Here is a 288,358-nt window from a genome sequence, read left to right as displayed (position 1 = left end):
GGTATCCCTAAGGTAAGCAAGGTGTCCCCTCTCTCACCTGAGACTGCAACCAAAGGACTTTAAGATGCCAACCTTGGAGACCTATGATGGGACCTCTGACCCATTAGACCATTTAGAGAGTTTCTAGGCTCTCATGCAAGCATGTACCTGGCCTTCTCAACCATACTCCAACAAATAGCTTGATTGTTGTACATTGGACTTGCACCAGGCTCCATAAAGACTTGGGAGTAGTTCTCAAATATGTTCATGGACCACTTCACAACAAGCTGGCGATATCAGAAGACCCCTACTAGTCTAATGCACATCCAACAACAACCTGAGGAGATCCTCCGGGAGTACATCCAGAGGTTTAACTTGGAGGCCCTTCAGGTTTGTGACATCGACCCAGAAGTAGCAGTAGAAAAAATCCTCCCATGGGGTTATATACAACCACTTCTAGTTCTCCCTGGTGAAGAAACTACCCTAGGATATGATCGAGTTCTTCGATTGGGCTAAGAAGTACAAGAACACCAAAGAGGCCATCCATGCACGGAGATACCAAGGGAGAGGAAAAAGAGGAAGGACTGGGATGAGGATCGTGGAAGAGTGAATGATAAGCAGAGTTGGAATGGGGGGAGCTCGTCCAGACAATCTTAGAATACACCTAAAAGGTACCACACATACACTCTACTCAACACTGAATGGGGTGAGATCCTAATGAAGATCAAGCACCAGGACATCCCAAAAAGGCCCCTTTGCATGAAAGGCAACCTAGCGAAGAGAAATTATGAACAATATTGCAAGTTCCACCGAACTATTGCCCATGAAACTGAGTACTGCAAAGAGTTAAAGAACGAGACCGAGGAACTCATCCAACACGGGTACCTCAAAAAGTTCTTTAAGAATGACCAACTTTCCAAGTAGTCAAAAGATCGAGAGAAGGAAACTGAGGAAGAAGCACTCATTAGAGTGATCGCATTCATCATTGGAGGATTGGTGATAGTTGGGTGTAGCAACGTAACCCAAAGAGAAGTAGTCTGGGAGCTAGAGATTAACCCCGACACCTAACCTTTGAAGAAGCTGAAACAAGATGAGACGATCTCATTCGTAGAAGAAGACCTAAAGAATGTTCACCTACCTCGTGATGATGCCTTGGTCGTGAAGATTTGATTATGAACTATGAGGTAAGATGGATTCTCATTGATAGTTGGAGTTTGGATAGCATTCTCTTTTTTTTTAAAGCATTTGAATAGATGAAAGTCGATTAGAAGTAACTTGCCCCAACCGATGACCATTAGTCGGTTTTAGTGGGGATGTTGTTTGCTGGATCGGGAAGATCAACTTGTTTGTAATAGTGGGGACCATGCCAAGAAGGATTATAGTTATGGCTCAATTTCTCATCGCTATGGCACTTTCACCTTACAACATCATCTTGGACCACCCACTTTTGCACGCCCTCCGAGCTATCATATTGACCTACCACCTCATTATGAAGTTCCCAACCAAGCGAGAAATTGGGGTCATTTGGGAGGATCAACTCAAATCAAGGAAATTCTATGTAACGGCATTGAAGAGAAAAGGGACACGATCCCTAAAAGTTGGCCAAAACCGAGGATAGCATATGGAGCAAGTTATCTCGGGGCCTCTGTTTGAGATGGATCCTAAGGAGAAGGTATAGATTAGGTCACTTCTTCATGACCCTCTTCGAGTTGAATTTATATGAGAAGTAAAGTACTCGGATTGGATTGTCAATGTGGTACTTGTCAAGAAGGAGAATCAAAAGTAAAGAATTTCTATCGATTACACTAACCTAAACAAAATCCTACCCGAATGATAACTTCTTGATCCCATGGATAAATAAACTAGTAGATGCCACATTGGGATTTGAGCTATTGAGCTTCATGGACACCTTTTCAGGTTATAATCAAATTTTGATGGACATAGAGGACCAAGAGAAGACTTCCTTCATTACTGAAATTGGTATGTATTGTAATCGAATCATGCCCTTTGACCTTAAGAATTTCGGAGTGACCTACCAGCACCTTGTAAACACTATTTTTAAAGATTTAATTGGAAAAACATTGAAGTTTATGATAATAACATGGTAGGTAAGAGTAGGACTTCTAATTCACATATAAATAACCTGACCAAAGTATTCGAGGTATTACGAAAATACCAACTGAAGCTCAACCCAAACAAGTGTATTTGGTGTCATGTTGGGGAAGTCCTCAATTATATAGTAACATCAAAGCCAATCCTAAGATGATCTATCCAAGTTGTATTGGATATGTAACTGCCGAGGTCAATTAAGGAAGTCTAAAGATTCACCTACCAAGTTGTGACACTTGGCTGCTTCATATGCTTGTCCTTTTCTCAAGCCATCAAGAAGGCAAAGGACTTTCAATGGACTAAAGAGTACCAATATGCATTCGATGAACTAAAAGAGTACCTCAACTTGCCTCCGCTATTGATAAGGCTTGAGCCTAGAGATGATCTCTATCTATACTTGTTAGTCAGAGATGAAGTCATTAACTCGATAATGGTCAAGACAGTGGAGAAGCTATCAATTATGTAAGTAGGGGTCTTACATGAAACTGAAATCAGGTACCTAAACATCAAAAAGCTCACCTTCACTTTGATTATCTTATCTCGAAAGTTGTGACCACAATTTTAGGCCCATATGATCATCATATTCACCGGCTTGCCGCTGCGCCAGATCCCACAAAAACATAAGGTATTAGGAAGGCTCATTAAACAAGAAGTTGAACTCAATGTGCTTAACATCCTATTTGAGTTACGACCTACTGTAAAGGCTCAGGTCTTAGCTAACTTCATTATTGAATGCACCTTTAGCTTGGTGACCTACTATCAAGGCACATCTTAACTTAGCCTGGAGGTCTATATTAGGATGAGTTTGCACCCTCAGAAGGTACACTTAGACACATACATACACTCATTCTTGAATTCCTACTCGCACGCTTTTTCATCACCTTGGAGAGCTCGACACCTATTGGCTTAAGCTAGAGCTCCTTGCTCAGGACATCCACCCAGGCCCTCTAACACTGCTTTCTTGCTAATAAGCTATAATAGGTGGCAACCAAGCTCCATATCATCTCTCCAATAAGGACCATGAACTTATGACCATTACCAATATATATATACACATGCTTTGCATGTGAGAATTCTAGATGATGATAATGATAGTAATAGAGTATCCAATTTTTTTTTATAAATTATGTATTTTTTTATATTTTTAGTTTTTATTATTAATCAAAAGCATATTGCAAAATTCAAAACATAAAAACCTCATCCCAATATGTGATAATGTGATCGAGCTGTGAAGTTTTAAGTATTATTGGCAAGCCTACATTCTTGGACAAATTATTCTTTTTGTAGTGTCTTATCTTTTTTTGTTTATTTATAAGAAAATGTAAGATTTAAATAGAGGGAATTGAATTAGGTGAAAATTAGTAGTTCAATTTGCAATTTAAACCTATTTAATATGGACTAAATTCAAAAATGAGTATTTTAATCAAAATAAAGTTCCAAAATCTTATTCATATTTCAATAATAGTGTAAATATAGAATTATAGATGCGTTCAATTTTTTCTTTAATTCTTTTGTATTTCAGTGTGTAAAAATAATTTTGATATGTCACACTTACTTTTTGTTTAATATGATAAATATATGATATTATACATGTGCTTGAATGTTTCTTGGAAAATTTATGTATTTTTCATTTTTGTTTTTTAAATTTTATTAACTTTTATTATTTATTTATGACATTAAATGTTAATACATTTGATCCAAAAGTTAAACTATTTATCTTTGCCAAACAATAAAATAATGTCAATTTTGGTTAGTTCTAAAGTATGTATTTTATTTTCATTATCAATAAATATAATTGTTGTTTATTATACTTCTTTTTTAATTTGATTAATAAAAATGTCATAAATGTGCCTAAATTTTTCTACAGTTTTATAATTTTCTATGTTTAGTTATATTTTAAAAATTTTATTACCTAACTATGACTTCATAGGTTGATGATTTGATTTAGATGGTTGAATTGATTAATCATCTCTTGGATAAAGAATGATTTTTTTAGTATGTTTTAAAATATAGGAGTTTATATTGTTAAAAATATTGACATAGATCTAATTAGTAGCATTTATTAGTTAAGAACAACTTAAATATAGGATTTAATAAGAGAAAATGAGAGTTAATTCTATAAACTTAATGAGAGGGGATTAAATGAGGTAGAAAGTAATAATTGAATTTATATTTTCAACCCTTACGATTAGAGATTGACTAAATACACAAATATGGGCATTTTATTAGCCATTAAAGCTTTAAAAAAATAATTTTTATACCCATTATCAAACAAAGAAATAGAGGGTAATTTTAGTCCAAAAATACTTTCACTTTGCATCCACACTTTTATAATATATATGAATAAATATATTATAATTAATATATCAAGATGGATATTATACAATCGTAATAATAATTAATCAATCAAGAATCCAAGACACAAAACATATGCAACTATTGTATTTTAAATATTATATCAATTATATTATATTTTACTTTTTAATATTAACAAAAAAGTCAACTAAATATTAATAATTTATAAAAATATATAATCTTAACTTAAAATATACAAAATCTGTTAAAATTTCTATCAAAATGTAAATTCATAATTTTTAATTAATATTGTAATGGCCTTTTTGGACGGAAGACTAACGGAAGGGGGTCTTTATCTCACGGGCATAGTATAAGGGGGTTTGTTGCAAAACAAAGTATAGAGGGGTCTTTGTCACATATCCCATACCCATAGTACAAGCAAGTTTCAAAGTATTGATACGATACGAGTTTCGATCATATCGTATCGATACATAGAAACGGCCGATATATATTTTTTTTTTAATTTCTTTTTCAAAGTTTAGTTTTTTAGGAAGCTTATAAGATATTTTTTATTATTAAAAAAAATTGAGAATCCCAAACACCTGGAAATAGGCATTTCGGACTGTATCTTTTTTAAAAGATACGATACGATACACTCCATATCAAACATATTATATCGATACTTTGAACCATGAATATAGGAGGGTCTTTGTAATTTACCCTAATGATTATAGAATGTTTGAATGTTCTAGAGTTCCCGATATTATAATATTTCTCTTGATGTCTTTATATTTTATTCCTAAATGTTCTAGAGTTCCCGATTTAATATTATCAGCTAATCCGAATTTGAACATCCAAGCGTGAAACCAGTTAAAAGAGACCAGCTAATCCTACGCACAAGACACTAGCGAGCGGGCCAAAAAGGGCAGTTAAGTAAGAGTACGGATCTGCTACCCAAAAGGCTACTGACATGGCACGACAGCCGCACATCGGGAAACTGATCCGTGCTCGTCTGGATATCTCCGTGACAGCAGATCTGAGCTCGATGATTAGCTCATCTATGCTATGTACATTAATACATGATATCATTTTCTCTTTTCTGCAACTGCATGTATTTATTTGATATTTCTGATTTGGACATCCGGGTTTTGATTTTTCTTTTTTTGGTAATGGGTTTTGGTTTGAAATCTTACCCGAGTTCTACAGAGATCACATGTTTCGTACTACACTGTGCTACCTGAAATCTGAAAACCACGGCAAATGTAGATAATCAAGATGAACCACCCAAGAGTGTGCAACGTGACAACCGATTTCTCGATCAGTCGATCTCTCTCTCTCTCTCCTCCCCAAGTCCCCAACTTGTGGATATCTGTAAACGCTAAACAGCTAAGGCCGCAACTTCGCCACATCGCTCTCTTCTTGCGCTACAAACGAAACTTGGTGAGACAGAGACAGAGAGCAGAAGAAGCAGAAATGGTGACAGCAGTAGAGAAGAAGACGGAGCATGTTACCAACGGAGCGCCAGGGTTCAAGCTGGTGGGATACGCCAACTTCGTACGCCACAACCTCAAGTCCGACCGGTTCCATGTAAAGCGCTTCCATCACATCGAGTTCTGGTGTACAGATGCTACCAACTCTGCTCGTAGGTTCTCATGGGGCCTCGGCATGCCCATCGTCGCCAAATCCGACCTCTCCACCGGAAATCTCGTGCACGCATCTTACCTCCTCCGCTCCGGTGATCTCGACTTTCTATTCACCGCTCCTTACTCCCCCTCAATTACCGGAAACCTGACCAACACCGCCTCAATCCCCACCTTCAACCACTCCGCCGCCCGCTCCTTCTCCGCTTCTCACGGACTCGCTGTCCGAGCTATCTCGATTGAAGTCGAAGACGCTACGTCTGCGTTCAACATCAGCGTTGCTCATGGCGCGAAACCGTCGTCACCCCCCGTTGAAATCGGTGATGGTGTCGTCCTCTCCGAGATCCATCTCTACGGTGACGCCATCTTACGCTACATCAGCCGCAAAAACCCTAACTTAAATCTAATCTTCTTGCCCGGATTCGAGAAATACGAAGAAGGTTCATCGTACCCACTGGATTTCGGAATCCGACGGTTGGATCACGCGGTGGGGAACGTTACGAATTTAGCGGAGGCAGTGTCGTACGTGAAAGAGTTTACTGGGTTTCACGAGTTTGCCGAGTTTACGGCGGAAGACGTCGGGACGAGTGAGAGCGGACTGAACTCAGTTGTTCTAGCGAGCAACGACGAGATGGTATTATTGCCGATGAACGAGCCGGTGTTTGGAACGAAACGGAAGAGTCAAATACAGACGTATTTGGAGCACAACGAGGGACCGGGGGTGCAGCACTTGGCTCTGGTAACTGAAGATATATTCAGGACATTGAGGGAGATGAGGCGGCGAAGTGCGGTTGGTGGTTTCGAGTTCATGCCGTCGCCGCCGCCGACATATTACCGGAATTTGAAGAACAGGGCCGGAGACGTATTGACGGACGAGCAGATAAAGGAGTGCGAGGATCTGGGGATTTTGGTGGACAGAGATGATCAGGGCGTCTTGCTTCAGATTTTCACCAAACCCGTCGGCGATAGGTGATCTCTCTCTCTCTCTCTCACAAACCATTTTTTTGTTACATGCTCCGCGAATTTGAATGTGGGTCCCGTTTTCAGAAAGGTTTGGATCCATCCAATGATGCGTGGGTCCTCTGCCCTCGCCTTATGGTTACACGCCATGTGGCAAATTAACCCTTTCCGGGTGGCAAATATCCAATGTTTTCCTTTCTGCATGAGGCTCTATTTGTTTGCAGTGCACATCTCCAGTTTGCACTCATGCAATTTTTGCATCCTACTTCATATCCAAACAAATATGAAACCCTCTTTCTACCTCCATTCTCACAAATAAATAACGCAAAGTTAATTCTACAGCAAAAAGAAAATAGAGTTTACAGTTGCATTCATTCGCATCGATGCAAATGAAATTTGCACTGCAAACAAGTTGAGCCAGAATGAATGTACCTTTCGCAATGAGAGAATTTTCCTCGGTTGGACAGTTTGTCACGGGGAGGGAGAACAAGATAAAAGGTAGAAACAAAATAGCAATAGATCGACTTTTTCTCTGTACCCCTTACGGATGCATCTTTTGGTGGGCCATATATTTGAAGAACAGTTTGTCACAAATATATCGACTCTTTTTCTCTGTACTCAATCACACAACCTGGATTTGGTATAATTAGTTGAAGGACAATGATCACTTGATAGATGTAGTCCACCACTTTGGTGGGCCATATATGTAGTTTCATCTACCATTCGATTTTCATCGGAAAGAATGCACTGTACGTATTTGTATTTGCACTATTCCCATACTGAGCCGAGGACTTGTTTGTTTTAACTGCAATTTCATTTGCACTGATGCAAAAGCATGGGAGTGCAAATAAGTTGAGTCCAAATTTTGGTTTAATTTGGTTATAGATTTTACTTTGCTTTGTTTATTTGTAGTGCAAATGAAGTAAAATAAAACCTTAATGCTGTGTTTGGTTGAAGTGTAATTTTATTTGCCTTAGTACAAATGCATGAAAGTGCAAATGAAACAAATGCAAATTCTCGTTTAATTTTGTTTTGGGTTTTATTTTATTCTGTTTCATGTCTTAATTTAATGTACTGCTGTCAAATACTCAAACAAAATAAGCTAAAATTTGAAACAAAAGTAGATCAGAATTTACACTAAAAATCATTTGCACTGCTACAGTTTTGCATTACTTGTACTCCCACACATTGAATCAGCATCCCTCTATGTGGGAAAAGTATTGTGGTCATGTAGGGAAGCTCCCTACCTGAGAATGTAACTTGTTATCATATTTATTGTTCTTGACTTCTAGTACTAACAGATCAATAACTTTTTCCCTCTTCTTCGTTTAGAGGAATGCTAGCTAGTATAAGAAGTGTGCGACTGTGTTAACTAGCATTTGTTGTTTTCTTGGGAATAGTTTGAGATACTCTAATATACTGTTGGAATCTCTAGGCATAATTGATCTATATGGCCTCTGTAAGTGTGCGACTGTGTATTGATCCATTATCGATGTGTTTGTGTCTGTCTGTGTGTATCATATATTTAATTTATTCCGTTTGCTTCCGTTGTTAATGATGAATGAAGGAATCTTTGAAACAGGAGTTTGTCTCATTTGGTGCAGATGAAGACCTGAAATGATTCTTCACTGACAGAATGAGCCATATTTAATTAGTGGATGCTTTAGCAATCTTAAATTAATGTATTACTGAGATTTTAGTTTGTTTTAGTTCATGTAAGTAGAGAAGGAAAACAGGAAATGTCAATGTTGTCAGGACTTGTCATGCCTACCATCTGATTATCTTTGCTTCTTCATTTTGGCAGGCCAACCATATTTATAGAGATAATCCAGAGAATCGGGTGCATGGTGAAGGATGAGGAAGGAAAGACATACCAAAAGGGAGGGTGTGGAGGATTTGGGAAGGGAAATTTCTCGGAGCTCTTCAAATCCATTGAGGAATACGAGAAGACCCTTGAGGTGGCCAAGCAGATTACCAAGCCAGCTGCTGCATGAGAAAAATCATTTCTTTCTTTCTTTCTTTCTTTCTTTCTTTCTTTATCTTAGTAGAAGAAAACAACTTGAAATTTGAAGTTTATATGTTCTTTATGCCGTTCTATCAAATGGATAATTATAATCCGTTCTTACTAAGCAATATTTATAACATATATAGGTCCCAATATTTGTAACAATTGGTTTAGGGAAATTTACACACACTCTCTTTCTTTCTCATTTCTTTTCCAGTTAAATGCAGCATTTATTCTTACCAAATCACTATATGCACAGAGAAAGAAAACAAATTAAAAAAAAAAGAGAGAGAGAAGCACCTGATTTATATGGTTTGCAAATTTGCCTACATCCCCATAGGCAGCAACTCTAAGCCTATATTTGGTTTGATAGAAAAAAAGAAAGAGAAAGTTGAGGGAAAGTTACTAACAAATTATGTGAAATTCCTTAAGAGCTTCCCCTCAATTTTCTGTCTCTCTCATATTTTCAATCAAACCAAACACAACCCTCCTTCTTCTGTATGTAAGCGAAACAATACAAGAAAGATATTCAGAATTGGGGAAAAAGTACAAATATGAATATGTACAGAGAAAAACCTTGTATTTGTACTCTTTCCAAACAAAGCCTAAAACTTTTCCTCAACTTTTTGTTTCTCCCTTATTTCTTATCAAACCAAACATAGTTAAAGCTATCTTCTTCAGCATATAAGAGAAACAATATAAGAAAAATATTCAGAATTTTAAAGTTGAGTATTATGCGTTTTCAAGTAATAGTGATGATAGTGATACTCTAGTTTTTCTTTCTTTCTTTTTAAACCTTTTCAGGATGATAATTCATAGATGGATAACTGAGGATGGGCATTAACATGTGAAACCATTGCAATGCTTGAACTCTCAGTATTTTATTTTTTTGGGCCTTTTGCATATTAAGTGAGAAAGTTTGGTAATTTGGTAAATTCAGTTATGTTTTCAAAATAATTATAAAAACAACGAGTGGGAGAAGTTTTTAATTTTTTAAAACCAAATTTCCCTTCATTTAAAACCTGTCCATACTATCATATTCTTCTCTCTTTCTCATCATTCTTTTAGTCTCTTGTCTCTAAGTTGTTCCTTGAAACTGCATAAAAAAAACAAACATTAGGAATAACAGAATAAAACAATAGAAATCTCCTCGAAGTTTTTGGTTGAGAGCCATCTTCATGTATTCTTGATCAGTCTCTCGGTGATAGTCGATGTCTCCTAATGAAAAACCAAAACTAGGACCCATATGGCCAATGAATAACCAAAGTGGGTCTGTACAATATCCCCAAAATTAACAAATGCAAAAGAGATAAGGGCAGATGTGTGTAGACAATGGAAGAGAGAGCCACTCTTCATGCAAACTCTGCCATAGAATCTCTATCAAAACACCGGTTAAGCAGACTTTGTTCATGGTGCCAATGAAAACGATTTTTGGTGCTTCACAGATGGAAATACATTGGAAATGGGTTTAGTGGAAGAGGAAAAAAAGGATAAATGAGAGATGAAACTAAAGAAAAATAGAAGTAAATAAACTAAGAAAATGAACTAAACTAAACATCGAACAAGATCCAACAGGAGGCAAAGATGCCAAGCCACCCGCTAGAAGAAGGGAAGCATTTTGGGGAACTTCTAGTTTTAAGAACTTCTGTTATAGCCCTGGTGAGATTGGTGGCACTGAATGAAAGGGATAATGAAACCAAATGGAAGAGATGTTACCACCCTCCTCCCGCCGGTGAGAAGAGGCATGTAGCCAACCTCGAGCTATAATGAGATATCTCACTGCTCCAAAGGATATTAAGACAAACTAGGGGTTAGTTACTTCATTCATAATTGGAGAAAAAGGAGAAACAGATATCCACTGTTGTAAGCCTTGTTCTCAAAGCGGACCCCAGGATACTTACTCTTTTGAATTTCCCAGTCCTCCCATGTACCATCGGAAGCGGGAGTGCCTTCCCATTGTATCAACATCTCAACTCTAGATTTGTTTCCCTTCTTAACAATTCTTTGTTCTAGTATGGTTGTGGGGTAGGGAAGTAGTGTTCCAATAGTGTTAAGGGGAGGTAGTGTAGTCATTGAATGGCATTGGTTCCCCAATTTCTTTTTGAGCCATGAAACATGAAATATAGGATGGAGCCTATAGCCAAGAGGCAACTCCAGCCTATATGTCACTGGGCCGATACTTTCTAACACCTTCTAAGGCCCATAGAAGCAAGCGGCTAGTTTCTGTGATTTTCTTAGAGCCAGGCTGCTTTGTTTGTATGGTTGGAGGCGAAGATAGACATAATCACCAACTTCAAGCTCCCTCTCACTTCCTGGAGTTGGGAGAGAACCTTATCCCTTTATAGGAGTTCCTCTTCAACTGATTGTGCTTTAACAGTTCCAGGGATGTATGCCAGTGGGTTTGGAGGTGGTATGCCATAGACAGTCTGAAATGGGGTAAGCTTGGTAGCTGAATGATAAGTGGTGTTATACCATCATTCGGCAAGAGCCAACCATTTGGCTCAACTAGGGGGATGGATGCTTCCGAAACATCTCAAATAAGCTTCCAAAGTTCTATTCAATATCTTGGTTTGACCATTGGATTGTGGATGGTAAGTCGAACTCAAGCACAACGTAGTTCCTTGCAACTTGAATAGCTCCTTCCAAAAGAGGCTGATGAAGGTTGGATTATGATCACTGACAATAGAGGATGGCATTCCATGCAATCTGAAGACTTCTTCCATGAATAACTTGGAAACGTTTGGGGCTGAATAAGGGTGTTTTAGAGCAATGAAATGTCCATATTTGGACAACTGATCAATGACCATCAGTCGAGATTCGCCTAGGTAAGGGTAAAGGTTGTAGTAACCCAGAGGTGTGGATATTTTTTATTTTATACCTCTAGCATATTTCACACTATCAAACCCATCCCTTTACTTCTGATCGGTACCCCCTCCAATAGAAAAACTGTCTAAGGTGGTATATTGTGTTTAGGTACCCTGAGTAGCCCCTTGAAGGTGAGTCGTGGGCCTCTTCATACATAGTCCTCCTGAGAACCGAATTTGGTCTTAAGGCTATTTACCCTTTCTCCATAATAGCCCATTTTTGTACTTAAATTTTTCTGGGTTGGGCTTTCCTTATTGCAAGTCCAAGATAATTTGTTGTAGATCTGGGTCTCTGTTTCTTCCTTCATCGACTCTATCCAATTGGGAACGAGCTGGGAGATGGCGAGCAATTCTTCTTCGGTTCAAAGAGAAAGGGCGTAATACAATGTTGTCCTTCCCTTTACGTATCACTATTTCATAATCGAAGCCCAATAATTTGGTGACTAGACTTTGCTGGGTGGGGGTGTGAATTCTTTTCTTCAAGAGGAAACCCAAGCTTATGTGATCCATCATTATCTTGAATTTTGTCACAAGTAAATAATGCCTCCATTTCTGTACTGTTAACACCACGACTAACAATTCTTTCTCATAGGTAGAGAGGCCCAGATTCCTCTTAGGCCCATGGCACTTGCATCGCTTTCTACTATGAAGCTCTTTGAGAAATCAGGTAGTGCCAGCACTAGTGCGGTCACCATGGCCTATTTTAGTCTTTCAAAAGTTGTTGTTGCTAGTCCACTTCCATTCACCTTTTTTAGAAGTTGTGCTAAGGGTTAGGTAATGACTCCGTATCTTTTCACAAACCTGCGATAGTACCCGGTTAGTCCAAGAAAGCCCCTTAACCCTTTTATGGATTTGGGAATAAGGCCAAGTGGTAATTCCTTTGATTTTCTCTAGGTCCATCTCAACCCCTTGGGCCGAGATAACATGGCCCAAATATTCCACCCTAGGTATTGCAAATTGACATTTGCTCAGTTTTGCAAATAATTTGTGGTGCTTGAGAATCTCTAATGAAATCTTCAAGTGGTGAATATGGGCCTCAAGGGATTCATTGTAGATGTGAATGTCAAGGATAAATTTTTGCAAGTGGTCTTTGAATATGCTGTTCATCAAACCGTGAAAAGTGGGTGAGGCATTAGTAAGCCTAAAGGGCATGACAAGGAACTCATAATGTCTTCTTCTTTAATTCTTATTTGGTGGTAATTAGACTGGAGGTCTAGTTTGGAGAGTACTTTGGCTCTACATAACTCATCGAGAAGCTCATCTATTATGGGCATAGGAAATTTGTCCTTTATGGTGGCATTGTTGAGGGCCCGGTAATCGACATAGAGGCGCTACCCTCCATCCTTTTTTCTTAAGAAGGACTAAGGCCAAGAAGGAGTTGGTATTGGGCCTTATGATTCTAATGTGAAGCATCTCTTTCACTAGAAGTTCAATCTCCCTTTTTTTGTATGGTAAGGTCGAGCAACAATGGGTCTAGTGCTATCCAAGAGGAAATGGCATGGTCCTAGGCTCGAGGGGTAGGCCCACAGGTTTTGGAAAAATTTTCTGGTAAGCATCCAATGGAGTTTGTATATACGGGTTCACCTTCAACACGGGCCCTTCTTGGGTATGAGTAACCATTTGTAACAAAAATATTTCATGGGCCTTGTCTATTGCCCTTTTAGCCTGACCCGTTTCAATTATTTTGGGTTTGGGCACCTTCATCCCTTTTAGTTCATGTGCTCCATCACTATCAAGGAACCGAAGCCATAAGGCACTAAAATCCTAGAGGACTAGCCCTAAAATTTTCAACCACTACGTGCCTAAGATGGCATCATATCTGGGTAGAGGTAAAAAATAAAAATTTGCAATGATGACCACACCTTTGTCACGGTCTAACACAAGCTTAGCCTTGCCTGTGCTTGGCGGGCTTACGTTAAGGGACATCACTATCATTTTTGCCAGTAAGATTATTGAGAAATCTCATGTCATCTTCAGGCAGACCTCCAAAAGCTTAATGTATTCTTTGAGGAGGGGTGGTCGACCTCCTTGGGTGCCTGACCATGGCATTCCTAGACCAACATCCCTTGTGGGACGGCCCTGGTTAATGGGTAGCATGGCTACCAGGGTTCCTCATGGGCGCACACATGCTCATGGGGATAGTGCATGGACCGGTACTGCGCCACCGATACTTAAGGGAGGCTTGGCATGCGGGCCTGGCCTAAGCATGACCCTTCACCACACCAGCCCCTTGCCTAAGTTGAATGAGCTATCCCGTTGCCCATAGCGCACGGGTGTGTTCCGGCTCAGCGGTTGCCTATCGTCATTGGCACACAGGTGTCTAGCATCATCGGCATACAGGAGTTCCTGTCATCGGCGCCAAGTCGCCTCTCATCGTGGTTGTCTCCCTTTAGCACATAAGCGGCGCCTCCCATGGACCGAAAGGAGCCAACACAGTGCCCCGGCCATGTGAATTGATGTCATGATCCAATACTACTGAACTTGGCGGAGCCATCACATTGGGCAACTCCTAGCCCCAAGCACACATAAGGCTTGTCCTGGCCTGCCTTGACCTGGACACCCCACGGGTTTCTTCTGCTGCAGATCTATTCCCATGACACCTTGGTCCTTAATGGGTACTTTGAGGCATTTGCTTGTACCTTGTAACCTTTGTCCACACAACCATAACTTCAAAGGCCCGTCACTGTTGGGGGAGAGCCTAGCTCTCTCAGCCATTTGAGGATCTTAAAAAATTTTGGGTCGACCCACTATCTATGAGAATTGATAGAGGTTTGTTATAGAGAGTACCGTTGATCTTCATGGACTGAGATGAATTGGTACTGATAATGGCATTTAAAGAGATCTAGGGAGGGGCTTCTTTCTCTTCTGTCCCGTTAGTGTGCTCCTTGTTCCACCTTGGATCTTCTTGTGTCTCTTCCTCAGGTCCCATGATCCAGAATATTTTCTGCACCTTTCATATGTCTTGAGGGGTGAACAACTCATCATAGTTGTAACAGAGCCCTTCGGCTCTTCTTTCTCTAGCTTCTGTTGGGCTTAGGTGATTCACCTTCGATATTTGGGTTCTTTCATAAGTCTTATGGCTTAAAAATGGTCGGGTCTTCAAACTCAAAGTGACCTTCCTCTTGGCTCACCATTCTTCCTTTTTTAGCTGGGCTAATCGGATGGCTCTAGTAAGAGCCACTGGTTTGAATTTTTTCACTCCAGAATGGAGCTCAGGTTTCAAACCGGCCATGAAACAGCTAAGAAGGTGCTTCTCCTACAGTTCCTTAACTCTCGTTGAGAGTCTTTGGAACTCCTCAATATATTAAGTTACTGTCAAAGATTGTGTTAGTTTGGCTAGTCAGCCTGAGAGGTTCTAGCTTTGCGGTCCATTAAAACAACTATCCAAGGTTGCAACAAACCATCTCCACGTCGGGTTGGGTTGGTAATCTTTGAACCAGTAGTACCACTCGACCTTTGTTGGCATCCCCAATTTGAGTTCTGGGAACCTCCCTCCACGTTTAGCCTTTCTTGGTTTGGGTCCAACGATGCTTGTCTACTGGTTCCTTCTGATGGGGTGAAGCTGCTTAACTGGTTGAATAGTTCTTCAAGCCTTTGGTCAATGCGTTCCAAATGATGTTCAGTTTTTTCCATCTTCTGCTCCAATACCTTCATATTTTGACTTAGGATCTGGTTGTGAGCATTGAGAAACGACTCACTTGGGCTGGAAATGGAGTTGCCACTCATCAGTTATGGAAATGGAGGTGATGGAACCTCCGAAGAATGATTTCAAAACCACTTTGTTTTAGTGACTCCAAAGCCTGAGGCACCAGTTGTACCAATCTGGGTAAGACTCGAATGGGAGAGGGAAGGGGTTAGGCACCCCTCTCTAGGTTCCAATAGGTGGGGCCCACATGAGGCTCTGAACAAGCACAAGCTTACAAAGCAAGTGTTAAAACCATGAAAAACATACTAATATCAAGAGGCATAACACAAGAACATATCAAGATAGAGTAGAGTCCTCCCTTTTTATTTTTATTTTTTTTCTTTTTTATTTAACTTTATTAACTATTTCTTCTTTTTTTTGAAAACCCTATATGAATATTTATTTTATGGAATTATCCTTTTTTATTTTATTTTTATCTTTTATGCATTTTTATTTTTCTCCTTTTTATTTTTATATATCTTTTTTACTTCATTTTTATTAACCTTTTGTCTTTAATATCTCATTTCCTCCCTTCTTATTCTTCTTTTTATTTACCATCGTGTGTTTACTTGTTAAAGTTTCTTTGTATTCATCCTATTTTATTTTATTTTGTCTGGTTCTTCCTCTCCTTTCATTTTTTTGTACAATTATTTATCTCTGTATTTTGTTTCAGCAACCCACCTAGCTCAACAGGGTACTTGTCACCGAGTCCATGAAAGAACAGGAATTATTCTCCATAGTCCAAATGATTGATTATCCATTTATCTATTTATAGTATATTCTATTGATCAATATCTTGGTATTTCCCTCATTTTTTATATGTGATAAAAGCATGTCAAAGGATGCTATTGTCAGGAATTCCAGAAAACCATCTCAAGCATTAAACCTTGAAACAGATCATTATAGTTAAATCAAAAAGAGGGAAACAAAACATATTATTATCTATTGTTGTTATCTGAATGAAATAAAACAAAATTGTAATATTAATATTAAAGTACTTGAGCCAAACTTCTCATTTAAGCCAAGGTGCAAGTCGAGCAAAGCAACGTTCAGAACATAGAAACAAAATCAGCGTAACCTGATTCATGATATAGCCCAAGTGGTTTGCTGCAATGGGTCAGTAGAATAGCAATTGGACTCTCCTTCTCTTACCCTTCCTTGGACTCTTTAAGTGCACGGTGCTGTCGAAAATGAAGAGGGGAAGCTCTGAAACTGAATCGATGGTGAAAGAATGCCGAAAAAAATAGGGGAACCACCTCTCTTAGTTAATGATCGGATGAGATGGGTTGAAGAGAAGTTGTAAGGTTAAAGGATTATTGTTGGCTATGGTTCAATGTGATGAGGAGATGGTAGCCGAAGAAGAGAAGAACATCAGTGTGCTTTATTGAGGACAACAAACCAATGCATGTGGATGGAAACAGGGGTACCACAGAGATTAAATAGGCGGCCAGAGAGGGGAAAACAAGCGAGACAAAGGTGAGAAATGGGAAGGATTCTCAGAAATGATGAGTGCCCATCGAAAACATAGATGGAAGATGTTGGATCTTCATTACTGCTAAAGTGTTCCATTCATGTTCGGGATGGTGAAGAACTAAGGTATGGGAGGGTGATGAATTTGAGAACAAATGGGGAAAACATAGAGAGAAGTGAGAATGAGAAGATGAGAGAGGCCAAAATGAGAGGAAGAGTTGGAGGAAATTGGGTTGCCTCCGCCGTTGGTTCACTGGTCAAGAGGTAGAAAGATGGTGAATAGTAAAAACTTCTCCCCCTTCTCAGGTTCGGTGGTGATAGAAGAGCAAGATTGAAGAAGAAGAAGAAGAAGAAGAAGAAGGAGGAGAAAGGTGAAGGAATTGGAGGTAGAGGGGATTACCGCCGCTACTGTTCGTGTGTCGTGAGGTCGGGGAAGATGAACAGTGTTTCCTCCTCTGCTTCAAATGAAAGAAAAAATGAAGCTTTAGTATTAGGTTAAAATGTCATTTTTTTTGTAATTTTTGGGTCTAAGTGGCAATTTGGTAATTTTACAAAATCTAGTGTAATTTGGTCCAACTGGGTCTAATGGGGTCATACTAGGATTCATGGGTGGGTAGCTAAGATTTCTAGGCCAAAATGTGAAGGGTTAAGATGGGTTTGATCGCTGAGAAGGGTTTTGTATTCAGGCCAATAAGATTGGCTGAAATGGAATCTTTCTTGATGAATGGGTTAATTGGGGAAGTTTTTGCTGAAATTTGGTAGGGTGGGGTTTTTGGATGTTTTGATTTAATTGGTGAGTTCAGATTGGGCCACATGGGCCCGTATCGGGCAGATTTGGAAAAGGGGCTTGAATTGATCGATCTGAAGCCTCAAAACAGAATCTTGGTGCGATGGAAGGGTAAACAAAGGCAGATTTGGGTGAAACTTCATATGGTAAGGGTCTTGGGATAATCTGAAGTGATTGGTAGGGTTTGATCGGCCAGTTGGGCCCAGATAGGAAATATTTGGAATCCAGTCAATTTAAAGTCTTGAAAGGAAATCTAGGTGCGATGGAGGGGTAAATAAAGGCAGTTTAGGGTGAAACTTCACAAGGCAAATGGAGGAATTTGGAGTTGAAACTTTCTGGGTAGGTGTTTTGATGTATTCGGAGTTTAATAGTGTAGTTTGATTGGTTTGGATGTGTTATGATCAAGGGAATCTGGGTTTTGAGTGTTTAGGCTAACAAGAGACATCGGAATGGAATATTTTCTTGATGAAGTGGTAAACGGAGGAATCTTTAGTTGAAATTATATGGGTAGTTATTTTGAGAGGTCTTGATTCTGATGGTAATGTCTGATTTGAGAGTAAAGGTGTAGATGGGGGTTGATCATGGTCATTGAATTGGTATTGGGTGGGTTTAATGTTGGATTTAGGGGCTTTAGGGCTGAAAGTTGGGATTATTGGATTTTGGGGTGTTTTGGAGAGGTTAGATGGATCCGATCAGGTGTTTGGGGTAAACTGGAGGTTCAAGCAATGGACTGAACAAAAATTGGATACTGACACTAGTGTTTTGATACCAAATTGTCACTGCCCTCCTCCCACCATCAAGAAGAGGTTTATGGCTGACCTCGAGCTATAGTGAGATGACTCACCGCTACAAAAGATATTAAGAGGTTTGGCTATTTCATTCATAATTAGTGAAGAAGGAGAAACATATGCATATAGGCTAGATCGTGATAACAACCTCCCAGGTGTACAGAATATTCCCTTGTCCGCATGATTTCCCTAATGATTACAACTATTCTATTTAAAAGAAAATATAAAGAAAAACAAGGAAAACTTGTGAGCTGGCATTAAGTGCTCATTTCACGTATGCGTACATGGGTTCGTTACACTCCCCTAATCTCTCCCCATCGGTTTCTATGAATGTGGGTTGGGTCGTGATATCCAGTAGAATACATATCAAGAGATGAGTCCAACCTCTTATTTTGGCTCTCTTCTTCCTTGTCTTCTTCCTAAGTTCTAAGATCTACAATCAACGTTTTGGCTTTAACCTACAACAATTTTAGACATGTATCGAGCTTAAGACTTGCAAGAATTTAGAATTTAGAGATACTTAAACAAAACTAACAAGCCCACCACTAAAATCATAAATAATATTATCATCACCGTTGCTCTTATGTTTTAGCATCCTTTATTTTCATTTTTGATCTTCTTATTTTAGGTAATCCTTATTTGAAGTTCCACCTTTTTCTCATCGATTTCCTCAAAACCCATATGGAGATATCATTTACTATGTTCATAAATATAAACAACTAGCTTTAGAATATCCCCTTCTATAGAGTCACAAGATCCATGTGCATAGAAAGATCTCTCTCTCTCTGAATGATGTGTATGTTGAAAGAGGTCTCTAAGACATGAGAATAGGGAAAGGGCCAAGATAGTAGAGAACGAGAAAATAGGCAATCATTTATTTAAGGGTATTGTAGTCCAAAAAAATAGAAACCTCTTCCCATATATCTTTTTGCAAATATTTTTCAAAACATACTTGATTTAGTCAAATGGCCAAACTTGGTCATTTATTTTTGAAAAAGGGCCCTTTCTTTTATTTAGTAGTCTCAAGACTGATACAATATACATGATGCAATGCAATATGTATATATTGATTCCTTAAACCCTGCTTACAACTACTCGTAATCCAATTCAGTTTATTCAAAAATATTTGTTCACCTCAATATGCTTTGTACGATTAGATTGAATAGGATTGTCAGTAATATTTATGGTTGCTTGATTGCCACAATACAATCTCATTGGAGTATCTGCTTTGATGCAAATCTTAGTCAATCAGGTCTTCAACCAAAGTAGTTCAGACACTCCATGAGCCATTGCCCTGTGTTTTTCCTTAGCACTAGAATGGGCAACAACCGATTATTTCTTACTTCTCCATGGAACTACTTTGCCTCCAACTAAGGCATAGTAACCATATATAGATCTTCTATCATCAATTGAACATACATAGTCAACATTTGTGTAACCTTCAATCTTTAGATGGTCTTGATTGGAATACAACATCCCTTTACCAGGGCATCCTTTCAGTAACCTAAAATTCTATTAATTAGTTGCATGTGAGATGTTTTAGGTTCATGCGTATATTGATTAACCATTCCAATAGCATAGGATATGCCAGGTCTAGTCAAACAAAGATACAAGAAACGACCCACCAATTTCTAGTATATCCTTCTTTAACTTATCCTTCAGTGGCATTCAACTTGTGGGTATGGTCAATATAGTCAATTGGACTTTCTATAGGATTATACTCTAATTTTCCAACTTTATAAAGCAAGTCAAGAACATATTTTCTTTATGAAAGAAAGATTCCCTTCTTAGATCTTGCAACTTTAATGCCAAGAAAGTATTAGAGATCATTGAGACCCTTAATCTCAAATTTTGAAGCAATGAAAGATTTTAATTAAGAGATACATGTGATGTCATCACCCGTCATAACAATGTCATCAGCATATACTATCAAGATTACTTTACCATCAACTCTTCTTATGAACCTGGTGTGATCTATTTGAGATTAAGAAAATCCAATCTTTAAGACACTATTTCTAAATTTGTTAAATTAGACTCTAGGGATCTGCTTGAGCCTATAAAAGGACTTCTTTAAGTGGAAAACTTTTCCTTCAATGTTAGTAAAGCTTACCCCAAGTGGTAAGTTCATATAAATTTCTTCTTGTAAGTCACCATTAAGGAAGGCATTCTTTACATCCATTTGATATAAAGGTCAAGAATGGCAAGCAACAAGAGATATAATCACATTAATAGAGTTCATTTTAGCAACTAGAGCAAAGGTTTCGAGATAATCATTGCTATAAATTTGAGTGTATCCTTTGGCCATAAGTCGAGCTTTGTACCTCTTAATTGAGTCATTTGCCTTGTGCTTAATAATGTAAACCCACTTACACCTAATAAGAATCTTATCCTTGGGACAATGAATAATCTTCCAAGTCTGGTTCCTTATAAAGGCTCTCCATATCTTGGTTTATAGCTTCCTTTTAGTAAGGGGACTACATTGCCTTTGCAACACAACAAAGGATTAAAATAGAAGAAATAACAGAAATATAGGCACAATAAGAGGATGAAGAGCATAATAAGACACATAATTAGTAATATGATACTTACTACATGTCCACTTCTCTTTTCAAATGAAAATAAGATGATCAAGGTCATGATTAATAACAAAATTATCAGGAGGTTAATGATTACCTCAGTCCGGGAGATCAAATTGTGATGGGAATTCAGCTTTAAGAGCCACCCTCTTATTGTGCCTGATAAGAACTACTGGCAGGATCGAGGCTGATACACAAGAGGAGGAGGATGAGAGTAAGGAATATCATTGTTATAGGGAAGAGAGGAAGAATAAGAAGGAATAGGGATAAGAAGAGGAAGATAGAAGGGAGTTTGATCTTCATTTAAATTTTCCCCCTAAAGTGAAGGATGGATGACTAGAAAAAAGGAGGAAAACTCTAGAAAGGTAAAATCCTTAGAAACATTTCTCTTGCTAGAGAAATGATCAAAACATCTATAGCCTTTTTCTAGACTATAGAATAACCAAGGAAAACACATTTGATTGATTTGGGATCGAACATATGTTGAAAAGAACTTATATCATGAACAAAACAAACATAACCAATGATCCTAGGGGTGTAAGTTAAAGTGGGGTTCATCTGGGAAGGGGTGGGAACATAACTATCTCAACAACATCACCCTTGAAATGGGTGGGAGCATGAGTTTGAAATAGTAAACCTCGAGCAATTTCAGTCACATGCATGTTATTGCTTTTAGCAACTCATTTTATTATGAAGTATGACTACATGGACTCTGGTGAATAATTCCCTGATCTTCAAGAAATCCATACAAATGGCTTTGAAAATATTCCTTGGAATTGTTAGATATTATTATCTTAACTCTTTTCTCAAACCATATTTGTACCATATTCATGAAGTTTTGAACAATCATGGGAACCTCATCTCAACTTTTCATTAAGTAGAGTAATGTATACCGACTATAGTCATCAATGAAGAGAATGAAGTATTTATACCCACCCATGCAAGGGATAGCATATGGACCTTAAATATTAGTATGGACCAAATGAAAAGCCATATTACTTTTTCTATTATTCGCAAAATATGTGGTTCTATATTATTTGGATAGATGACAAACTTCACATTTAGAGTCCAAATTTGACACTAAGTTAAATAAATTTGGAAATAAAAGTTTTACAAAATTAAAAGACCTGACCAAGGCGATGGTGTCATAATTTCAAGAGACTCATTTTCTCATTGGAACAAAACTCAGTCTGGCTCGATAATCCATGCTTTGAAGGTCCATCAAAGAGGTAAACTCCATTGACACTTCTAATCATCTTCCCCTTGCTCAAGTCCTTAAAAACACAAATGGTAGGTGTAGGTATATAGTGCTATTCAGACCCACAGAGCATAGTAAACACTGCATTGATACCACATGGACACTCGTGATCAGTTTGTAGCCAACCCTCTCTCTACGATGAACCCACAGTGCATCGTGGGCTTGCGATGAACCTACGACATGCATCGCAGGACTACGATAAACTTGTGGTTCATCGCATGCACACGATGGGCCCATTCTTAACTCGAGACAATGCAAACCCAGGCTGAACGTAAGATGAGGTTCACTCACACTCGGTCCTATGATAGACCCTCAATCGCTACGACACCCCAGTCCGCTGAGAACTGCGTCCAGATGCCACATGTGCGCATAATGTCGAAGAGATGAATGTGACAAGGCGCTACGTAGGTCTAATGAGATGTTGTCCGCTAGACGGTGACGTCACTAGCGACACGTCAATTAAGTGAGACAACCATAAAGTAGTAGCACACATGAGTTATGAGGATCTCCGAGTGAAAGGAAAGCCGATCCTTGGATAGATCCCCGTAAGGACACGTGGCGAAGCTCTAACAGTGCCCTTAATGACTGACAACGAATCCAATATTCCCTTTCCTAGTAGAAAATGAGCACCTCTGGCTCATTCCTTTCAGGATGTCGGGATCTCCCCCATAAATAGAGATCCTCCTCGTAATGAAGGACACTTATCCAGTCATTGATTAACCTTATCATTAGATCCCCGGCTTAGCCATCTCTTTACCCTCTTCGCCTCAACCTCCCATTTGACTCCTCATCCCTGGTCTTCCTCTGTCTTTCAAGGAGACCATCACCCTTAGCCTAATTACCAATTTACTTACATTAGAATCTCTAGTTGCACCATTGATCACAAACTTATCAAGTAGTATAATAATATCGTTCCCACAGGGATTTAACAAAATAAGTATTAGAATCACAGTCTTCCCTAATTATTTGGACAGTCGAAATTTAGATTTAAGGAAACAAGAACTACTGAAAATAAAAACTGGAACAAAGAGAAAATGGAAACAAAGGTGATCACTAACCGAATATGCTATGTTGAAATCGCTAGGACTTTTGGTCCACCTAACCAATGTAATGAATATTGATGGGTCCAATTATCCAAGACTAATTGTTATTCCCATAAGTTGAGATTTTCACAAATTTATTTAATATTTTCTCTCGAGATATATTAAACCTACGCCCATCAGGTAACCCTTCAATCTCTCGAGTAGAGCTCTCAAGATGGAAATGCATTAGGTCCAAGATATATATATATACCATTCAATTCACACTATGAATTATTCTGTCAATTATGTGAATTCCTCTCTCAATTCATTCACATAACCCAAATCAATTAAGAGGTGGTCAAAATCTTAATTGCATTAAGCACAATAATTCATAGACTATATGGAAATCACAATCTTGGATAAATCAAAAAGATAAAAATATATTCATTAACATGGTTAGGTTTTCCACAGCCCTAGAAAGAAACAAATCAGTTCATAATGGAATAATTAAAACAAACAAAGGGGATGAAAGAATTCTTGAATTCTACCATGGTGCTGAGATCTCCTCTTCTTGAATTTTCTTGAATTCTTGAACCTTTCTTGAACCCTTCTTGACTGATTGCTCCTTGCTCCTTGCTCCTTGATTCAAATCAAAAGTTGAATGATTGAATGGTTCAGTGATCAAGTGATACCTCAAGCTGGTCCGCCCCCTCTTTCTTATAGATTAAAGGGGAGAGGGTGGTCTCCTACTTTCTCTTGAAGTTGATATTTACAAGAAATAGAAAGTCCTATCCTAATTCTAATCCTATCTCTTTATCTCTTGAACTCAATCCCTTTTTCACTCTAAAATTACATCAAGAATTTAGATCTAGAAGGATTCTTCTTAGTTTCTTGTTCTTGGATTCGTAATAGACCTCCTCTGCGAATTGGGCTTCAGCCAGACTTTTCTACGAGTTGGGCTTCAGCTACGGATTGGGCCTTCCTACGAAATTGCCCCGACTTAGGGCTCGGATATGACTTTGATGTAGGCTGAATCAGCGAAATCACAAAACATGAAAGTTGTGGTTTTTTCTCTTATCTTTCCAGTGGATCTTGTATCATCCCATTCGGAGTTCAGAGACGCGAATTAGGCTCAGATCACTGAACGATGTCGAAACTGTGAAAAAATCATCCGATTTGTCTTTCTTTGCTCTTGATGCCTTCTTTCATACTCTGGACCAAAATACAAGAGATATGAGTTCAATTAGATGCTAATTTAGTATAAAAGACAAAATAATTGGGGATAAAAATATGATAAGTTCTACTCTCATCGGTCACCACACAGTTAAAAGACACAAGGAGGCTAAAAGACTAAGTTAGAAACAAAATAGAAGGAAAAGAAAATCTCCCGAGAATTATATAGGGCTTAGAAATTTACATGACCACTTCCTGTCACTCCAAAATGTGAAAGAACCCAAATGGTCTTAGTTTTGCAACAGAAAACGCCATTAAACATGTTGTATAAGGTTCAACATTAGATATGGAATTTCTACGATTTTTCTTGAAAAACCCATACAAAGTCATAAAAGCTTCAAACAACTATAAGAATCATAAAAAACCAAACCATGTAGGATTCATAGATTGTCGTCATCACTTGCATAGACTGTTGACATCATCTGACGATAGTCTGATGTTAGCAAGTCATCTTACAAGAGAGGATAAGTAGAAAAGGTATTCCTAAGAGCCTTTATCTGCTTTGATAAAAAGTTGTTGATCTAGGGTTTGTAGAAGAAGACACTACAGAAAAAATGATGAATAGCGGCAGTTTAAAAAGTGGCTAAGTGGTGATTGCCGCTAAAAATAATAGTATATAGCGGTAGTCGTTTAAAACTACCACTATAGATAGTATCAACTGCCGCTAAAAGGTATGAATTAGTCATATTTCCCTCCTCCTCCACCCTTTTCTCATTTTCTTCCCGCCCTCTCTCTCTCTATCTATCTCTCTATTTATCTCTCTCTATCTCATTTGAATTCTCACCGTTGTGAGCACTGGACGACACCCAATACCATAGTGACTACCAGACGACACCCAATACCATAGTGGCCACTAGACAACACCTAACAACGACACCAACATTAGGTTCTCAATCATTACAGATTTATTTCTTTTCCTCCTCCAAATCACAAGCCGCCATTCATCGTCGCTCCAACTCCATCTGAACTCTCACCACTACAACTCCAACACCAGTTCCAGAGTTCATCGATCTAGTCAGAGAGAGAGAGAGATTGCTAGAATGCAACTCTAGCCTTTCAATGCCACTGTTTCTCATTGCCAATGCCTTTTAGTGTTGCAATTGTTCTTTCCACAACCTATTGGATTCTCACGATGCCTTCTTTTCCAGCTCCCTTAAGCACCAGAAGCTAGGTTTTCATCACTCCCTCAAGGCACTGCAATTGTGACCAGTCTACCCTAGACAAAGTCCATACCTCAAGTGTTTTCTTGAGATTTCAATAGTTGTTCTAGATTTTTTTTTTTTTTTTATTTTAATTGCTAAATTTTTTACTTAGCTTGCTTTTGATTTCATATGTTCCCAGTTCAGAGAAGTAGAAAACTATTCTTTCTTCCATTTGACATGATCTCTTCTATTTATTTGCTAAATTTAATTTCTAAATTATTCCCATGATATCACAAGTACAAACTTCAAATCACAATACAAACTCTTCTTTTCATAGATGGAAAGAAGTGGAAAGGAACCTGATGTAGTTACTATTGCTAGTGCTCTTCCAACATGTTGGGATCTCTATGCTCTAGGGCAAGGAAGAAGGATTCATGATTATATTGTTAGAAAAATGCTCACTCCAAATCTTTTCCTAGAGAACACATTATTTGACATTATGATAAATGTGGGTGTTTATAGGATGCAAGGGAAGTGTTTGATGGGATGCAGGGATGTGATGTTATGTCCTGGACTAGTATGATTTCAGCTTAGGGCATGCATGGACAAGGCCGAGATGTGGTAGCTCTGTTCACAAAAATGCAATACTCTGGTCTTACCCCGGGTCACATTGCATTTGTGTCTGTTCTCTTAGCTTGCAGCCACACTGGTCTACTGGATGAGGGACGACATTACTTTAAATTACTAGGAAGAGACAACTAGGAATTCATTAAGCTTGTTTATCTTAATGAATTTGATTTTTGGCTCAAACTCAACTTGGGTTCTCTAAAACTTAGCCTAGGTTCAGTTACTTGACAGTCATAGTGTTTTGATTGTTAAAGGGGTAAATTGCTGAAACCTTCCCTGAAGTTTCTGACTGTTGTTTAAACCTTCCCTGAAGTATGGTAATTGCAGTCACCTCCCCTAAACTTTCTGACACAAGTGCAAGTAAACCCCCTCTATTAGAATCCTCCAACAAGAGGCACAAAAATGTCCAAAATACTCCTTTGAAGCCATTTACTTAAAAACTTAGTGGCTGCACAAAAGGATTAGATAGTGTTGTCCCAAGCCAACCTCTTCTCATCTGGAAATTTTCATCTTCAAAATTATTTTTTTATAGAGGAAAAGACATTTGTTCATGAAGTTTAATTGACTATTGTTAGCATACCATGTAAGAATATAGTCTTTGTTTCTACACGTTGCTATCTATGTGCTTTTTAAATCTTGTGCTTGCATTGAGTAGGTCATAGAGAAATTTGAAAAATTAGCCCATTTTCAAGTGTCTCAATTTTCTAAGTCTAAAGCTAAAGATGTCCTTTAATTTTGATAGGTTTGCAAGTGAAGTTTCTGACTTATGGAGCTTTCATTTCTAATTGCAAAACGTGTAAGTTATGTCTTTGTACTTCTTATACTTCTCAAATTTCAATAACAAATCCCATATTTTAAGTAATCGATCTCTTTATTTCTTTAGATTTTCCAAATATCTCAGAAAAATTAGTGAAATATCCCAAAATTAATCATACTATGTTTATAGGCCTCATGGGTAGTATTGATATCCTTCAATACTAGATGGCAATTTTGTTTATCAAAATTAAGTTTAACTTCATTCAAGAATCAGAGTTTTTTGTTTTTTTTTGAAAAAAGTGTTATATTGTATCAAGTATCGATATAACTATTAACAGTCAAGTACAAAGAGATCTGTATATTGAACACCCTGAGAACAGCCAAATAAAATCTATAAACAAAAAAGACTGATTCAACTCTCCAATACAAGTCATCAAATCTTGCTAACCAAAAATCAATCCTTGATTAAGCCAAAAGAGAGATTGATTATAGCTTCTGCAGGGTTCTTTTTCTGCTAAAAAACCCACCCATTTCTCTCAAGCCAATGGCCCAAATAACATCTGCCGGTACAACAACCCATATAACCTTGCCCACCTTGTTCATAGCCTTCACTCACCAACCCCTAATAACAGAAGAAGGGTAGCATCCTTGCCACTGAATAGCCTTCAAGAATCAAAGATTTATTGGACTTTAAGAAAGCTAGGAGTTGTATGTATGTCACTTTTCTTGCAGCTTAAGTATCAAAATTTGTACATTATGCTTGATTTGGTTGCCATTAAATATGCTTTGTCATCACTATTTTAAAAAGACACATTTAGGTTACCAGGAAAGGCACCTTTTATCCTCACCTAATTTGTTGCTATATTTTAATGTTAACCTTGATTTTGTTTCTGAATAATTAATTATACATAGAGTGTGCATACCTTACATTGTGCTTCAGGCTCTAAAAACTCCTAGTGCATTAATTGCCATTCTTGCTTTTATAATATTGACAATCCAAGAGGGGACCAAGATCTTGTAATCTGATTGTTTTGAGAGTTATGTGAGGAATTACGATCCCAATGCTAAAACGTAGCAATTTGATTTTGGTTGATTGATAACAATGAAAATTCTATTCTATTAAAGATTAAATGTGGAGATAACAGTGGAACATGCCTCAAGAAGAAAGGAAAGAAATAAATAGCCCACCATATGCTGTCTTGGTCCAAGGCTAACTCTGTCGTTGACTAAACTAATTGTTGGTGATTTGCATCATATGTATAATGTCTTATGCTATTACTATGTTATAGCTTTATGAATTGTTTTAGTTTTATATAATGCAGCAAGTACCTCCCCTGCAGTGATTAGTAGCATTAGATGAGTAATTTCCCATCATTGAGGTTTGGACCCATTTCTAGCAGTTCTTCTAAGTGGATTATCATAGAAGACTTTGCAACTTTGGTGTCATCCGGGACCATGAAAGATAGGATCAAGCTTCTAGCTAGACTTATTTACTGTACCTGTAACCAAAACCTAGAAGCACTAGTAGTATGGTTGATAGATTTTCATGGCAAGGGGTAAATACATCTGAAATGTATTGGGATTGGTTTCAAGGGAAACCAATTTTCATCAAATTTGTGGAGTTTTCTCTTTTTTTTTTTTTTTTAAATTTTAGTTTTCCTAAAAAGAAGTTGGTTTCTCTCTATTAGCAGCATGTGGGCCATTTTCTTGAATCAAGTATCCCAAAATCATTGCTTTAACTTGGAAGTTGAGTATTACCTCATTTGCTTTATAATTTGAGTGCTCTATAATATCCAATGGATTGTGTTGTAACACTGTTTATTTTTTTATCAAGGTAGAGTTCTATTAATGCAGGGAAAAGTTCAGTTTGAACTTCTGAAACTCGTTTATAGCAACGTGAGTCACTGCTTTATACTATAAATAGTTAGATCTTTGTGTTATCATTTTAAGATGTATGCCTTGATATAGGCTTGATAATAACTTATTGTTTAATTTCCTGAATGAGCACTCCCATATTTCTCAAAAAATTACAACACCATCAGAATCCCTTCTCAATGAATTTTGATGGAGGGTGATTTGATCCGACCTCCTAACCAGGGGACATGTGGATATGACTTGACATAAATGATAGCTCAGCATGACAGCTTGTCCACAACTCGGCGTAATGAGCTCGTTGAAACCCTAGCAGAACTGCTCGCCACAAAACAACTCGCTACAAAACGGTTTGTTGCAAGGCAGCTCGCTATTAGAGCTCGCTACAAAGGAGTTCGCTACTAGGGAGCTCTCTACAAAGGAGCTCGTTATTGAGCAACCCGGAGTTTTCGGGAAATTCCTTATCTGGCAAGACCGTGCCTGTCAGACTGCTCCCACATCTCTTGTCTGGTGGCACAGCACCTGCCAGTCCAGAGGATTGCGCCAACGTCTCACGTCAGGCGGCGTCGTGCATGCCAGCTCTACATAACGTCTCTCAACTGACAGGACCGTACTCTGCGACGGTTACTTGCACCAATCGAATCAGCCTGGCGAATAATGGCTGTAGCCGAGAATCAGAGGCGGTTACACCTGATTTGACAGAGCATCAGTATATAAAGACCCCGATTTCCAACGGGCAAAGGAATTTTTTGGACGAAGTGCGCATCTCCACTCTTAGCTCATTTTCCTTTACTACTCTCTAAGCTCTCCACCGAGTTCTAACTTAAGCATCAGAGTGTTCCCGTCAGGCGAGCTCCCCGGGAATCCTTCATCTTCTTCTCCTTCTCAGGTGTTGTCTGTTGCCAGATAGGAGCGAGGCCCCTGCCAGCTAGGAGTGACCAGATCGCACTACATCATTTGGTGCCGTCTGTGGGAAACGCTTTAAAAAACCTTCCTACACCAAACGCCGCAACTTTCAGTAAGACTTCAATGGCTTCCTCCAGCAATGTCAGACGAAGTGCCGACCAAAACACCTATGGGGAACGACCTCAGCTCCCTACCGTCTGCATTGGCCAGTTCATTGTACCCCTCTCCGCGGATGGAGTCCCTTCCCTGAGCACACCTCAGGTCATGGCGCCAGTAAATGCTCCACTCCCTTCGCTGGCGGAGGCGACCTTTGCAGAACCGTCAGTTCTCCCAGTGGCCGGACAGAACCAGCTAGAAAACTTGGTACACTACGTGCGAGCTATGCAAACTCAAATGCAGTAGGTCCACCAGTTCCAACTGTACCAGCAGCAAATGCTTCACCACGTCTACCAACAGCAGTACCAGCAGCAGTTTCCACCGCTGCCTCAGCATAAACAGCAAGTTCCACCTCGACACCCTGCTGCACCACAGGCCCAGCCCCGCCGTCGCAGCGGGCGTCTCCCCTGCCGAGGAGTGACCTCCCGAACTCAGAACCCTCTCAGAGTCAGGTCTCATCCCACGGGAGGAGGGAAGGACAAGTTACTCCCCCCACCTCGTAACCTGTAGTCAGGTCGGGGGCCTCTCAGCTAGTCAGACCCGCGTCGCCTCGGCCTTAACAGTTTGAGCTCCCGCTCACCGAGAACCAGTTCGAGGTCCTGGCTGCGGATTGTAGACAAGGCCCTTCAGTTCACAACCATTAGCAACAATCCGAGTCCCTTCCTGGGCCCATCGAGCTCGGCAACATAGAAGCAAGCAGTACTAATGCCGAGCCAACGAGGCAACGGAGACGCCGCCGAACTCGCCGAACTGCCACTCACAACCTACCCGAGCTCAAGGGTAAGGAAGAGGTGAGCTCGGGTGAAGTGAAAGTCACTCCGCTCCTCTCAGTGTCGTCCCCCCTGTCTCCAAAACTTCTAGCCGTCCCTATGCCAAAGGACTTCAAGCTTCCTCCCTTGGACAAGTATGACAGATCGTTCGATCCAAATGACCACGTCGATGCCTTCCAGTCGCAGACGCACTTATTTAGGGCCAGTGAGTCCTGCATGTGCGTGGCCTTTTCCACCACTTTCAAAGGGGTAGCCCGCACACGGTACAGGAACCTTGCGCCCGGGTCAATAAAAAGCTGGGCGCAGTTCGTGCAAGTCTTTACCTCCCATTTTGTCACCAACAAGCGGTGCCTGAGAACCCAGGAAAGTCTCCTCGGCATAGTCCAGAGGGAAGGAGAGTCCATCCGGAGTTACATCAAGCGGTTCAATAACGCTTGTTTACAGATACTCGACCTGGACCCCGCAGTGCGGCTTACAGCAGCCAAGAGAGGAATCACGCACAAAGAGTTCAAGTGGCACGTGGTGGTCAATCGGCCCAAGACTGTAACCGAGTTCCTCAAGCTCGCAGACCAGTTCATAGGAACGGAGGAGGAGATCAACCAGAAAAATGAAAGTGTGCCCAAGAAAAGGAAAAGGAAAAGGAAAGGTGAGTCCTCGATCCAAGGGGACAGCAAGAAGAAAAAAGACCCAGCTCGGGGGGTAAGGCCAAGACATCCTTTCTGAGCTCTTCCAGCAGAAAGGACTGACTACACACCCCTGAACGCGAAGCGGGCCGAGATCCTTATGGCGATCAAAGATGCCCCGTATGTGAAGTGGCCACCCCGGCTGAAAGGGGACCCCAATGTAAGAAATAAGAATCTGTATTGTAGTTTTCATAAAGATCACGGTCATAGTATCGAGAATTGTAAGAACCTCCGCGATGAGATAGAAGAGCTCATCCGTCGCGAATACTTAAGAAATTTTGTACAAAACAGTAATAATAAGGCAGGTCGGCAAGGGGAGCAGGGTAGAGATGCTCCCGAGCCCGGTAGTAGGCAAGCAGAGCAACCGTAGCGGCAGCCCCCTAAAGAGAGACTAGTTTGGGGGACTATTCATGTGATCGTCGGAGGTTCGATCGTCGCGGGCTACACTTCGGCTGCAGCTCGAATTTCAGCTCGAGAGGTCGGAAGGGAGGAGCAGAACCCCCCGAAGTGGCCAAGGACAGAAGACTTGATCTTCTTCGCTGAGGATGAAGCGCGTGGGGTCCACTACCCCCACGATGACGCGCTTGTTGTAAAGATAAGGATTAATGACTTCGAAGTCAAGCGTGTCCTCGTCGACTCCGGCAGCTCGGCAAACATTCTTTTCAAGGTGGCATTCGACAAGCTTCAGCTCCAAGAGAGCGACCTCAAGCCCGCAAGTACTTCCTTGGTGGGCTTCAGCAGAGAGGAAGTCAGTACCTGTGGAAGTCGGCACCTGGCCTAGCATAGTCAGGCTTAACCACGACTTCTTGGTGGTCGCAACTCCTTCCCCGTTCAATGCCATAATAGGACGGCCCATCACCCACGCTCTACGTGCGGTGGTCTCCACCTATTATTTGGCGATGAAGTTCCCCATGGACTTCGGAGTTGGGGTAGCACGAGGTGGTCAGCTCGAGTCTCGCAAGTGCTACACCGCCGCCCTCAAAGGGAAAGCCAAGGTGGTCGACGACCTCGAGCTGGAGCGACCTACAGAGAAATGCGAAGAGCGAGTTGCACCTACGGAAGAGACTGTTTTCGTGCCCACTTCGGCGGAGGACCCAACTCGGACACTCTAGATCGGCGCTTCAGTCCAGGAGCCCTTGCGATCTCAACTGGTAAGTTTTTTACTTCAAAATTTAGATGTTTTTGCATGGTCCGCAGTAGAGATGCCCGGCATAGACCCTAGCATCATAACTCACAGGCTAAATACTGATCTTATAGTTAGGCCCGTTAGACAGAAGAAACACAACTTAGCCCCAGAGCGCTGGAGTGCAGTTGACGAGGAGGTCGGGAAGCTCCTTGCAGCCGACTTTATCAGAGAGGTCCATTACCCGAGCTGGGTAGCCAACCCAGTCTTGGTAAAGAAGGCCAACGGTAAATGGCGCATGTGTGTCATTTATTCCAACCTGAACCGAGCTTGTCCGAAGGATTGCTTCCCACTCCCCAAGATTGACCGCCTGGTGGATGCGACCTCAGGGCATGAGTTGCTGAGTTTCGTGGATGCCTACTTGAGCTATAACTAGATAAGAATGGACCTTGCCGACGAAGAAAAAACAACTTTTATAATTGAACTAGGCCTGTACTGTTACAAGTTCATGCCCTTTGGACTGAAAAATTCCGGGGTTACCTTTCAAATACTTCTAAATAAATTATTCGAGCCATTAATTGGCAGAAAAGTGGAATGTTATGTAGACGACATGGTCGTCAAGACTCAGTTTACACATGATTTAATAAAAGATTTGCATTCTGTTTTCGAAATTATGTGTAAGTTTAACATGAAACTAAAACCAAATAAGTTTGCCTTCAGTGTCACCTTGGCTAAATTCCTAGGGTACATTGTCAACCGGCGCGGCATTGATGTCAACCCGGATAAAATTAAGGCTATCCTAGATACGAGACCACCCCAGAAATTGAAGGAGGTTCAGAGGTTAAATGGTCGTATAGCCGCCCTGAGCTGCTTCATGTCCAAATCGGCATATCGCTGCCTACCTTTCTTTAAGGCGATTAAAAGCAAAGGCTTTGAATGGACCAATGAGTGCCAGCTCGCCTTCGACGAGCTCAAAAAATACCTTGCCCACATCCCAACCTTGACCCGACCCAAAGTCGGAGATATTTTGGAGCTATACCTCTCCATGAGTGACGAGGTAGTCAGCTCGGTACTAATAAAAGAGGTAGATCGGGTCCAACAACCTATCTACAATGTTAGCAAAGTGTTGCAGGGGGTAGAGACGAGGTATCCAAAGATCAAAAAATTGGCATATGCTCTAGTTGTTGCAGCTCGGAAGCTTCGCCCATATTTCCAAGCTCATACTATCGTAATTCTCACCAATAAGCCTCTGAGGCAAGTCTTGCTCAAGCCTGAGGTGTCTGGTAGGCTGACGAAGTGGGCCATCAAACTCTGCGAATACGACCTCCAATACAAGCCGTGAACTGCTATCAAGGCTCAAGCCTTAGCTGAATTTGTCGTGGAATGCACTTTCAGCACCGAAGTCCCCAGGCCGGTCGAGCCCGAGGCCCCCAGGTCGGATGAGCCCGAGGTTCCCAGGCTGGTTGAGCTCGAGCACCGTGAGGTAGCAACCAATTCGGCTTCTCTCCTAGTTAGATCAAACCCGAGCTGGGATGAGGAGCCCTAGATCCTTCACGTGGATGGCTCGTCCAACTAGCAGGGCAACGGAGCTAGAATCGTTTTGTATGGGCCAAGCGGGGTGAAACTGGAGTATGCGTTACGCTTTGAGTTCGCGGCGTCCAACAATGAAGTAGAGTATGAGGCATTAATAGCCGGATTGGCTCTAGCAAACGAAGTGAAAGCCAAGCACATCGTCATCTGTAGTGATTCTCAGCTCATGGTCAACCAAGTTACAAGTGAATATGAAGCTCGCGAGCCAACCATGACCGCCTACTTAGCCAAAGTAAGAGAGGATCTGCTCAACTTCTAGTCTCACTTCATCAAGCAAATTTCGAGATCTGAGAACACTGAGGCCGATGCCCTATCCCAGTTAGCCAACACCAGTGATAATACCATGAGAACCGTGTATATAGAGAACCTGCCTCAGCCTAGCATTCTCGGGGGGGCAGAGGAGGCCTCTCCTGTCGTACAAGCAGAGTCGAGCTAGATCGATCTGCTTGTAAGCTTCTTACTACACGGGACCCTCCCTGCGGATCGTAATGCCGCCAAGCGGGTAGAGCATCAAGCGGCCAAATACGTCATAATAGACGAACGACTGTACCAAAAATCTTACATGCTTCCCTATCTGCGCTGCTTGCGACCTTCCGAGGCCGAGCTCGTGCTCCGCAACACTCATGAGGGCTTGTGCGACGGACACTTGGGGGCAGGGCTCTCTTCCAGAAAGCGCTACGACAGGGATACTACTGGCCAACGATGAAGGCAGATGTGATCGAGCTCGTTAGAAGATGTGACAAGTTCCAGAAGCACGCCAACATCCACCACCAGCCTGCCGCCGACCTGAAGTATCTCACCAGCCCGTGGCCTTTCGCACAGTGGGGGATCGATATACTCGGACCATTTCCGCCATCGATAGGGCAGAGGAGGTTCTTAGTGGTGGCAGTTGATTATTTTACTAAGTGGGTAGAAGTTGAACCTCTCACAACGATCACAGTGCGGAATGTGCAGAACTTCTTCTAGAAGAATATAGTGTGCCGTTTCGGACTACCCCGAGTACTGATCTCTGACAATGGTAAGCAGTTCGAGGATATTAAATTCTAGAACTGGTGCAAAGATATGGAAATTCAACAAAATTTCACCTCGGTGGTGCACCCTCAAGCAAATGGCCAAGCGGACACGAATAGATCCATTCTCCGCGGACTAAAGGCACGCCTCGACCGAGCTAAGGGACTATGGGTAAACGAGCTACCCAGTGTACTATGGGCTTATCGGACCACGGTAAAGACCGCAACAGGCGAGACCCCCTTCAACCTCACTTATGGCACTGAAGCAGTCATCCCAGCTGAGATCGAGGTTCCCACGCTACGTCTAGAAGTGTATGACAACAAAACAAAAGAAGACGAGCTATGCACCAACCTCGACCTACTTGACGAGGTACGGGACCTCGCATACATTAGGACCGTGGCCTACCAGCAGAGAGTAGCTCGGTACTATAACGTTAGGGTCAAGAAGCGGAACCTTCGCGTTGGAGACCTGGTTCTTTGTAAAGTTATGGTGCCTGAGCCCGGTGTTGGTAAGCTCGAGCCAAATTGGGAAGGACCCTACCGAGTAAAGCGGGTGCTCGGGGAAGGAACGTATGAGCTTGAAACTATAGAAGGGAAACAAGTACCTCGGGCATGGAATATTGTCAACTTAGGGCAGTATTACCTATAATCACTGAGCTGAGTGGACTACAAGTCGCTCTCCGAGCCTAAGGGCCAATATGTCGAGCTAACAAAAGACATCGGCACTATAAGACCCAGTCGCCTCTTCGGCATGGGCGAACTCCGGAAGGGGGTGGACCGTAGTCACTCCCAGAGCCTAAGGGCCAATATGCCAAGTTAACAAAAGACCTCGGCACTATAAGACCCAGTCGCCTCTTCGGCATGGGCGAACTTCAGAAGGGGGTGGACCGTATTCGCTCCCAGAGCTTGAGGGCCAATATGGCAAGCTAACAAAAGACTTTGGCACTATAAGACCTAGTCGCCTCTTCAGCATGGGCGAACTCCAGAAGGGGGTGGACCGTAGTTGCTCCCAGAGCCTAAGGGCCAATACGTCGAGCTAACAAAAGACATCGGCACTATAAGACCCAGTCGCCTCTTCGGCATGGGCGAACTCTATGAGAGTGGACTATAAGTCACTCCCCCAACCTAAGGGCTAAAATGCCGAGCTAACGAAGACCTCGGCACTGTATAACACCTAACCGCTTCATCGACATAGGCTATGTATTAATACATAAGGCGCAGGCAACTCGGGCGTGAATCCTTTGATGCATAGCCCACCCCGGTATACAAGTTGAACCCATTAGGGACAACCGACCTCAACTTCAATAACCCAAGTGTAGACAGGTCGGGCATATGCCTTACTATGTTGCTCACCTTGGTGTACATCATAAAATCACCACTATTAAGTACGGGGAGACAGCTCGGGGTGACGATAGTCGAGAAACCCCACTTCGGGTACTTGGCTCTAACAATTCGAGTGAAATAGTCACTTCGGCAAAAGAGTAAATTGCACAACACTTTGCAGAAAAAAAAAGAGAGGAACATTTCATTATTAGTTTTTATAAAAAAAATGAGGCCTGGGGCCCTCCTATTTATAGCCCCTATGCTCGAAAGCCAACGACTCCGATTAAAGCGAATCCAACGGCTCACAATAAAGACGGCCGCACGTCTTCCGAAATTGAAGGCAGTTTGACGCGTTTTTTGGTGCCCGAAAAACCTGAAAACCATGCGCGGTCGGTCAAAGTAATTTGAATTGCGGGTCAAATCCACCCGTCATTTCATGAACTCCCCACGCTAGAGCAAGACCCTTAGCCCGAGGAGTGGGGGCAATTAATGGAGGGTGATTTGACCCGACCTCCTAACCAGGGGACACGTGGATATGACTCGACGTAAATGATAGCTCAGCATGACAGCTTGGCCACAACTCGGCGTAATGAGCTCGTTGAAACCCCAACAGAACTGCTTGCCACAAAACAGCTCGGTACAAAACGGCTTGTTGCAAGGCAGCTCGCTACAAAGGAGCTCGTTATTGAGCAACCCGGAGTTTTCGGGAAACTCCTTATCCGACAAGACCGTGCCTGTCAGACTGCTCCCACATCTCTTGTCTGGTAGCGTAGCACCTGCCAGTCCTGAGGACTGCGCCCACGTCTCACGTCAGGCGGTGTTGTGCACGCCAGCTCTGCATAACGTCTCTCAACTGACAGGACCGTACTCTGCGATGGTTACCTGCACCAATCGAATCAGCCTGGCGAATAACGACTGTAGTAGAGAATCAGAGGCGGTTACACCCGATTTGACAGAGCATCAGTATATAAAGACCCCGATTTTCAAGGGGCAAAGGAATTTTTTGGACGAAGTGTGCATCTCCACTCTTAGCTCATTTTCCTTTACTACTCTTTAAGCTCTCCACCGAGTTCTAACTTAATCATCGGAGTGTTCCCGTCAGGCGAGCTCCCTGGGAATCCTTCATCTTCTTCTCCTTCTCAGGTGCTGTCCGTTGCCAGCTAGGAGCGAGGCCCCTGCCAGCTAGGAATGATCAGATCGCGCTACATCAAACTTCAAACTGTGGAGGTTTGTTTCTCTTCATTATTTTCTCTTATAATATATGAAGATAGTGATTAGTTTTGATATTATGATATACAAATATTTCGAATAGATCCATTATGAAGTTGGATATTTAAATTTTTTGTGTCAATGATCAATGATAACAGAGATCCACAAGACTAAGCACCCACCCTTAGGAAGAAATTCTTTGAAGTCATTAATTGATTGATGAATTTGGGTTGATTACCATACCCTCAAAACAAGCCTAGGTCTTCGTTGGCATTCAACAAGGAATCAGGTCAAGGGTTTCATGGCACAGCACAAGGTCGTCTACATATGCATTTGCCTTTTCTAGTCCATCATGTTATCTTTATTGAGTTTCCTTAATGTTGTGCTTGGTTTCCCTACCTTTTCCTTAAGAAGAAGAGGAGGAGGAGGCTAGAGAATGTACTGCTAGAGTTGTCCCCTCCGATGGCTTCCGAATGGAGGGACACCAGTGTGGTGTGCTCGTCGGTGTGTGGGGTAGGGTTTGGTGGAGGAGAAATAGAAAACTGGACTTCAACTTAAGATCACGAAGGAAGATTCAGACGTCAACTAGGCATTTGTGATTCAAGTCACAAAAACTGGACGGTATTAGGAAGCTGTCTTGGTTTGCAAAAAGAAGGAAAGAATGAATATACAAGTCAAGATGCATATACAAAAAGAAGAAAAGAAAGAGGTCGATTGATAAAAGAGATAAATATATACCTATCTTGACAGTATGGATTATGGAAGGCTCTACAGTCCGTGTCTGAGAAAGTAACCAGCCCTGTTAATTGGGTTGGTTTTTATCAATCTTTGATTGCGACTTTCGTAGTAGATGATGTTAAAGGAGATTGTCTTGCATAATGACAATGAACTCTCATGTTCCAAATAACAAACAATGTAAATAATGGAAGATTGCTATTTGGTGTAAATTTGTAAGAAGGTAAGACAGTCGTGCCCCATTAGAACCCTATACTCATTGAAAGTTTGCCAAAAGAAGTTTCAAAGGCATGCAGATGCAGGTGCAAAACAAATTCATCATTTGCATCAAGACTCTAAAAGACAACAAGAGGTAGTATGGACATACAATATGGGGAGGAATACCTTGTGTCATTAACCATTTCAATGGTGTGGTACACCAAACTGCCCATCATGATCAAAGCCCACAAGAAAGTGCAGGCGTGCATTTCGCAAAATTATTTGAAGCTCAATGACTATAGATGTAGAGCTTTGTAGTAGAGAGCACCTAGATACACTATAATTCAAAATTTTCAACTTGTTACTTTGGGATAAAGGCTAATACGCATCATCTCCTTAAAGTTTTCAAACTATGCAGAGGTCATCTCCAATGGCTAAGTCAAACAATCATTCAACATGGAAATGAATATCGGTACCATATGGAGCTCCATCACCTCATTCTCGAGGGGGCATTTGTATACATGAGAATTTTTTTAAACTAAAAAATTGGGTTTAAGAAACCATCTTTTTAGGAAGTGTATAGAAGATGTTTTGTTTTACACACTCACATTGCAATCCTTGGTTATAAATAGCCTTGCCTATGAAGAAAGTGTTTTCTTTTTACACTCACATTGCAAAAAGCTCACACATTAACACTTGAGGATTGTAAACAATCAAAAGCTCTTGTGAACTCAACAACTTCAAGATCAAGAAAGAAGAAAGAAGGGAAAAACTTCTTAGTTCTCTACAATACACTTGGATTCAAGCTCTCCCAAGAATATCAAACCACTACAAAAGGGCCCTTCTTAGAGAAGCATCATTCACAACTGATCAAGCATGAGAAGTCCAGAGTGAAAAAATCTACATAAGCACTTTAAGAAGTATGAGAAACACACTAATGGCCCTCGTTTTCACATTCAACCATTAATCGAAGGTTGTTCATGTCATCAAGCAAAAATCAAAGAGAGTTCAAATCCCTTGTATTTTTTTATACAAATTCATTTTTGTAATTTGTCTCCATATTTTGTATTAATCAAAATATACAAAATTAGTATTGACAATGTTCTGAATAAATTGTGGGAAGTGCCACTTAGAATTTAGCGATGGTGATTTGTTCCCTTTTTATGTGTATCAATGTTTTAAGAGCATGCTAATGCAAATAGTTCAGCTTGTCTTCTTTTAGTGTATAGTCAAATTAACATGCCTTTGTGTTTTAGATTTTTAATCATTATATATGTAACACTTTGCAGGAATTTTAAAGGACAGAAATTTACATCTTATACTTTTAGGCATGTATCTTGTTATGCTATGAAAAGTTCTCCTCCCTGTTTTAGTTATTTACTCTTTTCTTTTACATATTTGAGTGACATCTATGTAGGTTAGTGGTTTGATTTCATCTTGTTTGGCTGAAGTGAGTAGTGGTGTTCATTGGATAAATACCTCCCTAGATTAGTTTTTTATCTTCTTTTCTCTAATGAAGCATGAAAATTGGAAATTAGTCCTTTAAAGACATCTGAGTAAGAAGTCTAGAATAGAACAAAAAAGGATGGGAGGAGATCTCCCAATCACTTTGCTTCCCTTAGGAATTTCGAAAGAGGTGTTACTTGTAGGAAGATCACTTGGCTAAAAAATGGAGGAAGGGAAGATCCTACCACACTTTGTTCCAAGTGAGAATTCCAAAAGAACTAGGAGGTTTAATTCCCAATAGATTGTTAGTCATAATGAGAAGGTTACCAAATGCACATACTGAAATTTTTGGAGATTATTTTGGTATGATTTCTTTGATTATTATTGAGGGGATTGGCATTATACATAAATTATGTGAGAGGGTGCCTAACACCTTTCCTCGCCCTCCCATGAGATGCCTTGGGACAAAGCGCGTGAATGCAAGAAAAACACAAGAAAATTTGAGGGGCCTCAGCTTATTTCGGCTTTAATGTATTATTATTTTAAATGATTGATGTAAATGATGAAAGAGATCGATAGGGTCGGGTTGCTCTATTTGATGATTTAGGGCTTGATAGGGTCGAGTCACAATTTTTGATTGATTCTACATCCCATTGAATATATAAGTGACAAACATATAATAATGCAAAATTTATCCCATATTTAGTATAGAAGTGACAAACGGATAATCTATTGCAATTTTTAGACTTATCTTTGTTTTGTGTTAATGTTCAGTAAATTAATAAAGTTCAAAACTTGTGATACTTAGTATGCATTGACAAATTAGTACAATACACGGTTATTTGAGGCTGACCACCATGGATGATGCAAGAGAATATCATATTTATGGCATTTCAAAATCAAGATCTATTTGTGAAAATTAAGGCAAATAATTTTTTGTGGTGTTCAAAGAGATGAGATTCAATTAAAACCTTTGAATAAAATATAAAAACCTTCCTTAAGGTTTTTAAAAATCATAAAAACCTCACTTTGAGTTTCATTTTAACAAAAACCTTCCCTAAATTTTTGGAAAACTTAATACATACCTCCCTTCTATAGACTTATTCATGGGCCGGGTAGCCCGATGGCCCGGCTCGGCCTGGCCTGCACCCCGGTCGAGCTTGGTCGTGTAATTAGGCCCACGGGCCTGACCTCAGGCCTAACACAGTAAGCCCGATTGTGTTACGGGCCGGGCTAGGGATTTGTCAAAAAAGCCTGGCCCGACCCGACTCAACATTATATATTTTATAAAATACATAATATGTATTTTACATATTATATAAAATATATAAATAATATAATATTTATTGAAATATATATATTTATAATTTAATATATACATTTTTTATTTTTTCTTTATAATTTCTCTCTCTCTCTCTCTCTATTCAGCCACTTCAGTAGTAGTAACAACATGGGTTAAATTTCGGGCTTGGACCCAGGCCCGGGCTTCGAGCTTTTTATGAGGGCCGGGCTCGGGGCCCAAGTTGTAGGCTTGATGGTCGGGCTGAGCTCGGGCTCGGGCCTTAGAAAAATCTGTTAATGCAGAGTGAAAAGCCCGGCCCGAGCCCGGCTCGGCTTGGCTCATGAACAGGTCTACCCTTCCATCATTGACCCAGACAAAAAAAATTGGAAAGTTACGAAATTACCCCTAATACTAAAATTACCCTTAATCAATTCACTCAACTTTTACTTTTGAGAGTCATTGTGACACAAATCATGGTCAATCTCTACTTCCTTAATGAAGCTCGTCCCTTATTCCAACCCCAACAAGTCCAAAACCGGCTCCTCCTCTCTTCTCCCATGGCAAGACATGTTCCAATATGCTTCCATCTACAAACTCGATCCTAATCCCAGCCCTCAAAAGTGCCCCCTCTGTAGCCAGAAAACCCCCTCCATCATCATAGTTGCCCAGCGGACAAGTCGTTGGATCTTCCTAGGATTCCTTGTGAGTTGTGATATCCTCAAGTGCGTCTTGCTCTCCACATCGCCATGGCTCGCACTGGCCTAGCTTTCTCTATTATTTTACTCTACGGTCCATGTAAATTACTTGAAGAATATCTTCAGACCATTCAATGGGTAGTCCTCATTTCCATTTCTCTGAGAGGAATTCAAGATGCCCTTGCTAGGTTTTGGTCCAAGCCGTTGAAATTGGGGCTCATCAAGATCGTTTGAGCTATTCCAATGGGGTTTTGTGGATACCCTTATTGACATATGGAGTGCCTGTGTGCACTTTGTTCATTAGTAGAAATTGGATGTTGCAAGGCAGTACAGGCATGGATTTTCAAGGTTAATTTAGTGGCTTGTTTCGTTTGGGGTCTTCGTCATTGCATATAAGCAATTGGGTTATTTTGGGTCCCTTGTCCTTGTTGGATTAGGGTTCACATTCAATTCTCGTAGTGTTGATTCCATAATATCTACGGTTTCTTCCTTGAGGAGCAGTAGCATTCATTGGAGTAGAATTACTGGTTTCCTGATGAGAGGGATTCTAAAAACATTGCAAACTATGGTGGAGATTGGGTTGATTGTTGGAATGATTGTGGGCTCTCTTGTTGGTGGCATTTTCTTCTATTATAAAATTGGAATTTAGAGAAAGGGTATTGCGATTTTGCTGAAATCACATGTCTCAACATATTCATACTTTAGTTGTATAGTATAATATAACAGAGATTGTATCTGGGATTAAACACTTTGTGGTAACACCATAGGTTTATCCTTTTGAGTCATCAATGGCTTTGATGAGCCCATCTCCCTATACTAAAAAACTTATCAATCTTGGAAGTTGTGTAAGCAAAAGGAAATCGGGGCAATTGGAGATTACTAGGGAGGATTTGTTTGAGAAGGCAAAAGGATTTGATATTCAAGGGATTGGCATGTATAAAAGGTGCCCTTGATAGTAGTTAGTCCCTTCTCGACCGGAGGAAGTTTTAGGGGGAAAAGTCTTGTAGTTTCAAGGGTGGGAGATTGAAAGAGAAGAGGTGATGACAATGACAAATTGGTTAATCAAGTTTCTTGCAAGGCTCAAAAGGGTAGAATGGGTATTTTGAAAAAAGTAATGTATCAATTGAACATTTTCCGTCTGGGTTAGTGATGGAAGGGAGGTATGTGTTGAATTTTCCAAAAGTTCGGGGGAGGTTTTTGTTAAAGTGAAACTTGAGGGGAAGTTTTATGATTGTTCGAAACCTTAGGGGAGGTTTTTATATTTTACCCAAAACTTTTTTTAGATGAGGTATGGCCAAGGCTGGAAGGTAATCTTCCACATCTTGTAGGAGTTCTTGAATCAATGGGTTGAAGACTTACAATAGTCAAAAGTTTGTGCTATGGAGCCAAGAGGTATTTTACTAATAGTAGTCCTTATGAATCCATAAGGGCATTGTGAGCAATCCATATGATCTCTCTCTCTGTATCTATCTATGTCTCTCACTTAGTTTGACCATCACTAACCTAATTAAGGTTAGCACATCCATCCATTACACCACAACCTAATAATACCATAAAATACACAATAAAAAACATACTAAATGATCTAACATCATAACCGATTAGTATAAGTTATACCCATACAGTTAACCCCCCCCACCAAAAAAAAAAATGTAAACACAAAAAGTCATAGCTTCGTCTTTCATTTTCCCATGCCACCCTACGTTTTAAATGTAAATATTAAAATGAAGCCAAAGAGAACTATCAGTTTAAAGAGGCGCATTCATCCTTTAGCCTTCAACTAATAGTTGATCAAACTTGTTTTCCCAGTGTTTCCATTTGATTGTTTAGCTCCACTACATACTTCTTAACCTCCTTAACGATATGCTTGGGCATCTTCATGGTATATATGTGAAGTGACTTAATCTAAGCGGTTGTTTGGAATGGCCCATTTGAAGAAATCACAGGGTTTCACATTTGGTTTTTTCCCTACATAGCATACTTGTTAGGACAACTAGGAACAATTCAATCATCCCAATAATAAAGAAAGTGAAGCCATCGTAACACTCACAACTTTGTGAGGGCATGTATAAAACAACTTATGTGGGTATGGTGCACTTCTTGCCACAATCACAGACCTTTGTTTCAAACCTAAGGTTACTTGGTGATTAAAGGGTGAATGTTGAATGCTCACTCATTTTTACAATAAGAATGAATGAATTACAATTATTTGCACACATAAAATTGACAAACTTATTAATGAACTTTAATCTAAAGAAAATGTCAAACAAAATACAAGCACTATCATTGATGTATGACAGTGTAATTAATCCATTTACACAATGTTGCCATGGTTACCCATGGAGAAAATTCTACTTTAGTACCCTGAACTTTGGGGGAAGTGTCAAGTTAGTTCCCAAACTTTCAAACGTGCCACTGGATTACCTAAACTTTTAAAATGTGGTAAGTTGGACCTTGTCGTTAACCGACCGTCAGTTATCTATTGAAAATGTCAAAACTACCCTTCAAAAGAAGACATGTTCATTGTCTTCTACCTTGAGACTAAACTAGTTATCTTCAAAGAAAAAGAGAGAAAAAATATGAAATATGATAAAGGGAAACAATAACTGAAAGCAAAGAAATAACTAGACAAGAACGAGTTTCAGATCTAATGGTATAAGACAATGACTTCATTAGTTTAGAATCTCAAACACCTTAACCGGTTCAATCTCAAGGTAGAAGACAATGAACAATGTCTTCTTTTGAAGTGTAGTTTTGATATTTTCAACAGATAACTGATGGTCGGTTAAAGCAGGGATCAACTTGACACTTTTGAAAGTTTAGGTACTATAGTGACACATTTGAAAATTTGGGTACTAACTTGACACTACCCCCAAAAGTTCAAGGTAGTAAAGTGGAGTTTTCCCTTACCCATGCAATCAATCCATTTGCACAACCCTGAACGATTAGACCAACTTGAGTTAGAGATTGGTATTGATGAATACATATGAATGGTTTGAGAGCCATTCATGAACTGAACTCACAAAGGTGAGAGCCACTCCTTAACTGACCAGACAATGCTGAGGGAAACAACAAAGTGTGTTTGAATGGAGGGTAGGTAAATTAATGTAGTGGGATTCTAGAATTTGATTTTGGAGAAATTCTGTTCAGTGGTGGGATTCTAGATTTCTTTTAAGCATCTGAAATACAACTTGGAGGAAACTTTTTTGAGGGTGAAATTCCTCCACGATTGGGTTATTATAGAACTTAAACATTGCTTTGAACCTCAGTGATAATGGACATGATTGACAACTCGTGTAGAACAAAAGATATTGTTCTTTCTTTCCCGTCTTTTTCCTTTATAGGGAATGAATATATATATATATATATATACAACCTTATTCCATCTTTCCTTGTCCTATACAAACTACTCCTATGATAAGGATTATTATCCCTTGGCTAACTTCTGATAGGAATTGTCTCTTGAATTAAGGGATATCCTCCTAGTTTGACAGCTCATGCCAATACTCCCCCTCACGTTGGTGCGTACAAATCTTGGATGCCCAACTTGCCAAGTGAGCTGTAGAAGTTTTTACTAGATACAGCTTTTGTAAGTATATCCGCCAACTGGTCTTCAGACTTGACAAAAGGAAATCGGATGATTTTGTCTTCGATATTTTGTTTGATGAAATGCCGGTCCACCTCCACGTGCTTTGTTCGATCATGTTGAATGGGATTCTGAGAGATATCTATGGTAGCCTTGTTATCACAGAATAGGTCCATCTCTTAGGTTGGGGAGAAACCGATTTCAGTCATTAATCTTCTAAGACTGAGAAGCTCGCAAAGCCCTTTAGCCATTCCCCGAAACTCAGCTTCAGCACTTGATATGGCCACCATCTTTTGTTTTTTATTCCTCCATGTGACAAGATTTCCACTGACAAATGTAAAGTACCCCAAGGTGGGTCTTCTGTTCGAGATATTTCCAGCCCATTCTGCGTCTGTATAGCCTTCAATCTTTAGATGATTATTCTTTGAGAACATAAGTCCTCTTCCGGGTGAGGACTTCAAGTATTGAAGAATTCGCATTACAACATTCATGTGATCTTCGCTTGGACAATGCATGAATTGACTTACCATGCTGACAGCGTAAGTTATGTCTAGACGAGTATGTGAGAGGTAAATAAGTTTACCAACCAACCTTTGATATCTCTCCTTATTGGTAGGTACTTGGTCTGGGTATTCTCCAAGTTTATGCTTTTGAATAATTGGTGTGTCTGTCGGCTTGCACTCCAATTGTCCTACTTCGGATAGTAAATCTAAAGTGTATTTCCGTTGAGACAGAAATATACCTCTCTTTGATCTAGCAACTTCAATTCCTAGAAAATATTTGAGCCCTCCCAAGTTCTTCATTTCGAACTCAGTCGCCAATTGCTTTTGAAGTGTTGCTATTTCTCCTGAATCATTTCTGGTGATAATCATGTCATCTACATATATTATTAAGGTTGTTACATTCCCTCGTTGGTGCTTTACAAATAGTGTATGGTTTGAATTGCTTTGTTGAAAGCCATGTTTCTTCATCGCAAGACTAAACCACCCAAACCATGCTCGCGGTGATTGTTTCAGTCCATATAGTGCTCGTTGTAGTTTACACACAACTTTGGTCTTGGAATTTGCTGTATAACCAAGTGGGATGTCCATGTACACCTCCTCTTCAAGGTCACCATGGAGGAAAGCATTCTTTACGTCGAACTGGTGTAGCGGCCAATCAAGGTTTGCTGCAAGAGATAATAAAACTCTAACCGTATTCAATTTGGCCACTGGTGAGAAGGTCTCTTGATAATCTACGCCATGTGTTTGAGTATAACCTTTCGCGACCAGCCTCGCTTTGTATCTCTCGATTGACCCATCTGCTTTTTATTTAATGGAAAATACCCACTTACACCCTATAGGTTTCTTTCCTTCGGGCAAGATAACAAGAGTCCATGTTTTGTTCTTCAATAGTGCCTCCATTTCTTCCTGTATGGCCTGTGTCCATTTCGGGTTTGTCAGAGCTTCTTGAACACTGGTGGGAATATGATGTGAGGATAATTCTTGCATAAATGCTTTGAGAGGTTTGGAGAGTCTCTTTGTTGATACATAATTGGCAATTAGATACTTTGACCTCCGGTCCTCAATATCTGGAGAATATCTATTTGGCGGTTTGCCGCGATTGTGCCTGAAAGATAAAGTGTAACTAGCAGAAGTATTCATATCATTAGAGCTTGAAGGCATAGTAGGAGAGTTTACCTCAGGGTCATTCGCTTCAGGAATATTCTCAGGAGATGGGTCTTCGGGTACTATGGAGGTTGGGGTCTCTATTTCTTCTGCTGGAAGTGGCGATGGTGATGTAGACGTTTCCGATGTTGTAGACGTCTCTCTTGAAACTACACCAGTTGTAGAAGGTTCTTCATTGACCGCATTTTTTGTTGAATCATTATTATTCAGCCAATCGGGAAGAAACCAGTTCTGTTCTACACTCTGACTCTCCCCTTGAAGAGAAGAATTGGTTTCAAAAGGAGAGTAGAATGTTTCGGATTTCAAAAAAGTAACATCCATGGTAACATAGGTCCGTTGGGTGGCGGGATCATAACATTGGTATCCCTTCTGATGTAACGCATATCCCACAAATAAGCATCGCGTTGCTCATGGATCAAGTTTTGTGCGTTGATTTTTATGCAGATGTACGAATGCCACATAGCCAAAAACTCGAGGTGGAATCATCAACACGGATGGCAGAGAGACATGTGATGAAAGAGTTTGTAATGGTGTCTTAAAATGTAAGACGCGTGATGGCATTCAATTAAGGAGGTGCACAGCAGTAGCAACAGCATCAGCCCAATGTCGGTTAGGTACATGTGCTCCAAGTAGCAAAGCATGAGCAGTTTTGAGTATGTGCCGATTCTTTCTCTCAGCAATGCCATTTTGCTGCGAAGTCTGTGGACATGAAGTCTCATGAAGTAGTCCATGAATCTAGAAATAATCTTGGAACTGTTGATTATGTATTCCCCGCCATTATTAGACCTGAGAACCTAAATTTTAGCTGAGAACTGAGTCTTCACCATCATATGGAAAGATTGAAATACAATCAACACTTCATCTTTATGTTTCATTAGATATAACCATGTCATGTGAGTGCAGTCATCAACAAAGATTACAAACCAGCGAAACCCAGACACCGTAGTTACCGGGGATGGCCGCCACACATCAGAGTGAATTAGAGCAAATGGAACTTTACTTTTATTCATACTTAAAGGATAGATAGTTCTATGACTCTTAGGTAAGATGCAAGTTTCACATTGAAAATCACGAGGCTGCATATCTGTAAATAAATCCGGAAATAAATGCTTCATGTAACCAAATGATGGATGTCCCAACCGGTGATGCCAGATCCAAATCTATTGTTCTTTGGTATTACTTTGATGATGTGCATGGTGTGCTCGACCCATGCTAAGATCATCCATGTAGTAGAGCCCCCCCCTCCTAGTACCATGCCTAATTATCTCCTTGGTGAGAATATCCTGAAGAAGACAAAAAGTAGGATAGATGAGCATAACACAATTTAGATCCGTGGAAATTTGGCTAACAGATAGTAATTTATGGGAGAGAGAGGGAACAAACAAAGTGTTCTTTAAGGATATTGTAGGTGACAAGGTCACAGTGCCTGCTCCTATGACTGGAGATATAGCCCCATTGGCATTAGCAATTGTAATTCGTCTTGGTGGTGAAGTTTTTGAAAAATCAATGGCATCACAGGTCATGTGGTCGGTAGCCCCCGAGTCAAGTATCCATGCATTGCTATCAACAGTGTTGTGGGGAAGATTTTTACCTGAATCTGAGAGGTGTACGTCTGCTTGTGGTAGTTCAACAGGCGGTGTGAGTGACAGTTGGGGTTTTGCTGTAACCATCGCGGCCTTACCACTAGTTTTAGCCTTGTCTTGACATTTCCGGGCTTCGAGTTCATGCCACCAGTCGGGGTAGCCATGTAGTTTGAAGCAATTCTCCCGGGTATACTTCGAATTACCACAATTAGAACACTTAGTTTTATCAGAAGATGTTCGAGATTTAGAGGACATACCAGTTTTTCCGTTGCTCAAAGAAAGAGAGCCTGTTGAGGATGAAGTAGGTTGTCCCGTTTTAACACTTTTGGAGGCCAAAACAGCTCCTGAAGTTTCAATATTGTTACCAGTGATCATGACCTTTTGCCGGATAGCTTCCCTACGAACATGTGCGTATGATTGTTCAATAGTGGGAAACGGGTGCATTTGGAGTACATTTGCTCGAATCTTGTCAAGTTTGTCATCAATGCCATCTAAGAAAATATACACTCTCTTCTTGAAGAAGATTATTATACCGTTGAATATCTGCAACACACTCCGTTGGATTTGGACGGCGAAAATCAATTTCACGCCACAAACCTTGGAGATCATTATAATATTTTTCAATAGATCCTCCAGACTGGTGCAAGCGGGTCACACGGCGTCGGAGATCATATACTTGCGAGGTATCACTGCCATCAAAGTAGGTAGTAGCAATAGAATCCCACACCATCTTTGTCGTAGGGAATCAGATAAAGTTAACCGATCAAGGATACGTCCTTGGAGTTAATTAACCTGCCCTTGACAATAGCGTTGTCCGTGCGCCACCTTCAAAAGGTTGGGTCAGTCTGAGGAGGTTGGGGAAGCTCGCCATTAATATATCCCAATTTGTCTTTGCCAGAGATATACATCTCAACAACTTGGGACCAAAGAGCATAGTTGGTGCCGTCCAACTTGATGCCAATCTATGCGACAGGAGTCTCTGTAGTCGAGGTTGGTCTGTGCAGGATTTCAGCCATTCTGGTGGTCAATTCGGTGAGGGTAGGATCGAATCGTTGTTCCCCAACTGGATCTAAGGTTTTTGAATCGGACAAGGTTGTATCTACCGAAGGGTGTCCCTGCTAATGGCGTCTCGGAGCAGAAGAGCTTAGTGCCACAGGGCGGAGGAAGAGGTGAAAAATCTCGGGAATCAAACATCGAGTTTGCAATCTCGACAAAGGAATCTGAGTTCCTCTTGTTGGTCAAAAAAACCGTTTGCACTCAAGAACGTGATCTTGATGCTGATCTCCGTAGATGCTCCACAAAATCGATAAATTTGCCCAGCAGATTGAACGTGCAGAGGTCCTTTGGAGATTGCCTATCCGGCTGCGTCCGCAGGGCGGAGGAAGAGGTGATCGCCTATCTGGTTGCATCCGACTTCCGACGTCGGAGATAGACGACACGATCTGGCTGCGTCCGCAGGGCGGAGGAAGAGGTGATCACCTATCCGGCTGCGTCTGTCTTCCAACATCGGAGATAGACGACACGACTTTATCGCTGCTCCAAACTTCTCGAAGGTAGACGACACAACTTTATCGCTGCTCCGAACTTCTATTTATCTCTCCTGGTTTTCGGGTGATTTGTCGTTGATCATCAGGCGGAGAGAGAACCAACCATGACTGGAAGGATAAAGCTAAGAAGCACGCGGCCAAGGAGATCGCCGCCAAGATCGCTGCTACCACTAACATAGGAGGAGGTAAGGTTGGGCTCACCGACCGTTCTAGGCTCGGCACGGATGGCCAATCACTGTAGGATCACCGCTCGAATGCCCTCACTATAGGATCGATGCTCTGATACCATGACAACTCGCCGACGATGCTCTGATTAGTTTCAGCTATGTAAATTCTTATTTTTTATTTGAACTAAATAGGATGAAGAAACCCTAATCCATATTTTTTATTTGTTTTAAAATTTTAATATATTAAAAATAGAAGGAGTGGATGTTTGAATCGTCTCTTACCCCCACTGGAACACGTGAAACTTAAGTATTGAGAGAATGGTGACATGACACTCTCTTTGATATACATGAATCTCTTAGGCTATGTTTGGTTTGAAGGAAAATATAAGGAAAGGAAGGGAAAGGTAAGGAAACCTTTACAAACCTTATATTGGTTTTTCTGTCTTTCCCTTCCTTTTCCTATCTTTTTCTTCAAACCAAACATAGCCTTAAGGATTGTGCAGTGGATATGGACTCTTTGAATAGATATCGGGTGGCTTACATTTTGGGGTTTAGTTTTTAGTTTTTTTTTTTGATAAGTTATTATTTAGGCTGCGTTTGGAAACAAATGCAAATATGTAGAGTGTAAAATGGTTCATATAAATTGCAAAATTAGGTTGTTTTTGCATTGACAAATTTACCTTTCTTGTCAGACTTTAAGTTGTAATGGATGTAAACATGAATTCCAATAAAGTATATGCTTTTTTTTTTATCAAAAATCAACTTGAATGCAAATTTACTTCTTTTTTATTGATGTACTTTTACATCTTATTTTCAATGTAAATATGCATCAATGCATAAATGTAATATTGCCAAATATAGGCAAAAGTGAACTAGAGTGCAAATTTACCCTGAACCAGATTTAGGCTCCATTTGCATTGTTTCCAAACGCACCCTTAGGGGTTCAGGGGTTAAGATTAGGTATAGATATGAAAATCAAGAGGCGGTCGAAAGCTCTTCTTCAACGGGTAGGAGCCAAAAATATTGCTGTGCTGGCCGCGTATCTTTCTCTTTCGTGAAGCTTAAATCTAAATGTATTCGTAGGTTAGATATCCCCAATTAGTACTGTTAGAAGCTCCAGAGTCTAAACCCAAAAGAGTTGCAACAGCTAGCCGGAGAAGAAAAAGGAAGAAAACACTCTCAGTTTCCTTTGAATTGTTAGTCCTTTGTCGAAACCCTCCGGAGGTATCGACTGTATCATCTTGTATCGCGTTGACACTGTGTGATACATGCGACACATAGTCGATACGCATATTGATGCTTTGATACTTAAACTTGTTGGGCGCAACTTCTAAAGCCTCCTCACGTCGCTTGTGTTTTTAGGTGTCGATAATCGGAACTGCTCGCTCACTTTCGCCCTCGTTCGTAAAACAAGTACAAAGATGTCTTCAAGCGAAGATGAGATCACAAGGCTTTTTCGAATCCGGCGAACCGTGATACAAATGCTCAAGGATCGTGGTTATTTGGTTGGAGACTTTGAACTTAACATGACGAGATCCCAATTCGTCTCTAAATATGGGGAGAACGTTAAGAGGGAGGACCTTGTAATCAACAAAGCCAAGCGAAACGATTCCTCCGATCAGGTTTGGGTTTTTACCTCTTTATTTTCATATGTTCTTTTGCCCAGATTTTGTCCAAGTTTTAATATTTATATACGGTTCTTCGTGAAGTTCTAAAGCGAAGATTATTCTGCTTAAGATAAATTAGAAGAAAAAGGATAGGTAAGTCTTTAGACGATTCAGGATAAAGTGGGACTGGATATTAGTATTTATTGAATGCGTAGAGAATAGGGGCTGTTGAAATCGAACAAATGAGGCGGGGTTTTAGAGGATTTCTTTTTCGTTGGGGTTGAAGCAAGGGTTGATATCTGCAGGTTGAACATGGCTTTTTCTTGGGGTACTTTTGACAGCAAACAGTTAGGGGAGTGAGCCATAGCTGATAGTTGTAGCTCTAGGTTTAAATCCTAATTGAAAGACTTTTCCTGAGCTTAAAGATCCTCATCCATACCTAATTTTACAAGACATGGATTTTTTTAAGTAAAAAACATATATCGTAGTTTGCTAGGTACCATAACCATATTTCCTTAATAATTATTCATAAGAAAAGTATAAGCTTCATGTCAAAACATAGGAAGTCAACATATTCATGAGAAGAAAAAGAAGAAAGAAAAAGAAAGTTCAAAAAATATAGGGGCTGAACACTTATTTTTGTTATAGGAAAGGAAGAAAAGAAAAAAGGTGGAAGTCTTTGAGGCAGGCTTCCACCTTTTTATTGATTAGACAAAATTTTAAGTTCATCCTTACTTATTGGTTCAGGTTTTGAAGTCTTTGAGTGTTCGACACAGCATTTAGCAATGCCTGTGTTGATTAAACCCTAACAAATAAGAAAATAATAAAATGAAATTAGTATATAAACACACAAAATGAATATTTTAGTTCAATAATGTCTATTTTAATTATAATCTCAAAAAACCAAGAATATAACAGTATTTCATATACATTGTACAAAACTGCTTGGCGATTAGGCGAGGTGAGCCTCCAAGGGTGCCTTGTTGCCTAGGCCTTGGCAACTATAGTAGAAGCCACTGCTTCCCAAGCCCAACTCCTCCATGGATCATCGTGGGAATAATTCTCATGTAAGTCAAACAAATCCACACGCAATGGCTTTTTATGCTACATATGAAGTAAAATAAATTCAATTTCTAGTCTTAAATAGCGTAAATAAATCATTTTCAAGTAAGGGCTTAAAAAATCTCCCATGACAAAACTAAATATAAACAAAAGCATAACAAAGTAGGGAACTAATTCTTAATTGAATTTATTTGAATTGTATAAATCGTAGGATTAAAACAAAAATCATAAGATTTTTGTAGAAAGGATTTGGACATAAGATTCGAATTGTATCACAAATCATAAGATTTTGACAACATTGATCGGTGGAAATGTTGGCCATCCAAATATAGTGGCTTACCCATCAGGAATTCAAGGAAAAGGTAAGGATTGGTGGGACACCCAAGTTCCAAAACCTATTTGGGAAGGTCAGAAGTTTCTGAAAAAGCTGCAAATCTTGAAAGGAGAAATTAAAGAATGGAACAAAGTTAGGTTTGGGCCATCCTAATTTCACAAATTGAGGAGATTGATAGGAAGGAGATGCTGAGTGTACTAGATGATCATGATACGGAAAAGAGCTAGAGGTTGCTTTATTGAGAGAGGAGATCAGCTGAAAGCAGAAGTCTAGGGAGAGGTGAATTAAGGAAGGGGATGGAAACACAAAATTTTCCATGCTATAGCAAATGGTAGAAAAAGGAAGAGCTCAATCTCATCTTTATTGGTGGGGGGGGATTGAAATAACAGATGAAGGTGAAATTGCTTTGTAGACCATTTCAGATCAATATATCGCAGGCCAATCAATGAGAGGTGTCCATTGGATGGGCTTGAATGGGATTGTTTGGGAGAAAATCAAGTGGAGATTTTGGAGAAAAGGTTTGAGGAGGTTGAAATTAAGGAAGCAGTTTTGTCTATGGATAGATCTAAGGCTCCCAAGCTTGATGGATTCACAATGGCTTTCTATCAAGATTGCTGTTAGATAATTAAAGATGAGTTGATTAAAGTTTTTAGGAATTCCATAGAAGGGGTGTAATCAGCCTGGGGATGAATTCAACCTTTCTTAGCCTTGATCCCAAATAAGAAAGATGCCACCCAGGCAGGGGATTTCAGACCTATAAGCCTAGTGATTTTTTTTGTTATTGAATTGTGATTTTATTATTAATCAAATTATAGATAGTACAGGCATCCCAAGGAGAGGCACAAGGTGCAACCTCTCCTTAAAAGAAAAGTACAAGAAAATTACACAGACAACAGTGGCGAAAAATTACAAAACAGCCCAGTACAAATTTCCCTATTGACCCCTTGTTTGGCAAGACAATCAGCCAACGCAGTATCCGACCTTCCCACCCAGTGTAGGTTGATATTCATATTTCTAGTTAACCACTTAGCTTTCTTTATCAGGTCCCTGTAGCACCCAACCGCTGAATCTGAATCTGTCAGCCATCCCACAACAACTTTAGAATCTCCTTCAAGTATTAGGTTTTCCACCCCAAGTTGATGTGCAGTTTGAATACCTTGTAAGGCTGCTAACAGTTCAGCCCTATTAGAGTCTCCCAAACCCACTGAGCCAGAAATAAGGCTAAGATGTTACTGTCCTTATCTCTCAAGACTCCTCCTATTCCAGAAGGTCCTGGGTTACCTTGACCTATAAGCCTAGTGATTTGTATCTATAAGATAATTGCCAAGGTACTATCTCCAAGACTTAAAAAAGGTACTCCCCTCTTAATTGCAAATGAATGTGTGGAGGCTTAGAAAAGGTTAAAGAAGAAGGGAATAACAATCAAGTTGGACTTGGAGAAAGCTTATGATTTAATGGACTAGGATTTCTTGATTAATATTATGACGAGGTGTAGCTTTGGGGTATTATGGTGTAAATGAGTCAGAGGTTGTTTGCAAACAAACCACTTCTTTGTTATAGTTAATGGGCCAGCAGATGATTTCATTGAGGGGCTTCGAGGTCTTAGACAAGGTGATCCGCTCTCTCCCTTTCTCTTTACACTAGTAGCTGAGGTCTTATGTAAGCTGATCTCTAATGGTAACTCCATGCAGCAAGAAAGGAAAATTGGTTTGGAACACCATTCTGGCAGCTGTTATTTGGGCTATTTGGACTGAGAGAAATAACAGAATTTTTCATGGTAAAACTAAAAGTCTAGATGAGATAGTGCAGAGAGCTGTGGGCAAGTTATTGTCTTGGGTGTCGGTGGTGGAGGAATTTAAACTTCAAAATTTGCGTCTGTTGTTTTGTTCTCAGTCTTGGATGAGATTGTAATCTGAGGTGGTCCTAGGCAGCCTTTAATGGCCTGGGCTCTATTGTAATGTTTCTTTGAATGAATAAATTACCTTACCTTTTACAAAAAAAAAAAAAAACTCCATGCAGCTGTTTAAGGGTTGGGTAGTAGGAAGAGATAGAGTTTTGGTCTCCTACTTGTAGTCTGTAGATGATATTATGGTTTTTTGTGATGGGGAAGGCAGGGAAGGGGTAGAAAATATGAAGTTAGTAGTTAAGCTCTTTGAGAGGATTTCCAATTTGAAAATCAACTGGTCTAAAAGTTTATTGGTTGGTATCAACTTGGAAGATGGTGATTTGAGAACAAAGATAGATTTGTTAGGTTGTGAGAAGGGGAATTGGCCTCTGTGTTATTTAGGATTGCCCCTTGGTGGCAATCCTAGATCAGTTGGTTTTTGCACCCCAGTAATGGAAAGGTTTGAGAGAAGGCTAGCAAGCTTGAAAAGGAATTATATCTCAATGGGAGGGAGAATTATATTAATCAAGTTCACTCTAGCAAATCTCCCAGTGTACTACTTGCCGGTTTTTAGGATGCCCCAAGCAGTGCTAAAGAGAATTGAAAAGGTTATGAGAGAGTTCCTTTAGGAGCCTGGGGAAGGGAAGAAAGAACACTTGGTTAGATGGGACAAGGTGGTACAATTGAAGGAGGGAGGGGGACTAGGCATTGGAAATGTTAAGTTGAAAAATATGGCTTTGTTGAGAAAATGGCTCTGGAGATTCCCTAAAGAAAATGTAAAGTTGTGGACTAGAGTTATATATCAAGTATCCGTGGGCTGTCAAACAATGGGCGGGATGCGGGCTGCTTGAGGGTTGGGGTTCCCCCTTATCTGAGGTCTTTCCTTCTCTCTTTGATCTCTCTAGTTTTAAAGGAAAACCTGTGTGTCATTTTATCAACTCATCCTTATCCCATTCAGGTCTGAATTGGAACCTAGGCTTTACTAGAAACCTTAGAGAATTGGAAAATTCCAGTGTTTCTGCTCTGCTTGGCCTGTTGAATTCAGTGGTCTTGGGGATGGTGGTTTAGATTCCAGAGTGTGGGCCCTTAATCAAATAAGGGCTTTTTTCTTGCAAGTCATTTCTGAATTCTCTTGTAGCCACCTCCCCTTTTCCTTCTTTCCCTGTTAAGGAGATTTGGCCTCTGCCTTTTCCTCCAAAAGTCGATGCTTTCTGTTGGGAAGTATATCATGGCTCCATTAATACTCGTGAATTGCTTCAGGAAACGACCAAATTGGTGCTTGTCCCCAAGCTGGCGCTTCATTTTTTAATATCCTATCCTTTTGCTATCTCTATTTTAGAGTGTTTTTTGTATCTTTTTGGTTGCAGATGGCTTCCTCCTGATAGTCTGGAAGGATTGTTTTGCTCTCATATTTTTAGTTGCTCTAAAAGAAGAGGCAGGTTAAGGGGAGATGCACTAGAGGCTAGAGCAGTAGTAGTTTGGACAATTTGGGAAGAAAGGAACTTAAGAATCTTTGAAGACAAAGAAAGGAGTAAGGGAGCCGTGATAGAAGTTATAACCTTAAGGTGGCACATTGGGTGAAAACTTTAAAGCTCTTTGCTGACTTTAAGGTTGAAGGTATCTTCAGCTCGTGGGGACTGATAGCTCACTCCTCTAGAGGACAAAAAGTACATGAGGCCTGGTCACCTCTATGTGCTAGATGGAAGAAATTAAACTTTGATGGTAGCTGCATGGGCAATCCTGGACCATTGGTTATCGGTGGGGTAATCAGGGAAGAAAATGGAAACATCCTAACCATGTATTCAGTCCCTGTTCAGCATGGAGATGTGGTGAGATCAGAACTGGTGGCAGCAGTGTATGGAGTAGAGAAAGCTAAAGAAATGGGGATTGACAGGCTGATTATTGAAGGTGATTCAAAAATGGTTGTGGGTTGGCTGAAAAAGGGGAAAGGAGTAATATGGCAGCTAAGGAATGAGTTCAGGCACTTCAAACAGATATCTAAAGACATGATGATCCAAATAAAATGGATTAGGAGATCTGCAAACAGTACGGCTAATGGTTTAGCTAAACAAGAATTCAAAGACAACCCATGTTTTGGGATGTTTTGTAAATATTGTGATAGTTCTTCTTGGGCTTGTTATCCTTGCCCACAACTTCTTGTTGTATATCTTCATTTTAAAATTAATGAATCAATTTTTGTGTTGCTGATAAAAAAAGATTAGAATAGTAGGTCATCTCAGGTTGGAAGTTGCCCTCACAGGTTATGATGTCAGTATGTTGTGTAAGTGGTAAACCCACATTGGCCTGATCCTATTGGGCTAGGGTCAGGTCAGCCTTAATTCGGTTTGAAATCGGGTTTGGGTTGAGGTGGGTCCATGCCAAATCTGACCCACCGGCACTGCAGCAATGCAAACATTTATATAGATAGCCTTAGTTGAATATAGGTATACAATATGTGGAACAGGTTGGGTCAGGTTGGCGATTCCATCTGTTTTGAGCAGGTGAGGTTAGGGTTAGGGTTGGAGTTACATTGGATTGAGCCAAACTCATACTGAACCTTATCCATTGACATCTCTACTGACAGGTAACTCTCTCTCTCAAAATTTAAGCAGTCAATTGAGCGTCGACTGGTCTAAACCATTGATCCATGAACAGTTCAAAATTCATTGGGTTGACCATCTGGTTTTGTGGTTTTTGACCAAGTCAATGGGTTGTTTCAACTTACTGGGTTTTGTATAAACCAGGGTTCAAAATTTCAATACATATTGGGCCGTATTGTATTGGAGGTTTCCCGATACGCCCCTATAGGGGGTGGTTTGGGTCAGACCATGGTTCAGGGGGTAGATGGGCCTTAAACCAACCCCTCTGAACCAGATTAAAAAAAAATTAAAAAAAAGGGACAAGCGAGCCTCAATACAAGCTGATACGCCCCTACTGGTGTATCGGCCTGTATCAATATTTTGAACCTTGGTGTAAACCAAACCTGGGTTTATCTTTTTCAGATCAAAGAAAGTCATTAAGCAAAATGAAAGCTATTTAAGTTTTGCTTCCCCTCTTTTTGTCATATTTGGTACAATATCCTTTTTGGGCTCTGCTGTTTTAAGGAGCAAGTGTTAACCTGATCCTGTGGGTAAGGGTTGGGTAGGAAGTGATTGTATTGGTCTTTGTTGTTACATATGCTTTAAGGGGTATTCATTCCCTGGTTGTATCACTTTCTGTATATTCTTGTTTATTTAATGAAATACTTTCTGTTACCTATCTTAAAAGAACAATATTCTTTTTGGGAATATAACAAAAAAAAATTGGAAAAACATTTGGCGGGGGATAGATCCCTAAAAGACTATTTCTTACCCTTTTCTCTATTCCTTTCTGTTAAGTAAATGCCAAAACCTATCTCCCCTTTTGCTTATTTGTCTGGCATTGGGATTTCTTGGTATTTTGGTTTTAGGAGAGGCTTGAGATATTTTGAAACTAGCAAAGATGAGAGAGGACGGGTAGAGATTTAACTCATGTTAGATGCCTCCAAGAGGAAGATATCTTATAAAATATGATAAAATCAAGGACAGATGGAAAATATTTAAGAAAATATATTAAATGGGAAATATATAGACAATGTGATTTGAATCCAAAACACCTATATGAAAGACATCCATTCTTACTATTAGGCAAGTCTTGGATCTTGATAAGTTAATAAGTCAGTTTAAACTTTTTTCTGGTAATAAAAGAATTATCAAGAGGAGAAAAAGAAAATACAAGAAAGGTGACTAGAAGGTGCTTTTAAAATTTAAGCCATATTTTTATAAAACTAAAATTGTAACAAGGTTAATGGGTTGTGCAGGATGGTTGGGTCAAAGCAGGTTTGGGTTGGGTTTTTTATTTAAATGGGACATTAATGGGTTAAAATTCAATCAAAAACCAAACATGCCTAATTGCCACCCGTAATTTTCTTCACTAGCTTGTTTTTCGTCGCATGGTTCTTTGATTTGATTGAAATCATTCTGTTATATCTAGACTTACATCTGCTCCACGTTCCTGGTTACCATGGCAAACAATCATCAAACTGGGAATCTTAAATTGGGGCACTAAAGCAGCAATTCTATAGACACCTTGGGAAATGACATGCGAGACTCTTTACTGACAAAAAGAGGGAGAATTATGTGGAAGTGTATCAGAGCAGCAATCTTGTGGGCTGTTTGGGAAGAAAGGAACACCAGAATCTTTTCTGAAAAGGAAAGAAGCGTATCAGACGTTAAGGACTATGTTTTGCCAAGGGCAATTCAGTGGCTGAAAACTTCAAACCTGTTTGATAGCTATTCCTTTGATGACCTTTGGAGAAGTTGGTTAGCAGAGGCTAATACTTCTACAAGGAAGAACAGACTTTTGGTACAATGGATACCTGGGGAGTAGTTTTTTAAGCTGAATTTCGATGGGAGTAGCAGAGGTAGCCCTGGACCTTTGGGTATAGGAGTTCTGAGAAATAAAGGTAGCATTATCATATCCTTATATTCAGGTCCTGTGGGTCTGGGAGATTCTATAAGGGCTGAATTGCTTGCTGCTGTACAAGGAATCCAGCTTGCAAACCAGCTAGGAGTAGAGCATTTGCTTATTGAAGGGACTCTTTGGTGGTGTGATGGGATGGTTGCTGAATCCGGACTCTGATTTGGGGCTATAGAAATCTCCTTAAAAAAGTCAAATGGCTGACGGGAAATATGACAATTAGAGTCCAGTGGGTAGGAAGATCAGCAAACTCGATGACTGATTCACTTGCTAAACAGGGGGTCTCTCGGGATTCTTTATTTTGAGCTACCTTTTTATTATGCTCAACTGATTTTCTAATGCTGTGATCAATCATAAAGGAAAGGTCGCATCTTGTGCCTCTCCTTGGGTTGCCTGTAACTCTTATTTACTGGATTAATAAAATGCTTACTCATTTATCAAGAAAAAAAAAAGAAAAGAATCTTTACAGACAAAAGCTTATCTAAAGAAACAATGAGTGAAACTATTATGGTGAGGGTGGTACATTGGGCAATATCTAGGCCTATTTTTGATCACTAATCCACTGATGGCATCATAGGAAATTGGCAAATTATTGTTGATACATTACATTTAGGTAACTGATGATTAAACTTCAGTCACCTCCTAGACACACCTTCATTAATATGAACTTTGATGTTGAAGGTTGGGCAATCGTGGAAATTCAGGAATTGGGGGAGTTTTTGGGAGATGTTATTTTTTTTATCAGAAACACGGAATTGATTTCATTAATAAAAACAGGCATTGATACAACAAGAGGTTGTGAAAAGTTATAAAAACACAGCTATAGGAAAGCTGACTCAACCTAGATATTACAATTGAGCCCAATACAATTGAGTTCTTTGTACCCCTTGCTTAGCTAAACCATCTTCCAAGCTGTTGGCAGTTCTTCTCACCCACTTAACTCTGATTGTCATATCCTTTGATAACCATTTAAATCGCCTGAAATCATTCCTTAGGTGCCATACCCTCTCCCCTTTCTTCAGCCATTTCACAACAGTTCTCGGATCACCCTCAATGACTAGGCTATCAATGCCAACTCCTTTGCCTTCTCGACCCCGTATACTGCAGCTAATAGTTCTGCTCTTGCCATATCACCTTGTTCAGCAGGCCTGGAGTATAAGGCTACAATGTTTCCTTCCTCATCCCTAATTACCCCCCAATGCCTGAGGAACCTGGATTACCCAAACAACTCCCATAAATTCAGTTTCTTCCAGCTGCATAATGGGTATGATCACGTCTCAGCGGGTTTCTGTCTTCTAGACGATGAAGCAGCAATAAAAGCCCATGCCCTAAAAAAATCTTCAACCTTAAAGTCTGAAAACAGTTTCAAACATTTTTCCCATTGTGCCACTCTTAAGGTTATTATTTCTAGCAAGGCTTCCTTGCTCCTTTCTCTTTCCTTAAATATTCTTGAATTTCTTTCGAGGGATACTCAGAAGTGGTGTTGGTTTTTCTGGAATAACAACACACTGGGGATTTGGAAATATGGAATTCTTATTAGGGAAGATAGAAAACTGGCTGTGGAAATGATTGCAACTTTTTTTTTTTTTTTTTTGAAGAGTCAGAATAAAAGATTTCATTAAAATAAAAAAAGATTCGTACAACCCAGGGGGTGTTATGATAACACCCAGCCACATCCTAGCACAAATGCCGATTACATTACAATAGATAAATCAAGAGATAAAGAACTGGTCAAAATAACAAGTCTGTAACTCAAGAAAATTCCAAAAATTCTCCTCTAACTCTGTTCTGCTAGTCTGAAGGAAGTCTGGATGCACCAGAATCCAATCTGACACCAAATTCACAATCAAGACTAAAAGACCTCCAATGTTCTGTTTGTTCTCAAATAATCTTCTATTTCTCTCATTCCGTAAGACCCAATAGACTGCAAAAGGGTTGCAGCTCCACACGATCTTTGCTTTCTTGCTTCCATTAAATCTTGGCTAAGAGGAGAAAAACTCTGTTGTAGTCGAAGGCTGAAATAAGTTCATCCCAAATAGAAAATAGAAAAAACTCCATATGATATGAGCCATCTTGCACGTGTAGAACAGGTGGGAAACTGTTTCCTCATCTGAACAGCAAAGATAACAAAAAGTTGCCACGCGAAAACCTCTATTCTTCAGGTGGTCTGAGGTTAAGATGCTGTCCAACGACACTAACCATGCAAAAGCTTCCACTCTAGGGGGGGGGGGATAGGATTCCCCCACACTCCTTCCACCTGATCGATCAGCAATCGTCTGCTCCCTTATCAGTGCCATGTAAAAGGATTTCACAGTAAAAATTCCATTTTTGCATTCTTTCCACCATAGTCCTCTATCAGAAGCAGAAGTTTCAGTCTGTTGCAGATTTTCTAACAGCAGTAGACATTCTTCAATTTCCTGATCTCTCAATGGCCTCCTAAACTTTGGGCTCCGCATTCATTGATCTCTCCTCATCTCAAAACATTGATCCACCTAACCTGCTACTCAGAGAGCCTGTAAAGTCTTGGACATACCTCCCTCAGCTTCCCAAGCCCACACCATTCATCTTCCCAGAATCTCACTCTTGACCCCTCCCCCACCTTAAAACTGACCAAAGCTTTGAACTCTCTATTAATTTTTTTTTGATAAATAACTCTCTATTAAAATTCATTATCCCCTTCCACATACTCACCCCATAGGAATTCGAAACTTCCCTTGATTCCCATCCAAACCTCACTACCCCATATTTCCCGACTACCACCCTCCTCCATGAAGAATCCTTTTCTCTATCCAGCCCAAACTTCCATAGCCACTTACCAGAAAAAAGCCCTATTAAACTTTCTCACCCTTCTAAACCCCAGTCCCCCTTTTCCTTTTGGTGTACAAACCTTATCCCAATTCACCAAATGGAACTTGTTTTGACCCCCAACTCCTTCCCAAAGGAAATCTCTCTGAAGTATTTCAATCTTTTCGGCCACCTTCCTTGGAATATTTAGGAGCAACAAATAATATATTGGTAAGCTTGAAGAGAGTTATTCTACCCCCAAAGGACAAGTATTTTGCTTTCCACTTCTCTAGTCTTCTTTCCACCCTTTCTAGCACTGGCCTCCATACCTCTGCTTCAGAAATCTTGGTTCCCATCGGGAGACCCAAATAGTTGAAAGGTAACTCCCCTAACCGGCACTCCAACACTGTAGAACATTGATCCAGCACCTCCCTCTCTACTTCCCCTACTTCAATTAGAAGACTCTTGGATAGATTAATTTTCAGACCTGTTAAACTCTCAAAATTTGCCAATATGGCCCTTAAACTCAGCACCTGGTCCATTGAGGCATCTATAAAAAAGAGAGTGTCATCCGCGTACTGCAAATGGGAGATGCAGGCCCCCTCCAAACCTACTCTAAATCCTTCAATCCAACCCAGTTGAACACCCTTCACCATAAGTAAGTTTAGCACCTCCATAACCAGAACAAAAAGCAAATGGGAAATTGGATTTCCCTGTCGTAAGCCTCTAGATGCCTGAAAGAATTCTGATGGAACTCCATTAAGAAGAAGAGAAAAGGACACTTAAGATACACAAGCATACACCCAACTCCTCCATTTCTCCCCAAAGCCCATCAAATGCTGCCTCTCCTCCAGGAAACCCCATTCCACGTGGTCATACGCCTTCTCAATGTCAATAAACCAGACTGGCCTCCCGCTTGTCGGCCTAGAGCCAATACATTCACTAGCCACCAGCACCCTATTTAGAATTTGCCTCCCTTGCACGAAGGCCATCTCTGTTTCACCCACTATTTCATGCTGAACTGATTTCAGCCTCTGTGATAGCACCTTAGCCAGAAGCTTATGAGGGCTGCTTATTAAGCTGATAGGTCTGAAATCTTTAATATTCACAGCCGCATCCTTCTTTTGAATCAAAGAGATAAAGCTGGCATTCAGCCTTTTGTCCAGATTTTTTGTGTTGCAGAATTCCTTGATCATTTGAACAAAATCCTTCTCCAAGAAACTCCAGCCAGCCTTAATGGAACTAAAGTTAAACCCATCAGGCCCCAGAGCTTTGTCTCCTTCAATCCTTTTCAAAGCTTCTCTGATCTCCCCAATCTCTATTTCCCTTTCCAGCCAAACTGCTGAGTTATCATTCAACTTTCTATTGCTGGGCTCCAATAGCATGTCCTTGTCAAGACAAGGGGTTAATTGGGAACAATTGTTTAGGGGAGTTGTTTACTTGGAGAACTATTTGTAAAAAGCAAAGAATACAATACAAGTGGTAGGTAGCAAGGATTACCAACAAAATAGGTGCCTGGCACAATTGTTCATCTATACCATTCTTTCAAACTATTTAATAAAATTCATGATTTTTGCTTGATGGCTTTTTATTTATTTTTACTTGTTTTATTGTTCTTTTTCCCTCCTTGGATCAGATATTTGTTTTCTTTCCGGAGGAGCAAAAGGTTGGTGTTAAAACTATGAAGACCTACACCAACAGGATGAAATCAGAGAATGTTTTCAGAGCAATATTAGTTGTTCAGCAGAACTTGACTGCCTTTGCCAAGACATGTATTAACGAAATAGCTGCTAAGTTTCATTTGGAAGTTTTTCAGGTATTGTATCTTTCTACGAAATTATACAGATGAAATTGGTACTGAACTGCTAATGAAGTCTGGTTAACTTTGCATTATTGATTATTCTATGGGGATGAATCTTAAGAACTATAGTAGTGACATTGTAACAATATATGTAGATGCAAGCACTTGTTTCTCTCCTTGATGATCAGGCCATGTAATCCTTATTGTGTAGCTGATCTAATATCAGATTAATTTGGGAAATCAGGTGCAAAAATTGATGGTTCAGAAAAAGGACAAGGCTGATAAAAAAAAAAGAAAAGGAAAAGTTTTGCATTTGCATCACACACATTGGCTATTATAGTCTGTGCAGCCTGTTAATGGGTACCTGCTTGTTATTTATTTGTTTAAGAAAGGGAAATGAAACCAACAAAGTACGACTTTGTATTGATCTCAAAAAAAGAAAAGTACGACACTTTGTAATGGTTAGTATGTGATTACAATGTAGTAGTGATGGCTGTGCACATTGACAACTTTTCTGTAGGAGGCAGAGCTCTTGGTCAACATTAAAGAGCATGTTCTTGTACCTGAGCATCAAGTGCTGACGAGTGAAGAAAAGAAGACTTTGCTCGAACGGTATACTTTAAAAGAAACACAGGTTAGTTTTATGGAATTGTGGTATTTAATCTTTAATAGAAAGTGAGTGATTGTTATCTTCTTTTTTTGATGAATAAGTGATATCTTCTTTATTGCATCGGCTGTAAGGTTACAATTTTCTAGGACAACCCTCCCAATGTCCATATGTGAATATTTGGGTGGATAAAAATATCATTTAATAGGAATAATTATTGCAATCCTAGAAGTAGGGGTAAGCGTTTTAGTCCATTGTACACATAGTAGGGGAGTAGGGGATTCATCTTTTCTGAAAGTTGTTTTTTTTTCTTCTTTAGGAAGAAATTATTATATGTTTAATTTCGTTCCCTCCTGTTTCATTTAACATTAAAGTGCTAAGGAGTTCCTTCAAAAAGCTTATCCACATGCACCCTTTCTAGACAAATAATGGGATAAGACCAAGGTTCAAAGTATCGATACACCCTAATACACTGGAAGGGGTGTATTGATACTTTGAGCCTTGCATTTACTTTTTTTTTTCATAATTTCAAGGGGGGCATTTTTGTGTTATTTAATTAAAAAAATGGTTTCTAAACGTTGGGCAAAAGATATGATAATATACCTGATGCAGGGTGTATAGTATTGATACTTCGAACCTTGGATGATTCTAAGAAATTTGCTGTAAATCTCTGCATTAAAAAATTATTGCAGAATATTCGTATAAAAAAAATATAGAACTGATTAGGAAAGAGAAAAAAAAAGAAAGGAAAACCACATAACATGCTTGTAACTTGAGATTTTGATATTAATATTCAATACGTCTCTGGAGGAAATGGAGACAAATAGTGACCAAGAACTCCTTTCTGAAGAATTCTTTATCAAATAAATCCACCCAACTTTTATTTTCCTCTTTGATATTCTGTTTGCATTTTAATTTTCTGTTGTATGTTATATGTATTTTCTTGCAGCTTGAGCTTGATAGATTAAGCTCCTGTTAGAGAATTCCATTCATGTTCCTTGAAGTACTTTCAAGCAGCCATTACACAATTAGTTAATGATAGGATCTGCATTGTAACTACTTCTTTACTCTAAATATTTGTATCGGCAATAGGAGTGGAGTCCTGTGTAGGCAGTTGATAAATAATCATCCAATGTTTATCCATTTCTATTGTGTTGCGCTAATGCTATGCTGCTATATACTTCGGATGACTTGGCATGTTAATGATGCATGATCTATGTCATTCAGCACTATTCTTGCAACTAAACGTAGGTTTAGATGTGTAGCACAGAAACAAATAGCTAATAAAATAAAGAAGAGAAGAAAAGAGCCTTGCAAGCTTAATAAGAAGCTTTCTTATTACAAAAATGTTCTCTAAATGAGCCCTAACGCTTAACAAGAAGTTAGATTAGACTAAACACATCCCCAAATAATTACAAACATAAGGCCAAACAAGGGGAAATTGTTAAGCTAAGACCTTTCACCAAACATAACCACCCAAACAATAAAATTACAAAAATACCCTTGCTGTCTAGAGATGTAAGAAAGCCAAATAAGCCCTGTCCATCATCCATCTTGACCACAAAAAGCATCTTAAGGTGGATTGAAGATTCTACGATCTTCTCAAATTGATTCCACCACTAACCCAACTCCCATGTGGGCTCGTTGTCATTGTAATGATGCCAAATAAGCATAGGTACAGCTTTAGTTCCCTTTTAATATGCCTTAAGTTGATTCCCATCATCTCTCCTCAGCTCGGAAAAACTTGACCGTCGAGTAAAAAGAAAGGTACCTCTCATACATGATGCATATCACAACTTAGGCAGTGGAACTCATTGGTAGTGACCCAAGTGCAATCCGAGTGAGGATGACCTTTCCATTTGACAAGAAACTTGTGGTATCTGCCTTGTTTTGTTGAAACAATCTGATCATCAATAACATCTTCAATCTCTTCTTGGGAAGTGAGGGATGGTGGTAAGTGGGCTACAAGCTGGTCCATGTTGGTGGCATCACCATGATACAATGGTAAATCCTCCACATTGAATACATTAGAGCTGATTTTCTTCTTAATTTTAAAAGGACTTGGAATTTCTTGAGTGCAACTTCTTGTAAACTAAAATGTCCCTAATAAGTTGACCTCCAACAAAGAGTTGTAGCGACTACACCTTTCATACTGTAATGAGGAGTCTGGATTAGCTAAATGCTAATGGCTGTTAGTGGGCTGTGTGACCAATTGCACACCTCCACTTCATCATTACACATTCACCAGCACTCCCATGTGTGGAGTGCTCAAGCAGTCACTACAAATTTTGTTTTTCATCTTTTCTATTTTTGGGAGTTTATTTTCATCATCTCTCCTCTCTCTTCTCTACCTCCCTCTCCCATCGGTTGTGTTAACAGTCCTCCCAATCTCTCTCTCTCTCTCTCTCACATTTGCCATCTTGTGCTCTGATTTCTTCCACCATGAACCATGTTCACTCTAGCCCACACCACCACTGCAATTCCAGATCCTTCAAGTCAATTGTATGGATATGACAAGAGGCCACTCCTTTGAACACCTCAAAGATCAAACCATGGGTTCCATTTTAATTAATTAGAATCATGATTTAGAGTTTTAAAATATGATATCTAATATTTTCTTTGAAGAAGAAATCACAAACACTGATTTAGGAGAGAGCTCATCATTTAAAATTATTGGTGAGGGGAACCACAGACACTGATAAATTATCTTCAAAATTATGAGGAATGGAAATATGGTATTCTTGTCTTCCATGAAAAAAATCCATGGGAGCTCAGATTTTTTTTTTGGTTTATGAATCAAACTACAAAATTAATAAACAAAAAGATAAGATTCCCAACCAGTCTGTATTGTGCTTCTTTTGCTTTTTCCCAAGTTCCTTTTTAGGTTTTAGCTGTGGAAAGGCAAATGCAGAATATACAGTGTTCTTTGACCTTTTTTTTATCAATAACAGGAAGCATTTCATTAATAAAAGAGGTTAAAATACAAAGGAGGGGAGATAAAATATCTTTACTCCCCAAGGGATCAGAAATACATCTAAAAGAAGAGAAAATAGTTACAAATGAGCCCAGAAAATAGAATCCCTATGAACCCCTTGCCTAGCTAGTCCATTGGTGAAGGAATTGGCACTTTTCTTTACCCAAAAACATTTTATATCAATGTCCTTTGTCAACCATTTATACTTTCTCTTCTCATTGCTGTAGTTACAGAGACCAATCTTGTCTTCCTTTAACCAGCCCACTACTATCTCAGAATCTCCTTCTATGACCAGCTTACTGATATTCAGGTCCCTACTGCCTATCTCTTTTCACCCCTCCCAAGGCCACCATTACCTCAGTCCTAAGGGAATCTCCCACTCTAATTGGATCAGCTTGACGAAGCCATGAGGGGGAGGATTCCATAAGGGACTTGAGGTCATCTTAGTTGGGACTGTGTTCCTCTTTGATCTTAGGCCATGATCTGCTTGAGTCTTCAGCAAGGGCAACAAAGGAGGACATCCCGTCTCTCATTGTAGGCCTAACGCTTGGTTGTTAGCAAGGGCAAAGTGAAGTGCTGACATGGAAGCCATCACCACAGTTTCCTCTCTTTTGAAATGGACTGCAAGTTAGTAATCCACCATTTCCAGAACCGTCTTCAAGTCACTCAATAGTGGCCTAGCTATTGACATCAAGAGCTACTCTTTCTTGGAGCAAAAGGCTTTGATTGACATGATTAGTTCCAGAACAATCACACAAAAGCTATAAGCATTCTTTCAAAGATTCTCGTCCTTGGATAGTGAGGGTCAATGTAACTAGGTGAACCCATTACTGGGTTCATAGACAATGGATGAACTGAAGATGAAAAACCCATTTTTGTGAAACTGAAATGTTTGTTGGAGAGGATGTCGATGCTTTGACATTGCCTTGAAACTATTTGAACACCATGACTAATTGCTTTTTTTTTGATAAATCACCATGACTAGTTCTTCTACAACGAAACCAAACCAATAGGAGCGACTGGTGGGAGGGGGGAGGTAGAATGGAGAGACAAGAGAAAGGGGAAAGGGAGAGGTATTAGGGTTACAACTTACGAAGAGATTAAAATAGATTTTCATAGGAAAAAAAAGAAAACAAAATTTGTGGTCCCCTGAGTGACTATTAAAAGGGTTACACATGGGAATTCTGTGAAAAATAAATATAATGATTATATTGGGGGCATTTAAACTAGGGCACAGCAATCTAACATAGAATAAAACAATATGATATGAACAAGGCTAACATAGGACTGTATCCTGTATAGGGCTATAGTGGCTAAAATCTTCAGAGTTATTTCAGCAGTTTTCTTTTAATTACCTGTGAAGGCATTGGGTGAAAGTGGTTCTGTGGCTCTTCTATTTTCAGGCCCATTAAGTGAGGGGGACTCCACGAGGGCAGAACTATAAGCTGCACTACAAGGGGTACAGTTTGCTGTACAGATAGGAGTGGAGCAGCTACTAATAGAAGGTGATTCTAAGGTGGTTGTGGGGTGGTTACAGTATCCAGAGAGTGCAGTTTGGTGCTTCAGAAATGAACTTAAAATATTCAAATGCTTGACGAGAAACTTGTATGTTAGAATACAATGGGTAGGGAGATCTGCTAATGCTATGGCTGACTGTTTAGCCAAGCAAGGGGCAACGGGGGAACATTTGTATTGGGCTCAGCTGTAATCTGTTTTAGTATTTGGTGGGTTGGAGAGGTTGCAGCTCGTGCCTCTCCAAGTGTCTTCTGTAAAAGTTGCTCCTGATTTCTTTCTCTAATAAATTCTTCATTTATCAAAAAAAAACCAATATGATATGAAAAGACTAAAATATTCCTAGTCAAGGTACAAAGTATATATGCACCCGTTATGAGGGTGTTTCGATACTTGATAGCTTTTTTTTTAGTTTTTTTTCAACATTGCTTCAGGGAGTTGGTTTTAGGCATACCTCCTGAAAGTGCTCAAAATCTGAAACACCCCTTATTTTGGGTATTGGAGAGCTCCCAATAGATATGGTGATATCGGAATTTTGAACCTTGTACCTAACAAGTCGACCTCCAACAAAGAGTAATAGCGATTACAGCTTCTATACTGTAATGAGTATTTTTGCTTAGGATGTTACAAAGTTTGGAGTGATCAATTATACCTTCCATGCTGTAATGACTGTTATTTGTGCCTTTATGTAAACCATGCTTATTCTTGAGATGAAGACCCATGCCTGTGGCTTGTGGGGTGTCCATTCAATTCGTGTATTATAAGCTATTGACAGATTGATCAAACTTCATATAAACCATGGGCAGAAGGTGCATATGTCAAATATTTATGCGTGGTGGTGGTCCTGATGAAAACATTTTTTTCCTTTCAAATTTCTTTGGTTTGCACTTTTGTAAAATTCTTCTTTACGCAAAAAAGAAATTGTAAATTTCGAAGGCCACTTCTGTAGATTAAGCTTTTGCAGCTTCTCTATTATGTGGTCGAGATGAGGTGATTCTGAATTTATAATTTAGGATTATGATAGTTATTCTTGATGTTGGGAATCCCGTTATGGATACAATTTTCATTTTCTTCCCATTCTGTATACCTGAAGACTCAAATTTTGTCCAAGTTCTGATGCTCATTGCATTTTCTTTTCATGATTGGTTGGTTTCAGCTTCCTCGGATTCAAATCGGTGACCCAATAGCTAGATATTATGGATTGAAGCGTGGGCAAGTTGTGAAGATCATCCGGCCAAGTGAGACTGCAGGAAGATATGTCACTTATCGCTATGTCGTCTGAGAAGTTTGAGGATATTTTTAATTGTTCTTAAATACATCAAATCTTAAAGCAGCAGGCTTTCATATCCAAGAATAGAGAAATATGAAACCTATTTCCTAGGAATTTGTCTTCTCTGTTAGACGCACTTGAACATGCGATGGTGCAACCGTGCAATGCATCAAACAATTGTTTGGAACTTGGTGAGGCTTCTGAGTGCATCTTTCTGTTTGTAATTTCTTAGAGAGTGGAGCTTGGTTTCCTGAAAACAAAAAGAACAAAAGGATTTGGAACCAAGGTAACATTTCAATGCGAAATTATCATATCGTATTGGCAGGCCCGAAAATGGTTTCAGGAATTTTGATCTTTTAATGAAAATTTATGGTTTGCCCTATCTTGTAATTTTTTATTGGTTTTTTAGTTTTATTTTATCAAAACTTTGATACTCTTGTATTTTGGAATTCACATCTGTGTCCCACTGAGGGCACCCCACAAATGCCCCATAGCATATCCAACCGTGTATTGAGAATATCTCCCACTGACAATTGGGAGATGTTTCCAATGTACGCTGAGATGTGATCTCTCTGTATTTTGATACATTCCCCACCAGACGCTTATTGTTCCCAAGGCTTGGGACTGCAAATGTAACAAATGTTAATTCTTGTTTAATTTTGGATTTTATTTTATTCTGCTTCATGGCTTAATATACTTCATATGTACTACAATCAAACAAAATAAGTTAAAATTTAAAATAAAAATAGGTTAAAATTTACACTCAAATCATTTTCATTGTCACAGTTTTGTATCAGTGCAAATTTATTTGCATTGCAACCAAACGCAGTCAAAGGATTGAAAGATATAGCGTCCGAAATTTACCACTAATCAATTGAGATCATAAAAGAGGTGATCAAGCTGGTGCTATTAATCAAAATGGTGCTTTGATTGGTCAAAGCTTCTCTAGTATCATTAATTTTCCCCTATTTCAAACGGTAGGAACCAATAATATAGGTGGGGAATCAATGAAACTTTTTTTTTTAATATAATTTTTTTTTTCAAGGGGCCACACAACGCGGTTAACCCATCCCCCAAACCCATCCAAACTGAATGTGATTTGGATGGATTGGACGGTTCAAAAGATTCTATTGAATCGGACCTGTGGACTCGTGTAGACAGACTCCGGGAGAACGGGAACCGTTGTATTAGCATAATTGCATGGGCACATGTCCAAATCCCAACTCTCTTGCTAATCCCAAATCTAACAAATTGTCAAATTTAGAATCGCCTTCCATTGCCCAGGAAACCTCTATAAATTGAAAGCCTCTGAAGTTTCCGAAAATCTTAGCCTCCTTTGCTCTTTTACACATCGCCCATCCACTGTGTCTTGATCTTGCCACAGGTCGTGTTTATATCTCTCATGGCACGTCACCTTTGTTGAAGGTGACTTTTTATTTGAGCTATTCCCCCTTTTAGTACATCTCGGATCGCTTCTTCTGTTAGACAGTTGTATGTCCTTAGTTCCAATCAGAAATATGTACATTATGAATTTATTGTAAATGAATAAAGTATACATTTGATTCATGTTCATATGGTGTGTTTCTGTGTAATATTCTTAAACTAGACACTTAATGAGACTTGTGTTAGTTTAGAATATTCACAGCCATTGGGTAAGTCTGGAGAGATTTATCCTACCAAAGCTGACACTGGTGTGCTGCCAATTGTTGGGGTGGCTCGTCTTAGCTACCAGGGTGAGACCCGAAGCACATGCAGTGTAGGATTAATAGAACCTTTGAACCGGACCAGATTTCCAGTATTGCCCAGGACCTTGGAGATAGATGGGCAAAACTGGAAAGTTACACCTGACCCCTAGACTCGATTATGATACTACACTAGGTGTCGGATTGGGCTATCTTTGATGTACCAATCAGTGAGATCCTTAGCGGGGGTCAAAACCTGGGTATGTTGGGACAGTCCGAGAATTTATTTGAGTGGGTGATCATAGTGACAGGATCAGCCCCTTTGCCGGACAAAGGTAATGATCGGGGATGCACTCTCTCTGATGGAAACCAAGACTGCCGGTAGCCGATTTCAATTGTTGAGATTTTGTTTTGCAAAATATATTTATATAAAGATATATATATATATGTTATGGTTTCGAAATGATTTGCAAAAGGTTTTAATTCCCGGGATCCATGTAAGCAGAGAGTGCAACACTGTTCCTTGTAGTCGAGGGAGAGGTCCTCCCTTGTTGGGCAGTGTTTGATCATTATGGGCTGAGAGGTTAAGTATAAGACCATTGAGGATAATACCTGATGAGCTAATCTTGCATCTGCCCACAGTCCCTGGGTGTTACAAGGTGACTTGGCCTAGGGACCACTTAGGGTAAGTGTTGGGCCCATAGAGCCCATAAGATGAGTTTCAGGGGGTGCACTGTCCATAATAGCGTATTCAGCCAGGCCTTGTAACAAAGGCTGGGCTGAACCCATGTGGCTGATGTGTAGATCAAGTTTGGGTCCCACGCCATACAAGAAAGCCCAACTGGGTAGCAGTTTGGAAGGCTAAGTGAGTACATAACCTTAAATGGGCCTTAAGCCCATTTCGAACTGGGTTGATTTGATCAGCAAATTAAAGGGGGCGAGTTCTGAGATGGATCAGCTGATAGGATTGGGCCTAGACCCTATCCACTTAGAGAGTCCAAGATCTAAATAAGATTTAGATCTGGAAGCCTCCTAATTAGATTAGGAGATGGCTGATCTGATCTGTAGATAAGATAAGGGTTTTCCCTTATCACTTAAAGGGACTTCTAATCCAAATATATTTTTGGATCAGCAGCTCCTAATGATTAGGAGCTGATCCCTTTAAATCTATGAAAGGAGGAGGAGGCGGCAGCCTTTAGAGATTGATGTTCAATTCTCTTCAGAACTGAAATCACAAGAAGAGAGAATTCTGCACCCTGCGAATACTCTCTTGCCGCCTCCTTCCTGCAGCCGCCACCTCTAGTAGTTCGATCTCCTACTCTCTACAGGAGTAATCAAGATTTGATCTTGATACCAATCTTTTGGGGAAAAGTTTGATTGGAGCTGTATTCACAAGCCATACTGTTGATTCTTGCGAAGGGTCAAGTTCTTTTGGAAGAACATTGCTGATTCTGCTCCATCCTGCACTGTGCCATCTTAAAAGATAAGAGTTAGGAGGAAACGAAAATGCCCATACAGTCCATAGCCCAAAAATCATGTTTTACGTAGGCTGTCAAGTCTTAAAATTGAAAATTGGTGCCTGAGCCATGTCTTCTGAGTTCAGTGCACTCATTCGCAATGACACTTGCCACCTGGTCATTGCTTTCCTACAAATCAGGTAGGGATGTGGTTTTCTGCAAACGAATTTATTGCCTTAAGCATGGTGTTGACTATGATGAGACATTTAGTCCAGTTGTCACATGCACCACCATTTATTGTGTTCTCTCTATTGCTTTGCAACACGATTGGCCAGTTCAACAACTCAATGTGAATAATGCTTTTATCCATGGATATTTCTCTAAAGAAGTTTATATTTAACAACCTGAAATGCTTGTTAACCCTCAATTTTTATCATACATTTGTTGCCTACATAAAATTTAACATAGGGCTTAAACAGGCTATGTGGGCTTGGTTTCTAAATTGGCACAATTTCTTTTATCTCTTGGGTTCATGGCTTCTGCTTTTGATCCATCTTATCTATTTACAAGCATCACAACCACTTGGTTTATTTACTCATATGTTGATGATATTTTACTCATTGGAAGTAATAGTAGTCTCATTTTATGTGTTGTTTCTTCATTGGCACAAGAGTTTTCTATTAAACATCTCAACACTCTCCACTACTTCCTAGGGATATTGGCTAAGCGTATTCCTCATAGATTGCTTCTGTCTCAATGCTAGTTTCTTTTGGATCTTCTCAAGCAGACTGATTTGTTGCATGCTAAGACTCCCACTACACATTTGGCACCCAACACTCTCTCAAAGGAATCTGGCACACCACTCTTAGATTCTACACTTTCTTCATTGCCATACTAATGCATACATGGTTGCAGTCAAAAGGATATTACAATACTTCAAGGGTATTCTTGATTTTTGTCTTCCCTTTATTCGAGGTTCCTCTTTGCAGGTGATGGCCTACATTGATGCTGACTAGGCCCATTGTATTGAGGATCACCAATCGACAAGTGCTTATGCTATTTATCTTGGCTCTAATTTGGTTTCATGGGCTTCAAAGTAGTTTACTATTGTTCTCTTCAGTACTGAATTTGAATTAGGGTCTCTTGTTGGTGCCACCGCTGAACTTGTATGGATTTAGGCTTTATTACAAGAACTTGGGTTCACTTTTCTCCATTGGTATTGTACTTTGATAACATTAATACCACATATCTTGCTGCCAATCCTATCTATTGTGTCTGGATAAAGCATGTCGAGGTTTATTTCCATTTCATATAAGACCAATTTACCCACAAATGATGTTCAACATCTCTGCTCTGCTGATCAACTTGTAGGTGTTCTTATCAAACCTCTATCTTGTAGTTGCTTCCCTGGTGTAGGTGGGATTTGATTCCAAGTCTCCGCTACAACCAATAGAGGCGTTAATGTTGAGGTTCCTTCCTTGTGAGGTGGGACCCGCTAATAAAGACAAAAGAAAAGGTAAAGAAGAAAAAACAAAAAAGGTTGGAATGCAAAAAGGATTTTTGCATTGGCTTGCAAGGCAAACCAACATGTTTTTGGCTACCCAACGAATTGGGATAACTCATTCTCTCTCAATTCTAACAGCTCTCTAAAGAAAAACATTAGAGAAAGAAAAATGGTTACTTTTGATAAGAAGGTTTTTAGGAAGAAGAAGAAGGCTTAAGGGTTGGAATGAAGAAGATAAATCTGTTTTTAGCATCTGTTCTTACTTCCTTGTTGTGCTTCCACTCTTGGTGAGGAATTTCTTATTTTCTATTCATTTTTGTTTATATTGTTTGTTGTTAGAATCCAAGAGTTTTCTTAATGTTCATCATCTATTTGTAATTAGATAGACAAACATTGTATCCCATTATTATTAATGATATTGGATGGTTTGAACTTCAGTTCCTTGATTTTTACCCTTACATTAAGGGGTTTTCCACGTAAATCTTGGTGTTTACTACTATTGCTTGCTTTGTGTTTGATTATATGCCTCTATTACTGCATGCTTACTATTTGTTGTTAAAAGCTCTTTGATTTCCACAAAGAATATATAAGGATTTACTTCCAACAAATTGGTATCGGAGCAAGGTTAGTTTTTGTGTAAATCATGGAAGGAGACTCGGTTAAAATGATTTTGTTAAATGGAAAGATTGGTTTCTCTAGAAACCAAAAATGAAGGACTTATTGCATTCCAAAGACTTGTGTGCACCTAAGAGAGGTGATAATGGCAAGCTAAAAGATGTGTCCAATGAAGATTGTAAACTCCTTGACTTAAAAAGCAGTTGTCACTATTAGACAATGGTTGAATGAAAATGTTTATCATCTTGTAGCAAATGAAACCTCAACTATTTCGCTTTGGAACAAATTGAAAGAATTGTGTGAGAAGAAGACTACTGACAATAAGGCTTTCTTGATTAGGGAACTTGTAAATTTGAAGTACAAGGACTATACCTCCATCACCGAACACTTGAATCAAATGCAAGATATTGTAAACCAAATAAATTCAATGAAGATGGTGTTGGATGATGAACTTTGAGCTCTATTAGTAGTTAACTCTTTGTTGGAAAGTTGAGAGATACTTGGCCAAAGTAGAGGTCCACGTAGCTATGACAAGTCTAGAGGCAAGTCCAAGTCAAGGAAAGACATAACATATTTTCATTGATAGAAACAAGGTCATTACAAGAGTGAGTGTCAAATATTCAAGGAAGGCAATGAGAAAGAAAGGAAAAAAAATGTAAAGAATGAAGAAAATGACACCATTGCAATTAGAAGTAGAGATACCATTGTTTTTACAGGTTGTGAAGCATCTTGCATGAATTTAGCATGTTATGACACATATTGGATTGTTGATACATGTGCTTCCTATCATGCTACCTCTAATAAAGAATATTTTATCTCTTATAGTACGAGTGATTTTGGTGTTATGAGAATGAGAAATAGTAAAACATCCAAAATTGTGGGGATGGATGATATATATCTTGAGACTTATGTAGGTTGCAAATTAGTTCTCAAGGATGTCAGACATGTTCTAGATTTCCGCTTGGATGTGATTTTTGTTGGGAAGCTAAATGAAGAAGGTTTTAATAACCAAATTGGCAATGAAAAATGGAGATTATCCAATGGGTCTCTAGTGGTAGCAAAGGGCAAGAGGTGTTGCACTCTCTACTATACATAGGAATGTGCATGCAAAGGTAAAATGAACACTATGGAGAAGGAAGTCTCTATAGAATTATGGCATAGACGATTGGGCCACATGAGTGAGAAGGTAGTGCAAATTCTTTCCAAGAAAAATCAGTTAACCAACATGAAAGGTATGCATTTTAATGCATGAATTCACTACTTAGTGAAGGAAGGGTAATGATCCATCATATGGACGGACGAACCATGCTAGATGGCTGGGTGAACTTTCTAAAATTTCCTAATCCTTTTGAGAATCGAATTTTCTATGTTTTAAAAAACTGCATTTTTCAAGGATCGGTCATGCATTGAACTTGATCATATTTGAAACCAAACATAGAGGAAGATGTATACTTGATACGGATACCACAAACGTAGATCCCAAGGTGGAAGTTCACTCCCAAATCAGACCTAAAACTAGCCTCCACTAAAGATGGTGCAACGTGATCTCGAAGTTGGTTCAACAACATAGTTTTCAACAAAAATACAATCCAACTGCTTGGGTTGAACTGGGGAGGTAAGCACAAATTTTCTCTGAATTTTTCTTGCAAAAATTAGAGGAAGACTGATCTCTATCAGTCCCAAATAGCTGTAATCTAATTAGGGTTTCTTGAGAGACAAAAGAAGAAGAGAGAGTAGAATTGTGAGAGTGTTTTTGTCTAATTCACCATCTTCTTCTTTTATCTCTTTATGGAGCAATTCTCCTAATCAAATTAGGAGATTATCCAAATATAATTTGGATATAAACTCTATTAAAGAGATAAGTCTTATCATCTTAAGAGGATAGGTGCTCCATACCCATTTCCAAACCCAGATTCGCCCCATGTCATGTGACAACTTAATTAATCATATTAATTATGGGCTTTAGGCCCATCAACTATAAGGTTCACGACGCAAGGGTGTTAAATGACCAACTTAGGCCTGATTTGTATGGTGTGGGACCCCACAGTGACCTCACATAAGTCCACATGGGTTTGGCCCAGCCTCTATGAAAAAGGCATGGCCAAATTCACTTTAAACACATTAAACCCCTGAGCACATCACTATGGGCTCAAAATGGGCCCAACATTTACACTTAAGTGATCATTGAATTCAACCATTCTATGTAGACCCAAGGCTAATGAGCTTAAGTAAGATAAATCCCATCAAGTAATCAACCCTTAATGGTTTCTTACACTTAACCTCTCGGCCCATAATGATTAAACACTGCCCGAACAGGAAGAACCTCTCCCCTGGCTGCAAGGTGCATGTCACACTCTTCGCTCGGATGGATCTTGGGAATTAAAACCTTTTGCAAACATATTTTATAAAACATAATATATATCATATAAGTATATTTTGCAAAACCAAATCTCAAACACAGTTGAAATCTACTGTCGACAGTTTAGGTTTCCATCAGGGAGAGTGTAAACCTTATCAATCACTTTGTCTAACAAAGGGGCCGATTCTATCACTATGATCACATACTTAAGTGGATTCTCAGGCTGCCCCAACATACCCAGGTTTTGATCCTCAATGGATCTCACTGATTGGCATATCAAAGACAACCCAGTCCAACACCTAGTGCAATACCATAATCAAGTCTCGGGGTTATGTGTAACTTTTTAGTTTTGTCCATCAATCTCCAAGGTCCAGGCATAACTGGAAAATGATTTGGGTTCAATGTTTCAACTAAACACACACTGCATGTACTTTGGGCCAACCCTAGCAGCTGAGACAAGTTGCCCCAACTTCTTTGGTAGTACATCAGTGTCAGTCTTGGTAGGATAAACTCCTAAAGTCTATCCAATGGTTGAGAACATTATAAATTAACACAAGTATCATAAGTGTCCAGTTTAAGGGGTAAGGGCATACACTGTCTAACACTTAGCTGGTAAATAAAATAGAGTTTCATTTCGAAGTTCTCCTCATAGAAGAAATTGTGTTTTAGAACTAACTCATTCTAATGTTTGTGGGCCTATAAAAGTCAAAACACTTGGTGGTGCATCTTACTTTGTAACTTTCATAGATGATGCTAGTAGAAAAGTATGGACTTATGCTTTGAAATCTAAAGGTCAAGTGCTTGATGTTTGTAAAGTTTTCATGCTATGGTTGAAAGAAAAACATGTAGACCTTTCAAGTGTATTTATACTTATAATGATGATGAGTATGAAGGCCCATTTTAGAATTATTGTAAAAACCATAGCATTTGACATGAACGACCAAAATGCTATTGGAGAGAAGCCATGAGTACAACTGTATACTTGATTAATTTATCTCTTGCAATTCCCTTGAATGGTGATGTTGTTGAAAGGTTATGGGTAGGAAAGGACATTTTCTATGATCATCTCAAGGTATTTGGTTGTAGGGCTTATGTGAATATACTTAAGGATGAACAGTCCAAGCTTGATGACAAAATCAGGCAATGTATTTTCTTGGGATATGCATATAAAAGTTTGGTTATAAATTATGAGATTTGGTCTTTCTTGAAGACCAAGCAATTGAAGACTTTGTGAAAATTAAAAAACCTCAAGCAGATGATGGCTAACTTGTAGACTTGGATCTAGTTTCTCCTCCCTTGGTGCATAGAAATGATGGGGAAGATATGCAATGAGAAGATATGAATTCAGAAAATGATGAGAATATTCCTAATGAAGATGTCAATGATGATGACAGCCCCCTCAAGATCCACCGGTTGAATTAAGAGGATTAATTAGGGAACACCAACCGTTGAGAAAATACCCACCAAATTGGTGAAATCAAAAGCTATTATGAAGCTCAAGAGAGTAAGAACTAAAAAGAATGGTTCAAGGTTATGCAAGAGGAGATGGATTCATTGCATAAGAATCAAGCCTATGATTTAGTGGAACTACCCAAGGGTAAAAATGTACTCAAGAACAAATGGTTGTACAGGTTGAAGCATGAAGATAAGAGCTCATAACAAAGGTACAAGGCAAGATTAGTTGTGAAGGGATATTTGGATAGAAAAAAGGGTGTTGATTTTGATAAAATTTTTCTCCAATGGTAAAAATGTCATTACTATGTATTGCATTGGGTTTGGCTACAAGCATGGATTTGGAGGTTGAATAATTAGATGTCAAGACAACTTTTCTCTATGATTTGGAAGAACACATCTACATGGAATAAATAGAAGAATTTTTAGTCAAAGGAAAATAACACATGGTTTGCAAGCTTTGGAAGAGTTTATATGGCCTGAAACAAGCTCTAAGGCAATTGTACTGAAAAATTTGAATTATTCATAATGGAACATAGGTGTAGTAAAACAACTTAAGATCATTATGTTTTCACTAAATATTTTTTAGTGATGATTTTATCATTCTTCTACTTTATGTTGATGACATGTTGATTGTTGGACAAGACAAGACAAAAGTTGATAGGTTAAAAAAGCAATTACGCAGGTCTTTCTCCATGAAGGACTTAGTTCCAATTCAACAAATCTTGGGCATGAAGATCTCACGTGATAGGAAATCCAAAAATTATGGTTGCCATAAGAAAGCTATATTGAAAGCAGGCTTGAGAGATTTTTTATGGACAAGGCAAAACTAGTTAATACTTCATTGGCAAGTCACTTTAAGTTGTCTGGTGACCAAACCTCAAAGAATGAGGAAAAAAAAAGAGAAATGAAGAACACTCCCTATGCCTTTGCCTTAGGAAGTCTTATGTATGCTATGGATTGTAGTTGACTTGACACAGAACATGTAGTTGGTGCGGTTAGTAGATTTTTTGCCAATCCAAGTAAAGAGCATTGGCTAGCAATAAAGTGGATTTTCATGTATCTAAAAGGTATTTCAAAGGTATGCTTGTGTTTTGGTAGTGGTAAACCTATGCTTGAAGGGTTTTATAGATGCCAATATGGTAAGTGACATTGACTCCAAAAAGTCTACATCAAGCTTTTTATTCACTTTAGTTGGGGGAATAGTGTCATGGTAGTCAAAGTTGTAAAAATGTGTAGCTTTGCCAACTATAGAAGCTGAGTATATAGCTGTCATAGGCTTGTAAGGAGATATTGCGGATGAAGAGGTTCTTCAATGAACTTGGTTTGAAGAAAGAAAGGTTTACACTCCATTGTGATAGTCAATGTGTCATTTATTTTGTGTAAGAATCCAAACTTTCATTCTAAGTCCAAACATATAGATTTGTAATGCTCTTGAAGAAAAGAAAGTGCAATTTAAGAACTTTGAATAATGTAAAAGCATTGCAGGTTTGGGCATGACGCAACCCTCCTCATAAGTTAGAAGGGGGAGATTGTTGGGGTTCCCTCCTTATGAGGTGAAATCTACTAATAAAGACAAAAGAAAAAGTAAAGAAGATAAAGACAAAAAAAGGTTGGAATACAAGCAAATACATCTTTATCTACCCAATGAATTAGGACAACTCACTCTCTCACAACTCTAACAACTCTCTAGAGGAAAACATTAGAAAATGAAAAAGGGTTATTTTTTAGAAGAAGGTTTTTTGGGGAAGAAGAAAAAGATTTATAAGGATTAAAAAAAAGAAGACAAATATATTTTCAACATCTCTTATTGCTTCCTTATTGTGTTTCCACTCTTGGTGAGAAATTTCTTATTTTCTATTCATTTTGTTTATGATGTTTGTTGTTGAAACCTAAGAGCTTTCTTGTTGTTCATCATCTAGTTGTAACTAGATAGAAAACATTGTATCCTATTATTATTGTTGATAATGAATGATTTGGATTTTGGTCCTGTAGTTTTGAAGGGTTTTACACATAAATATGTGTCTACTATAATTGCTTGCTTTGTGATTGATTATTTTGCTTCTATTACTGCATATTTGCTATTGAGGATTTACTTCCAACACTTACCAACCAACCAACCAATTGGCTCCTTGGGTTTCACTTGAACAGTTGCACTTGAGGGAGTGTGTTTAGGAAAGTCAAGAATCCGTGCATATATACTTTTGTAGAAACCACACCTCACCAAGATACAAAACCTCTCAACTATTCAATTATTAATACTGGGTAATTCATTATCTGTTTGATTGACACCCATGATTGTACATGCCTTCTTTTGTAGAACGCTGACTGTAAAGATCAATGACATTATTCATACATTGACAACCTAAGGGATGAGCAACCTAGAGTTCATTCTCTCTCCCTCTCTCATATTTTGATATTGTTATCATTCCCAAACCTCCACAATAAACCTTTCTTATAAAGAGATTCAAATTGTGCTGGTGGATACTTCTCCAATCCAATGATGGGTAACTTCCAATTTTGGCCTTTAAAGTAAAAAATCTGCATAGTGGAGTCTATTAGTGTAGCTAGTCCATATATAGTGGGGCTTCTTCATGTATTAGACGCAATGCAAGTTTAGGAAAAGGGCCTGGTTGAAGGCAAATATCTATACTACTATAAAAAGTAGGAATGGGGTCTCAGATTTACAGAATTTATCTTGACTAAAATACCCTTTTCTTGAGATATGATCCCTCTTTATTATGAGGGTATAAAATGTAATTTGAATATTATTATTGAGTGCATTCAATTCCCTCTCACTAAATCCCATGTTTAAAGTATTAACTCTCATTCACCCTCATTGAATCATATATTTGAGGCATTTTTGTTTCTTCTCATTACTAAATTCCATTAATTAAATCCAAACATAATAATTCCAATAGAATAAAAACTTATACCTAAATCAACTTGGGAAAAACAATATTTTCATGAGTGGTGGTAAGAAATTAAACCATTTTGGGTCAACTAGGCCAATCCAACTCATGTTGCCATATTAAATAATAAAAATTAAAAAATAGATAAAATGAAAAAAGAAATATAAAAATTAAAGAAAAATTTGGGAACATCTTTAACATCATATACTCATCATATTAAACAAGAATGAATATGATAAATAAGAAATATTTTTTATTAATAATGGAAATTTAATATAAAATTTAAAACCAATTGGAAAAAAACTATCTTCTTATTCTCTCTCATTAAGTCTCATATCCAAGGTATATTCTCTCATTAAATCCTATATTTAAGATATATTTTCTCATCATTAAATTCTACTAATTAAATACAGAATATTAATTTTAAATACACAATATTAATTTTAATAGCATAATTTATTTAATTATGGAATTATTTGGGTCAAATGGGTTAACCAATAATTCCATAATTAAATAATAAAAATTAAAATAAATAAAATATAAAAATATAGAATAATGAAAAGAATTGGGCTTATCTCTAATATTATATATTCATTGTATCAAACAATGAATATATAATATATGTATAATCTTATTCTATAGAATAATGAAAAGAATTGGACATATCTCTAATATTATATATTCATTGTATCAAACAATGAATATATAATATATGTATAATATTGTTCTTTGATCGGTTTCGATACCATCGATTAATTGGTTGATCGTTTTCAATTCTTGATAGGTTTGGTTCTTTGGTTTTTTGGTTTTTTATATTTATAATATATATTACATAAATAATAAATGATATATAATATATTTATAAATATATTATTATAAATATAATATACGTATATATTTATATATAATATATAGATAATGTGTAACATATATTATATATATAATATATGTATAAATATATATACTAGTCGGATTGGTTAACCACATTTTCCGATTTGGTTTTCTTGGTTCAATTCAGTTATTTAGTTTTTCGGTTTTTAATGGACACCCCTAGTCTTAATCAAATAAAACATTTTTAACAATAAAAAATACAAAGAATCACAAAAATAAAGAAAAATTAGAAAAAAATTGGGCACTTATTTGATGTTATATATTTATAAAAAAAATAAAACATTGAATACATTTTTAATATCATATATTTGTGATAAATAGGAACTAATTTTATCGGTGATTGAAATTTTATTCAAAATTTAAAGTCAACCTTGAAATCAAACCATTTTCCCTTTTAGTGTTGGGCTAGTGATTTGGGTCAAATGGATTAATCGATGATGTGATAATTAAATAATAAAAATTTAAAAATTACAAAGTATAAATAGTAAAAAACATAAAATAGTATAAAAATTGGACACATCTCTAATATTGTATATTAATTAAATCAAACAAAAATTAAGTATGATAAGCAAAAAAATATTTATATAATGTAAAGCACAATGGAAATATGGTTCATCATATTGGAGACCTCTTCTCAAAGCATTTTTTGTTAGGTGTTGGCTATAGTTTCAGCTAACTATGAGTGCATACAAAGTGGAGAAAATATTCTAGAACAGAGGATTTACATGCAACAGATTGAAGTAAGGCAAAGAGCAAAAAAATATAGCAAGAGAAAGGCTGAAATCTTCTTCTTCTTACGTATTCTAGTTTCTTTCAAGAGTAATACAAAAAGATGGCTTCTTGAGCAAGCCAAATAAAAGCTTCTTTTATACACTTTTTACAAATAACTCAGGTTAACAAAAAGTGAAAAAAGACCCAACTAAAGTTACTTTTACATGTTGTAGAAGAAGACAAAATAAATATAAAATATTTTAACTTTCTATCACATTAACTGTAACATTCTCCCACTTAATGTGCTATTGTTGGACTCCTATGGTTCTCTTAATTCTTCAAACTTTGCTTTTGCCAATGGCTTGGTGAAAATATCAGCTAATTGCTCTTGAGGCCTACAATACACTAATTCCACTTCTCCATCTTCAATGACATCTCAAATGAAGTGATGTTTGAGAGCAATGTGCTTTGTTCTTCTATGAAAACACGGGTTCTTTGACATAGCAATGACAGATTTGTTGTCGTAATGGATCACCATTGCATCTTCTTGCTTCTCATTAATATCTTCCATAATTCTCCTAAGCCAAATTGTTTGAGAGGTTCTCTTCATGTCATCAACACATCTTCCCCAATAACTATCCCAAAAAACAACCAATCTTCATTTCCTTTGTCATATTTAATTCCATAATCCATGGTGCCTTGCACATACCTTAGCATTCTTTTTGCAGTTGCAAAATAAGTGTAACTGGGGTTGTTCATAAATCTGGACAGTAAACTTGCAACAAACATAATGTTAGGCCTTGTAGAAATAAGATAGAACTAGTTTCCAACCAAACTTTTATACAATGTTTCATCCAGCTTCTTACCGCCATCTTCCTTCATTAAATTCTCATTGACAACCAGTGGAGTAATTATAACTTTGCATCCAAACATTTTGAATTTTTTGAGAACTTTTTCAACAAAGTCACTTTGACAAATGAATACACCATAATCACCTTAATAAATTTCAATACCAAAAAAGTGATGTAACAATTCCGTATCTCTCATTTCATATTTTTTTTTCACCATTTCATTTTTAAAATCTTCAATCATTTTCATATTGTTTCCAGTAAAAATCAAGTCATTAACATAAAGAGAAACAATGAGAATATCATCCATACATTGTTTCTTCACATAAAAAGTAGGCTCACTATTGTTTTTCATGAACCCTTTCTCAACAAAGTAAGCATCAAGTTAGCTATACCATTCTCTTGGTTCTTGTTTTAACTCATATAGGGCCTTCTTCAATTTGTTCACTTTCTTTCTTGCCTTGAATCACAAAGCCTTATGGTTCTTGTACATACACATCTTTTGATTCTCCATTCAAGAAAGCTGATTTAACATCAAGTTTCCATGCCTTCATTTTCACAAAATTTATCAAATTCATTTGAAGTGTACTTGTTACCACGATCAATTCTCAATTTTTTAATGTAACAACCACTTTGTTTCTCAAGAAGATATTTAAATTTTTTGAAAATAGTAATCACATCAAATTTGTCCCTCATAAAATAAACCCAAGTCATACAAGTATAATCATCAATAAAAAGAATAAGGTACCTGTTTTGGGAATGAGAGGGAGTCCTCATGGGTCCACACACATAGGTATGGACTAATTCTAGCACTTTGTTGGTTCTCCATCCAACTCTTTTTGGAAATGGTTGTTAGTGATGCTTTCGAAATGCACAACTTTCACAAATTTCATGCTTTTCTTCAATGTTTGGAAGCCTTTGAACAATTTCCTTTTGTGATAACAACTTTAATCTATTGAAATTTAGATAGCCAAATTTTTTGTGCCATAACCATGACTCATCAACTTCCTTGGCATTCATAGAAACATTTCTTGCATAATTAAAGACTAGTGGAAAACTTTTGTTTGTTTTCCTTTTCACATTTTTCACCACATGTTTCTCATGGTCATAAATAATACAAGTAATATATTCAAAATGGAGTGAATAACCATGCTCCAAAAGCTGTCCAACATTGAGAAGATTCTTATTCAATTTAGGTACAAATAATGCATCATGTATAAACTTTCTTCCTTTCTTTGTTGCACCGCTAATTATGCTTTTGCCTTTTACATCAACAATTTCTCCATTTCCCAACTTCACTTTTAAGATAAATGATGTGTCAATGTCAAAAAAAGTATTTGGGTGCCCTGTCATATGATTGCTACACCCGCTATCCAAGAACCACACATCATTATTTTCCTCCATGGCTCTTTGACATGCAGAAAACAAATTTCCTTCATCTTCTTTTTCTTTCATAAAATTTTCTTGTTGATTGTTTTTAGTCTACAATCTTTTTGTAGATGCCCAAACATTTCACAAAAATGACATTGTGACTTTCATTTAAACCAGCAATCTTTGTCAACATGGTTGCTTCTTTTGCAAATAGAACACCGTTGTGATGACCCTTTATCACTAGATTTTCTGTGAAAATTACCTTTTCCTCTTCCTCTTTCATATCTACCTCCGTTATAGGAATCTCCTTTTCCATGTTCATGAGTTGAGGATGTCCCATCATGACTTTTGGAACTAACATTGAGCTTACATTGGAATGCACTCTCTATTGATTTTTTGGAGTGACATGCCAATCTTTGCCTATATGATTTTAATGATGCAAAAAGCTCTTGAACACTTAATTTAGTAAGATCCATTATTTTTTCAATGACAACTACAATAAGATCAAACTCCTTAGGTAAACTAATTAAAATATTCTCAACAATCCTCTTATCATCAAAATTTTCAGCATGTGCTTCCATCTAATTTATCAACTCTATAAATCAACTGAAATAGTGATTTAAATTTTCATTTTCCTTCACTTTCATATTTTCGAAATCTCTTATAAGAAATTGGAGTTTAACAACCCTTACCTTTTTGTCTCATTGAAACTCTTGTTGAAGTGTATCCCTGGCGTCCATTGCCTTTTTAGTGCTCATTATCCTTAGAAAAATAGATTTACTAACTCATCTTTGAATCATTAAAAGTGCTCCTACATTCTTACTTCTCTTGCCCTTTAGTTCTTTTTGTTGAGTTGCTGTGAAATTTGCTACATTTTCTGGTTCATTGTATCCAAGAACAACAATATCCCATAAATCCAAAGAAAAAAACAAAATCAGTTTTCTCCATAAAAAATAGGCACTTGGATTGTGCTGAAATTAACAACATTAGTGTTGGCTATGATTTGTTCTCCATAATCAAATTTTCTTCAACTTTTCTTGCACCCAAACTTGTTCCAACGAATCTTGCAGCTCTGGTACCACCTTTTAGGTGTTGGCTGTAGTTAGGGGTGGCAATTTTGACCCTAACTCATTTGACCCACCCAACCCACCCACTTTAGTAAAGGGTCATTATGGGTCGAGTGACCCATTTGGGTCAAGGAAAAAGGGTCAGGGTGGGGTTGGGTTGAGGGTACCCATGGTCGAAGTTAACACTAGTTATCTACCAAATTAGCTTTTAGGGTTTGATGCAAGTGTTAAAAAAAGAAGCTAGAAAATTTTGAGGAACTTTCAATGGCTGTAATGACCGGTACCACCAATCTTGCTGCCATCGATATCACTAATCTTGTCGTCGTCGGTATGTCCATCCCGATTTTGTTCCTCCTCTTCTCATCACCACTGCCGGCCAATACTACCGATATAGATTTCAGATCTACTTTTTCCTCTTCCCCTCTTCTTCTTATTATTCTTATCACTGCCGCCAACCAATACTACCGATACAAATTTCAGATTTACTTCCTCCTCTTCCCCTCTTCTTATTATTCTTATTGTCGTCATTGGCTAATACCATCAATCTAGAATTCAGATATACTTCCTCTTCCTCCCCTCTTCTTCTTACTATTTTTATCGTCATAGCTGGTACCACTGATTAAGTCTTCTAACTCTTCCTTCTCACCTCTTCTTATTCTAGCATTGGGCTAGATCTAGGATGGCATGGCTGCCAGTTAAAGGAACCAGAGCAAAGGCGATTTTTTTTTTTGCAAATTTTACATTTTTATTATATACTAAAATTGCACCATTTTCAATATATTTTGGTATTAACTAAAATATATGATTGCTTTTATTTTATATATTTTAATTATTTTTTTGTAATTTATTATTTTTTTATTGAAATATATAAATTTTGAAAATTTTATGATTTTAGGTATTTTACCCAATTTTTATTTTTTATATTTTTTGTTTCTATATAATTTCTCAATTGAAATATATATTTATTTTAAATTTTATCAATTTGTGTATTTTCTACAATATATATTTTTTGAAATATATATTTTAAAACTTCCTTGTCCTTGAAATCCTCAATTACTACAATATCCCCCTCAGTCAATTTGCTCCAAACGCAGTTAGGACCATAGTGATTGTGTTGGTGATGGCTCGCCTCCGAGGCATATTTGTGACCCTGAAAGTCTTTCGGGGTCTGTTCGCCTTGAGGAAGCATCCCAATGGGTATGGTCTAAGGTATTTCCAAGACCAACGGGGTAGAATAGTGGATAACCCATCGTCCATCCACAACTAGAAGAAGAAATATTTCTTCATTCGTTGTCCAGAGGGATGGTCCTTCAAGTCCGACAAAGGGACGCTGGATTCGCTGGCCGAGAGGATCATGCCATACAATAATGAGGGGGAGTCGGATGTGATTACTCAGATATGACTGATGGAAATGATTCATGTTGAGACCTTAATAACGAAGGAGCCTTGGTGTGGGTTGGCCTCATTCCTACCCCTTGGTATGGGCTCTCCTGCTATCGACTAGTTATGTCGTCTTATTCATGTTCTTTGTCCTTCTTCTAACATACTCTTTATTTGTTGCAGAAATGGACGGTGGCATGAAGGACATGCTCATGCAGGCGGCTAGGGTGAACACCAAGAAGGACACGACCAACAGGCCATCCAAGAGGCATATTGGAAAGGAGTTGCCTCGAGTGAAGGCACCAACCAAAGCCAAGAGGAGGAGGGCGGCCACACCCAAATGACCGACAGAAGGCCCTCAAGGTCAAAAGGTGAAGAGGTTGGCAGTGAGGGACTGCCCAGTGGAGGGTGCTGCTGGAGGCTCTCGGCAGTCGGGGCCTCACTTGTCTGATCCTTGCAACGACATCCCACTAGCCGCACACAAGCTCTTCTGCCCTAGCTGGAATGTCAAGGAGGGAGACTGCCTTAGCAACCCCAGTGTCAGTCGAGCTTTGGTCATGGGGATTCTCCTTGCAAGGGATTGACGCTCCTGGACTCAGGTCTCCGTCCAAGGCGTTCAGGACACCCTACTAGATAGACTAGACGAGGTAAGGCTTGATCTTCCTATACTTGGTGCTATACTCCTTGTACTTGGTTTTTTCCAACTAATGAAGGTTTTCTGTGTCTTTGCAGATGTCTTCTTGCACCATCGACCTATGTGACAAGGTGGAGGTCTTGTTGTGGCAGCTATGATCATTGCAAGAGGAGAACGACCGAGGAGCGGGCCAGCCGGGAAGCCACTACCAAGGTAGCCCGTTGGGAGCACGACCGATGCAAGAAGCTAGAGGCCGAGGTGATGGCAAAGAGGGAGCAACTGAGGGCTGTGTGGATCTCCTTGGACGAGGTAGAGCAGAAGCTACAAGAAGCAAAGGAGAAGCTTCAAGAGGCCTCGATTTGAGCTGTGGAGGAGTACAAGGCCTCTGAGGCCCACAAGGACGGGATGGCCCAGTTCTGTATTGCTTCTTACTTAGAGGGCATCGATGACACCAAGGCTCAGGTGTTGGCGCTTCTCCCAGATTTTGACGTAAGCCAGCTGGGGCTTCAACCTTGCGGTCAACAAGTGGCTGAGGCGATGGGGCCAACCGAGGGCCAGGGTGGTGCTAAGAAGCCTGTGCAACAAGAGGCGGCCAACGGGCACATCGATATTGAGGCTTTGTGAAGACACTCGTGCAGGGCCAAGGCTCCCTTTGGGTAGATTTTTTGTTTTTTCTTTTGCAATTCTTTTTGTAAGTGTCTTGGCCTCCCTCATCAGAGGTTGATTTTTTGTAAAGAGTTGAGTGATCGATATTATGAAAGTACTAAGTTCTTTCTTGTCAAACTTGTATTGAGTTGCTTTGTCAAACTTGTGACTTTTTTGTTTCCTGTTTCCTCGTCTTTTCTTTTTATTTATGCAAGGGGCCAATGCCCCCCTCGAAGAAGCATAAATTGCAAAAAACTCATAACTCTTGGCTTAGCTCCTCGCAAAGGAATTCCTCCTTAAGGTTGTTAAGTCGAGGCTGATCCTTGTCGTCGAGGTCTCGGGACCCTCTTCCTTAGCAAGAAGGAAGGGAGGCGATTGCCTTAGCCTGCCTGGCATATTCTTCCTTAAGGGTTTAGAGACTGGACTTGTGCGTAGCCGAGGCCCAATGAATTGGGCTTGACCGAGGTTGCGGAATGCCTTTGCCTTAGTGAGATAGCATTATTCTTTTAGTGTGTTTGTTCGTCGTGTTTTGTGTTAAGTGTTGCACTGATGTCAGCTCTTTAGCTTACACAGAGACTCACTTCCCTTAAGGATCTTCGAGGCCGAGGCCAATGTTAAAGGCCTCTCATTAACGATGGGTGAGCTCCCGTAAGTTCTTGGGTCGACGTCCGGTCTGAGCGTATAACCTTGGTGAAGGTTCTGCGTTGTGGCTGATCATTTGGTCGAGGGGTCCTAGCGATTAAGGGTGATGAGAACATATACACCAAAGTGACTAAAGCCGAGGTGAGAGGAACTTGCACACTTTATTTACAAAACTTTCACTAGTCATTCTTACATTATTGGTAGTACATCCGAAGGTTCTTGGAGTTCCAGGTACGAGGTACTGGCCTACCACTCATGTACTCTAGCTGAAAGGTGTCGGGGCCGACCACTTGCTTGACTATTAGGGCCCTTCCTAGTTGGGGCCAAGTTTTTCGACACTGGGCTCGAGCACCATGGCCTTTCTGAGGACGAGGTCACCTTCCTTGAAGTAATGCTCTCTGACTCGGGAGTTGTAATATCTAGCAACCCTTTGTTGATAGGGCGTGACCCTGATTTGGGCTTTCTATTAGACATCTTCCAACATATCAAGATTGTTTCTCAATTCTTCATTGTTCCTAGCCTCTTGGTACACCTCGGTCTGAAGCGACGGCTAGCCAATCTCTACTGGATGACGACCTCGGTCTCATCTGTCAAGTTGAATGGAGTCTCACCCGTGGCAATCTGAGGTGTCATTCGGTAGGCCCATAGAATGTTGTATAGCTTATCTGCCCAAAGTCCCTTGGCTCTGTCCAATCTTGTCTTCAATCCCTCCAGGATGGTTTTGTTGGTGACCTCGGCTAGATTGTTGGTTTGGGGGTAGCCGACCGAGGTATACTATTGTTTTATCCCCAAACTTGCACACCATTCTCTGAACCTTGCGTTGTCGAACTACTGGTTGTTGTCTGTGACGAGCATGTGGGGGGGTGCCAAAACGGAAAATTTTGTTCTTTCAAAAGAAACTTTGGATTGTCTTAGCCGTGATGGTTGCCAAGGGCTCGGCTTTGACCCATTTGATGAAGTAGTCTACTGCAATGAAAAGGTTCTTAATATTTTCGATGGCTTGAGGGAACGACCCAAGGAGGTCCATTCTCCACTTTACAAAGGGCCAAGGTTTGTTGAGGGCCAAGAGGGTCGTGGCAAGCCGATGGGAGATGTTAGAATGTCTCTGGCACCTATCACACTTTTGTACTAGCTCGGCAGCATCCTTCTGTATGGTCGGCCAAAAATATCCTTGCCTTATTGCCTTTTGTCCTAGAGCTCTACCTCCCAGGTGGTTACCACAGATGCCTTTGTGGATCTCTCGGAGCACATACTTGTCCTCCTTTCGACGGAGGCATCTGAGGTAAGGCAATGTGAAGGATCTTCTATATAACTTGCCTTTGAGCAGGGTGTAGCAGGCTGATTGTCGTTGGACCTTCCTCACTTCATTCTTGTTAGAAGGCAACTACTCATGTTGTAGGCGAGGATTGGATCCATCCAACAGGACTCGACCTGGACAGGGAGAACTGGTTCTCTTCTATACTGGGCCGTACCAGTCTCTCAACATATACTATGCGACTAAGGGCCGACCCCGAACAGCTTGTCAGTTTAGATAGGGCATCGACTCTTGTGTTCTCGACCCATGGGACTTGATGCATGGCAACTTGTTGGAAGTGGGTTACCAGCTCTCGGACCTTAGCCAAATACTTAGCTATATTTGTTTCCCTGGCTTCATATACTCCCCGTTCACTTGGCGAGTAGGGCCTCATACTCGACATCATTGTTGGAGCAGGGAAGTCGAACGATAGCGCATACTCCACCTCGTTGTCATCTTGGGTGAGAAGTATGAGGCCTATTCCGCTTCCTTTGGCAGTGGAGGTTGTGTCCACATAAAAGGTCCAAGTAGGTCGAGGCCTCTCATCTTCTTTGGGGGACTAGACAAGGGCACTGTTGAAAGTGCATTCTACCAAGAGGTCTGTCAGTGCTTGTGCTTTGATTTTGGGCCTCAATTGGTAGTGCAAGTCAAATTCCTACAAATCAATGACCCGTTTGATTAGACGACCCGAGGTCTCTGGGTTGGAGAGTATTGACTTGAAGGGCTGGCTAGTCAGTACTATAATGCTATGAGCCTAGAAGTAGGGCCTTAGTTTCCTAGCCGAGATCACCAAAGGAAAGGCTATTTTCTCTACCTCTACATACCTGGTTTCAGCACCGTAGAGGACCTTACTGACATAGTAGATCAGTGTCTGTATTCCTTCGCCTTCTCGTACTAGAACTGAGCTGATGGCCTTGTCCTAGGCTGAGAGGTATAAGAGAAAGGTCTCTCCCAAGAGGGGCCGCACGAGCAAAGGAGGCAACGCGAGGTAGGACTTCAATTCCTCAAAGGCTTTCTAGCACTCTTCAGTCCATTGGAAGTCCTTCAGCTTCTTGATAGCTCAGAAGAAGGGTATGCAACGGTCATCTGACTTTGACATGAATCAGTTGAGAGTTGTAACTTAGTCGATAAGTCTCTAGGTTTCCTTGATGGACTGAGGAGGCTCCATGTCAAGTAGGGTCTGTATTTTCTCAGGGTTGGCTTCTATGCCTCGTTAGGTAACCATGAAGCCAAAAAACTTTAATGAGGTGACGCCGAAGGCACACTTCCTGGGGTTCAACTTCATGTTGTGTTTTCTTAGCACCTCAAAGGTCTTGCCAAAGTTTAAAGTGTATTAACTAGCTTTTAGGCTCTTTATCACCATGTCGTTGATGTAGGCCTCAACTTTTCTTCCCATCTGGTCCTTGAAGGTCTTGTTCACCAACTACTAGTAGGTGGTCTCAGCGTTTTTCAATCCAACACGCATGGTGTTTGTAATGTCGTTCACAATCCATTAAATACTAAATAAAATAATAGGATCCCACTTGAACTTTCCTTTTTTTAGAATTTAATATATTGATAATAAATCTAAAAATCTAAAATAAAAGCAATTTAATATATTGATAATAAATGTTGAAAATCATATATAAGTGGATCACACTTGAACTTTCCTCTTTTTAGAAAAATAATAAATGAACCCCACTTAAAATTTCCTCTTCTAAAAGAAAATTAAAAGATAGGCCCCACTTAAAATTCCCATCTCTCTCTCTCTCTCTCTCTTCTTCCCATACTGTCTCCTCCGTCGTAACCACCCCAGGGATTGGGAAACTGGGACTTGGGATTTGCCGATTAGCCTACCTTGTAAATTCGAGTACCCATTGCAACTTGAAGCATGGCCTTCTAAGTCCTAATTTGTTAAAGTATTAGCTGTCATCTTCATTTAATAAATAGAAATGCATACTTTCCTAGACGGGGCACCTAGATTTCTACACGGATTTGAAACACCACATTTTATCAAACCCGGGGCTACAGCCTTTGAACAAGAGCGCGAAGAATTGGCAAAATCAAATCTACTGACATATAAACTAAATGCCCTCCTCCCATTGACTCACCACACTACTCCTAACATCTGCAGGGTTTTATTTGTCAATTCATTTGACGGAGAAAATTCTCACCAAACATATGTTAACAAGGGAGCTGAGGTCACACTCGGTCTTTGCCAATCATGTTTCCGAATGAACTGTTGAGGTCACGCTCGGACGATCGAGCTGTTGCTGTTGCTAGTCTTAATCCTGTGGCAATGGCGTCAAAGAAATCCAAGCATTCTCAAACGTATAATAGCAAGAAACCTTCGCCCTCAAGGTCCAAGCAAGTCCCTGCTCTGCTTCTCACGTTGTTATTTGTTTTCATCCTCCTTGTCTCTCTCGTAATCATCTCTCCAAGTCCACACCAAAGGCTAAGGATATCACACGATATCGGCAAATCCCAAGTTCCAATTGCCCAATCCCTGGGGTGGTTACGATGAAGACCCCAAATTCCGATGAGTGGTTATGTCAGAGGAGACGGTATGGGTGAAAGAAGAGGAAGGAGAGAGAGAAAGAGGTGAGAATTTTAAGCGGGACCCACCTATTATTTTTCTTTTATAAGAGGAAATTTTTAAGTGTGATCCACCTAAAATTTTAAACAAGACCCACAGAATTTCAAGTGAAACCCACTAATAATTTTAAATAGGGCCTACCTATTATTTCTCTTATAAGAAATTTCAAGTGGGACTCGCCTACAATTTCAAGTAGGATCCACTTATACCTTGTTTTCAACATTTATTAGTTATACATTAAATGGTTTTGATTTTGTTCAATGGGACCCAATTGCAATTTTTTAGTTTTTTGAGTTTAATAATGCCACCTTAGTATTTTCTATTATTCTATTCATTATTTAATGGATTATGAACTACATCACTAACACCTAGACCTGTTCATTGGCCAGGTAGCCCGATGGGCTGGCCCATTATTTTTCGGGCTAGGACAAAATTTCAAGCCCGCAGGTTCAAGCTTGGGCCTGAACATTTTTTGTTGATAAAGAGGCAAAGTCCGGTCCGACCCTTGAACAAGTATACTAACACCATATGTTTTGGGGCTAACGATGGCTTTTTTTGAACTTAGTTTGAGGTCTAAATTGGCCCTAAGGTTTGTAAATGGGCAAAAGTGACTTTTTCACAAAGTACAAAGGTTATCAAAGCCGAAAATCCCTTCTAATAGTTATCATGAAAGCAAGGTTCAAAATATCAATACGCCCGATACAGCCGTAGGGGCATATTGGGCCCTCCATCCCCTGAACCGGTCAAACCCCCGATACACCCACTGTAGGGGCATATCAGAAAGGTCCCAAAATGATACGTATCGGCCGATACATAACGATACTTTGAACCTTGCATGAAAGGAATCAAGTACAAATCTCACCACAGCCATGCCTGTTCTAATTGGGACTTGAGAGGGAATATCTCCCATTTCCTATAGCCTATCCATCTTATTCCTACCTAGTACCTAACATAGACAAAAAAACCTTTAGCTCAATATTACAAGAATAAGTAAATTTAAGGTTAAGAAAAACAAAAGCTAAATCCTCCATCAACTAGAAGATTTTTACTTGACCTTTCTCGTTACTTGATGACATCCTTTCTCAGAAACTTTACAACATACGACATCAATCTCGTGATGCCATTTGATTAATGATCTTTTTCCTGCACTTAATATGAATAAAAAGGTGAAAAAAGAATACACAAAACATCCCATAATACATGGAAATGCCATATCTGAACTCTTCTACCAATGACAAATCTTTGCCAACGACCTCCTTTTTGTCCTGTAGAATCATGCAAGGCCGCAGTTATTATGCCTTTGGAGTTTACAAGACAAATAATAAAGCTACAAGGTTTTATGCCTTCAAGTACCATGTGATACACATAAACAACTTTGATGTATTGATAATCAGTTTGAATGGGAATGATTCAAAAACCACATCAAATTGATCATGTAATCATGCTTGGGCTAAAATCTTTGGATGGCCAAGATAAAATGGTTTTGAAAGATATTGAAACATTTACTAATCAAGATTACTTTGTATGGCCTTCTGATGTAGCAAAACAAATTCTATGAAATCAATAGGTGGACCTCTGGAAATTTGCGGTATGGACCTTTTTCAGACTGCTGAAACATAACCTTTACAGAGTTTCTATTAGAATCGCAACTAATCGCTAAGCTGGAATTGAGCCCTCAACCTGACCCAATGCTATTGTATCATGGTGTCAACTATGGAAACAATATAATAACTAGAAATTAAAACAAGGAAGAATTAGATTATAAGAGTTTACCATGGAACTGATTTTTCCTTGTTGAAAAAGGGGTTAAGGATTATTTGGATTTACATGCTGTGCTGTTATGCCAGTGTTGCCCTTTTCCCCTTTGCATCCCTTGACTGCAGAAAATCAGTAACGTGTCAGAAAAGAGCATTATTCATGATAGCAGTGTCCGTATCTGCTAGGTTAATAACCATGTGCATGCATGCCCTAGTAAGCAGGAGAAACAAATTATATCATAAAAAATACTAAGATTTTTGTCTTTTTCTAGAATATTCCTTTTTTCCTTGAATGGAAAGGTGGTCAGTGCATCAGCAATCATATGGTAATGCTGAACGCAGGATCTGATCGCTGGTCAGAGGTACAAAAGCATCCAAGGCTTAACCAATTAGCTTAGTTAGCTAGTACCTTCAAAGAGAGCACCCATTAACCATATTGCCTATCTAACCACCAGTATGTCAAATCAAACTTATCAATTGAAAGGCCACATATGGTATAGAAACTGGAGCTATCTAGCAGAGCTATTTGTGAATTAAAATTTATCTCTAGCTCAGGTCTTAAAATCCTCTGAGAGCATCCTGTTGAATAAAAATTTTCAATACATATTTCAGCGCTAAGATTAATGTCCTTCCAAACAAGCAATCCCAATTGAGTTGTTACTGATCATGAATATAGGACAAGTATTATCACCAGTTGTTACAAAGCAATCAATACCTCTCTATTAAGAATATCCAATTTCATTTCAAAGAGGCAGATTTACAGGTAAGGCAGGCTGTATTATCACCTTCTCTTTGAAATTCAATACCTGAAGTTAAAATGTCATTGTAGAGACATATTATGCACACAAGTAGACAGTATCTTAGTCTATAGAGTTCCAACAGGTTTAAGAGATTTTAGCAGAAAAGTGACATTGGAGGAGCTGAATAATTTCTTTTTTTAATTTGAAAAAGAGGTAGTGGATAACACTAGCACTGACTAAGACTAGTTGATGCTACTAGATTGGCACCCAGAGAGGGCTCTGATGCCTTGACATAGGCTGGATGTGAAGAGTGACTTAAGAGATATTTGATGCCAAAATATTATGTAGTTACAATTTGCCTTTTATGAGGTATTGTCCTGGTCCTGTGTGCTTCTATGGGGGAATAGATAGTTCTATTGTTTTTTTCCTGTTATTAATCTAAAAGATTTACATATTACACATAAGGGAAACCCTTGTAAACATAGAAAACATAAGGGAATAGATAGTCTCCTGCTGGTTGTAGCGAAGACTTGGGATCGAATCCCACCTGCACCTGGGTTGGGAGGGTTATGGGTTGGGCTACCCCCATTGTGTAGCCCTTTAGAAGAAATCAAAAACTTCAAAAAGTAATGGTGTAGATAAAAAGTTTCCAAGGTAGTATGTGTGCTCTAAGAGAAGATGGTACAGATAATCAAGTATTAATAACATTAAAGAGAAATTCTGAAAGGATGCAACATGGCATAAATTATCTAATTCCGACGTTAAAAGTTGTTGAATGATACCTGTGTAGCAACAGACTTTTTTGAATCCAAAAATTGACTGTAAATGCCATACAGCCGTTGCTTCTCAGCTTCTGAAACAGATGGCTTTGCCCTCAAAGCAACAGACTTCAAAAGGGTGTTACTGATGACTGGCATTTTTCCGGGTGTACCACTATCACTGTTTTCCAGAAGCTCATGAACTGATGCAAGCTGTGCATCTGAAAGAAGAGCTTGGAGATCCGCACCACTAAACCCTTCAGTTATAGAAGCTATTGCATTCAAATCAATGTCACCAGCCAGTGGAAGCTGAAACAATTTAGACAAGCAGGACAACCAACACCGAATGCTAAGATTAATGTTGAAAGTGACACATGAGTCAGAAATTCAAGATCAACATACCAATAGCTCAGAACAATAGAAAAGTGCAGAAACCAATGCAAGAAATATTACAAACAGGTATGATTTTAACAACTGGTTACCACCACATTAAGATATGGAGTTCTCCCAATAAAAGGGGCTGCTGCAGCTAAAGGTGACAAAGCTGCTAGGAAGTTTTATCTTTCTGGTGGATGACTGGTTCTTCCATTCTTAGTACCAGTCAATGTTTTAAAATGCAGAGGCGTGACACAAGGCATTCCACTACTTAGAGGCGTGAGGCGTAGTTCAGAATGTAAGAGGCGTAAGCCTCCTTAAGAGGAGCGGAGGGGGGATGAGGAGGAAGAAGAGGAAGAAGAATCTCATTTTTCTTTTCCCTTACCTTTTCCTCCCTTCCCTTTCCTTTTCTTTTCTTTCATTTTCTTCTCTTTCTTTCTTTTCTTTTTTTCTTTCTTTTTTCCTTTTTTCTGTCTTTACATGAGGCGTACGCCTCTAGCACACCTCATGAAAAAAGTATATGAGGCGTATGCCTCTTGCACCTCTGGCATACACCTCAGAGGTGTCAGTGCCTCAGGGCGTTTTGGGGGCGCCTTGCCTTGAGGTGTGCCTCCAGGCGTACGCCTCCCACGCCTTCTAAAACACTACCAGTTTACTTGAGAATCATGGAAAAGTCCAGACCAATTTAGTACTTCAAGAGAATTTGTCAAGTCAAAGATCTTTATGAATGAAAAATGGTCTTTATTAGTGATATGTCAGGCAATAACTCCTAGATACCTGTACATGCTTAGCAACACAATATGTACTTGATAAAACACCAGATACTAAGCCATAAATAATAAAATTGTTGAGCAAGAGCAAGAGAAGAGAAGAGAGGAGAGGAGAGAAGAGAAGGAGAGAGGAGAGGAGAGTCGAGAGGACTGAAAAGCCCCACAGAATACTGCAGGCATGTGCAGTAGTTATTATTTATACTAGTCTAGTCGTACAACATAAAGATGGGGAAAATTACAACAGTACCCTTGCGGTACTAAACCTGTGAATAACAACATCTGTCAACACTCCCCCTCAAGTTGGCACATAGATATCAATCATGCCCAACTTGTCACAGAGATCATGATGTCTGGAATGGTTTAGACCCTTTGTAAAGATGTCTGCAAGTTGGTTCTCAGAGCTGACATAGGGAGTACACACTTCGCCTGTGATGACTTTCTCTCTAATAAAATGCTTGTCAACTTCGATGTGTTTTGTTCTATCATGTAGCACTGGATTGGCAGCAATGCTTATAGCTGCTTTGTTATCACATAATAGAGTCATAGGTTTGTCCACTGGGAAACCCAACTCACTCAACAAATTCTTTATCCACATGCCTTCAGCTACCCCGTGGGCCATAGCACGATATTCAGCTTCAACACTGGATCTAGCCACCACATTTTGCTTTTTACTCCTCCATGTGACAAGGTTCCCTCCTATAAAGGGTGTAGTAGCCACTAGTAGACTTTCTGTCACTTTGAGATCCAGCCCAATCTGCACCTGTATAAACTTCAACTTTCAAATGCCCATGCTTTTGAAATAACAAGCCAGTACCAGGAAACTTCTTTAGATATCAGAGGATTCTCTCTGTTGCTTCAAGATGAGAGGACCTAGGAGCATGCATGAACTGATTGAGGACACCAACAGCATATGCGATGTCTGGACGAGTCATAGAAAGGTATAACAATCTCCCTACAAGCCTCTGAAACTGTTTCACATCCTTGAGAGGTTCACCTTGGTTGTCACCTAATTTATGGTTGGGGTCAATGGGAGAGTCAACTGGCTTCACCCCCATCTTCCCAATGTCTTGAAGTAAATCTTGGACATATTTCCTTTGATAAATGAAGATACCCCTCTTTGATCGGGCAACTTCAATTCCAAGGAAGTATCTGGCAGGTCCTAGATCCTTCACTTCAAACTGAGTGGCAAGAAAAAACTTCAACCTCTGAATTTCGTCCTTCCAGTCACCAGTAACAATTATGTCATCCACATATACGATTAAGGCAGCAATTTTACCTTCTCCTCTTTTCACAAACAGTGTGTGATCTGATTGACATTGCTTGTATCATTTCTGCTGAACTGCAACATGGAATCTGCTGAACCAAGCTCTTGGTGATTGTTTCAACTGGTATAAAGATTTCTTCAACTTGCACACTTTCTGTTCATTGCCTTGAGCCAAAAAACCAGGGGGTTGAATCATGTAAACTTCCTCTTCAAGGTCACCATTCAAGAATGCATTCTTGATGTCAAGCTGATGTAGATCCCAATCCAGATTAGCAGCAAGAGAGAAAAGAACTCTAATGGAGTTCATCTTGGCAACAGGGGCAAAAGTTTCTGCATAATCAACTCCGTACACTTGAGTAAACCCCTTTGCCACTAAGCGAGCTTTATACCTCTCCACCGTTCCATCCGCCCTATGCTTGACAGTGAACACCCATTTACATCCAACTGGAATCTTTCCCTTAGGAAGATCAACAAGTTCCCATGTGCCATTTTTATGAAAGGCATTAATTTCTTCCTTCATGGCATTTGTCCATTCAGGAATTGAAAGAGCTTCTGCCACGTTCTTGGGGATAGAGACACTGTCAATAGAGGTAAGAAAAGCACGGAATGAGGGTGAAATGTTCTCATAGGAAACAAAGTTGGAAATGGGATGTTTAGTGGTGCACAATCTAACACCTTTCCTGTGAGCAATAGGAAGGTCAAGGTCATTAGCAGTAGAAGAATCATTTTCAATAGAATCAGAAACATCATTGGGAGCCAAGTTACCTGAGTGAGTATGATCCTCCCCTGAGGAGTCTGGTGGCACTGGAGGTATAGCTTCCGGATTCTCCACAACTCTTGAATTTGGTTGGCCTTTGCGACGACAAGAAAACACATGAAAAGGCGGAGGATCAGGAAGATAAGGGAGCTGAACCAGTTTCTCCTCATCCCTACACTCCCCCTGAGGAGAAACAGGAAAAAAAGGCTCATCTTCATAGAAAGAAACATCCATGGAGACATAGAATTTCCGAGAAACAGGATCAAAACAACGGTATCCCTTTTGAGTGAAGGAGTAACCAAGAAATATGCAAGGGATAGCACGAGAATCCAATTTCCCACGGGTGGGAGACAGATTTTGGACAAAACACCGACAACCAAATACACGAGGAGGAATAGAAAGAAGGGGAGCCTTAGGAAAGAGAAGCTGATGCAGGGTTTTGTACTCCAACCAACGAGAGGGCATACAGTTTATGAGGTAAGTAGAACAAAGAACAACTTCAAGCCAAAAACGTTTGGGGACATTCATATGAAGTAGTAAACCCCGAGCCACTTCAAGGAGATGTCGGTTCTTCCGTTCAGCCACACCATTTTGTTGTGGTGTGTGGGCACAAGAGCTCCGGTGAAGTGAACCACGCGAAGCAAAGAACTCCATGAGATCACTATGAAAAAATTCTTTTGCATTGTCTGACTGAAAAATTTGGGTTTCAGTCCGAAATTGAGTGAAGACCATCCGCTGGAAATCTTGAATGATTATTGGTACTTCCTCCTTGGTTCGCATCGGATATACCCAAGTATATCTAGAATAATCATCAATGAGGGTAATGAAATACTTGTAGCCACTCTCAGATGGTAAAGTAACAGGGCCCCATACATCAAAATGAACAATGTGAAAAGGAGATTCAGATTTACTATTTTTCTGAAGAAAATGAGTTCTACAATGTTTACTTAACTGACACGTTTGAGAAGAAAAATCAGAAACTGACATTGACTTAAACAGTTCTGGGAATACAACTTTCAAAGACTCAAAAGGCAAATGACCAAGACAACAATGCCATAAATAAACTTTACTCTTACAGGACTGACTCAGACTCTGTAACATGAAGACCAGCCTTATTCTCCAGCATGTAAAGTCCATCAACCATACGTCCCCTACCACTCGTCCTCCCCGAGTCCAGATCCTGAATCACACAATGAGAAGGGAAAAAAGTCACGGAGCAATTCAAAGAATTAGTAACACTATTAACAGAGAACAAATTAATGGGAAATTTTGGGACATGAAGGACATCAAAAAGGATAAGACCAAGAGGAAGAGAGAGGGTTCCTTGACCAGCTATGGAAGTGTATGATCCATCGGCTAGTCTCACCTTGTCTCTTCCAGATAGAAGGTGATAGGTTTGAAAGTAAGAGGATGTACCAGTCATGTGTTTTGATGCTCCGGAATCAATGATCCATGGAGAGTCAGGGGTGTGAGAAGCAACATGGAAAGCTATGGCAGGGTTACCTGACGTAGATGCAAATGAGGTTGAGGGAGGAGCATCCATCTGACGAATTGCTCTACCATAGAGCTCTAAATGGTAACGGAAGGAATTCATAATATCCTCCCTTGGGTCAGATCCAATGAGATGTGTCTGAGTCATAGTAGAAATGGGGGGCTGATTCTCCCGAGTAACCATGTTGGCCATGTGGTGTTTCTTTGTACCTTGCTGTCTGGACTTCTTATTGACATCTAAACCTTGCTTCTTAGTCAGATCTTGAGCCCATTTTGGTTTCCCATGAAGATCCCAACAGGTATCTTTGGTGTGTCGAGGTTTCTGGCAATGAGTGCACCACAATTTGTCCTTATCTTCTGTTTTTTTCTGGAGATCTCCTTTCCTGGAAGAAGATCCCACACTAGTAGAGACACCCCCTTTTGCTGCCAACACAACTTCATCCCCACCAGGGCTGTTCATCAAATTTCTTCTGCTCTCTTCAGATTGTACAAGAGCATAGACTTCCTGAACTGATGGGAGATCCTTAGAGCTGAGAATCTGTACTCTAATAGATTCATACATAGGATTCAGACCATATAAGAAGGCAAACACCCTTTGCTGGGAGACAAGTTTCTTGTACATTTTGGCATCCTCATCACACTTCCAATCCACATTCTGGTAATGGTCCAGCTCCTTCCAGACAGAGGTCAAGTTAGAGTAATATACTGATAAACATCTTTCCCCCTGTCTACAAGTAGATGATGCTGCCTGCAGTTGATAAATCTTGGCATAGTGTCGCAATTCTGAATATGTAGATTTTGCTTGTTCCCAGATCTCATTTGCAGTTTCAGCCCACATGAAATTCTTCCTTATTTGAGGTTGCATGGAGACCAAGAGCCAAGACATAACCATACTGTTCTCCTGATTCCATCTATCATATTGAGCATTCCTAGAGGGTGGTTCTTTGATTCTCCCATTAATATAGCCTATCTTCCCCCTTGCAGTGATGTATAACTTGATCCCTCTTGACCACTCTAGGTAATTTAAACCATCAAGAGGGGCAACAGCCATAGGAGAGGATAGGTCACCCCCACCCATTCCATTCAGCATTGAGGAAACTCCAGATGTGGCTGAATCTTCACTACCCATGATTTCAGGTTTAAGGGAAAAAAAAAACAGCAACCAAAGGAGTACTGCCGTACAGGGCTATTACAAAACAGGTCCTTATGACCTTCAGTCCACAAACGAAAGAACACTTGCTATCTCAGCACAGAAACAGGTCCTTCTGACCTACGGTTTCACTGGGAGCAAAGACATTGCTGTTGCAGTACTGGAACAGGTCTGTATGACCTACGATTGTACAGAGGTCATATGACCCCCCCAACAGAATGGAAAATACAGGGTGAAGTTCACCACACACCTAATCGGCAGACCTGATAGCCGAACAGTCAATGAGATCAACAGGGTAGCCGAACAGTCAATCAATGAGATCAATACAACACCAGCTTTAGGGCATCACCAGCCCATCAAAGGGGTAAAGAAATACAAAAAAAAATCAGTTGAATATAGCTGCTTTGTTAAAGAAATACAGTCCATCAACAGTCCATCAATCAGCTGAACAGTCAATCAGCAGGGCAGCCGAACAGTAGATGAACAGTACCTCTTTGAACATCAGATGATAGCCTCTCTGTAAACCAGAACTTCCTCTACGAACCTCAGATGATAGCCTCTCTACAGTCGAACAGACAATTGATACAACTTCTGGGCTGGAAGATGAAAAGTCTCTATAACTAGAACCCTTTTTCTGCACTGGAAGATGAAAAGTCAGGCAGGATGATGGATACAGATTAGCAGCTCTCTCTATAACTTCTGGGTTGTAGGCATCTTCTTGCACAAGGTCGAACTGAACACAACAGATTAGCAGTTTGATGGATACAGCTCTGGGAGATGAAGAGACTATCTGCTCGACATTGAACACAACAGGTTTGCTTGACACCACCCTTCAGGCATGGACGACTTGCTTTGATACCATGTTGAGCAAAAGCAAGAGAAGAGAGGAGAGGAGAGAAGAGGAGAGAGGAGAGGAGAGTCGAGAGGACTGAAAAGCCCCACAGAATACTGCAGGCGTGTGCAGTAGTTATTATTTATACTAGTCTAGTCGTACAACATAAAGATGGGGAAAATTACAACAGTACCCTTGCGGTACTAAACCTGTGAATAACAACATCTGTCAACAAAAATTATGGATGCTAAAATATTAATTAAATTTGGAAAGATATAAGCATTAACAGGAGATACTATGCTTTAAAAATTTAAGATAAATGACATATTAAATGGATAACTAATACATATGCATCTCCAGGATCCAAAAAAATGGATAGTTGTATCCATATTTTCCATATTTGAAGCAACATGTAGCCATTAGATTTCAATGATGTAGGTGTAGAGACACTAGTCCAATGGCCATGAGTCATGGTCGGTCGGTCTCCTTGTGTATAAACATGAACAAGCATGTTGTCACAGTTTTTTCATATCTATACTATCATTGATAATTTCATTATTACTCTTCTATAACTTTATATTGTGGTCTCTCTGTTTTAGTGGGTATTCAGGTAAGGACATGTAGGGTTTGGGATACCTGCTAAGTCTTACTAAGTGCAAGGATGTTTGGTCAAAGTCAAAGTGCGACCACATGGCCCTATCTGCCTAGCCACCAATTAGTCTAGTAATTTCTATTAAAGTTTCATTATTTTTAGTTCATTAGTTAGCAAGTCAGAGTTCAAATTTGACTAGAATTGAGCTGTTAAAACAGTTCTTAGCACTGAACTTGAGATTAAAGAACTAGGAGAGATAAGGTAGTAGTTCCAAGGCATTGAAGTGGCTGTATCTAATCATTGTATATTATCTACTAATGTATGAGCAAGTTGAAAATGGGAGTTGGAAGCTGACATGTGTTAAGAAATCCTACTCAGTGAACCCAAAAAATTAGGATTTGTGGACACATCACATAAATAATATTTTATATATGCATTGAATATCACTACTATTAAATATTTCTTATAAAAAGAATAGAACTATATAATCATAACAGCTTAAACAGTTAAATTATTTTTACAATTGACAAGTTAAACTCACAGCCTTTGCTATTCACCACATGGCCACACTAGTTGTTTTTCATTATTTTCCTAATTTTGATATTATTTTGAAAAGATCCAACAAACAATGGATCATAAGTTATGTGTAAAATGGAAAAATAAAATTACTAGAGTGCCCTATTGGACAGCATAAAATGGTTGGAGCATTGTTGCATAGAAGTGTTTAAAGTGAGGATTTTGTAATTTTGGATAGTTGATGTGCTGAGCATTTTAGTAAATTTGCCTAATTTGCACTACAGATAAGTCTCACACATTTTTTGGAGAGTCGAATGCAGACTGACTCTTGAGTCCCTTCCAAAGGTGGGGTGTCCATGCAACATTCGTTTCAGTGGCTGGTTAGGAGATTGTTATATTTATGCATGCTTAGACTTCGGCCGGTGGTTGCAGTTGACAAGATATTGTGTTAGTTGAAGAGCTCTCTTCGTAGAGGCTTGCCTTATTCTTGTCATGGACATCTTGGGATTGAGGATCATACTAATGCAAATTAGATCAAATTAGCACTGATGATGGGTAGTCTACATAAGATTATCGTGCCTTTGTAAGAGGTAATATTGTTTCTTGGACAAGTAAGAAGTAGTTTGTTACCAAATCAAGTTCTAAGGACGATGATAATTGGGCAGCTATAAACATTGCACATAGACCAATACAACATGATCACACCAAACATATTTAAGTTTTAAAAATTTTATTAGAAGGGGAGTTGCTAGTGGAGAAGTGTGTTTGCTATCTATTTGAAGTTTAGTTCTCTGATTGTTTGACAAAAGTTAGGGCTGTTAACGAGTCAGGTAGACCAGACAGACCCAAACCGAACCGATCCAATTGTATAAGGTCTGGGTTAGGGGTGATCATGGGCAGGCCAGGCCTAAGCTGAGCTTTATTATTCCGATGACTAAATATATTATACATAATATATAATATTTCATATACATGTGTTTTAGCAGCAGTAAATAAGTAGAAACAGAAAGCAAGAAGTGAGATTTCAGAATAAGAAGAGAAGCAAAGAAGAAAGCTTGGGAGAAGAGATGTTGGAGAAGAATAGATTGTGGGGTGCATGGGAGAATGAATGTTGGAGAAGACATGTTAGATATAATGGTATTCTAACTATGCCGCCCCCCCTACCCTCCCCCCCCAAAAAAAATAAAAAAATAAAAAGAAAAAAAAAAACTCTAAATCTAAAGGATGTGCCTTCATTCAAAGAAAATCACTCTGATCTATGGTGTGATATGTTCTGTTACCCAATGAATTTCAAGATACTGGACTGATCAAAACACCCCTAAAAGATTCCAGAAAAAAAAATCTTCATTGCCTAATAATATCCACTTGCAGATTGTGACAACAGATTGCGCAAAGATAGATGTGGAAAAAAACCAAACTTGCACTTTGCTCTTCTAAACTCTCTTGGACAATCCAATCAGCTCTGATACCATATTGGAACCAGGAGATGATCAGTGACTGAGCAAGAGTAGAGAGAAGAAAATTAAGTGCAGATAAAATATTGAATGTCTTCAACAGTTTGACCTCACCCAAAAAGAATTCAATAATTGCAATCAAGTATAAATTAGAAAACAGTCCCTAAGAAAGAACAAGATACTAATAAACAAAAGTTTTATGTTTACAAATGATCAAGTAAATTATGTAATATGATAATAATGTAAGTTATCAGTTATCTTCTTCACTAGTATATCATCCTCTTATACATGTAAATTTAAAATCCTGCATTGATATAGTTAAAGTGGAACTTGTTGAAACAATAAAAAAATATTAAAGATACTATGGAATATATTGAGATAATCTCCAATAATATTGCGTTTCAATATCTACAGTAATGGAAATATTTTGTGAAAATATTTGGAAATACTTAGACACTTTATACCATGCTTGCAATAAGATCTCTGTATTTTAATAGCTTGTTGAGTTTCCTCACTCCATTTCCGCCACCAAATCAAAGAGAAGCGTAACATTATATGGGTTGGATTAGCCAACAAGGAAAGAACAAAGAGCTCATGTATACACATTTTCAAGAAGAAAACAATCACTGTGAATAGACATGTTCATGGGCTGGGCTCAGGATTGGCTTTTGCCAAAATTTGAATTGGCCCGGCCCGAAGCCCGAGCCTGACACAGTATAAAGTCAGGCCTGAAGCCCGAACCTTGAATAGGTCTTATTTTTTTAAGTAAAAACATATATCCTAGAGTAGTTCCTAGGTTCCATAACCATATTTCCATAATGATTATCCAAAATCTTCATAAGAAAAGTATAAACTTCATGTTAAAGTCTAGAAAATTAACATATTCATGAGAAGAAAAAGAAGAAAGAAAAGAAAATTCAAAAAATATAGGGGCAGAACAACTATTTTTTTTTATAGGAAAAGAAGAAAATAAAAGTTGAGAAGAATAATAAGAAGATGCAGAAGAAAATATGTTGATTAGACAAAACTTTAAGTTCTTCCCTACTTGTTAGTTTAGGTTTTGAAGTCTTTGAGGGTTTAATACGGCAGTTAGCGATGTCTGTGTGGATTAAACCCTAACAAATAAGAAAATGATAAAAATAAATTAGTATTATAAACACACAAAATGATTATTTTAGTTTAATAAGGTCTATTTTATAATTAATCTCAAAAAATTAAGACTATAATAATATTTTATGAGATAGTATACAAAACTGCTTGGTGATTAGGTGAGGGAAAACTCCAATGGTGCCTTGTCACCTAGGCATCGCCTTGACAATTATGCTGTGAAATTATCTTGAGTTAGGGCCTTGGAGACAAGCATAAAATCCCATTACTGGGGCCTTTTCTAGTGTTACGAACAATTTCAGTAAACCTGTGGCATTCTTTTTATTTTCTTCTTCTGTAAATATACAAAATCCATCCATTTTTCTTTTATGTTTTTTTTTTGTTTATTCCAGATTATGAAACATCATATATTACATAACTTATTATCTCAGAAGTATTTCTTGTTGTAAGTTTTCCTCTTTAAAGCTTTCCCTTGGATTATAAGTGTGTTAGAAAAACATTCATGGGAAAGAAAACAGCATAACCTTACGACTACAGCAGTAGAAATCACAAAAGAAACTAATACCATGCATTGTTAAAATGGCATTACTGACCTTTCTAGAAAGAACTGTTAGAATATCTACCCTCTCGTGCCATGATGGGAAATCACAGAAAAGAAGGCGATCAAGCCTTCCAGGTCGCAGGAGTGCAGCATCAAGTAAATCTGGTCGACTGTAATGCACAATACAAACTTCAGCTGGTGACAGGACAAAAAAAGAATACAAACACTGGTGACATTTATACAAGCATGAAAAAAGGTGAACAGTCCAACCTAGTAGCAGCAAAAACAAAAACTCCTGTCAGGACTTCAACACCATCCAGTTCAGTCAGCAGCTGCAAGAAAATGAAGAAGACAATAAGAAAACTGGTTCTCAAATTTGCATGCTTAAAATTAGTCTCAAAACTAGAAACTAACTTGATTTACAACACGATCAGTAACTCCAGTATTATCATGCCCTCTCTTTGGTGCAATAGAATCAAACTCATCAAAAAATAGAAGGCAAGGAGCTGCAGCAGCTGCTTTTGAAAATATATCTCGAACCTGAAATGAAGAAAAGGGGTTGGGTGGTTCAAACTCATCAGTAGATTGCACCACGATGCAGATAGGTAAGTGATACAAGTGGTTAAAGTAAAACTTTAAGCAAGTCTAAAAGAAATTGAAGGGGGTTGGATGGTAAATTTGTAGAATGCATCATCAATCAAGAAAGAATCAACTGGTTGAACAGTCCAACCTCGTTTGATTTGGTTGATATCAGGTGCTAGTGAAGTACACTTATAGTGCTCAAATAACTATAGACTTTCAGCTCAAGCCAACATGTAGAAATGCCCCAACTGAAGAATTCAAGATGACTGACTTTTGGGTTCTGCAGGTCATGATCAAAATAAAAGTCAACAGGGTACCCAGTGGGACCCCACTGGAATTTATAATAATTCCCCTATATTGCTATTTATTGTATGTTTTATAATTTCTATTTATAGTAAATTTATGACTCTGTTTTTATTAACTTCTGGTTTTTTATGTTAAGTCAGTTTTAGTAGAATTAGAAAGTTATAAAAGTGACCTAGTTTGAGAAGGAAGTTTCTAATTTTGAAGTCAAAATACAAGTAGGAAGTTGTTTTTTGGTCTATAAAAGAGTTTAATGGGTCTTGTAAAGGGTGAATAAAGGGTTACTTTCTGTTTCTTGTTTTTGGCCTTCTAAGGAGTGGATAAAAGAGTTACTTTCTGTTTCTACCATAGCCAGCAGCTATAGTAACAGTTTTTCTTGCTTCCTCTTCTATCTACTCTTTTTGGTTGCTTGTTAATATTGTAGAGAGATTGGGCTGAATGGGCCCTAGTGCTCTTTTATTCTTGTTTTCTTTTATTAGTTATGTTTATGCAATGTTTTAAAACTTGGAGGCGTGACGCGAGGCATTCCACTACCTAGAGGCCTGAGGTGTAGTTCAGAACGTAAGAGGCGTAAGCCTCCTTAAGAGGAGGGGGTGAGGAGGAAGGAGGAGGAGGAGGAAGGGGAGGAGGAAGAAGAGGAAGGAGGATCTCATTTTTCTTTATTTTTAATAAAAATCTTTCCCCCTCCCTTTCATTTCCTTTTTTTTTTCTTTTTTTTTCTTTTTTTCTGTCTTTTTATATGAAATGTGCACGAGGCACATGAGGCATACGCCTATAGCACGCCTCATGAAAAAGGTGTATGAGCCGTACACCTCAGAGGTATCAGCACCTCTAGCATACGTATGCCTCAGGGCATTTTGGGGGGTGCCTCGCCTGGAGGCACACACCTCCCACACCTTTTAAAACACTTTGTTTATGTTAATGGCCTTGTCTATATGGACCTATAAACTTCTTTTTTATTCCTCTTATGTTATGTTTATGAGCTGGTGACCCCATTAAGGGCATCATTGTAATTATGTTCAGTATGATTAAACTCTCTTCTCCATCTCCCTTCTTCCTCTTCTTCTCTTGCTATCTTCTTTCTTTCTTCTATTTTCAAATTGAAATATTCTATTTGTTTTCAGTTGATTCACATCTTGGTATCAGAGCAACCCTCTCCTCTCTTTTTTCTCTTCAATCTCATACACCCTTCAATTGGAAGAGTGTATGGAGGGTTAGATTGCAGATTTTTCTTAGTTGCTTGCAGCCTAGTTGGAGAAGGGTTTAGATATCCAGAATCTGGCTGTTAGGATGCCAAGAAGTTGCTGTCATTTCTTTTGCTCAAAACCCTAGCCGATTAGAGGGATTCGCAGTTAAGGGTCAAGGAGGTTGAGTTAGGCTGGTGCCTAAGGCTCGGCAGATGTTACTTAACTTCTAGAAGGGATCAAATTCAGTTGGGAATGTGTCTAGAGTCACTAGTCAATGGAACAATCTAGAGCCAAGACAAAGCAGAACCTAGAGTCCGGAGTTGGTCTGATAGGGTCTATAGAACCTTTGTAGTATGTTGTGGCTACAATCAAGGATAGATGGGACAAATTACCTACCTTGGCACAGTCTATATGGATTCATGTTTGTAGTAGAGGCAAGTTGGGGTATTTAATAGGCAGTAAGAAGAAGCCAAACTGACCCTACATTTGAAAAATGGATGCAAAAGAACTACATAGTTATTTGGGTGGTTAGTTAACTCCATGCAGCCGCATAAAAGTCAGCATTACCTTTGGTCTGATTCAGGCACAGAGATTTGGGATAGTGTCACAGAAACATATTCCCAAAAATTGAATGTTGACAGGGTCCATAAATTGAAAAATGATGCCAATAATTTAAGACAAGGGGAGAAATCTATGGTTGTATATTATTCTATGTTGAAGTCAAGGTTCAAAGTATCGATACGTATTGGCTGATACGTATCGTATCGGGAGCTTCCTGATACGCCCCTACAGAGGGTGTATCGGGGTTTTGACTAGTTCAGGGGGTGGATGGACCTTAAACCGGCCCCTTTGAACTGGATTTGAAAAAAAAAAACTAAAAAATTGCTTTGGGGAAGTACTAAGGATGCTGAGACTTATAGAAAGATAAAGGAAAGGGACATGGTTTTTGAGTTTCCTATTGGACTCAACCTTGAGTTTGATGTAACTAGACAAAATATTTTGGCAAAGGATGATCATATGACCAGTAGGACACCCGATCTCCTCAAATCATGCCACTATGTTAGGTAATCATAGAAATCCCTAGGATTATAGATTCTAGTGCTTCTAATCATATGACCAGCATGTCCAACCTTTTTAGCTCATACCAACTCCTTTCTAGCTCTGAAAATATACCCCTTGTTGATGGGTCCTTTTCTCCTATTTCAAGCAAGGGGGACATCAGAACCCCAGACTCCCTTGTTTTATCTTCTGTTCTTCATGCTCCTAAACTTAACACTAATCTTTTGTTAGTTAATTTAACAAAGTCTATGAATTATAGTATAACCTTTTTTTTCTTACCCATTATGTTTTTCAGGACTTGAAATCTCAAAAGATGATTGGGGGTGGCTATGAGGCAAATGTGATATACTTGTTGGATTTACCTGACAAGAGTCTAGTAGCACCTCAAGGAGATGCTTTGGAGTCTATTTCATCAGAGTCCTTTAATAAAGTCACGTTTTGTCATTTACGCTTTGGTCATCTTACCTTTACTACTTTGAGTCATTTGTTTCCAAACTTTTTTAAAGGAATAACCTTACATAGTCTCATTGTGAGTCATGTGGACTTGCTTAAGTGTTGTAGAAATTCTTATCCATTACATAATAAAAGATCAGCTTCTCTGTTTCATATTGTTCACTTTATGTGTGGGGTCCTTATTGTTTACTTGCTATTGGTGGCTACAAATATTTCATTCTATTTGTTGGCAATTTCTCTTGATTAAATTAGATTTACCCCATGCGTTCTCATGATGAAATTCAATCATTGTGCAACACTTCCATGAATTTATTCTTCCTCAATTTAATATTCGTATTAAAATATTCTGCTCTGACAATGCTAAGGAATATATTGAAAAGAACATTTCGTCATATTTTGATACCTTTGGAGTTATTCATCAAAGCTCTTATACCTACACTCTTCAACAAAATGGAGTGGTAGAAACGAAGAATCATGTTTATGAGTTGACCGCTCCATAAAGGGCATCATCGTAATGATGTTCAATGTGATTAAATTAATAAAATTGATTAGGAGAAAGGAGAGAGAACTTATCGAACTCTTTCCTCCTTCTCCCTTCTTATCCTATCCTCTTCCTCTTCTTCTCTTGCTATATTCTTTCTTTCTTCTATTTTCATATTAAAATATTCTCTTTCTTTTGGATCGATTCACATCTAATATTTGTGGTGGAAGCCAATTGTTGTGTGTTAAAAACTTTCTGCTTCAGGAAAAGGGAAGAACAAAGATATAAATCAATGTTCAGATTACTACAAAACTTTTAGATTTTTTGGGTGAATGGAAATATTAATATTTTTATTGAGTTTTTAAATTTATTTTCTAATTTTTTGGTATCTTATGAATATCGTTAAGTTCCAGTCTTCTAGAAATTTACCATTCCTATTAAGAATCAAAATCAATATTTATGGTGACTTTGACTTACTACTTATAATAATTTTGGTAATAACTATTTATGACAAATCATAATTTACTATATTTAGTAATTTTTGGTTTGTTCAAGTAGTAACTAGTTATTAGAGTTATTTTACAAATTAAATGGCCCTATGGTTTAGCTTTGTTTTTTCTTAGTTCAACAGAAATTAAGAGTTGTTTTGGGTTAGCTTCCTAGTCCAAATTAGATTTTGTAAAGGGAGATCTCAATTCTTACATTGAGTCTATAAATAAAGCCATTATAATTGAAAAGAAAAGAGGCATTTCATGATGATGATGATGACGATGATGATGATGATGAAAAGAGTTATTTGATGAATAAGAGTTTGGTTTAATAAATTTTGGTTGTATCCAGGTACTTTTCTGTTTTTCCTCTTAATTATTTTTTTATATGCTAAATGAAAAAAAAATCAATAAAAGGAAAAAAGCCATATAATCTTTTTAGGTGTTAAGGTAACATCTGAACACATAACAAAAATGAAGAGAAAATCAAAACATATCATCCAAATTACAAAATTGCATTACCATAACTTTCCAAACTCTGTCCCCTAAGTCCTCTTTATCGACTTCATCAAATTCTCATAAAACAAGATCCAATCTGACACAGCTATGTCAATGGCTGTCACCAGCCTCTCTGTCATCACTTTAATCTTGCAATAACACACTATTGGAATAAATTCTACAACATATTCCTCACTAAAACCCTTCTTCCTTCTATCAACCCTTGACAATCCAAGATTGCAACTTCATCCTCACCTCCACGGCTCCACCCCCCCCCCCCCCCCCCCGGCTTTTTGGCCTTCAAACTTCTGCCTTCACTCCTCAGATATGCCTTCTTCCCATCCTTCCCCGCCTCCTGCACCTCACTCCCTTCCCCTACAACTTTCTTATTATATTCTTCCCTCCTCCCTTCAAATTGTTCAATTGCCCTTCTAACCACTTTCTCCCCACCCAAGAAAAATAAACTGAGTGATTTTCCAACCCTCACCTGTCTATCTACCAGATGCTCAATTTCCACTCTCCCCTCACCTGAGTGATCCCTATCTGTTAATCTCTCTTCCTCAAGACCCTCTGTCATTTCCCCTTCCTTATTTCCTCCCCCCTCTCCTCCTTATCCTCCACCTCCCTCTCTTGGGCCCCACACCCTCCAATCCCCTGAATCAAGATCCTTATTTCCTCCCTCCACTCAAGATCATCGACTTCCCTTGATGCCTTCCTCTTCGATCTGCATTTCCTACTGCCCTCTTCAGTACCCCTGCTACTTTTCTCCCCCTCCTTGTTGGAATGCACCAGCCAAGATGAAGAAAGATTAGTTACTTGTAAATTCAGCTGCATAATTATCTCATGAGTTTTCTTACCAGGCAGAAGAAAGTCTTCCCCCATTCTTCTTCACTGCTTCACCATTTGCCTGAATCCTTGTCTCTTAGTCCCAATTTGGGGCTTCTCTTCCACTTGAAGCAATCCTCCCATCTTCGTTGTGACCGTTCAACAGTTCAGCTTCAAAAGGTCCCCTACCTTGGATCATCGTTCTCTACTCCTGATTTCGATCTTCCCTGCCAAAGGCATGTGAACTTTGCTCCATCTCAGGGTCTGAATTGCCAAAATATGTAGATCTTTGCTTTAGGAGGCAGTCACAGGCACCTTTGACCTCCTTCTATAACTGAGACCTTTTCCCCTTCTCAAACCTTTTTACAACCCATACCTATTGATCCTTTGACTTCCCCTCTTTCTTTCTGAACTCTCTAGCTTTTTGGACTCTCAATCTCAAAACACCTTGGTTCAACTTTCCAAGAATATCCCTCACCACTTGCAACCTTCTCCTCCGGTTTCTCCCTTTTAAATCCTTGATCAAACTCTTCAAAAAGTGCCCCCACTCCTCCCCTTTTCCTTAAGACCATCAGTTAACACCTGCTCCACATCTCCATCCCACACCTCTCTGCCTGACTGTTGATCTTCAAAGGTTAAACCTGAGTAAACTGCTACATACCTTCCACACCTCCTGTTCATCCCTTGGTGGACAGAAAACTGTCTACTTCTCAACCTATAGTCTTCATCCTTAATCCCTGTATCCTTTTTAGTCTTTTATCTATCTTCTATTCATTACAGATGTCACTTGCCATTTTGACTTTTATCCTTTTTGTTATTATATGTTGACTTCTGATTACATTGAAAATCTTCTTTCGTAGTTGTGTGCATTTTCTTTTTTTCTTTTATGCTATAGTGATTTAGTGAGTGAATCATATAAAAATAGTAAGCCAATTACCCAATGATTGAATCCCTGTTGGTTCTTTTAGGAAATGATTTTTAAGAACCACGGTGATTTTGAAGAAATATCAGAAAAGTTTTAATAATATTCTAAAACTTTAACTGATAGATTAGAAAAATATCAGAGATATTAGGAAAAAACGATTTTCAGAAAATTTCATATCGCCACCTAGCAAAATAGGGAGATTTCTCAGAATTTTTGCCAAACCTCGCTGATATTGAAAACCGTGTTTGTTATTCCTGTCATTAAGTATCTAAATTATATCAGACTTGTTTTCCCTTGTTTCTTAATTTTTGAAACACTCTTTGTCTAGCCTAGATACACCGTATTCAAAACAAGAAAGCTAGAGACCTGTGGTCTGTTTTGACCTTGATATGGATCATTCTCAAATTTCAACCCATTATTACCCCTTTTATTTCATCCTTGCTCCTTTAGATTGATTTTCTTACAACAACCCTACTTTTGCAACCAAGGTTTAAAATGTCGATGTCGATGGAAATGTCGCTTACCAAAATATAGGACATATGTCGGAAATGTCGAGGGGAAATATTGTAAAAATTAGAGACATTGTGGAAATATTATGAAATACGTGGAAATATGCAATGATATTTTGTAAAATGATAAAAGAAGCATTAATACATATTTCTAGACTATTATCTTATTCCCAACCATTACATAAAGCTAAGAAACTAAGATCAATAACAAATTAGTAAATGACGATTTACTGATTTATTATGCATTTTGATGTTTTTACAAGGTTATCTGATATTTTCTTTTCTTTTTTAATTCTTATTTATTATAAATTCTAATATATTTATTTCACACTAGTAAATAGAAATACATTTATTCTGATTTTTTAAATATTAAAGTTATAATATATTATGCTTTATTATAAATTTAATAAACTGATTCTCCTTTTTGTAGTATTAAGATTATGATAAATTCTGATTTCTTATAAAACTTAATGAATTTATTATGATTTTTAATACTAAATTTATAATAAATTATGATTTAGTATAAAATTTAATAAATTTACTCTGACTTTTTATATTAAATGTAGAATATGATTTATTATAAAATTTAATAAACATTTTCTGATTTTAATAAATATTTTAAAAAGTACTAACTAGTTAATATTTTATTACTTGAAAAATATTTTATGTTTTATATTATAAAGTAATTAATTTATTCTTTTGTTTTTATATTTTGTTAATTCGTTTTTATAAATATTTTATTTGAAATATTAAATAGAAATTATTAATGGAATAATTTATATTAATATACTGTATTATATTAATATAATATATTAATATATTATATTATTAATGTACATTAGTCGACATCCTGTCGACGTAATAGGAAAAACTGTCTTTTTTTTGGTTATTTGGATTGATTTGGTCGACATTTCCGAAATATAGGAAATGTCAATCGAAATAATGTGATTTTTATATTACCATCCATTTTCATGTGGTGAGCCTCGACATCGACATATGTCGGGCGACATTAGCAACATTTGGTGACATTTGAAACCATGTTTGCAACTTCAACTTGTTTTCCCTAACATAATCAGAAACCTCATCTTTGTCTTTGAATTCAAAGGAAGCTTTTTCAACCACTAGTCTGGCATCAGCCTTCCCCCATTTGGGTTCCAAGGTACCATTAACTAGCCAACAATCTAGCCAGGCTAGTTGTAATTAGGCAATAAACTATTTTGAAGGCTATTCGCCTTTGTAGTTCTTCTATAAAGCTTAAGTAAACTAGCCCCACAGTTTTTACACTCCTACTGATACCTGGATTAGCTAGGTCTTCAACCATTGAAATGATATTAACAAGAAATAAAAGGAATTATACAATATAATCATACCACAAGAAGTGCTAGAGTGACTTACAGCTTGCTCAGAAGCACCAATGTATTTGTTCAGCAGTTCAGGCCCTTTCACTGATATAAATCGTAAAGAACAAGCAGCAGCAGCAGCACCAACAACATGTGTCTTTCCACATCCAGGAGGACCATATAAAAGAACATTTGACCTCAACCTTAAAGGAGCATGTGCAAAGATGTTTGGGAACTGTGAGGGCAGTTCAACCATCTGGAATTGCAGAAGTCACAATAATAAAGCAATTGAATAAAAGAAAAGCATGAAACTTTACATTCCATGCATAAAATGGATCATGGTGGATAGATGCAAAATATTGCATGAAATAAAAGGCATGAAATCAATTATAATATCCAGATCAAGAAATGAAAACAAGAGAGGGTCATGAAAAAGAACAATCATGGGTAAAATTAAATAACAAATTCCCAATGTGACAACTCAACATTACTATACTCCCCCTCAAGTGGTGCATAAAGGATAAAATAAGGAATAATCATGTCTATTTTAAGTACTATTGATTCGGCAGACAATACTACAGGAATGGTTAATGGGAATGGTGATAATTCTGTTCTCCAAATTACTACAGTGAAGTTTGATAGAATCAACTTCCTATGCTTTCTAGATTGATCCCAATCCATCCAAATATTCACAAGTGGTAGGGAAAATTATTGGCTTCTCCCTATCTCTTCTTCTCTTCTCATTAGGAACTCTCTCTTTCTCTCTTCTTTCTCATTGTTATCAAATCAGATTATTGCTTTTTCTTTTCTACTATATCAAATCTTGGAAATAGCTTTTCTGTATGTGCAAGGGTAAGGCTGCGTACATCTGTCCCTCCCCAAATCCCACATTGGCGAGATCTTCATGCTCTGGGCTGCCCTATATATATAGGATGTATGTATGTATGTATAATATTCTGCTTTTTCAGTAACAAGATTGTCATGAATATAGATAAAATAAATAAAAGCAATCCTTCAGACTGTTCGGATATCATATGCATGGGAGCACAAACTGAAGCATAGCAGGATAATATACTTAATGCAAAGCCAACAGCAACTTTAAATACCTCCTGAATAGCCTTTCGAATGTCACTAAGCCCACCAACATCCTCCCACCCAGTACGACCACCTTCAGAACCAGATTTAGTAATATCCCGCATAGCAACTGGGAGGAAATCTTTCATTGCTTGTGAAAAGTCATTTGTCATTAAAACAGGCCATTCATGATCCTCTAAAGAAGAATGAGAAGATAAATAGCGACCAACGGCAGAATGGACAGCTCTATCAACCAGTATTTCCTATATCAAAAAAAAAAAAAGACAATGTTAATAACCAAAATAATGTACAAAAGGTAATTCTCCATCTAGGTTACTAATCTGCAATTTCTTTCCACAATGCATCTAAATATAAAAGCACGGGATCAGTTTCTATTCTAGAATTAAAAAAATGGAAAATTAGAAACAAAAAAAAAAAAAACATTTACTTCACACAAGATGGTTCCAGTTTGTTTTTCTTAATTGGTAGCAGATCAGGGGTTTTACCAGTAGAAAGAAGTATATGCTTGATAGTACAAGTCACCCAAATGTCACAAGTCAAGAGTTTTCCAATCATCTTAGCACCTGAGAAGAATTTGTATTTACCAACGGTACAATAAGATCCTATCTAATGGTATCAGCTGAGGTCTTGCCCATCGCTCTTCAATCCCCTATAAGATGAATAAAGTCCCCCCCCCCCCCCCAAAAAAAAAAAAAGAATAATAAAATAAAATAAAAAGTATATAGTCAGTCACCCGCTCACCTACGGGATTTGATCACTAATATAATGCTTGCACATCTTTTCTGTATTCTTTGATCACCAACCACATCAAAACTGGATACATAATCCTCACCGCATAATTAGAAACGAGAAAGTTCATTCTCATCCTACACTTGACGCCTTATATTTTTATACAACTTGAGATAAATCTTAGAAATATAAATTATCAATGAAATTTGAAATGTTGCTTGTGAACACTATGCCATCCCTAAGTACTACTAATTCAGCTGGAAATATGACAGAATTGTTAAGGGACTGCTGACAATCCCATTAAATGGATTACCACAGTGAAATTCAATTAAACTAACTTCCTATAACGGTCCCAATTTGGTGGCAAGGGAAGTTCGGATATCTTGAGATGTTGGTCTGAAGTAAGAGAGGAAGAATACGGAGATGTTGGTTGACGGAGAATTCAAAGCAGCAGGAAAGTGGCAAGCGGAGCTGGGGATTGAGGCAAAGAGGTTTAGGTTTGAACAAGCAAGATCCAATGGTAAGGACGTACTGAAGATACGAGAAGGAAACAGGGCGACCATATTCTTACCTGAGGATGCTACTATGTGGGTGAAGTGTTTTCTGAATGGAGCACTTAATTCCAACAAGGTAGTGTTATTCCAAATGACAGTGCCAGGGAAGAAACTTGAAGTAGAACTAAGAAGGAACACGAAGGGGTGGTTTATTACTGTAACGGCACTTTTTGGCATGAAAGGAAAACAACTTATTTGTGTACCGGAAGGGAAAAACCAGCTGGGTTGGGTAGTCTTCGCAGAGAAGTTGCAGTTACTTCTCCTAGTTGCAAAACTGAAGGATTTTCAAGAATCAACACAGTTCCTCAGATACAGTATTTCAGAAAGTTATGGGAAAAATGTTTTCCTGGTTAGCAGTAAACAATGTTTTCAAGGACAGAAATTTTAATTCCCTTTTTGCAGTTGGGAATCTTTTTGTAAATCAGGGTTTGGGGGTCTAGCTCTGCTGGTGCAGTTTTTGTAAATCCCTGTGTAAAGCTCCTTGTTGTACATGTTTTGTGTTAAAGCAATTCTTACTTTACCTGTTTCAAAAAAAAAAAAAAAGAAACAGAGGAAAGGGAGCAACTTGGCAGAGGCAATGAAGAGGAAGATCAAGAGGTTATAGGGGAGTGGAATGAAACTGAGATGTATAAACCATCTGAGGAGCAGAGTGCTCCAAGCCCTGGTATTGCGATGGTATGTTCAACCGGCAGCCTCAGAGTGTTAGTTGAAGCTGGGACTGATACATGGAAGAAAAGAATGGTATTATTGGCAAAAGGGAGAGTGAAGGACTGGGCAAAAATCTTGGATGCAGTTGCATCGAGAGTAGAACCTGCTATGGAGGCAATGTTGCTTCCATTTGCAGACCGGAAAGCTATTCTTGATTTCCGTGAGTTGGAGTTAGCTTCAACACGGTAACAGTAGACGGGGGTCTGATTCAGATTAAAAATTGGATGCCAGTCTGTAATAAGGTAGAACTCAAAGAAGGAAGCTCCCAGTTGATGCTGCTTGGGCTTCCCTTTAATCTGTGGTGTGAGCCAGTACTTTAACAAATTGTACGCAGTTTGGGGGTATCTTACTGGTGGAAATAAACCAAAAGGATTTGAGTGCAATTGAGGTTCGAGTGGCAGGAATCAAGCAAGAAAACCTGGCCCGATCGTTTGAAGCTTACTTTGGGGGTGCCTGGTATCGGGTGTGGGTGGCATCAGAGATTGAAGCGTTGTGGTGGGGAAGGATTCTGGAGGTTGAAGACGATGCCAAGCTGGCAGGCTGGAGGACACGTGGACGGAGGGGAATGGGGGAGGTAAAGGAAATGATTAGGAAGATGAAAATGGAAAAGAGCCTGTCAAATCAGGTAGACCAACCGACAAGTCAGCCATTTAAAGTAATTGATTCAAAATTTTTTGAATTAGACAAAAACAGGGCGGGTGGGTTATCCTATGCTGACATGGTTAAAAAATCTGAAGGCTTTGGTTACACGAACCGTCTAATGAGGTTTGAACCATCTGGGTCGGTGGGTTGTCTAAATGGCAAACAGGGCAGTCGTTATAAGAGCCCATGTGACTACTTATGTGGTCACATGGGGCGGGCGAAGCTAGCGGTGGAGAAGGGGACTATAGACAGGGAATCCTGTCTGTCCAGCTCAAGTCGGGCCGGTGGAGAGGTGATGCAAGGGTGGAAACCAGATTGGGAGAACTCCCTACAGTGGTCTTCCTGTCCAAACTACACTACTTCTAATGAAGCCCATTACTCCGTTGAGTGCCCGAACCCCAGGTATGCAAGGAAGAGACAAGAAGAAAGGGAGTGAGAAGACAAAGGTTGGGTGGAGTGTTCTGAGGAAGAAGAAAGTAGTGACAGCTCCGATGAAAATACCAGCATAGGAAGTGTGAACGACAAAGTTGGTTGCACTGTGGAGTTGCCAGGTAACATGAATATCAATAGCCTATTTCAAGGAAAGATAGTGGAGGAACAGAGAAACTATTCAGAGGGTCTGAAAGATGCTATAGCTGAAGGAAATAAAGCAAGAGTGTAAGGAAGTAGGGACTGATGGTACTTCGAAATCTGAATGCCTTCCAAAGGCTCAGACTGTGCAAGTTGCCAACATGGAATCAGAGAGGATCGCTATGCTGACCGTAAGACAGAATCGTATTCCCACCAACCGAAGGGGATAGACAGAAACCGGATCCCGACACAGGGTAGGGTAGGAAACAATAACCCAGTCCCACATCCAACCTCTCGAAAAAAACCCAGGTAATCATGTGGATTTGGTTTTTTCTACTGATGAGTGCTCTGTGTCTTGTGTTCCAGATTCCATTCCCATCCATAGTCCAACAGTACAAGGAAAAGAAGCTAGTCCAGACAAATGCCACTCTAGATGGTTGGAGGGGAAGGTGGAGGATAGTGGGGAGCTGGTGGATGTAAGGATCAAGAATAGGAAGGTGTGGGGAATAATTGAAAATACTTTCAACGAGGTTGAGCAACTTGTATTTCAGAGAAAGGACAAAACTGAAGCACCAAGGAATGATTTTGTTGAGTGGGGCGGGAGGGTTGAAAATGAAAGTGAGAAGGAATAGATAGGGAGGAGGGTAGTGGAGGACCTAGCAGAGAGGATTCTATAGAAGAATTCGTTGGAAAACTAGGATGTAAGGTGAAGAACTTGAATGAACTGAAATCTGGGTTACAAAAGAAAAAGGAGGAGAGCAAAGTCAAGAAGAGAAAACTAAGCGAAGTGGAGAGGTTAAGAAGAGATGTTGAGGGAGACGAACAGTTTGGGGTAAGAGGAGATAGGAGAAGGGAGGGAAGTAGAGGCTTGATGTAGGAGGGTGGAAGAATAAAGGTGTACATGAACTCATGAAGATATTAAGTTGGAATGTGAGGGGCTTGGGGAGTGCAAGGAAAAGAGCAACGATTAAAGAAGTAATCAAGAGGTGTGATCCGGATGTGGTACTAATTCAGGAATCCAAAAGAATGAATTTTGATACTAGATGGGCAAAGAGTGTATGGAGAGCCAGGGGGATTGATTGGGCGGCTGCCCCATCGTAGGGGGCTTCAGGAGAGATAGTAACTATGTGGAAAAGGGAAGTGCTCGAAGGAATGGAGGAGTTGATTGGTAAATATTCAGTATCATTGAAGTTTAAGCAACCCAGGGATGGTTTTGAGTGGGTACTAACGAATGTTTATGGACCAAACAATTATAGAGAGCGAAGGCAATTGTGGGAGGAGTTGGGTGATGTATGGGGTCTTTGGGAGGGGCCTTGATGTGTGGGTGGGGATTTCAATGTGGTTAGGTTTACATAGGAAACCAACAACCCCAATCAGAGAGTAACAACAATCATGAGGAAGTTTAACCTTTTTGTAGATACTTTTGAGCTTAAGGAGATCCCATTAGCCTAGAAGACCTTCACCTGGTCCAACCTCCAATCAAACCCAATATGCTCTAAATTGGATAGGTTTCTTTTCTCAACAGACTAGGAAGAACACTAAGGAAGCTTAACGTCTAGAGCACTCCTAAGATTGACATCAAATCATTGGCCCATTGTGATTTGCAAGGAGGAAAGGAGGAGTGGTGGACCTGCCCCCTTTAGGTTTGAAAATATGTGGCTACTTCACCCGGGGTTTACACAGTTGGAGACTGGTGGGGTCAATGCCACCCTTTAGTGGAATGGGAAGGCATGAGATTTAATAAGAAACTGCAATAACTGAAAGTTAAGATTAGGGAGTGGAACCAGTTGGAGTATGGAAGGGTAGAGGAAAGAAAAAGGTCGTTGATGGACCAAATTGAGTTGTTGGACCTAAAAGAAGGAAGGGGAGTTTCTAAAGAGGGAGATAAAGAACAGAGAGGGAGGTTGAGGAGGCAGTTGGAAGAGTGGTTATATAAGGAGGAAGCTGGAGGTAGAAATATGTGGCTACTTCACCCGGGGTTTACATAGAGAGTCGGGGACTGGTAGGGTCAGTGCCACCCTTCAGTGGAATGGGAAGGTATGAGATTTCATAAGAAACTTCAATACCTGAAAATTAAGATTAGGGAGTGGAAGCAGTTGGAGTATGGAAGGGTAGAGGAAAGAAAAAGGTCATTGATGGACCAAATTGAGTTGTTAGACCTAAAAGAAGAAAGGGGAGTTTCTGAAGAGGGAAATAAAGAACAGAGAGGGGGTTGAGGAGGCAATTAAAAGAGTGGTTATATAAGGATGAAGCTAGAGGTAGAAATCCCATTGCAAGTGGCTGAAGGAGGGTGGCAAAAACACTAGTTATTTTCATTTTGTGGCAAATGGAAGGAAGAGGAAAAATTCCATTTCTAGAATGGAAGTTGATGGGTCGGTCTTGACTACCCGGGATGAGATAGCAGGGGCACTTTTAGAACATTTTAAGTCCATCTTTAGAAGGCCTCTAAACGGGAGGGTGAGGGTAGAAGGGCTGGAAATCAGGGAGGCAGCTGGTTTCACAAATAGCATTTTATCAAGACCGTTGGGATGTTTTGTAAAGGGACATAATGTTAGTCTTTGATGAATTCTATAGAAGGGGTGTAATTAATCCCAGCTTAAACTCTACTTTCATTGCATTAATCCCAAAGAAGAAAGATGCCTCTCAACCAAAGGATTTTAGACCAATTAGCTTGGTAAATAGCCTTTATAAGATAATTACTGTTGAGAATGTAAAGGCATTTATGTCCTTTAATTCTTTTTGTTTTTGGGCAACTATTCAAGAGTCCATTTGTAATTTTCTTCAAATGTTAAGAAAGCCTCTTCAGGGTGTGAACAGTAACACACCTGAGTTCTTCGACAAACCTTTCTTCTTCCTCTTCTTCTTCTTCTACTTCTTTTTCTTGTCGACTACTTTAACTTGGTATCAGAGCATTAGAAGATCAAGGAGAGCATCTGCCGCTGGTCGTGACTCATAGACAAACCTGCTGATGTCAGCATGCTGCCGGTTGACGTCAGCAGCCCGTACAATCAGCGTTGTTTTGCAGTTTTGACACCCCTTGATGCGCCTCATTTTTAGAGGAATTTTGATATACATTTCATGGAGGTTTGAAGCTCTTTTACATTTTTCTTGGACTTATTAGATGAAAATTGGTGAAATTTACAGATTTGGAGTTTAGGGCTTGCATGCTCACATGGTGGGCTGGTTGCTGTTAAACCCACTTGCATTTGAAGTGTGGTAAACTTCTGAGATTACAAGAAGCAGTCTCAGATTTTTTGGAGCCCTAAAACTTTTATTGGGAATTTTTTTCTTCCCCTATTTTGCCGCCAGCACCCTCTTTTCTTTTGTTTATTGTTGTAGCCTGTGTTTAACCTTTAAGGAAAGGTGTTTGGGTGTTCAGCTAGTGTTGGGAGATTGTGGTGTTGGTGAGAAAAGTGTTTTTAGAGGGGTGGTGATCAATGGACTCACACAAGGGTGTGTACGTACGTACCTACCTATGTCTTCCCGAGAAGTAATGACAGTCCTAGAGGGCAAATTATTATTGTAAAACTTGATGGAACAAATTTTCTTGAATGGTCTCAATCAGCTAAGCTCACAATCAAAGGAAGAGGTAAGTTTGGGTTTATTCCCGGTAAGGAAGCTAAGCCGAAGCCTGAAAATCCAAATTATTCCAAATGGGAACAGGATAATTTGTTGGTTATGTCATGGCTGGTATGCTATATGCAGCCTCACATTGCCCGCAACTATATGTTCCTTCCAACAGCTAAGGACATTTGGGATAGGTTAATTTCAACTTATTCTCAAGCGAAGAACACGGCTAGAATCTATCAGTTGCGAAGAGAAGCATGTAATATGCAACAGGGGGAGAAATCAATGGCCATGTATTTCTCTTCCTTACAATCAGTTTGGGAAGAAATGGATCATCTAGAAAGTGCATTGAGAAAAACTGAGTCTTTGATTTTCTTGATGGACTGAATGCCGATTATGATTTCACCAGGCAACACATCTTTAGTGCTGATATTTTGTCACACTCTACAGCATATTCTTTGGTGCAAAATGAAGAGAGTAGGAGGATTGCCATGATGCAAGTTCCTGTCAGTGAACACACAGTTCTTGTGTCTACAAAACCCAAACAGAGTTTTGGTAAACCTGAAGATGTAGTTTGTGAGAATTGAAAGGCACACCAAGGATAGGTGTTGGAAACTAAATCCCACCTAAAGCCTGAGAAGTCTAAAACCGGAAAGAAGGTAAATGCTCATGTTGCTACATCTAGTCATGATTCTCAGACTCACATGCTTGAGGGAAATTCTTCTGTTCAGGCATCTACTCATGACACCTTTGATTTGATTTTAAAATTGAGAGGCATCTTGCAACATCTTGAAAAGAGTGGATTGCCTACATCTATTGGTTCACATACACCTTCTAGTACCTTTGCAAAATCAGGTATTGCACTTGCGCGTCATGCCTCATCCTCTGGCTCTTGGATAATTGACACAGGAGCCAGTGATCATATAACTGGTATGCCTTCATACTTTACCACGTATAAACATTTTTCAGGGAAAGGTAAGATTATTGTTGTTGATGGATCTCAGACCCCAATCTCGGGTTTGGGTGAAGCTAAACTTACCAACAACCTTTCTTTGAAATCAGTTGTTCATGTCCCACAACTGCATAGAAATTTCTTATCTGTTAGCTCTCTTACAAAGTCTCATAATTGTTTTGTAACATTCCTTCCATCTTATTGTGTCTTCCAGGATCTGAGTATGGGAAAGACGATTGGCAATAGACATGAAGCCGATGGAGTTTACCTTTTGATCAGTCTCCAAAGTTTGGGTTAATGTGTCAGTTTGAGTCCTATCATGATGAAAAACCAAGTCAATTGAAATTGTGGAATCACCGTCTTGGGCGTGCGTCTTTTGGTTCATTGAAGTTTTTGTTTCCTAGTATCAAAGCAATGTAAAACTACATATTTTGCAAGTAACAAGAGAAGTAATGTTGCTCTCCATTTAATAAATATTGATGTTTGGGGACCTTATTCTATTCCATGTATGGGTGGTTATAAATATTTTACTCTCTTTGTTGATGACTACTTGCGGTATACCTGACTGTATTTGGTGAAGAGCCGAGATGAAGTTCCTTCAATTATAAAAGGCTTTTTTAATATGGTGGAGACACAATTTGAAAAGAAGATTAAGATTCAAAGTTCATGTCCTCGTACCCCCAACAACATGTGGTTGAAGTTGCCAAGGGATTGTTATTCCAGATGCATGTCCCAACTCGGTTTTGGGGGAATGTTGTACAAACAGCTATATATCTCATTAACAGACTTTTTCGCGGACCCTTCATCTCCAGTCTCCTCATCAGCTTCTTTTTCCTGATGAGGATACCTTCCATCTTCCTCCTAAGGTCTTTGGGTGCGTCGGTTTCGTCCATGACACGAGTCCTTCTAGGTTGAATTTGATCCAAAGTCTATTAAGTGTGTCTTCTTGGGATATTCTTCAATCCAAAGAGGGTACCATTGTTATGGCCCTCGCTCTGGAGGTATGTGTCCAAAGATGTTACATTCTTTGAGTCTACTCCCTTCTTTTCCTCTTCTCGTCCTTCTCTTCAGGGGGAGAATGCTAGTGAAGATCGGACTACATTTTGTATGCCAATTCCTGCTCCAGCTGCAACTGGTATTGTCGATCCTTCTCCTTCCCCTCTTCCTCCTTGTTGTGGTAGTAATACTCCTCCTGTGCCTCCTCCTCTTCCTCAGTCTTGGCACCAGTGCCTCCTCCTATTCCTCAGTCTTGGCACCAGTGGTCCAAAGATTGAATGTCCATTACAATTTGACTTCCCGAACTCAGGTAATCTAGATTCTAAACCTCTTTTTGTCTCTGATACTTGCGGTGAACCTGTTACTGAGCCTCCTAGTGTGTTTTCTAACCTTAACCTTCCTATTGCGGTTCGTAAAGCAAAAAGGACGTGCTAAATATCCTATCTCAAATTGTGTCTCTTAAAATATCTTATCTCCCTCTTATTGTGCCTATATCTCTTCCATTGCTTCTATTTTTATCCCTCACAATGTTACTGAGGCAGTGCAGTTCCCTCATTGGAAGGATGCTATGAACTAGGAAATGTAGGCGCTTGAGAAAAATCAGACATGGGAAATTGTTTCTCTTCCAGTGGGCAAAGTTCCTGTTGGATGTAAGTGGGTTTACATAGTGAAGCATAAAGCTGGTGGCTCAATTGAAAGGTATAAAGCTCGACTTGTGGCAAAAGGGTACACTCAATCTCACGACATTGATTATCAGGAAACCTTTGTTCTAGTAGCCAAGATGAACTCAATTCAAGTTATCATGTCTCTTGTTGCCCATTATTTTTGGCCCTTGGAACTTCCTCCAGGAAGAAGTTTACATGGAACTTCCTCCAAGAGTGAACATCCCTGGGAGTGAAGGAAATGTTTGACGTTTGAAGAAATCCCTTTATGGCCTTAAACAGTCCCCTAGAGCTTGGTTTGACAAATTCAGAAAAGCTAACTTAAAAATTGGCTTTTCTATATCTCAAGCTGACCATACCTTGTTTATCAGAAGAGTGAATGGAAAAGTGACTATGTTGATAGTATATGTTGATTACATTGTTATCACAGGGGATGATATCTCTGGAATTGTTGAACTAAACTCTTTTCTTGCTATTGAATTTGAAATTAAAGATCTTGGAAATCATTGGTATTTCCTAGGGATTGAGGTCGCAAGGTCAAAGAGGGGCATTTACATTTCTCAGAGGAAATATGCCATTGATCTGCTTCAGGAAGTAGGGAAATTGGATTGTAAACCAGCTAAAACTCCAATTGGTCCCAATCATAAGTTGGGAGTTGATGATGGAGATGTCCTTCCTGGCAAAGCTGTGTATCAAAGACTTGTCGGTTGCCTTCTCCACTTGTGTTTGACTAGACCAGATATATCACATATTGTGAGTGTAGTAAGCCAATATATGCACAAGCTTAGATCATCTCATATGCAAGTAGTGAATAGAATACTAGCCTATTTAAAAGGATGTCCAAGAAAAGGGATGTTGTCTTCTAATCATGGGCATCTCAAGGTAGAGGCTTATTCTGATGCTGACTGGGCAGGTTCTATTGATGATAGGTGGTCTACTTCTAGCTATTGTGCCTTGGTGGGTGGTAATGTTGTATCTTGGAGAAGTAAAAAACAATCAGTTGTGGCTCAATCTAGTGCAGAGGCAGAGTACAGAGCTATGGCTCATGGAGTTTCCGAATTGTTATGGCTGAAGAACTTGTTGACAGAAATGGGAGTGCAGATTGATATTCCAATTATATTATATTGTGACAATCAAACAACCATAAACATGACCCTACAAAGCATATAGAGGTTGATCAGCATTTCATTAGAGAAAGAGTTGCCAATGGAGAGATTTGTTTAATGTCTTCAAATCAAAGCTTGACAACAATTTGAACACGCTGGGCATGACAAATATCCATGCTCAACTTGAGGGGGAGTGTTGAGAATGTAAGGGCATTTATGTCCTTTCATTCTTTTTGTATTTGGGCGCCTATTCAAGGGCCCATTTGTATTTTTCTTCAAATGTTAAGAAAGCCTCTTCAGGGTGTGAACAATAACACACCTGAGTTCTTCGACAAACCTTTCTTCTTCCTCTTTTTTTTCTTCTTCTCCTTCTTCTTCTTGACTACTTTAACTATTACAAAGGGTGTTGTCTTTAAGGCTAAAGCAAGTTTTACCAGCTACCATTGCACCAAATCAAGGAGCTTTTGTGAAGGGAAGACAGATCACTGATCAAATTTTAATTGCCAATGAGAGTTTGGAGAATTTCAAAAGAGCCAAAAAGAAAGAGGTGGTGTGCAAGCTGGATCTAGAAAAGGCATATGATTTAGTGGATTGGTCTTTCTTGAAGGAGATTTTGGTGAACTTTGGGTTTGGGGACAGAAGGTACAAATGGATTATGGGGTGTGTCCAGAATTGTCATTACTCTGTGTTGGTAAATGGGTTAGTGGTAGACTTTTTCCCAGCTCTATGGGGAATAAGACAATGAGATCCACTTTCTCCATTCTTATTTACACTGATTGCCGATGTTTTGGGGATATTGATTCATAGAGCAGATTCAAGAAATCTAATAAGAGGATGGAGAGTAGGAAGGGAGGAGATGCCCCCTACCCATTTACAGTTTGCAGATGATACTATACTATTCTGTGAGGGTAGAAACTTGTGTTGGATTAGAAACTTGAAATTGGTGGTACAAGTGTTTGAAAAGATGTCAAACTGGAAAGTGAATTTTGAGAAAAGTTGTGTAGTGGGAGTGAATTTGGAAGAAGGGGAGGTTAGGGAATGTGCAAAGACTTTGGAGTGTGTAGTGTCAAGTTGACCTTTGAGCTATCTAGGGTTACCTTTAGGAGACAATCCTAACAAAGAAGACTTTTGGAACCCGGTAGTGGAAAGATTTGAGAAGAGACTCGCCTCTTGGAAAAGGAACTACCTTTCTCTCGGTGGAAGGATTACACTCATTAGAGCTACCTTAGCCAATTTACTCATTTACTTTTTGTCGGCCTTCAAGATTCCAACAAAGGTGGCTAATAGGTTAGAGAAACTAATGAGAGATATTCTTTGGGAGCCAGGAGACGAGAAGAGGGACCATAGGGTGTGCTGGGAGATGGTGTGAAGGAGTAAGGAGCAAAGAGGGTTAGGGCTAGGGAACATTAGAAAAAGGAACGGGGCTCTATTGGGGAAGTGGTTATAGAGGTTTTCGTTAGAGAAGTTGTGGGCTAAAATAGTGGCTAGCATTCATGGACTAGAGGGCACTGGATGGGATCCTAGAATTTTGGCAAGGACTACAAATGCTTCACCCTGGAAAGCCATCCACAATCTGCTATCAGCTTTCTCCCCATTCATCAGGTGTGACGTAAATTCTGGAAATTCCATAAAGTTTTGGGAACAAATTTGGTTAGGGAATGCCCCTCTAAAGGATCAATTTCCATCTTTATATGCCCTCTATGATATGAAAGATGAGCCTATCTCTTCCTTCATTGTCCCAACTTCTTCAAACTCTGGGTTCGGTTGGAATCTGGGGTTAAGAAGGGCTGTTAGAGACTCTGACCTGAACAGCATTTCGTCTCTCCTTGGTCTCCTCGAATTTATTTTCTTGGATCCCACAAAGGAGGACACCAGAATTTGGACACCCAACCCCTCAGGCTTGTTCTCTTCTGCTTCTTTCTTCAAAACCTTGACTGAGCCGACCAACTCCTTGGGCCCTCCCTTCCCTATCAAAGAGATCTGGGGTAAGCCAAGTCCTCCTCGAGTTGGGAAACGTTTCTGGAAAGAGTCAACACTAGTGATTTGCTTCAAAAAAAAAGAGACCCAAGACATGCTTATCTCCACACTGGTGTGTTCTCTGTAAAGCCAATGGGGAAACTGGTTTCCATATGTTGGTCCCTTGCCAGTATGCAAGAGTGATTTCGGAATGGGCACTTTCTCTTATTGGTTGCAGTTGGCTCCCTCCTATAAGCTTGCAAATGTTATTTTCTTCTTCCTTCTTCAGGTGGCAGTGGAAAAAAGGCAGGACTATGTGGAGATGCCTAAATGCTGTAGTATGCTGGTTTTTGTGGGAGGAAAGGGCTGAAGACCTGATAGACCTGATCCGTTTCAGGGTAGTACAGTGGCTGAAATCCTCAAAGCTGTTTAGAGATTTCACTGTAGATGACTTGCTTAGAAAGTTGGGTGAGATTGTTAATTGTAACCAGGTCAAAACAGACCTGAGATTATCATGGATTCCCCCACCATTTGGCTTCATAAAACTGAACTTTGATGGGAGTAGCAGAGGGAATCTGGGACCCTCAGGTATTGGGAGCGTGTTTAGGGATGAGAATGGGACCGTCTTAGCTCTGTTCTCAGGCCCAATAGGGATGGGGGACTCCCTCAAAGCTGAGATCTGTGCAGCTGTGGAAGGTGTCCAAAAAACGAACCAGATGAATATCAGAAGACTCGTAATTGAAGGGGATTCGGAGGTGGTAGTAGGGTGGTGGCTGAAAGAAGATATGGCTGGTCTATGGGGGTATAGAAATGAAAAGAACAAATTTAAGTGGATAGTCAAGGACATGGAAGTTAAGTTCAGTTGGGTGAAGAGATCTGCTAAACCATTTGCTGATGAGTTAGCAATGACTGGGGTGGGTAGGGAAGCTTTATTTTGGGCCCAGTTGTAATTTCAGACTTTGTATGGGGCTTTGGCCTCAGTAGGGGGAGTTAAGAAATTTTATCTCCCTGCTTGTACTATATTTACAGTCTAATTAATGAAAATGTTGTTATTGATCAAAAAAAAGTTGGGATATCTCTGGCAAGGTGAGGAAGCCTATTACAAAAGCACCTAGTTACGAAAAGTAGGATCAGGAGAACCTCACTATCATGTTATGGCTTTTGAGCTGTATGAGAAAAATAAAGAAAACCTGTTCTGCTATGTAGAAGAGGAGGAACAAGAAGAGAGAAGAGAGAAGAGAGGAGAGTTTGTGGAATCCAAATCGTGGAACCTAACTGCCACCCCAAGGTTCCCAATATCGATGATTGGTGATATATCACCAAAATATCTCCATTTGCTAGGTGGTGATATGAAATCTTCCAGGAATCTTTTTTTCCAAATATCCATGATATTTTGCTGATATTTCAGTGGTATTTCAGATTTCATTGGTAGACTATATATTTAAAATTTTAAATTTTAGAATAGAAGAAAAACAACCTTCTAAAAAGAATGGACAGTTTAAAAAGCTGTAGAAAAGTGATTGAGAAGAGCAGAAATCAAGATTCAAGAAGAGAGAAGAGGAAAAAGAAGATGGTGGCAATAAGGGTTCAAAGAGAGATTTTCTAACATAATCTCCTCTTACACCCCTAATCCCTTTTCATTAACTTAATTTCAGTAATTTACAAAGAGGCCCTTAGTTGGGCGAATAAGTAAAAATACATAACATAAGAGAAAAAGGCCCAAGTTGAGGCCCATTACAGAAAAGAACATAAAGAAACAAAATAAGAAAACAGTCTATGGGCCATTTGGCCCATCTTCTCTACACTCCCCCTCAAGCAGAGCATAGATGTCAATCATGCCAAGCTTGCCAGTATCATGCTGAAGTTTGGCCTTGGGGATGCCCTTGGTAACTGTCCTTGAGAAGAGATAAAAGGTAGACAAACTTCTCCAGAAGCCACTCTTTCTCGAATAAAATGTCTATCAACTTTAATATGTTTGGTTTTGTCATATTGCACTTGATTGTGAGCAACATTGATGGCAACCTAATTATCACAATATAACATTAACGGCTTATCATGCTCAATACCCAGTTCCTCCATCAAGGATCGAAGCCACAACAGCTCAGAAACTCCATGAGCCATGGCTCTATATTCAGCTTTGGCTGAAGATCTGGCAACAACTGATTGTTTCTTGCTTCTCCAAGAAACAATATTACCTACCACCAAGCTACAATACCCAAAAGTAGATCTTCTGTCATCAATATTTCCGACCCATTCAGCATCTGTGTAGGCTTCAAGTATCATATGACCATGCTTAACAAATAGAATTCCCTTTCCAGGAGCCCTTCAAATAACACAGAATTCGTTCTGCTATTTCCATGTGAGTGTCCCTGGGAGCATGCATGAACTGACTAATGCAGTTGACAGCATATGCTTTGTCTGGCCAAGTCATGCACAAATAGAGTAGCTTCCCAAGTAACCTCTGGAAGACTCCCTTATCTTTCAACAATACTCCATCTGAAGCAAAGAGTTTATGACTCATATCAATAGGGAGTAGCAACTAGTCTAGCACCCATCTTCCCAGTTTCAGTGAGCAAGTCAAGCACATACTTTCGTTGAGAGATAAGGATCCCATCCTTAGATCGAGCAACTTCTATGCCAAGAAAATATCTCAATTCCCCTAGATCTTTGATCTCAAACTCTGTATGAAGGATAGATTTAAGATCATTAATCCCTGATACATCATTGCCAGTCACAACTATATCATCAACATACACAATCAGATATACTACCAAAGATTCTCTCCTCTTGACCAAGAGAGTATTATGATCAGACTGAGTCTGTATATAGCCAAAGTCAACAAAGGCAGCCCTAAACCTTTCAAACCATGCCCTAGGGGACTGTTTAAGTCCATAAAGAGACTTCTTCACCTTGCGGACTTTCCCTTCCATATCTTTGTCATACATCCCTGGAGGAAGAGACATATAGACCTCCTCATGTAACTCTCCATTCATAAATGCATTTTTTACATCCAGTTGATAAAGTGGCCAATCTAAATGTGCAGCCAGAGATAGCAAAACCTTCACAGAAGTCTTCTTTGCAACTAGAACAAAGGTCTCCAGATAGTCAATCCCATATGTCTGTGTATAACCTTTTGCAACCAGCCTAGCTTTGTACCTTTCAATGGTGCCATCAGCATGATATTTGATAGTGAAAACCCACTTACAACCTACTGGAGGTTCCTTCCCTTCAGGCAAATCAATCACTTCCCAAGTGTCATTCTTATGCAAGGCATCAATTTCTGTTCTCATAGCATCCCTCCATTCTAGAATAGTAAGAGCTTCTGAAGAAAGATATCCAAAATATGAAGGAGAGAGCAAACTATAAGAAAGGTATTTGGAAATGCAATGTGCAGTACACTTCCTTTTACCTTTCCTGATAGCAATAGGTACATCAAGGTCTAGGAAGGATGGCTCCAAAGGGACTGTATCAGTACCTATTGTCTCTTTTGTCACTGGAAGTGTAGGAGGCTCATGTGGTGTAGAGGAAACAATCTGCTCACTTCTAGTTCTCTGCCGCTAGTACATCTTGGGATTAAAAAGAGGACGAGGAGATAATGGAGAAGGAATAGGAACATTGGAATGAGAATGAAATGACTGATCCTCCCTTGACTCATTTGAAGGAGGAAGAGGAAGAGCAAACAATTGTGGAAAATTCTCCCCTTTTGGACAATGCCTCTCCTGAGGAGGATCATAAAAAGAAGAAAGCTCATCAAAGGTGACATCCATTGAGACGTACCGAGTTCCAATCTTTGGACCAAAACAAAAATAACCCTTTTGTGTGAGGGAATAACCAAGGAAAATGCACTTGTGGGCTTTGAGTTCAAATTTGTCTCTAGATACTTGGAATGTGTACATAACAAGTGCATCTAAAGACACGGAGTGGAATAGGAAAAAGGTCCTTGCCTAGGTGAGTTCTAAAGACTTTGCCTCCCTTTTAGGAATTCTAAAGACTGACAGGAAGTATAAAGGCAAGTTGGCTAAAGTTGCTTTAATCAAAGTAACTCTACCCCCCTTGGAAATACGGTTTCTCTTCCAAGCTGCCAATCTCTTTTCGAATCTTTCCACCATCAAGTTCCAAAACCTACTTTCCTTTGGATTTTCACCTAAAGGAAGTCCTAGGTAGGATAGAGGTCATTGAGAGCAGGTGCATTCTAGCAAGGCTGCTATAAACTCCAACTCCTCTCTGTTCAAGTGAACTCCCACAACACAACTCTTCTCAAAATTTACCTTTAAATTTGAGGCCCTCTCAAAGTGAATTATTAAATCCTTCAGATTCCTTACCTCCATCAAATCACAACCTTCACAAAAGATTATTATGTCATCTGCAAATTGGAGATGGGTTACTGAAACTCTGTCTCTACCTCTTCTCCACCTTCTTAGAGATCCGGCTCTATCTGCTTCTGAGAGGAGTCTACTATAAGCATCGGCAACTAAAGTGAAAAGGAACGGTGACATAGGATCGCCTTGTCTCAAACCCCTACTAGCTGGGAAAAAATCATTAACCACCCCATTGACTAGGATGGAATAATGGCAATTGGATAGGCAACCATTTACCCATTTGCACCATTTATCCCCAAACCCACACTTCCTTAGCACAAGTAGTAAGAATCCCCAATCCACCAAGTCATAGGCCTTTTCAAGATCAAGTTTGCAAACAAAACATTGACGCCTTGATCTCCTCATCTCCTCTCCACACATTCATTTGCTATTAGAATCTGATCTACAATTTGTCTCCCCTAAACAAAAGCTCCTTGCACTTGGCTGATAAGACAAGAAGCACCTTTTTTATCCTCAAAGATAAGACCTTAGCCACAATCTTGTAAACACTAGTCACCAAACTAATAGGTCTAAAATCCTTTGGATGCTTGGCCTCTTTCTTCTTGGGAATTAAATGTAAAGTAGCATTAACTCCATGACTCATCACTAGGTTATCCTCAAATTCCTTAAAGACCTCGATTAAATCTTCTTACGTCCCAACAGTCTTGGAAGAAAGCCATTGTAAATCCATCTGGCCCTAGTGTTTTTGACCTGTCCATTGAAAAAACGGTTCCTCCTCTAAATTCCTTTTCAGCCAGCTTCTACTCTCTTCTGGAAGCCTTTGCTAGGTAACGCCTTCCAACTCCACACTAGGTCTTAGGGATCTCCTCAAAATGAATTTGAAGTGGTCAACAAAATAGTTGGCTACTCAGTTTGGACACTAGGATTTTCCTTCTCCTTCCATTAGACAGGTTATGAAAGAATTTAGTGTTCTGATGAACCTACAATTTATCTATATTTTATGAGGTTTTTGCATGAAATTTTATGCCCGTTTAATTAGATTTTGCCCTATTTTAGCTTGATTGCAAGAAAGATTTCAGGGACAGCCAAATCAAGAAAAAGAAGGCAAAAGCAAGAAAAGAAAGCCCAAAATTTATCAAATTCAGCCCAGCCCAGCCTTGAGAGCAAGGGAGTTTCATTCGGCCCAAGTAGTGCAAGCTAATGTTAGACAGTTTTGTATACCCTTAGCTTCAATCAGAATGATGTACTTTATGAGTTTATTGTAAATGAATAAAAGTGCATATTTGATTCATGTTCCCTTGGTATGTTTCTGTGTAATACCCTTAAACTGGACACTTAATGAGACTCGTGTTAGTTTAGAATGTTCACAGCCAGTGGGTTGGTCTGGGGAGACCTATCCTGACAAGGCTGACACTGTGGTGCCACCAAGTCGGTTGGGGTGGCCTGTCTCAGCTGCCAGGGTGAGACCCTAGGCACATACAGTGTAGGATTAATTAAATCTTTGAACTGGACCAGATTTCCAGTATTGCCCTGGACCTTGGAGATTGATGGGAAAAACTGGAAAGTTACACCCGACCCCTAGACTCGATTATGATATTGCACTAGGTGTCGGATTGGGCTGTCTTTGATGTACGAATCAGTGAGATCCTTAGCGGGGGTCAAAACCTGGGTATGTTGGGACAGTCTGAGAATTCATCTGAGTGGGTGATCATAGTGACAGGATCAACCCCTTTGTCGGACAAAGCTAATGATCGGGGACGCACTCTCACTGATGGAAACCAAGACTGCCGGCAGCCGATTTCAACCGTTGAGAATTATTTTGCAAAGTATATTTTATATGAGATATAAAAGTATATATATTATGGTTTCTCAAATATTTGCAAAAAGATTTTAATTCCCGGGATCCATACAAGTAGAGAGTGCAACACTGTTCCTTGCAGCCGAGGGAGAGGTCCTCTCTTGTCGGGTAGTGTATGATCATTATGGGCTGAGAGGTTAAGTGTAAGACCATTGAGAATAATACCTGATGGGCTAGTCTTGCATCTGCCCACAGTCCCTGGGTGTTACAAGGTGGCTTGGCCCAAGGACCACTTACGGTAAGTGTTGGACCCATAGAGCCCATTTGATGGGTTTTCAGGGGGTGCACTGTCCTTAACAGTGTATTCGGCCAGGCCTTGTAATAAAGGCTGGGCCGAACCCATGTGGCTGATGTGTAGATCAATGCTTGGGTCCCACGCCATACAAGGAAGCCCAACTGGGCAGCAGTTTTAAGTGAGTACATAAGCTTATTGGGCCTAAAGCCCATTTCGAACTGGGCTATTTATTTAGTTAATAATGGGGTGAATTCTGAGATGGATTACCCTATCCACTCAGAGAGTCCAGATCTGAATGTGATTCAGATCTAGAAACCTCCTAATGAGATTAGGAGAAAGCTAATCTAATCTGCAGATAAGATAAGGGTTTATCCTTATCACCTGAAGAGAAGGCTGATCCAAATATGATTTGGATAAGCAGCTCCTAATGAGATTAGGAGCTGATCTTTTTAGGTTAACAAAAGAAGGAGGGGGCGGCAGCCTTTAGAGACACACATCAGATTTTCTTCAGTGCTGAAATCAAGAAGAGAGAATTCTACACCCTGCGAATACTCTCTTGCCGCCTTCCTATTCTTGCCGCCCTGTTTGCTAGTTCGATCTCCAGTTGTGGGAGAAGTCAAGATTCGATCTTGACATCAGTTCTTTGAGAAAGAATTGATAGGAAGCTATGCTCACGTGCCATCCTGCTGATTCTTGCGAAGGATAGAGTTCTTGGAGAAGAACACTGCTAATTCTACTCCATCCTGCACTGCGCCATCTTCAGTGGGAACAGTCTTTGGATCCTTCCTTGGGCGTGAACACCTTCATTGGGAGATACTATTTCTCCGTATTAGGTATAATCCTCTCCTACTCCTTTTGGTTCAGATCTGGTTCAGTTTATGGTTCAAGAATGATCATTGAAAATATGATTTTCTAAAATAGGGAATGCGATTCCCAGTTGAAGGGAGAGAAAATTTTTTGAAATTAGCCCCTTATTCCGCAATCTTTGGGTGTCAATACGATGGATCTCTCATCCCTTCAATTCTGTAATTTGTTTTATAAGTTCATTCGAGTAAAGTAGATTCAATCTTGAAGTTTCTTGTTTGGAATATCAACTGTGGATTGTTGGCTGAACTTCTATTCTGAAATCTCAGATCATGAATTTACAAGGTCTGAATTGCTATTTTCCAATCTCAGATCTATAAATTCAGATCATGAAATAGTGAGATCCGAACTGCTATTCTATAAAATCAGATCTGTGATTTCAGATCATGAACTTGTAATACCTGAATCACTTGAGAAAGAATTCAGGTAGCTTTAATTCAGTCTGGCCGAATTGTTCCTCTTTCTTGGAATTCCTAGAGTGCTTGAGAAAGACTCTAAGATTTCAGATCTGCCAATCAAGAGCCGAATTGAGTGCAAGGTTAGAGATAACTTGCACAATTCGGTTGGTGTTCATTCAACTGAGTTGATGATCATCCAACTGAAATGAAGCCCTAGAATTGTTAGATCTGAATGCATGCATGGTGATTAGATCCTTGTTAGAGATATAAGGACCATCACTCATGCATAGATTGAACATGCGCTCGAGAGAGGCTGTTTATTGCTTTGGGATTTCACCAAACCAAGGCTGAATCCTATTCTACTTGAATTGCCTATAAAACTAGTTGCTGAATTTATTTTTTTATGCATCTTCAGCTTTGTAGTTAGAATTTCAGATTTTCATTAGTTTTACATTTTGGCTGATCAGATAACAGTAGACTGATTTATTACTAGTAGTTGCCACATAAGTCCTCGTGGGAACGATACTCTACTCACTACTCTATTACTTGAGCGGCTAGTGCACTTGCTAGTGTCACAATGAGCCACACATCAAATTCTTGGGTAAGCCCTGTGCAAGTTGTGCCCAAAAAAGGGGGTATGACTGTTGTTCCAAATGAGAAAAATGAATTCATCCCTACTAGAACCGTCACTGGATGGCATGTGTGTATTGACTATAGAAAATTAAATGAAGCCACCTGGAAGGACCATTTCCCTCTCTCATTTATGGACCAAATGTTAGAGAGGCTAGCTGGGCATGAGTATTATTGTTTCTTGGATGGATATTTAGGGTACAACCAGATACTAATTGCACCAAAAGACCAAGAAAATACCACTTTTACTTGCCCATATGGTACCTTTGCATACCGAAGGATGCCTTTGGATTATGCAATGCCCCAGCAACCTTTCAGCGATGTATGATGTTTATATTTTCTGATATGGTTGAAAATTTTATTGAGATCTTTATGGATGATTTTTCAGTTTTCGGTTCTTCGTTTGATACATGTTTGAATAATCTGGAACAGGTGCTTACTAGATGCGAAGAAACACATATTGTGTTGAATTGGGAGAAATGTCATTTTATGGTGCAAGAAGGCATAGTGCTTGGCCACAAGATTTCTCAAAGAGGTATAGAAGTCGACAAGGCCAAGGTGGAGGCAATTGAAAAATTGCCACCCCCAACATCTATTTGTTCTTTGAGAAGTTTCTTAGGACATGTCGGATTCTATAGGAGGTTTATTAAGGATTCTCAAAAATTGCCAAGCCATTATCTACCTTGCTTCCGAAAGAAGTGACTTTTGAATTTTCAATTGAATGCCTTCAACATCTTGAAAGACAAATTGATCCATGCACCTATCATGGTAGCACCCGATTGGACCCTCCCATTTGAATTAATGTGTGATGCGAGTGATTCTGCTATAGGAGCTGTTTTAGGACAAAGAATGAACAAACATTTTCAGCCAATTTACTATGCTAGTAGAACCTTGAATGGACCCCAACTCAATTACACCACTACAGAAAAAGAGCTGATAGCAGTAATATTTGCATTTGACAAGTTTCATTCATATCTGATATTGTCCAAGGTTGTTGTCTACACAGATCACTCGGCATTAAGGCACTTGCTTACCAAGAAAAACTCAAAACCAAGACTGATCAGGTGGATCCTTTTGTTACAAGAGTTTGACATTGAGATTAGAGACATGAAGGGTACTGCAAACCTGGCTGCTGACCATCTCTCCCGGTTGGACAAGGTAAGCTCAAAAGAGGAGATAACCGGCAACATTTGAGAAGAATTTCCGGATGAACAGCTGTACTCAATACAAAAATTCTCATATCGTTGGTATGTTGATTTTGCTAATTATCTAGTTGCACAAGTCCAGAAAAAGAAATTCCTTTCTGATGTAAAATACTATCTGTGGGAGGAACCCTTTTTGTATAAATTGTGTGCAGATCAGATCAAGGGCTTGTGCAGCTAGATAATTAGCAAAATCAGCAAACCAAGGATATGAGTATTCTTGTATTGAGTACAATTGTTCATCCGGAAATTCTTCTTGAATGTTGTTGGTTATCTCCTCTTTTGAGCTTACCTTGTCCAACCGGGAGAGATGGTCAGCAGCCAGGTTTGCAGCACCCTTCATGTCTCTAATCTCAATGTCAAACTCTTGTAACAAAAGGATTCACCTGATCAGTCTTGGTTCTGAGTTTTTCTTGGTAAGCAAGTGCCTTAATGCCGAGTGATCTGTGTAAACAACAACCTTGGACAATACCAGATATGAACGAAACTTGTCAAATGCAAATATTACTGCTATCAGCTCTTTTTCTGTAGTGGTGTAATTGAGTTGGGGTCCATTCAAGGTTCTACTAGCATAGTAAATTGGCTGAAAATGTTTGTTCATTCTTTGTCCTAAAACAACTCCTATAGCAGAATCACTCGCATCACACATTAATTCAAATGGGAGGGTCCAATCGGGTGCTACCATGATAGGTGCATGGATCAATTTGTCTTTCAAGATGTTGAAAGCATGAAGGCATTCAATTGAAAATTCAAAAGTCACTTCTTTCTGAAGCAAGGTAGATAATGGCTTGGCAATTTTTGAGAAATCCTTAATAAACCTCCTATAGAATCCGACATGTCCTAAGAAACTTCTCAAAGAATGAACAGATGTTGGGGGTGGCAATTTTTCAATTGCCTCCACCTTGGCCTTGTCGACTTCTATACCTCTTTGAGAGATCTTGTGGCCAAGCACTATGCCTTCTTGCACCATAAAATGACATTTCTCCCAATTCAACACAATATGTGTTTCTTCGCATCTAGTAAGCACTTATTCCAGATTATTCAAACATATATCAAACGAAGAACCGAAAACTGAAAAATCATCCATAAAGATCTCAATAAAATTTTCAACCATATCAGAAAATATAGACATCATACATCGCTGAAAGGTTGTTGGGCATTGCATAACCCAAAGGGCATCCTTTGGTATGCAAAGGTACCATATGGGCAAGTAAAAGTGGTATTTTCTTGGTCTTCTAGTGCAATTGGTATCTGGTTTTACCCTGAATATCCATGCAAGAAAACAATAATACTCATGCCCAGTTAGCCTCTCTAACATTTGGTTCATAAATGGGAGAGGGAAATGGTCCTTCCAGGTGGCTTCATTTAATTTTCTATAGTCAATACACACACGCCATCCAGTGACGGTTCTAGTAGGGATGAGTTCATTTTTCTCATTTGGAACAACAGCCATACCCCCTTTTTTGGGCACAACTTGCACAGGGCTTACCCAAGAATTTGATGTGTGGCTCATTGTGACCCTAGCAAGTGCACTAGCCGCTCAAGTAATAAAGTAGTGAGTAGAGTATCGTTCCCACGAGGACTTATGTAGCAACTACTAGTAATAAATCAGTCTAATATTATCTGATCAGCGGAAATGTAAAACTAATGAAAATCTGAAATTTTAACTACAAAGCTATTTCTAACACATTGGACCAAACACCTTGTATGCAAGTGAGGAGACAAGATGAAGAAGCATAAAAAAATAAATTCAGCAACTACTTTTCTAGGCAATTCGAGTAGAATAGGATTCAACCTTGGTTTGGTGAAATTCCAAAGCAATGAACAGCCTCTCTCAAGCGCATGTTCAATCTATGCATGAGTGATGGTCCTTATATCTCTAACAAGGATCTAATCACCATGCATGCATTCAGATCTAGCAATTCTAGGGCTTCATTTCAGCTGGATGATCATCAACTCAATTGAATGAACACCAATCGAATTGTGCAAGTTATCTCTAACCTTGCACTCAATTCGGCTCTTGATTGGCAGATCTGAAATCTTATAATCTTTCTCAAGCACTCTAGGAATTCCAAGAAAGAGGAACAATTCGGCCAGACTGAATTAAAGCTACCTGAATTCTTTCTCAAGTAATTCAGGTATTACAAGTTCATGATCTGAAATCACAGATCTGATTTTATAGAATAGCAGTTCGGATCTCACTATTTCATGATCTGAATTTACAGATCTGAGATTGGAAAATAGCAATTCAGACCTTGTAAATTCATGATCTGAAATTTCAGATCTGAGATTTCAGAATAGTAGTTCGGCCAACAATCCACAGTTGATATTCCAAACAAGAAACTTCAAGATTGAATTTACTTTACTCGAATGAACTTAGAAAACAAATTACAGAATTGAATTTACATAATACATGCTTTGATTACAGCAAGAAAGGAAAATTTGATGGAGAAATTACATAAATCTTAGCTGAATTCGATTACCAATTTGTGCAGAAATCAAGTGAGAACGGAACCTTGATCTCCAATTGCTTTCTCCCCCTTCGAATTCAGCTTCCTCTTCTCTTGAAGCTGCTTGTTCCTCCTCTCTTGCGCCTATCTCTCTCTCTTCTTCTCTCTTAGAACAAGAGCTCAAGGAGAGTTTGAAATCAGATGTTGGACCCTTTTTCCCCCTCTAGAGGCCTCCTTATATAGGCTTTCAAGGAAGCTCTTGCCTCTTCTTGAAGTCTCTAGAATTGGGTGTATTACACCCCTCATGAACCTTCTAGAGTGCTCCCTCCTTCTCTTCAAGAAACTTCTAGGAGCTGCCGCCCCTAGCTCCCTTTGGGTTGCTATTTGGGCTGCAACTTAGCTTGCTTTTGAGCACATGTAGGCTGTACTCTAGGCTGTTCTTTGGGCTGAAAATGGGCTGGGCCGAAATTTCCTTCTTGCTAGGCTTCTTCCCTTGGGTTTTCCAAAGAGTTAGCTTGCACTACTTGGGCCGAATGAAACTCCCTTGCTCTCAAGGCTGGGCTGGGCTGAATTTGATAAATTTTGGACTTTCCTTTCTTGCTTTTGCCTTCTTTTTCTTGAGTTGGCTGCCCTTGAAATCTTTCTTGCAATCAAGCTAAAATAGGGCAAAATCTAATTAAACGGGCATAAAATTTCATGCAAAAACCTCATAAAATATAGATAAATTGTAGGTTCATCATGTTCACATCTCGTTCCTTAATCCATTTACATCTAGACTTCTGCCTCCAAGAAATTTCTTCTCTCAAAACAACTTCATCTAACTCTCTTTTTAGTTCCCATCTCCAATCTCTCTTCTGAGGGCTTATGGTTCTTTGAGATTCCTTCACGTCCAATTCCTCTATTTTGGTCAACAGAGAGGATTTCCTTTCTTCTATTCTCCCAAAATGCTCCCTATTCCACTCCTTCACATGTGCTCACAATCTTTTGAGTTTTTTGTGAAATCTTACCCCTTTGCACTTCACCCCCCTTAGGTCTTCTCTCCACCATTTCTCAACCTTCTTCACGAAGTCCGGGTGAGTCAGCCACATGTTCTCAAACCTAAAAGGTCGGGGTCCTTGCCTAAAAGGTTCCTATCCAAAGCCAATAAGGCAATGGTCAGAAGTGACTCTTGGTAAAGCCCTAGTTATCAAGTCCGCCCACATATTTTCCCAACTTTCATTGAAAAGGAATCTATCTAATTTGGAGCAGGTTAGTGTCTCCTAAAAGTTGGACCAAGTATAGAGGGCTTGCAGCATTGGGAGTTCTTTTAATTCACAGTTATTAATAAAATCATTGAACTGCATGATGGTTGTGATGAGCTGTTGGGGATTATTTGATTCATTCGTAAATCGGATAACATTGAAATCTCCCCCCAAGCACCACGGACCATCCCAAAGTCCTTGTATCCCATAAAATTCTTCCCAAAAATCATTCCTCTCTATAATTGCTTGGTCCATACACATTAGTTAGTGCCCAAGTAAATCGATCCTGAATTTTAACAACACTGAAAAATTTCCTACTAGCTCCACCACCTCCATAGCATCCTCTCTCCAAAAAGTAACAAGTCCCCTTGAAGCCCCCCAAGAAGGTGTTGATACCCAGTTTATTCCTCTAGATTTCTAGATACTTCTTGCCCAACTTCTATCAATATCGGCTAGTTTGGTCTCTTGTAACATCACTATATTCGGCCTTTCCCTTCTAAGGAGGTCCTTAATTAGCCTTCTTTTCCTAGCACTCCCTAGCCCCCTTACATTCCAACTGATGACTTTCACGGAGATAAAAGATTTGGCATCCCCTCCTGAGGTCAGGCCCCTACTTGGAGGCTTTCCTTCTCTCCCCTCTTCCGCTAAACTCCAAATTTTCTTCTACATCTAATATCAACCTTTCCACCTCTGATCTTTTCTTCTTCCTTCGGATGTTAATTGTTCCAGATTTACTTAAGGTTGCTTTTGTTTTATTTTGCCTTTCCGGAAGTCCTTGGCTTTCCTCCACAAATCCCTCTATTTGCCTATACTCCTCAAGGAGGGCACAAATCTGTCCCCAAATCCTCTCTAGTTCCTCCTCCTGCTTCTTTCCCATAATTGATTCATCCCCAGCTTTTTTGCTACTTTGAGCCCCTGTTTTTACTGAACCTTCTTGAACCCCATACTACCCTACCTCTTCCTCCTTTCTCTAATACTCCTCCAAAAACCTACAAATCTGATCCCAGATCTTCTTAACTCCTCTTCCTGTAATTTCCTTCCTCTTGCCACTTCTTCTCATCCTTGACCCTCCTTATCCCCAATTAAATATTTTCCATCCATGGCTGTTGAATCAAGTTGAGCTACAAAAGTACTTGTTCCAAGCAGAAAACCCACATCAGTACCATAAAACGAATTGACAATATTACTTGACAGGTTGTGGGAAGAGGCCAATGGATCTCGAGAAGCAAAACAAAGGGGCAAGGTCGCGTATACTCTTTCCAAAAGAGGTGATTGTGGGTCCCCGTTGGGTTCAACCAATATTGTTTTAGTCCTTCCATTAGAATCTTCCTTTAGATGGTGTCCCCTGATTGATACCTCTGCGTTCGGTGACTGAGGTATGTCCTGTTCCTCTAGTCTTCTATCAATGCCTTGCTGCTCTAGCAAACTGGGAGCAAATTTAGGAGCCGGTAACCTTTGCCTCTCCTCCATAAAAGCTGCGGTAGACCCCACTTCCTTAGGTAAGGGGGAAGGTTGAGTGAGCTTTTCTTGAAATAAATCTTTTAAAACCGAATCGTCGTTTTCCAAAAAAAGCAGCTCTGTATCTAAGCTCTCATTGTCGCTAAGGGGTTTGGCTCTCTTCAGTTCTACACTTCCAATACTTGAAGAGCCTTCAGACTTTGAATCTGAGCTGCTTCCTTCCTCCATCTCACAGTCCTCAAAAGCATCTGTGGTATTTTGGTTTTCTGTCGCCGGAATGATGGAGAACCCTGTCTCCACTGTCGTCAGATGAGGTTTCTTGAACCTCGGATTGCGTCGTTCTGAAGAGACGCCTTTTTACTTCAAACTTGGGACCCATGCCCAATTCATATTTGCCGCACCACTGCAGCAAACCCTACTTCCTGCAGGCGCTGGTTGCGAAGTGCTCAAGGGAGACGATGATAGACCAACTTTTTGGTCCATCATCTCCCCATCTCCTTTGGTCACGTGCCCACTTAAAAGGATGCGTGACTTTTTAAATTCTGGGACCACCCGATTTAAAGTAACCAGACTATGCTCATTACTAGACCCATTATATCTTGATGGGCCTGGGCCCAACCCCTCTATCCCCTTGCCAGCTCCTTTGGTCACATGCCCACTTAAAAGGGCACGTGGCATTTCAAGTTCTGGGTCCACCCGATTTAAAGTAACCGGCCCATTCACTTTTCTAGACCCATTAGATCTTGATGGGCCTGGGCCCAACACCTCTATCCCCTTGCCAGTCACCTGTTTACTTAAAAAAGCATGTGACTGGCCTTGGTTAGTTGAACTAGACTGAACTGGCTCATAGGACTGGCTCGAGCCCTGAAACCTTGCCGACCTTTGTTCATTTTGTTTTGAAATTTGAACTGCAGAAAGCATGTCTCCAATCAATACCCCTGTCACCGACTGAACATAGGACCTGCCATCCCTCAGCCCACCCTGCCATGCAGACTTTCCCCAAGTGTTTAAATCATCCTCTTTTTTCTTGGGAACCTCAATTGTCTTAACTTCTCTTGTAGAGACTACTTTTCCTTGCAAACCACAGAACCATCTGCCCCTTCATCTTCCTCCCTTCTAGCCTCCTTCCATAGCTGGGCTTCAAGGGAGGTAGCAAGCCAAACAGGGTAAACTAAACCATCTGAAACAACCTCTATCTTCCTTGGAATGTCACTGGGTTTAACACCACTTAACATCACTGCAACTGAATGGAGATCACAATCAAGCACACCATTTAATCTTGCATCACAGACACTAGCTATTGACTGTAACACTTCCTCCTTCCAGAGGTTGAAAGGTAACCCAAGCAATCTGACTATTACATTGTCCTCAATCAAAAACTTTTGGTATTGGAGAGAGGACACCATTTCGAGACTGTGGTAGCACCAGCCTCTGAGTGAATAACTAGAGCTGAAATCTCTACTTCATCTTCACCCAGGTCTAACAAACAAGAGGCATAAGGAGTAATCACCATCGGCTTTTGCAAGTTTTTTCTTTTAGCAACTCCATTTTGTTTTGAAGTCCTAACACATGAGATAACAGGTTAGAGTTTTCTCAAAATATTCTTTTCCATTGTCGGATCTAAAAATTTTGATTTTGGTATCAAATTGGGTTAGAACAAATTCATAGAACAAAATTTTGATTTTGGGAACTTCATCACGAGACTTCATCAAAAATATCCAAGTATATTGTGAAAAATCATTAATGAACAAGATAAAATATTTGTAGCCACCCATAAAGGGTAAGTGGTATGGCCCCCACACATCAAAGTGCACAATATGGAATGGAGAAGATCTTTTATTACTCAAAGGGTAATTGTTTCTACAATGTTTTGACAACTCACAAGACTCACAATGAAGACTTGACAAACTAATTCCCTTAAATAGTTTTGGAATAAATGACTCAATGCAGTAAAAGAAAGATGACCCAAACGAAAATGGCATAACATGATACGACTGATAGACTCTGAAGATGTAGATCCAAAGGCAGCTTTCACAGGCTGTCCTTGGCCCTGTCCAGGAGTATCTAGCAGATATATTCCATTCGCCTCATGGCCACTCCCAATCACTTTCTGAGACTCCAAATCTTGAAAAATACAATAGGAAGGGAAAAAGGTTACACTGCAGTTCAAAGACTTAGTTAAGCTGCTTACTGATAACAAATTTGTATTCAGTTTGGGTACATGAAGAGCAGAAGGAAGTACCAAAGAGTCTGTAGCATTGATGGTTCCCTTGCCAGAGATAAGAGCAAGAGAGCCATCAGCTAGGGTAATTTTATCACGGCCAGGAAGCAAATCATAAGAAATAAACAAGGTGGAAAGGCTGGTCATATGGTCAGAAGCACCAGAATCAATAATCCAAGGGATCCTACGATTACCTGAGATAGTTGCATGATTGGCAGAAGCCCGTATACCTGAATGAGCAAATGCAGAAGAGGTTGAATTTCCTAGAGGGTTGGAAGAAGAGACCACACCCTCTAGGTTACGTCGCACCCTCTGCCTTCATAACTGCTAACTGCTCATTAGCAGTCCTCTCTTCAGTTAGGCATCTATCACTATCTAGACCAGTGGCAATATTGCCACTTCCTGCCTTCATATTATCAGACTTCTTTTAAAAACGAAGGGGATGAAACTTCGGATGCAATTTCTAGCACTTGTCTTTTTTTGTGTTTTGGTTTCTTACAATACTCACAAATAACTTCTTCCCGAAGCCACATGGATTTCCTATAATTCCCTTAGGTTTCAGCCCCATGTTAACAAAGTGATCATTTAGACCAGCCCCTTGAACTTGGACAAGTCTCTTGCTTTCTTCACTACTTACCAAGGCATAGGGTTGAGACAATGAAACACTATCCTTGGATAAGATGTTCTGCTTTGTGATGTCATACTCGGGATTCAGCCCCATCAAAAACTCAAACACCCTGTTTCTCTCAACTAGTTTCTTGTAGGTTTCGGCACCATTAGAACTTTCCCAGGCTACAGTTCCCATCAAGTAAATTTCTTTCTTTAGATAGGTTGCTTATTCCTTCTTGTTATTTATGTTTCTTTTCTTTAATGGGCCTTATTCTGGGTCCATCCTGTCAATATTAAGTTCTGTGTAAATTCTTGCCCAACTAAGGGCCTCCTTGTAATTATTCAAATATTTCTAATAAAACAGTGTTAGGGGGCTGAGAGAGAGAGTGTTTGAAATCCTCTTCTCAGACCCTCATTGCCGAACCCTCAACTCTCTTCTCTTCAGTTTTCTTCATGGTATCAGAGCATACCTGAACTTCAGTATCCTAGGGCTAGAAGCTTGACTCGTGTTGCCTGATTCTTGGAGGTCATTGGAATCTCTTGGAGAAGTAGTTCGGTGGCCAGGAAGAATCAGAGAAAAGAAAAGGGGGTTCTGTTTAAGCTCAAAAACTGTAAGTTGTACTCAGATTTCTGGGTTCAGTTTTCTTCTGGTTCGAAACTGTAAGTTGTACTCAGATTTCTGGGTTCAGTTTTCTTTCGGTTGTTCTGTATTGCTTTCGACTATGTTTGGACTGTTGAACTGTCCGAAAGCTTTGGTTGTTCTGTACTACCTTCGGCTGCCATTGAATCTGGTTTAACCCAGAAATTTCTGGGCAGTTTTTCACTCCTTATTGGACTGTCAAACAGCCAAAACATGCCTGTAACAAGGCTGTGGATTGTTGCTTATATCTGGCTGTTTTTGGGGGGTTGTACGAACTGTTCTTGAGGCCTTTTTTCTCCTCTTGACAGTGGGGTTGTCTCTATTGTCCACACTGTGTTTGTAAAAAGGGTACTTCGGCTGAGTGCCAAGTGGTATTTACTTTGAAGTCCAGATTTGAAAAGGGTACTTCGGCTGAGTGCCAAGTGGTATTTACTTTGAAGTCCAGATTTGAAAAGGGTACTTCGGCTGAGTATCTAGAAGTTTCTGTTTTACTTCTTGAAGGCTGAACTCAGTGTATTGCCTTCTTGTGGTCGGCTGAACTCTATTCTTGCTTGTCCTTATTCAGTATACTTGTAGAAGTCATCTGAAATCATATTTGGAGTGTTTACATGATATACTCCTCAGAGTTTGAAAACAAAAGTGGTGCTGAATATGGACTGGTTCAGAGGACTCCAAGTGTCTCCTTATTGACTGTGACCTCAGTTAAACTAGATGGAACCAATTATCTGGCATGGTCACAATCAGTAAAGATTCATGTATGTAGTAGAGGAAAGTGGGGGTTCATTTCCGGGAGTAAGAAGGCTCCCCCAGAAGATGATCCATCCTACGAGAAGTGGATGCAAGAAAATTACACCGTCATTGGGTGGCTTGTGAACTCAATGCAGCCACAAATCAGTCAACACTACCTATGGATAAATACAGCAAAGGAAATTTGGGACAGTGTTGCAGAAACCTATTCCCAAAAACTCAATGTGTTCCGAGCATATAAATTTAGAAGTGATGTAAAGAATTTAAGGCAAGGAGAGAAACCTCTTGCTGTATATTTCTCAACCCTTAAGTCCCTATGGCAAGAGATTGACCTAATAGAAGCTGTAACATAGGACACCACCAATGATGCAGAGACCTACAGAAAATTGGTTGAAAGGAACAGGGTTTTTGAGTTCTTAACTGGACTAAACCCAGAATATGATATCACAAAACAGAATATTCTTTCCAAGGAGTGTGTCTCTTTGTCACAAGCTTATGCATTGGTGAGTAGTGAAGAGAGCAGAAGGGCTATTCAGGTTCAAGGGGCTGATATTATTGATCACTTTGCCAATATGGGGATTAAACCTAAAGGTAATGTTGGAACTTCTAGTGGCACAGGAAAGAAAGAAGTTATATGTGAGTACTGCAAGAAGCCGAAGCACACCAAAGACAAGTGCTGGAAGTTACATCCTAATCTTGTTCCCATTCGGTTTCAGAAAAAACATGATAGTAAAAGATCAGGAAGTGCAAATGTAGCTGCCGGGCCAGATAGTGAAGAGATGTCTGCTTCTGCACAGTTGGCAACCATGAGGGCAGAATATGAAAAGTTTTGGAAGATGATCAGTCAGCTGAGTGATGTGACCTCTCCTTCCAACCCTTCGGGAAATTCTACTACTTTAGCATTTTCTCATTCAGGTATAAGGGCTTCTGCCAATCATGCTACCTCTTCAGGTAATCTCAAGATCCCTTGGATTATAGAATCAGGTGCTTCTGACCATATGACCAATCTGTCTACCTTGTTTGTTTCATATGATTTACTTCCTGGACGTGATAAAATCACTTTAGCTGATGGTTCACTTGCCCCTATCTCTGGTAAGGGAACCATCAAGGCTATGAATTCCTTGTACCTACCTTCTGCCCTTCATGTACCTAAACTAAATACAAATCTGTTGTTTGTGAGTAGTTTAACCAAGTCACTAAACTGTTGTGTAACTTTTTTTCCTTCCTACTGTGTTTTTCAGGATGGAGTCTCAGAAGGTGATTGGGAGTGCCCATGAGGCGAACGGAATATACCTGCTTGATACTCCGGGACAATGCACTGATCATCTTGGGAATGTTGCTCTTGGATCTGTCTCTTCAGAGTCTGTTAGTCGGATTATGTTGTGTCATTATCGTTTTGGTCATCTGTCTTTTTCTGCCTTGAGTCATCTATTCCCTGAACTGTTTAAGGGAATTAGACTGTCCAGTCTACATTGTGAGTCTTGTGAATTGTCAAAACATTGTAGAAGCAATTATCCTTTGAGCAATAAAAGATCTTCTGTTCCTTTTAATATTGTGCATTCTGATGTGTGGGGACCTTACCACTTACCCTCCATGGGTGGCTACAAATATTTTATCCTGTTTATTGATGATTTTTCACGGTTCACTTGGATATTCCTGATGAAATCCCGTGATGAAGTTCCAAGACTTGTAAAACAATTCCATGAATTTGTTCTAACCCAATTTGATACCAGGATTAAGATCTTTAGATCGGACAATGCAAAAGAATACTTTGAGAAAAACCTATCCTGCTATCTTTCTGACATGGGGGTTATTCATCAAAGCTCAAGTGCTAGGACCCCAGAACAGAATGGGGTTGCTGAGAGGAAAAACAGGCATATTGTTGAGGTTGCAAGAAGTATCTTATTTGTCTCACATGTTCCTACCAGGTTTTGGGGTGATGCTGTACTTACTGCTACCTACCTTATAAACCGCATGCTATCCAAGGTTTTGGGGTTTAAGTCTCCCTTCACTCTTCTTCATCCGGACAAGGATCTTTTTCCTGTTCCTATTCGTGTCTTTGGCTGCACCTGTTATGTACATGTTCCAAGTGTCCAAAGGCATAAATTTGAACCCAAAGCTCAAAAGTGTATCTTCCTTGGTTATTCCCCCACACAGAAGGGTTATTGTTGTTTTGATCCAAAGTCTGGCAATCGGTATGTCTCAATGGATGTCACCTTTGATGAGCTTTCCCCCTTTTATGGTTCCTCTCTAGAAGAACATTGTCCACAGGGGGAGAATTTGACACAGGTGTTTGCTCTTCCTCTTCCTGTCCCTGTTGAGTCTCTTGATGTGTCTGCCTCTCCTTCAAATGAATCAAGGGTGGATCAGTCGCTCCATTCTCCTTGTCCCAGTACTCTACCTCCTCGTCCTATCCTCAATTCCAAGGTATATCACAGGCAAAGATCCAGAAATGTGCAGGTTGTTTCTCCTACAACACATGAGCCTCATACACTTCCAGTCACAGAAGAGACAACAGGTACTGTTTCAGCACCTTTGGATTCATCCTTTCCTGAACTTGATATTCCCATTGCTGTTAGAAAAGGAAAACGGAAGTGTACTGCACACTGCATTTCCAAGCACCTTTCTTACAGTTTGCTTTCACCTTCATACTTTGCCTATCTCTCTTCTGTTGCTTCTCATCCTATTCCTAGGTCTGTGTCAGAAGCTCTTAAGATTCCAGAATGGAGGGATGCTATGAGATCTGAAATCGATGCCCTACACAAGAATGACACATGGGAAGTGGTGGATTTGCCTGAAGGGAAGGATCCTGTTAGTTGCAAGTGGGTCTTTACTATCAAATACAGAGTTGATGGCACCATTGAAAGGTACAAGGCCAGACTGGTTGCAAAAGGCTATACACAGACATATGGGATTGATTATTTAGAGACTTTTGCACCTGTTGCCAAGATGACATTTGTGAGGGTTCTTCTATCTTTAGCTGCTCACTTTGATTGGCCCCTTTATCAATTGGATGTGAATAATGCATTTCTGAATGGTGAGTTACATGAGGAGGTTTACATGTCTCTTCCTCCAAGGATGTATGGAACTGATATGAAAGGGAAGGTATGCAGGCTGAAAAAATCTCTTTATGAACTAAAACAGTCCCCTAGAGCATGGTTTGAGAGATTTAGAACAGCACTTGTTAACTTTGATTATGTGCAGACACAGTCCGATCATACTCTTTTTGTGAAGAGGAGCGGACCTCTGGCAGTATACCTCATTGTGTATGTAGATGATATTGTAGTGACTGGTAATGATGCCTCAGGAATTCATGATCTAAAATATTTTCTACATATAGAGTTTGAGATTAAAGATTTGGGGGAATTGAGATACTTTCTTGGCATAGAAGTGGCTCGATCCAAGGATGGGATTCTTATCTCCCAAAGGAAGTATGTTCTTGACTTACTCTCTGAAACTTGAAAGATGGGTGCTAGACCAATTGCTACTCCTATTGATATGAGTCAAACTCTCAGCAAGGGACATTGTTAGAAGACAAAGGAATCTTTCAGAGACTTCTTGGGAAACTTTTGTACCTATGCATGACTCGGCCAGATATTGCATATGCAGTCAGTTGCATTAGCCAATTCATGCATTCTCCTCGAGACACTCATATGGCAGTTGCAGAGAGAATCCTATGTTATTTGAAGGGCTCCCCAGGAAAGGGTCTTCTGTTTGCCAAGCATGGTCATATGAAACTTGAAGCCTACACCGATGCTGACTGGGCCGGGAACATTGATGACAGAAGATCTACCTCTGGGTATTGCAGCTTGGTAGCTGGTAATGTTGTTTCTTGGAGAAGCAAGAAACAATCGGTTGTTACTCGGTCTTCTGCTGAAGCAGAATACAGAGCCATGGCACATGGGGTTTCTGAATTATTATGGCTAAAATCTTTGATGGAAGAACTTGGAGTTGAATATGACAAGCCAATGATGTTGTATTGTGATAATCAGGCTGCCATCAACATTGCTCACAACCCAGTGCAACATGATAGAACCAAGCATATTGAAGTTGATCGACACTTCATTAGGGAAAGGGCCTCTTCGGGTGAAGTGTCTTCCTTTCATCACATCTAAAGGACAATTGGCAGATTTTCTCACCAAAGGCATTCCCATGCAAAACTTCAGCATGATACCACCAAGCTTGGCATGATTGACATCTATGCTCAGCTTGAGGGGGAGTGTAGAGAAGATGGGCTGAATGGCCCATAGGTTGCTTATTCCTTCTTGTTATTTATGTTTCTTTTCTGTAATGGGCCTTATTTTGTGTCCATCCTGTCAATATTAAGTTTTGTGTAAATTCTTGCCCAACTAAGGGCCTCCTTGTAATTATTCAAATATTTCTAATAAAACAGTGTTAGAGGGCTGAGAGAGAGAGTGTTCGAAATCCTCTTCTTAGACCCTCATTGCCGAACCCTCAACTCTCTTCTCTTCAGTTTTCTTCACTTTCCAAAGAGATTTCAGTATTGAGAAATAAACAGCCAAAGGTTTCTCCCCCTGCCTTAAATTTTTCACTCCTCAGCTTGTATGCTCTAGCTACATTTAGTTTCTAGGAATAGGTTTCAACAACATTGTCCCATATTTCTTTTGCTGAATTCATCCACAAATAGTGTTGACTACATTGTCCCATTGTCCCATATAACCCCATTTGCCTCTACTACATATATGAATTTTTACTGATTGTGACCATGCCAGATAATTAGTTCCATCTAGCTTGACTATGGTCACAACCAGTAGAGAGTCAACAGAGGCTCCTAGAACCTGTCCGGATTCAGCAACATGCTTGTTTTCAACGTCTGAAGGGTCCATCTTCTTAAAACACTTCAAAAATAGCTTCTAATAACTTCAAATAACAGTCAATGAAGACAAAAAAAAAAAATTGTGTTGTGAATCAACCTCTATGCAGCCGTACCTGTTAATTGCGTCACACCCGGAACCTGGGAGAAACAGAAAAAACCCAGCCGCATGGCCCGCACCTTGTAGACCACAAAACACTGAGCAACTTGAATCGATCTTCAAGATGAAGAACAAGGAGTCTTTTAGTCATTGAGCACCAAGGTCAAACTCCCTGTGGGGACCGCAAGTAGATTTCTTCAATTAATTAGGGTTTCAGGCAACACACTTGATACTATCAAGAGGACGACAAAGATAGCCTCCTCTCCAAAAACCACTAAAAACTGGTCTGAAAAATATTTCTTTACCTATTCATCCAATTCAGTTCTCCATACACACTGTGTATGGGAAAAAGAGGAGAAAAGAGAGAAAAGAAGAGCTCGCTCTAATACCAAGAAGAAAAACAACCTTCTTTAAAGAATGGACTGTTTAAAAAGCTGCAGAAAAGTGATTGAGAACAGCAGAAATCAAGATTCAAGAAGAGAGAAGTGGAAGAAGAAGATGGCAGCAATAAGGATTCAGAGAGAGATTTTCGAACATAATCTCCTCTTACACCCCTAATCCCTTTTCATTAACTTAATTTCAATAATTTACAGAGAGGCCCTTAGTTGAGCGAATAATTAAAAATACATAACATAAGAGAAAAAAGGCCCAAGTTGAGGCCCATTACGGAAAAGAACATAAAGAAACAAAATAAGAAAACAGTTATGGATCATTTGGCCTATCTTCTCTACAAGAATATTACAATTTATTTTTCAATTTCAATGCCTAGAGAGGGTGGGCCTTGGCACAATGGTTGGTTTGCTCCATTGCGACCTGGGTGACCAGGGTTCAAATCTTGGAAACAGCCTCTGTTAGGCTGCGTACACTAGTCCCTTCCCAGATCCCACACTGGCGGGAGTCTAGTGCACTGGGCTGCCCTTTATTAGAATTTTTTTGATGAATTGCCCTTTATTAGAATTTGTTCAATATTTCATTAAAACCATCATAATTTTTTAAAAATATTTTTCTAAAAGAACCAGCAAGAAATTGGTGATTAGATAAATGACTTACTACTTTGATATGATTCACTTACTAAGTCACTTAATGCAAAAGAAACAGAAAAATGCATATAACTACAAAAGTGTATTTTCGATCTAATCAAAACTTATAAAAACAATAACGAAAAAGGTTAAAATGGCAAATAATTGACATATATAAAGAAGAGAATATGGCGAAACACCGAAAGGAAGACAGAGAAACATACTTATTACTGTCTTTTCATTTTTTTCTATTTGATTTATACGGTTCTTTGCTATGGTTTGAGCCTTAAATGTGCAATTATATTTTTTCTAATGATCTCTTGAAGGTTTGTTAATTATTCTATGTTTCTAGAAAATTATCCTGATTATTTAGAATTATCTTTAGCAGAATTATCCTTTTAGTCCTACATCAAGGAGATAGGTGACATCAAGGTGCTTTGTTATCGACCAATTGAATATGAGAATATCATTAAAGCAGAAACTTTGACTCACCTACATAGTTTTAAAGGATCATTTATTGGGTCAGGGAACAATACCAATAGAAGGTGATTGATGGGCAATAATAAGATGGATGTTTCCCTTCTTGGAAAGCCCATAGAACTTGCTATACTTGACAAGGAGGCAAGATTGTTGGCCTCTAGGATGAACAGCTCATTCATTGGACTCCTAGATAGGAAAGCTGTCCTATACATAGCCTTTCTAGGAAATGCATGGGGAAGGATTTGTTCATTCATGGCATATCTTCATCATGTAAGCTCATTCATTGTGTCTTCTCTAGCTACAAATTCAACTTTGGTATTTTTAGTTTGTTACTGAAAAAAAAATATGTTCAGGAGAACAGAGTTTGCTCAGTTCTTTTAAAAAAATAATTATTACAATTTTATTGCTTCACAAACAAAGGATTTTAGGAAAAATTCAGAAGGATTTTTTGCAAGGTCTATAAGTATCACTTTAATACCCTATTGAACAACTAAATAAGAAATCGGTTGCTCTTCAAGGTAATATTATTGTCCAGTATGATTCCACAGTTCAATGGCACAATACCCTTGAATCTTCTAATACAAAGAATTCAAACTAATGATTCCTCAACTATCTTGTATATTTCCATTACTTTTTCATTTCCAGATTTCAAGCAACATAATGTATTTTTACTGCACTCAATGTTTCATGGACAATAGAAACACAAATCTTGATTTGAAGAACCTGTAGATGGAAGGGGAACATCCATTTATAATGGAGAAAATGATCACTTTCAGAAGTAATTTATCAAAAGACAATACCAAATCATATGCATCATATCCATCACATTTTGAAGCAATATTTGACAGGATATCATCAGAACATCTTAAGGAGCGTTTATGAATTTCATGCTTCAATATAGCTGTCCGTTCTGAGGCAGCAGGAGAAGGGAGTTGCACATGGAAATCAAACCTCCCTGAGACAAACCACATTGACAAATAAGTAATCAAATCATGGGAACTAACCAAATCATAAATCATCCTACCAAGTTATTTCATCAAGTTCTTCTATTATTCTATACATTTTGTCTTAATAGAAAAGTGGGAAAGTACTGAACAACCTGAAGAGCTAAAGGATTGTGGCAAATTTCCAAGAGATTGTGCAGATGCCAAAAACGCAATTGGCCCAATTCCACATGAACAGTGCCTCTTTTCCTAAATAATGTAAAGACAAAGTTTAGTTATATAATAGATAAAATGGCCCAATTCCACAATCAGAAATGGACTGAGCTTAATGCAACAACCATTGTAAATGTCTGACATATAATTCAGAAACACAAATAGTACCCCATATTCATCCATCATATCAGTGAGAAATTCCACCAGTGCTACAGTTGAACTTGAAAGTTGAGATCCCTCAGAGTCAGAAGATGAGACAATACTATCAAGATCATCAAATATTACAAGAGAAGGTGTGTGATCCAGAGCTTCAGATATGTAGCCAGAAAGTGATTGCCGAATAGTCTGTGTCTTCTCTAGAGCCAGATTGGAACAGCTTACAAAAACACTGCAGGCACAGTTACAGAAAACTTCACAATATTTTGCTGCCCACACCTTTATGTTGTATTTAAAAATTTCATCAGTCCATAATAGCCGAGTTTAAGTCCATAGACCTTTCAAGTTTCTAAAATCAGATTAAGTAATTGTATAGAGAAATGATAAAGGAAGTCAAGAATTAATAAATTTCATACATGTGTGCCAAGATCTCTGCATGCTCTTCAAAGAATTTTGCAACGGCTGTGGCTAGTGATGTTTTCCCAGAACCCTGAAAACAGGAATAAAACACAAAGAAATGTAACCCATTTCTCAAAATTCCATCAGATACACAGCAGCAGCAGCATAAGCAGACCAAAGCGAAGTCAAAATATTTATCATGGCTATGCCTAGTTACATGCTTATAGTGATATCAAGGCATAATTATTTTCAACCAATAATAAGATTTTTCTGAGGAAAAATTAGGTTGAAAGAGGAAAATAGAATATAGAAGTATATGAGCAATCCAAGCAAAACACCCAAGGAAGAAAAAGGAAAAGCCATGAGATACCCAAAGAAGAAAAGAGTTACAGCACAAATGAGTCACTTTAGCTCCAAGACCTATCTAAAAAACTATACAAAAATGGCTACCGCTAAATACACAAAAACCCATAAAACAAACCAATTTACAAGTTGAGTCTCAGCACTGTTTGGGCTGAAAGAAACAGAAGGCTGTTCCATCAAGCTTCAAAGGTGGAGGAGTTGGTTTCCAATTCCTTTGGAAAGCTGGTGTCCTGAGTTTCAGCTGCTAAAGGCTTTCAGCCTCAGGTATTGGCATACTTGCTGAGAGCTATAAGACTGTGGGAGTTGTAACTCTGTTGTATTGTGTTTTCTTTGCCCGGTCGGGGGCTTGTTGTGTCATGCTTTGCTTGGATCTAATAAAACTTTACCTTTTTCAAAAAAAAAAAAAAGTCTACAGGGCATGTCTTGCTTCATTGCTTCATTGGCCATTTCCTAGAGGCAATGGACTGAGCTCTGAAAGTCTAAGTTGAAATACAAAAAGACAATGCAGAGTCTGGCTTAAAAGGGTGGTTTGAAATCACTGATAATGCAGAAAGAATGTTGAAGAAAAAGATTAAGGGGGCAGAGGAGAAAGTGTAGGGTTGGTGCTTCAAGTTGGAAAAGAGAAGCAGTGTTCAAAAGCACACTAAAAGGAAAAGAATCAAAGACAGAGAAGCAAACAAGGAGATTTGGGAATGGGTGGTTTACAAAGGTTAAATAAGGGAAAAAATCTGAATAGTTCTGCAGATTGTGAGAAGGGAAACACCATAAAAGAAGGGATAAACAGTATGAATGCTCAGACAGAGAGATTTGTTACTTCTAATTTGGTGGTGGATAGGGATTCTCTAAATTCATTGAAGGATTCTCACGGTGATGTTTCTGATACCATACATTTGGAAAGAGAAAAGGAATCATGGAAGAATTATTGAAGGAAGATATTTCAACATTACTAGAGTCCAATAAAACTAATCAGTTGGCAAATCTGCAGGAAAGTCCTACTAAGGAGGGAGGAGAGGTGAGCAGCTCTGGTGATCTGTTGAAGCTAGACCTGGAAATTGAAGGAGATGGGAGTAATGAAGAGGAAGAACAAACAAGGAATAAAGAGAGGAGGTTGGACAAGCCGGAGGGTGAATATAGGGGTGGAGGTAAGTAAGCTCATAGGTTTATTTGTTATTGGAGGGGAGGAATTTGCAAGGAAAATTTCACAATGGATTGGCAGGAGCAATGGGGTAACCTAATCTCTAGAGCCTTACCTCGGATTACATCAATTCTCTGGCCAATTTCAATTTTTAAAGAAGATTTAGGTGGAAGAGGTTCGGCACCAATTAGGTTTGAGAATATGTGGTTATGTACAAATGGTTTTGTGGATATGGTTATGGAATGGTGGGAGGAGAATAACCCAAAGGCTAAATGGGAAGGAATGAAGTTTCTTTGGAAACTGAAGAAACTTGAAGCCAAAATTAAAGAGTGGAACATTCATCAGTTCAGGAGATTAGAGGAAAGGAAGCAAGCAATAATTGGTAGAATTGAGGAATTGGATTCAAAAGAAACCTCAAGCATGTTTGAAGAAAGGGGCAAGGAAGAAAAGTGGCCTTTAACGAGACAACTATTGAAAGAAAAGATACATTAGAGACAAAAAATCAAGGAATACTTGGCTAAAGGAGGGAGAGAAAAATACCAAATTTTTTCATGCTCTTGAAAATGGGAGGAAGAGAAAAACTGTCTCTAAATTAGTGGTGGGTGCAATACCATTTACTCATCAAAATGAAATTGCCCGAGCTTTTGTAGATCACTTTAAATCAATCTTTAGGAGACCTTTGGCTGAATGGTTGTGGCTTGATGGTTTGGAATGGCCTAAATTAACTGAAAAGTCTAAGGCTAGGTTTGAAAAATTGAGGAGATCAAAAAAGTTGTGTCCAAAGCCCCTGGTCCTGATGGTTTTACAATGGCCTTCTATCAAGATTCCTAGGAAGTACTAAAAGATGATTTACATAAAGTATTTAATGAATTTTTTGGGAGAGGTATAATCAATCCAAGGCTTAATTCCACATTTATTGTTTAATGCCAAATAAAAAAAACTAAAGTTGTGCATCCAAAGGATTTCAGACCAATCAATTTGATCAATAGTTTGTATAAAATCATTGTTAATGTGTATATTCTTAGAGAATTAGGGTTGTACTACCATCCTTGATCTCACCCTCTTAGGGCGTCTTTGTTAAGGATAGGCAAATTATTGATCAAATCTTAATTGCTAATGAATGTCTTGAAGAGATAAAGAGATCAGGGAGGAAGGGATTGGTTTGTAAATTGAATTTGGAAAAGGCTTATAATTTGGTTGATCGGGGCTTCTTGTTGTAAGTAATGAAAAATGATGGATTTGGTGATAGATGTTGTAAGTGGATCTCAAGATGTATCAGGACATGTCATTACTCGATTTTGGTAAATGGAATTGTGGTATATCATTTCTTGACCATTAGGGGAATAAGGCAAGGGGACTCTCTTTTCCCGTTCTTGTTCACACTAATAACAGATGTTCTTGGGATATTGATCTCTAGGGCTGATGCTAGGAATTTGGTGAGGGGATGGAGAATAGGTAGACAGAAGATTCCTATCACCCACTTACAGTTTGCTAATGATACAATCTTGTTTTGTAATAGAAGTGACTCAAGATGTGAGGCATTTGAAGATGATAGTGCTCTTTTTCGAAAGAATGTCAAATCTGATTGTGAATTGGGATAAAAGTTGTCCTGTAGGCTTGAACATGGAGGAAAGAGAAGTTACAAAAGGAGATGAAATGTTGGAGTTCAAGGGGGATCATTTGCCTATGAATTATTTGGGTTTACCTCGAGGGGATAATCCAAGGGGAGTAACTTTTGGAATCCAGTAATCGAGAGATTTACCAAAAGATTGGCTTCTTAGAAGAAAATCTACTTGTCCCTAGGAGGTAGGATCACCCTAATCAGGTCCACTCGAGCAAACTTGTTAATCTAGTTTTTGGCTGTATTTAGGATTCTAGGAGGGGTTAGCAAGCAGCTAGAAAAGTTGATCAAGGACTTATTGTGGGAGCCAAGGGAGGAGAAAAACACCACAGAGTTAGTTGAGAAGTTTTTAGGAGCAAGAAGTTTGGTGGGCTAGGGTTAGGAAATATTCAAGAAAGGAGCGTGAAATTACTTGCAAAATGGCTTTGGAGGTTGCCAATTAATAGGGATAAGTTGTGGGTGAAGGTGATTCTAGTATTCATGGACTTTCAGTTGATGGTTGGGATGCTGGTGTGCTGGCTAGGGCTACAAGAGCTTCCCCTTGTAAGTCTATCCATGTCATCATTCATTCTCACCATTTATCAGGTATAATCCTTGCTTTGGTAATCTTGTTAAATTTTGGGAACATGTGTGATTAGGTAATCCAACCCTCAAAAGAGCAATTTCCTTCAATTTATGCAATCTCAACCGGAGGGATGAATCTATTACTTCCTTTGTGACTCCTTCCAACTCTTTTTCTAGATTTGTTTGGGATTTGGGTCTAAGGAGAGGACACTAAGAGATTTTTTTTTTTCAGTAGAGGACACCAAGAGATTGTAAAATTAGCAATGCTTTAACCTTGATCCAAGGCCCCCTTCAGGACTCTTCACATGTGCCTCCTTTTTGTCCCTAACTTAGCCAATAATAGTCGGGGCCAACTTTTTCCAATTAATGAGATTTGGTGTAAGCCTATTCCGCCTAGGATTAGAGGTTTTTTGCTGGGAAGTGATTCTTGGTAGAATAAACACATGTGATCTACTCCAAAGGAAAAGGCCTAATTGGTACTTATCTCCTCACTTGGTGTCTCCTCTATTAGGCTAATGGGGAGTCTGCCCATCCCGTATTGATCTCCTGTCCTTTTGCATCTTCAATTTGGGAATGATTTCTTTCTTTGTTTGGGTGCAGGTGGAACCGCCCGCCAAATGTACAAAAGCTTGTTTGGCCCTACCATTGTCCGTTGGCAGAAAATGAGGGGAAGAATCTTATGGAGGTGTACGAGAGCTGCAATTTGTTGGACAATATGGGAAGAAAGAAATCAAAGTATATTTGCAGAAAAAAAAAAAAAAAAAGTGGTAGGGAAGCCCTAATTAAAGCCATTACAACTAGGGTGATCCATTGGGTGAAGACTTCAAAAGTCTTTGAAGGAGTTTCTACTGTTGGTTTGATGAGAAAGTGGAAGGAAGTGGCTGATTCTGCTCCATTGAAAGCTGTCACAAGACCATCCTGGACCCCCCCCCCCCAATCAATGGATTTGTCAAATTGAAATTTGATGGTGGTAGTGAAGACAATCCCAGACCATTAGGCATTGGAGGAGCTTTCAGAGATGAGGAAAACAGAAAACCAAGGCAATCCGGGACCATTAGGAGATTCTTTGAGAGCTGAAATTCTTGCTGTTATGGAAGAATTCAGAAAACCAAGGAATCAAATCTTTCTAAACTGATAATTAAAAGCAGACTCTAATTAGCTAGCTTCAAAAGGAGGAGATGGGGTGGTGGGATTATATCAATGAAAAATGGAAGTTTAGGTGTTTGACACAAGGAATGGAAATTAAGTTGAACTGGATTAAGAGAGATGCTAATTGCTTGACTGATGCATTGGCTAGACAAAGGATGGTAATAAGTAATGTTTTCTGGGCTATGTTGCAACTACATCTATTTACAGTTTTGGGGGCAATTAAGAGAGTTTATCTCCCCTCTCCTCTTTGTAATTCTGTATTTTTCTTTAATGAAATTCACTCAGTTATTGATCAAAAAAATTGGAAGGAAAAAATTTTAGGAATTAGAAGAAAAGTATCCTTTGCCTATTGTTAAAATAATTTAGTTGTTGGTGTTAGGGTCTGTTTGGCTAGTTAAAGTGTTTTTTTTATTTCGTTTTTCACATCTGTTATGAATGTTATTGTACTCAGGGGCACAAGGATCTTTTCCCTTGTTATTTCTGCTGCCCTATATATATTATAATAAAGGCTGGTGCTGCCAGCACTGTTACATTGCAAATCCCTTCTCTTCTCTTCTCTCTTCTCTCTTCTTCTTCTCTTCTCTTCTCTTCTTATTTCTGGCCGGCCGTACTGTCAAGATGGTATCAGAGCGGGAATACTGACTAAAGAGAGTAGATCGAACAACCTTTACTGAGAGAACAGATCGAACAGACTTGCTGAACCTCGGCGGAACAGAGATCTGAATCTGGACTGAGGAAAACAGCTCTACAACTGGTATGGTTCTTCCGTTTTCTCTTCTTTATCCTCCTTGGTCATGTACCAAGTGAAAACCAAATGAATCTGGGCTGTTGAATGCTGTCAGATCTGTATACCTCTGTTTTTTTTGGATCATGTGATCCTGTTCATGTGTTAGGACGACTGTAGGTCAAGGATGACCTGTCATCTCAATAATTTGACTTGATTATAAGTGATAAGGATCTCTCCTGCTGATTAATGGCTTTAAACATTCTGGAAGGTTGGTAGGTTGGGACTGTGAAAACCGTACAGGTCTGAAATCTGCCGAATATTGCCTCTGTTTTGTCCTGAATTTGGTACTGTTTGTGCTCAGCCTGTTTTTAAACCCAAGTGTGCGGGTGTGGACTGAGTGGAGCATTGTTTTGTGGAGTAAGGAGGGGTCCTAAGTCCGGTGTTTGGGACTGATTATCTGTTTTGACCATGTCGTCTGAGAATCCTGCTACTTCAGAGATTTTAGGGAGCCACAATGGAGTGAGTGGGGGAATGGGTATGAGTTTTCCCATGGCTGTTATTCCCTTTGATGGTCTGAACTACCTTGAGTGGTCTAGGGGAATAAAACTCTACATCACTGCTAGGGGGAAAATAGGATACATCAATGGGAGAGTGAAGGAACCAAAGTATGGAAGTGCTGAATATGATAGGTGGAGCCAAGAGAATAGTATGGTGATGTCTTGGCTCTTGGTTTCCATGCTGCCACAAGTAAAGAAGACTTTTATGTGGGCTGAAACTGCTTGTAAGATATGGGAACAAGCGAAGTCCACCTATTCAGAGTAGAGACACTATGCCAAGATATATCAACTGCAAGCTGAATCCTCTACTTGCAAACAAAGGGAGAGGAGTCTCTCAATGTACTATTCTGATTTGACATCGATATGGAAAGAACTTGATCACTATCAGAATGTGAATTGGAAGTGTGATGAAGATGCAGAGGCATATAAGTCACTTGTATCTCAGCAACGAGTTTTTGCCTTCCTCTTAGGGCTGAGTCCATCAAGGTGCAGATCTTGGGTAGTAAAGACTTGCCATCAGTTCAAGAGGTGTATGCCTTGGTGCAATCAGAAGAGAGTAGAAGAAGTGTGATGAATGGTGTAGAAGGGGAGTCATCAGTTGCCCTACCTGTCCGGGGAAATTAAGATACAAATGTCGGAGGTGGTTTTAAAAAAGGTGACTCTCAGAAAAAAACAGATGATAAGAACAAACTTTGGTGCACTCAGTGCCAGAAGACACGACACACAAGAGATACATGTTGGGATCTCCATGGAAAACCTAAATGGGCACAGGATTTGGGTAAGAAGTCAACACCTGATCAGGGCAAGAAACCAGGCCAGTAGAATCAAAAAAGGTATAACTCAGCTAATATGGCATCGACAAAGACTAGTCCTTTGGTAACTCAGGAGAGGCATCCCAGTTTTGACCCTAAGGAAGATATTTTCAACTCCTTTCGTGAACATTTGGAATTGTATGGTAGGACTCTCCGCCAGATGGATTCTGGTCCTACTCCCTCTACCTCGTTTGCATCTACATCAAGTAATGCTGCCACAGCCTTCCATGTGTCATCTCATACCACTGATTCTCCTTGGATTATTGACTCCGGAGCCTCAAACCACATGACCGGTAAGTCAAATTTGTTTGACATATAACCTTCTCTCTGGGAGAGATAAGGTAAGACTAGCTGATGGTTCCTTTTCTACCATAGCTGGCCGAGGTACTATACCTTTCCCACTTGGCCTTACCCTTCCTAATGTACTGCATGTTCTAAAATTACCTATTAATTTTCTGTCCATTAGTAGTCTAACTCATTCCTTGAACTGCTCAGTCACTTTTTTTCCGTCTTCATGTGTGTCTCAGGATTTGGCCTCGGGGAAGACGATTGGTAGGGGAAGCATGGTGGATGGTCTCTACGTGTTGGAGAATAATGCTGGTCTTGTGGCTACAGAGTCCATGAGTTCGTCAAGTGAGAGTCAAGCCTATTTATGGCATAATCGTCTAGGTTTATCTTTCTTTTGAGTCATTAAAAGTTATGTTTCCAAAGTTGTTTAAGTCCTTGTCAATGAGTCAGTTACAGTGTCAGACTTGTCAATTGAGTAAGCATTGTAGAAGTTCTTTACCTTTGCGAAATAAAAGATCTGAATTTCCATTTCATATTGTTTATTCTGATGTTTGGGGCCCTGTTACTCTACCTACTAATGCTGGCTATAAGTACTTCATTACCTTGATTGATGATTATTCTAGATACACTTGGGTGTACCCTATGCGATCTCGAGATGAAGTGCCAAAAATTGTGAAAGATTTTCAACGCATGGTGTTCACTCAGTTCCAAACGGAAATCCATATCTTCCAGTCGGACAATGCGAAGGAATATTTCCATAGTGATCTCACGGAGTTTTTTGCTTCGAGTGGGTCACTTCAGCGAAGCTCTGGTGCCAAGACACCCCAACAAAATGGTGTGGCTGAACGGAAGAACCGCCACCTTCTCAAAGTAGCTCGTGGCTTATTAATTCATATGAATGTGCCAAAACGGTTTTGGATGGATGCAGTCTTGTGTGCTACATATATCATCAATCGCATGCCCTCTCGGCTACTAGAGTATAAGGCCCCACATCAGCTTTTGTTCCCTACAGCCCCGTTGTCCACCATTCCGATGCGTGTTTTTGGGTGTCGCTGCATTGTCCATAACCTGTTCCCTACCCACGGTAAGCTTGATCCTCGGGCTATTCCTTGTGTTTTTCTTTGGTTACCCTTTATCTCAAAAGGGGTATCGCTGCTATGATCCCACCTCTCACAAGTACTATGTCTCCATTGATGTACTACTAGAGTATAAGGCCCCACATCAGCTTTTGTTCCCTACAGCCCCGTTGTCCACCATTCCGATGCGTGTTTTTGGGTGTCGCTGCTTTGTCCATAACCTGTACCCTACCCACGGTAAGCTTGATCCTCGGGCTATTCCTTGTGTTTTTCTTTGGTTACCCTTTATCTCAAAAGGGGTATCGCTGCTATGATCCCACCTCTCACAAGTACTATGTCTCCATTGATGTACTACTAGAGTATAAGGCCCCACATCAGCTTTTGTTCCCTACAGCCCCGTTGTCCACCATTCCGATGCGTGTTTTTGGGTGTCGTTGCTTTGTCCATAACCTGTCCCCTACCCGCGGTAAGCTTGATCCTCAGGCTATTCCTTGTGTTTTTCCTTGGTTACCCTTTTATCTCAAAAGGGGTATCGCTGCTATGATCCCACCTCTCGCAAGTACTATGTCTCCATTGATGTATCCTTCTTTGAGGATCAACCTTTTTTCTCGGTTTCTCCTCAGGGGGAGAGTAGGGTTGAGGAGAAACAGGCGACTCAAACTCAACTACCTCCTTTACCCGATCCTCCTCCATTCCGGGTCTTTCATCGTCGCCATAAAAGCCAGCAGAGTTCAAGAGTCGTGGAACCTGACACTATGCAACCAACATCATCGGATTCACCCGAGGCAGATTCGTCTCATCAGCCAGGTACACTTGCTCCTGTTAATATGTTTGTTCCTCTAAATGTTGATTCACCTGTCATCAATGATCTTAATATTCCTATTGCCAAGAGAAAGGGTGTTAGGTCTTGTACCACTAATCATCCTATCTCTAATTTTGTGTCCTATGATCATGTTTCACCTTCATGCCGTGCCTTCCTCTCTTCTGTGGGCAGTGTCCCCATTCCTAAGAATGTGGCAGAAGCTTTGTCTAAACCTGAATGGACAGATGCAATGCAGGAAGAAATCGATGCTTTACACAAAAATGGCACTTGGGAGTTGGTAGACCTTCCTGAAGGGTGTTCACAGTGAAACACAAGGCTGATGGAACTGTTGCAAGGTACAAGGCTCGACTGGTAGCAAGAGGCTTTACACAGGTATATGGAGTGGACTATGCAGAGACTTTTGCTCCAGTAGCCAAGATGAACTCTATCATCATTCTTCTTTCAATGGCAGCAAATCTTGAGTGGGAACTTCACCAATTGGACATCAAAAATGCTTTCTTGAATGGTAACTTGGAAGAGGAAGTGTACATGACCCAACCCCCAAGGTTCTGTGCCAAAGGCAGTGAACAAAAGATGTAGGTTAAAAAAATCTTTATATGGGTTAAAACAATCACCTCGGGCTTGGTTTAGTAAGTTCCATTTAGTAGTTCAACAGATGGGGTTCAAACAATGCCAGCTAGATCATACTCTATTTGTGAAAAGAGGTGAAGGTAAAATTGCAGCTCTTATTGTGTATGTGGGTTAAAAAAATATTTATATGGGTTAAAACAATCACCTCGGGCTTGGTTTAGTAAGTTCCATTTAGTAGTTCAACAGATGGGGTTCAAACAATGCCAGTTAGATCATACTCTATTTGTGAAAAGAGGTGAAGGTAAAATTGCAGCTCTTATTGTGTATGTGGATGACATAGTGATCATAGGAGATTGGGAGGTTGAAATACGGAGACTAAAAAAATTCTTAGCCACTCAATTTGAGGTGAAAGATCTAGGCCCCTTACGTTACTTCCTTGGAATTGAAGTTGCCCGTTCTCACAAGGGCATCTTTATTTTCCAACGGAAATATGTACTAGATCTACTAGAAGATACAGGCAAGTTGGGGGTAAAACCAATTGAATCTAATCATCATCTAGGAGACAGTCAGGGAGAGTTTTTGAAAGATGTGAAGAAGTTCCAGAGACTCGTGGGGAGACTTTTGTACTTGCCTATGACCAGGCCTGATATTGCCTATGCAGTGGGTGTCCTTAGTCAATTCATTCACAACCCTAGGACAACTCACTTTGAAGCTATAGAGAGGATTTTGAGATACCTCGAGAAGTTTCCCAGAGCTGGTTTGTTGTTCCAGAAACATGGTCACTTAAAGGTGGAAGTATATACTGATGCAAATTGGGCAGGAGCAGTCAATGACCGAAAGTCCACCAGTGGGTATTGTGCCTTTGTAGGAGGAAACCTAGTCACATGGAGAAGTAAAAAACAAAGTGGGGTGGCTAGATCTAGTGCTGAAGCAGAGTATAAAGCGATGGCTCCTGGGTTGCTGAAATCATGTGGATAAGAAATCAGTTAGGTGAACTGGGTTTCGCAGTGAGCAATCCTATGTCACTCTACTGTGACAATAAAGCTGCCATCAATATTGCTGTTAATCCAGTCCTGCATGATAGGACGAAACACATTGAAGTGGACAAGCATTTTAATAGAGAGAAACTTGAAAAAGGAGAAGTGTGTACACCATATGTCAGTTCAAAAGAACAACTTGCAGATATCTTCAACAAAGGTCTTCATCATATGCGGCACAAAGATTTGTGTGACAAGTTGGGCATGATTGACATCTATGCTCCAACTTGAGGGGGAGTGTTAAAATAATTTAGTTGTTGGTGGTAGGGTCTGTTTGGCTAGTTAAAGTGTCTTTTTATTTCGTTTTTTCACTTCTGTTATGTCTGTTATTGTACTCAGGGGCACAAGGGTCTTTTCCCTTGTTATTTCTGCCACCCTATATATATTATAATAAAGGCTGGCGCCGCCAGCACTGTTACATTGCAAATCCCTTCTCTTCTCTTCTCTCTTCTCTCTTCTCTCTTCTTCTTCTCTTCTCTTCTCTTCTCTTCCTCTTATTTCTGGCCGGCCATACTGTCAAGACCTATGATGGTAAAGAAGGAAGATACTCCAGATTCTAATAGGACAGATTTTTTACTAGGAATGATGATAATCAAGATGGTTTGATACCTCCTGAAGGTTTAGGGCTTGGTACTAATGAGGCTAGTCAGAGGTTAGAAGACCGGATTTTTCAAAAGAATAGCATACTAGAGTTACAAAGAATTGTTAGAAAAAATAAGGATCCAAGGGTTCTTAAGAATATCCTTAATGCAGTTAGAAGAGTCAACGAATTGCCCAGGTATCAAAAGTTTTTGCAAGATCAAAAGGGGGACTATTTGGAATGGGACCCAGAAAAAAGTGAGAAGAAAGAAAACTACCAAGAAAAGCAAAGAGGTTCCAGGTCAAGATTCAGGAGGCAGTTGAGTAAATGGCTTTTTGCTTGCATAGTAGTCATTTGGGAAGGTCTCTTTTAATCTTTGGGATTGATGGTCCTGTGGATTGGTATTTTTGGGTAATTTGTTGTATTAGTGGGAAGATGGTTTTTGTATTCTAGTTTGTTTGGTATTAGGGCTTTGGGTTTTCTGTTCTGGGTGTCTTCTATAGTTAGATGTTGAATTCTTATTTTTGTTTGGTCTTAGAAGTGTGTTTTTTTTTTCCGCTTCAACTTTAGAAGTGGGTTTTTGTATTTGGGATTTTTTCCTTCTACAGGGTATTTTATCACCTTGTTGTATTATTCTTCTTTTATCTTAATAAATTCTTTCTTATTGTTATCAGAAAAGTCACAAAGATGAACTCAATTAGGATGGTAGCCATTACACAAAGTAGAAATCAATATTTTCACATATTTTACAATCCACCATGTCTATAATTTTTACAATATTTTCATATGACATTCCAGACATTTCCAACATGTTTCCTATATTTGGATGACCGATATTTCCACTGAAACCAACATTTTAAACCTTTATTAGAATATTTATAGTATTCTTCTTCCAAATCTAGGAGTTGGCTTTAAAGGAACTATGCAACTATATTGTGATAACCAAGCAGCAATCAACATTAAAGACAACCATAGTCCAATCAAATTGGACTACGCATATGGAGATTGACTGACATTCTGACAGGGAAAAGTAGCTTCTAGTGAAGTGTGTTCTGCATATATTCTAACAATGGTGTATATAAGTTGAATTTTAATGGTTCACTAGTCAAAATGAGCATACTTGATTTCAATGCGCAAATTGATAGTGAATGTTCAATTATTTGTCATTTTATCTATTAGTCATTTCTTTATACTTGGGGAGCAATTGGAGTTGTACTATGCATTATAAATATCAATGAATGGGTTAACTGCCCATGATCTTTGGCTCTCTCAAACTCACATATGCCCACTTGTTTCTTCTTCTCCCTTTTCCTCTTCTTCTACCTTCTTCAACCAAGTGGTTTGAGGATCATGTAACACTCAAGTGCATAAAAGGTTTACAGAAACCTTCACCATAATATTTCCTACATGGATCAGATTTTCTTGTTTATCAATGGTGAACCATAGAAGCACAGTTGTGTGATCAAAAGTTCATTGACAGCAACGGAATGCTACAAACCTTCCAAAGGAACATGAAGGAATAGCAGAGAAAATGCAGGCCAAATGATTGTCGTGTACAATATCGTAGAAAGCTCCACTAAGCTTCAAACTGAAACTGTTAACTTAATATTTAATGAAAGATGGATAGCAAAGAACATAAACTGCTATAGCCTATAGATAGTACAAATTGCATCAAGACTGAAAGCCAACAGCATGAACAATTCTTTTTTTTTTATCAATAACAGCATGAACAATTTTTCTTTAGACACAATCGTAAAACATTACTTTTAAAAGCTATCTTTTCCAAAAAAATTATTAAACAAAAAAGTAAAAAAATCCAAATTCAACTCAAAGAAAAGAAGCATCAAACTCCATAAAATGAACTTACCGGAGGTCCATATATGAGAACATGTCCAGGGAAAGGAAGATTGTGAGTGCCAAAAAACTTCCCAGAAGCCAGAGACAAAAGAACTTTCAACCCTGCATTGAAAAAAAAGGAAAAAAAAGAAAGAAACTGTGTATAACTGAATATGAAAGAAAATCTAAGGCCATCTTCCAGGAGAGAAATGAAACAGCTTAGTATTCTCAAACTTGTACACACCATACATCTGCTGGGATTGGGACAGCTGATCACTGTATAAAGATTATAGTCTGTACAGGCCACTCACTGTATAGAGGACTTTTTGAGTCATTGTAAAGTTCAGTATAGTAATAAAATTCAAATTTAACCTTCTTCAAAAAAACAATTTTGCATGGATGGAGTGGCTAATGGGTTCATCTTGAGGTTGAAGACAAGAATAGAACATCATTTGGATCCAATACTTGAGCTAAATTATTTATGAGATGTTACCATTTTCCATAGGTGAAATATATAAACCTTCTACAGTAATTTCCCTTTTCTTCTAATGAGAAATTTAACTTGTTAATAAAAAGGTTTCTGCAGTCAAGGTTGTAAGGTATTTGTATTTGTATAATGTCCTATTAGCCTTGTATTTGCTTTGTTTATTGTTAGTTTTTTGCTCTCTTGGCAATGAAACCTCTTCATCAGATTGCAACTCCTTTTTATTTGGGGTGGAATTTATACCCACCCTCTTGTAATCTTCAAATTTGCATTAATAAAACTCTTTTCAACTGATCAAAAAACTCATTTTTATTTAAAAGAAATTTTCCTTTATCGAAAAAATATGCTGCTGTGCTATATTTTTTTTTATAAAATTATATTACACTTGCACTGTCGGTTGATATTAGCTTCTTCTAACAGAAGGTTTTTTCTCTCTAAATAAATAAATATCCTTTTGATAATCAAAAACAGTTTTGCCTGATTTATAAAAAAAATATTTCTTAAATGAACTCCACCTAACACACATCACATATTCAGAACAAATGGCAGTAGAACAACCTCCTTTGTACCATTTACATAGCTAGAAATACTTACGGTTAATAACATCAGACGTAATTGTCCCCATCCAGCTCAAGGAAGAAATGGTGGAACTGAAGCTTTTGTTAATGGTTCTCTCCTTAACATATTCAATAAATATAGGAGCACCAAAATCCAACTTTCCATCAAATAATTTTAAGCCTCCAAGGTTATCAATTTTCATATTTTCCTCATTGAAGGCAACCTCATAAACACTAGCCTGACTGTTATAAGAAGATTCCTGAAATGCTGTCAATAAATATATGAGTTCAATTGGACATTCTCCAGTATTTTCTCTCTTCGTTAACACACTGCCAGATGATGCTTGTTCCTTTCCAGGATTCCCAAACTCATGACCCATCACTTCAAAGTGAAGAAAGGTTTCATTTCCCAGAACCAATGAACTTACAACTACTCCGGAATTCGAGGCAATCCCCTCCTTTTGTGCAATGAACCATGCATGAAGAAGACTTTGTGCTCCACTTTTGATAGGGGTCTGTGATACAAGGTCTTCATTTGCATATTTAGAAGATCCAGAAGAAAGACTAGTAACAAAATCTTCATTAACTGACCAATCCACATCATTTATGTTGTCACCCAAGCTAGTCGTGAGAGAGCCATTCATTGTAGAAAGGCTTCCATGACTCTCAAGTTCCTTAATAGTCTTATCCTTCACCGGCATCTTAAATTGGCAAGGAGAAAGTATAAATGAAGGAATATCCTGCCTTGGACAAAAATTGCATTTCTTAACATAAACCCCTGAACATACACATGGTTTACTCAGTACAAAGGCTTCATAACAGTAAAAACAAATATATGATTTAAACACAAAATATTTCCAAAGTGATCATATTCAATTTTTGAAAGGAACTCAGAATAACACATATCTACCTCAGCCTAAATACCTTTTACAATGTTAACTTCACATTATATGACCTTACAAATGCTAACACCTTTATGGTGAAATTAGCTAGTCAATCATTTATGGATTCCACATACAATTAAAGAACTCCTTGTCAAATAAAAGTGAAAAAAAGGAAAAAAAAAAAAAAAAAAACCTTTTCTGTGGCCACTCTACTTATAGTCATAGTTTTCAAGGTGCCAAGGCAAGGCTACGCGACAGGGGGCACCAAGTCACCTAGGCGATGGATTTTTTTATAAGTAAAAAGCATATATCCTAAGGTAGTTCCCTAGGCTACATAACCATATTTCCTTAATAATTATCCATAATTTTCATAAGAAAAGTATAAATTTCATGTTGAAGTATAGAAAAAGAAGAAAGAAAAGAAAATTCAAAAAATATAGAAGGTGGAAGAAGAAGATGATGATGATGATGATGATGATAATGTCTATTTTATAGACAAAACTTGTGTTGATTAGACAAAATTTTAAGTTCTTCCTTACTTTTTGGTTCAGGTTCTGAAGTCTTTGAGGGTTCAATACAGGATTTAGCAATGTTTGTGTTGATTAACCCTAACAAGATGAATATTTTAGTTTAAAAATGTCTATTTTATAATTATGATCTCAAAAAATTAAGAACACAATACACAAAACTTCTTGGTGATTAGGCAAGGCAAGCCTCCAAGGGCGCCTTGTCAGCTTAACAACTATGCTTATAGCATTATTCATCAACATGTAATGCACAAAGTGAAATATTTGAGAGCATCTGAACACCTCCATGCTCATTTCTAGTGGTCTGAAGACTATGGTTTTCTGTTACAGTAAAACAGCAAAAAGGTCCAATTAAAGTTTCATTTCTTAAATGTGTTTAAAGGAATTGTTACATCAGACATAAACAAATTAAATGATTACTATTAAACTTATAATGACTAGTGTAAGGGCACATGTTATGCAGGTGTGCAAGTAAAGGGTAAAGATATAAGCAAACATTATACAATCAAATTTAACTTTTATGACCTGCACCAAAACCAAGGCAAGTATCTACTTTATATATTAAAGATAAATGAAACTGGACTGCAATAAGTGGGGTAAATTGGAATCTGGGTTTCAGAAGGGGCCTTAGGGAAAATGAATGTGCATCTTTAATTCACTTGCTGGATCTTTTAGGACAAGTTCTTTTGGACCCATCCTTGGAAGATTCCATAATTTGGAAAGACTCCGCAGATGGCCTCTTCTCTTGTTCCTCTTTCTTTAATGTTCTTGCCACACCTAGCAACCCGGTTGGGGACTTCCCTATAAAAGAAATTTGGAGTAAGCCTATCCCCCAAAAAATTCAAGCCTTCTGTTGGGAAATTTTCCTTGGCAAGGGGTTAATACGTGTGACATGCTGCAAAAAAGAAGGCCTTATGCTTGCTTTTCTACTCACTTGTGCTCCCTTTGTAAGGAAAGTGGTGAGACCTTGACACATCTATTTTTATCTTGTTCTTTTGTGGTAGGTCTTTTCAACCGAGACTTTTTGAGGCAATCAAACAAAAGAGGGAAGGTTATGTGCAAATCTACAAAGGCAGCTATTTGTTGGGTGATATGGGAAGAAAGGAATAACAGAATATTCTTAGAAAAGAGTAAAACAACGGAGGAGGTAATTGACACAATCAAAGTTAAAGTAGCCCATTGGGTAAGCTCTTTGCATATTTTCCAAGAGTTCTCAATCACAGACATTATAAGATCCTAGACAAAAGTAGCACAATCTTCAAGAGTGAAAGAGACGGAATGGAAACCTCCAGATGGTAACAGAATTAAACTGAATTTTGATGGAAGTTCATTTGGAAATCTGAGATTGTCAAGTATAGGGGGAGTAATCAGAAAGGAGAATATTAGCATTATTCTCTGGACCTATTGGCATGGGCAACTCTCTAAAAGCTGAGGTAATGGCATTGCTACAAGGATTGAAGATAGCCAAGCAACTAGGAATGAGGCATATTGAGGTTGAAGGGGATTCCAAGGTGATCATCTCTTGGGCTAAAAACAAGAGAACTACTCCGTGGACTTCCTCCATCTTTCCCCAAAACCCATTCTCTCCAAAACTTCTAAGAAACCCCATCCCACATGATTATATGCCTTTTCAATGTCAATCTTGCATATTAACCCCTCCATACCACTTTTTACATCAACACATTCACTACCAATCATCACCCCATCTAGAATGTCTTCCTTGCACAAATATCATTTTGGTAGGACTCACTATCTCATGAACTACCAATCTCAATCTTCTTGAAAAAACTTTTGCAACGAAGGACCTGAGAACAAACATATTGGTCTGAATTCCTTAACCTTACATGCTCCCTCCACCTTAGGAATACGGGAAATGAAGGTTGAGTTTGCATTCTTCTCAATCAATTTTTCTTCCAGAATCCCTTCATTGCCATTACATTATATTTGACAAAGCCCCAGCATCTTTTAAAAAATGACATTAAAATTTAAAATCTTCTGACCCCATAGACCTGTTCACGTGCAGGGGCTTTGTCTCTATATTAACAAAACATGTTTAGGCCCGAGCTTGAGCCTAGTCCGACAATTGGGCCTAGGTGTTGAGCCAAAGCCCAGCCAGAAAATTAGGAAAAAAGATTTGTTTTCCTTTTTCATTCAATAAAAAGATGATTTATTTATATTAAAAGACCTCAAAACCCAAAAATAATGAAACATGTAACTATGAATTGAAAAATGAGAAAAGGTACAAGGAAAAGAGAGTAGCAGCAGTAATGAGAATATCAACAGTTTCAGTTGATGTATACCATCTTGGTCATCCTAGTGATGAGAATATCATCAACATAAAGTAGCAACAGTGTGGTGATACCTTGAGGGTCCTATGAGGTGAAAAGAGAGTAGTCTGAAGAGCTTTGAGTGAATCCAACATCAGTAATAACAGATCTAAATCTCTTAAACCAGGCACAGGAAGCCTATTTGAGACCACAAAGGGACTTCTTGAGTTAGCAAACAAGATGTGGATCATCATAGTAGCCCGAAGGGGGCTTCATATGTAGTTTTGACATCCATCTGATGAATAACCCAACCTTTCACAACTGAAATAGCAAGGAGAAGATAAATTGTGGCCACCTTAGCAACTGGAGCAAATGTCTCTTCATAGTCAATTTCATATTCTTGCTTGTACCCCTGTGCAACCAATCTAGCCTTGTATCTGTGCAGGCTACCAACACACTTCAATTTAACTAAATACACTCGCTGACTTTTTTTTTTTATCAATAACACTTTCATTAAATCATCAATAGAAGATTTACAAGAAGAAGACAAACACACTTATCTTCCAAGAGCAACATAGAACCTCAAGAAAATGAGAAAAAGAAAAAAAAAACACTAAAGTTACAACTTAGCCCAAAACAGTGAATCCCTTTCTGCCCCTTATTTAGCTAAACCATCAGCTAGGGAATTTTCCGATCTTTTAACCCAACATGTCTTAACTTCCATCTCTCGCACCAGCCACTTGAATATCCTCCTCTCATTATTGTACTTCCATAAACCATTGTGCCCTTTAATCAGCCACCCTATACACCCACTGACTTTCAATGACTAAAGCATCAATCTCAGAGTCCATGGCATTTCTCCAGTGTGTGTAAGCAATGGCTTGCTAGTAGGATCTAGGAATATCTGTGACAAACAACACAGTAGAAAAGGAATTATGGTCTGAAGGAAAACCATAGCGATTAGGAGGTCTGGCAACTCTAGTAGAACGGTGTTAAGGTAGTTACATCAGTAGATGGAGAAGTTGTGGTAATAGAAAGAGATGGCATACATATAGGAGCTAGAGTGGATGAAGAACCATGCTTTGGAAGAGATGGAGAGATTGAAAGCATAGGAACTGGAGTAGCAACCCACTTCTGGAAATAAATTTTGCACAATAATTGAAGAAGAGATGGTGCTTCTAAAGGACCTACAGGCTCAAAGTATTGCAAAATGGACACTGAAGGAGCAAGAAGTTTGATAATATGCTGAAAGAAAGAAGAAAGAGAGATTTTCAAGAAAAAATACACTCGAGAAATTCTAGTCTGATGGGATTTAGGATCATAGAAGATAAATCCCTTATGATCGGAACTATATCCCAAAAATGCACATAACACAGACTAGGCAATAGCTTAGTATGCTCATGAGGGAGGTGTACAAAGCAAATACATCCGAACACACATAGCATATAAAGGTCAGGAGATGTTTTAAAAAGGAACTGATGTGGGGATAGGTTCCCGAGAACAAAGGATGGAAGAAGATTTATAAATGTACAGTAATGCTGACTGCCCCCACCCAGAACGTTGAGGGACCATGGGAATCCAAAAGGAGGGTTCTCACAACATTCAAGATGTAGCCATTCTTGCGTTCAACAACTCCATTTTGTTGAGTTCCAACACAGGATCTTTGGGTATGCATTCCATGATGTTACAAATAGATAAGAAACTCCCCATCCATGTAATATCCCCTAAATCCGAATTTAAGGTATGAATTGTAGCATTGAACTGCCTGGTAACCTAGCATGAAAAAGTTTAAACACAAAAAAGGAATCTAACTTTTGCGGAGAAAATATATCCACATATACCAAGTATGATCAACAATGAAAGTAATAAAATATCTAAATCCCATTTTGGATATCACAGGAGATGACTAAACATCACTATGTAATAATTGAAAAGGTGCAGTAGCATGAAAAGTGGAGATAGGAAATGGTAGAACATGATTTTTACTTAGACAACACTACATACAACCAAATGATTTAAGATAATCAAGGTTCTATGCAAAATGATGGCCTAAACGACGGTGTTAGATATTCCAGTCATTATTACAAGACAAAGCAGTAGTAGAAAATAAAAAAGAACTAGTGGTTGAAGAGGCTAGCTTCTTCTCAAATTCCAAAGCAAACAACCATCCCAATCTACAGCCCTTCCCCTTCACCTTCCCAGTGTGTTCGTCCTATATCAATCAACCATCATGTAAGAAAAGGGCAGTATAACCATGTTCAACAAGTTGACCAACAAATATTAAATTAGTAGTAAGTTGAGGTACAAACAAAGTTTGAAGTTGTTTGACAAGGGTACACTGAGAGTTAGACAAGGATGGATCCTTACAACCCACAATATTAAGCTTCTCACCATTAGCAGTAACAATATGTCTATTAGAGGGAAGAGAGTAAGAAGATGGACCACAAGTAGCCCCCATCATATGATTGGAGGCACCAAGATCTATGATCCAAAGATGATTAGGGGAAGCACAATATAGATACACTAACCAAACAAGCCAAAGGTAGAAAAAGCTATCAATTGCTAAATCTTCTCTTCAATCATCATAATACCAATTGTGTCACTCTTGGTCTACGCACTAGAGGATGAAGTAGTCTGATAGGCCTATGCTGACTTTTCTTCCCTCTAGATTGATTTCCCTTAGGTGGCCTAGTAGGACACTATAATAACGTGTCCATGCTTCTTGTTAGTATGTATAGATGTACTTCCTGCAATGGGATGCCACATTCTCTTATTCTTTACATTCATAACATTGTACTTTGGATATGTCCTTTGGTTTGGCCTTATTTGAGGCCAAAAAAAACAAATTGAGATCTTCTGTCAATAAAACACATTCCAACCCTCTACCAACATGATCTAATACCGCACATCTCACCATGAGACTGGGACCCACCAAAAAAGTGGGACCTGCCATGTGTGAGATGTGTGGTGTGATATCATGTTGGTAAAGGGTAGGAATGTGTTTTATTGACAGAATTTCTTCTCTAAGTAGCTCACCAAGAATGGTATCAAGGCTAGGTATTGTACCTCTATAAAGGATATTAGATCTTATTACCTCATACTCAGGGCAAAGATGTATTAGGAAATGCATCACTTTCCTCCTATCAAAGTGTTCCTTCAAAGCCTTGATACAACAAGCTTCACCAATGTGAACAAATTCAGACTCAGTCCAGAGGTTAACAAAACCCGCATAGTATTCTTGAATTTTCCTTTCCCCTGTCTATAAGAAAATATCTCTGTTTCAATGTGATACAGTCTCGAGATGTTGGATTGCTTATAAAATTTTTCTAGAAAATCAAACATCTCCTTTGTCGTCCTAAGAGATAGTATTCTTGAATTTTCCTTTCCCCCTGTCTATAAGAAAATATCTCTGTTTCAATGTGATACAGTATCGAGATGTTGGATTGCTGATAAACTTTTTCTAGGAAATCAAACATCTCCTTTGTCACCCTAGGACATGGTATTCTTGAATTTTCCTTACTCCCTATCTATAAGAACATATCTCTCTTTCAATATGATACAGTCTCAAGATGCGGGATTGCCGATAAGCTTTTTCTAGGAAATCAAACATCTCCTTTGTCGTCCTAAGACCCCTCATTGAGACAGCCACATCTATTGTAACTGAGCTGAGAATCCAAGAAGCAACCTGAGCATTTTTAATCCACCAAGTTTGCAGCCTTTCACATCAGTTTCTTCAGGTTTGGTGGCAGTTCCATAAACATACAACTACAGCCCCTTCCATTCACATAAAACCAGAAATGAAATTGCCACAAGGCATAATTAGTGCCATCTAACTTAATGGGAAGAATATCACCTCTTTCGGAAGCCATTCAAACCAATATGATGTAGAGAACAGTCACAAGAGATCTGAAACTAAGTGTAGAATTGCTAACAGTCCAGAAAAGGAAAATTTCTAGAAGTATCATACCAGAGAAGGGATCAAACCCCAAGAAATACAGATCCGATTCCAATCTTCACCAAAATTTAGAAGCTGAAAGAACAACCTAGGGCAACAAAAGATCTAAAATCTTGGCCCAAATGGATCACTCACTGAGGAGAAATCTGAGATTTACTGATCTGAATGGCATCTAGGTCCAAAAAAACAGATTTCCTAGTTCTAATCAAAACAGAACAAGGTAATGAGTAGAACCAGTGAAAACAGATAAAAAGAGGCACGAAAACAACCCCTAACACAAGAGAAAAGAGTCTAAAATAAAAGGCAAAAGGATCGAACTTGAATAGTAAGCAGGAATAGTAACTCAATTGTTAGGTGGCATTCGGTAAATCTGAACTCTGAAGTCTGAAAAGCAAAAACTCTGAAAAAGCTCTGAAAGGATCCAATGGAAATTTGTGCTTTTTTTGCTTTTGTAAACATCCAAATATAGTGGAGTTGTTTGGTAATCTGAATATTGTGATGTCTGAAAAGTTTGCATTTTACAAATTTACCCCTCAAGTGGTTATTTAAATAAAAGTAAATGAAAATGATTAAAATAATATGATATTGCTACAAAAATAATAAAAATATAAAATATCAACAAATAATATAAATAAAAATTAAAAATAATGTTAAAAATGATAAATTAGTAAAAATGAGTATAAATATAACAAAATTGTAGAAAAATAAAATAATAAAAATAATGATAATAAAAAATTAAATATACAAATAATCATTTAATAATAATAATAAAAAGTAATATAAAATCTAATAAACAGATTTGTAAATAGTAAAATAATGTATGTTTGTTGGAATACAACAGCCGAAGAAGAAGAAGAAGAAGAAGAAGAAGAGAAGAGAAGAAGATTTGAGAAAGGCAGCATACTTTCTTCAGCCGGCCCTACAATCTTATATAGATGATTATAAAATAATATTACATGAATGGACTAGAATGCCCCTGATTAGTGATGGGACACCTAGACAAATAAAACAAATAAAACATTAAACAAGTTTAGGAACAATAACTAAGGCCCAATAACTAAGAACTTAAAACACAAATATGACTAACATAAACACTAAAAACAGTCGAACCAACACTCCCCCTCAAGCTAAGCATGGATGTCAGTCATGTTTAGCTTGCCAAGTAAGTCTGAGAACTTCGTTGAAGCTAGTCCTTTAGTTAACACATCTGCAATCTGCATCTTGGAAGGAGTACAGCCTGAGACAATTCTTTCTCTAATGAAGTGTCGGTCAATCTCAATGTGTTTCGTCCTATCATGTTGCACTAAGTTATTTGCAATGTTGATGGCAGCCTTGTTGTCACAGTACAGCCTGAGAGGACACTCGACCTTTATCCTGAGCTCACCAAGAAGGGTCCTAAGCCACAGCAGTTCAGCAACACCATGAGCCATAGCTCGATATTCAGCATCTGCACTTGATCTAGCAACCACATTCTGCATTTTACTTCGCCATGTAACCAGATTTCCTCCAACAAACGTGCAATACCCAGAAGTAGACTTCCTATCTCCAACAGAGCAAGCCCAATCTGCATCGGTATATGCTTCAATTTCAATTTTATTGTGTTTTTTGAACAGATTTCCTTTTCCTGGGCAAGTCTTCAAGTACCTAAGAATTCTTTCCACTGCTCTCATATGAGAAATCTTTGGAGAGTGCATGAACTGGTTGACAACATGTATAGCATAAGCAATATCTGGTCGAGTGAGAGACAGATATATCAACTTCCCTACCAGTTTTTGGTATCTTTCTCTATCCAGGTAGTCCTCTCCAACTGATTCCTGTAGACCATGGTTATGTTCTATTGGAGTATCTACTGGTTTACACCCCATCATACCTGTCTCCCCTAGAAGGTCAAGGACATACTTCCACTAACATATATAGATGCCCTTTTGTGACCTAGCAACTTCAATTCCAAGGAAGTATCTCAGATGGCCCAAGTCGTTGATCTCAAACTCAAAAGCCAAGAACTCCTTTAATCTTTTTATCTCTTCCAGATCATCCCCTATAATCACCATATCATCCACATAGACGATTAGGCTTATTTTGTTTCCTTATGAACAAAGTATGATCTGCACCACTTTGAGTGTATCCCACTCTCTTCATGGCCCCACAAAGTCTCTCAAACCAAACCCGAGGAGACTGCTTAAGGCCATATAATGATTTCCTCAGTTTACATTTAGAAAACCTGGTGGAGGATCCATGTATACCTCTTCACGTACATCACCATTTAGAAAAGCGTTTTTCACATCCAACTGATGTAGCTCCCATGAGAAATTTGCAGCTAATGATAATAAGACTTGGATTGTGTTGAGCGTCGCGACTGGAGCAAAGGTCTCTTTGTAGTCAATCCCTTCCTTTTGAGTAAACCCCTTCGCCACAAGTCTGGCCTTGTATCTTTCAATGGACCCGTCCTCCCTATGTTTTACAGTGAACACCCGGATTGTGTTGAGCTTCGCGACTGGAGCAAAGGTCTCTTTGTAGTCAATCCCTTCCTTTTGAGTAAACCCCTTCGCCACAAGGCTGGCCTTGTATCTTTCAATGGACCTGTCCTCCCTATGTTTTACATTGAACACCCCAATCCCTTCCTTTTGAGTAAACCCCTTCGCCACAAGGCTAGCCTTGTATCTTTCAATGGACCCATCCTCCCTATGTTTTACAGTGAACACCCACTTGCATCCCACAGTGCTCTTCCCTTCTCGTAGATCCACGAATTCCCAAGTCCTTGCTTTCATTAAGGCTTTCATTTCTTCATTCATAGCCTCTTTCCATCTTGGATCAGACATTGCCTCTAAGTACCTAGTAGGAAAATGCACGGAGAAGAGAGCAGACACAAAGGAGTAATAACAAGGAGATAAACGTAAGAAACAAATTCAGCAATGGGGTGTCGGATAGTACAAGAACGGGTAGACTTACGAAGAGCAATGGGGAGATCCAGATCAGAAGTATGAGTGATAGGATTACCTGGAGTTGCTGAGGCAGATTGATCTGAGTCCGATTGATTGTTGCCATGAGTTAGAGGGTCTTTCTTCCTTCTATTGTAGGTGATTCTTATATCTTTTTGTTGCTTACTGGTGTCCTCAGTTACATCTGCAGCATCAAGAGTGGTAACAGGTGCAATGAGAGCCCCACTAGGTTCACCCGGGATGCTATAACTAGGAGGATCAGGAGGAGAAGAAGGAAGGCCCAAGGCAGAAAGAGGCACAAAAAAGGAGGGGGAAGAAGAATCCTCTTCCATCCCACTAGTCTCCCCTTGAAGAGGATTCTGGGAAGAATGAAAATAGAAGAGAGACTAAAAAAATACCACATCTTTTGTGACGTATTTCTTCTTGGTAATGGGATCATAACACTTGTAACCTTTCTGTGTAGGAGAGTACCCTAGAAAGATTCCCTTCGTAGCCCTAGGATCCAACTTGGTCTTCTTTGGATACTTTACATGTATAAAACACACACAACCAAAGACTCTACGTGGAAGAGGAAAATTTGGAAGATTAGGGCAGAGGACAGAGAAAGGAGTTTTCATACCCAACACCTTGGATGGCATCCGATTTATCATATATGATGCGGTAAGGACTGCTTGAGACCAGTAGTGCTTGGGAACCATGTGCTGAAATAATAAAGCTCGAACGGTCTCCAATAAGTGTCTATTTTTGCGCTCAACAACCCCATTTTGTTGAGGGGTACTAGCACAAGATGACTAATGTATCATGTCAGCATCCTCCATGAACAGGTTCAAGGATCTTTCAAAATATTCCGCAGCATTGTCTGAACAGAATTGCTTAATCTTCTTGTCAAATTGAGTTTCAAACATTTTACAAAATGCCATGGTTATCCGTGGCACTTCATCACGTCCTTTTAACAAGTAGATTCACGTGCATCATGAGTAGTGATCAATAAAACTGATAAAGTAACGAAAGCCATCCATAGAAACAAGGGGTGAAGGGCCCCAAACATTAGAATGGACCAAATCAAAAGGAGCTTGAATTTCATTACTAGAAATTGGATAAAGAGTTCTACATTGTTTTGACAACTAACACACTTCACAAACTAAACTTTGACTTGAAATACCCTTGAATAATTTAGGAAACAGCCCCTACACTAATGAAAAAGGTAAATGACCTATCCTAGCATGCCACAAGTGTAACCTAACTATTGACTCCTCATTATTCTGACTACTAGTAGCAGATGATTGTAAGGCCGAACTTATGTCTGCATCAAAATAGTAGAGACCTCCACACTCATGACCGCTCCCAATCGTTCTCTTCATCAATCTGTCCTGAAAGACACAACGAGTAGGAAAGAAAGTTACGCTACAGTTTAAATTCTTGGTAAGCTTCGAAACAGATAAGAGATTGAAAGTAAGATTGGGAACATGTAGAACAGAGTTAAGAGAGAGGTTCTTGCTTAGGTCCACCCCCCTTTCCCAAAGATGGTGGAGAGGGAACCATTAGCAACTCTCATCTTATCTTGGCCAGACATCAATTGGTAAGAAGAAAATAAAGAGGACATGTGTGTAATGTGGTCAGTTGCACCGGAATCAATAATCCAAGAAGTAGAGTCTATAGACCTAGTTGTGCTATAAGCAGAGACAATACCTGATCTGGCAAGAGAGGTGGAAGCAAGGGAATTAGTCCTTAGACGGGTTAAGGCCCAGCTAAGGACCTCTACCTCATCAGCAGTGAAGCCCAAGGATCCGGAAGTGGAGGAATTAGCAGTCTGTCCCATGGGGGAAGAGGTAACTGTAGATGTGTTCTTCGAGCTATCACCACTGTGACTAGTAACATAATTCCCACTTGTTGTTTGATTCTTTTGGGGCTTCTTGTCTTTCCTTAACACAGCTGGTTTCAGATGAGGATAAAGAACCCAACAAGTCTCTTTTACATGCCTTTCACCACCACAATGAGAGCACTTAAGATGCCTCTTGTCTGAATGCTTGCTCCCCTTTTGGTTTGAAGAAATCAGGGCTGAATGTTCAACAGGTTGTTCGGTTGGCTGTGTTTGAGTGTCAACTTGCATCTCTTTCCTCCTAACTTCTTCATTCCTTACTAGATAATAGACATGATGTAAATCTGGCATTTCATCCCTTCCCAATATTTGAGACCTTATGCTCTCATACATTAGGTCTAAACCAGCCAATAACTTAAAGGCTCTACCCTCTTCAATTTGTTTATCATGCCTCTCCTTGTCTTTTGCATTCTCCCAATCAAGAATGAGATGATGATCAAGTTCTTCCCATAGTCCTTCTAGGGTTGCAAAATACGTTGCAACTGTCATATCTCCTCGTCTCAATGCAGCAATGTCTTGGTTCAGCCTATAAATTCTGGCAGTGTTCTTTCTCTGTCCATAAGTTTTAGAGACTTTCTCCCAAATCTTAGCAGCAGTAGGAAAGTGTTGAACAGTCCCGGCCACTCTTGAAGTCATTGAAGCAAGCAGCCAAGACATAACAGTAGCATTTTCCTTACGCCAAACTGCATACTTCGCACTACCCACTACAGGTTCCTTCTGTCCATCTAGATAACCCGTAAGTTCCCAGGAAGTAATGAAGAGCATGGCTGATCTGCAATTATATTCATCCAACAATACACCGGTGATCTGCAAGCTGTGTAGATTTGGATTTTCCAGATTAGGAGACCTCTCACCAGTTCTATGATCCCTAGAAGACACTTCTCCCGATATTGAAGACATCTCCTTCCTCTTACAGTGATCACAATTGAAAACTCAGTACAAAGAACACTATTTCAGACTTACCGAAGTTGTTGCAGGTTTGAGAACCCCTTGTAAAAGGTCTGAAACCAAGAACAATCCTCCTTTGTACTGCGCTGAACTCTTCTGGACTAGACTGGGCTTTGACTTCTACTGTAGTAGACTGTGATCACCCGTACGATCTACACTAGGACTGTCGAAGTCAGTCCTTCCACCTAGATCTGTTCCACACAGATCTCTCTTAGCAGCCGAATGGCTACTACCTGCTGCAAGGTGTCTACTAGGGCATCGATTTCTGGAACAAACTCCCCTTGGGCCCTACAACCAAGGGAAACCCTAGATACAGACCTTGCTATGTTCTACGGTCAGCCCTAGGGTTTCTTCATAGCAGCCAAGATGGGAGAGAGAGAGAGAAAAAAAAAAGGAATAGAGAAGAGCAAAAAAAGTGGAATCAGATAGACGGATTAGTGCTCTGATACCATGTTTGCTGGAATACAGCAGCCGAAGAAGAAGAAGAAGAAGAAGAAGAAGAAGAAGAAGAGAAGAAGATTTGAGAAAGGCGGCATACTTTCTTCAGCCGGCCCTACAATCTTATATATATGATTATAAAATAATATTAGATGAATGGACTAGAATGCCCCTGATTAGTGATGGGACACCTAGACAAATAAAACAAATAAAACATTAAACAAGTTTAGGCCCAATAACTAAGAACTTAAGACACAAATATGACTCACATAAACACTAAAAACAGCCGAACCAACAATGTAGAAAAGATAAAATAGTAAAATATTATCAAAAATATAATAAATAGTAAAAATAATATAAAATAAATACAGTAAAAAGGATAAATAATAAAAAATTATTATAAATATAATAAAAAGGAAAAAAAGGAAAAAATAATGGTAATAAAAAATTAAAAATATAAAATAAATCATAATATTTTGAAAAATAATATAAAATGAATTAAGATACTTTTCTATAAATTACACCCAATAGAAATGGAGCTAGATGCCCATTTCATCGACCCAAATGCAAACCAAGTACGCTTGATTTGACATGTATCAATGGCTTCCTCGAAAATCCCCCAGATCCCTTGTCGAAATCCCACAATGACTGCTCGTCAGACCACTGTTTATGTTGTTGTTTGTCTCTCCTTTTGGAACCAGTATTGCCGTCTTCCTCTTCTGTGTTGTCTTTGTAGATTGAATCTCTTCCTCATTCAAACCATCATCTTTTATTAACATCTCAACGTTTGAATCCCAGTACAAGTTACTACCGTTACTATTTCAACAAGAACGATACCTGGTAGAGCAGCAGGGAAGATGAACTGAGAAATTAAGGTTTCACAATAGAGTATATAGTTTCTCAATGGCTATGGTGAAGTAGAGATGGAGCAAGGGAAGACAACGGGAGTAGTTTTGGGTATTCTGAAGGGCACCATATTGGAATGAAAGTTTTGTGCGCCACCTGTGAACGCGCTCAAAGGTAGCTCAATGCCTAAAGAGTTTGGAGGCATTTTCAGGATTCAGTGGTTCCATTCAAAGGTGCAGCCAAACGACCACCGAGTGCTCAAGTTTTCAGTCTTCGGTGATCGATTCAGCCCTACCGAATGCCACCTTAGTCTTCCTTGGTTCACCAAACTAATTCCCACATAAACCTGCTCTGATACCATGTTAGTACAATTCGAATCAAAGAAATTGAACAGATTTGTGGTGTTTCTAAGTGAATCGACCACACCAAGAGAAAGATATATAATAGTGAAGAGTAAAAGGACAAATCATTTTCATCACTTCCCTCACAAAAAGTGATTATATCATCTCCAAACTACAAATGTGTTACAACCACCTCATTCTGCCTACCCTTCAACCTCTGATCATGGACATTGTCCATGTCAGCCTTGATAATTAATCTACTTAGAACCACAGCAATAAATGTGAAAAAGAAGGGGAAAATAGGGCCTCCTTGTCTCAAGACTCTTTTTGCTAGGAAGAAATCTTTAGCAACTCATTTATTAGAACCGAGTAATGCACTGAACTAAGACAGCCCTTGATCTATTTCCTCCAACAGCTATCCATCCCTATTTTCTCCAGTATTTCAAGGAGGAAAGACATCCAACATATCATAGGCCTTTTCCATGTCCAATTTGCACACCTGACCCTTCCTCCCTCTCTTCCTTTTCTTTTCTGCCATACATTCATTTGTTGCTTGTATTTGGGAAAGATTTTCTCTTTGGCTGCAGGTGGACAAAGCCCTCAAGTCTAGCAAGGCTATTTAGTGCAAAGGCCTTCATGTGGCAAAGAAAAAGAGAGGGTTTTGTGGAGATGCACAAGGGCTGCTATTGTATGCAAAATATGGGAAGGAAGAAATGCAAAAATTTTTAAGGAGAGGCCAGGAGACTTTATTTGAATGCATAATGGCTAAGGTGGTGCACCAGATTAAATCCATCGAGCAATTCTCTTCATATTCACATGATGATTTGTAGAAAAAATGAGGGGGTGGTTGCATCTTCATCAAAGAAAATAATATATATATATATGTATGTATGTATGTATGTATGTATGTAAACATTGGACACCACTCAAGAAAAATGAATGTCATTAACTTAGTCACTGAAAGGGATTCTAAAGTTATAATTGGATGGCTAAAAAACAGTGAGAAAGCAATATGGGGCTACAGAAATGAACTCAAGCATATTGATTGGCTGGCAAGAAGCATGAATGTAAAGACAGAATTGGTGCAAAGATCTGCAAATGGGTTGGTTGATGCTTTAGCTAAGCAAGGGATTAATAGGAGTCATTTGTATTGGTTCATTGTCATGTATTTTTCTGCAGTAGGGTGCTAATCATACCCTACCCAAGGGATTTTCCAATTCCTTGTAATCTTTCTAATATCTATTAATAAAATGTTTCAGTTATTTATCGAAAAAAAATGGCATTCCATTACACAGAAACATTGAAGTCCTAGAGAAAACATCCCAAGGGTAGGGAGATTTGCTCTAGGGAAGAAGAGCAAACACCTTTCCTTTCCTCTCTAAGGAAAAAAAAAATTGAAAATATCTTTTCTCTTGGATTTCTTTAAATAATTCTAGTTTACTTATATTTCAACACAAATCCACAATTGTTGTTGTACAACTCCTTATCATCCATACATAAACCCCAATAATGATCTAGTAATCTAGTGAATACAAATACGGAGCAAACACAACCAAATTTAAGATATTAATAAACAAAAGTTGGACCAGAGAAGGTGAAGGTTGAAAGATTAAATTACATAGGATGCTCTCCAAACACACACACATGAAGAGAGAAAAATTACAAAGAAGTGTAAAAGAATAACTTACATGAGTGCAGGCCCACTTTTAGATAGAGACGAAGAGATTTAGGAAGCATGACATGCCCCTTAGCTACCAAATCTGAAAGCAAAAGATGAGTAACTACATGTCTAGGAGAATCCTTGTCTATTGGTTCCCCTTGGTTTCCTTCCTTAGCAGTTGAACTGCTCCTTTTCCTTAGAGCATTGATTTTATGATCCTTTGGGTTCTCATTGGGTGGTATTTTAGGCAATATAGTAACCAACTGAAAATTATCAAACGGTGCACATTTAGCTGTTTCCGGATGAATAAAAACAATAGAAGTGAGTGCAACCCCCAGCTTAATCCCTTTTACTTCAAACGTCTGAAATAATCCTTTGCCTGGATCTTGAACACGTAATAGTGCCTTTGTACTTGAGTGTTCTTTGTTTAAAGCTTTCTTATAGGAATCCTGGTAGGAATCAACATGTTTCTTTCGTGTCTTTGGTGCAACTGCAACTTCAGTTCCTGGCACAAGTTGCACTGAGAAATGTGTGTTGAATCAGAAATAATTGTTACACCAAGATGCAGATTTTACTTTTCTGCTTGGAATATAAATATGCTAAGATGACACTACCAACATGAGAATAAAACAACTTTTTATTGGAAACGGAACATGAGAACAAAACATAGTCAAGCCTCAAGTTCATTAATATCTATAGCAGAAGCATCCTCAGACATTACACCCCATAGATTCCAAATTCAAAAATGTATATCTCAGATTCAAGACTTCTCTAATAACTTTGATTATCCATCAAATTATAAATAAACTGAAGAATCCATAGGAGACAAATAAGAACTGAACCAGATATTGGTACCATAAATCACAGTCACAAGTCTGTCAGATGTGCTAGGATGAAAAAACCAGCATGAGAACACCAATTTGAGTCTGAAGAATCCATAGGAGACAAATAAGAACTGAACCAGATATTGGTACCATAAATCACAGTCACAAGTCTGTCAGATGTGCTAGGATGAAAAAACCAGCATGAGAACACCGATTTGAGTCTAAGAGTGGCTTCTGTGCATAAAAGTGTCAAAGGTTGGGTATATGAAGCAACAACCTAGGTTTGTTGATCAGAGGCAATCATAGATTTCAAGACTTCAAAAATGTATATCTCAGATTCAAGACTTCTCTAATAACTTTGATTATCCATCAAATTATAAATAAACTGAAGAATCCATAGGAGACAAATAAGAACTGAACCAGATATTGGTACCATAAATCACAGTCACAAGTCTGTCAGATGTGCTAGGATGAAAAAACCAGCATGAGAACACCGATTTGAGTCTGAAGAATCCATAGGAGACAAATAAGAACTGAACCAGATATTGGTACCATAAATCACAGTCACAAGTCTGTCAGATGTGCTAGGATGAAAAAACCAGCATGAGAACACCGATTTGAGCCTAAGAGTGGCTTCTGTGCATAAAAGTGTCAAAGGTTGGGTATATGAAGCAACAACCTAGGTTTGTTGATCAGAGGCAATCATAGATTTCAAGGCGACGCCTAGGCAATAAGGCATTCCTGGAGGGTCACCTCGCCCAAACACCTACATATTTATATGTAAGGCACCACAAAATATTTTATATTTTTATTTTATGTTATTAATAGTAGTACAATAGATATTGTTAGACTAAATTATTCATATTGCGGGTTTATAGTATTAATATTGTTATTGTTATATTTCTTTTTGTTATTTTCTTATTTGCTTGGGTTCAATCGAGACACAAGTCAGTGACATAGTCTTGAACCCTACACGATAAGGCGTTCCTGGAGGGTCGCCTCGCCCAAACGCCAACATATTTATATGTAAGACACCACATAATGTTTTATATTTTTATTTATATTATTAATAGTAGTACAACAGATATTATTCATATTGCGGGTTTCTTTTTGTTATTGTTATACTAGTTTATTTTTGTTATTTTCATATTTGCTTGGGCTCAATCGAGACACAAATCAGTGACATAGTCTTGAACCCTTTAGGACTTTAAAACCTGAATTATTAAGTAAAAAGTAACTTGAAGATTGTATCCAATTGACACACAAGAACAATCAATAGGACCAAAACAAGGGCTCAACCCTTATGTTTTGTATGTTTCTTTCCTTTCTTGGTTTTTTACTCATAAATATGTTCAGTTTCTATCTATTGTTATGGGGTTTATACTTATTTCATGAGAATTATGGTGATTATTGGTTAAAGACCACTACTTATTACTACGAAACTAAGGATCTACTGTAGGGTTCATATTTTTTTTATTTTAAAAAACTCATTGCCTAGGTGTCGCCTAAGCGTCCACCTAGCAACTAGGCAACAAAGCTCTCCCCTATCGCCCAACTTCACCTTGGCACCTTGAAAACTATGGAGGCAATGTATAGGACTGGTGAGTAGGTTGAAGAAGGCTTTGTATGAGCTCAAACAATCAGCACAGTTTGGCTTACAGTGATGTCAATCCAATTATTCTGCTTTCTGTCAAACTTTAGTGGCTGATTAGATCATTCTAATTGTCTATTTATCTATTTTCTCCATTTTTTGCATTTTTTCTTTTTTTTTGTTTTAAAATATAAAAAAGTAATCATTGTCTATTTTGATTGGATCAATAAAGATGTACACTATTACAGAGAGAAAAAGAGATTTGGGTTTTCCAAGGCCTCATATTTTGATGCATGTTATTATTACATTTAAGAGAGAGAGAGAGAGAATAGAAATAATATAAATAGGTTGAGATTAAACAATCAAAAAATTATTAATTTAAAAATCCACTAAACTTTCACTTAAAATAAATATTAATAAAACTTAGTAAATACTAAAAATGTTAATATTAATTGCTAGTTTTAATAATATTATTAGATAACTATGTATTAATGTATTTTTAATTAATTAATAATTTTTATGAGTTGAGACCTTTATTGTGCATAATGAACTCATTAAAAATGATAAATATTAATGAAAATATAAAATGCAGAAGCTGTTTATTGCAAAAAATACTGAATAATAATGAAAAACATACCAACAATTAATTAAAAATCCAGAAAAAAAAAAGTGTTTACTATTATGATGATATTAGTTCATAGTGTTACAATGGAAAATAGAAAAAAAATGTGTTTAATTATGTAATTAACTAAATACTTTTAATTACATGGCAAAACCCACCCTGTGAGGTCGGTTCCAGGGTCGGTTCTAGCCTTGGTGGTTCCAGGGTCTACCCATGGAACCTGTACTTTCTTTATTCTCCCCTTTCAAAAAAAAAAAAAAAATTTAATAAATATAATATATAGTTTAAAACTTATATTATCTTTATTGATTAAATTGGATAACTTAATATGTAGGTTACCGTTATATGGTTAAAAACTTGTAAATTAAATTTAAATTTTGTAAACATTACCTTTTACACTACTTATTGTGCACATAAAAACAAATGATCAAATCACTTAAGTAACTCAGTGATCAAGTGAGACCATGGCCTTTGTAAGCATATATGTGGGTTCAAATCTTCACACCCCAAGTTTTTTGGGGTTTATTTCAAGGCAAGTTTAGTTCCAAGGCAATTTCCAACATGATCAGTTTCACCAAGGCCAACCAAGGCTGATTCGTCGGGTCAATTCGAGTAAGGTAAACCCCTAGACCCTGAAACCAGCCTGGGTGGGGGTCGGTTCCAAGAATTTGGAACCAAACCCTACCCTGTAACAGATTGGGTAGGGTCGGTTCAAGACCAATTCGAGGACGGTTTGATTCAGTTCTGGGTAGAACCTAAGCATTTGCTCACCCCTATGGACAATTCATCAGATGGACATCAAGAACGCCTTCCTCCATGGGCATTTACAAGAGACAGTCTATATGAAACCACCTCCTGGATACTGTGATAATCCTCTCCTGGTGTGTAAACTGAAATCATTATACAGTCTTAAACAAGCCCCACGAGCTTGGTTTGACCGCTTCCTTAAAGTGTTGTTGAAGGCTGGTTATCAGCAAAGTGTTTCAAATTACTTTCTTTTTACCCTCAAACAAGCACAAGGGTTGACTCTCCTCCTGGTATATGTTAACAAGCCCCACGAGCTTGGTTTGACCGCTTCCTTAAAGTGGTGTCGAAGGCTGGTTATCAGCAAAGTGTTTCAAATTACTTTCTTTTTACCCTCAAGCAAGCACAAGGGTTGACTCTCCTCCTGGTATATGTTGATATCCTCTTGGGCCGGTCACCTATTTTCTTAGTCTTGAAATTCAGCGATGTCCTCAAGGTTATTTTATCAACCAACAGAAATATGCCTCTGATTTAGTTGCATTGGCTCGCTTCACTGATTCCAAACAAGTGGATACACCTCTAAAGCTTAACCATAAGCTGAGTAAGGATGAGGGTGAGTTCCTTCCAATGCTACTTTATACTGAAAACTTGTAGGTAGTCTTATCTACCTAACTATGACTAGACCGGATATTTCATATGTTGTCCAGCTCGTGAGTCTGTTTGTATTTTCTCCACGTCACCCCCATTTTTCAGCAGTTCTCCGGATCATTTGTTACGTCAAGGGAACGATGTCTCATGGCTTATTTTTCTCATCTTCTTCCTCTACTCAGCTCTAAGCTTATGCAGATGTTGATTGGACAGATTGCCCTAACACTCGTTGTTCTACTACTACATCTTTCTTGGTGATTCTCTAATGTCTTGGAATTGCAAGAATCAACAAACAGTCATCTACTAAAACAGAATATAGAGCAATGTCCTCTGCATGCAGTGAAATAGTTTAGCTCAAGGCTCTACTTCATGATATGAACATTAATCACTCATCTATCATCCCTCTGTTTGCTGACAACATGAATGCTATCAAGATTGCATCCAACCTGGTATTTCATGAGCATACTAAACATACATATTGAGGTGGATTGTCACTTCATTCGTGACCTTCTTCTTGCAAGTCACATCTCTCTCCCACATGTCTCCTCGGGCTTGCAGCTTGCAGATCTCTTCACCAAAGCTATGACCAAAGCCCAGCATAATTTTCTTATGGACAAACCCATGCTTGTTCCCCAGCATCAGTTTGAGGGAGAGTGTAGAGAAGATGGAGGGTAGTTCTGTAATTTTACTCTCCTTATTGTAAACTAGTGTGTGTATATTAGTGTTCTATCTTGTATAGAACTATACCTTTATTTCTTTTGTAAGGGCAATCTTGTCCATTCACTTATTAATATAAACTCTATTTTCTAGGTTGGTCCGATCATACTGAATCACTGATCAACCCTAACAGATCTGAAGTCTCTTGGCTTTCTCTCTGCCTTTTCTCTCTCTCACATACTAACATTTTATTTATACTTTATTTTTATTATATTTAATAAATAATATCTTTGATTGTTATTATTAATTTGTCAATGTTTTATTATAGTATTATTATTTTATTACTATTTTGCAATATTTTTGTTATTATTTTATTTTATCATTATCTTATTATTAATTTAATATTATTTTATTAATCTTAGGGTTGGGGAATTTTTGTCATGAGCTCTTAATTTCTTGAGAGATTCTGGATTCCCTAGGGGGGCATGGATTGGCCATTCCCCCATATGGGGGAATCCCATTCCCCTAAGAACAGGAATAGGAATCCCATTCCTGCCAAACAAATGGTTGGAATCGGATGGCACATTCCGATTCCGACTCCAAGCACCTATTCCAGGAAACCAAACGAACCCTTATTGTGTGATTGAGCTATTTACTTTTATAACTTTTAGTGCATTACAAATGCATGTACCAATATCAAGTGAATAAGACATAATCTTACCTACCGATTTCTTAGGAAAGGTCGAAACCACAAGAAACATAATGATATTGCGACCATGCAACCATAAAGGGAATCTCATTCCTTCATAGACTATACCAACCTGCATTCAGGAAATGTAAAGTTTTTATTAAATGTTACCATGTTAGCAAAAAAATAAGAACAATGAAAACAAAAAAATATTTTTTGATAATAAATAAAAAGAAAATTTATTAAAAAGGAAGAAAAAGATTTTTTTATCAGTGAAAATAATTTGTACTAATAGTACAACATGATGATGATGATGATGATGATGATGGAATGAGAAATACTAGTAAGCTGAAGAAAATGGGGTTGTTCTAAATGGTTTCTTGGTTGGAAGGCCTGTGGTAACTAGTAACTTGAGTAGAATGAGAAGTACTGGTATGCTGAAGAAAATGGGGCTGGTCTTCATGGTTTCTTGGTTGGATGACCTGTAGTAACTTGAGTTCTTGGTATATTGTCATAAAACATTCCAAGAATTCATTGATTGGGTGGACTACAAGTCGTACAAGTCCAAATCCAGGAATGGTAGAAATAATAACAGCTTGGTAATGGTAAAATCTCAGGCTGACAAGTGTGAGAATGTGGGTTCAAGTCTGAGAGCAGCCACTTTCTGCAAAAAATTGCCAAAGGTTAGGACCGTATCCAGTCCACCCCTCCCCAAGACTCCAGATAGCTGGGACCTACATTGGGTAATGGCCTTTTTGCATAGTTCCACAGATTAGAAAAAAATTAAAAAGATAAAGAAGCACTAGATACTTAACCCCACCAAAATAAATTTTTTTGGTCATCTCCTACATATAGAAAGGATTTTTTCTATCAGTAACAGAAATATGTGAAGAAGGGGTGTTGGACAGTAAGAAGAAGACATAGGCAAAATACTGTATTTGAGTTTCAATAAAGAACAAGGTTTTCATGGTTCAATTAAGATGAATTGTTTAATTGATCAAAAAAATAAAGATTAACTGTCAAATCTTGACAGGATTTGAAGTACCTGTTTCAAAAAAGCTGCCTCTGCATGGTCTGAGTTGAGCTCCAGAACTTCCCAATCATCCTCACTATTGGGTTCTATCATAACTAGTGTAGCTTTTGGCAAATTAGCAACAGCTCTCACCTGCACCGTAATACCATCTGGTACAGAAATACACTCTGCCAGTTGTTGAGCAACCTTCACTCACAACAACAATTTGGAATTATAGAAGCAAAGTTTAATAAAAATAACATAAAGATAATACAAACATTAAAGAGTGGCATTATTCAACTACAAAGGAAAAGAAGGCATGCCATGCAGGTTCCCCTAATTGAAAACCTACCTAATCCAAAGTCCAGCATGGAAATTTAACTTTGCAATGGATCAGTGCTTATAAGATAAAATTGAGTATTTCAACATGGACCGTATAAGGTGTTGTATGGCATTCAGTATGCATCCTCTGTTTTTCTTCTATTTTGACAGGCAGAGTTTCATTAAGGATTAAAAGGAAAATTCAATATATGCTGAATAAATAGCCCCCATCATATCAGTAAGCTAGGAGTCTATTGTATTAAGATACTAAAAGTTTTTGGAAATATCTTTAACCCAGTATTGCATGGATATGGACTCAGCAGTTCCGATGCATGTTCACTGCAGTTCCGATGCATGTCCACTTCTGCATATAAAATTAGGAAAACTCTATGATGCCAGAAAGACATGATACTAGAAAGGCTTTGACCACTCAAAACCCCTCATGAATTTTGATGAAAAGTCACCTGATTTGGTTACCACTATGATGATGCCAATTGATTGGTTATAAGTTTTTTCAGAAATCATATCTTTTTGACATCATAGTTTGGGCCCACAAAACTATATATTGATATAGTTTTTATTTTAGTTCTAATTTATATCTTTTTGACATCATAGTTTTTCAGGAATCATGAATTTTGATGAAAAGCCACCTGTCATGTATGTTTTATTTTAGTTCTAATTCATATTTTTTTTATTTTAGTTTTAATTTGTTTACAAACTAAGAACAATGTCCAGAGGACCGGACCGGGCATTTAACCGGAGAGGGGAGAGGTTCATGGATCAGAGGTTAAACCGAGTCAAACTGGAGGTCAAACCATGATGATGTGGCATATGCATATATATACTACAGGTCATATAAATATTATATATAATAATACATTTTACAACTCTTAATATACTTAAATATGGTGTATTGATGGCAAGTTCCTTAATTTTTAAAGCAAATGATTAGAATTCAAGTCTCTTAATTTACATTTTCTTTAAAGTACATGCATAATAAAGTAATATGTACAATAAAGAGTCATTAATTAACACAAGTTGAGAGGTGGACTAATGGTAGTTAAGCAATATATAACAATAAGAGGTCATGGGTTCGAATCTTGCTAAGCATATTTTAAACTTTCTATTAGTTAAGGACCCGGGCGGTTTCATGAAACTAGGACTGGTTCACCGGTTTTCCAGTTAAACCAGCCAGCTAGCCGGTTTTCACTAGTTTTTTAACCAAAGCGGTTATTGGGGCATAACCAAACCCGGGCCAACCAGCTGGTTCAGTCCGGTTTTCTAATGTAGAGATGATGGGCTGAATGGAAATTAGTTTCTTTCTTTTCTTTAGTTATGTTTATGTTTTATGTTTAAGAGTAGTGGACCTTAGTTATGGGCCTGGTTTCTTCTTTTTTATTATTGTTTTTAGTGCTGGCTGCCTACTAAGGGTATTCATGTAATTGTGCTTACATTACGATTAAAGAATAAAAGATAACTTTAGGGGACAGGAGAGAGGTTCAAACTACTATCTTCCTTCTTCCCTTTCCTTCCATCTTCTTCCTTCATTGTTTCTTTCTCTTCCATCTTCTTCAATCTTTTTCTTCTCTTCTATTTTCTATTTTATTTCAGATTATTGCAGGTGGGATCTACAACTTGGTAGCAGAGTGGCAGTCCTACCTTCTTCCTTTTTCTTCTCTTTAATCCCATATACAGGTTGTATGGAGAGTTGATTGGTTAATTGATTAGCAAGTATTCAGCCTAGTTAGAGGAGGTTTTTGGAGAAGATTGCAATGCTTGTTTGGGGCCCAAGACAGGTTCTTGGAGTTTCCCAAGTTCTTAGATTAAGGGATATAGAGGGAATGTGGAAGTGGCTCTTGGGGCTAGAATAGAAGCATTCTGATTATTTTTGAGATCAATCCAAGTAGTAAAGATTTCTGGAGCCTCTGGTAGGAGTGGCTAGACTTTCTCCCTTTCTCCCATTTTGTCAAAGCCGATGAAACCCCTGACTTGGCTGTTTGAAGAGCAGTTTTAGCCCTGCAGCAAGTCCTGACTAGTAACACCTTATTTTTATTTTCGCTTGTCTCGTTTGGCCAATGGGGCAAATTGGAGGTGAGATGAAACACTCCACAAATTCCAAGTTTGGTCTAAGAGGGTCTATAGAGACTATTGGGGGCAAAAACCTTAATGCAGTTGGATGGAACCAATTTTTTGGCATGGTCTCAGTCTCTAAAGATTCATGTATAGAGTAGAGGGAAATGGAGGTACATCACCGGGACCAAGACGAAGCCTGCGGAGGATAACCCTATACCTATGAGAGCTGGATGCAAGAGAACTACATTGTAGCAAGCTCATATTAATCAGCACTACTTGTGGATGGAGACTGCAAAAGAGGTGTGGGATAGTGTTACAAAGACCTATTCCCAAACAAAATCAGGTCGTTGAGTTCCATAGTGGACTCAATCTTGACAATGATATTGTCAGACAGAATATTCTAGCAAAAGACAAAGTGACCTTATCCCAAGCCTATGCCATGGTTAGCAGTGAGGAGAGTCGGTGACAGGTGCATGTTATAGAAGTCTCAACGAATCACTTGGCCAATGCTGAGATGAATCCAAGGGCCAGTACTGAGAAGAAAGATGTAGTATGTGAGTATTGCAAAAAAACCCAAGCATACGAAGGATACCTAAGTTTCTTTCTTTCATTTAGTTATGTTTATGTTTTATGCTTATGAGTAGTAGGCTTTAGTTATGGGCCTGTTTTCTTCTTTTTTATTATTGTTTTTAGTGTCGATCGCCCTACTATGGGTATTCATGTAATTGTGCTCATTACAATTAAAGAATAAAAGATAACTTTGGGGAACAGGAGAGAGGTTCTAACAACTCTCTTCCTTCTTCCCTTTCCCTCCATCTTCCTGTATTGTTTCTTTTTTTTTTAGAAAATTTAACCAGAATTTATTAAGAAAAAAGGGGGGATCGAGGATCAAGGGGAGATATACAAAACAAGGGGAGAACCCCTACAAGTTACAAAAGAGGAAGCTCGTCTCTATACAAATGCTCCAAATACACACCAAATTTAGCTAGGCCATCTGCAGTATGATTGTGTTCCCTAGGAATCCAAACTCAATTAACATACAAACCATCCAAAGAATCCCAAGCTTCAGTCAGATAATGATTCAATCTCCAAGGGCCCCCTCTTTGTCTCTTAACCATTTTATCGTATTTGTTGAATCACCTGCAATGATCAAATTCTAAATTCCCAAATTCTTTATTATCCTGATTCAGGTGAGAGCAGCCACCACTTCAACCTTTGTAGAGTCAGCCCAGCCGAATGGACCACTAAAATGATAGACAGTGTATGCCCTTAGCTCCAATCAAATTAATGTACTTGATGACATTTATTGTAATACCCTTAAATTGATTCATGTGTTTTGGTGTGTTTCTGTGTAATACCCTAAAATTTGACACTTATGAGACTCGTGTGTTTTGGTGTGTTTTTGTGTAATACCCTTAAATTGGACACTTATGAGACTCGTGTTAGTTTAGAATCTTCACAGCCATTGGATAGATCTGGGGAGATTTATGCTACCAAGGCAAACACTGATGTGCCGCCAAGTTGGTTAGGGTGGCTTGTCTCAACCACTAAGGTGAGACCTGAGGTACATGCAGTGTGGGTTTTTTTGAAACCCTGAACCGGACCAAAATTCCAGTATTGCCCTGGACCTTGGAGATAGATGGGCAAAACTGGAATGTTACACCTGACCCCTAGACTCGACTATGATATTGCACTAAGTATCAGATTGGGCTGTCTTTGATGTGCCAATCAGAGAGATCCTTAGAGGGGGTCAAAACCTAGGTATGTTGGGATAGTCTAAGAATTCATCTGAGTGGGTGATCATAATGACAGGATCAGCCGCTTTTTCGGACAAAGTGAATGATCGGGGATGCACTCTCTTTGATAGAAACCAAAACTGCCGACAGTTGATTTCAACCGTTGAAATTTGTTTTGCAAAGTATATTTCTATAGAGATATACACATATATATTATGGTTTCAAAATGTTTGCAAAAGGTTTTAATTCCCGGGATCCATGTGAGTAGAGAATGTAGTATTGTACCTTGCAGCCGAAGGAGAGGTCCTCTCTTGTCGGGCAGTGTTTGATCATTATGGGTTGAGAGGTTAAGTATAAGACCATTGAGGGTAATACCTAATGAGCTAATCTTGCATCTGCCCACAGTCCTTGGGTTTTCATAAGGTGGCTGGACCCAAGGACCATTTAGTGTAAATGTTAAGCCCATTAAGAGTCCATAGTGATGGGCTCAGGGGTTCACTGTCTCCTATAGTGAATTCGGCCAAACCTTGTAACAGAGACTGGGCTGAACCCATGTGGCTGATGTGTAGATCAATGTTTGGGTCCCACGCCATACAAAGAGAGCCAACTGGGCAACAAGTTAAGAGGTTAAATGAGCACATAAACTTAATAGGCCTAAAGCCCAATTCGAACTGGGTTAATTAGATTAATTAAATAGGGGCAGATCTGGGTTTGGATCAGCAGATAAGGATAAGAGGATAAGTCTTATCCACTTAAAGAGTCCAGATCCAAATAAAAATTTGGATCAGGAAACTCCTAATTTGATTAGGAGGTTGTCTCTTTAAGGCTATAAATAAGAGAGCAGGGCAGACATGCAAAAATACCAGGCAAGACACAACAAACTACAGAGTTCTTCCCTGTTTTTGCCACCCCCTACCCAGTTCGATCTCCACTTGTGGGAGTGATCAAGAATTGTTCTTAATATTGCTTCTTGGCAGAAGAAGCAATCTGAAGTCGTGCTCAGTTCTTCCCTGTTTTTGCCACCCCCTACCCAGTTCGATCTCCACTTGTGGGAGTGATCAAGAATTGTTCTTAATATTGCTTCTTGGCAGAAGAAGCAATCTGAAGTCGTGCTCACCAACCCTCTACTCCATTCTTGATGAAGAATTCAGTTCTTGCTAAAGAGCTGTCCTACTAATCCTACTTCACCCCACACTGTGTCATCTTTAGTGAAAGAAGGTTTTGGTTTTCTCCTTGGGCATGAACACCTTCTTTGGTTTCAGATCTGGTCCGATTTGGTTCAAGATTGATCATTGAAAATGCAGTTTTCTAAAATAGGGAATGCGATTTCCAGATGGGAGAGAGAGATTTTTTAAATTTCACCCAACCTTCCTGCAAGGTTCGGCCATCCATATGATGGATCTCTCATCCCTTCAATGGTATCAAAGTCGGGTTCAAATCTTGAACCGAATTAAACTAGATCTGAATCTGCACAAATGTGCAGAAGGTGTTCTACCTGATTTGCACAGTTAGCGTTCTTCTGGGAAATCGGTTTCGAGTTTTTGGGCAAATGATCTAAAATTAAATTTTTATTAATCTGAGTTATATTTAGAATTGTTCTATATATTTTTCTTGGATTTTGGGCTGTTCGTATGGTGGAGATCGAATACTTTTATTCGCGCAAGAAATCTGCGCACCTGCTGATTTATTCTATTCATTCTTGGTCTGTAATTAATTTTATTTTTTTTTTAATTTTTAGATTGTATGTATAGGAATACAAATTTGATGTAATAATAATAGAAAAATTAGGTTTTCTATTATATTTCATTCGAAGATGAAGCAAAAAGCGCAAAGGAGAATTTCGCAGATTCGGGTTCAGCAATCTGCAATTTGCAATTTCGAAAACTGCATACTGCGAACTTATCTTTGTTTTGCAGGGTAACAGTCTTACGGACAGCCCTCTTACTGATTCTTGATTGTCATGTATCAGTTGTTTAATTTCAGATCATCTTCTTGAATTGAATCTTGAATTAAACATCAAACCCTAGACCCAATCAAACCAGATTGGACCAAACTGGTTGGACCAAATCTATGGTTCGATGGGGGCTGTTCTCAGCTCTAAAATTTCTTTCATGGGTCGAGGGGTTGATGGTTAATTGCAAGATGCAATTTGGCCCACATCTGTAAAACCCTATTTAAATCTGTTAAAACTGCTTTAGCCCAATTCAGTATAAATGCTATATGGGCCGAACTGCCTTTTACAATTCAGCCCATATACCTAGATGATATTAATTGGTAATATTATGGAATTAAATGGGCTTTATTTATGGATTTTACAATTATTTAATTGATTGGATCAATTATGGATTTCATGCATGTGATGTATGGATGTGTGATGTGCTACGTTCATGGGCCATAAGCACTTGGCCCATGCTGATTCGATAGTGGCTCTTACGCACACCATGGCTGAATGCACATCATTGCCATGGTGTCCTTAAGATCATCGGATGATCTCCCTGCGTGGTGGGCCCCACACCAGCTTCCTCCCCAAGAGGAACCGTGCAGAACCCTAGCCGTTTAGAGCCCATCTAAATCTGGCTTTATGAAAGTCAGTGAGAGCCACTTTGGTTTGACCTAAATTAAACTAGGACGTAATTATCCGTTCCCTCCTGAAAATTTAAGTGCATGTGATAGGGCGATTCATATGATGAAACTCTCTAAAGGCCACCCGTCATTAGTATGAAGGTTGGCTGTATTGGTTGGTGGAGATGCACCATAAAATTGGGCTATCCATCTACTAATGCAATCAGTTGGATTGCTTCATAAGATGATAAAGGCATCATAGACCGATGTGGGAGGGGTCTATCCTAAAATGGAAGACTTTCTCACGGTACCTTGGTGTTCACGAACATGATGGGTGAGCACTTACTGGACAGAAAGGGAAAGCTCATAAGATGAGTGGATGAGATCCTTCACAGAAGGTGGTGGGGTTTTGCAGCTGAAACAATTGGCTCCATGCACCCCATGTGGTTTCCCGCATTTCCAGAGACAACTACCTCTGTCACTAAGATTGGAGGGAATCTCAGAGATGCCCAAAATGGAAATGGAACAAAGATTAAAAGACCTTTCTATGTGATGACATGAATCAATTAGGTTGTGGACTTACAAATCTGCCTTGCCTTTACCAGAAATGGCAAACGGAAACTTCACCAAACTATTGGATGATAATAAACTCAAGGGCCCTAATTATGTTGACTGGTTCTGAAACCTTATGATGGTTCTAACGTCCGAGAAATTGGACAAAATTGCTAAGAACCCTGCTCCGGATAGTCTGTGTGACAGGGCTTCCGAGGCCCGAAGAAGAGAGTATCAAGAATGGGAAGAGAAAAACTCTCTTGCCCGGTGTTATATTATAGCCTCTTTGGACAATCCGATACAACGACAATTCGATAAGATCGAAGTGTCCAAGGATATATTGGATAGTCTGAAAACTATGTACAAAGAGCAGAACCGTTCTACTTGACAAAAGGTCTTAAAATTGTTTATGACCGCACAGATGACCGAGAACCAATAGGCTCATGACCATTGTCTAAACATGATGGGTTATATCAATGAACTAAAGGCTCTCAGGTCAGGGCTAGATCATGACACCAAAATTGATGTTATCCTCAATTCCTTACCTCCGTCCTTCAATCAGTTTATCATGAATTATAACATGAATAAACTAAACGTTAGCCTTCAGAAACTCAGCAATATGTTATAGAGGACTGAAGAACTAATTAAAAAGGATAAGCCGATAGCCATGCTTGTTGAAGGTGGCAAATCGGGCAAGAAAAAGCGGAAGGCTAAAAGGAAGGCTCAGAAGAAGGGTAGCAAAACTAAAATGTAGAAGAAAGATAAGGCATCGGATGCCTGTCATTTCTGCGAACAGACCGGCCACTGGAAGAGGAATTGTCCTCAATATCTGGAGACTAAAAAGCAAGGTAATTTCGAATATTTTATCATAGAGACCAATTTGTTGGTCACTTCTGCTTCCTGATGTATTGACTCTGGGCTTCAACTCATGCGTGTAACTCACTGCAGGGGTTCAAGATAAGCAGAAGACCGAGTGACGGAGAAGTGACGCTCTACTTGGGGACTTTTGCAATAGTTGCAGCTACAGCCATAGAAACTGTAGAACTAGTTTTCAGAGAATGAACAGTTGTACTTAAAAGATTGTCTTTTCGTACCTAATTTAAGAAGAAATTTGATTTTTGTCTCAAAATTGTGCATGGATGGATATTCTTTCTTATTCAGTAATGTGATTACTATTAAATGGAATAACAAATTCCTCACATATGGAGAACTTGAGAACGGTCTCTATGTTTTCCATCCTTCTCTGGAAACAAACATTACGGAAACTACGTCGAAAATAATCCCCAAGAAGATGACTCGTGATACAGTTAATCCCACGTGCCTGTGGCATTACCGACTTGGCTACATTAATATAGATCGTATCACAAGGTTGGTAAAAGATGGTCCTTTGGATTTTCTAACTGTAGAAAGATCTTCCAACCTATGAACCTTGCCTTGAGGGTAAGATGACGAAGCGGCCATTTATCGGTAAGCCTGAAAGATCTACAAGCACACTTGACCTTATACATACTGATGTATGTGGTCCCCTGAATGTTAGGACACATAACCAGCACGTTTATTTTATAACCTTTACCGATGATCAATCATGGTATGGTTACGTGTACCTAATGAGACATAAGTCTGAATCTTTTGAAAAGTTCAAAGAATTCAGACAAAAAGTCGAGAAACAGTAGGGAAAGAAATTAAGACCATTCGATTAGATCGAGGCGGCGAGTATCTCTCTGACAAATTCAATGACTACTTAAAGGAAAATGGGATTGTATCACAACTAGCTCCTCCTGCTACACCAAAATTAAACGGTGTGTCAGAGAGGAGAAATCAGACTCTATTAGATATGGTCCGATCACTTCTCATCCACTCAGAGTTACCTACATCCTTTTGGGGTTTTGCATTAGAAACTGAGATTTACGTGCTGAACCAGGTTCCAACCAAATCCGTTCCTAAAACTCCATATGAGCTGTGGACCGGTAAAAAACCAAGTGTAAGACACTTGAAAATTTGGGGTTGTCCGGCACATGTTAAAAGAACTAGTGCTAACAAATTGGAATCCATGTCAATCGTTGCCTATTTGTGGGTTACCCCAAAGTCTCTGTAGGTTACTTATTCTATGATCCAAAAGAGCAAAAGGTGTTTTGCAGTCGAAATGCCTACTTCCTAGAAAAATATTACATCCTGGATAATCATCATCAGAAAGTTGTTTTTGATGAGGAGAGCCCAGGGATAGTGAGAGATGTCCCATCAGCTCCAAAAAATAACCAACCTAGAAGATCTACCCGGGTTTCTAGGCCTCCAGTTTGTTACGGCTATAACCAAGAAAGTTACTTGGTGGAAGCCACGACCAGTGAGGAGGATCCCGTGACTTATTCGGAAGCTATGTTGGACATAGATTCCTTGAAATGGGTAGATGCCATGAAAGCTGAGATGAACTCAATGGAGACCAATGGAGTTTGGACTAGTAGATCCATAAGAGGAAAAACGGCCCCGACGGTAAAGTTGAGACCTACAAGGTTCGTTTTGTGGCGAAAGAGTACACTCAGAAAGAGGGAATCGATTATGAGGAAACCATTTTGCTTGTGGCCATGCTTAAATCCATTAGGATCCTATTAGCTGTAGCAACGTACCATGACTACGAGATTTGGCAAATGCATGTCAAAACCGCGTTCCTGAATGGAGATCTTACTAAAGATATCTATATGCAGCAACTACAAGGTTTCATAGCTACAAGTCAAGAACACATGGTTTGTAAACTCAATCGATCCATATATGGACTTAAGCAAGTTTCTAGGAGTTGGAACATTTGGTTTGTCACTACCATCAAACAATTTGGCTTTGAGCAAAACCCGGATGAGCCCTATGTTTACAGGAAGACAAAGGGAGATAAGGTTACGTTCTTGGTTCTGTATGTAGATAACGTTCTACTCATTGGGAATGATGTAGGAATGTTAACTATGGCGAAAGTGTGGCTTTCATAGCAATTCTTGGAGAAGCCTCCTCCTACATATTGGATCTTCGACCATAGAGAGATAAATCAAAGAGGATAATAGGATTATCCCAGCCTGCTTACATTGACAAGATTGTCAAAATATACAGTATGGAGAACTCCAAGAAATGAAATGTTCCTTTCAAACACGGGGTCACTCTCTCCTAGGGTATGTCTCCCAAGACTCCCGAAGAGATTGAGGGCATGAAAGAATTTCCCTATGCCTCAGCTGTAGGGAGCATCATGCATGCCATGTTGTGCACTTGTCCTGACATTGCTCAGGCAAAGATTGCGATAAGCAAATACCAATCTAACCCAAGGCAGGAGCATTGGACTGCTGTGAAAAACATACTAAAATACCTTCGAAGGACAAAAGAGTTTTGCCTGGTATTCGATGGTAGTTCACTACAGATCGTCGGGTGTACTGATATCGACTGCCAGTCAAATCCAGATGGTAGAATGACTACATCTGGTTACATCTTCGAGATGGGATCCTGAGTAGTAAAAAATAGCAGATTCCACAACCCAAGCCGAGCACATTGTCGCAAGTGAGGCTGCCTAATGAATGATGGTGTTCATTCTAGAATTTAGAATTCAACACATCACCCATTCCATTGTTATGTGACAACACTAGATCTACGGGAAATTGATGTTAAAAGGTAGCATCAACGGAGAATGTGGCAGACACATTTACTACGCCACTTAAACAGAAAGTGTTTGACAAACACGTGGAACATCTACGATTCCGGCTTGTACCCGATTGGACCTAAGTGCAAGAAGGAGCTGTTAGACAATGTATGCCCTTAGCTCCAATCACATTGATGTACTTGATGACATTTATTGTAAATGAATAAAAGTACATAATTGATTCATGTGTTTTGGTGTGTTTCTGTGTAATACCCTTAAACTGGACACTTATGAGACTCGTGTTGGTTAAGAATCTTCACAGCCATTGGATAGATCTGGGGAGATTTATCTTGCCAAGGCAAACACTGATGTGCTGCCAAGTTGGTTGGGGTGGCTTGTCTCAACCACCAGGATTAGACCTGAGGTACATGTAGTGTGGGTTTTCTTGAAACCCTGAACCGGACCAAAATTCCAGTATTGCCCTGAACCTTGGAGATAGATGGGCAAAACTAGAATGTTACACCTGACCCCTAGACTCGACTATGATATTGCACTAGGTATCGGATTGGCCTGTCTTTGATGTGCCAATTAGTGAGATCCTTAGAGGGGGTCAAAACCTGGGTATGTTGGGATAGTCCAAGAATTTATCTGAGTGGGTGATCATAGTGACAGGATCAGCCCCTTTTTCGGACAAAGTGAATGATCGGGGATGCACTCTCTCTGATGGAAACCTAAACTGCTGGCAGTTGATTTCAACCTCTCTTGTCGTGCAGTGTTTGATCATTATGGGCTGAGAGGTTAAGTGTAAGACCATTGAGGGTAATACCTAATGAGCTAATCTTGCATCTGCCCACAGTCCTTGGGTTTTCATAAGGTGGCTGGACCCAATGACCATTTAGTGTAAATGTTGGGCCCATTAAGAGTCCATAGTGATGGGCTCAGGGGTTCACTGTCTCCTATAGTGAATTCGGCCAAGCCTTGTAACAAAGGCTGGGCTGAACCCATGTGGCTGATGTGTAGATCAATGTTTGGGTCCCACGCCATACAAAGAGAGCCAATTGGGCAACAGGTTAAGAGGTTAAGTGAGCACATAAAACTTAATGGGCCTAAAGCCCAATTCGAACTGGGTTAATTAGATTAGGAGGTTGTCTCTTTAAGGCTATAAATAAGAGAGCAGGGCGGACATGCAAAGATACCAGACAAGACACAACAAACTACAGAGTTCTTCCCTGTTTTTGCCGCCCCCTACCCAGTTCGATCTCCACTTGTGGGAGTGATCAAGAATTGTTCTTGATATTGCTTCTTGGCAAAAGAAGCAATCTGAAGTCGTGCTCACCAGCCCTCTACTCCATTCTTGATGAAGAATTCAGTTCTTGCTAAAGAGCCATCCTGCTGATCCTACTTCACCTCACACTGTGTCATCTTCAGTGAAAGAAGGTTTTGGTTTTCTCCTTGGGCATGAACACCTTCATTGGGAGTTACTGCTACTCCGTATCAGGTATATCCCTCTCCTCCCTTTTGGTTTCAGATCTGGTCCGATTTTGTTCAAGATTGATCCTTGAAAATGCAGTTTTCTAAAATAGGAAATGCAATTCCCAGATGGGAGAGAGATAAATTTTTTAAATTTCGCCCAACCTTCCTGTAGGGTTCGGCCATCCATATGATGGATCTCTCATCCCTTCATAAAAGTCCAGCAAATATTGCCCCTTTCGTCCCTTACTGTACCTCCAATACCAGCAAGGCCAGGATTACCTAGTGCACAACCGTCAAAATTAAGGGTTATCACTCCTTCACTGATGGGTATGGGATGCCTCAAGGATGTTTGCTGGGGATGAGGGAGAAGCAGAAAGGGGTGAATATCTCTGATAAGATCATTGACTGAAAGTCCTTTGAACAGAGCTGAATTCACCATCCAAAAGATGCAAAGGTAGGTAATATCTGAGATTAATTCCTCCAAGGTTCTACTTTTATTGTCAAAGATGCGGTTGTTTCTTTCATTCCACACCCCACAACACTGAATGTAGCATTGATTGCCAAAAGACTTTACCCCTTTTGCTTAGCCCTGTTCCTTGCCATTGATTCAATATGTCCATAATGTGTTTTGGAAAAGCCCAACTATAACTGCCATATTCAAGAAGTGGGACCATATCCTTTGAGTGAAACTACAGTGAAGAAGGATGTGATCTATAGATTCACCCTCACTGAGACATAAAATACAAATGTGAGGAGAAATGGAGTGTCTTCCCAAAAGTTTTTTCTATAGGAGATCACAAGTATTAACTTTCTGGAGACAAGCTTCCCAAACAAAGAAGCAAATCCTTAAAGGGATGTGGCAACACCAGATTTTCTTGTAAGGAAAAGATGAATGCTGATCATCAGCAATCAAAGCCCTAAACATAAACTTAGAAGAGAATTCGCCATTTGGGTGGTCCATATTCGGGTGTCAGAATGAGAGGGGAATATGTAGGCATCTTTGAGGATTTGGATTAAGGCTATTAAATCAGAAATCTTTTAGTCCCTCAGGGGTCTTCTGAGGTGGAGGTTTAAAGAATTCTCGGCAATTTGGTTTGGGAGGCAAGAATAAATAGTGGCTTCTTGAACTAGGGTAAGGTTAAACAGCCTAGGGAAAGAGGTTGTTTCTTCTCGATAGTTTCTTCTCGCATTTCTCCATCACTGGTCTCTAGAAGTTGAGGGATTTTGGATTCCCTCCAAGAGGCATCCCAAGGTAGGGGAGATTCTCCTCTTTGCACCCTAACAAAGATTTGAAATTTTCTAAAAGTTCCACTTCCACTGAGTTAATAGCAACAATACTACTTTTGCAAAAATTAACTCTCAAACCAGTGAGAAGCTCAAAACATTCGATTACCATTTTAGTGTTTGTGATGTTGGTTGTGGAGGCATCCATGAATAGGATTATGTCATCGGCGAACTATAAGTGAGAGATGTAAATCTTATCCCTACCCACTTCAAAACCTTTCACCAAGTTGAGAAGAATTGACTTGTCAAAAAGATAGTTAAATATATCCATCACCAAAGTGAATAGTAATGGGGAAAGAGGGCAGCCTTGTCTTAGACCCCTACTAGCCTTGAAATAACCTTTTTGCTTCACCATTTATCAATACTGAAAACCAAGGAGAACCAATACAACCTTTAATCCACCTGATCCATTTTCTCCCAAAGCCTCTTAGCCTTAAGCAATCAAAAATGCAGTCTCAATCCACTTTGTCGTACGCCTTCTCTAGATCAAGTTTCACAATGACCCCCGGGATCCCAGAAGATTTTTGGTCTTCCACACACTCATTTGCAATAAGAATGCTGTCCACAATTTGTCTTGCTTTTACAAAAGCAAACTAATTTGGGGCAATTAGATCTTCAAGCACTTCTTTAAGTCTGTTGGCCAGTACCTTCGCCAAAATTTTATATATGCTCCCAACCAAACTTCTTTAACTTCCAAAACTCCCCCTTTCTTAGGGATGAGGCAGAGAAAGGTAGAGTTTAGGCCCTTGTTAACAATGACAGATGACTGGAAATCCCTAAAAAAATCCATGAGATCTGACTTTACAATTTCCCAACACTTTTGGAAGAAAAGAATAGGGAAACCGTCCGGCCCTGGAGCCCTGTCTCCGTCCATGCTGAAAATAGTCTTCTTGACTTCTCCCTCTTCAAAGCTTCTTTCCAACCAATCCCTCTTTTCAGTTGATAGGGTAGTGTCATCCCAATTATAATGTAAACTGGTTTTCACTATCCTTGGAGTAGAGGTTTTTAAAGAAAGGAAAGCTTCTGAAATTTCCTCGGGATTCTCCACTTCCCTCTGATTTAGGTTGAGCTTAGAAATAAAGTTCTCCCTACTTCTTCCCGAGGCATAGGTGTGAAAAAATCTGGAGTTATTGTCTCCTTCTTTCAACCATCTCACTCTTGATCTTTGTCTCCAATAGATTTCTTCCCTTCAAACTAGTTGTTCTCATTCCTTTCTTAATTCTGCTCTTTTATTTCTGTTTAAGGCATCAAGGGTCCCATTTTGCTCTCTATTATCCAAATCCTCTAATTCCGAAAGAATTCTTTTTTCTCTTCTTCAACAGCTTTAAATTCTTCTCTCCCCCAAGCTTTAAGATTTTTCTTCAAAGCTTTTAATTTCTGAAGAAGCCTGAAACCAGCCCACCCCTCTACCTTTTTACTGAAGTCTTTGTGTTGTAGCTAGAATTTTTCCAATCTGAATGGGGTCTTTCTTTTGATGATTTTTTTCTCTTCCATCTTCTTCTTCTCCTCTATTTTCTGTTTTTTTTCAGATTATTGTAGGTGGGATCTACAATTTTTAATATTAAAAATTAGATACACTTACCTATAGAAAAAGGCATAAGAGAAAAAATGTTTATCTTTACTACCTAGAAACAATCTTAAGAAGTGGTGTTTATTATGGATCTAATGTTCAATTATGCAAAGAAACAAGGAGGGAAAAAGGAAAAAAAGAAAATAATATTCTTTTTGGTAGTTAGAAGAAAACTCATGAAATAGAAAAAAAAATAAATTAAGTACACCAGATCGGTGAAGAGTTTTCACCAAATCACTAGCACAAAAACAAGCAAAGAAAAACCAAAAAATACATCAAAATTCTGCCTTACCCATGACCAAGGCCACAATAGATTATCCCAAAGAAAACAATATGCAGAACTATTCCTTGAGAATCCAAGGAAATTTCTAATCTGTCATGTGCTCCTTTTCTATAGACAAAGATCCACCCGGATCAGATCATATGAGCCATATAATCTGAAAACAATATGCAGAAGTATTCCTCGAGAACCCACGGAATTTAGTCATTTGCCATGTGCTCTTTCTTTATTTGTCATGTGCTAAGTTATTTAGAACCCTTGAACACCAGCCAGTTTCACCAAGGCTAGAACCCTTGAACCAAAGGTTGAAGTCGTGTTTTAGGCCGTGAAAAGTTGAAGGCCATTAAAGTTGACTGACCGTTAATTGGTGAAGTGAAAAACTAAGATAAGAGACTATTTAGGACACAGCTTCTAGATCAGAAGAAAACCCTAAAGAGTGTAGTACTAGTACTTCCATCAAAAAGTCCTTGTCAATAAAAAACATGGAGGAGATAAACTTTAGTAATATAGAAAAATCCTTACAAAACTGGACTATACCTAAAATTGCACCCTCGGAAATATACAAGAAAGGAATTTTTAGTCTAAAGACAGATCTTAATGTTAGAACTGTAGAAAGGACTATTCTACTAGGTAACGAATCAGAAAATTTTCCTCTTATAGATAGAAAAGTAATAGAAGCTTATAGGAAGAAAGCTGATTGTCATTTCATACACTTTGGCTTAATACAAGTAGCCATAAAACCCTTAACCAGGTTAGGTCTCTAGACAGCTGCTCTAGCCTGTCTGACATACTCAAGACATAATAAATTTAGTGATTCCTTATTAGGAGTCATAGAAGGAAGTCTCCATTAAGGACCCATTTATTTTAATGTTTTCCCTAATTTTTCAGTGTCACTAACAGACCTAGGGATACATGAAGCCTTAACTCTTAGGCTGCAAACCCAAGGTTTCGATATGAAACCAAGGTCGAAGAATGTAGCGTTAGTCTACAGGATCTACTTTAAGACCATGAATACCATTTGTCCTAATACCGGGATAACAGGAACAAGAGGAATGACTACCTTGTTCCAGACCAATCCTAGGAATAATGTTACCATTCCTAGGCAAATCACGTGGAAAGAAGTGAAGTTGCCGAATAGTTGGTCGATAGCTAAAGTTGAACCTCCCAGACCTGTGGAGTCTACTGAATTAGCCTCAGTATTTAGTGAACAAAATGGATCTGTAGAACTAAGGTTCAGGAGAGCCTCTGTTTCCTCAAGGCCCTCACATGTTGAACCCTCGGAGGTCAGATCTTCTCATTCGAGAAGATCGGTGGATTTGTCAGAACCATACTGTCCTCCTCCCGGCATCATTTATGCCACATATGAAACACCAATCATAGACACTCCACCTTTAGACTATTATACAGCTCCAAAAAGAAATCCTTCAATAAAGTCTTGGAAATTGAGGAAGAATTCCAGATAAACAAAAATCTAATAAGGCTAGATTTTAATTCACAACCCATAAAGAAAAGATGGTTCTTTGAAAATTTTTCTAAAAGTGAGACAAATCGTACCAGAGAATTATGGTACGATGATATGAATGAATTAAGAGAAAATATTCCTTTTTGGGATTGGTTCTCAAAACAGAAACAATTCAAAAATATAAAATCCCCTACAGAAGGACTTAGATCTCTGTGTAACAGAGAAGCTTTCTAAAGCATGGAAGATTGTTTCTTCTGGAAAGATAGTAGAATCGGTTCATCCACCTTTAGAAGCCATTAAAATAGGGAAAGATAAGCTCATTGCAAGCCCAATAAAAAATTCTATAATAATTATAGAATTTGAAAAAGTTATCCCTGAACAACTGAGGCTGAAGCTCCTTATATAGAGGTTGTCGCGGCTTCTGGAAGGGAACCGCTTTATTTGAGTTTATCTACTAAGATTCTATGATTAAGATTCCTTTTGGATTTTTCTAATGAGCATCTTAAATAATTGAGATGCTTTCTTATCTTCTGACCTTATTAGGCCAGCTGTAGAAGCTTTTTACTGTTTAGGATAGGAACGAATTTCACAACAGTGATGTTGACCCTAGTGCGGACTGAGCGAGCGGATACTTTCTGTCTCGTTGTCCTTTGAGATGCCTTTACTTTTTTCTTTCATCCTTTCAGCCATACAGAGGGACATGTTCTCAAGCTCGATGGGATCCAGGTCAGGGAATTTGCTGTGGAGCTTATCCATGTAAGACTCGAAGATAGACTGAAATATGTCGTCTTCGTCAGAAGAAGACTTCAGGGCTTCTATGAGATCAAATTTGTCCCACCACTTTATCTCTATCACCTAATCAATGGCTGGAGGCAACCAGGAAACATCTAGCTGATAACTCCATTTTAAAATCCATGGGAGGCAGAAGGTCTTAAAGAATTCGAACTGCTTAACGTGACTGAATTCCAAATAGCTTCTCCCTTTTGCAAAATTTTTATACTTGTAAGCTAAATCTTGACAAGGGAAAATATCGTCTGAGACTCCCCATGAGGTCCACCAAACATAAGCCCAATCGGGGAAGGGGCCTTGAAAGTCTTCAGAAGACCGGATGAACCATGAGTGTCTAAAGATGGAGTTTTGTAGCAGAAAAACTTTATACCAAGCATCTTGATAGTCCCAGTAGTTGAACATTTTGGGTCTTCTGTCGATTGGCTTGGTAATAAACCTGGGCTTGTTGGAGTCACCCCACGCTGTTTTAGTCATAAATCTTACTATTACTAGCTTGGAATAAGCTAGTTCAGTTTCGTTAGGATCTCTGAAATAATGTTGGATTCTTGCAGATCCTGTATGCAACAGGATTTCCTCATAATATTTTTTGTCTTTATTTAGACCGCAGACAATGAAATGATGACCGTTGAGAACCATCGAAGCGAGATGCTAAAGAGCTCCTTCTGGATTGGCATGAGACGAGACATAAGAAGCTTCTTCTCAAGAAATCGTAACCACGAACTCAGTTGAATTATAGATATATTGGCTGGAATTAGCCTCAGTCATGTCAATCGATGGATCCCTAATTAAGGGAGATAATAAGGGGGACCGATTAGTCCTTGAACTGGATCCGATTTGATTAGATCTTGGATTGATCTCACTAGATCTCTTTGATTGCTTGGAATTAGGACTTATTGGAAGACGTGGCCTTCTATCCGTCATCTTGAATTAGATAACCTTGCAAGAATTCAATTCCCTAGTTAAAAAGTCTAGCAGAGCATTATCAGATCCCTTAATATATTTAATTTCAAAATCAAATACTGATAAAATAGTTTGCCATCTTGCGAAAAATATGTTTTGAAACCAAACTTTTAACGTCTTTTTCTAAAATCTCTTTGGCCGATTTGCAATCAATTTGGAGAGTAAAATGTTGATTTACCAAATCACTTCGAAATTTAGCGATGCGGAGGACTATGCTGAGCATTTCTTTTTTGATGGTAGAATATTTTTTATGGGTTTCATTCCAGGTTCCCGAGGCGAATCGAATAATTTCCTCTTTTCCCTCTCTTTTTTGTTTCAGGATTCCTCCATACCTCAGCTCACTAGCATCGGTTTCTACAATCTTAGGAATTTTTGGATGCGGAATATTGAGACATGGAAGGGTTTTGACTCTCTGTTTGATTCTCTTCATTGTTTAAGTGAACTGGTTATTCCATTCAGGGGGATTTTTCCTAAGTCTTTTATGAAGTAGTTGTCGGTCTTGAGCTAAGTCCTTGTAGTAGTCTGCTACATAATTTATCAACAAATTCTATTACCCTTTGTATGGGCACAATCTTTCCTTTCGATATTTGATATCCTAAAAATCTAATTTCTGTTTGGAATAATTTCATTTTTCGGGCTGAAGCCGCTAAACCATTTTCTTTCATTACCCTTAGAAACCAGACACTGTGAAGGGATGAGAGATCCATCATATGGATGGCCGAACCATACAAGAAGGTTGGGCAAAATTTTAAAAAATTTCTCTCTCCCATCTGGGAATCGGATTCCCTATTTTAGAAAACTGCATTTTCAAGGATCAATCTTGAACCAAAACCGGACCAGATCTGAAACCAAATGAGAGGAGAGCGATATACCTGATACGAAGTAGCAGTAACTCCCAATGAAGGTGTTCACGCCCAAGGAGAAGACCAAAACCCGTTTCCACTAAAGACGACACAGTGTGTGAAGAAGCAGGATCAGCAAAATGGCTCTTCAGCAAGAACCAGGATTCTTCAACAAGAATCGAACAGGGGCTGGTGAGTACGACTTCAGATTGTTTCTTCAATCAAGAAATAATGTCAAGAAGCTTTCTTGATCTATTCCACAAGAGAATATCGAACTGGATAGGGATGGCAAGAATAGGAGAGAATTCTGCAGGTGGTTGTGTGTTAAAACTAAGGAATTCGCCCCCTATTTATAGTCTTCTTTGGATCAGCCAAATAATCTAATTAGGAGAGAATTTCTTGATCCAAATCTAATATTTGGATCTGGACTCTTAAATGGATAAGACTTATCTTATCCTTACAACTAATCCTAATTTAAGCCCAGTTCGAATTGGGCTTTAAGCCCATTAATCTTATGTGCTCACTTACCCCTTAACCTGCTGCTCAGTTGGCTCTCTTTGTATGGCGGGGGACCCAAACATTGATCTACACATCAGCCACATGGGTTCAGCCCAGCCTTTGTTACAAGGCCTGGCCGAATTCACTGTAGGAGACAGTGAACCCCTGAGTCCATCACCATGGGCTCTTAATGGGCCCAACATTTACACTAAATGGTCATTGGGTCAAACCACCTTATGAAAACCCAAGGACTGTGGGCAGATGCAAGATTAGCCATCAGGTATTACCCTCAATGGTCTTACACTTAACCCCTTAGCCCATTATGATCAAACACTACCCGACAAGAGAGGACCTCTCCCTCGGCTGCAAGGAACAGTGTTGCACTCTCTATTCGCATGGATCCCGAGAATTAAAACCTTTTGCAAACATTTTGAAACCATAATATATATGTATATCTCTATATAAATATATTTTGCAAAACAAATCTCAACGTTTGAAATCAACTGCCGACAGTTTAGGTTTCCATCAGAGAGAGTGCATCCCCGATCATTCACTTTGTCTGACAAAGGGGCTAATCCTGTCATTATGATCACCCACTCAGGTGAATTCTCAGACTGTCCCAACATACCCAAGTTTTGACCCCCTCTAAGGATCTCACTGATTGGCACATCAAAAATAGCCCAATCCGACACCTAGTGTAGTACCATAATCGAGTCTAGGGGTCAGGTGTAACATTCCAGTTTTGCCCATCTGTCTCCAAGGTCCAAGGCAATACTGGAATTTGGTCCAGTTCAGGGTTTCAAGAAAACCCACACTGCATGTACCTCAGGTCTCACCCTAGCAGTTGAGACAAGCCACCCCAACCAACTTGGCAGCACATCAGTGTCAGCCTTGGCATGATAAATCTCCCCAGACCTATCCAACAGCTGTGAAAATTCTAAACTAACACGAGTCTCATAAGTGTCTAGTTTAAGGGTATTACACAGAAACACACCACAATGACATGAATCAATTATGTACTTTATTCATTTACAATAAATGTCAAAAGATACATCAATCTGATTGGAGCTAAGGGCATAACTGTATAACAACTCCCACTTGCACTTAGGTCCAATCGGGTACAAGCCGGAGTCCCATACTTTCCACGTGTTTCCCAAACACTTTCTGTCTAAGTGGCTTAGTCAATGGGTCTGCTACATTCTCCGCTAACGCTACTTTCTGAATCAGGACGTCCCCTCTACCAAATATCTCCCATAGTACATGGTACTTCCTCTCGATGTGCTTCAACTTCGAGTAGATTTATTCAAGGCCTTCTCATCCAAAGATATTATTAAACAATGGCAGCCGGTTGCAAACTCCACTATAATGAAGGTTGTTAATTGCCAACCCATTCTATTAAGCTCTATTTAATTTGTGGGAAAGGGATGCTTGAGTTTGGTTTGCAAGACATAAGGATGGGAGAAGAAAATTGTGAGACACTGTTTCTCAAAAGTGGGGACACAGGGTTGCACAAAAACGGTGCAACCCTAGTGGGAAAGGAAATTGACAAATATTACTTTGTATATATTTTATAGCTCTTTGATCTCCAACTTTGATTGCTACCATTGCCATGCCTGCGGCTTGCCATGGTTCCCAATGACCACGGCTGGCCTACAGCAATCATTTCTATGTATTTTATACTTTTGTCCATCAATGAATAGAAGAAATAACCAGGTTTGACCTCCTTTTACTAACTTGATATTATAAGAGGGCAAACCTCTTTCTATTTTGCACAATATCTCAAACCAAATCTACCCTCCTCCATTGATGCGTACACTGGTTTCCATATTCTTGTCATCCCCCACAATGTACGACACGAGGATTTAGACTGCAAAAATTCTTCTGCCTTTTATCACAACATGTTTGTAAATTTATTGCAGATTTTCAAGAATACCAAACAGAAAATTCTCAATGGCTAGCAGATTTTGAGAAGACTTTTAAGGAAGAATGTGCTAGGGAGGAGCAACTGGTACTTCAAACATTGCAGTAACATTAGAAAATTTAACAGCTAAAAGATATAGCAATGGTTTCAGATGCTTTGAGAAACATCTACAAAAATGAGATTATTCAGGAATCAAAAGATTTGAACCATGAAGGAAAGATCCAGCAGAAGCACCAAAACTCCAAAATAGACTCACCTAATAATACTCCTTTTCCAGCAGCAAAACCGAGAAGCAAAAAGGGTAGAGATGAAAAGACACCAAGTATCAGGAGGCCTGACACCCATGACGAGTATCAACAGATGATCAACAGATGAGTAGGAAACAATTGTATCCAATACAGTATTTAAGACACTTGATAATGCAACAAGCTCATTAAGAGGACAGGAGGGGCGGTACTGTTTTTTTTTTATCAATAACTGAAACTTCATTAATGAGAAAAAACAAATACAATAAAGTACTTGGGGAGAGGTAAACACTCTTAACTCTCCCCAAGACAAAGATCAATTACCACAAAGCCCAAAATAGGCTTTCTTCCCACCCCTTGTTTTGCAAATTGCAAGTATATTCGCAAAGGAATTAGCAATCCTCTTTACCCAAGTATATTTATCTCCATATCCCTGGTCGACCAACTATACTTCTTTTTTTTTCATTAGCAAATTTCCATATCTCATTCTCCTTCAGCAGCCAGCCTATAACCGGTTTAGACTCACCCTCAACAATCAGCTTTTTCATGTTCAGCTTCTTTGCTCGTTTAATCCCTTCCATTACCAACAAAACCTCTGCTCTAACTGAATCACCTACTCCAATGGGTCCTGAATTGAAAGCTATAACTTTTCCTTTTTCATTTCTGAAGACTCCTCTAATCCCCGATGGACCCAGATTACCTCCACTGCTTCCATCAAAATTCAACCAGCAATCGGTGGAGACCAAATTGGACATGCCACAGACTTAAGAGGAGCTGAATCAGCCACTTCCAATTTTTGAACAGATCATCTGAAAAAATACCTCCAAATAATTCTAAAGATTTCACCCAATGAACCACCCTAATAGTAATGGTTTCAATGATGGAGGCTTCACTTCTTTCCTTTTCAGAGAAAATTCTTTGGTTCCTTTCTTCCACACTTTCCAACAAATAGCAGCCTTTGTGCATCTCCACAAAATTCTACCCCTCCCTCTTCCTTGACCCCCTGACAGAAAGGGAAGTAAACAAACTTTGTACATCTGGTGGGGGAGTCCACCTACAACCAAACAAAGAGAGAAACCAATCCCAAATCACAAAAACAAATACAGAAACCAAAGAAGTATTAGCAGTGTTGTGATCTAACCAAAAACAAAAAGTATTAGCAGTATTGCAAGCTTTGAGACTAGCAAAAAAAGGGAAGAATTACACAAATAGTCAAATATTGTGGTTGAAGGAGATACTAAATCGGTGGCGGGATGTAGGGCTGTCAAGGACTCCAGAAGTCTGAAACCTAATCCAACATCCAATCTAATTATTAAGGATCCGGATGTTACAATTTTCACCCGTTTAATAATTGGACCAGATGAAGATTGACCCCATGTGACCTGATTAAAATCCAAGTCCGATTAAAATTTATTATATCTATGTATATATAATATATAATTAAAAACAGCCCTAGTGGGATGGGTACAGGATGAAGAAACCCTAGAAGTACAAGAACATTATGGAGAAGATAAAAGAGCTAAAAAGAAGTAGGGTGGTTACAGTGAATTTGGGTGTACAGGTCGGCTAACAGTAGGGTTGATGAATTGGCCAAAAAAAAGGAGTGGAGAGAAGGAATTTTGTTCTTGTTTTTTTTTTTTTTTTTTTTTTGGGGGGGGGGAGCACTTTTTAATGTATTTTGTTTTTGAGCTGGCTATCTCAACCTCTGGGATGCCAGCTTTCCATCTTTCTGTCTATAATTAATAATTTTTTTTCTGTTAATTCATCAAAAAACGCAATAAAGTATATGACTGTTGTTGCTGATCTAGGAAAGCATCAAGAGCATCTCTTAAGGATTTACCAGTAGGAAACCACTAGTTAAAGAATTTTGGCAGTAGTTGGCAAGGGAGGGGAGCACTTTTTAATGTATTTTGTTTTTGAGCTGGCTATCTCAACCTCTGGGATGCCAGCTTTCCATCTTTCTGTCTATAATTAATAATTTTTTTTCTGTTAATTCATCAAAAAACGCAATAAAGTATATGATTGTTGTTGCTGATCTAGGAAAGCATCAAGAGCATCTCTTAAGGATTTACCAGTAGGAAACCACTAGTTAAAGAATTTTGGCAGTAGTTGGCACATGCTCCTAAAACAACTCGAGGGTGCATTCTATGATTGAAAGATAGATAAAGATATCAGCATGCATAATGAGATAAATGGTTTCTTCAAGTCTACAAGGATGAATTAGAAGGAGATATAGGATTTCTTTTATAAACTAAAACATGAAATGCATCTGAACTAGGAAAATAATCGCAAGGACTACATACTTATTGGGGGAAATGGAGGAATAGATTTCATAGTTACTAGAGTTGCAAGCCAAGTACCTCAATTGCCGAAGACATCGAAGAAGAGCCAGACCATGCTACGTGCCATAGATTGTTGTCGCGAGACCGGAGTTCGAGAGCGAGAACAGGAGGAAGAGGCCCAGAACGAGTCGACTGAAGAGTTTGGATGAAAGATAGAGGGAGAGAAACAAAGCAGCTCTCTATCCCTCCCACAGCCTTCACCTCATACTCCATTGAAATGCTTCTCCCAGCTTCAGACACAACGCTCTTATAATTGAGGATAGTAACGTTTGCAGAGACTGAATCGTAGTTAACCTAGGTCCCACTCAGCACTCGCCACCAAAAGAATTAAGAAACATCCAGTACCCACCGGCCTCTACAACGGTCGGATAGAAAGGCGAAAGCGGACAGAGATCCTTTTTACTGAAATTTTTGTCTTACGATTTTCCAACTTTATCGTGAGATTTAGTTATGTTTGGTTTATAAGAAAATGCAGGGAAAGAATACAGTGAAATCTCTACAAATTAAAGACTTGAGTTACGCTATGGCTGCGTTTTGTTTTGAAAAAAAAATGGTAGGGAAAAGAAAGAAAATATAAGAAATCTGTACTTTTTCTTTCAAACCAAACATAAACTAGTGAAGGAATAGATCAGGAGTCTTCTAAACGGACAGTACGTCGGTACCCAAAAGCAGTATCCACCCAATGACGCAATTGTAGGTTTTAAGGGTGCAAATTGGGCCGGCCCAGCCCAAGGCCAAACCAGCCCAGTCTTTTCTTTTCTTTAAGGGTGCAAAAAGGCATTAGTTGAATACTTCTCATTGGGTTTGGGCCCAAGAAGTTGGGATTTTTTCATAATTGTCAAGATGGGCCCAAGAAGGCGGTTTTCCAAGGTTGTCTCACCCAAATGCCACGGATTTTGTATACTCGGCGCCCACCTAGCGAGAACCTAAGCGACTAGGTAGGCACCTACATACATCTAAGAAACTATTTTTTTAATTTATTATTTTGATATTTTATTGGATGTTTTATTCTTTTAAAATAAAATTGGTTACATAATATCATTTTATTATTAAAACAGCAATACAAGCATTCAACTAATGCCTTTTTATTTTCTTTATGCATAAGGGTTTTTTTATTCGATTGGAGAGGGATGAGAACCGAAGACTTCAAGCCCTAGCCCAACTCCATTGCACCTCAGCTTCAGCAGGTAAATTCTTCTTCTTCTTCTTCAGATTTCAGTCTTGAGTTCTCTCTTCTCACTACTTTTTCATTTTTTTTCCGAAAAAAATAGAGCCTCTGCCCCTATACTCCTCAGTCCTCCCTTTCTCCACTCATCATCATCATCATCATCTTCTTTTTCTTCTTCTTCTTCTTCTTCTTCTTCTTCTTCTTCTTCTTCTTCAATAGATTTCAGTCCTAAGTTCTCTCTTCTCAGCTCAGACATTTTTTTCCTTTTCATTTTTTAAAAAACAGGGTCTCCGCCCCTATACTCCTCAGTCCTCCCTTTCTCCACTCATCTTCTCCTTCTTCTTCTTTAGATTTCAATCCTAAGATCTCTCTTCTCAACTCAGACATTTTTTCCTTTTTATTTTTGAAAAAAACAAGGTCTCCGCCCCTATACTCCTCAGTCCTCCCTTTCTCCACTCATCATCATCATCATCATCATCATCATCATCACCATCATCTTCTTCTTCTTCTTCTTCTTCTTCTTCTTCCGCACCATGAGTACATGACTATTCTCAGTTGTCAGTAGTCACTCTCAATAGTCACTAGTCACAAGTTAGTCCATTTTTTCCTTTTTTTTTCTTTAGAAAAAAATAGGGGCTCTGTCTTATACTCCTCTCCTCCTTCATTGATTCACTCATTGTTCTCACTTATCGGTTTTTAACAGTCGAATCTACTCTTCTTCTTTTCTTCAATTCTTCTTCTCTTCTTTAATTCTTCTTCTTCTCATTCAAATATTTTTTATATCATTAATATATATATGGCTGAAATCTTTTTACATGGCTAAACTACAAGTCTGAAACTTGATTATATGGCTGAATTGAAAATCTGATATTTGATTATATGGTTGTTTTTTTTAATTTCTATTTGTATATTGCAATATTGCATTTGCTTATTTGCTTTATTGGTTGCTTGCTTACTTAGGAAATATATGAATATTGCAATATTGAATGAAATTTGATTATATCATATAGATATAGCTGAATTTTTCTTGCTTTAAATTTTTATTCAATTTCTATTTCTAACTGAATAACTGAATTATTGAAAAAAATTATTATTTGTTTTTATTAGTCTTTTTCTCTTAGACTCTTAGGGCGTGTTCATTTCCTCTTAACTCTTATCTCTTAAGAGGAATCTTTTAACTTTAAGAGAAAAATGGTTGTTCGTTTCCTCGTATCTTTTATCTCTTAAAGTGCAATCATACAACTTTTTATTTTCCAATGATACCTCCAAAACGTCAAACGAAAACTCTAATATATGGGGTCAAAATGGACATTTGATAATTTTTAGAATTCTGAATTCAGAACAACAGTCTATTTCAAGTGGTAGGAGCACTCCAATTTCAAATTCCTCATTTCCATCAAAAAACAAAAAAAAAAGGAAAATGTTAGAGGACCTATGGATAGTTTTGTGACACCAAGTCCAGAAGAAATTGATGAAACAAGGCATAAAGGACAATTGGCTCAAACAAGCATTCAAAGTCGTTTGAAGAAAGAAAAAAATGAAAAAATAAATGAATATGTAGCAAAGTGGTTTTATTAAGCTGGGATTCCTTTCAATACAGTGAAATTGAAAAGTTTTGAAGTCATGGTTGAAACAATTGCACAATTTGGGTCCGGATACAAGCCTCCAAGTTACCATGAATTACAAAAGCCACTCTTAAAAGGGGAGATTGAGAAAATAAAGCAAATGCACAAGGAGTATGAGGCTTCTTGGAAGAGTTATGATTGTACCATCATGTTTGATGGATAGACTCATAAAATACAAAGATTTTTTATTAATATTTTGGTGAATTCCCCTAAAGGGACTTTTTTTTTCTAAAACCAGTTGATGCCTCAAATGAAGTCCATAATGCAACTTTTCTGTTTGAGTTGATTGATAAAGTTGTTGAGGAAATAGGGAAGGAGCATGTGGTGCAAGTGGTTACTGATAATTACTCTGCTTATGTTGTTGTTGGTGATCTTTTAAGATTGAAGAGGAAGAATTTATTTTGGACTCCTTGTGCTGCTCATTGTATAGGCCTTATATTAGAAGACATTGGAGATTTGTGGTCTACAAAAAGTTGTATTGCTAGGGCAAGACAAGTAATTGATTTTATTTATAGGCATCATCTTCTTATTGCACCCATGAGGGAAAAAAACAAATGGAAGAAATCATGTACGATGTGCAGTTACAAGGTTTGCCACATCTTTTCTAACTTTACAAAGTTTGGATACTTTCAAGGAGCCCTTGTGTGCTTTATTTGTTGGTGATGTGTGGAACAAGAGTAAATGGGATAAGAAATCAAATGGACTTTAATCATCAAACATTGTGCTTTATGTTGGATTTTGGAAAAATATAAGAGTTGCTCTTTTAGCTGCCCAACCAATTGTGGAGGTTTTATGATTGGTTGATGGTGATAAAAAACCCACAATGGATTATTTTTATTATGCAACGGAGCGAGTAAAAGAGAAAATAAAAAGAAAATTTTAGTGGAAAAAAAATGTAGTATAAGCCCATTTTAGACATTTTTGATAGGCATTGGACTAATATGATGCAACATTCGTTGCACCTTGCTGCTTTTTTTCACAATCTAGCCCTTTATTATAAGGCTAAAGCACAAGATGAAGCGTCGGTTGGAAAGTTTGAAATGGGCTTTCTAGATTGCATTGAGAGAATAGTTAGTGATATTGAAATTCAATACAATATCTCTAATCAGTTGGAAGAGTATAGACATGCTCGTGGTGTTTTCTCTAAAGAACTGACAATTAGGCAATGTGAAACGAAGCAACCAAGTAATATAAGCTCTATTCTCTTGAAACTTATATTTATATTTTATTCCTATTATTTTAAATTTATATTGTCTTAATTCTTTTTTTTTCTATTTTGTAGCTGATTGGTAGCATAGCTATGGACATTGCACCCCAGACCTTAGGCATATTGCATTATGCATATTAGGTCTTACATGCACTTCTTCTGCTTGTGAGCGCAACTTGAGCACTTTTGAGCATATAAGCTCTAAGTAATGAACCTAATGGTTGGTTTTATGATAAAATTATCTATAAAAGTTAAAAAATTTATTTTTATAATTTTTCTTATTTTGTTGTGAATGTAGATTCATACAAAAAAGAGGAATAGGTTTGATTAAAAGAGGCTCAATGATCTTGTATTTATTCAATACAATCAACGCCTCCGAGAAAGATTTACAAGGCATGCAAATCCAAAGCAACTTGATCCTATTTGCTTTGATGATGTAGATGAAACTATTGAGTGGTTGACAAGGATAGACCCCTTAAATGGCTTGGTCTATGAAGGGTGTGATCTTACATAGATGTAGATGAAGCATTAGGGGCATCTGAAATCCTTGAAGGGTTAAATAGGCCAAGGAGAAATGGACATGGACATGGAAATGCAAGTGGGGTACCTAAGGTGCAAGTAGAGGTAGAGGTGAAGGTGGTCGTGGGATAGGTGAATCTGAAAGGCAAGATGGCAAAAGTGTTGTTCAAGAAGAAGAACAATACTCGATGTGGGACAAAGATATGGAAGATAATGAAAATGAAGAAAAATATATTGATATTGAAAATGATCATGATGATGATGATGATAGTAATGATGACGAGGATGAAGATATTGATGTTGGTGCTAATGATATTGGTGCATTTAGTGGAGGTGTTGGTGGTTCTTACTTCTTAGACACTTCAATTAATTAGAGAATAGAGAATTTTCTTTATGAATTGTTTATGATACATTTAAAGTTTTAAACTTCATATTTATTTTTTAAGGACTTGTGAAAATGAATGATGATTTATACTTCTTCATTATATGCTATTATGATTTTTATTTTTTAATGATTTCATGACTTTCATAGTTTCACTTTATTCTGTCTTAATTGGCTACTTCCTAGTTCCTACATAAACTACCAAGTACCAACCATCAACCAAGGTATGTATTTTAATCCTTAAAATATTGATATTGAATTCTTGTGATTTTTTTTTGTTGTTGTAGTGCTTCTTCCATTTGTTATTGACAAAGTTGATTTCTTATTGAATGATTAATTCTTTTAATTTGTTTTCTTATTGAAGGCAAAGTTGCAAAAAAAAGAATACTCAAGATCAACACTCAATCATCCAAAAGGTATGGTTCTATGAAACTAAAATTTTAAATTATTAGTGTTTTTCTTTTTTTACATTTTTAGTGTTGCCAACTTGCCATGTTAGTAGACTTGTTACTCTCACTTCACTTGCTTGATTGCATATTATTTTGAAAAGCCACTTGTTTGCTTGCTTATTTCTTTTAATTCAAATGTTCAATTTTTATGTTTCCACATGAAAATTACACTTATATGAAATATTTTATTAATTATGCTTAGTGTAATGTGTAGCTAGTAAGCAAATATAACTTATAAAATAGTTTAGGTCATTTAGGAAGTGTAGAAATCTATAGATTTTATATTTATTGATTTCATCACCTAGGTGCCTAGGTGTCCCATGGTCGCCTAGCCTCGCCTAGTCACCTTGACAATTATGGCTTTTTTATTTTTCAGGCCTGGCCCTTAGGTAGTCCGAACACAGCTTGAGCCCAACCCAACTATATACATTTATTTATACATACATACATACATACATACATACATACATACATACATACATACATACATACATAAATGTATAATTTTAGAGTGGATTCATTGACTAGCCTGAGCCCAACCCAAGTGCATCAAATTACAGTGCAGGTTGGGCTCAGGTTGGGAAAAGCAAGCTTGACCTCGATCTCGGTCCAGGTGCAGGCCTTAGGGTTGGTCCTGAGTTGACCATAAACCTAGCCCAATTGGCTCGACTTGCACCCCTAATAGTTTTTTCGCAATACCGGCGGGTTGTGTTAAGTGGTAAGCCCACATTTACCCCACAATATTAAAGGGCTATGTTTGGTTCTATGGGTGTTTATTGGAAAAATGCTGCCACATCAATGTCAATTAGGCATTTGCATTTATTGTACAAGAAAACATTGTTTGGTTTCAATATTTATCAAATAAACATTAAAAAGCATGAAAACACTTAGATTTATGTGCATGAGGCATTGGGGGATGTTAGACAGTTTTGTATGCCCTTAGCTTCAATCAGAATGATGTACTTTATGAGTTTATTGTAAATGAATAAAAGTGCATATTTGATTCATGTTCCCTTGGTATGTTTTTGTGTAATACCCTTAAACTGGACACTTAATGAGACTCGTGTTAGTTTAGAATGTTCATAGCCAGTGAGTCGGTCTGGGGAGACCAATCCTGATAAGGCTGACACTGTGGTGTCACCAAGTCGGTTGGGGTGGCCTGTCTCAGTTGCCAGGGTGAGACCCTAGGCACATACAGTGTAGGATTAATTGAATCTATGAACTAGACCAGATTTATAGTATTGCCCTGGACCTTGGAGATTGATGGGCAAAACTGGAAAGTTACACCCGACCCCTAGACTCGATTATGATACTGCATTAGGTGTCGGATTGGGCTATCTTTGATGTACCAATCAGTGAGATCCTTAGCGGGGGTCAAAACCTAGGTATGCTTGGACAGTCTGAGAATTCATCTAAGTGGGTGATCATAGTGACAAGATCAGCCCCTTTGTCGGACAAAGGTAATGATCGGGGATGCACTCTCACTGTTGGAAACCAAGACTGCCGGCAACCGATTTCAATCGTTGAGATTTGTTTTGTAAAGTATATTTTATATGAGATATAAAAGTAAATATATTATGGTTTCTAAAATGTTTGCAAGAAAGTATTAATTTCCGGGATCCATATAAGTAGAGAGTGCAACACTGTTCCTTACAGCCGAGGGAGAGGTCCTCTCTTGTCAGGCAGTGTATGATCATTATGGGCTGAGAGGTTAAGTGTAAGACCATTGAGGATAATACCTGATGGGTTAATCTTGCATTTGCCCACAGTCCCTGGGTGTTACAAGGTGGCTTGGCCCAAAGACTACTTAGGGTAAGTGTTGGGCCCATAGAGCCCATTTGATGGGTTTTAGGGGGTGCATTGTCCATAGCAGTGTATTCGGCCAGGTCTTGTAACCAAGGCTGGGTCGAACCCATGTGGCTAATGTGTATATCAATGTTTGGGTCCCACGCCATACATGGAAGCCCAACTGGGCAACAGTTAGGAAGGTTAAGTGAGCACATAAGCTTAATGGGCCTAAAGCCCATTTCGAACTGGGCTATTTAATTAGTTAATTATGGGGCGAATTCTGAGATGGATTAGCAGATAGGATAGGGTCTTGACCCTATCCACTCAAAGAGTCTAGATCTGAATGTGATTTAGATCTAGAAACCTCCTAATAAGATTAGGAGAAAGCTAATCTAATCTGCAGATAAGATAAGGGTTTATCCTTATCACCTAAAATGAGGGCTGATCCAAATATGATTTGGATAAGCAGCTCCTAATTGGATTTGGAGCTGATCTTTTAGGTTAACAAAAGAAGGAGGGGGCGGCAGCCTTTAGAAGAAAAAAATAATCAGATCCTCTTTAGAGCTAAAACTACAGAAGAAAGATTTCTGCAACCCCTGCAAAGATCTTTCTTGTCGTTTCCTTCCTACAGCCGCCAGATATCCAATTCGATCTCCAATTGTGGGAGAAGTCAAGATTCGATCTTGACATCAGTTTCTTTGAGAAAGAATTGATTGGAAGCTGTGCTCACGTACCATCCTTCTGTTTCTTGCAAAGGATAGAATTCTTGGAGAAGAATACTGCTGATTCTGCTTCATCCTGCACTAATTATTATTTAGAACTATTCTATATGATTTTCTTGATTTATGGGCTGTTCGTACAAGAGGAGATCGAAATCTTGATTTGCGCAGGGAACCTATGATTTTGCAGATTTTGGATTGTTTTATTACATTTGGTCTGTTAAATAATTTTTTTATTTTTAGACTGAATGTATAGGTATTCGATCTGATGTAATTATTAATAGAAATTAGGATTTCTATTTATTTTATTTTTGGATCGAAGATGGCGACACAGAAAAGGAGATTTCGCAGAGAAGGAGATTTCGCAGATGGGAGAATTACAATCTGCGATTTGCAGTTTATGAAACTACAAACTGTGATCTAACCTCTGTTTTACAAGATGGATTGTGCGAACAGCCCTGTTTGACTGATTCTTGATTTTTCTTTTATCAGTATTTAATTTTAGATTATTTTCTTGAATTAAAGATTTAATTAAAGATCAAACCCTAGACCTATTCGAACCAAGATTGGTTCAAATTATTTGGACCGAATCTAGGGTTTAATCAAGGCTGAAAGTCATCCCTAATTTTCCCACTAATGGGCCTGAGGCTTGATGTTTAATTAAATGGTTAATTCGGCTCAACCTGTAAAAGCCCAGTTTTAAATTGTTAAAACTGCTAAAAGCCCATTTAACACATAAAGCTATATGGGCTGAACCATTCGGCCCATATACCTAGATAATATTAATGGTTAATATTATGGATTTAAAATGGGCTTCAAATGGGCTTTACAGATAATTAATTGATTGGATCAATTTATCCTTGCATGTGATGTATGGATGTATGATGTGCTACGTACATGGGCCATAAGTGCTTGGCCCATTCTCCATCGACAGTGGCTCTTGCGCACACCATGGCTGAATGCACATCATTGTCATGGTGTCCCTTTTGGTCATTGGATGACCTCCCTCAATGGTGGGCCCCACACCTCATCACGAGGTTACGTGCGGAACCCTAGCCGTTTTAGGCCCACCAAAATCTGACTTTATGAAAGTCAGTGGGAGCCACTTTGGTTTGACCTAGATCAAACTAGGGCATAATTAATTGTTCCCTCCAGCTAATATGAGTGCATGTGATAGGAAGATTCATATGATGAACTCTCTAAAGGCCTTCTATCATTAGCATGAGGATGGGTCCTTCAGTAATGAGGAAACACACCAGAAAATGGGCTATCCATTTGCTGTTGGGTTTGTTTGAGTGTTTCATAAGATGATAGGGGCGTCATAGACCGATGCGGGAGGGGCTTCACCAGAAAATGGGAACTCTCTCACGGTACCTTGGCGTTCACGAATATGATGAGTAAGCACTCACTGGACAGAAATGTTTACCTAAAAATGGGCTTTAGAACCATTATGGTCCAGTGCTCAATTAGCCTTCCTAACTGCTGCCCAGTTGGGCTTCCTTGTATGGCGTGGGACCCAAGCATTGATCTACACATCAGCCACATGGGTTCAACCCAACCTTTGTTACAAAGCCTGGCCGAATACACTGTTATGGACAGTGCACCCCCTAAAACCCATCAAATGAGCTCTATGGGCCCAACACTTACCCTAAGTGGTCCCTGGGCAAGCCACCTTGTAACACCCAGGGACTGTGGGCAGATGCAAGATTAGCCCATCGGGTATTATCCTCAACGGTCTTACACTCAATCTCTCGGCCCATAATGATCATACACTGCCCGACAAGAGAGGACCTCTCCCTCGGCTGCAAGGAACAGTGTTGCACTCTCTACTTATATGAATCCTGGGATATAAAATCTTTTGCAAACATTTTAGAAACCATAATATATATATACTTTTATATCTCATATAAAATATATTTTGCAAGACAAATCTCAATGATTGAAATCGGCTGCCGGTAGTCTTGGTTTCCATCAGAGAGAGTGCATCCCCGATCATTACCTTTGTTCGACAAAGGGGCTGATCCTGTCACTATGATCACCCACTTAGATGAATTCTCAGACTGTCCCAACATACCCAGGTTTTGACCCCCACTAAAGATCTCACTGATTGGTACATCAAAGATAGCCCAATCCGACACCTAGTGCAGTATCATAATCGAGTCTAGGGGTCGGGTATAATTTACCAGTTTTGCCCATTAATCTCCAAGGTCCAGGGCAATACTGGAAATCTGGTATGGTTCAAAGATTCAATTGATCCTACACTACATGTGCCTAGGGTCTCACCCCGGTAGCTGAAACATGCCACCCCAACCGACTTGGTGGCACATCAGTGTCAGCCTTATCATGATAGGTCTCCCCAAACCGACCCACTAGCTGTGAACATTCAAAACTAACACGAGTCTCATTAAGTGTCCAGTTTAAGGGTATTACACAGAAACATACCAAGGGAACATCAATCAAATATGTACTTTTATTCATTTACAATAAACTCATAAAGTACATCATTCTGATTGAAGAGTCATCCCCAAAGTCAGCTTAAGCAAAATTACGAGGAAGCGACTCCTGACTTGTGAAGAGTCAACCTCTAAGTAATACTTTGTTTTAAATTTAAAATCATTGCACCTACAATAAATACCCAATTTCTATATTAATTACTCTATGTTCAAATTGTTGAAACAACCTTATTAAATACTTTGACATTTGAGCATTGGTAGAGAGTCTAGATCTACACCTCACACTAGTAGAGAGTCTGCATCTACACCTCATACTAACCTCACAGCTTGTCCTAGCCACACATCGGGAACATCTTCCGTACTTGTGCGTTATTATTCGTGGAGATGTTACCAGTATAGGATGGGATGTGGTTGTGAGGTCGGTGAGAGGAGCACTCTTTGAGAACTAAATCCTAATTCAATGGTAGAATCTCATCGTTACACCAAAAAGCTGAATCAAATTCTCTTTTGGAGGAGTTCAAATTAGTCTCCACAAGATTGCGCCCCACAATTTCCCACAGCACATCCCCACCGTGTACGGGAAACACCTCCAGATGATGACATCATCATTTCCGGTACTATCATTGGGAGATGTTCCCAATACACGACGGGGATGTGTTATGGGACATTGTGGGGCGTAGTCTTGTGGGGGGCTGATTTGATCTCCTTTTAGAGCAGGTATTTTGAATGTTTTAGAAGTGTAAAAAACAACAATGAAGTAAAAGATTTTTCTTGAGCTTAAGTTTTCAAATTCAAAGAATAGGAAAATAAAAAAAAATCCACCAAAGAGGGTTTGAAGTTTGAGGGAAACAATGTCAAATTCATGAAAGGAAACTTGATGCCCTAATCTATAAATCTAAGTTGAATAGTTTGAATTATATTGTCATATTAGACCAAAAAGGATTATGTTGTGTGCTTCATTGTAAAATACAATTGATTATGAGACTGAAAGGAAGAGTGAAGGGTGTTTTTGGTGTTTGAGCAAGCACAGTGTCAACCCATAGGTTGAGGTGCAACCAACACTGACAAAACCGGTTATATATGAAAGGTGTAACTTGCACCAAAAAAACTAGTTAGGTTGAAAGTCGTGTGACTAGCATCGTAAAAAACAATATATTGGTTGTATGGCATTAGCAAGGATGTGGATATAGCTATATCTTGAATTAGATAGCTACTTGTTTCAATGCAATCCACCCCCATAAAATGTCAATCGTAGGAAAAATAGTTGCTAAGAATTGAATAGACTGAACTAAGTAATGGTTAAAAATGAATGACAAAATTAAAAAAAAAAAAGAAAACAATTTTAGATGCAGAAATCAACTTAAATTTAGTTGAGTAAATTATAACAAATTTCTAGTTTATCTTTACATTGTTTACATACTTGTTCTTATAGGCATTGAAACCAAGTGAAGGGAAACCTGCAAAGCCACAATCATCTCTCATTGTGGAGAACCATTAGAAGAGAGATCATTGAAGAACTTGGCCAATGCTCTAATTTTGTTCTTGAATAATATATAAGAGAGACTTATCAGTATACACAATGTTCAAATAATCAAAATTATCAAGAAAAACAACACTATGTCTTGTCAAGAAAATCTTACTTTGCAAGTGTAGTTCCTTGAGAAATGTGGCAACAATTGATAAGGTGTTTACCATAGAATACAATATTTCAACAATCTTAAAAAACAAAAGTAATAAAAATAAAGCATGATCATTTGTGATTGTCTCCATATAGTAATAACATTGTAGATTCAGTCATTAAGAAATTTTTTTATTGGGAAAATTCATGATTGTAAGTGGTGTGGAAAGGCTAAGCGTGGTGGTCCCCTTAATGGACAAAGAAAGACTAGGAGTCTCGGGTAATAGGAGTAGGTTGGGATCTTCTGTTGATAGAATTATGTGTTTGTTGTGGTTTGCACTGCCTTTTATAAGGGGAGATCCTGAGGCCCTGAAGGGAAGGAACCAAAAGGGATTTGACTCCTATTTGGAAAGGGGATCCTTGATTTGATATTGACTGACAGGAGGGTGTTGCTTGGGGTTCACCACATGTCACATGAGATCTTCACAAGACGAAATTTCCTTTAATTTGAGGATTCTCCTAATGCACATATGCTACTTCCATTTGCGAGTCCCCTTTGTTGACATGGCATGGGTGACGTCAAAGTTAGTTTGACATGTTGGACTACTTGCTCCATCATCAACTGATTATTCTATCAACAATAGTCTTTGGCTTGTAAATGCATGATTCTAGGTTCCTGACGCTCCTGAGCTTATTGCAGATTTGTAAGTACATCTTGGTTCCTTCATCGCAACCATAGTTATGGTGAACAACATGTTCTTACAACTAGCCCCCCTGGTTATTGGTAAGCATAAGCTTATCAATAATCATTTGCGTTGTGTGTTTTAAAAGGCAACAGGGAGGTGAGGATTTTGTTTTGAATTTAGGGGTTTTTGATAGAAATCAATTAAGGGTTCAAGGTCTTTTAGCATTGATGCGATTGGTCTATTTTTGCTTTGAGGTTTGATTCGTCTCTTGTGTTATTAGCCCCCTATTTCTTGGTCGAAAGGCTTCTGTCAAAAGTCATAGGTATTGTTACTTTTGGTTTTACAACCCCCCATGACTTTCGATATAGGGCTTCCTAGCAAGAAACGTGTATTTACTTGGGCAGGCTATGGGAGTTTTCCGTTTTTCAAAAAATGGTATATTGTGGTGATATACTTTGATTGGCGGGGTGATAGCCCCCTAGTGTTTTGGCAATGGGATGTCCGGTGTCAATGTTATTCTTAATGCCGTACTGGGTAGTTTAAGTGATTTCCCATGTTTTGTTTACACTATGTTTATGTAACTATTTTGTCGTGCATGGTGTTGAATTAACTGTTAATCTATGTTCTAAGAGGCCAACGCTGATTGGCTGGTGAGGTGTCTTGGATGATGTAGTGTGTAGCCTTCATTTAGGCTATGGGTACGAACATTCAGTGATTTCATTTGAATCATAACAATTTTAAGTCACTTCCTTTTTATTTGGGACACTAACAATTTTAAATTGCTTCCTTTTATGAGACACAGTTTCGGTTGCTACATAGTTTCCAAATTATCTTTAAAAGTGGGGTGAGGGTGGTCTACTCTCATTCGTTTTTGTCTGAAGTGTTGTGCTACCATTGTTGCGACTACTCTACAGCTCTATTCCCCTTTTGCTTGTTGTTTTTTCCATTTAGGGTTGTTGCATTTTGTATTGGATGGCACCACGCAAATAGTCTAAGGGTTCCCATGCACAGGAAGAGGTGACTAAGCAAGTTTGTCCATTCCTAGGCTTCGTCTGGGACATAGATACAACAAAGTTGCTCCCCAACTACGAGTCTGAAGGGTGGCTGGCTCAAGGAGGGGTTTTGGTCTCTGGTGCCTGTGGCGATGGGCAAAGGCAACACCTTTGATATTGTTGAAGGCAAGGAGTTTCTCTGTCTATATGGGCAACAGGTGTGCAAATTCAGCTACCGTTGCATAGAGCCTAAGATGGGCTTTGAAGGCTCCACCAACCATGTTTTGTGGGCATCATTTATCTTAGAGAATCCTATGTATTGCAGGCTACTGTGTGATGCAAGTTTGTTAAGTTTTATGGAATGCTTCATGGATCTTCAAGGGGTGACGGTGTGGATTTTGTGGAACCATTGTTGGGACATTGGTGTTGCCATACCTGCAGCTTTTTTGGTGCATTAGGAGAGTTTGGCGTTATGATAGAGGATGTTGTAGCTTTACTGGCACTACCAGTGTTTGGTACTATATCAACACGTCATCTCTAGCACCTGGAAAGTATTCCTAGGGAATTGATTCCAGTATATGAAGAATTGGTGGCCGAGATAGACCACTTTAAGTTGAAGATGGACTCTACTTCTGCTCAGGGCAAGATGACACTTACTGGGTGGATGAAGTACTGGTTCAAGTACCATGGCGGCAGTTGCTTCATGGTGCAAAAGATAAATAGTCAGTGTTACTTGGTTGCTTTTGTTCTTTACATGGCTTCTAGGTTCCTCTTCCCAGATGCTCCTAACTATGGATTGCGTACATGGGTCGTGACATTGGTCATTTCGGTTGCCGTGGGACATTAGCTGCCATTGGCATCAATGTTTCTCGGTTATTTGAACGAGCATATGGATGACATAGTCCATCAGATTATGGATCCTGGATGTGCATGTTGGTCTTCGTATGTCTTTTTCGCATTCTTCTTTATGTTTATCTCTGAGCATTTTGATTTGGACATTGTGCCCCGCAAGCTATCCCCTTTCAGTGTGCATGTGGCCACATTGGACGAAGTGGAGTCCTGGCAGGTCTCAATTGACGTCTGTAGGGGAAAGTGGTGGTTGAATGCGAAAAGGGGCAGGGGTTTTGGTGTTAATAGAATAGAATCCTGGCTTGCTAGTTTGGATGGATTCGTAGCCCGTCCTTATGTTCAGTGCGTGCCCTATTCCATGCAATTCTATGTGGGAATGAACGTTACCAAAGGGGGAGATTAGCAGGGCACCGTCAGTGTTGATAATCTTGTAGTTAGGGCTACTCGTCTAGTGTAATGGCTTAGGGTCCTCTGTTATTTGGATAGGCCAGGGGAGGTCCAGACTAATGTTTACTGTCCAGACCACCTCTTTTGGTATGATAGCTTGGGCTTGCAGTTTCTTATTCATGAATGTGAGGACATTTTTTGGTAGCGGCACAATGACCTTGCATTTTTTTGTGTTTCCTATTTTCCAGTAGCTGGATGTAAGTGCACTGAGGTTTGTTCCTCACTCTGTTGTGTAGGTGCATGGTGCTCACTTAGTCCCTCAGATCATAGTGAACACTAGATTGATACCGCATAGACGTTTGTGATCAGCCTACAGTCAACCTTCCCTCCGCGATGAAACCCCGATTCATCGCACACCTGTGATGAACCTTCAAGCGCTACGACATCCCGATTCCTTAAAGACCGAGCCCAGACATCACTTACATGTGTAATTTCGAAGGGGCAAACAGGACAAGGTGCCACATAGGACTAATAAGGCACCGTCTGCCAGATAGTGATGACATTAGTGCCACGTCAATAAGGTGAGGCGCCCAAAGGGAAATAGTACACGTGAGCCCCAGGGATCTCTGAGTGAAAGGAAAGCAAATCCTCTGAGAGATTCCCATGGGGACACATGGCAAAATCCCAGTAGTGCCCTTAATGATTAGTGGAAAATCCAATATTCCCTTTCCTAGTAGAAAACAAATACCTTTAACTCCTTCCTTTCAGGACCTCGGGATCTCTCCCACAAACAAAGATCCTCCTCATAATGAAACTCACTTAGTTATCAAGTATCCTCACCACTAATCCCTTAGCTCATCACACATTCCTCTTGTCCTAGTCTTCAGCTCGACCCTCTTATCCACGGTCTTTCTCTATCTTTCAAAGAGACCGCCTCCCTAACCTAGCCACCACCCTACCTACACGTTGTGACTATCTTTGTGCATTACATGGTGGCTTCCAACTATTCATGGTGGTGGAGCCTTGTCCTAGGCCTATAATGGCCCCTCCACTAGATCATGCTGAGGAACAGGGTGGGGTGGGTTTGTCTAGTGTGCAGGTTCCATTGCACTCGTCTACTTCAGTTTCCCCGCTTGACACGGAAGCGCAATTTTACAAAGGGAAGCGAGTCGTGGTCGAGGAAGGGGAGAGTAGCCATCCTCCCATCACCAATAATCCTCATTCGGTTAGGCAGACCCGTCCTACTTTGCTACCGGGGGCGACAAATGTGAATGTTCCGGTGGTGGGCACTCGACTTAGGGAATAGGGCTCAGTCCCTATAGCCAGCACGACGAGTGTTCCAGTCCAAGCTCCGGTTGACACACTCACAACAAGGATGACGTTCTGCCCCAGGCTGAAGTGGGGTCTGGTAAATAAACAGGGGATTCTTTGCCACCTGTTATAGCTGTAGCAGTCTCGGTTGTGAGTGGTCGTGTGAAGAAAATAGCCCCTCATGTCCGTGTGAAGGGAGCAGGGTCATCCACATTGGTAAGCGTACTAACAATTGACTCAGTTTGCTATTCAAATTTTATTTTCTTTTTTGTCGGGACTAAATGTACATTTTTGTAGTCATTTATTTTGAAATAGGCAAGGGTAAGAGATGGTTTTTGCGAGCCTGTCGCCATGTAAGCGCCAACTGACGGTGCTATGAATGAAGAGGTATGGATAGCTGTATGGAGGGGTCAATCTTTTCTTATAGTATTGTTTTGTTTGAATTCGTGATGGCACACTCATTTTTTCTGTAGGGAATTCTAGTGTCATCCCGGCTAGTATGCCTATGACACCTATCATCAAGCGCTTGATGGAAGACTTAAAGTCTCTTCGCCCGGTGGTTGGAGAGGAGGAGTCACCAAGGGAGGTGCTAGTGATGTGGGCGTTCCAGTCGTCACTTCAGATGTTCGTCAGGGGAGTAATGCTTGTGATGGGGATGGCATGCCTACTGATGCTGATGTAATCATTGAGGCTCCTGTCACAGTATTAGGGCAGCCCCCCACAGGTCTTGTAGCAGGTGAAAGCGCGGATGCGCTTGTTGTAGGCGAGTCAGGGCATGAGCGGGAGCCTTCTCCCGCTGAGCATGTGACATCGACTATCAATGAGGATATCTTAGGTGTTCAGCTCTCATCATCAGACATTCAAGTAAAGTGCCTTGATCATCCTGAATTTATACCCGAGATAGTACGAGTGGAGGTTGACGAGCTGGATTCGTAAGCTGGTGATTGGACCTTACAACTGTGCTTAAGATAATGTGCCAAGAGCTGAAAGATTGTTATGAGAGAGAAGATATGGTGCCTATTGGGTTTGTAGTGTCCGACCCCATCGTAGTTCAAGGAGTTTGCAGATGGGAGCAATTAGTCGTGTTCCACAGCGTTCCCGGCACGATGCCATTTGTTATTAAAAAGGGGTGGTTGCCTTCTGTTGAGTTTCTTCCTGTGGTTATCAGTGCCTCTTTCAACATGGTGGCGGGTTTATTGAACTCCATTATGTTACAATAAGTGGACAAACAATCATGGTCTCTGTTTGCCTGGTGGTTCAAGACATATGTCTCATTTGCTTTGATAGGCTTTAAGATGGAGCAAATCAAAGAGTGAGTGGTTCGTATGGCTCACGTGTTCTGGAAGACCGCCAATATGGAATCAAATCCAATTTCTTCCAAGGGCCTAGATGAAATTCGTAGGCGATTGAAGCTTGTGGACGCCTGTATCTCGAAGACAAAGGAGAAGATAGCTACTCTTCTCGACGAAGCCACTCGCCAACAGAAGGTGTTGTCGTAGTTACGAAAAGAGCACGAAGAAATTGTCACCATTCAACAACCAAGGGCATGTTTAAAGAAAATCACTGAAATGCAAAATTAGTGGTTTAGTGAGTAAGAATTTTGTATTTTATAGTTGACTGTTGTTTTGTAAATATTTAACTGTTGATCTCATTCAATGAAAGCGACTTTTTCTTATGTGCACTATTATTCCATTTTTGTCATTTTGTGTTGTATCTATGACCATCGGCTAGGTTTACCTTGTCATGATCCTGAGGTGAGATCGATATGTTTGGGTGATGTTTATTGAGTGAAAGAGTGGTCTTAATCCCGAGTTATGACTTAACCCCCTATTGGTCAAGTCGTGACCAGTGTGATATCATCTTTTACATTTGATTATATGTTTATGATATAGATGTGGTGGCTTACTAGTGTATTGGACTGAATACACAAGCTTCATAGGTAGGGCACCATGCTCGGTGCTACTGGGTTTTGACAGATAGGGTAGTAAGGGGTTGCGCTTGGGATTTCCAAGTTTCCCTAGATCCACCAAGATAACTTGAAATTGCATCCGGGGCTATCGGGGCTTTCCTAGGGATGCCATGGAATATGGGATTACACTTAGGGATGCCAATGTCTTCTTGGGGTTTTCAAGGAATATGAGATTGCCCTTGGGGCTACCAAGGCCTTCCTGGGGCTGCCAAGGAACATGTAACTGCACTTGGGGTTGCTAGGGTCTTCCTAGGATTGACAGGGAACATATAAACACGCCAAGGCTTGCCAGGGAACATATAATTGCACATGGGATTGCCAAGGCCTTCCTAGGGTTGCTAGGGGATGTGTAATCACGCCTAGGGTTGCCAGGAGATATGTAATCGTGCCTGGGGTTGCCAGGGGATATGTAATTGTGCCTGAAGTTGCCAGGAACGTGTAATCACGTCTAGGGATGATAGGGCCTTCTTGGGGTTTCCAGGGGATATGTAATCGTGCTTGGGATTACTAGTGAAATCACGTAAGTAGCACACAAGAATTAAATAATTGCTAAAGGAAACATAACATGCACATATTTCTGAAACTAAAAGGGAATCTTATTAACATATACATATCAAATACAAATATCATTGTCATTCATTATACAATTTCTACCAGTGTCCATTCATTGTCTCGTCTTGTTCATTTATGTTTATATCCCACAACATAGAATATCCAGTCGTGTGTGCTTCTTTGACAATGTACGTAGAGATGTAAATCGAGCCATTCTGCCCATGGCCCGACACCATGGAACACAGGCCATGCCAAGCCTAGCACAATGGTCCACGCCATGTTGGGCCTGGGGTTTGAAGTCCACAGGTTGGCACAACATGACACGGCCCGCTCGACTTGCTTGAGAACTAGCTGTTGAGGACCCTCAAACAGCTAGTTTTAGCTTTTTTGGGGTGTTCTTACAAAAATACCACTAATAGTTATAAACAGCCATATAGGGGGTGTTTTATGTATTTTGGTTTTGGGGGGACAAAAAATGACACAAATGCCCTCCAATAGCTATATAACAACTACTTTAGATGGGCATTTTATGTAAAGTGAAAAATAACTTTACAATGACCAAAATATCCCTCTCAACAACTAAAAAAACTAGTTTTTAGGGTATTTTGGGTAATCAAATTATTTTCAATTACTATAAATAGCCCTATCCTCCACCATTCTCATCATACCAATTCAGTAATTCTCTTAATCTCTTGTATAGTTCTCATACTCTCTCAAGTTTCAATCCCCCAATTTCTCAAATTCTCAATATCTCATGCATTCTCTGAACTTTGATTGATTGGTTTTCTCCAATTCTCAACTTTATTGAAGTTTCAACAAGAAGAAGGCTTGCTCAGTCAACTCAAGTATCTTAAGTTAGCAATTTGGGAGGCTTGGACTCTTGGAGTTGAAAGGCTTCAACTATTGAAATCAAATTGGGATTCCGAACCGACAATTCGAATAAATCCAATTAAATTCATTTTTATTTTTTTTAAATTAAAAAAATGGTCGGCTCCCCCCAAAACCAATTCCCTAACATGTTCAATTTCGACGATATTCAGTCGTAGCATGATAGTCTTAGCATCGATATGGATGCTATTGATATTGATGGAACTTCTACCCCTAGTACTGATACTATGGGAAAGAAAAAGAGGGCCTCTAAGTTGATTATCTCGGTTTGGAAAATATTTAAAGTAGAAGAGGTTGATGGGAAGGGAAAAAGAGCTATTTTCCTAAAATGTAGAAAAGAATTTAGCTATTGTATCAAGGGTCGTACTGGCCATTTGGGCAGGCATTTGCTCACCCATGAAGAAGAAGAAGAAGAAGAAGGAACAGAAACAACACAAATACAAATTGGGTGCGGGGGTACATTTAAATATTCTCAAGAAAAAATGAGGCAAGAATTAGCAAAATACATTATACATGCTGAACAACCATTTTTGTTAGCTGAAAATACTAAACTTGAAAAATGGTTACGTAATTCTATAAATCTACAATTTTAAAAAGTTTCTAGGAATACTATTAGATTAGATGCCTTAAAAAATTTATTCGTATAAACAAAATTTAATTTATATGTTATCAAATCTAAATTTTAAAGTTGCAATTACTTTTGATGTTTAGACTTCTAAATATAACATCAGTTATAATTGTGCTATGAGTCATTTTATTGATGAAAATTGGCTTTTAAATAAAAGAATTTTAAGTTTTACTTGGTTTGAATGGCCACAGACTGGCCCAACTATTGTTGCAAGCATTTTAAATACTTTACATGCTTATGGAATTAACAATAAATTATTTTCTATTAGTTTCAATAATACTTGTCATAATGATTTAGCAATAAATATTTTTAAATCTCAATTAAAACCATGTTTAAATGGTAAATTATTTCATATCAGATGTCCATGTCACATATTAAATTTATGTATTTAGGATGCTTTAAATACTATTTCTAATCATATTTCTAAAATTAGAAATTGTATTATATATATTAAAAGTTATGGGTCAAGAAAACAAGAATTTAGATATTTATGTCAAAATTATGGTTTAAAATATAAACATTGTATATTAGAAGTTAAACATAAATGTAATTCTACTTATGCTATGCTAGAAAGTTGTATTTCTTACAAACAAATCCTTAATAATTTTTTAAAATATTTTTATGATGCAACTAATGAATTATTGGGTATTTACTATCTAATTAGTTCTAATTTAACTTATTAATTAATGAAGATTAGCGATTGTTTTGCAAAATATAGAAATAATCCACAATTTAAAAGTATTGTTAAAATAATGGAAAATAAATTTAAAAACTATTTGTAGAACATTTCTCCTATTTATCATCTGAAATGTATAATTTATATGAATCTGAAGTAATATGAAATACTTCTACAAGTTGTACAACTGCATCTTCCACTTCTGAACTTGAGCCCAATAGTAGAAGAGAAAAACTTTTTTATCTAATAAGTAGAAGGTAGAAATCTGCTACATCAACAACATGTTCTTTTATTGAACTTAATTTTTATTTACAAGCAAATTTTTCTACTTTAGGTGAGGGAACAAATAATTTTGATATTTTAGCCTGGTGGAGTGAACATTCAAAAAATTATCCAATTCTTGTCGGCAATGCACGTGATCTACTAAACCCTCTAGTGTCTATAATTCCACTGGAGTCTTGTTTTATAGTGCAGGTACTAGGGTGTTGGACAACAAGAAAAACTATATGAATGATGAAAGTCTAGAGATGTGCATCTACTTTAAAGATTGGTTAGATGCTGAAGACAGATTACAAGACAAAAGAGGGCATGACACTACACCCGATATTTCACATGAAGCAGATGATGAAAGTCATGAACAACAGGAGAAAATTAGAAAATGATGAAATCAATATTTTTTGTTTACTCACTCAATAGTTGTACATCATTTTTTCAAATTATTGTAAATTTTGTTTAAATTTTCCTTAATTTATTTGTATTTTTAACAATGTAATTTTGTATTTTCAATTTGTAACTATTTTGTGTTTTCATATTTTATTAATTTATTCCATTTTCCAATTTTCATATTTCATTCATCCAAGTATCCAACGATTGTATGCTTTGTAATTTTTATCATTCAAATTTAAATGAAATAAAATTCCTATTTTTCTTCCAATTTGTTATTCCATTCTTTTTTGGTTAAGTATTTTTTTTTCATTTTTTTGTTAGATTTTCTCATTTCATACTTAGCAAAGAAATAAAATAATGTCAAAAAACAAAAAAAAAGTAAAAAACTAGTTTGGCCCGATTCGGCCCACACCCAAGGCCCAAGCTGTGGCCCAGCCTGCACGACACGAGCCACATTTTGCACGGCTCACTTACCCGATACAATCCGTTTCACACCTCTAAATGTACGGTCCGACCCACTTAGGTGTGAATTTTCCAGTTGATTTCCCTTGTCGCACATGTAGCATTGTCTTCAGCACCTTATCCCCTTTGAATTTGCGAGGCTTCACCAGTTTGTTGAAGTTAGAGGCCATGAGTTGTTTGTATTTTATTTGTTTTTGCAGTGATTTCTCCCTGACTTCTTCTTTGCATTCTAGTTTGTCACTAAGCAGTTGGTTCATGTCCTCTGTCTGAAAACACTTTCCCATTGTATAAGCTGTTCTAGCAAACATCGTTTGTATTTCTATTGGCAAGACTACTTCTTGGTTAGAGACTAAGGAATATGGAGTTGCTTGTGTGCTCTTCATAATCATTGTTGGATAGGCCTAGAGTGTCTCAAATAACTTCTCGGCCCAGTCCCTTTGATTTTCGACCACCACCTTGCTTAACATCTTCAACAAATTATTGTTAGTTTCCTTTGCCTGCCCATTCCCTTGCGGGTAGTAAGTTGTCGATGCCCCCAAAGGCGCTCCATACTACCCCAGTAAATCTCAGACTTCTTGATTTTTGATAGATAATCCATTGTCCAAAAGTATCCTTATTAGGATGCCAAATTGGTGGACTATGTGTTGTCTTAAGAAATTTTCTATGCAAATCCTCCTCAATGGTATGGTCTCCGCCCATTTTGTGAAATAATCCATTGCCACAACGATGAAGCAATATGCCCTAAAGGGTGGGTGTACTTAACCTATTAGGTCTACCCCCAACTATGGAAAGGCCATGGTGTCATAATAGGGTGGAGGTTGTTGGCTGGCTAGTGTATTCGTTGGCCATGTACTTGGAATGTGTGACACCTGCGTACATGTTTTTGGGTATCCTCCAACATGATTGGCTAGTAGAAGCCTAAGTGCAAAATATGGTTGTGTATGGCTATATGTCCTGGGAGCCGGGCTGGTTTGGAGCTATGGGCTGCATCCAACACTTCTTCCACTTTGTCAATGGCTAGGCAATGTAGAGATTTCCCCATGTAGGACTTCCTATAGAGCACCCTGTCTTGCAAGTAAAATCTTTTAACTTTGGTCAGGAGTTTCCTTCGTAACTCCGGGTTGACTGGTGTAACACCATTATGGATGTAATCTATATGCATGTTTCTCCAATCCGTGTTGCCTACCACAAGGCATTCTTTATTGTCAGCCTTTGGTACACACCTTTCATAGTCATTCTTCACCTTAGTTGAATTTGCTTTCATCTCTGGCCAGTAATACCCCAACCTCTACAACCTTTGATATGGTGTCATCATTATGTCTTCGCAATAGGCCTCATGGGTTTCTTTAAACACTATCGTCACTTCCGCGGGTCCGAGGCACCTCGCTTGCACTCCATTTGTCATCCTATAATATAGTACCCCATTCACCAGTTGGAATCGCAAAAGCACCCTGCTATCCTGCATTGCCGCCGTCGGATTATTTAATTTTTCTATCACGGCATACCTCCAATCACCTTTCTTAACATCATCCTCCGTCTCAACCTAGTGCCCCAATCTCTCTGTTGGTGGCTCACACTACATCTCAATTGTTATGGTAATTGGTCTACTGCTCGACAGTATCTTAAATCCTTGGGTAGCTAGAGCATCATCATATCATTATTGGCCCTATTCTAATGTTCATAGGTTACTTCCAAGTCTTTGGTCAGATTTTGGATCAGTGTTCTGTACGGTAAGATTGTTAATTCTTTCACCGTCATGCTACCTCCCATTTGTCCAATCATTATTTCCCTTGCTACCATTATACCTAGCACCAGTGCTTCGTATTTTGTGATATTGTGTGAGCAGGGGAATTGCAACATGAAGGAGTAGGTCGAGGTCTATCTGGTAGGCGAAGTCAATGTAACTCTGGCTCTCGCGGAGGAATTAGTGCTACTACCATCAAAGGTCAAGACCCATTTTGCCTCCTCTACTGCTGCAATGAGGGGGAGACCACTACTCTAGGTATCTCTTCGAAGATGACGAAGTGGTCACTAGTGGGGAAGGCGACTAAGAGATCTACGTCCGCTTGACATCTTATTGCCCTGGGTTGGGTGTATTCAATACTATACACACTCAATTGCATCATCCATTTGTCCAATCTTCCAAAGAGTGGGGGCTTATCAATGAAGTATCCGATTGGATCACTTCTTGCTATTAGTATCACATTTTGGCCTAAGATGTAATGTTTGAATTTCTATGTGGCAAAGACTAACACTAAACAATGTTGTTACATATGTGAGTAGTTTTTCTTTGTCGGTTTCAAAGTCCTACTAGCATAATAGATAGGGCACTTGATGTTTTTGTCATTCTCCTGTGCTAACAGACAATCTATAGCTTCTGAGTTAGATGCTATATATATAACATGAATTCTCAACCACTCTTCGGAGGGGACATGGTCGGGGTTTTAGCTAGTTTTTGCTTTAGTTGGTCAAACGCATATTGATGATGTGTTGACCACTTGTACTCTACAAACTTTTGGGTTGCTTAAGAAAAGGCATGGCTGCGTGTGCTAGACCAGGGATGAACCACTTGAGGTAAGACACCTTTCCTAAGAATGTTTTCAACTGTGACTCGATGCTCGGGGGTGGAAAATCTAGGATTGCCTTCACCTTGTTCTCATATGGGTGAATTCCAATGTAGTCAACTCAATATTCCAAGAATTTTCCTGATTGCACTCCGATTGCACACTTAAGTAAACACTTTCTTCAACACTTCAAAATGATACTCCGTCTGCTTGGCCTTGATTACGATGTCTTCCACATAACAATCTATCACTTTGTGCATCATATCATGGAAGACACTTGTCATTGGTCTTTGGTACGTTGTTCCAGCACTCTTTAAATCAAAGAGCATCATCTTGTAGTAAAAGTTCCCTTTTGGCATCCAAAACGTTGTATGGGGTGCATCTACGAAGATCTAATTTTAACCACTATATGCATCCCAGAAGGAGAACAATTGGTTCTCATCCATAGAATCAATGAGGATTTCCATATATGGTAGCGGCAACTCATCCTTGATTTCCATATACGGTAGCGGGAACTCATCCTTAAGGCAAGCTTTGTTCAGGTCTTTAAAGTCTATGTAGCACCTAGTGTAAGAGTGAAAGGAAATCAGTGCATTAGACCCTCACTAATGATTATGAGCTAGTGTTTTAGGATCTGGATACTAACCTTAACTGGTTGTTTTTCTTCTTGACTTGGACAACATTTGCTAATCATTGCGGGTGAGTGATTGACTTTATGAAGCCTACTTTTAGGAGTCATTCGACTTCTTCTTTGATCCTTAGGGCTATTTTTTGTTCGAAGGCACTCTATGGTTGTTTCACGGGCCTGAATTTGGGATTGATGCAGAGCGAATGCTTGACTAGTGCTATGTCTAGTTAGGGCATCTGGTCGTATGACCAGGTAAAAACATCCTGGAATTCTAATCTTGCAATTAGGGTGAATACTTTGTACCTTTTAAATCCAATAGTTTTGTCTTCTCTTCAGGGTATAACTTGGTCGACACATACAATGTCCTCTTTTCCATTCCTTTAGTGGCCAAGGAAACTTTTTCCAAGGGTTCTTCCATGGCACCATTTGAGTCTTGCATGTGCTTAGGGGGCGCATGGATTTCATTATAGTATTCCATTGTTTCCTTAGAATGGTCTTGTTATTAGTGTTGTGTTAGTAATTCTCTTATCACTAATGAATGTTTGAAGATATTAATTTGTGTACCTTTAGTATTGTTGTGTTTTGTTGTGCTTGTTCAGGTTCTGCTTGCGATGGGAGCATCAATATGTCTTTGCATGGTGATTTCATAGTTGTGCTTTTAACGTAGTAGTTCTGATCGAGACAAGATCTAGAATGGATACATATGCTTATTTTTTTTTATTGTAAAAGCAAGTCGATTACAATAATTAACGAATTTTTTCTTAAAATAAATCGAGATGCAGCAAGACGAATCATACCTCCAAAACAACTTTCTTCGTGGCTAGGGCATCAACTTCCTCATACTCTTCCATGATGATGTAATTGCTTCTTCCATTTTCGTTTGTCACCTGCACACACCTGGAGGCTTATTCACCGGGTACTAGGGGTGAGCATTATTCGGTTAAAACCGAAATACCAAATCGAAAATTTTGGTTTTGGTTTTTTTTTGTTCGATTTTTGGGTAATTCGGTTTAGTTAATTTGGTTTTAATGAAATTTGGTTTTCAGTTTCAATTTTCAAAGATAGAAATTCAGTTAACCGAAAAATCTGAATTAACTGAAATTTATTACATAATATGTAATATATAATATACAATATATAACATTTTATATATAACATGCTATATATTTATATATTAATATATTATATATAATGTATTATAGTGAAATTCAATTTCATAATATATATTATAACAATATATATTATAGGTTATAGTATATAATATTTTATATATATTAATTAAATTCAGTTTTTAACCGAAATAACTGAAAATCGAATAAAAAATTTCAGTTTTCTTGTAATTTAGTTTCAGTTTAGTTTTCATATTTTTGTTTTTGTTTTTAAAATTTTGGTTTATTCGGTTTGATTTTTAACCGAAATCTCACCCATACCGGGTCTGACAATCGCATAACATCTACTTTTGCTACCTGAGTTTCCCCTTCTTTAGCGAGCTCCATGTAATATATAGTGTCTTGAAGGTGGGCCATTGATCTATCAAATGAGAAGCGAGTGTATGAGATCCTGATGGTGGAACCCTTTTGCATGGCTTTTATGTACTGATGATAAGGTGGATGGGACTAATGCTAGATTGTGTATCAACAGTCACCCAAACAGGGCGTGGTACGCCCTTTTTCTGAAAATTACCTGAAACTCCTGGTTGACGAAGAAGGGTCCAATGACAACAGGCAATTCAATCGACCCCTCCTATGGGCTCCAGAAAGCTCATGTTCGACTCAAAAAGATGGAGTTGCCACCTATTTTTTAGAGGAAATGAGCCCTAATTTTCATATTTGAAAATTTCAGTTTAAGTCATAATAATGACTTTGTTCTCCATGGAAAAGGCACTCAACCTAGAGATTTTGAGTCCCAAGGATTGGGAGAATGAAGGTATTAAGCACCCCTTTCTCCAAGTTGCTATAGCAACCCAATGTGGAAGCTGTTCAGGCTTAATTTTTTTCAAAAAAAACAATAAACACAGCTGCCAGAATTTATGAAATAAGGAGAAACGTGCTCTCAAATTCTCTTGAGACAGACTTTGAGGTGATGTTATCAGGTCTAATTTCCCTAAGACCCTTGCCTCACTGCCTCTAATTTCAGTCTAGAAGAAGTTGAGAACAATGCTTCGCCAAGGTCTCAGAACTTCAAGCAACCCAGAAAAACTAAAAAAAAAAAACAACGAATATGAAATCAGGTTTAAAAGTTAAAATGAAAGGCTTAGCTGTCGTATTCACCTTGTCAAAAGTTATCCAATGGTTAGGGATGAGATAGAATGAAGTTTAAATGGGTTCTTGAGTTAGGGTGTGCTTTTGGTTGCAACAACTTCCGCTTGAAAATAGAGGAGGCGAGTTTAGGATTTAAGGTTCAGAGTACCTCAGAATTTCAAGTGAAAATGAGGCAGTACAAGGGTTGGGAGAAAGCTCTCTTCCCTCTTTTGGGACCTCCCTCAAGTTTTCCCCTCCTTTCAAAGCTTAAGTTGGGTATGTATTTATAGAGAAAGGGAGAGGAAGTGATCTGAATTCATTTAGCTATAGTGCCTGGGATTCAATAGAGGTTTTTAGCACAATTAGGCAAAGGTTCTTCAAAAAATAGGTGTCTGTCAAGCTTTCCTATTTGGTGAAATATTTTCTTCGATTTGGGGGTCATTTTTGCGGGTTTGGTGTGTCCAATGGGAGCTTAAGGCGTTCCTGTTATGGCAGTCTTGTATTTGGTGTTTGGGTTTTCTAAGTTTATTAGGCTCTATTTCATTGGTCCAGGTGTTATAATGGTTTAAGAATGGGTCTGACATCAGTCATCACCCTTTTGAGGCTTCAGGTTGGGATAGTTAACGTGACAATTTATTTTGGTGTGTCAAAATAGTATCTTTCTAGTTTAAAGGCCAAACAGATGAATTAAGATGTCAATTTGACGTGCTAGGGATTTTGGGGTCTTTGAACACAGTGGTGATGTCTGATTAGTCAAATAGGGTTGGGATGATTGAGATCTATTGCAGATAAGTTTAGATCAATGAGATTTTTTAAAATAGAATCTTTATTTGATGAAAGGTTAAATGGGGGAATTTTGGAATGAAATTTGGTGGGGTTGGCACCTTTGAACATCTTGAATCTAATTGAAGTGATGGATCTTTGATCATAGGTGTGGATTAATAGATTTAGTTCAGATCATGGTCTTAGTTTTTGGTTTCCAATCAACGAGAAGGCCCGAAATGGAATTTTAATGGTCAAATTGAGGTATTTGGTCATGAAATTTGACGTAGTGGGGGTTTCTGGGGTATTCAAACACAATGGTAAGGCCTGATTAGTCATATGAAGTTGGGGTGGTGGATGGTAAGGTTTAATTAATGAGATAGGCTGAAATAGGATCTAGGCATGATGAGGGGTCAAATGGGGGAATTTGGAGCTACAATTTGGTAGGTAGGAATCGATTAGGGTGAGGAGTCAAGTGGTCGATCTTGGTAATCATTCAGGGCCATAGAATGGGATCTTGATGTTTTTGTGGTTGGTTGTCGTAGATTCATATTGAGATTCGCTAGTTAATTATTTCCTAGTGATCTTGTGGTGATGGATTTGTTGGGTTTTATTTTGGATGAGTTTGAATTTAAATATTGCATAAATCATGGATTTTGAAATGATGGATCTTTGTAGTTTAGTCATGAAAACTAATGTTTAACTAAGTTATAGTTTTTCAAGTCTAGGGATGATCTCTGGTCAGATGTTGATATCGATCTCAAGGTTCTTATTTGTCCTACGGATTGTGTCAAAGGAGGGTATTTCTGAAAGTCTCAAGTTGGTTTGGTTGTGTTTCCAAATTTCGAGGGTCTAAGACGTGGGTACGAAGAGGGTGAGTGAGGGGAGTGAGGAAAAATTGGGTGTTGATAGCTGCCCCTCGTTGTTGGAGGTATCAAGCGATCGAACAACAAAGAAAAAGAAGCACATGAAGATTTTTGTGAGGGCAATGAGTTTGGAGTAAGAAATTTCGTTGCAGGATTTTCATTAAAGGATGAAGTTGATGTAGTGCAAAACTTTTGCTTGGAATGTGTGGTATCCTAAGCCTTGGAACACAATTCCAACTATCAAACAAACATGAGAAAAACATAGTGGTATCATCCCAAAAATAGCTAACCTTAGTTGATGTTTGATTTTTCATTAATGCATGCATTGGTGATTGATGATTTGAAGGATTTGATATGTTTTAGTATGGGATGAAGCTTGTTTAGTTTTTTTTTATTTTTATGTATTTCAAATTTGTTATTTATTGGATGCTTATAGGTTAAGTTTGTATGGGTTTGACCTTTTACGCTGTGACATTTGAGTTGGTGATATGATGAAAGCCTATTCCTTTTGATTTGAAAGACTGTTGAGTTTTTATTGATTTAGGTTTTTGATAATTGGTTTTGAAGATTGAATTTGCTATTTGATTCAAATGTTTGATAGAATTTTACTAAGTTAATATGAATTTTAGTTTTTTATTTGAGTTTTTTGCAAGTCTTGATTTTCATTTAAATATTTGATGGATTTTGAATTTTTTACAGGTTTTGACTTTTGAAATTAGTTATTTTATTTAAATATTTGATTTTTTGTGTGTTTTCATTATTTGATTTAAATGGACTATGGCTTTTGATTTAAACTTTTACGGGTTTGATTGTTGAAATTAGTTCTTTGATTTGAATATTTGATGGGTTTTGAGGAGGTCTTATTAAATGGGTCGAAATGTGGCTTATGACAAGGTTCAGAATCAAAAGATAGGAGGCTCAAATATTCTTTTGAGATAAATTTGATATGCTTGAATTAACAAATAGAGCTTTTAGCACTATTTTTTTGCTTTTCTTCTTTTCCTTTTTTCCTCCATTTTTTTATTCCCTTTGGATGGGAAATGGTTTTCATGTCTTTCAATGCCATGATCCATACATCTTTCTTGATACGTGAGGACTTTTCGTTGGGGTGAAGAACGAGGTGGGGTTATGAAGAAATTGGAAACAGATGTATAGCTTAACTACTCCATTTTTTTTCTCTTTCTTTTTTCCTTCAAAATTTGACTTTACTAACTTAGTTTTTCCTTTAGACTTGTTGTAAGAGCATTCGAGCATTTGACATTTGCCTCTTGAGGTAGTGGTTTAGTCAAAGAAGAGGTTCAGAGCATTGGTTAGTCGATCAAAGACAAGGTAAAATGATTCACAGATGGTCTCCCTTCATCTCTTGATAAAATGTATGAATTATGAAATGAAATACATGTTAAGCTTGTCCCCAATAGATCCTTTAATGGAGAAGTATTATTCTTTGACAATGTTGGAGACCTTTAGTGAACTTGTCCCTAGTTATTTTTGCTTTTCTATATCTTTTTAGGCCTTTTCTTTTCTTTTTCCCTATTTTTTTTGCCCTTTGAGTTTCCCTTTTGATACAAGCATCTTTGGAAACTTGTGTGATTTGTTAAAGAAATGTTTAGATGAAATGCTCAAATTGGTTGAGTATCATCTAAATGAATGATAAGGAACAAGGGAAATGATCGACTGAAAATAGCCTCCAATCCTTTTTTTATCGATGAACAATTGATATTGGTTTTGATGCCTTTATGCAGACTTAGGCATAGCTATTGCAAAATTGTTTTAATGCCCTATTACTTTTAGTTCTTGTACTACCCAAGGTTGTCCCCTTCCCCAGACATTTCCTTTTTTGAATTTCCACTCAACAACCAACTTTTGTCAAGAACATAACGATGAGACTTGTTGAATGTTTTCGATCATCTAATCTAGATACACAGGAAGGATAAATTGGGCCCAATTGAATTTGTTATTTTATCGGAAGTAAGCATTGGAACAACAAACATTGGTTGATAAAAGACACAAAACAAACTTTTATTAAGTAAAAAATTGAGTACATTGAGCTTTAAGGCACAAGGAAAAAACAAAGTTCAATGTGCTTTAGGTAGTAGCATGTTTATAAGCTTTAGCCCAAGGTTGTATTAGGCATTATCGATGAGGCGCTGGATATCATACTTCAATTTTCATCATTCATTAGTATCATGTCCTAGTCCTTAATGGTAGGCATAGTAAGCCTTTTGGTTGAAACTCTTTGGGTCTATAGGAGGCTTCTAAGACAACAAATAAAAGTATCATTTTTCGATCAAGATGGGCAAAAGTTGGGATGGTTGGAAAGGTAATAGGCTGAACTTCTTCACTTATTTTTTGGATGGTTAAGGTGGTGGCGTAGGATTCAAAACAAAAAACTAGTGGTGTTGCTTCTGTGCGGGAGATTAGCCAATCAACTTTGAAGGGTTAATAGGTTCATTGCTTTTTGAAGTTCTTCAATCTCTTGTTGGATTTTGAATTGACCATTGGTAGGTGAGGTCATATTTCCTGCTAAGAGCATTAAACTTTAAATGAAATGTAAACATGTATGGAATGAATGCAAAGATGATACAAGCAATGCCTAGATTATTTGGGTTGGTATCTAGAGGGTGTCTGGGTGGATAACCTAAGGCTTTAGGTAATGATATCAAAAGGTGTTTATTTGAGAGTGCTAAGATTTTATTTTTATTCGATTATTTGAGTCACACCCAAGCGCTGTTGCCCAGGATGCCTATGTACCCCTTATGAGCGATTGGGCCAGTCATAGTTATTGAAAAGGTTACAAATTTGATTACAAATTTTATTCATGTTTTAAGGGATATTGTCTGTCGTTGATTAGATCTTGGATATTGACTTTGAGAACTATGCAATTATTTATCGAGTGCATTGGTCCTTGGTGATAAGTGCATTACTCGCCCATCTTGAAAATCTTGGGTCGGGATTGTGAATTGGTTTAGGTGACAATGGTGTTAGATATCTACTCTTGATCAGCTTAAGGAGCAATTGAGACTATAGAGGGAGGGAAGCAAAGTGTCTCTTGAGTCTTCTTTTGAAGGGGGATCAGTTAAAGTTTGATGTGTCTGTATTGAAGAGGAAGGTTGATGTATGACAACAACTACATGAAGGGAAGGGAGATCCATCATATGGATGGCCGAACCTTGCAGGGAGGTTGGGCAAAATTTAAAAAATTTTATTTCTCCCTTTCGGGAATCCTATTCCCTAATTTAGAAAACTGCATTTTCATGGTTCGTTCTTGAAACAAACCAGATCAGATATGAAACCAAAACGAAAAAAGTAGGGATATACCTGATACGGAATAACAGTAACTCCCAACGTAGGTGTTCACTCCCAAAGAGGTCACCAAAACCCGCCTCCATTGAATATGACACAGCTTATGGTGAGGAGGGATCAACAAAGCGGTTCTTCAGCAAGAATCACGCAAGGGGGTGGTGAGCAAGACTTTAGATTGTTTCTTCTAGCAAGAAACAATATTAAGAACTATTCTTGATCAGATCCAAAGGTGGAAATCAAACTGGGTAGGGGCGGCAAGAACTAGAGGAGAATTTTGCAAATTGCTGAGTGCATGAAACTAGTGAATTCACCCCTTATTTATAGTCTTCTTTGGATCAGCTTCCTAATCCAATTAGGAAAGAGTTTCTTGATTCAAATCTAATATTTGTATCAAGGCTCTTAAATGGATAAGAATTGTCTTATCCTTCAGCTAATCCTAATCTGATTATAAACCAAAATTCCCTTTAAATCCTGGCTAGCTTGGCTCTCTTTGTATAGTGTGGAACCTTACCATTGGTCTACACATCAGCCACATGGGTTCAACCCAACATTTGTTACAAGGTCTAGCTGAATTCACTGCAGAACACAGTGAACCCCTGAGTCCATCAGCCTGGGCGCTTAATGGGCCCAAAATTTACACTAAATGGTCCTTGGGTCCAGCCACCTTATGAAGGCCCAAGGACTATGGGCAAATGCAAGATTATCCCATCAGGTATAACCCTGAATGGTCTTATACTTGACCTCTCAACCCATAATGATCAAACACTACCCGACAAGAAAGGACCTCTCCCTCGGCTGTAAGGTACAATGTTGCACTCTCTACTCACATGGATCCCGGAAATTAAAGCCTCTTGCAAATATTTTGTGAAACCATAATATATATGTATATCTATATATAAATATATTTTTCAAAACAAATCTCATCAATTTGAAATCAACTGCTAGCAGTTTTGGTTTCCATCAGAGAGTGCATTCCTCAATCATTCACTTTATCTGACAAATGGGTTGATCCTATCACTATGATCACCTACTTAGGTGAATTCTCAGGTTTCCCCAACATACCTAGGTTTTGATCCGGTTAATGATCTCACTAATTGGCATATCAAAGACAGCCCAATACGACACCAAGTGCAGTACCATAATCGAGTCTAGGGGTCAGGTGTAACATTCTAGGCTTGCCCATCTATTTCCAAGGTCTAGGGTAATAATAGAATTTGGTTTGGTTTAGGGTTTCAAGAAAACCTACACTACATGTACCTCATGTCTCACCCTAGCAGCTGAGACAAGCCACCCCAACCCACTTGGTGGTACATCAGTGTCAGCCTTGGCAGGATAAATCTCCCCAGGTCTATCCAATGGCTGTGATGATTCTAAACTAACATGAGTCTCATAAGTGTCTAGTTTTAAGGGTATTACACAGAAACACACCAAAATAACTTGAATCAATTATGGACTTTATTCATTTATAATAAACGTCAAAAGGTACATCAATCTGATTGGAGCTAAGGGCATACACTATCTAACACTACAGTAGGTTCTTTGATTTCAACTAATGTATTTGTGGATACTAAGTGGATTTTCTCATGCTTAATTCCCCATTTTTGCAATTGATGAAAATCTAGGAAAACTTGTCCTATCCTTAACAAATAGAATGTTTCTCGGATTTACTTGATGAAAATCTTAATAACATCATCCTTTGGCAAGGGTTCCTGCACTTTGATAGACATAATCTTCCATCATTTCAAACACATTGAGAAGATTTTATCTTGTTATCGAGTAAGGTGTTCTAGATCACTCCATGCCAACGATGGGTGGAAATAAAAACTCTTGATAAATTGCTCCACCAATTTGCTCCATGTCCTCCGATTGTTTAGGTTGAGATGGGTATATCAATCCCAAACAGCTCCTTTTAGTCTCTTAGAAAATAGTTTGGCTAACAATCTTTCATCAAATACAACCTGAAACATGTTCGTACAATAAAGAAGGATGTGGGCTCTAGAGCAACTAGGTCCATTATACTTGTGGAATTTTGGGATTTTAACCTTTTCAGGAAGGTTTAACTTAGAATGAGGGTACAAATCATTGAACTCGATTATTTCTTATAGTTGGGATGCTCATATGTCCTGCATGTCTTCTTTCATACTGGCCAATTCTTCTTGGTAGAGCACAATTGACAACTCTTGCCCGGTAGGAGGTAGATGAGAGGCTTGCTCCATGATGATCCTTAAATGGTTCTTTTTAGTTTAAGAGGGATTTGAACTTTTGTTTGATTTGTATTGTTTCCTTTTGTTTTACTCTATTGGAGCTACTCTAGGTAGAATTTTAAACTTGGTTGCCTTAAGGGCCTATATTGTTGGTTCTATAAAAGTATCAATCTAAGTTATAGGCATCTAACAGGTGGGAGTAAACTAGTGTAGGATAAGGACTAGTTCTAGGGATGCAAGATGTTATGACATGCAATATGCTCATGTAAATGATGAAGTGTGGGCAAAAACAATGGAAAATGACAAAGCTGACCTGCCCCTAGTATGCACCTAGAGCTATTGAGGATAAGTGGTCGTCCTTGGACAGGTGGGACAAGGGCTAGGGGGTTCAGTAAGTATTCCTTGATTTTGTTAAATGCTACCAGACACTCCTCAGTCAATTCCTTGGGAGAATTCTTCCCAAGCAACTTAAATATTGGCTTACAGATTGGAGTTAACCGGGGGATATGAACCGACTGATGTACTCTATTCTGCATAGGAATCCTCTTATCTCCTTTTCTGTCTTGGGTGATGGCATTTCTAGAATTGCCTTGACTTTGACAGGGTCAACTTATTCCCCTTTAATTGACCATGAAGCCAAGGAGTTTGCTAGAGGTTGCTCCGAACACACATTTTTGGGGGTTCAGCCTCAGCTTGAACTTCTTGATCCTGGTGAAGAGTTTCCTAAGGTTGGAAATAGTGTCCTCCCTTGTCCATGATTTGGCTATCATAATGTCAATATATACTTCAACTTCCTTATGCATCATGTCATGGAACAGGGTTGTCATGGCCCATTGGTAAGTAGCACCAAAATTCTTGAGACCAAATGGCATGACTCTATAGCAGTAAATTCCCCATGGAGTGATGAAAGATGTCTTCTCCCTATCTTCTTCTACCATGAGAATTTGATTGTACCCTGAGAAGCCATCCATGAAGGAGAGGAGGGCATGCCTAGTGGAGCTGTCTACCAAAATGTTGACATGAGGGAGTGGAAAATCATCTTTTGGGCTGGACTGGTTCAAATTTATGTAGTCTACGCACATTCTGATTTTTCCATCTTCCTTGGGCATTGACACTATATTTGCAAACCACTCAGGGTAACGCGAAACTAGGAGAAAGCTAGCATTTCATTGCTTCTCAATTTCTTCTTTGAGTTTTAGGGCCCATTCTGGCTTGAGTCTTCTAAGCTTTTGCTTCATTGGTTTTGATCCCTCTGTGATCGGTAGGGAAGTGCCTATCTTGACCATCTTTGGATCATCCTTAGTGTCTAAGTTAATAGTCTTAGTCTCATCTTATGTTGGATGGGTCCTATCCTCGTGCCATTCAAATGATTTTTCTAGTCCTTCCAAAGTATCCCTATGCTCATCACTTGGACCATTCTCGAGGTTAGAAAGCAAAACTAGTTTAAAACTTTCATAATTTTCAAAACGATTTTGGATGCTTTTTTTATTTTTCTTTGTGATTTTTGAAAATTTTTTGCTTTTTTGAGTTTTGGAAAATATATGTTTTTTTTTTGGGATTTTGAAAAATATTTGATTTTTGAAATGGCGATGCAATGCTACTTGATGCAATGTTAAAAGCCTCTAATATGGTGAGGTTTACGAACTTTTCTTTCAAGGCACTAATGGGCCTGATGGTAGACTAGATGACCCTAGGACTGATCTCTCTATTGAAATTTGGACCTATCACCAGTTGGATGTAGAGGGTTGGGTCTATGTTGCACTCATTATGAGTTGGAGCCATGATTGTGCAAACATGGGACTTACCCCAATTTCCACTCAAATCTAATATGGTTCCATCCCCAGGATGATAATATGGAGAGTGCATACATAAGGACGTGGAGTTACTGCCCATACTACCACTAGGTGAAAGGGTCATGTCAGATTGCAGGCTTGTTGGAATTGGGATGATCATCATGGGTTTTTCCTCCATAGAGGGCTCTATTTCAGTGTGTTCTGATGTAGGAGTTCCTAGCTCAACTCGGGGTCCTTGCTGACTTGCTTTAGGGGCCCATGAATGGTCTCTTCTGACCTTTTCCCTTCAGTTTCATCCATAGATTTTGTATCCCAATCATTCCATGAATTATCCTCCTCAATGTCTATGAGAAATCTCTAGAGGCGCTGATAGGAGTCTACATCCAAGGTGTGAGGGTTTGAAGTCAATCAATTGGAATTGACCCAGTGCAAACGATGAACCTCTTCAGAAAACTTGGTTTTTATCTTCAATAATGTATAAGCAGCCTTGTCTGAAGAGGTTCATCATTTGCACTGGGTCAATTCCAATTGATTCTTCATCATCATGTGATGGGTAATACATTAGTGATTGTCCAAGGTTCAAACTAACCCAAAAATTTGGAAGGATGGGAGTGATATATGCCTCTTCATTTCCCCCAATCTTTTGGACATGATACCACTATGGAGATGGCTCAATTTCAAAGGCAGCTACTATATTCATCTGATGCTTTATTTCAACTGGTTGGAAAAGTACAAGGTCCCCAATCATCAATAATTGAGCTACATCAAGTAGTGCTTCATCATTTAGTTCATGGAATAGATCAGCCATACCAAGAAGGTTAGAATCATCAAGTTGGAAGGGGTCAAGGACTGTTTTGGTTTACCCAAGGATCCGGCTTAGAAACTCCTCCTCTACAAACTCATCTAATTGGATTTCCCACTTGTAATGGTCAAACTCTTCTTCTTGAAATCTCTCCTCTTTCCACCTAGTGGCTACGGTCCTTTGGTCTAGCTTAGGGGTTGGGGGATTAGCTGGTTTTTCCCCTACCTTAATGAAGTAGCCATTTAGGTCCAAGGTATAGGGTGTCATTGGTAGGGGTTCCCTTAATCGGGCCACCTTCAATTCAGCCTGTATTGGTCTATGCCCTAGCCCAAACCTTCCTTTGGGTTGTGGTATTGAGATTAGTTCAATAATTCCTTGTTGTTCTTTGCCCGGTCCTAGCCTTGGCACATACCCCATAGATCTCAATGTTCGTACTACCATGATCTTAGCGGACCCCGGTAAAAGGGTAATGTTTTCATCCTCAAGGTTTTAAAATTGTACTCTCCTAGCAGTGGCAACCCGCTCTGTGGTGGCATGGATTCCGGAGTGTGATTCTGAATCTCCAAGGATGCTAACAATGTCATCACCATGGTAGAACTTAATCCTTTGATGAAGGGATGATGGTACCACCCCGATTGAATATAGCCATGGCCTTCCGACTAGGAGGTGAAAATTTGAAGGTGCATTGATAACCACAAATGTCACCTGAAACTGGACTGGACCTATGGTAAGGATGATAGTGACCTCTCCTTCTACTTCTATTTCATGATTGTCAAAAGCTTTTACTATAACTCTAGAAGGATGGAGATTGTCTTCTAGACCCAAATATTGAAAGGTCCGAAGTGGACAAAATTCAACCCTACCCCATTGTCTATCAAGTATAGGGGGACTCTTTGTTTCATGTAGTCTACAGTTATATTAAGAGCTTTTGTATGGTTAATCCCTTCCTTTGGTAAGTCTTGATCTATGAAGGTAATGGCACAGGTTTGACCTAAGTTTGCAATGGTATGAGCCAAGTCTTGAGGGCTTATGTCATTTGGAACATGTGCTTGGCTGAGGAGGTCTACCATTGCTTTTCTGTGGTTAGGAGATGTCATCAATAATCACCAAACTGAGATGTTATTTGGGGTTCTCTTTAGCTGCTTTACCGCATCTCCATCTAGCATGCTTGACTCGACACTGACTTCTGTTTGGCCCATGCTCTTGTCAACTGTTGCATGTGTTGGTGCTGATGGTTCAACTAGTTGTACTATTGGTGGCATCATTGGAGGCATCATGGATGTTGAGGCTTCACCTACCCCTTGTTTGGCCAGGTGTTGTGATTCTAACTGAGGGGGTTTAAAATGCCTACCACTTCTGGTCATATGTGTCACCTTAGGTAGCCCTTCTTGTTGGTCCTGAGTTGACTAACTCTTTTGTCCCTTTTAGAGAATCTTTTCCAATAGAACCGGATTGCTAATTCCTGGGGTCCTATTTTGTTGTCCCACCTTAATTATGTCTTCTAATGACACTGGATGATTAACTTTTGCCCGATTTTGTTGAATCATTTGGACTACTTCTTCAAGAGTCACAGGCCGGGTTGGGTGTTTTGTTGATTCGTCAAGAGCATTCTGCTAGTCATAAGGGACTGCATGATACTCCGACGACTTGAATAAATCTTCAACACATTCATCAATCCCATCCCATTTTCAGACTTGGACTATATAGGAAATATGGGTCCCTTTTCTTCATCTTCTATGTATCCAACTAGCTCATCAAATGTGACTGGACCCAGAACATAGAAGGGGCCTTTGATTGAAATTGGGAGGATCGTATTCATGTTTTACTCTAGTTGGATCTTGGAGATGAATTTTGTTGGGTCAAAAGTTGGTTCCATTTGTTGATAAACTGTAGCTACATCTCTTGATTCCAACGGCTTCTTTCCCTCCTTCTTGATTGGTCTGATTAGTGATGTGAGATCTAACATCTCTGATGACACCAAGACCATTGGTATGAAATTTACTAGTTGAATTGGTCTGATGAGCTTTGTTGGATCAATGGTTGAACCATATGCCTTGGCTTGTAAAGTGCCAACCTGATGCTTGGGAAATGGGTTCATAGTGATATTCGGCTATTGTTGATTGCTTGAACCTGGGATAGTGATCTGCTTCTTATCAATAAGGTCCTGCATGGCATTCTTTAGTGCATGATAATTGTTAGTTCAGTGACCCGGTCCCTGGTAAAAATTCACAAATAGCATTTATGTTAAACCAAGATGGTAGAGGGTTCGGAGGTGGCCTAGGTTCTAAGTGAGTCAAAAGGCCCATATCAAGTCATCCTGGGAGTAGTTTGCTCATGGGTCTCCCCAAGTCAGAATTTTATCTATCTGGTCTCAAGGGGTGTTGATTCCTGTACTGCCCGGGTTGGTTGTTTTGGCTATGTTGAGTCTTCCTAGTTTACTCTCATAAACTGACACTTTTCTTGAATTATTCATTGCTGGTTGAGTCATGTAGTTGGTTGAAAATTGGTTGACCTCTAGCTTGGAAGATCTGGCCCCTATGGGCCTCTTGCTACTGCCGGGCACAGTACCGATCTTGTTTGTAGGGTGAGCAAGTGGGATTGTTGTACCAACTGCCAATGAGTCTTTTATTTGACAGCCAACACAAACTAATGAGTGGAAGGAAGGATGATGGGTCAACATCAGTCTACTTGAGTATTTTGTATTGAGACTCTTCAAAACCACAGCAATATGATCTTCTCCACTTGGACTTTTTAGCACTTGGGCTGCCTGCGTCCTCTACCTAAAAATAAATTCTGTAAATTATTCATCAGGACATTGCTTGATCAAATCTAGTTTCCGCCTAGACAATTGAATGTCCGTTTTATATGAGTAGTGTGTGATGAAGGCGTTAACTAGATTTGGCCAAGTACTAACTGTGCTTGCATCTGTATTCATTAGCTAGGTAACAACTGGTCCAATTAGGCTTCTTGAAAACATTTGGACTAGCAATTCATCAGTGAGGCCCATTCATCTTAGATTTTGCACATACATCCTCACATAACGGTCAATTTCAGGCCACTTAAATCTCGGGAGAAGTCTATGGCCTGTGATTAAGTCCAAGTCAGCCAAATCCAAATGATTGCCTTGCAACTTGAGAAGTCTCTATTCTATGCGGGCTAATCTTTGGTCCATCATACTTTGGGCCAGAGGCAATGGTGTTGCCCCTTGCATTTGGGTTTGGACTAGGGTAGAGGTTGAGGGTTGTGCCTGAGTCTGAACCTATTGAGAAGGTCCCTGAGAGTTAGCCAATTGAGTTGGGGTCTTAGGCTTGAGGAACACATGATGCTTGAATATGATGAGGGTGCCCTTGAGAGCCAATCGGATGTAAGCAGGTGCTTTTTGGTGGTGATGGTGTAAGGATAGGCATAGGTGAGGTCCAAAGGGTTTGGGCTTGCAAACTTGCCCCTAGGCTAGAGGGGGAGGGATTGGGTTGGGTTGGTTCTGGTGTTTGCATGATTGGTGGGGAGGGAATCGAGAGTGATGTGGTTTCTCTCATAGTAATGGGTTGGTATTGGGTTAACCTGAGCTTGTTGGTTTTGATCTTGTGTTCCCTACAAGTGGTGGGAAACTTGCCCTTGGCTTAATGGGTTTGGAACAAATGAGTAGGCCATCAAGATTGAGCTCCGGGTTGATGGGTTTACTAGCTCAAGTGATTGCCTATTGGATAATAAGGTTTGGCTTGATGAGGGTTGGGCTTGGTCTTTTGCCCAGAGCTGACTCGTTTCAGAACGGAGTAGTTCTATTTGTTTCTGGTGAAGTTGCTCCATGACCCTTAAGAATTGGGTAAAATCCATCCCTTGACTTTGGTCGATGGGAGTGGTTTTTTTGGTGCCCGAGTTGTGGGTTATAGGTACTGGCTCAACCATCAATCTGCTCTCAAGGGTCCTTGGGGATGTTGGGGCCACCCCTGGATCAGTTACAAGATTCGGGGTGTCTAGTTCTTCTACCCTAGTTAACCTCCTACCGATTCTTTTCCAAAGAGTTGTGGTGTGACTCTTAGGGTGCAAACTTAACTAAAAAGAAAGGAGAGGAGTACCTATGTGGGCCTAGTGTAGTCCAGTTCAATTGCTTTAGCCAGGACAAGACAAAGCAAGTAGTGGCGGATGACAAGTAAATGAAGAATAAATTCTATGACTTGGGCATGTAGAAGAATGCAATGTGAAGTGTGTGCAGCCCAAGTGAAGCCCAAAAGTTTGAAAATAATCATTGGAACTTGATGTTTCAAGTTTGGCCCTCTTAGAGAGTCCCTAGTGGAGTCACCATCTGTGGCTACCGGACCCGAATGGGGGACGGATTAATATAGAGTTGGATGGAGTCGCCATCTAAATTTTTGGGAATTGGAAATTTAGGAAAACCCGAGATTTTTCAAGAAAAGTAATTTGGTTTTCTTGGTGACTCATTACCTAAATGGGGATGAGATTCTTAGGATCCGGGGACCACGGTACAGTGCGAGAAGGTGTTAGCTACCTCACACACGCCTGGTTAATCTGGTCTCTACTTCACCAAATTCCAAGTAAAATCTTACAAATTTTTGGGCTTGAAATAAAGTGATAAACACACTAAAAGAACTATATTATACTAAATTAAACAAGAGAGAAAAACTAACTATGGCCTAACAAATAACAAGAGAATAATAGTCAATAAACACTAAAGGATGTAAGAGCAATTTAATAATTGGCTAGGAAATTCAAACAACAAATTTGAATTATGAATTCTAAGGTAGAAAGCCATAAATAATAATTGAAAACTAAAAGGAAATGAACAATATGCAAGAAATTCTAATTTGACCTAATACTAATGCATGGGATGAAAAGAGATTTTCTATTGATTAGATTGGTAATAGGAAAAAAAAAAGAAAGGACAAACTGAAAAGGACGTTTCTAGCATGCTTAAGGATGTAGAAGTAAAAAGACTAAAAGAAAAAGGTGGAGTTTGAATAAAAAAGAAAACAAGAATTAAATACTCTATAGTGCAAAATAAGAAAACAAAGAAAGAAAATGGAAGGCATGGCAATTTCCTATCTTAACGAAAGCTGATTTATTGAAACCGAATCCATAGTTAACTTAGGTAATAGAAAAATTTAAAGTAGAAAAGATGACCTATGTGTTAAAACAGAACACAACATTTAAAGAAAGAGAAACCAAATGCTTTTGTAGACTAGCAAGGTAATTGTTTGTTGAAAAAGAGAAGAAAAACTTTACGGGAAGAGGCCGAAGAGAAATTGTGTATACTAATAAGCCTACGGAATGTCTTCTCAATTCATAAAACTAATTTATTAAATGTATAACATGATGCAAGAATAATTAAGGGAAGTGCACATAGTTAATCTAAAAAAATTGCAAGCCAATGAGATAATCATATTGACTCGAACAAGCCAAAATAGAAAATGATAATTTAACCCTATAATACTAACTAAAAGGAAATACAATCTGAAATGGACCAACCTAACTATCCATGGGAAAGAAAACAGTCTACAGTGAAAGAAAACTGAATTGAAAAAAAAAAGAAAAAGAAAATTTAATGGCAAGTATGGTACTAAATGTTCAGACAAGAACCTTTTCCTCAAAGAAAACTACAACCGATTGAAATTGCTTTGTCCTCCATTGTTACGTGCTTACAAGTTTCCTCTTCAATGACCGCTGTAAACCGACAGAACATGAACCTCCTCTACACTTTGAAGTCTTTCTTGCCAATGGAATGGATTTTCAATTACTTGTTAAAATCCAAAAACGTGAGATGTATGGCCCCAATGTTGAAGGATGCTGTTGCACGATGGAGACTTACTACTGCACTTTCAAGCCCGTTTCATACTTTAGACCATGGATATAGGGGGATTATTTGACTTAAGATTGATATGGAGGGACACAAGGACGTGGGCAAAATGAATGGGAGAGTTATTGGACGTGAAGGGGGTATTCTCTATACTAATGAGTGGAGGATAATCTCTATAGGCTTTCTTGTGTGTCTAGGATGTGAGAAAGGGGTGGTATTTATAGATTTTTTTTAGAGGGGAATGGAGGGTTTAGATGGGAGACAAGGGAGATGAATGGGTGAGGTTTAAAGGGTTTTTGGAGGGAGATTGAATGAGAGAATGGGTTGTCAATACAGTTTTGGGAGAGATTCTCTCAATCAATTAAGATAATGAGTGGAAGATTTCACCAATTTACCTAAATTAGACATTCCAAGTTTAGGTGATTGTCTTGATTGATTGGAGGCTCCTAGCTGGTCAAATCTTGAATTCTTAAGATGCTTCTAGAGGCTGAGAGGATGTTTTGGTCGTGGGATGCCCTAGGTTCAAAGTTATTGTGAAGATGATTCTAAACGGAGGGCCAAAATCGAATCTAGCTTCGGGTCTCAAGATAAAGGGGTTAACGGTGTTGGAATTGGACGATCTTTGTACTATTGGACTCAGAATTTCGAGCTCTGTCCATCTATTAGAATGAATTTCAGATTTCATGAGGGATATAGTTCAGGATCAAAGATGATCCCGATTGTCTATTGGAATCAGTTCCAATTGTCTACGTATCTATGGTCTTGGAGACTTGAGGCCCTAAATTTTGTAAAATTCCAAAAATACCAGTAAGTTGGCTGAGAGTTTAGTTGAAGCATGCTTAAAGCTAAAAGTGCTACACAAAGACTGGAGAGCGCAAAAATGAGGTGTCTTCAAGAGGAAAGAGTGGAACAAGAAACAAATACAATTTACTCCTACCCCAAAAACAAGGCTAATTACACTTAGTTATAATGAAAGCGGAAACTACAAATTTTGAGAGATTAACAACAAAAAAAGGGGGAGAGAAAACAAAAAAAGGAAGGGCCCACCATCCGGAAATTGTAATTTTTTTTCACGATATTGAAGGTTAGTCGTGGTAGAGATCCAATGCACTACGATGGAGGATATGGTGCAATAAGGAGATATTACACCAACAGACTTAGTCAAAGAAGCATCATCTACCTTTGTTAGTGGAGAAATATCATCAACAATGACTATAATCAAGGATTCTAAGACTTGGCCTCATCTTTCACTTCATCCTTGTCCAAACAAGCAATTTCAATAGACTCTTCAGTAACCTTTTTCTTGATTTCAACATCTATGGCTGAGGCCATCACAACCTATTCCTGAGAAACTAACACTCCGCCCATATCATGGCAATATCCACATCGATATCTACTCAGCATCCTACATACAAGCAGCTTCATTCTCTTCATCACACACAACCAAAAAAACATCATCCTCGGTCATATTTAGATCATCGATAAACCCAAAAAAACCCAGAGTCAACAATAGCTACAACATTTACAACACTCACATTAGCAGTATCTACATCACCCATACGAACTCCTACCTTTCCTCATTTTACAATACTAGTAGTATTTATAACATTAATAATAGGAATAAATGCATCCTCTACAACTAGATTAGAGGTAGACTCTTTACACACAACCAATGCCACAATATCATCCTTATGTACAACAAACAACTTATCTACACACATCAATTTCAATGAATATGGAACCCCCAAACTTTTGAGGTAGAACTTTAACACCACAAAAAAAAATCTAGAATCAATAGCAACAATAAACCCCAAACCAACAATACAACCATAAGCCTTTCGTTTAGGAACAATAAGCTCCTTTATTCCCAGTAAACGTGCTCCCATCCTATCATCAACTTTATACCCTTTCAATATCATCAAATAAACAAGATTTCTTGAGGACAATGTAACCTTAAGAGAATTTTTTCTATCTTTTACCTCAATATCGATAATAACACTAGAAGTTGATACACCTAGAAAGTCATGACGGTTAGCCAAAACTTCAACTTAAAGAGAAAACTCCACATCCAATAGATATGTACCAGTTTTATCGGACATTTTCTCCTCCCCAATACCAGGCAAAGCAAGCACAACATCAAGGTTTAAAACATCCTAGAGTTCTTTATTTCTCTTTAAATCAGCCAATACAACATTTACATCTTTAGTATGGGATTTGGCATGCTCGTCATATACAATTATTGCAAAGTTCATAATAGCTAGATTTTCAAGCTCATCAATTCTCCATTCAAAACAATACAATAACCAAACAATATAGGAAAATGAAAATAACAAAATGAATAAGCAAAACAAACATATAAATAAAAGTAGCATCATTTGCCCCATGCCCTTGTTAGACAGTGTATGTCCTTAGCTCCAATCAGATTGATGTACATATACATTTATTGTAAATGAATAAAAGTACATTATTCTTTCATGTTGTCATTGGCATGTTTCTGTGAAATTACACTTTAAACTGGAAACTTATAAGACTCATGTTAGTTTAGAATGCTCTTACCATTGGATAGACTTGGGGAGTTTATCCTGCCAAGTAGGGGTGAGCAAAAAAAACCAACAAACCAAACCGACCGAAAAGCCGACCTAAACAGAACCAAAAAATCGGTTAACCAAACCAATCGATTTGGTATTTTTAAAAAACCGGAGGTACCGTTTCAGTTCTGGTTAACCAAAATAAAAAACCAGCGGTTAACCGAACCGACCGGTATACATATATTCTATATATATTAATGTATATTATATATATTTTATTAATAAATATGCATTATATATAAATATATATGCTTATAATATATGATATATTATTTATTAATTAAAATATAATATTTTATATATGTTTATAATTTTTTATCATATATTTATAAAATATATTATAAAAATTGAAAAATCGAAAATCCGATGAACTGAACCAATAGTTAACCGAACTGGTTAACTAGCTAATTGACTGGTTTCAATTCAGTTTCAGTTGCCGATTTTCCAAAAACCGGTAGAACCAGTTTGGTCCTAAAAAAAAAAACCCACGGTTCAGTTAACCAAACTGTGAGCAACTGCCAAGGCTGACACTGATGTGCTGCCAAAGAAGTTGGGGCAGCTTGTCTCAGTTGCTAGGGTTAAACCCGAAGCACATGTGTATTTGATTGAAGCACTGAACCCGGACCATTTTCCAATTATGCCTTTGTGTGTTTGATTGAATTGTCTTTAATATGCCAATCAGTGAGATTCTTTGTGTGTCAAAACCTAGGTATGTTGGGGAAGTTTGAGAATTCATTTGAGTGGGTGATCATAGTGATAGGATCAGCCCCTTTGACGGATGAAGTGAATGATCGGAACTGCACTCTCTCTGATGGAAACTTAAACTGTCGGCAGTAGATTTCAACCATTGGAGCAGAGAATGTGACACTGCACCTTATAGTCAGGGGAGAGGTCCTTCCCTGTCAGGTAGTGTTTAATCATTGTGGGCTGAGAGGTTAAGTGTAAGAGACCATTAATGGTTGATTACTTGATGGGATATATCTTACTTAAGCCCATTATTCTTGGGTCTCCATAGGATGGTTGGATTCAATGATCATTTAATAGTAAATGTTGGGCCCATTTGAGCTCATAGTGATGACCTCAGGGGTTCACTGCATTAGGTAAAGAATTGGCCAGGTCTTTCCATAAAGGCTAGGAAGAAACCATGTGGGTTTATGTGAGGTCATTGTTGGGGTCCCACGCCGTACAAATTAAACCTAAATTGGCTTGCAACACTCTTGGGTCGTGAGCCATACTTCCAATGGGCCTATAGCCCATAATTAATATGATTAATCAAGATGTCACCTGACTGCTTAAGCTATCATGTCACATGACTACATAAGCGGTCATGTGACATGGGGTGAATCTGGGTTTGGATCTGAGTATGGACCACCTTATCTTATCTTATCTATCTCTAAAGAGAGTCCAGATCTGATTTAGATCTGGATTATCTCCTAATTAGATTAAGAGATAGTTCCATAAGAGATTATAAAAGAGGAGGGGGCAGACCAGTCCAAGACGGCTTCAAAATTTTGCAGTTTCTCGTCCTCTTTGCACCCTTTTGTCTCCCAGATTGACTACAGCTTTGGGACTGATAAAGATCAATTCTTTCTCTCTAATTTTTGCAAGAAATCAAAGAATCCCGTGCTCACCTCCCCAATTCGATCCAAGGTGTTGGATTGCAGTTTTGCTAAAAACTACGTTACTGAACCGGCCTTACTCCAAGTTGCGCCATTTTCAGTGGAAGCTAGTTTTGGGATTTGATTTGGGCATGAACAGCCACCTTGGGAGCTACATTTGTGGAATCCATATCACGTACACATCTCCCTTCTTATTTGGTTTCATATCTGGTCCGGTTTCAATGCAAGATCGATCATAGAAAAAATGCAAATTTTCTAAAACTAAAAATACGATTCTCAAAAGGTTAAAGAATATTTTTTGAAATTTCGCCCAACCATCAAGAATGATTCAGCCATCCATATGATGGATACTACCTTCCTTCAGCCCTTACGATGCTTACTTGGATTTTCCAACTTATTTCCTACAAAGGAGTCAAACCTTACTGTTGGGATTAGCATGAAGAGACTTTGCCACTTCCACCTAAATGAATAACAACTCAAATATATAATGACCAATAATAAACAATAAGAAAAATAGTGTAAGCGAACAATATCCAGCATATACTTTTGGCATACAAGAACTATCACTATTAGCAAAACCACACTTTAGAGTGTCGTACTTAACATTTAATCCTTAAGAGAGGAATACTTTTATCATTCATCACAACCCTCCCCTTATCATTATCTTAGGGGCAAATATTGTATTGATAGGTACTTATCTTAGATCTTTTCACCAACTTCGTTACAGTAGACTAAACCCTAGTACGATGTGACATTGAGAGTTTCGTCACACACTTTAATGAATAAACCTAACCCCAAGTCATAGGTGAGGAAGGGGTATCAAACTCCTCATCACTCGTCACAGTTTTTTGTCCTACCTATCGTGAGTTTGCACTTGTTCTCTTTGGAGAAAACCCCTTAGGAGAAACAACTTTCAGCGCTTACAACCCCCATTCTTACCCCTTTCCTTTTAAGTGGGAAGCCCAAGCAATAAAGAAGTGGTCCCCCTTGAGAATGACAATTAATAAACTTGTACCAAAACATTATTTGTACGACCCAAATTTGCTTACAGCCATCCGACATCCTACCAATATGATGCTTGTCAATCATAGGAATAGGTAGAAATAAAAAATAATTGTATAGGAAGAGGTAGAAATCAAAAATAATCGTTTCACCTTCAACACCTTAATGTACATCCTAATGACATATAGGTGGGAGCATATATGTGGTACACATGATTACAATGGTAAACACTATCCACTGAAGGAAACCACACTTTAAGATAGAAAAGGCTTCAATCTCCTTAGTTGCATTAAGGTACTCAAAGTCCCTACAATCAGTATTAAAACATAAAGGAATACAACCATTCACACGAACTATATAAGGTCCAAAAAGAAATGCTAACTGATCATTGATTAAACCAAGCGAACCATCAGGATTCAACATTTTACTATTTGTAGAAATGACCCATCAACAACCATAAGCATGAAGAATTTGTTATGTGACCATTTTGATAAGTAACACAAATAGTTCACATCCTGAGGCTCCAACATCATAGGAGAAATACCTAGTTTTGGAAAATGGAAAATGTTCATAAATAAAGAGAAACTAATGTCCACAATGCACTGAGGAGGAACACGACCTCTCGAATGCCAAAATTCTTTAACTCAAATAAGAGGTAAGAGGAAAAGATCCACCACAAGCAATAACTACAACTCATCGATACAAATGACACACAATACTAGGAGAACAAGGAAAAATGAACTTTGAAAGTGGAGCCAAAATAAAATCCGAAAAGAATACATCCACATCAAAAGAATTACCAACATCTCGAAAGAAATGCCTCATCCAGCTAGTGAAACAATCACTTCCCATGAGAACTAGTCTCAGATAGTGAGGCACGCAATTTTTCATCCTTAACCCATTAACTTATCAAAAATAGGCCTCAAATGAAGGTGTAAATCAATAGTCTCTATACAAAGATAAGAAGCGAAATCATCACCAATGTCACATAACCTATAACGAGTGCACATACATCCTCTAAAGTAACAGTAAATTTTCCCCACAGTGTAATAATAAATGCATGATTATCGGAAAAACAACGAGAAGACAATAACCCATGAACTCCACTTTTCTATTACAATCGAACGAAGCAACTATATAAAAGACGTGGCACAGCCTAACAACCCTTAATTGAGCATCAAATACAAGATCATCAAGCATAAATACAAGAATATTCATAAGATCTCCAAACAAAAATTAGAAAATGCCTCTTAGCCAACTTAAAAACCAAAAAAAAAAAGAAATATAAATATCTTAGGAGGAATGAAGTCATAGGGAAGATCATCACTTGATTGAAGATAAACTTGAACAAGGGCATATTTGTAAAGAGGATTTAGTGCTTTTGCAACAAAACGAGTGCCAATGGCATCTTAAATTTGTATTAATCGAAGTTTCCACATCTATAGAAGAAATATTGGAACCCAAAATGTCATCGAACAAATAGAAAAACGTGAAGAGGAAGAAAAAACATTGCAAGAATGAAATACAATAGAAACCCAATAGTCCAGTAAAGAAACCCCTAACAACAATTCTACCTTTATGTATAATCACAAAAGTTAAACCATTACACGTTGGCACTCATCAAAAAAGTCTCATAAACAGAAATACTTCCCTACTAAGTTGTTGACGATACATCTACCACTTTAAGCGGGAGAATTTGAATTCAACCCGCCTTGCCAAAATTAAAAATCAGAAATAAACCGGACTTTGCATATAACATATATCTATTCTCCGCCACACCTCACAAAAATGAAAATGAGGGGGCTAATCTTTCAATAATTCCTTAAATATTTTGTTAACAAATTGCTTCAAAATTTTAGGGCTAATCTTCCAATAATTTCTCAGATATTCAGGGTCTAAGCTTTAACCAAAATTTTTTACAACTTTGGGGTTAATCTTTTAAAAATTTATCTGATATTTAGGGCTCATCTTTAATAGATTTCTTCAAAATTTTGGAACTATCATCTTGCAATCTTGCTCCCAAAATGGGGGCTAATATCCCTATATAATAGTCAAAACACGTGATCAATCCAATTTCTGCTTAATAATAACCATTTGCCATCCTTAAGCAACGGGGTTAGTAAGACAACACATGTATGTTTAAGGGTAAAAAAGTGAAACTTCACTAATATATACGGTAGGACTCTGATAATGACAAAACAAAGGCCTTACAATGCAACAAAGGATTGCAAATGAAATGGAGTTGGGTTGGCCTCTCATGATTTGCCTCAGAAAGTACATCAATCAAGTCTTGTCATTTACCTCACAAGATTACAATAAATAATTCTCACAAAAGTTGCATGGTTAGGCCATTGAAACTTGTTTAGTCCCTTAAACCGCGAGTAACATGATACTGTGAGAGTCGTCTTGTCCAACCACTGAATCACACCTTGCAGGAGAATGATTTGTGAATCAACAATATCTCACAAGTTGCCTCACGAGGTTACAATGGTTTTGCCTCACATGAGTGAGACACCTCATCTCGCCTAGCTATATTCAACCTCACAAAGTTTATGTGGCATCCAAAGACAAATATGCATGCATAGTTTGTGAGCCAAGTAGACAAGAGAATACAGAGATGGTTAGATTCAAAGTGTTAGACACATGATCAATGAGTCAAGGAAACCAGGGCTGGGTGTACTTAAGTATCGTGTCAACGTGTGTTGCTCTCTGAAGACCCGAGACCATTCTCTAACTACCTCATGGTCTAGAAAGACATGGATTCCGCAGAGAAGTCTACGAGACCTATCTCTTGGCATTACCTAAACTAAGCAATTTTTCTAAATTCTTGCCCCATGCACATAAGCTTGTTTCATCATTTTTATAAATTGGAAAACCCTTATCTATGAAGGGGATTTGGATCCTAGCATATTTGAGTCACATCTCCCTTAACATCTATCTCCCCCACTTTTAAGACTTTTAGTCCAACTGTATCCCTCTTACCTTACACTAGGTAGTACAAGTAACTTATATGAAACATTGTAATCAACCATCACAGATGAATTAATGCACTTTGCCACAAACATGATTTCCTATGAATGGTAACACACAAACATGGGAGATATTCTCAACGTATGGCTATAGTGATCTATGGTAGCCCAAGCGGTTTATCCCCGCTATCTACTCCATGTTGCGCAAAGGCAATAAGAGAAGGAAAGAAAAAATACAAGTGCTTAAAAAACCATAACGGATTGGCCAGTTAAACCGGATGAACTTTAACTTGGGCCCCTAGTCGGTTCGGTCATAACCCCAAAACCTAATTGGGTAAAAATTCTGTATAACCACCAACCCAATTGGTAAAATCGAAAAACTAGTGATTTGGCCCTGATTTGTAAAAATAAATAGTTTTTTAAAATTTTTTAGCATATAAATACAAACTTTTAGAGGCAATAACTTCACAATTTAATATTAGATTGGGGTGATCTTTTTTTTTTCAAATTCAGGTTAATTTTCAATGGTAGAGTTTGATTAGGTCAGTATTCAGCAATGCACAAATTGTAGGCTTTAAGCTCAAGAAGTCTGAGAGCATTAGATTAGTTAAAATGGAGTATATGGTGGATGGGTGGAAAAAATGTTGAAATTTTGGGGTGAAATTTAGTGGGATGGGTTATTTTTGTGACTTTGAGTTGGGTCATTGGATGTGATCATGTGAGAGAGTTGTTGATAGGAAACGATTTGAGTTGTTGGTTGGGAATCCTTGGATTTGTGAGATGTTCCAAAGATGGCAGAGAGGTCTGATTGGGTGTTTAAGGTATAAGACGGTCTTGAGAAGGGACCAAGAAAAAATCTTGTACCATAAGAGGTATTGAAAGGATTATCATGTGCAATGACATGATAATTTGTTAAAATTAATTAAGACAACTTGGAAGTTGAGAATTTCGACAAAATATATGTTGTTACTTTAGAGGTTGGCTAGGAAATTTGTTTTCACTAAAGCTGTGTTTGGTTTCAAGGAAAAAGTACGAAAAGGAAGGGAGAGGCAGGGAAACCTATACTTCCTTTCCTTACTTTTTCCTTCAAACCAAACATAGCCTAAAGATAAATGGGTTAATTGTTGTTTGTTGATTGATAAAGCTTGTTTGTTTTATGGAAATGAAGAATCCATTTTGCATTTATTTTGCTATTGTGCATTAGTTAACATTGTTCTTTTTTATTCTCGTTAAGGTAAACATGTTCATTATTAGTTTAATGTTTTTGCTAAGTTTTTGTATGATGTGTTAAATTATGGTTCTTCTTCGATTATTGTTAATAATACTTTCGAGTGGTTCATTATCACTTTTTATTTTCTTTGCAATGCTAGAAATTCTTTATTTTTTCATTGTGTTCACCTTTTGTAAAATGGAGTTTTGTTTTCAGTCCAATTCGATCATTCCTCCAAAATCAAATTTTGTAAAAAATTGGACAAAATCGCCGACTTAGCCGGTTAAATTGGAAAATCGGTGAACCGATTGCAATTTTAGAAGTTGGCCTTTTTTTTGAATTTTTTACCGCATAAATTCAAACTTCTAGAGGCCATCATTTTGAGCTTGGATGTTTGATCAGGGTGATCTTTTTTTGGATTTTGGGTAACTTGTTAGTGAAAAAAGTTTGATTGGGTCAGTGATGCATAGATTGTAGGATTTTGTCTAGAGAAGTGCTAGAGTCTCAAATTCATCAAAATGGAATCTATGGTGGGTGGATGGAAAATGTTGGAAGTTAGGGGTGAAATTTAGTATTCTTGGGTATTTTTGAGACTTTGAGTTGGGCGATTGGATGTGGTTATGTGACAGAGGTGTTTACGGGGAATGATTATAGCGGTTGGTGGGTAATCTTGCAGTTTTAACAATGAATTTAAGGGTGTTTGGGCTATGAATTGGTTCCTTGGGGTTTTGAGGTGTTCTAAAGATGGAGAAGTCTAGTCGGGTGTTTGAGGTGTAGGATGGTCTGGAGAAGGGGCCAAGCAAAAAAAAAGTGCTGACAAGTGGTAAGGTTTAGGAAAAGCACATGGGATGAGATAAGCTAGTTGGTTTAAACTTTCTGCCCCTAGGAGAGAGGGAGATTTAGGATTCATGAGGCCAAGGTTGTTGAACAAAGCTTTTCTTTAGCTGGATTTGAGGTGCATTTGTAAGGCCAAAGTTTCTTGGGTTTCATTTTGTAAGAATAAGTACTTAAAAAATAATGAAGTTTTTTCTTCGAAGAGATCTTGCTTCCACTTCTCATATTTGAAGGTTTCTTAGCAAGGCCCTTAGGGCCTGTTTGATTGCTGAGAAAGGGATGAGAAAGAGAATATTCTTGAATGATTCTCCCTTTCCTATGTTTGTTGGTAAATAGTGTTTTGGGATGAGAAACGAGAGGGATGCGGAATCCCCAAATGAGGTGAGTGGGATCGCAATAAAACAGTGCAACCCTGGTGGGAAAAGAAAAGTTTAAGACATTTGAGGAAATTTTTCAGGCTTTGTTAGAATAGGAGCTCGACAATCTTGTCTCCTTTGCCAGTAGCACCCCAACAACCATATCTCCAGTGGCTTTGCCAGATGTCTCTTTGGAAGGTAAGACAAGATCCATGAACAGCTTGATTTGGCGATTATATTTTACCCATTTTCGTTTTCAGTCCATTATTCCTTTTTTTCTACTCCTATGTTTTTTCCCTCATTACTGGAAGCTCAGCTTTGGTGTCTTTATTGTCTCTGGTGAAGATCTGGTCACACTGCAGTTTTCCAGATCTAGTCACAATATGGTTTTCCTTCACGATCATGCATCTATTCTTCTCATTTTAACCCTGCGGTTTTCTAGATCTGGTCACACTATGGTTTTCCTTCACAAGCATGCATAGATTCATTGTAAAATGTCTAAATACAAATGGGTTTTCAGATCTCATATTTTCACTTCATTTGTGCATATCTGTACCAAATCCAAGAACGCATTTGTTCCCAAGCTTGAGGTAACCCCCTTTACTCACACTCCCATTGTTTACTATGTATCTTCATTCTATCTTCATGCCCCTCTCTGTTTTTGTTTTTATTCCAAATCTGATATTTCGTGCCCCTCTTCGTTTTTGTTTTTGTTTTTATTCTAGATCTGATATTTCACGCCCCTCTCTGTTTTTGTTCCCAAGCTTGAGGTAAATATAATTTCTGTCTGAATATTTGTGTGTGTGAGAAGCAAGTCAAAGTTTTTTCTATCGTATAGTGCCACTTTTGAAAGGGTCTTAGGCCTTATGTGTCAATGTTCTTGTGGTTATACACCTCAATAGGATAGCTCGTCTTGAAGGAATAACACATTTTACAGAAGTTAGTTTTCTATGAAAGTTCCGATTGTTGTTGGGGTTATTTTGCTTCAATGTAAAGGACATTTTCTTCTATTTTGTAGTTTTCTTATCTTAAAAAAACCCAGATTTTTCCAACTTAGTGTTGATAGCTATAAAAATAACCCTAGCAAGTGCACTACTTATCAAGTAGTATAAAAATATCGTTCCCACGGGGATTTAACAAAATAAGTATTAGAACTACAATCTTCCCTAATTATTTGGACAATCGAAATTCAGATTTAAGAGTAAGAGCTACTGAAAATAAAAATAGAAAAAGAAAATAAAAGCAAAGGAGATCACTAATCGAATATGCAAATGATGAAATCGCTAGGACCTTTGGTCCACCTAACCAATGTAATGAATATTGATGGGTTCGATTAACCAAGATTAATTGTTATTCCCATAAGCTGAAGTTTTTCCCAATTTTATTTAATATTCTTTCCCAAGATATATTAAACCTATTTCTATCAAGTAACCCCTCGATCCCTCGACTATAGTTCTCAATAATAGAAATGCATTAAGTGCAACAAAAACTCAAATATTCAGATGAATCATATGTATATCCCTATATACCATTCAATTCACACTATGAATTATGTGGTCGAGTATATAAATTCCTCTCCCGATTCATTCATATTCACCGAATCAATTAAGAGATGGCCACTCCTAATCGCATTAAGCAAATAATTCATAGACTATATGGAAATCACAATCTTGGAAAAATCATAGAGATAAAAATATATTCATTATCATGGTTAGGCTTTTCACAGTCCTAGCAAGAAACAAATCAGTTCATGATGGAAGAATTAAAGCAAACAAAGAGAAAAAAAGAACTCTTGAATTCGCCCATGGTGCTGAGATCTCCTCTTCTTGTCGCCACCATGTTCTTGGGGACTCTTGAATTCTTGATCTCCTCCTCCACGTTTCTTGAATTCTTGATCTCCTCCTCCACGTTTCTTGAATTTTTGGAAATTCTTGGTTGATTGCTTCTTTCCTTCTTGATTCAAATCAGAAAGTGAGTGATTGTGTGATGCTAGACCACCCCCCCCCCCCTTTATATAGCTTAAAGGGGAGGGGGTGGTCTCGTACTTCCTCTTGAAGTTTATCTTACAAGAATAGAAAGTCTTATTCTAATCCTACTCTTATCTCTTTATCAAATGAACTCAATCCCTTTATCTTTCTAAGATTACATCAAGAATTTAGATCTAGAAGGACTCCTCTCAGTTTCTTGTTCTTGGATTTGTATTAAACCTCCTCTGCGAATTGGGCTTCACCCAAGCTTTTCTGCAAGTTGGGTTTCAGCTGCAGATTGGGCCTTTCTGCGAATTTGCCCCGACTTTGGGCCCGGATTTGACTTCGATGCAGCCGAATCTGCGAAATCCCAAAACACTAAAGTTGTGGCTTTTTCTCTTATCTTTCCAGTGGGTCTTGAATCAGCCCAATCGGAGTTCGAATACACGAGTTAGGCCCAGATTACTGAACGATGTCGAAACTGTGAAAAATCATCCGATCTGTCTTTCTTTGCTCCTGATGCCTTCTTTCATGCCCTGAACCGAAATACAAGAAATATGAGTCTAATTATGTACTAATTCAGTATAAAAGACAGAATATTAAAAGATAAAATATGATAGATTTTATTCTCATCAAGTGTTAAGAGTGGTTAGATCATATTGACCATAGAGTATTAATGATTTCAAATTTTTCTGTATGCTTTATGGCATAAAAAAAATAAATAAATAGTCTGCATTTATTTTTTCTACAACAAATTAATAAAGATTTTTCTCATTTGACATCTGTATATTCTTTTCACATGGAAACTTTGCATTGACTCCAAACTGATCTCGTTTTTTACCATTTTGAAGTGTACTTTTTCCTCCATATTTCGCTCTTATACCATTAAATCTTATTTCTCACCTTTTAATTGGATGGTTGATGCTTGGATCTGGTTTTGGGTGGCCCATTTATGTTCTTTGGGATCATTATGTACTTGCGTAATAATCCTGTCACCAAATCTTTTATTGTGAGCTTATGCAGGTGGTATGTGGTATGTGGTATGTCTATGTTCTTGTGATTATACACCTCAATATGATAGTTTGTCTTGAAGGAATAACACATCTTACAGAAGTTAGTTTTTTGTGAAATTTCTTATTAGTGTTGGGTGGAGTGAGTACTACCTACCTATTTAGTTAAATATTTTCCATTTGGTCCATGGTTTCATGTTTCTTTTCCTTTGTTGTTTCCTGATGATCCTGCATTTACCATTTGTTTGTTTGTACATGTTTTATATGTATCATGTAATTCCTTATTGGTCCAAGTTAGACACCAAAGCTCTATTCAGTGTTTTCTACTTGTGATAATTTTTTACCTTTGATCCTCTGTTTGGAACTGCAGTTACTGCACTTTATTATTCTAGTGATTCTCTTTAAGAGTGTAACATAGAAGAGAGATTGCTACTTATTCCTCTCCCAATACCTCTTTGGCTTCTTGATGTCTATTCTAATTTTAACTCTAATAGTTTTAGAGTGAAATTCAAATGGACAAAAACCTAAAAAATATTCTCTAAGTATTGTATATTGATGCAATTTAGCACACAAGTTGATATATCTTTGAAGAAATTTTACAATCCTTGTTTAAAAAATATTGAATAGGAAGATTTAATGGACTAGGATTAGGAGATTATAGCCCTTGTTTTCCGGATGGTGCATCACCATTTGGTCATGCCCCTTTGGTTGTGATTACTATTTATATAATATAAACCAATAATAGCCGACTCCATATGATTGGAATAAGGCTTAAATGATGATGATACCGTCAAAAAATAAGGTGCCTTTAAAAAATGATATGTAACTCTAAGTCCTAGATTGCCCTAAAGGAATAGGGATATCAAATGACCTTATATGCTCGTCAATATATGCCAGATTTACAAGATCTTGGTGACATTGGATGGACTGAAATAAAAATAATGGAATTGCATTTTCAACTTGCCAGAATTTGAAAACTCTAGTAAAACTTTATAAAATAATTTAATTCAATAAGATAACTAATCCCATTCCTTGTGTAAATTTTAAAATTGCTCAGCGTACTAAAATCTGTATCACCAAGAAATTATGAAATTTTGATTGCTTCTAGAATTTATGGAAACCTGGTTTATTCTATGAATTTCCTCTCTTACTTGCAAATTTCATTGATAAACTCAAGTTCTAGAGACTAGCTTTTCTCTTTATCTATTTGTCTATGACTAGAGTGAATATTACTTGTGAATTGGAGTAATTAGTTAATACGTGCATGCACTAGAGAAAGTGGGGAACCATATCAACAAGTTGACGTGTGGGGGAGGGCTACCCCCTACTTGGAATGCTTGTGTTGTTCCAAAACCAATTAATTTATATTTTGACATTAAGGATGCTAGTAACTATAAGACAGTGAATTTATACACGCACATCGACCCGGCCAATCTGGGTTAGACCAGACTGGGTTTAAATCAATTATCTGGTAATTATTTACAAGTTTGAGAGTTGGGACCTTTCTAAAATGATAATATCTAAGAACATTCTAGAATGATGATTAAGGGCACATGGATTAATTAGACATGTGCACAAGGGCAAAATTGAAAAAGACAAAGAATAGGAAGGTTCTAGAAAATGGGTGAGAGAGGATCCAGATTATCTCTATCCTCTTTCCCTTCTTCCTCTCTCCCTCTCTTCCACCAACCTCTGAATCATCGGAGCTGGACCATCCTTGTCCTCACCATTGGGCTTACACTAACATTTCTTAGTCATGTCTACCATGTTCAAATGAAGCATATTGAGGTTGATTAATACTTTATTGGAGAAAATGAATGACTGTCAGACTGATTTCTTAAAAGTTATGCTAGAGACATTCCAATCAACTTGGTCTTAACTGACATCTAATCTCCACTTTAGAGGGAGTAAAGAATTGGAGAATAAGAAAGGATTGGGTCTGCTACCCACGATTTATTCCCACATCCTTACCCATGAAACATGGGGGGGGGAGGGATGTTCCCAATACACAGTGGCAGTATTATGCGGGTAGGGATGTAGGTACAAATTCTGGGTAGTACTCGTTGGAAGTTTGTGAAGTGGGCATCCAGCCCTATGTAGTTTTTTTTTCTCAATTTATCACTCTATTTGTTTTGCAAAATAGTTTTCAGAGTATTGGAATCTTGCAACATAACATGATAATATTCTTTTAATGAACATAAACTATTGAAAAATTAATTAGGCAAACTGGTATAATTTAGCCTTTTTACAAGAAGGCTGCACACAGACTAATGTGGTAGTTGTAACAGTAGTGGTAAATATGTTAATAAGTTTACTGCAAAAATCATTTTATATGGTTGCTCTTTCTTTTGTTTTCTTTGACTACTTTTCCAGCTTGTAAACTATATAGGCATTCTAGAATGAATCCCCCAATTTATTTATTTATTTATTTTCTATAAATAGATGGAGCAAAATTTTCTTTATACAATTGTTGGGGCTGCAACTTCTACGGTTGCAGTTACATTTTCAATGTTGCAAGAATATGTAGATTACATTGATAGGGAACCATCCATGAATCGGGATTTAGAACGAAGGGATTTATTGGATAGATTATATGGACAAAAAGAAATTGATTGTTATAACCAATTGAGAATGGGGAAAACAGCCTTTGCAAGGCTATGCAAGATTATTCGTGAGACAAGAAAACTACATGATACAATGAGGTGCACGATAGAAGAACAAGTGGCACGCTTCTTACACATACTGGCACACAACGTTAGGAATAGAACAATGGGCTTTCATTTCAATTGGTCTGGTGAGACTATGAGCCGTCATTTCAACAACATATTAAATGTATTGTTGAGCTTGAAGGATAGGTACTTGATTCAACCAAGTGGTACTGAAACACCTCCAGAAATTAGAAACTGGCATGATTTTTGGCCATATTTCAAGGTAATTAAGTGATAAAGTATTTTTATGACATATATACCCATAAAAATGAATAACAAACAAACTTAAATCTACTAGCAGGATTGTGTTAGGGCAATCGATAGCTCACACCTCCTTGTGAAAGTCCCTTCAACTGATGTTGCTAAATTTCGAGGTCATAAATCTTATCCCACACAAAATATCCTTGTTGCATGCACTTTTAATTTGCGGTTCACAAAATATCCTTGTTGCCACACCGAACTCTCACATGCTTAACAATGCTCTGAGGAGAGAGCATAAATTAGAGGTCCCTCAAGGTAGTAATAAACTTTCACAAGAGACAATTTTATTTAATAGGTAAGTATATATGTGTTTGCTAACTTTTTATATTTTAAATAGGTAAATATTATTTTGTAGATGCTAGATTTTCATTAAAGACTGGGTTCATTACCCCATATCGAAATACACGATACCATCTAAAGGAATGGGGTGCACATCAACCTAAGAACCCAAAAGAACTGTTCAACCTTCGGCACTCATCACTTAGAAATGCCATTGAACGGATCTTTGGGGTATTGAAGAAACGCTTTTCAATTTTGATATCTCAACAACATTACCCTTTTAAGTCATAGGTGAAGATTGTGTCTGAATGCTGCATCTTACACAACCATGTCATGGGTGTGGATCCATATGATTTCATCAGGTGTCAATATGATCAAGAAGCAGTTGATACTGAGGATGATGTAGGAATTGATGATTTAAATGATGATAGAGCAGACAACACACAACCCTTCCAACTATCTCAGCGAGCTAGTAGAAATGAACAATCAAGGGAAGGAAATCGTCTCAGAGAAAAAATAGCTACACAAATGTGGGCTGATTATGTCTTGTATCGACCAGGGCTTGACATTAATTTCTACCTGTTGTTTAACTCTTTCTTTCTAATATAACTTTGTTGCACAACTTTTTTCTGTGTGCACTCACTTCTTTAACTAATTATGATGTTTGACTTTCTTAATTGCCTATTGTTATTTATACAAAAATGCCTTGTGTTAATTAGTGTTATGGATATATATTGTTGATTTGCATTATTCATTTGATTGGCATGAAACAGAAATGGAATCTTGTAGCTCTCAACCTGAAAACAAGAATTGAAAGATAAATATGAGTTGGACACAGGGCATGGATAATTTACTCGTTGACATACTTGCTGAGCAAGTCAACCTTACTAAGGTTGACAAAAGTTTCAAATTACCAGCTTACACTATAGCGGTACATGCTATTAACACTAAGTTTTCAATTGAATGTACACAATGACACATACAAAATAGGCTTAAGATAATCAAGCGGAATTTTGCAATACTAAAAAACCTTTTGAATCAAAGTGGCTTTGCGTGGAATGATTCAACCAAGACAATAGATGCAACACCTAATGTTTGGGCTACATATATTGAGGTAAAATAGATTCACAACACTTACTTTAAATACTTGGTTTACAAATTAAGATGAAAGATGACTCATTAGTATGAAAGGTGACTTATTATGGAACTCCCATGGTAAATGAGTAGGCACATCCTAAGGCAAAGCAATTCAGGCAAAAAAGCATTCCAATCTATGACCAATTGGCATTCGTATGTGGAAATGATCAAATGACTGGAAATGGTGCCTTTACAACCAAGGAGCTGAATAAGAAAGATGCAATTTCTACAACTACCACTAGTACAACACCGAATGTTGAGCATGTGTTTGATGACATTGATGAGGCTAAGAATTTTGGAGATCCTAACCTTAAAGCAAGGCCAGTTGAGGCAAATAGTTCTATAGAAAGAAGAATTTTAGGAAAACAGAAGTCATATGCTTTAATTGTTGCTGAAAAAGTGCAAGACATTGCTACACATCTTGGGAATCTTGCATATACAATTAAGAGAGGGCTTAGTTTATTTAGCAAGGAAAAGGTGAATGCCGATGTTATGTGCCTAGAGGAATGTTCAGTGCCATTTTTTTTAAAAGCATATGACTTCTTAGTTGTATCTAAAAGTCGAGTTATGACATTTTACGGAATGGAGCCACATCTAAGGAATGTGTGGCTTCAAATGAAGTTAGAGCCTCCATATTAAAAGGGATGGATAAAAGACTTAAACTTTTATAGCTCACATTTATTAACAAACTAGGTACTAATTATATATGACAAAAACTCGTTTTGATGGTTGAGCCTTTGCATCCATTTTGTATATCTTTTGGGGATGCATTGGCAATTTGATGATTGTCCATGTTTTGTGATGGTTAATCTACCTGTATTAAGTGGAATGAATGGTTATATTTTACCACAACGGATTTATTGATATATGGATGATTATGACTACATGGAATGAATAGGTTGAACTATTGGAATTGATGAACTAATTACAAGTTAAAGACAATTTCAAATGATTTATTGATGTATGCATGGCTTTTTGGATGAAATAGGTTATTGAATGCAACTTCTTTGATGTACCAACAAATCCAAATAATGGAACAACTTTAGTTCCTAGTAGTTTCTTTTATGAATGCATGCACAAGTTTTTATAGCAAGTTTAATAACACTATCATGCCATGTGGCAAGTTTAATCGCATGGGTTTCATACATTTGGGGGTGCAAGTTGTCATAAAAGTAAATTACATGCATTTTTGTAGTTGAGCATGGTTTTTATCATATAGATTTTCTTGCAAAACAAACACGAGAAAGTGGGTTTTCTCAGCAAACAAACACTGGAAAGTGGATTTTCTTACAAAAAATTTCTCAACAAACAAACGTGTTATAACTAATTGAGAAAATAATTTTTCCTCTTCTCATCCCATCCTTTCTCAGCCCAATTTTCCCAGCAATCAATCAGACCCTTAGAGAATTACTTGTTGATATTGGACTTTAGGTGTGTTTCCACATCTATGCTAATGTTTGAAGTTGTCATTGGGTGATGAATGGCAATAGGTTTCATGCTCCAGTAGGAGCTCCAAATAAAGATGCCTGAGGTTAAGAATTTTGTACTTGATATCTCATAGTGTGTGCTAGGATAGAAATAAATTGAATCAAAATTTTGGCCCACATGAAGTAGAATTGATTGAGAACACTCACACATTTTGGATTTATGAGAATGAACGTTTCCAATGGTTGGGATCTCCAAAAGGTCAATTTTCTATGAAATGATGCTATGAGAGGTTTTGGAGGGATTCTCATGTGTTTAGATGATAACTTGTTAAAATTTATTAAGAAAATTTGAAAGTAGAGAACTATTGCAAAGTATAAATTGTTCCTTTTGAGGTAGGGGTGGACCCCCCCCCCCCTCCCCAAAAAAAAAAAAAAAAACGAGAACTAAAATGTAAATGATCACTCTCTAAAGATCCTCCAACTCCTAAAGTAAAAATTATGTACATTTTTTCTTTAAAAAAAATTGTAATATATTCAAACCTTCTCAAGCTAGTTTTTTTCAAACTCTACCTCTTTTACTCCCTATCTCTTTTTTTTTTTTTTTTGTTTAACTTGGCCCCCTCAAAAAGAAAATTCATGGCTCTGCCACTATTTGGAGGTTGGCTAGGGACTCTATTTTCACTAAAGATAAATAAGTGAACTGTGGTTTGTTGATTGATAACGATTGTTTGTTTTATGGGAATAAGGAATCCATTTTGCAATAGTTTGCTTTGGTCAAAGATGTTATTTTTGCTTTTTTTTCCTTGTGTATATGAGTCCATAATGATTAGTCTAGTCCTTTTAATTTACCAAATTTTTGTTTAATGTGCTAAATTCTGCTTCTTCTTTGGTTGTTATAAATAACACATTGGAGTGGTTGGTTTTGCTTTGTATTTTGTTTGGAGAGCTAGAAATTCCTTGCTTTTTCTAATTTGCAATTGGAATTTTGTTTTCAATCTACTAAAATTCCCAATTAGTATCCTGTACTTTGAGCCTAGTGCCACTTTGGTCCCTGAACTTGAAAACATGACAATTCAATACCCAAACTTTCAAAACGTGTCAAATCAGTGCTTCTCGTTAATCAACCGTTAAGTGACATGTGAAAAAGACACAAATGCCCTTTAAGTATCAACTAATTCTCTTTATCAACTATCTACTTAAATCAGAAGCAACTGTCAAATTTTTTTTACCCTTTTAATTTTCTTTATTAACCTCCTCGTACTCAACCCGGACTTCATTTGCGGATTTGTCATGTAGCAAGACCTCTGTCTTCCTCAACGTAAGACAAACAACACTGATGAAGTTTATGTCAGCATAGGGATCGGTAATGCATTCTGATGCTGATTTCAGATCTCCACTGTGTGAGGCTTCCACAATACATTGATATGCCTCCATTTGATAATCAATTGGAAAAGCCTATTTTCCTACAAGAAAATTGTCATCAAAGTGACCGAAGATTGTCATTTCATGGAATGGACCGCTAGGTATTTCAACTACTTTGTTCAGAATTGAGGTACCGAAAGTCATGAGAGACTGAACCATGTTTCCATCCATGTTATAACTTAGGGGCCCGTTCAGGAGTGCAAACTGAAGATTCAGCTTAAGTTGCTTTAAAGAAGCTAAAGTAGATGATTATTCAAATGACTCAGAAAGCTAAGAAGCCATTGCACTTCAACCATTCCAAACAAGCACTTATAAGCCACAAAACATTTCCACCATTACTACTATCTTGGTATATTATCATCGTCATCATCATATAAGTAAAATATGAAAAAAAAAGAAAAAATTAAAAGTCATGTATGAGTGAGTGATTTTGAAGATAAAGCTATAATGCAACAACTGAGGCCTAGAGTTCAGAATAGGATGATATAATAGCAAGGGAGCTCCTCTCTAGCTAACGAGTGCGTGAGATGGGTTGAAGAGAAGTTTCAAATGAGATTGGTTATTTTATTGCTTGAGTTTTTTTTCTTTTTCAAAAGAAAATTTCATGTTCTCTTTGCTTTTCATAGGTTGATATGTTTTTGATAAAGAGCTTAGGCTCTATTTTATCTTCTTGAGGAAGAAGATGATGAATAGTGTTTTATTTTCAAGTGGAATTTTGACATTTTCAAAAGTCTTAAGTTGCGCATGTTGTTACGTGATACACATAATTGACGGTCACCTAACGATAGGTATTGGATTGGCACGTTTTGAAAGTTCATATATTGAATTGTTGCGTTTTAAAGTTCAGGGACCAAAGTGGCACTAGGCCCAAAGTACAGGGTACTAATTGGGAATTTTCCTAAATTTTTGTGGAATTAGTTGGGCTTGATTATAAAAGCTCCAATCCTTTACTGACTTGTGTTGGGGATTCTGGCTTTGTGTATCATTCTGTTTTGCCTTGTATTTGCATTTTTTCATCCTTGTAAATCCTTTGTGAGAATCCAATGGTGGTAGAACTTTTTGTGGTTCAATTTGCTTTACCTTTGGCCAAGAAGGGAATTGGAAGCATATTTTGGTGCTTTCGGATGCTAAATCTATTATGGACTTTTTGGACAAGTTTTCTCCATGCCTTTCATGTTTTTTTTGTTGATCAACAGTATTAGATCTTTGTTAATTTTCATTCTCTATGGTTAAGCTTAGATTTTTGCCAGGAATTTTTATTAGGGCTGGTTGTGAACTGAGTTTGTTAACTGGAGTAGCCTTTCTACTTTTTATTGAACAGTGTGTTTCCTCCTTTTGTTAGTGGTTGTTTCCTTTCACTTATTAGGAAAGATCAATTTTCAGTTCAATTTGTTTGTGGCACTTGGTAATCACTCAATTCTATTTCGTTGCTCACCATCTTTATCTTCACATGTGAGAGTGCTCTTTTCGAGATAGGCCCTCACCACCACAATCAAGTCGATGCACCTCACCACCAACACAATTCCCATGAATGGTTACCGATGTGAATCCCTTCCAAATGGCTATCCCACTTGATAAGATAGTCTTGAACTAATCGTCTCTGTTATTTGCTTCATGCTATGAAGACAATGAGAAAAGGAAAGGAAAAATGAACCATGGCTAAGCCCCTAAACGGTTCGGTCATACCCCAAAATCGAATTGTGTAAAAAAAAAAAGCCCAAGCCATCAATTGACCAATCAAACTAGAAAACCAGTGAACCAATTCTAGTTTTAGATAGAACCACTTTTTGAAAACTTGTGACACATATTGCAAACTTTTAGTGGCCATAATTTTTGTTCTCGGATGTCCAATTGGTGTGATCTTTTTTTTTTTCGATTTTGGGTAATTTTTAAGGATCTAATCATCCCATTCTTTTGTTTTAAAAATATAAAAAAGTAATAATTGCCTATTTTGATTGGATCAATAAAGTTGTACACTATTAGAGAGAGAAAAACCTTTGAGTTTTCTAATGCCTCTTATTTTAATGCATGTTATTATTACATTTGCAAAAAAAAAAAACATTTAAGAGAGAGAGATAAAGAGATAAGGGTAATATTAATATTTATTTTAAAAACAACAAAATGAAATAAAAATAAGTTGAGGTTAAACAATCAATCATAAAACAATAAAAAAATGTTATTCAACAAAAATATTAATTTAAGAATCCACTAAACTTCCACTTAAAACTAATACATATTAACAAAACTTAGTAAAAAAATTAAAAACATTCAATTCTGCTTAAAAATAAAACTTCATAAACATTAATAAAAATAAAAAATTTTAATACAATAAATATTAATTGATAGTTTTAATAATATTATGATTTAAACATGGGTTTGGTAATATTGAAAATAGAACTCATGTTCTATTGTTGTATTTTGTTTTGTTTATTCTTTTTATTTTATTAGATCACTTTGTATTAATGTATTTTTAATTAATTAATTAATTAATAATATTGTTAAAATTAATAATTTTTATGAGTTGATACCTTTAGTGTGCATAGTGCCCATATTACACAAGAGACTTATACAAAATAGAGGACCTATTAAAAATGATGTGAAGATAAAACTTAATGAAAATTTAAAATGTGGAAGATGTTTTATCGCTTAAACGAAAAAGACCAGTTAAAAGGGTCTCTGTTGACCCATTTTCAAAAACAATTCCAGTTAGTCTCAAATCATGTAACATGTAATCTATATATAATTAATAAAAATTACTAAAGTAAATAAAAAATATTAAAATTTAACAAGTTTTTATCTAGCAACTTTTAAAAGTTAAGAAATTAATAAAAATTAATTATTAGTTCATAAATTAAAAATCTAAAATACAATTCTATTCTATTTAAATATAATTAATATTAATAAGATAAAAATACAATTTACTTCTATTTAAGTGTAATTAATATTAATAGGATAATTAAAATTTATGAGAAATAAAAAGTAAACCATTTACATAATTTCATAAGACTCCTTTTACTTAAGGATGATCATTTATAACTTAGCCTAACCTTGGGTTAAAGCAAATATTTTCTTCTAAGATAGGTCTAGGTTAGATCTTTACCAAGCCTATACATAATGTTGGCAACATGGTTGTAAAATTAATTAAAAAAATCAAATTTTATCAGGTTTTATCTACCAACTATTTAAAATTAGTATAGATGGGATAATTAAAATTAATAATGAAAAGTAAGAAATCACTTATAAATTAGCATAACCTGATTAGATCTATAAATTTTTAGGCTCAAGCAACTATTTTCTTTTGACTTAGGTCTAGCACAAATATGCACTAAGCCTACACATAATGTGGATAGTAGGGTTATAAATGGATTGGATTCAAATCAAATCCAACTACACCCACTTCAACATTCGATTATGAAATTTCTAGATGTACATCCACATTTTGATTATTGTTATGGTGGATTTTGAATTTTAAAGTATAAATGCATATATGTATAAATACACATAATATCTACAAGTATACATAATTATACTACATATATACAAAATAATAATTTTTCACTAGATGTGGATTTTAATCAAATTGAATGGGGTTAAATCCACATCCAATCAAATTATTAACCAAATTCCAACATCCAAATTTGGGATAATTGGATTCGAAGCCTAATTGAGTATTGAACTTTTGGAGTCCAATGATAGTCCTAGCAGATGGGGCCCAAGCTAGGCAACCCCTAATATGCTCAACTTGTAAGTTATATGCATTTATGGTAAAAATTGTTATATAATATTTAAATAACAAATTTTATATTAATATATATAGAAATGTTATAAATTTTTATACTAAAATATAAATAATAAAAAATTTAATTTGTTATATAATATTTAGATAACTTAGGGGGTGTTCTATTTTTGGATTTTGAGAGGGGGGAAGTTGGTCAATGGGATTTTGGTTCCCATTGACCAAGAATTCCATGTTCATTTTCAGATTTATGTGGGGACCAAGGAAAGTTTATT

General features: G+C 38.6%; 3 protein-coding genes and 1 long non-coding RNA gene across 10 annotated transcripts; 3 read left to right on the top strand and 1 right to left on the bottom strand.

Annotated features, from left to right (window-relative positions):
* The first annotated feature begins 4,900 nt into the window (after positions 1 to 4,900).
* On the top strand, positions 4,901 to 9,193 carry PDS1 (4-hydroxyphenylpyruvate dioxygenase). Its single transcript, XM_010275800.3, has 2 exons — positions 4,901 to 6,992; positions 8,788 to 9,193. The coding sequence occupies exons 1-2, from the start codon at positions 5,659 to 5,661 to the stop codon at positions 8,975 to 8,977; spliced, it is 1,524 nt and encodes a 507-aa protein (XP_010274102.1). The 5' UTR covers positions 4,901 to 5,658; the 3' UTR covers positions 8,978 to 9,193.
* Positions 9,194 to 51,713: 42,520 nt separating this feature from the next.
* On the top strand, positions 51,714 to 71,459 carry NRPB5 (Eukaryotic rpb5 RNA polymerase subunit family protein). Of its 4 annotated transcripts, none has more exons than XM_010275801.3 (5): positions 51,714 to 51,968; positions 52,107 to 52,366; positions 64,550 to 64,729; positions 65,235 to 65,348; positions 70,964 to 71,459. In XM_010275801.3, exons 2-5 carry the CDS (start codon positions 52,166 to 52,168, stop codon positions 71,087 to 71,089), a joined length of 621 nt encoding a protein of 206 aa, XP_010274103.1. In that variant the 5' UTR covers positions 51,714 to 51,968; positions 52,107 to 52,165; the 3' UTR covers positions 71,090 to 71,459. The 4 variants fall into 4 exon arrangements, with proteins under 4 accessions (XP_010274103.1, XP_088747806.1, XP_010274104.1 ...); XM_088891680.1 differs by lacking the exon at positions 70,964 to 71,459 and adding an exon at positions 69,699 to 70,924 and having other exon boundaries at positions 51,732 to 51,968; XM_010275802.3 differs by having other exon boundaries at positions 51,735 to 51,940.
* A 24,611-nt stretch (positions 71,460 to 96,070) lies between these two features.
* On the bottom strand, positions 96,071 to 221,019 carry PEX1 (peroxisome 1). 4 transcript variants are annotated; one of them, XR_737275.3, is made up of 18 exons: positions 220,609 to 221,019; positions 196,107 to 196,280; positions 195,095 to 195,194; positions 189,316 to 189,807; positions 172,641 to 173,381; positions 171,594 to 171,685; positions 158,442 to 158,515; positions 158,038 to 158,257; positions 157,812 to 157,905; positions 157,513 to 157,667; positions 118,977 to 119,207; positions 117,926 to 118,126; positions 109,635 to 109,760; positions 109,491 to 109,552; positions 109,273 to 109,390; positions 98,396 to 98,680; positions 96,890 to 96,993; positions 96,071 to 96,381 (listed from the first exon to the last, which is right to left on the bottom strand). XR_737275.3 is itself a non-coding variant. In XM_010275803.3 (17 exons), the coding sequence occupies exons 1-17, from the start codon at positions 220,801 to 220,803 to the stop codon at positions 96,955 to 96,957; spliced, it is 3,399 nt and encodes a 1,132-aa protein (XP_010274105.1). In that variant the 5' UTR covers positions 220,804 to 221,004; the 3' UTR covers positions 96,889 to 96,954. The 4 variants fall into 4 exon arrangements, 2 of the variants coding, with proteins under 2 accessions (XP_010274105.1, XP_088747762.1); XR_016078637.1 differs by having other exon boundaries at positions 189,316 to 189,792; positions 220,609 to 221,005; XM_010275803.3 differs by lacking the exon at positions 96,071 to 96,381 and having other exon boundaries at positions 96,889 to 96,993; positions 220,609 to 221,004.
* A 658-nt stretch (positions 221,020 to 221,677) lies between these two features.
* On the top strand, positions 221,678 to 242,323 carry LOC148790459 (uncharacterized). The gene is made up of 3 exons (XR_016078942.1): positions 221,678 to 221,777; positions 225,856 to 225,907; positions 241,931 to 242,323. It is a non-coding gene; the product is annotated as an uncharacterized LOC148790459 (long non-coding RNA).
* The last annotated feature ends 46,035 nt before the right edge of the window (positions 242,324 to 288,358 follow it).

Source organism: Nelumbo nucifera, chromosome 7, assembly GCF_055504915.1.
Source record: "Nelumbo nucifera cultivar China Antique chromosome 7, China Antique-T2T, whole genome shotgun sequence".
Taxonomy (NCBI): Eukaryota; Viridiplantae; Streptophyta; class Magnoliopsida; order Proteales; family Nelumbonaceae; genus Nelumbo; species Nelumbo nucifera.
The sequence above is the reverse complement of the archived record's forward strand: the minus strand, read 5'-3'. Positions and strand labels throughout refer to the sequence as shown.

What these genes read in the sequence shown, in the direction of transcription:
- PEX1 (XM_010275803.3), bottom strand. Translation starts at nt 220,803, where the DNA reads ATGGAGTATGAGGTGAAGGCTGTGGGAGGGATAGAGAGCTGCTTTGTT. An exon ending in TACGTCTGATGTTATTAACC is followed by an intron (nt 171,686 to 172,640) that starts GTAAGTATTTCT and finishes TTTTCAATGCAG; the next exon opens with GGTTGAAAGTTCTTTTGTCT. An exon ending in GATATGATGCATATGATTTG is followed by an intron (nt 119,208 to 157,512) that starts GTATTGTCTTTT and finishes TTTTTGATATAG; the next exon opens with GAAATACTGGTTGATAGAGC.
- PDS1 (XM_010275800.3), top strand. Translation starts at nt 5,659, where the DNA reads ATGAACCACCCAAGAGTGTGCAACGTGACAACCGATTTCTCGATCAGT. An exon ending in ACCAAACCCGTCGGCGATAG is followed by an intron (nt 6,993 to 8,787) that starts GTGATCTCTCTC and finishes TCATTTTGGCAG; the next exon opens with GCCAACCATATTTATAGAGA.
- NRPB5 (XM_010275801.3), top strand. Translation starts at nt 52,166, where the DNA reads ATGTCTTCAAGCGAAGATGAGATCACAAGGCTTTTTCGAATCCGGCGA. An exon ending in GAAACGATTCCTCCGATCAG is followed by an intron (nt 52,367 to 64,549) that starts GTTTGGGTTTTT and finishes TCCTTGGATCAG; the next exon opens with ATATTTGTTTTCTTTCCGGA. An exon ending in ATACTTTAAAAGAAACACAG is followed by an intron (nt 65,349 to 70,963) that starts GTTAGTTTTATG and finishes GGTTGGTTTCAG; the next exon opens with CTTCCTCGGATTCAAATCGG.